We start from the raw sequence: 288,358 nt of genomic DNA on the forward strand, positions 1-288,358 counted from the left end.
AGAGCAGATAATGACCAAGGATTTGTTAAACTTATGAAAGACATCAACACACACATCCCAAAAGTCCTATACATGGGGAAAACAAATTAATCATAGTTTTTCCCTGACTCCTTGAAAAATGGAATGTTGCATATCTGCTCACATAGGCTCAGGAAACTACATGGTGAGCATGCCTCTGAATTCTGAACTTTTAAAATGTCAAGGTTTTTAGGCCACCTTTGCTGATGGAGATGTGTTAATATCACAGTCAAGGATATTGAGACTGAGGCTCTGACTTGCTAAAGAAAAAGACATCATCTATATTACAATGGAAGTTTTGCATATCACACCAAATTCTGGCCTGCCCACTAGTGGAGAATTTAAGCCACCTGAGGGAGTTGTGCAAAACACATACTGGAAGTTTTGCCAAATGAATGCTAATTGGTCTTGGTTCCTAGGTGGCAGTATGATAGCAAGGAAGACACTGAAAATGCCAAAGACATCATAGCAAGTGCCATTATCCAATGTAATGGATTTTCAGTCACAATGTCTGAAAGAGATGGGGCAATAGGAGTAAAAACTAAATTCATGCCCCCAGGGACCATTCATGTGTTTTATTTACTGTACTGAGCTATTTATTTGAAATATTGCCTCCCTTCCTACTCCTGCAAATTTTAACTAGTTTGTCAAGGCAGTAATTTCTTTTTCTCCTGCTAGAATGCTCTATTGTTGTTTTTGGACCACCTCTGAGGGATGGGGAATCAGATTAAAGGAATAACTCACATGTCTGATCATCATTTCTCTACATGTGTATTTTCCTGATCAGAATCCACTGTGGACTTTATGAACATTCACAATACAAGCATGTAAAACACCAACAGTAATTATAAATTCACAAGTGAAAATCACCACAGTTCATTATTGTGTGCCATCCAAAAAGATGGAAGATTGTATAAAGAGGTATATTTTACAAATGAAAAAAAAAACTATGTGTGAATTAAAACAATGTCTATTAAATGTTCTCCCACCTCACACACACACACAAAGATAACTATGTTAGGTGATAGATATGTTAATTAGTTTGACTCTGGCAATCATTTCATAATGTATACATACATCAAAATCATCTTGTATACTGTAAATATATATATAAATTTTATTTGTCTATTACACTTCAATAAACTGGGGGTGGCAAACAATGTCTATGGGCAAAACCTTAGAATTAAGAAGTGAATCCTACAAGGAGTTGGATACCATGTTAATAGAAAAAATTAACTTGTATATAAGAAACAAAGAAGCTGAAAATCTAATTTTAAAAGTGATGCCATTTGGAATAGCATCAAAAACTTTATATATAAAAGACTAAATCTAAAAATACCACAATTATATTTGAAAGAAATATTTAAAACTCTAAATAAAAGGAAAATGTTCCTTTGTTCATATATTGAAAGACTGAATATTAAGAAGTCAATTCTTCCTTAATTGATCTAAGGATTCAATCCATATAAATCAAAATTTCACAGTGTTTCTTTTTTTGTGTGAAAATTGACAAGCTGAATCTCAAAAAAAAATAAAAAGGAAAATACAAATTTTCAAAAACTTTCAAGAGATATTGAAGAATAACAAAACTAGGTGGCTTACACTATAACATATAAAGGCTGATTATAAATCTATAGTAATTAGAACAGTGTGGTTGTTGGACAAGGTAGACAAACAACCAATAAAGCAGAGTTGAGAGCCTAGAAACAAATCCACTCTTATACAGGCACATAATTTATAACATTAGTAAAAAGTGAACATTAATTCCACTTTACGTAAAAAGAAATAAATGCACATTGTGTTGATTTGTATGTTAAATGTAAATTGATAATAATAAATATTTTAGAAAAAAAATGGGTGGGTATCTTCATGTCCTTTATGTCCCATAGCAAAATTTTCTTATGTAGAACACAAAAAGTACTAACCATAATGGGAAAACTATAATTGGATTACATTAAAGTTAAGAACTCTGCTCATCAAAAGTTATCACTGAGTGGGAAAAGATATTTTAGACACATATTCTAAAATGACTTAAATGAAGAATATATAACTCTTAAAGTCAGTTAGCCCTTTCTGTGCCACCCAGAGAGAGGGCCATACAGTATTGTTCTGGATTCCCAATGGAATGGAAAGGGAAACTTTCACTATGTCCAGAGCCCTTAATGTCCTGCAAATGAGGGAGGAAGATGTCCTCAAATTCCTTGGGGGGGGGAACCCACTTAAGTGGCAACAACCTTGACTTCCAAATGAAACAATGCATCTACGAAAGGCAAAGTGATGGTGGCATTTATGCCATAAATCTGAAGAGGACCTAGGAGAATCCTCTGCTGGTGGCTTATGCCATTGTTGCCACTGAAAACCCGGCTGATGTCAGTGTCATATCCTCCAGGGTGTGCTGAAGTTTGCTGCTGCCACTGGAGCCTCTCCTGTTGCTGCCACTTCACTCCCAGAACTTCCACTAATCAGTTCCAGGCAGCCTTGGGGGAGCCACATTTGCTGGTCATTTCAGATTGCAGAAACCACTAGCCTCTCACAGAGGTGTCTTATGTTAACCTGCTTACCATTGCTCTGTGTAACACTGACTCTCCTCTGCATTATGTGGACATCAACATTCCATGCAACACGGAAGCTCATTTAGTGGGTCTGATCTGGTAGATGCTAGCCTTGCACATGGGTGGCACCATTTTCTGTGAATAGTCATGGGAGGTTGTGCCTGATCTTACTTCCACAGAGATCCTGAAGAAAGTGAAAAGGAAGAGAAGGCTGCTGCTGAAAGGGCAGTGACTAGGGAGAAATTTCAGGGTGAATGTTCTATCTCCTGAGTTTATTGCTACCCAACCAGAGGTCTGTGTGGCAGTGAAGTCATGCAGGTGCCCTCTGGGCCTAACCTACTGAAGGCCCCTACTGAAGACTGGAGTGTTCAGCCTGCCGGGGGAGATTGATCTGCAGCTCCCACTTCTCAGACTACTGAATGGGGAAGAGCAACCACTGAGTAATTTTAAGCTATACTTCCACTGGCTCACAAGGTGGAAATAAGGTTGGTGGAAAATAACATCAGTTTCTAAAGAAAAAAAGTCGTTAAAAAAAAAACAGACAATATAATTTAAAAATAATAAATAAAAAAATTTCCATAAGTTTTTCACAAAAGAAAATATCCCATAGCCAACTAATGCATTAAAAGATGTTCAACTTCATGGCCATTAGTATAATATGAATTTAAATTGAAAGCAATAGTACCACACATCCATCAGAAAAGCTAAAAAATAAAAGCAGAATATATCAACTATTTGCAAGCATATGAAAACAACCAGGTCTCTCATATATTGCCAGTAAAAATGTAAATTGGCCTATTCACTTTGGAAACAGGTGCCATATATTATATAAAGCTGAAAATATGCATTCCTTATGATCTAGCAATTCTCTTAGGATACAAGGATATCCAAAAAAACGCATACATATGTTCACCAAAAGGCATTTACAATTATATTTTTTGCATCACTATTCATAGTAGCCAAAAATGGGGGAGGGGGTGAAATCCATAAACTGATGCAAATCTCTAAAGGGTTATGTGTGTGCTGTAGTACATAAGCTGAGAATTGTCTAGATTTCTTGGGAAGCTGATTTTAAGTGGAGATGAGCATTCAGGATGTTCATGGGGGTGTGTCCTTGGGGTCAGTACCCTCAGGTGGCAGGGAGAGGATGAAACTAGGCTTGGGCAGAGGGAAAAGGCAAGATGCAAATACAATGAAAGACTCAGCTGACCTATGGGGAGCTCTGAGGCTGGACTGGTCTTGAGTTTTCCAGGTATTGGTGAGGGAGTCAGGTTTCCCTCCCTCTGTGGGGACAAATTATTGAATGTGGCCTGACCCTGAAAGAGATGTAATCTTGGTCAGAAAGTTTTCTTTAGCTGAGGCAACCCAAAGTAGGTGCCAGCAATGGTCATCTTCCCACAGCACTTCCAGCAGATGGGGGAAGCAATTCTCCACTCCTTCAGGGGCATCATGGTGGCATGCCACAGCACCCACCACACAGAGAATCCCATTTGAGGGCTGAAAGAAAAAAAAGTGTAACAACAAAAGGAAATGGAACATTCAACAATATTAAAATAAGGAGAAGGATAACTCCTATTCAACTATCTTAAATTCTTCCCTGTAACTAATCCTAATCTCTCATGGATCAGTTTTAAATTTATTTAAATCTAACATCAAAAATTGCTGCTGAACAAAAGAAAACTTTACTTCTACCCTTTCAAAGCTAGCACTATAACCTATACCTATAACCCAACACAAAGATTTTAAATTGCTGAGCTAAACATTTCAATTCACAAAGGCATTTGCATTTTCTCTTGTAAAAACCTTTGAAAGAATTCAGTAGAGTAGCAACCTTCTTTCATTTGTTATATCTTTCATAATAAGAAATGAGCCAGATTAGAAAATAGAAAAAAACACTCTCTCAAACTATTAGCAACATTTTGAGTTAATATTTAATCAAACTCTAAAGCTGTGGTCCCCAACTCATGGGCCAGGAACCAGTACCAGTCTGTGGCCTGTTAGGAATTGGCTGCACATCAGGAGGTGAACAACAAGCAAACCAGCCTGAAGCTTCACCTGTGTTTACAGCCACTCCCTATCATTCGCATCACTGCATAAGCTCCACCTCCCCTGTCAGATCACGGTAGACATTAGATTCTCATACTGCACTGTAAGTTGTGCATGGGAGAGATCTAGGTTGTGGCACCTTATAAGAATCTAATGCCTGATGATCAGAGGTGGAGCTGAGGTGATGATGCTGGGGAGCAGCTGCAAATACAGATTATCATTAGCAAAAATGTTGGACTGTACAATAAATGTAATACACTTGAATCATCCTGAAACCATCCCTTCCCTGCTCCCCATCTGTGTAAAAATTGTCTTCCATGAAACCAGAGGGGAGACTGGGGACCACTGCTCTAAAGTGAATAGTTGTATATTTTTGTTGCAATATAGCATTTGGCAATAATCAGAGGCATGGAAGAGACTGATTAAATGACTATTATAGTTTGTTTCCTTAAGCTTGATTGAAATGGTAAAAATACCTCAAATATTTACTTTATACTATGTATGCATATTAATCACCCTATTATCATCATAAATCATTCTTTCCACTAATGACATACTCTTCACACTAATAAGTGAAAATTAAAAAAGCAAACAAAGTAATCTATAGAAGGAAGACACTTGATGATTTAGTAAATTAAATGAAGCTAAGCCCCATACATCTCACTAATGACTGTCTGTGTTATATGGTCCCCTACCCTTCTGCAATAAATGCCATCTATTAGGTGCAAAAGTCTTAGGCCACAAGGAAATTCTATTACTCTTAGATAGCTTTATGATACCACAGAAAAGTAGGAAATTTGCTATCACCTGTAAAAGGCCAGACTATGGTGTCAGCAAATTAATCAAACTGAGCAAGACAGAACCTTGGTAAACTAAAGCATTGCTACCTCCCTAGAACACAGTCTGGCATAAGTCATATCAGGAAATACACTTTCTTCCTTTGAATTTATACAAATTCCCTGAAGTCAGGAATGGTTTTCCATGTTTATGTTTCCTATCCATGGTATGAATGCCATGGTCATCAATTGAAAGCTTACACTTTGTCAGGCACCAGTGTACGTTTTTATATTTGTTAACTAATTTAAAACACATAAAATCCTTTAGAGATATGTTTCTATTTTTAACTTCATTTTAAAGATGAAGAAATGAAGTCACAGAGAAATCTAATACTGTAATCCTAGTACTTTGGGAGGCCAGGGTGGAGGGTCACTTGAGGCCAGGAGTTTGAAACCAGCCTGGCAACATAGTAAGCCCTCATTTCTACAAAAATAAAATAAAATAAAATAAAATAAAATAAAATAAAATAAAATAAAATAAAATAAAATAAATAGCCAGGTGTGGCAGCACATGTCTGTAATCCTAGCTACTCAGGAGGCTAAGCCAGGAGGATCACTCTAGCCTAGGAGTTTGAGGTTGCAGTGAGCTCTGATTGAGGCACTGTACTCTAGCCCAGGCAACAGAAAGAGACCTAGTCTCAAATAATAATAATAATGATAATAAGTAAAAAATCTATTTTATAGCTTCTTCCTTTTCCAAATTTAATAAGGAAAAATAAATCCTGATATAAATGTTTTATAAAAGGTTCATTGATTCAAATTTTTTTCAAAATTTGTTACTTCCCTTTTTAGAAGTTTCACATTCCATTTTCATTTTTTATATAGTTGCTGTGAAACTACTGAGAATCATGTAAATTATATTCCTCAATACTATGTATTTTAGTGCCAGTTAATTAAGATATGCTTTCTTTTTCCTAGAATAGGTAGTACATAAATCATGTTTTTCTTATTTCCTAGAATTCAAGAACATTTAGAAACAGATTTTAAACTTGGACCTCAAAACAAAGAAAGAACACTCCTGGTAGTTTATTTGTTTTCTTCATTTATTTTTTGTTATTTTAAAAAAAATTTACCTTTTTGTAGTAAATGAGCTTAAATGTGCTTTAGAAAGAGGCATGAAATAGATAAATTAAAATACTTAAATTTAACAAGCTGATAGACAAAAAAATAAATATTAAATAATATATTGAACATAAAAGTTGTAGTTTGATGGTATAGAGATTACTATAATTGCACAATCTTTATGTTCACATTCTGGAAGTAAAATTTTTGTGCTACATTAGTTGTACATGCACGTATAAATATAAAAACATGCTTCCTTAATATGTACCATTATCCCTACAACTATAGGTTATTTGTTACCTACATGTGCCAATTTTATTCTAAGAATATGGTCACTGTAACTCCAAAACAAATTTGGTAGGTGCAGGTCACTTAAAAACATCCAATTAAACTATGTTCTTTTTATACTAGATTTGTCATTGTTTCTAGTCAACCAACCAAAATAATTGTTTTTGCCTATTTTTTTTAGAAGAGTAATTTTCTAGTATCTTCAGTGGAAAAAGGACTCAAAATGTCATAAGGATGATGAAAGGAAAGCCAGCAGATTCAGGTGTAGAGCAATGTTGGCACTGTGGTACTGCGTGTGTAAAAGTGGCAGAGGAAAGAGGGTGCTCCCTGAGGTTTCATGGAGAAGATGTGATATCTAAGATCAAGCCTTAGAAAATAACTAGAATTAGAATAGATGAAATCAGGAATTCTGTCAACTTAGTTACAGAAGTTGGAATATTCCAGGCTTCAGCAGAAGGATCACATGAGGAACAGTGAGGAAATTAACCTTAAAACGTTAAAATACGATCCCTCTCAAAGAAATCGCAATTGTATAAATGAAGATAAAAATTTCGCTTTGATTGATACCTTCCCCTGAACCCCATCTTCTTTTACAGTCTATTTCCACAGGGTCTCTTTTAGTTTCAAAATTTAGGCAGGTGACATTCTCTCTCTGCCTCAGTTTGCCCAGCTATACAGTAATGGTAGCAAGATCTAACTCATAGGGTTTTTGTGAGATTCAAATGTGTCAATACAGGAGAAACACTCCATGTGGTGTCTGGAGCATAGAACACCATCAATAAACATCAGCCATTATTATTATGTCAATGCTAAATAAAAAGTCCTTTGACCTCATGTATACTTTTAATGACTTCAACAGTTCTCTTTCCTCTTTGAAGTCTACCAACATCTCTTGATACCTAAACTTACTCAGTTTTAAAGAACAGAGAGTGTCCTAGTTAGAGTTCTCTGGAAAAACAGAACAAATAGGACAGAGATAGATACATGGATGGATAGATAGATAGATGTATTATAAGTAATTGGCTCCCATGATTACAGAGGAGGCTGGGAAATCTCAAGATTTTTAATGTGTTAGCTGAAGACTCAGCAGAACAGATGGTATAGCTCAAGTTCAATTCCAAAGGCCTCAGAAACAAGAGAGCTGATAGTGTAAGTTCCAATCTAAGTCCATGTCTGAAGCCCAGAGCAGACCAATGTCCCAGATGGAAGACAGTCAGGCAGAGACAGCAAATTCTCCCTTACCTTGCATCTTGTCCTATTCAGGCCTTCAGTGATTGGATGAGGCCCACCCACTTTGGGAAGGGCAATTTGCTTTAATCTGTTTCTCAATTCAAATGTTACTCTCATCCAGAAACACACTCACAGACATATTCAAAATAATGTTTAACCAAATGTCTGGGCTCCCCATGGCACAGTAGAATTGACACATAAATTGTCACAGAGAAGTAGAGTTCACATTGTTCATTCCCATTTGGTCTTTTATTCTGGCTAGTATTTCTCAATTTCCTAGTAATCTGCTGAAATTGCCCTTAGTAATGTTACCACTGTTCTGCATGTGGCCAAATCCTTGTGTCATTCTGTTGCCCTTATCTGGTTTGTCCTAGTCCTAGCACATTGGGAGGCTGGGGCAGGAAAATCACTTGAGGCCAGGAGTTTGAGACTAGCCAGAGAAAGAGCTAGACCCCATCTCTACAAAAAATAGAAAAATTATCTGGGCATGGTGGTGCGCCTGTAGTCCCAGCTACTCAGGAGGCTGAGGCAGGAGGATCACTTAAGCCCAGGAGTTGAGGTTGCACTGAGATATGATGACACCAGTGCACTCCAGCCTGGGCAACAGAGCGAGACTCTGTCCCTAAAAAAAAAAAAAAGGAGAATTTACTTTTCTAGTCCTGCCTTTTCTACCTGACCTTGAAATTTTTTGTATTTTGAGCATCTTGCCCTTTAAATACCATAAAAGCAGGTTATTCATCTTTTGCGTCTAAGGCTGCAAAATTGCTATTCTGTATTCTGTTCTGTAATGCAGGCCAGGAACTCTGCAAACTGCAGGTCTCAGATTCCTTTGTCAGATGGCTTCTTGGCCTGCTTATATGTTGGTCTGCTTAAGAGAAAAACTAGATGAGGAGAGGCAGTTTTGCTACCCCGGTGATGTCCTCCTAGCTGGTCAGTTTGCCCTACCCCTCAGATAATTGTGGTCATTCTCAGAATCCACCTCATTTTACATCAGTTCCACCAGGAGGAAACCATTTTTCCAAGCTATTCTGCTTTTCAAATAGTGTTTCTGTTTTCCCAACTGGATCCTGACTGATATATCATTACATGCTGACAATTTCACATTTAGATATTCAGCCCAGAGTTGGATTCCTACCCATATAATTAACTTGTTTTTCCTTTAACAGATTGACTGTAGTATAATTTGAATACCATGAAATTCACTAGATTTAAATGTACAATTCAATGACTTTTAGTATGTTTACATAGTTGTGAAACTATCACTGCAGTCTAATTTTAGAACATTTCCATCACTCCCATGAAAAAAAAAATCCATGTCCTTATATAGTCATTCCCCATTCCCACATGTAGCCCCAGGCAACAACTAATTTATTTTCTTTTTCAATCAATTTACTTTCTGTGGACATTTCATTTAAATAGAATCAGACAATATATGGTCTTTTTGACTGCCTTCTTTCACTTGGCATAATATTTTTGAGGTTAATCCAAGCTGTAGCACGTGCCTGTATTTCGTTTTTTTTGTTTTGTTTTGTTTTCAAATAGTATTCCATTGTACATATACACCATATTTTGCTTATTTATTCACCAGCTGATGGACATTTCCCCCCATTTTTTGGCCACTATGGATAGAGTTTCTACGAAAATTTGCAAACAAAGAAGAATATATGTTCTCATTTCTCTGGATATACACCTAGGAGAGGAAATACCAGATCATATGGTAATTCTATGTTTAACATTTTAAGAATTTGCCCAACTATTTTCCAAAGTGGTTGTATCAATTTACATTCCTACCACCTATATATGAGGATTTTCATTTCTTCAAATAGCTATCAACACATGTTATTGCCTGTCTTTTTCATTTTATCCATTCTGTGCATGTGAAATTGTACCTTGATGTGGCTTTGATTAATATTTTTTGAAAATAATTTTGAGTATTTTTTCATGTGCTTATTGGCAATTTGAATAACTTCTTTGATGAATATCTAAAAGTATTTTGCTAAATTTTAAAAGTTCATTTTCTTATCATTGGGTTATAAGAGTTTTTAAAAATCTCTTATCATATGTACAGTTTGCAAATATTTTTCTTATGGATTCACTTTTTTAGAAAATAAACTTAAAAATAGACAATGATTATGTTGTAGCACAACTTTCACAGTATTACTCAAGGAAAAATGAGACCAAGCCTCTCTGTCTTACTGTGGAATGGAATAACACAGAAATAGTTATGTATCAAATGCTTCAAGCAGGGGGAAGGACAATAAGACACTTCAGTTATACTATAACAGTACCTGAATTGTTTCAGGATCTTAGTGCCTTTGAAGTACAAAAGTTTTTAAGTTTGATGGTCTTATTTTTTTTCCTTTGCTTGTGATTCAGGTGTTTAAGAAAAACATGCAGTACTTATTTGTTTTTTCTAATTTTTTTATAGTTTTAGCTCTTAAATTTACATGTGTGTTCCATACTGCCTACACTTATGATTAACCTCTACTTGATATCTTCACTTACTTGACTGATAGCATCTCAGACTTCGTATTCCAGAGTGATGCTGCAATTGGAATTTTTCACTAATCATGGAATTTTCTCTCCCCAGACTTCCCTTTCTAAGCAAATAGTGAGAGTATTCATTTATTTAATAAACATCAAATCTTGAATCATCTCACATCCTATCTTTTCCTTACTTCTCTTTCACTTTTGGCACCTCCATTTTGTCCAAATCTTTATATTTTCACTACCATTATTCTAAAATCAGTCTGCTTACTAGTTTCCATACTGATCTCACCACTTCCACCCTGATATCTACAATCTACACTCCACATAAAAGCAAAATTGGTTTTTAAATGTTTAAATCTGATTATGTCAGTCCCTTGCTGAAAACAATGCAGAGGCTCTTAATGGGTTTTGATTGTTTATTTCATGCTATAGCCCTTTCTGGCAGTCTGGGGCAGCCTATGTGTCCTTTTTCAAAGTAGTAATTTTAAATGCATGAAATAAAATACATAGTATTACAAAGAAACATGTTATTATATATATCAAGTTATTTGAAAAAAAAAACTAATTTGTGAGATAACATTAGGACTTCTGGGCCTGTGTTAAGGGGAGCAGTTTCAGAAATCTCTAAAATGCCTTGAGTCTTTCTCCCATTGTCCTGATGAATAGGCTCTGGCTTTGTTTCATCCAGGCTAGTCTTTTTATCAAACAGTTGCTGGGCCACACCTTTTTTCTACTCCTCTGTATACATTTCTTCATTCTTTACAAGGCCAGGCCCAGTTTTCATGGGGCTGGATTAGTTACCACAAGAGGAAGTTGTGATCAAGTGAGGATGCCTCTTGTGTTTGGTATTTTTTCTGTGCCCACTTCCCTTTATATTTTTCCATTATGTTATGATGTAGCACAAGTCCTCGTCCTGTGAAATTTTCCAGATTTATCCAGTCTACTTCCCTTTTCATTATAAACAAACATTCTGATCCCATAGCTGCCTCCTTTTCAAACTTCTGAGAGCAAATTAAGTGTTTTTTCTTTAGAGGGGCCTTCCTAAGCAATCTCCAAAAGAAGGAGATTTCAATTAATCTTTATCAGTGCACTTTATTATTGCCTTAATAAAATGAATCATACCATTTTATTATTTTATGCAATTGTTTTACTTGCTTAATATATTTCCTACTAAAACATAAGCTTATGGGATTGGGGAATACATCTAAAATGCTCTTAATTCTATCCCAGCCCCTGATATAGTAGAAGTGCACAGTTATATGCACACGTTGAGAAGTGAGTGATAAATAAATAAATCATTCTATAAACCTCCACAACCTATCCACCAGATGTCATCATGTCCAATTGGACTATCGCAATAGCTGCTCATTTTCTTATCTATGTCATTCCTAATGAAACAAGCAGAGTTGTCTTTATAAAATGTATATCACATCATGTCACTCCTTTGCATAACACCACTTGATGGCTTAGACAAAATCCATGATCCTTACTTGGGCTATAAAGACATGCATGGCTTGTCCAATTGGACTATCACAATCGCTCATTTTCTTATCTATGTCATTCCTAATGAAACAACCAGAGTTGTCTTTATAAAATGTATATCACATCATGTCACTCCTTTGCATAACACCACTTGATGGCTTGGACAAAATCCATGATCCTTACTTGGGCTATAAAGACATGCATGGCTTCATTATTGCTTTACCACATCCCGTTATCTTTTTCTACTATTATTAAACTACTACAAGTTATCAAGTTCATTTCTGAGAGGTGCCTTTTGCTAGTGTTATTTCTTCTTATGGGTATAAGGTTTCCCTATCTTTACGGTTTATCCTTCAGTTTTCAACCTAATTGTCACCTTTTTGGAGGGACTCTCCCTAAACATGCTAACCAATTGTGTTCTTCCCCATTTATTATGATTCTAAATGTGTCAGGCACTGTGCTTTTCAATAGGTCTGTGATAGTACATGAAAAGTCTTCTCATTTGCATGGACCCTATACATGCAAATCTTAAAAAGTCATAAATGTGTTTGTTTTATATGTTTTTGCAAAAATTTAATGGCAAAGAGTTCAGATCACTCTTTCTATTCTTCTTTATTCTTTATAAGATAGTTACTAACACTTCTTTCTATGCCATTGTAAGAGCCATGGGCATTTGTGAACATTATAATTTATTTTTTTTTCTTAAAGAGAACCCATTAAACTTAGTGGTACCCTGGATGAGTAAAAACTGTCATTGTCTATGCTTTAAAGTATACAGCAGTATAGTTAGGCAAAGGATGACACAGTAGTGTAAAATTTGTGTGCCTGAGAGGTGTGGAGGATCAGGAAGGTCTATGATGAGATTAACTTAATCATTCTAATAAATCTTTTAGGTGAGCATAAGAGATATTATCATCAATTATTTTAAAGATAATGAATCAGATTGAAAACATATGGTTTTACTAGAAATCAAAGTGATGCAAATTAAGATAATGAAATACTAATTTTCACCTATCAAATTGGCAGAATTGAAGGATAATATTAATTGATGGAGAGGTAATTATGTAGTAATGTCTCCTAGAGTTTGGAAAGCAATTGGTCATATATATCAAGAACTTTCAAAAGGATCATAAACTTTGGCCTAATAATTTCACTTCAAGGGTTCTATCAAGAATAGGAGAAAAATTTGCATGTAAAAATTATATGTTTTAATGTTATTATTTATAATACCATATCTTTGATAGTGATGAATTGAGTAATAGAGAAATTGTTAAATAAATTGAGTTATATTCATATGATATTCATTACAAATTCAAATTTTTAAGACTCATTAAGAAAAAGGGAAAATATGCACGATATATTGTTAAGCAAGAGAAAATAGACTGAAAATCTTTGTATATAATTCAATCTTAATTATGTATAACTACTGGAGACAAATATAACACAATGATGACAGAAGTTATCTCTGGGTGAAGAGATAATACATGGCTTCTATGTTCCAAATTTAAATTTTTATATTTCAAATTTTCTATAATGAGCATGTATTATTTATAGAACATGATGAAAATACTACATCATATAAGTAACTTAAGTCCTTTTATTAAAGCAAGCATGTTCAGAGTATAGGCTTCTTAGACATAAATGGGGGCTACATCCATTCCTGAAATGTTGAAAGGAAGCAAGATTCACCTTGACGGATAAACTCTGCCTCTATTAGAAGTCCCCTTCTTTGATATTTGGGTGGTGTTGGTTCATTAGCATGATGCTGACAAGGGTGTTTGAAACAAAGTTTTCTGGCTTATTAAGGAAACTACAAGGGCAGAATCAAATGATTCAATGGAACTCGTGATCGTAGAAAAGACCAATAATGAATACTAAATTTTAATGAAGTCCACAGTAACACTGAAATGCACCATTTCATTTGCCGTTAACCTTTCTGATATGCTACTTGGAGGTCTTTAAATTCTTAGGACAGGATACCATTTCACGACAAGGACAGGTGACTATTTCATTTAAATGAGTACATTTTACTGAAACATAGCAGAGGAAAAAATCAGTGAGGGATATGTGATGAGATATGGAAGACCTAGAGGAAATTATTAAAGGCAAAAAAAAGCAAGCAAAGTGGTGTTTTTCACAGAATTTAGCAAACTAGTGATAATCCCATATGTGTTTCAGAAATAACACATTTTTTTCCAAAAAGAAGTAATAAATTTTCAAATAAATAACAGTCTTTGAAAGATATCTGACAAGAACATTATACCCTAATTGCATAAAGATTTGTTCAAGTATTTACTCAAATAAAAATCACATCATTTAAAATCTCAAGAGAAGTCCTGCTAAGGGAGCAATTCTATAGTGAGATCTGAGTTGGAACGCAAGTTGTTAGAAACTGGCAGCATTAAAAAAATAATAATTCTGTAACATCGCCTCTAACACATTTCATGGCAACAGCAAATTGTGAATATCAAAGTTACACTTCACAGCTCAGGTTCAGTACGAGACAGGTGGCATAGTAGTATGATGGATGAATCAAAAACACAGGGCACTTGTTCACAGCAAACTAGAAGTTTGAGTTGATTTTATTTTTAGCTTTGTAGTTGTTATAATGCCACCTAGAATTCAGAGGCAATGCATCCAGTTAAGAGAGGAAAAATAAGTGTACTAATAATCCTCTGTTCTCTCCTGCAACTCCTGGCTGTCCTCCCAGCCACAGCATCTGACCCATACTACTGGTCAGGTGCTTTACTGAACCCTGGTGAATGGTAGTGCCTGCTTCCTAATGCGAGGTTATTCATTTCCTTTCACTGCTTTAATAACTTCCTACAAGCTTTGTGATTTAAAACAACACTTAGGTACCACCTCACAGCTTCTGTAGTTAGAACTCTGCTGGTCTTGAGCGGGTCCCCTGCTCCAGGTCTCACAGTCTGAAATAAAGGTATCGGCAAGATTGGGCTCCTTATCGGAGGCTCTGGGGCAAATTGTGTTTCTAAGTTCATTCAGGTTGTTGGTTGGGTTTAGTTCGTGGGAGTTTTAGCACTGAGGTTCAAAATTCTTGCTGGCTTTCAGCTGGAAGCCCCTCCATGCTCCTGGAAACTGGTCCCCATACCTTCTCGTGGTTTCCATGTGGCCCCAGCCAGCAGTAAGAGGCAAAATCCTTTTATGCTTCAAATCTCTCTGATTTCTCCAGCCAGAGAAAGTTTTCTGTTCTTAAGAACTTTTGTGAAGATTCAGATGATCCAGGTAAATCTCTCCACTTAAGATCAGTAACCCAGATTACATATGCAAAGTTTCTTCTGTCATAGAAGGTGACATATTCAGAGTTTCCGGGGATTAAGACATAGATATCTTCAGGAGACCATTCTATCTACTACACAAAGATACTGGAAGCATGTCAGATAATTTATTATGATTTTTGTATTGACTTTAAAACAAAAATTAGAGTGGATTGATAAAATTTAATCAGTTTTGTAGTGTTTTGTTTCTTTTCCAACTAGCTTTAGTTACTTGGTCATTTAAGATTTATCACAGCTTTAAAATACAAATTCACCAAATCCATCATAGCAATAGGATTTCAGAGAAAACATTTGGCATTTGCTCTGTCTCATTTATCAGTGCTTTGACAAAACCAACAAGCAACCCAGCTGATAAGAATTCTTCAATCCTTAGTAGCTGCTCTCTGTCATTAAATTAAAAAATAAGCATATATTAATAACCAATATTTTATTAATTCCTTTCAATCCCAAAATACAAAATATTTCCCAAATTAAATGTATTGGGTCAAGAGTTAGCATACATATATCTGTTTTTAAAGGTTAAGTCTGTTTTTTTAACATAGAGACAATTTCTGTAATGGGAGACCTAATGCCTTGAGTTCATATACCATTGATGTTTGACTATTACTATATGCTAATATGGGAAAGTGTGCCTCTCACTCTGTATGAAGAGTCATAACACAGTCAACAAGAACCTGAAGATACATGTACCAAATGTCTTAGTGTCAATTCAACCTTGCACGTCTGTATTCTAGTTATATAACTGAGTCCTGTTTCTTTTTTCTCTTTGAAGAAGCTATATCTTCATATCAAATTATTAAACAAGTAGGACAAGTAGTATTTCAAGATGTTTCCTCAAGAAAGCATCTAACATATATTAGTGTTCTATGATTGCTATAAGAAATTGACCACAAACTTGATGGCTTAAAACAATCATTTATTTTATTATAATTTTAAAGATTAGAAGTCTGACATGGGTCTCACTGGGCAAAAATCAAGTTGTTAGCTGCATTCCTCTCTAAGAGATTGAAAGAAAAATCCATATTCTAGCCTTTTGCAGCCTCTAGAGGCTTCCCACATTCCTTGACTCATGGTCCCCATCCTCCATCCTCAAAGCCAACAATGGCCAATGACATGAGTCTTCACATCGTATCACTCTGACACTGCTTCTTCTGCCTCTCTGTTCTATATTGAAGGATCTCTGTGATTACATTGGACAAACCAGAATAATCTAGAAGAATCTCCCTATTTTAAGGTCATCTAGTCAGCAAGCTTCGTTTCATCTGCTACTTAAATTGCTCTTTGTCAGATAACCTAACATATTCATCAATGCTGGGGATTTGGCCATGAGCATCTTTGGGAGGACATTATTCTGCCTACCATATGACTGTTATTAACAGATTGCTTTATAGAAATTATGTTATCTTAAAATATTTCCATAAGTAAGACAATTACCTTTAATGAAAACAATGTGTTTAAAACAACCCAAAAATAAAATTTACATTAAGTATCTACTACAATTCAGTACAAATCATCACTTTACATTCTTTACATTATTTTTGCTTCACTTGGTGCTAAGTTAGAGTAGCAGCCTCTTTAAAATATACCTTAAAATTAAAATTACCTAACTCTGCTTTCTTTCTTACATTTGAGGAAACCTACATTTATCCATTAATAAACTTGTAGATATAACATTTTTTTTGTAAAAAATCAAAATTAGGAAGTTTTTTTTTCCACCCATTACACAAAATGATTAAAATTCAGCAACTCTCTTGAGGCTTTCTTTATCTTCCTAATTCCAGATATGGTCGTTTTTTTAAGTCATTATTATCTTTAAATACTTAGCCATCAGATATTACAATCACCCTTTTGAACACATGCCTGAAGACATTTTAGGTTTCATTCTCTCAAGTGAAGCAAGATAGACCATTCAGAGCATAGGCTACCTTTCTTCACTGTCAGAGTACAAAAATCTGTGATAATGATGTTTTACACTGTATGCTTGAGTGGGTTGATGATCCAGTTTGCAATGGACTTAGAAATAGGAACATATGATTCATATTTGAACTGCAATTAACATATGCATTCAAATATAATAATTGTCCATCTGGCATAAGTAAACTATAACTTTGACCAACATCTCCCCATTTAATCATTTTATAATGTATCTACATACCAACATCAGAATATCAGGTTGTACACTTTAAATATGTACCTTTTTATTTATCAATTATACCTCAGTAAATTAAAATAAAACTTAAAAAACTAATAATTACACATAACATAAAATTGTATATAAAAATATAGGTTCAAAGCACCGAATATGTATATGAGAGCTATTACGCATTAAATAATTAGCCAAAGACAATAAAGAAACTAAAATTTTAATGATTATATTTAACCAATGGTAACTTATAATTTAAAAAACAAAAATAGAAACATTTTAATGAGCATTTCAAGATTATGCTTACAGTGCACTAACATATATTTAAAATTTCAGAAGTTTCAAATACACTCACATACACACACACAAGAGCAACTGTATCATAAACTTGCTAATTATTGTATGGAAACTAGAAGTCACAGAAGAATACTGGGTTAGAATCCTCAGTAAATTTATCTAGTAAAGCATCACCTTAAAATTATGAACATAAAATTAAGTAATCTTTAAATATATATATATATATATATATATATTTAGATTTAGTAAATAGCCTACAGTTGTAGGTAAAAATAAAAGTTTGCAAATATATTCAAAATGATAAAAAGAAATAATTTTCTTTTTTGGCTACTTCATGACCTACTAACAGGGTATTCATTGCCAGGGATATACCAGTTAACTGGCTCTCTTGAAAAATAAAATCTCTAGTTTTCCCATTCCCATGATATGAATACTCTCACCAGGGCCAATTTCAAGCTCTCCACATGTTTCTGGACAGGTTTCTGGGGAGATTTGCCCATCATCAGATCTCCTGAGCAGGCTGGAGACAGCTCTAGCACACTACAGCCTGTGGCCAAATATTGTACTTCAAGAAATATTGTTCTATGGTTAATGTGCATCACTATAAAATTCCACTGCCAGACAGACTTGGGTCAATAGTCCAGCTCTTTTAGTTCTGAGACAAGGTCTTGCTCTGTTGCTAGGCTGGAAGTCAGTGGCATGACCACAGTAGCTCACTGCAGCCTCGAACTCTTGGGCTCAAGCCATCTTCCTGCTTCAGCCTTTCGAGTAGCTAAAACTCCAGATGTATACTATTACTCCCAGCTCATTTTTATTGATTGACTGTAGAAACATGGTCTCGCTCTGTTGCCCAGGCTGGTCTTGAACTACTGGCCTCAAGTGATCCTCCAACCTCAGCCAACCGAAGTACTGGGATAATAGGTGTGAGCTACCACATCCAACCTCTAACTCTTTTTGGTGATATCAGTTAAACACCCTTTTAAATCAGTTAACTCATCCATTAGATGAGGATAATAATACTATTTTCTTAACAGTTTTGTTGTAAAGGTTAAATTATTCAACATATGTGAAGCATAATAACCACTGAATGCATTAACAAAGACTAATATATTACTATTATCATTGTTGCAAATCTGTTCTAGAGAAACATAGACTCTGCTACCTCAGATATATCATGTCAAAGGCAAGCTCTGCAAAATATGGTGAGTGTCTCCTAACAATATAGCATGATATGCAAAAAGTTCATGCAGCTCCCATACTAGTGCATATGCACACACACACAGAGCCCAGCACCTTTAGAAAACCTGCAATGCAAATGCCTCTAGTTATCAACTGATTCTCACACTAAGACATAGAAAGAAATGACAAACGTAAGAACATGATTATTTATAAACCCATCATCTTAAACTATATATTTTGAATATAATTTTGTTCTAAAATATGTAAAAGTTTTACTTAGCAAAGATACTTGGATAAAACCATTCATTAATGGTTTTCTAAAAACCACAAAAAGAAAAAAAGTGAAGTATTCAAAGCTATCTTTTATATTAACACTCTGAAACATACACATTATTGTTTTTTTTTTAAATGCTCAGGATGTAGCCTATATTTCATGAAATTCAGAAACTTCTGTGTATGACAGTAAATGACACTTTCATGTATAAAAATAATAATTTGACATTTATGAAAATGTTGTTTAGATCTCAAAGACTCCCTATTTGTTAAATAGTCTGGATGCTACTCTATTCTTATAATTTCATACCAAAATGAAATAAAATAAGCTTAGAGAAACATTATAAGCAGATAGGTGTGTGTGTATGTATGTGTGTGTGTGTGTGTCTGTGTTTGTGTGTTGGCAAAGAGTAGTAAAATATGTTTCATTCTTCTCAAATCTCATGATGTCGGTCTAGATTAATTTCTTCTTCCAAATAATTTAATACATAATTTGCTAGATTTATTTCATTTCAGAAGACTTTGCCTATTAATGATTAGTTGAATAAAGCCTGATATCAATCCATTATTTATTTTTCTAATATTCTTGACTGCAACAACCATATTTTATTTGCATATACATTTTACCTTTATTTTCCTATCTATTAAAAAGTTCAAATAATGAGGTCAGATAGTTTCTGTAGATTATAAAGAATATTGCTTCATTATTTTATTTGATTCCTGAATCTTAAGTAGCATGTAGTAAGAGTTTAAGATATCAAACAGTTCATCTAAAAAATTATTTGCTTTCTGAATTTGAATAGGAAGTGATTCATAGAACTACAAGTCCTAATTATAATAGTAGCTTTTATTGAGCACTCAATTTGGAGTTTGTTGTATTTGGCAGAGCCCCTACTCTTCACATGCTTAGAATTAAGTATAAGGTAGAGGTAGGTTAAGAAACAACCAAAATTCAGTGTGGTAAGAGATAAAGTCAGGTTCAAATGGGAATATCTTCATCAAATTTATAAACGTATGATTCAGGAGGAGTCTTCCAAGAGAAAGTGACTTTTCAGCTAAGTTTTGAAAGATAACTAGAAAGCAAGCAAAGAAATGGGAAGGTAAGTTTAGGTATATAAAATAAGGCGTACAAATCAGAAATGTTTGAGAACACCTGTAGATGTTTCTATTGGGAGTCATAAAACCAGAAAACAGAGGTTTCAGGTAAACATCATTTAGTATAGGAAACAGGGTACTTATGAAATTTTGAAAAAACTGGATTAGCTTCAAAAGGGCAAGAGAAGCTTCCAATAACTTCAGGAAATCAGGAGGTGATAATATTTGCAAAAAACCTCCACCAGTGATTTCAGGTGAATGCAGCACTGAAGGAGAGATCTGGTAGTCATTGTTAAATCTCATATTTGTTGTCTGCTGAATTCCACATCCTTGCCAGCCCTGTCAGAGAAACATTGGTAATTTATGCTTTTATTCTATCATCCTAATCTTGCACCAATACCTTACACTGACAGTTTCTAAATTGGAATACTGTTGGCAATGGAATCAGAGAAATGTAGTTTCCATGCCATGAACTCAAGGGGAAGGCTTAAAAGTGTGGAAGTGATTCTGAGTGACGATAGACAGCATCTAGCATAGAGAACAAAGGGTGCATATGGGCAGTGCTTGGAAAAGAGGTGGAGGAGTAGTCAGGGCTGTTCGTCTAACAGACATTATATATTAAGCTGATGAGTTTCATTTTGTCATGGAAATTACAAAAATCCTTTGAAGGATTTTATGCAGGAAAGTGCCATTATCAGATCCATATTTTGGAAAATTTTTATGGAAGCATATTTCAGGACGAATTTTTGGGGAAAAGGGAACAGATGGAAGGTAGGAGTATTAGTAAAGACCATATTATAGCAATTAGTAGATAAGAAACTAAAATTAGATATCTGTCATGGTAATAGAGAAAAGGTAAAGTATGTTCTAGATCTTATGGAAGAAGAATGAATATGCTGACCTGAGGATAGCGGAATGAAAGGAAGAGTCTGTGACAGCTCCCAGTTTTTAGGCTATGAGTGGGCTTCACGTGTGTTCCATATTGTCTCTCATGCAAGTAATTAGGCTGAAAGTTCAGCGATTACCTGGGCACGTTCTTCTCGTGATTGATTACAATGAAAACAAGAGGTGAAGTCAAGCTATGCAAGCCTATTTAGCACCTCTGCTTGTATCAAGTTCACTCATATTACACTGGTTGAATTAAGGCAAATGATTTTAATCAATGGGTGAATCTTATATACTTACCCTATCACAGGGCAAAGGTATAGATGTATAATTCTACTACTGGAAGAAAATAATACATTGAGAAAAATAAATTTGACAGAGCGCTACCAGTTTATTCTATTAAATACCCACACCATTCCACACAGCGAACAGGAATGCTAGGGCTTCTATTTTCCCACAACTCTAGCAGTACTTGACTTGTTAATCTTTCTTTCTGATGGTCTGAAGAGTATTAATTGGAATATTTATTTATTTATTTATTAGAGATAGGGTCTTGCTCTATTGTCCAGGCTGGAGTGTAGTGGAGCCATCATAGCTCATTGCAGCCCTGAACTCCTGGGCTCAAGCAATCCCCCTTCCTCAGCCTTCCAAGTAGCTGGGACTACAGGCATGTGCCACCATATCAAGCTATTTAAAAATTTTTTTTTTTGTAGAGATGCTGTCTCACTTTGCTGCATAGGCTTTTCTCAAACTCCAAGCAATCCTCCACATTGGCTTCCCAAAGTGCTGGCATTATAGGCCTGAGCCATCAGCATTTGCTGATTGAAAACTATTTGGAATGACCTTCATATTATTTTTAGTCATTTTGAGTTTGCCCATTTATCAATTTAGGATTTTTCTCCTTGTTAATTCATAGAACTTTGTTTTATATTCTAGATATTAGGTATTCCTGTGCTTGAACATGTGCATATCACCTTCCAAATAGCCAGTGATCTGTTAGCCTTATCCATACTATCCTTTCAAACAGAAGACTTTAATTTTGTTATAATCAAATCCATTGATTTTTAACTTTGTGGAGTTTTTTTGTGTGTGTGTGTTTGTTTATTTTTGTTTTTGAGGAGAAGGAAAGAAGGTTTTATTGATTTGCTGGCAAATGCGGAGGTTGGCTGACTCCAGTCTCAAAGTACCAATGTCTTGCTTCTGTGCAGAGGTATAGAGCTTTTAAAGTTTCTCATCAATCCCACCTTCAGCTAAGACAATCTTATGACCTCCACCTGGACAATTCCCTTGGAACATTTCCTGTGGCACCAAGAACGAAGGACTCTCTTCTTCCTCTCATGACCACTGGCCTGAGGCAGGGATGTAGGTTTTAGTTCTCAAAAAAGGTGAGGGATTTTTGAAGAGAGAAAACATTCTTACCCTTCTCAGGCCATTTTCTCTGTTATATATTCCCCTCTGTCAATTTTTACGCTTCCATATCTATGGGAGCAGGGGCATCACAGTCATCAAGCTATTTCCAATTGTGATGATGTTTTAGATGGAATGTTCATACTTATTTATGCCATTATATCGTTTTGGCAGTTGATTGCCAATAAACAGCAGATTATCAGGCACAAAAGGGCTTAAGCAACCACTACAACCATGAGGATTGACAAGGAGAGATGAAGGATACCTGATAAGAGAGATTTTTATCCTGGTTGGTATCTAAGACATCAGTAGGACTGTGGGTCCTTCCTGACACTTTGCAATAATGTCTAATACAGGGTTGGGTAAGAAAGGAAACATGGAACCTCTGAGTGCAGAGCTATTAGCTGTATCCTATAGGTGATCTGAGAGACTGGCTTCTGTAAATTCAGAAATCATGTACAGAAATACTTGTACCAAATGAGGTTTAGGATAATACACCCAGCAACAGAAGAGGTGATAGACCAGGGAATCCTCAATAAGGAGTTGTCCTTCTATCTGATAGACAGAACCAGAAAGGATTAGTGAAAATATCAACATTTTTACTTTTTTTCCCTTCTTCTCAAACTTTAGATTGCCTAAGGCTGGCCCCTCCTCTGGGGGCTACACCTCTTTACTTCGGTATGATGGACCCAAGGATTCACTTCTGACAATTTTAATGAGGTGTGAGTTGTTAGAAGCACTGCATAGGGTCCTTTACATTTCTGCTTCCAACTGGAGCAGGGACCTGAAAGAGGCAAGCTCATGTATAGAGTTTACCTGACACACTCATTCGATATATTGTTTTATTCTATTTTCTTTTACTTATGATTATATTAATATTACCATACTTACCTTGGGGTGCTAGGGAGGGTCTTTTGTAAACTACTTCTTAGGGAGTTAACTTAAGCCTGCTTCTAAAGGGTTACCTTTATACAGAGGAGGTTAAGTGGCAATACCTTATCTCACTTTAGGTGGATTCCATGTAATTTCCATTCTAACTATAGGGCTGTGTTTACTTGCTGGGTTACCACCACTACAAAGGAGGGTCCATTATCATTCTGCATGGAGGAAAGGAGCCTATGAACATTTTGGTGATCTGTGGGATCATTGAGTCTACTGTTTCAGCTTTTTAGATAAATGGTTCAAGAAGTTCCCAGTGGGGGTCCAGTCAAAAAAGTTTATGGGTGACTATGGCACATTGTGTGATAGATTTAGGTGTAGACGGTGGGAAGCAAAGATTCCCCCAGTGGGCATTGCTATGGAGTAGCCAAACACACTGAGACCTTGAGCTGTTTCTGTAGTTGTCTGTTGATGGCCTCCATCATCAGTATGTTATTCTCTATTTTCTTCACCTCTTTCCCTGGACTGTTGATGCCCATTGTCTGAGAGTTTTGTTTTTGAATCTTGATTAGTAAGTCCTTTACAATACAGAGCACAATGATATTCTTCTATGAGTGGTATTGCCAGTATAGCAATACTTGTCACAATTCAGAGTTTGATCCATCTAGAGTAAAAAATAAAGATTAAGTTTTATTTTTCTCCTTTCAATAAATCAATTTGCCCTATATGTTCAATGATTCACTCTTCCCTTTTGATTTGGAGGCTACTTTATCATAAACTAAGTTCTTATAAAGTTATATTCCAAAATAATACCTGCCACTATCCTGATTTAGAACCTCCAAAGCTTTTATATAGTTTGAATGACAAATTCTTTAACATGAAATTTAGTCTTTTATTTATTCCCAAAATATCTATTGAGTTTCTACTATGTGTCAAAGCTATCTGTCATAATTAAATACTGTCTCTGCCTTCATGAATCTTCCTGTCAGGTATTCCTGCCACTGAACAAGTAATTACAAATGGATGGTGTTTTGAGAGGGGAAGAATAGATTGCTATCAGAGCATGCTGGGTGCCTGCTGAAGTCTGGGGGTGAGGATAGACCACACTGTGGGAAGGACATTTCACCTGAGAAGGCAATGTGGAAGTTGAATGTGGCCAAATTAGGAGCAGAAGACACATGAAGCAAGTTTCAAACAAATGAAGCACTAATTTAAAGCCCCTGGAGTGCATGGTGGTTATGGCTTCCTCTAGACACTTGGCCACTTCCCTAATATACTTAAGCAAAGAAAATGAAACGGAGTCTCTTGCAATGAGGTTTCAAAGGTCAGGTTTAGAAGGTCTTTGTAAGCATTCAAAGACCTTCACCATCCTTCCCAGCCTCAAGTTGGGCTTCATTTTCCTTAAAATTCCTGCTATTCTCAAAACATAGCATGTACTTTTGAATCTTCTCACCTCTTTGTAACTACTCTCTCATTTCATAGTTCCCTTTCACTTCTCCCCATCTCCACTAAAATCCCACTATGCCCATCTTCATTTAATTCTGCTGTTACTCTAGTCTTTAAGCTTGCAATATTCTTTGTAGTCTAAATGATGTCATAGTTAGCAGAACACATCACCCATTGCCTCCATTAATGTGAGCTTCCTGAATTTAGATCCATTTCTAATTCACACTCTACTCAAATGGAATGCTCTCTATAAATACATTTTCTCATCTTTCTGAGATAACTACCTAAGCCATGGAATAGTTTTAAGAAGTAAATTGTATTATTCATGTAAAGCACCTGGCATAGTGCCTGGCACATAACACATCTTCAATAAAGTTCATTATTCTTATGACTGTGGTCATGATCATCACCAATGCCATCATCATCCTACATTTCCAAGGGACTTCTCTCCAGTCTTTCAATTCTTAGAAGATACCTAACATCCTAGAGACTGTTTTTACCCATGTGCACTTTTCTTGTCTATTTATTTGTTTTGTTTTGTTTTTTATCTTTCATCTTCTCTAGGTTGGAGAACAAGAATATAGTAATGAGTCCAGGATTTGTGACAAGGTTGAAAGAACATTTGTTCTGGCTAGTTATAGTAGGAGAAAAAGCAAGATAATAATCAGGCCATTCTGAATCTCCATTTTATTCAACCTTCTTACGTACATAAAGACTCTCCAAAACTACTAAAATTGTGGGATAGAAAATTCATAGCATTTGTCTGTCTTATTTCTCTCTAGGTATTCATGTAGACATCTGTGTATCTAAAAAGTAATTCAGAACTGAAGGATCTGTTCTTCCCCTAAGGGCCCTGGTTTTAGTATAAATAATTCAGGTGTGCTTTAGAACTATGGCTACCATGACTCATGAGGTACAAAGCTTTCTAGTCCCAAACAAAAATTCACCATAATTGAGGTCAAACACTTGAATTATGCTGAGTGCTAATGTAATATTTCTTAAAATATATGTTTAGTTATATATTCCTTGTTTAGGTAAATTCATGTTTGTTTTGCATGTGATTTTTCAAAAAACAGCTTAAAAACATAATTTTAAGTACCAAATTATAAAAATGTATTAATATGAAATTGCAAAATTAAATTTATGAAAACCAAATTCTAATGTTAAATCATTTCTAAAATGAGCTTAACCATCATTAATATTTATCCCTTAATAAAGCGGTATGGTTACAATGAACACATTAAGTGAACCAATGATAATTCTGAGATCCTAGAATACATATAATGTTAACAGATATTTTAATCCCATATCATTAATGATTTTTGTTAACCAGACATTAATTATTATTAGTTATAAATAATTATTTAGTTCAATACATCATATATTTATAGTTTAGTTTCCAAAGAGACATACCTAGGTAACAGTCATCCATATACATCCATTTAACACACTCTTCACTTTCCTCTATTTCTCTTTTCTCTGCTTGGTGATAAATTGATTGCAGCTCAGTTCAGACACAGAATTGAGCACCAAGGGACTATGACTACAAAGTGATGTTAGGAGGTCAGCATGAATCATAGCAGCTAATTTGGATCTCCATACATGAAAAAAGATAAAAGAGACAACCTGTCCATAATTTTCATAATATAGCAGAGTGTGGAACTAACCAATATAGACAAGCATTTGATGTTATGCCAAGCATTTATTTTTCTAATTCATGAAAGTTCATATAAGCATAAGTTATCATTTTATGTTGCTATGGCAGTCTTTAGAGCACTGCACACAAAATGTACTGCCAAGCCACACACAAGAGAATTAAATTTGTATCTTTGGAGAGAGAGGAGGTACAAAGTCTGGCAGCTATCCAGAATCAAGTATATATAAGATTAAATATGAAAATATAAGTTTGGGATATTAGAGACTTAAACATTCCACAAAATTTAGACAATCTTAATTTTGAAAGCAAGAGACTAGGAAGACTCCATTCCACTGACATTATTTATATATCACACTTGAAGGAATAGATGTACTTTAGTAGTTAAAAGAATATTTGAGCTGAAGTCAAATATGAAAACCAGAGGGCATGTACTATCAACAGGATGAGTGCTCAGAGAATGTGAATATTTTTCTTTTAAAATGGGCGCAGTCACCCTGCAAAGTAAATGACTAAGAGAAGCAATTAGCATAAAGGGTTTTCAAATGTTGTTAAATGATCATATAATTTGAAAGAGTCATAAAGGTTCCATCATTATAAGGACTATATACAACACTTACATATTTTCCACACACTTTATGATCATTAACTAGTAATTAGCAGAAAAATTTTCTCACTCCAGGGAATAAATGAAAATACATAATTTTTTTTTTTGCTCTCTTTACCATATAAAATCTCCTATGTAACTTCATTTAGCTTCTAGTAGATTTAATTTCTTGTTTTTCTCAGAATCTAGCAGAAGTCTAAACCTTTATGATTTGTACCAGTGTATTTACAGAATGATTTAATACATCCTTAAGAAGTTAGTATTCAAACATCATTAAATATTTAATACTGTAGGGATGTTAAAAGTTAGCTCCTGTTCTATGAGAATAACATTAAAGAACACTGCAAAAACTTATTAAAACTGCAGAACCGGATCAGCAACAAAATAAAAGATTCAGAAATTAAAATCATTGTCTCAAGGAAAAGTATGACTAATGAAAATGTACTCCATCCTTGCCTTGCAGGTAAACTGCTTTTATTGACAACCAAATAAATCACCACAGGAGGTAGTGAACATTATAGGAAGAAAAGAAACCAACATAAACCTTAGATCTCACAGTAACCATTTGAAGTACAAATTATGTTAATTTACATATAAAGAAACTGAGACTAAGAGAGGTAAATTTAATAGTCCAAAGAATAGAGTAGGTGAATATCAGAACAAAGATTCCAAGTTTATCTGATTCGAGATGGCTTCATCTTCTTGTCCTTATATTTTCCCTTCATCATCTCTGCCACTTCATTACATGCACGAGAACAGTGTCAAAGCTGGGTCTTGTTCTAAGAATTCTGTCCCCTGAAGAATACTGAATGTACGTACCCAAGTTCCTGTAATGTCAGATTTGACACTAATGGTTTCCAATGTGGGTGGAATAGTGGGATCAGGAGGGGAAACTACAGCTATATGGCTTTTGAGAATGTTGTTTTGTGGCAAAGCATAGTGATTTTGCTAGCCTGCCTTGTGCCATGCAGATAGGTTATGGGGGCGTAATCAAATAGAAAACTGGAATATTATATGATGCTTAGGAAATGACTAGCCAGCTGCCATGAATGATTCAGATGTATTAATTCTTTAAGTTTCTCAAATCTAACTTCATTCGTATTGTCTTTGTAGATTCATGTTCTTGCCAAGTATCAAGGGTGATATTACAATGGATTGTTCAGAGTTTCAATTCATATAACTATCACCTCTCAGAGTGTTGAAAGCTGCTAAGTATTGGAATCAACTGTACTGACTTTATCATTTTATTACAATTTATGGAATTGGCTTCTTTAAGAATTTTGTTCTCCAAACAATGAAAGGAATAATATAAACTATGTCTCGCAGATAAAGAAAAGATGAAAGAGGTCAATAGCTTGTTAAAATTACTTTGATGTAAGCTATTACCATAAATTAAAAACTTTAAAACTTTATAGAAAAATTTAGATATGTCATTATTACTGGACAGTTATGTATTCTCATCATTTAGAGCATATATAGCATGTATTAATTAATTTAAATTCAACAGTTTCACAATTAGAACTGTTTCTAGGTCCACATTTAAATAAATTCAAAACAGTTTGATAAGAAGGTTAAGAAAATGAATTAATTTTAAGAAAAAAATAGTTACTAGCCTGATTTTTTGAATGTCTAATTGAAATTCTTAAAAATCTCAGAAAAATATTTACATTTATGATGTAAAGCATAGTATTTTTCCACATCCTTGGATGTCTATCCTAACTTTGATGTAATATAGTCTCATATCTATAAAGATATATTTCAAGCAAACCCTTTAATTGGTTTGATGCAAGAAGTTTTGTATATGGCATCAGTTGAACAGACTCAAGAGATTTGTATTTGAATAAAAGTAGTTAATAAATGATGAACATTTCCCTGAGTACTTAATTTTTATAGCAGTCTCAGACTTTTTTAAGTAACAAGATAAAATTATTCAAACAGTGAATTTAAACTTTGGCATGCTGAGAATCACCTGGAGGGCTTATTAAAAGATTGCTGGGCCCCATTCCCAGAATTTCTGATACAGTAGATATGGGGCCAGGTTCCAGGTAGGGGAAACAGATCAAGACTTGCATCTCTAACAAGTTTACAGGTAATGCTGATATTTCTGTTTACAGATCTTCCTTTAAGGGCTACTACTTTATAGAAAGCTATTGGAGGTGTTTAGCCACCAGAGTATGGACACTTTCAGAATAGTTCCTAAAATACTTTGTGATAAAATTGACCAAACCTATCATAATAATGTAATTTTGAACCCATACTAGAAAATGTAGTTTCATTTTAATGATGCATTCATAATGTAATTATTTCATAGCTTTTATAATTAGTTGAAGGTATTTTATAATATGAATATATCATTCAAATATTTCTTTGACCTGACCAATCATATTTGGGTTCACCATACATATCTTGTCAGGTCATGAGTTGGCTTTCTAATCTAAGCTAAACCTACGTTGTTTAAATTAAGCAATGAGATTAATACATGAAACTAAAAATGTAATGTAATTACATGTAATTTCATGTAATTAAAAATATATGAAACTCAAAAACCAGTCAGATATTATGGGAAAAAATAACAAAAAAGATAAAAACAAAATAAAACAACAGTTATTTATATATTTTAGTCCTCTCTGATATTTTTTAACTTTATAACCTGACAGATTTTGATCTTCTGTAACCTCTTATACGAATCACTCACATGAGACAGCTCCTTTGGGGAGTAAAAAATGGAGAAAATAGACAGAAAATAGACCAGATATAGACAATAAACAGGCCAATCCCTTATATATTTGACCATGACTACCATGAGGGGACCTTATAAAATAAGACTTTCTCAGCTTACCTTTGTTAAAACACAAGCTGTTTGTAGATTGGAATAAAATATACATGGTTCATAAAAGGAAATATTATTTGAGAAGTTTTATTGTTTTAAGGTAAATTTCTATAAGTTGTTTACAAACTCTAGAGTTGCAAGTTAACACACACACACACACACACACACACACACAAACTGATGAAACTATGATTCAACATAAAGACGAGTGGAAGAATGAAAATTACCTTTGACCAATAAAAAGCAAATTGTGGGGTAATTACCCAGGACCCAGATATAAAACAGAAAAATAATGCCTATAAAAATAATGCCTATAATTCCTACATATCTTATGAAATATTAACCAAAAAGTGGCAAAAAAGAGGGCCCACTCTGACCTTTGCTCCATTAGTCTTCTTGACATATCTTTTTGAAAGAGTGGACTTTAGAATAAAGTATCATTTTTACTGATACCAGATCTCCTTCTATAGAACTCTAAGCTATACAACATTTTCAGTAATTCTTTTAACTTTGAATTCACATCAGTGGCCTCATTGTTAATTTCTAAGATTTCTCAATATACTCAGATCAAAGATTGGATTCACCTTCTTTTTTATATGACAAGGTTCTTCCTTCTTAAATACTTTCTAGTTTATGTCATAGTTCACAAAGGACATAGTATGCATAGAATCAATATGATCAATGATTTCTCCTCTATATATTCACTATGCTTAAGTCAAGTGTGAATTCATGTTCTGCATATGAACAGTTTCATCCAAGTATTAAAAATATATATCCTAGTTTTTAAATGTGCTTGCTTTTTCTCTTCTACATTGTATGTCATCAACATGACGTGACATTTGATAGTGCCCTTTGACAAATAATCTTGACAGTAGCTCATTTCTGCTTGTTTATATGTTTCTCAGCAATAGTATTAATATTATATTTCTTGTTTCCATTCTGACTATGAGGCATGCCAATTTGAATTGTGCCTTTGTAATTTTGTTCACTTTTCTACCTTTTAATGTTCAATTAATTAGTTCCATATAGAAGGGTTTATTATGTTTCTGGAGAGAAAAAGTAATTGATTATCCCAGAGATTAACGAATTCTATAAACTATGTTAAAGCACAATGGCTCATGCTACTTTTTTATGAAGTTTCATATTGTACACCTCCATGGAAACTAGCGCTCTATGAATTTCAATATAACTTCCTACTTATACTTTTTAAAAAATCTGCTTGTATGAATTAATACTCCTACAGAGTCACCTGTCCAAGATTCTGTACTGGTACTAGGCCTTAATCTTTATTAATAATGTTATTTTAAGTTGTCATTATGTTAATAGAATTACTGCATTTATATTTCAATAAGCCACTTTTTCCTTTTGAGGATTTAATATAATACAATAGTAATGGCGAAAGATGCAAGTTTAATAAAGATAAAAATGATGATGGCACAAAAATTACGCAAAATTGCATTTACAAACTACATTTTGTTAATTGACTATCAGCCAAGGCAAACTCAACAAAACAGGCCATATAGCAAAAAGTAATTACTGTTGTAAATGTGATGGAGTTTTCATGAAAAGTCATAAAAAATGTTTAGTTTTAATTTATGAAATGAATGTGAATTTTTGTTTTATACTTTTTTCCCTTCTAAAATCACAAAAGTGCCCAAAGAACAAGAGGTTTTGAGAACCCTTGTCCTAGTGACTTGCTGATTCAATATTAGAAATTCATTCTCTAAAGATAAACCTTATAATTATTTTTTAAAATTTATTTTAGAAAAAAGATGGTTATATTCCACCTACCCTCCCAAGCTATATTGAATCTTTCAAAAGAGATTTTTTGCTTTTCATATTAATAATAGTTTTAGCTTTCATTCAGCATTTCAAAAATTATTTTGCTCAACTGTGAATCTAGAGTCTTTTGCCTCATTTACCTGAAGATTGTGACAAAAATACTTTGGAAATAAAATATTAAAATATGACAGGTACTTATACATCTATGAATATGTATGAAAACTTATAACTGAAAGTACAATTGAAAAAGATTGTTAGTTTCATCCCCATCCAATTTTCCTGGGGCACACTTTGCCTACTCTTTGTCTTTGGTTTTGTTTTAAAGGCCAGTGTCACAAAGATGGAGTTTAGAATATTTTGTGATACAAATAACTAATAACATAGCCAATCAGATTAGGTTTTAGAGACATTGGCTCACATTAATACCTTACCTAAGGGGAATAGAAAGTTTGACTTCGAGTGAACTCAAGGGAAAAAAAAGTAAAATAACACTTTCCTGGTGTGGAAGGAAGTCATAGGAAGGGTAGGGTAGATCTAGTGGGTCAGACTTAATTCATTAATGCAGCTGATAATGCTCAATTTATCAACTTATTTGTATTTTCTTTTATAACAAGTAAGCACATGAAAAGCTTATTTTCATGCAAACTACTCGTGTAAAAAGATGCTCAATATCAGTAGTCCTTAGGGAAATACAAATAAAAATAACAATAAGATACCACTGTACATCTATTAAAATTGTTAACATTAAATAGACTGACCATACAAAGTATTGGTGGAGAAACTTGAACTATCATATACTGATAGTGGGAATAAAAAATGGTACAATTAATTTGGAAAACAGTTTGACAGCTCCTTAATATATTTAACATACACCTAAGAATCTTTTAGGCTGTTTTGGTTTATATTGTTTATGTTATTTTATTACTGATTTTTAATTATTTAAATCTCCATCTATTAGTGTTGATTTGTCTTGTCATAACTGCAGATCTTTCAGTTTTATTTCATATATCCTTAAATCCTAATCGATATATATATATTTAATTGTTATGTTTTATTGATAAATTGATGCTTTTATCATTATGGAATATCTTCTTTTAATCTGTGGGAAGATTTATTGCTTTGAAGTCTCTGTTGACATTAATATAACTACAAAAAAATTTAAGCAGAAAGTTTGCATGATGTATTTTTTCCATGTTAAAAATTTCAACCTGTATTTGTTTTTATATTTTCTGTGCATCTTTTATACACAGCAACTATAGTTGTTTCTTTTTCAACATCTAGTCTGAAAAAAATCTTCCTTTTGTTGGATTGTTTTTACTATTTATATTTACTGTAAATTTGACATTGTTTGGCTTAAGTCAAGCATTTTGGCATTTGTTTTTCATTTACAACTTCTTTTTGTTTCTCTGTTGCTCCTTTCTCATCTTCTATTGGCTATTTTTTATATCCAATTTCTTTCCTCTTTGGACTTTTTAGTCACTTATTTTTAATTATTATTTTTATTGTCTGGACTAGTTTAATGATATTCAACTTTAGTTTTTCAGATTTATAATTTTCAACACTTAATCACTATGCAGTTTACTCATTGTGATCTTTTTTATTCAAGAACTGAATCTTCTCTGATTTCTCCTATTTGTGCTTTTAAATTATTACCTTTCATGTATTTTCTAGAATGCATAATTGCCTGCAGGAAGATTTTTCTGTTATAAGCTACTTCATCATAACCAGAAATGGAAGTCCTAATTTATTTTATGCACAGGATAACATGGAGTAGGCATTTCAGAATAAATAACACAATGAAATTATATAATATCCTTAGCATTTTATTAAGACTACTCCACAGATATTTTTTCCATATCATGATATCTATGCTAGATCTGGAATTACTGCTTTGATACTTAAGATTGAATAAATCTTTAATTGATCACTCAGAATGTTTATTCAACTTGTTACTAACCTCACTTCTTTTTTTTTTCTAGATTTCTTATTCAAAACAATATAGTCCAAGTGTATGATACATGTAACTTAGAAGCAAGTCTTCATATTTATTGAGTGGAAGCATACATAAGAAAAATCATTTTCTCTTCTCTCAAGAAGCTTATTATGTAGCTGAGTACAACAAACATGTTAAACTAACTTTAGATTTTTTAACCTGGCAATTAAATATATAATGGGAATATAGGTTTGTTGGTCTAAGGTTTGGGAAAGGAGATAATTTCTATTTTGAACACATTATTCTATCTTCTTACAATAAATTAAAGTTTTTAAGCACAAAATCTTAAAGACAACTGGCCAGTTAAAATTTTGATAAAGCAATTTAGAATCCCTGCAAAACATATATTTAAAAATCCCTTTTAAACTGAAATTATAGTTTCAGTTCTTTTACAGGGATTCATAGAGTCTCTCAAAACCACACAATCAGAAGTTCACAATTTTAAGCATTCAGCTTTTCTTTTGTTCTGGGGTTATATGTTCATTGATTTATATCTGTGTTTTTGTTTGGAAAGAGTGTCATGTAGTCTTTAACATCTCTAGATTTTTCTGTTAAATGAAAGTAATTATTTCTAATCTGCTAGAATTGTCTTGATAAAAAATAAGAAAAGTACTCAGGACATTTATTATGTGTTTATGTTTTATACCATATCTAAATCATAAAATGATATTACATAGTGATTATCAGAGAGTTAAAGCCTTTGTGTGGAGAAATAAATTTAAAATATTTCATCCAGAATTGAAATATACTTGACACATACATCCCTTATCTGAAAATCTCAGTTTTCTACGCTTGTGGAATGGATTGTATTATACTTCTGAACTATTCTTTTCATAGTATTTGTTATTATTTTTTAGGCTGATGTGGATTTCTTCTTTATGATTATCTGATTTGTTTATATTATCACATCATAATAATGCAAGCACAGTTTCAGAATGCAATTTTCATCATGCATCAAACTCAATTCCTCTTTAACACATTTTATAGCATGAATACCAAACTTATTTCAAATTAATTCTTCACTACGACCGGAGTGAAAAAATTACATATAAAGGTGAAAGAGCACAAGACAGAGTAAAAGAGATATGGGTCACGTGTTGAGTCATATATTTGAGTTGCTAAGGGAGCAGGCAGTCTTGTAAAACTGAGGGACTGCTAGAAATTGCCCTCTAAATTGTCTCCTTTCATCCCTCCAGTGTATTTTATGCTTATTTTAGGGGCTCAGAAAAGCTGGATTTATTTGCTTGAAGAATACAACTTATATTTCATTGTCCTGTGTTCAATTTTACATTTTCCAAAGTGCACTAAATTTAATAAATCTAAGTTAACAGTTCTCAAATGAATACAGGCAGTCGTCAATGCAACACGTTTCTGAGCTGTTTGGAGGTTGTGGCACACACTCTAAAATCATGACACTGTGGCTATACAAACACATTATTAAAATGTCTTTTTGCTGCTTGCAAATGATGTTCAATTTAAATATTAAGTCAATTGATTTTATTTTAGCTTATGAAGTTTAAAAAACAGAACATTTTGAAATTGAAGATTCAAGACTAAGGCTACTTGCAGAAATACTCAAATATATTAATAAATCTTTAGATAGCTTATTTTCCTGGTGCTGAACATGAAAATAAATAATAAGTGTGCTACTTGAAACAATATGCACTTTATACAGAACAGAAATCTTAATAAGTGAGCCATAATCACAGCTTAAAAACAAACTTGAAAAAATAAATCTAGAGGAATTCATTTTATATTAAAGTAGGGAAGTGCCCAGAATAGAAGGTATTCATGTAAGATCTTTTCAGTGTGATGCAAAAATTTACCTCTACATATGTCAAAAATCCTTAACAAAGTAAAGCAAATTTCATGGTTGGCCTTAGATTAAATCTCTTTTCTAGAAGTAAAAAATATAAGTTATCTTTAGGGATTTTTTAAACAGATATTGTTCATATAAAGCCCTTTACAATTATGTGGCTAGTTTTAGTAAAAAGAGATATGAGATTGCTTTATTTTGCCTGACTCATAAGTAATTTAATTACCTTAGCACACTGCAAAGGGACAATAATCTTTCACCTTGCAAAATATGTCATTGCTTGCGATCCTAGTTTCATAACATTATAGGGGAAAGTGGTCTGCAAGTATCAATACCCATATTTTATCACTGAGATATAGTAATGGGAAGTGAATTTTCTAAGAATGGTCTTTAAGTTTTCAGCAACTTATAAATAGAACCTCAAGCTACCTGAGTTAGAACCAAGTCTTGAAATCCAACTCGAGTTTAATGGCAAAATACATAGATACATTAAGAAGGTGAATATTTGACATCTTTTCTTTCTTTAGTAATCCTGGTGGTTTTTAAAAGATTAAAAACTTTCTAAATCCCAGTGATTTGCATATTCTTATTTTGCATAAGTAAAATAATACATTGTCTCAATATCTATAGGCTGGAAAAATAAGACTAATTTTTGATATTAAATATTTGAAATAATTTCTTAAGTTGTCTTTTATTTCTTTGTTCAGGTTATACTTCCTATTTTAATATATATTTTTTAGAAGGGAAATTTTATATAATTTAAAACAGCCATTTTTTTCATTGGAGACAATATTCCCAACTCACATAATCTCAAATGTTTTGCAGTTATTAAATATTTTTTCTCCTATTTCAAGCTAGTTATTTAATTAATCTATATTAATGTTATACATACAAAAAATGAATAAGTACTGAAAAGTTTTGAATAATGTCTTCTGAGTACTTTTGCCATCATCTCTAGCCTTGGCAGGGAAATCGGTATGAAAGAGTAGAAACTGACAGATATTGTTCAAGCTTTTAATTTGTTCTTTGGAAGGAAAGAAATGTTTTAATTTTTACACTGTTCACAAATCCCACAGTGTCCTTGAATGTAAAATGCAATGTAATATCACACACAGTAACTTTTATTTCTCTGTGGGTACTGCCTGTAAAGCAGGGCAAAATTCTGTAAGAAGCAAAAGAAAAGCTTTGAAAAGCATTTTTTAAAGTAAAACGAACTCCATCACCAATACGTCCAATTGAACGCATCTCCAAAGAGAATAGACAATCAGTGCACTTAAATGTCCTGTTGTATTTTAATAGAAACTTATTTCACCTGGGTGGATCTCAGCTCTTCCTGTGAAGATTCTAGGCAGTTCTGATGCAACATTCTTTGTCTTAATGTTTGCTTCTGAAATAGATGAACTTGATGAATTTAGGTTATTTCTCTCTCCAAAAACTTACTATCACATGTTTTATTTCTTTCAAGAAGATGTAGATATTTATAATGCCAGAGTCAATAAAATCCCTAAAATAATTTTTCTTAAATGTTTCACTCTTCAACAATTATGTGCACTTATGGAAGTATGGAAGTAAACTCAAGGGAAATCAAGTAGGCAGGAGGGCAGAGGATGGGATAGGTAAATTCACACCTAACGGGTACAATGCACACTAACTGGGTGAAGAGCACACTTATTACTTTGACTTAAACTATATGAAAGCAAATTATGTAACCAAAACGTTTGTACTCTCATAACATTTTGAAATAATAATAAAAAAAGAAGCAAGGGACAAAAAAATTTTGTCATTTCAATGTTTATAGATTTAAGAAAGAATTTTCCTTCAGTAGACTTAGTATATTCACATTTTCCTAGAATCTGTGAAGACTGATGTTTTACAAATCTCTAGCCATACCAAAAAAATAAGCATAAAAAATTAAACAAATATCTCACAAATTAAAAATATAATATTAAGACTGGAACAATAGAATAGTGGTGAATAGTAATTTAGAATTTCACATCCGGGCTGTCCTTTGATATCTCATAATTGTTAAAATTCATGTCAGTTAAGTGGATGTATTCAAAATAAGATATAAAGATACTTTGTTTTTGAAGGGGCTTTGTGAGGGATAGTAGTGGGTGTAGAGAGTAATTGGACAACATTGTCTTTGGATCTTCCTCTCTCCCCTTCTCTCTGATAGAAATAAAGAAATCAAGTAGGCAAGAATGCATAGTTTCCATCAATAACCTTCTAGACCTAATGTAAAAAGAAATGATGCAAGAATTCTTGGGAGGGTGGAAGGAGTGCTTCCATTCATGAATGGATTCACACCTAAAAAAATGATGTATACCAAACACAATCTAAGACTCTCCTAAATGACTACCAGAACTAATCATGTTGGCAAATAGGCCATGCAGATAGTATATTTCTATTGGCTCACTCATGTGATTTTAGTTTTTCAAAGCAATCCAGGGGAAAAAAAGATAAACATTTTCAGTCTGGCACGACTTTTGTTTATTTATCAAATGCTGTGCCTGCTACTCTTCTAAGTACTACTTTATAACTGTTAATACTTTTAGTGGTCTTAGCATCCATAAGAAGTAGATTTTATTGATATGCCTACTGCATAGACGAAAAATTTGGATATAGAGAGGCAAATTTCTTGCCTAGAGCCACTCAAAGAATAAGTAGCCTGGAAATCAGTTGGTCTACCTCTAGTAGCTGTACGTGGTGGTGCCAGAGAGTTTCTCCTGATGACATCTGAAAAAATCCACATTAAGAGGTGTCTTGGGGACCGTGTGTGTGAACAGCTTGATAACATAGTAAATCAGGAATTAGAAGGTCAATACCCATCTTTGCTTAAATACTTTATGCAGTGTGTTGGCATGCATAATGTGGGGACAATTTTAGTTGCTTTCCAGCCGTGATCAATAATTTCAGCAAGTGTCGAGCCTTTCCTGCTGCCAGAGGTCCTGCTACATTTCTCTAGTCCTTTCACTCTTCCCTACCCCAAGATATCTAATTAGCACTCTTTCCTTAGTCATTAAGATTTCTTCCCCTTCCTCCCTTTCTGCTGATGACTTTGCTCTTTTGTTCAACAAGAACAACAAAATTAATTAGAGGAATATTTTCACAGGTTCCCACTACCACATTTATCAAGCTACCTGTATTATTATCAATATGTCTTATTGTTGCTCATATTTCTATTTATGGACTATCCCTTTTTTCTACTTGAAGCCAATCCTTATGCACGATACCCTTTCCCTCTCACCTTCTCAGAGATATTACTTCAAAATGGTCTCCACTGGATCAGCTAGCAAATATATTGAACTATTGTTTTATCTTTGAAAAATCCTTCTTTGACTTATATTCTCTTCCCGCTACTTTCTCCTCCGCAGCACAACCACTAGCAACACCCTACAGCCAAAGACTACCAGTAATAGACCTACAGTTCAACAACTCCGGGTTTAACTTTCCTTTGAAACAAAGAATACACATTGTTGGGCATCTCAGTCAGAGGATATTAGAAAAGACATATTATTAGAGCTGTGTTAAATGACTTGGGGAGATGTCCAAGAAAGCAGGATTTTGCTCTGAATTAGATATTGTCAGGGAATGAGGATAATTTTCTAATTGAATATCTTAATAAATTTTATCTAAAAGGAATAAAGGGAAGATAAAGCCATTGAATTCATTATGCACATTGATAATTTAAATAGGGATTAAGAAATAATTTAAGCTCCTTTAGTGAATGATATTTAAAGATGGTAATAATATTAATTACATATAAATTATAATTATGTCTTATCTTTTGCAAGCCTTTAAAGCAGATAAAGTAAAACCTCTCATTTTATTTTGTTAGAGCATATTTTGTGATTTTTATCCTTTGTTTACATATAATTTAAACTTCTTAAAAATATTTAATTGCAAAATGCTTTTCTAATATACTCTTGAGTCTCTCAGTTATAAGTCTATCAAACATTACTTAGCAATGGCTTAAGCCATGGGGAAATTTATTATTTTATTAACAATAAATGATAATACATCACTTAAAAATACTTTACAATGTTTTCTATAGCAGCCATAATTTCATAATTAATATTATCTAAATAAAATTTGTAATTTTAAATTAATATACAGATTTCTGCCAAGCAAATTTACACCAAAACAGATAGTTTGTCATTCACATCATAGAAAAAAGTGAAAAAAAAGTTTTTATAGATCTTTATTTTAAAAAATTAGTTGGTTTATAGGAAAATTAGCTATTGCCAACTCATATTCAATTGTTGAATATATATACTTTATAACCCATATCTTAGAATCTTACAACAAAAATATACTGTCATCTGGAAAAAGGAAATGTGATTAGCAGCTCTTTGATAATCACCATAGAAACTACTGTTCTTCCAAGGCTGCATTGTATATATCAGCACTGCCATATGCAAGTAACTTACTATGTCTTACCTACTTGATCTATTTTGATTTACCTTACGGACTAGGATAATGCTGTCTGTAATATTTTATTTCTACTGTAATTAATGGTTCAATTTGTTATCCATTTGATCCAGCAATCCCATTACTGGGCATCTACCCAAAAGAACAAAAGTCACTCTATGAAAAAGACACCTGCACTTGAATGTTTATAGCAGCACAATACACAATTGCAAAGATCTGGAAACAACCAAAGTGCCCATCAATACATGAGTGGATTAATAAAATGTGGTCTATCTATACCATGGACTACTCTTCAGCTATACGAAACAATGGTGATATAGCAACTCTTGTATATTCCTGGATGGAGCTGGAACCCATTCTATTAAGTGAAGTATCCCAAGAATGGAAAAATAAGCACTGCATGTACTCACCAGCAAATTGGTATTAACTGATCAACACCTAAGTTTACATATAGGAATAACATCTATCGAGTGTCAGGCAGGTGAGGGGGGAAGGGAATGGATATATACATACATAATGGGTGTGATGTGCACCAACTGGGGGATGGACATGCTTGAAGCTCTGACTCGAGGGGGGAGAGGGGCAAGGGAAATTTCCATAACCTTAACATTTGTACCCCCATAATATGCTGGAAAAAATAAAAAAGGAAGAAAAAAAAGAAAATCACAACTCTAATAAGATAAACTCTTGTGAAAATAAAAATAAATAAATAAATAAAATTTTAAAAAGCTATTTCTTTATGCTGTCTGGCAGAGGCTAGATTAGCTTTCAGGTTGAAATTTCATAAAAGCATTTGGAGAAAAAAATGCCTTTTAACTGTGGAAATACTTACATTGCATTTATATGTCTCTTTATTTTCCTTGAATCTGGAACATTCCCTAGCTTTTCTTTTTATTTCTTGAACTTGACATTTTGAAAAATGCAGGCTCCTTATTTTGCATAACAGTGTTCAGTTTGGGTTTGTATTATGCGTCCTAATTAGAAACAAGTTTTACATATCTGTCAGAAATAACACAAAAGCGATATTTTGTCCAACTCTGTATATCATATTAGGAGGCATTTGTCAACAGTTTTTTCCCTAACCAATTAATTAGCTGACTAATTGATTAAGACAGTGTCTACCAAATTTTTGCACTAGAAATTATTTTCCCTCTGTAATTAATAAATATATTGTGAAAAAATACCTGGAGTGTTACGTAAATAACATTTTCATTGCCAAATATTACACACTAGTTTTAGTATTCCTTGATGACTTTCTAGCTTCATTATCCTTTCAATATTTATTACTTGGCATCCTAGTGCAGGGAAGCACTTTTAATGATCCCTAATTTAATTTCTTATTCACTTATGCCAGCATGGACTCATGGATTTTATTGTATTTAGTAGTTTATATTCCATACTATTAGTATTTATTTTGATAGTCAAATTGTAAAAGACAATTTGAAGTGATTCAAAATCACTGATGATTGTAAAAACTGTCTCTACTCAATGTAGAGGCCAATTGGATCTCTGGATAGTTTTAGTCTTAACATATAAAGAAAATTATTTTGCTAATATATGTGGTGTAGAATCTGACAGAGACATGTGTTGACACATTTCTATGGTAGCTGTTGGTGATTAGAAGAGGATGTCCTGAAATGGAAAGATTCCCAATCCTAGAAATTCTAATTCAGTTTAGGGTATAAAGTCTGTAAAAATATGCTTTCTTAACAAGAATGTCATTACTTCAAGAATTGCCATGACCAGGTAATCCAGGAACCACATTCAGAGAAACCTGTCTAATAGATGTGTAATAATAGCATCTGTCTAACTCACTGTTGTATGGACAATCCCATAATAGATGTTTAATAACTTCTAAAAGTAATGAATTAATGGTAGGATTTAGGGAATTGAAGAGGGAGAGAGATTTTAAGATGACTAATAGCTAATTTGAATAATAATTTTCTATAAATATTCTACTTTCAACCAACACTTTGTGACCCTCTCTCTAACAATTGGAATGGGTTTAAGACCTGTAGACATCTTTTTCTATTTGTTTGCGTATAATAGTCTTCAAGAGGATTTTAGTTGCAAACATGGATACTATGACAACTATCACAACAGAACAATCTCTTGCCTCTTTCTGGTAGGTGCACTTGTGTTTCAGTTGGCGTGTTCAATACTATATGCATTTTCTCACCAGGACACATTAAAGCTTAACAGATCATCTTTTTAAGGATTTTTCCCCTTTGACTACATATCAACCTAGAGGAACAATAAATTTTAATGACTTATACTCACCTCCCTATATGATGGCCAATACATACACATTTAATGGGTGAAATTATAGTATGATGTTATTAAGCTTCAAATTATGAGAGATCATAATAGTGTTAAGAAAGAAAGGACTTACCTTGGTTCAAGGTCCTGTCCCATCACTTGATGTTTTGGAACATTGGCCAATTCATGTAACCTCTTTGAGTGTCACTTTCCTCGTGGGTGAAATGCTGTTAATGATACATGTCTTCATGATACATGATACATGTCTTCAGATGATAGATATATGTCTTCAGAATGTGCAATAATGGTGAAATATTCATCATATGAATAATTTTCTTAAATTTCAGTTAAGGAGCATTATGTGATTTAAGCCTTTCCTAATGTAAGTATGCATAATAAAAGTAATACTGCATATTAAAAATAAAAATATTCTTATCTTTTAATAATTTTTAAACAGTATTTTACTAATTGTTTTCATTTTGGAGTCTAAATATTAAGACTAAGTTTTCAGACTACAGAAAATGAAATATGAACCTTTTGTAGGCTTATATAAATGAGATTTTTTTCAGATCCTTTACACATGCTCACAGGCATATACATACTCTACTTACCCACCATGAACTAGTAGACTAAGTTTTATTTATTTATTATTTTCTTTGATGAGGGAAACAAATGCCTATAAGTATAAAGGATCTGTGTCTGTCATACACCCCTGGCTTTGCTAATGTCTTATGAGAACAAATCCTAGGGATACCATGATTATCTCTGACCCTTTAATGCTCAAAAGGAAAAAAAAATAAACATTAGTAGCAATCTTTACTTTGAACCAGAACTGAAAAAATCGCCCTTTAATAGCAAACTGTGAAATGGCAAAGCACAGCTCAGCTATCTTTATGAAATTTATAAACCAAGATATTTAAGATCACCGAGAAGTGATATAGACTAAAATTAGTGACTGATATATCACCTGAGAGCTGAAGAATTGACACCATCCTCAACTGGCTGCATTTTCCAGCTATATAATATCTTGATGGAAGGAATTTGGGGGGCTAAGGGAGTAGAGAGAGAGTATTTGGATAGAAAAAAAAAACATAATCTTGATTTATGTACTTATTCACTGATTACATTATATCTTTCTGTCCAAAGAAAATAAACTCCCCTTCATTGATTATATCTTTTCTGTCCAAAGAAATAAACTAAATAAACTCCTCTACTATTAAAGTAAAAAATTAGGACTTATTTTTGATCTTCAATTACCATAGATGAAGTCATACAAAACACCCTAGAGAGAAAAGATAAATTAAAACACAGAACCCATATTTAATTATCTGACTTTAATTCAGGTTGCATGGACATCCTGATCACTTTTCATAGGTATGCCACAAGTTTTGATAAATGTACACAATTTATTTTTGCTAGAATTGAAGCTTCATATGTTTATAACAATATTTCTTAAGTGGATCATTAAGCTGAATAAATTAAACTGTGTAGTTCATAGTAAGTACAATTTGCCACAAAGTTAATGGCATAGGAAGCCTTAGGCACAAACCACCATTCAAAAATGGGAGTCATATAAAACAATGGAACATTCTATTGAAATTTTGATTAATGGGGATCACAATGGTTAATGGCACATTGGACCTCCGCATTTTATCCTTGTCCCTTACGTTCTTGTAAGATTATCTTTTTTTCTCTATTTGGCAGCCTAGGTAATTTTTTGCAGTCAATTTTTTTTTTTTTTTTTTTTTTTTTTTAGTTTAGCAAGTTCTCTCTTGCACATTGTCTAATGTAGTATATATACTCTCCTTTGTATTTTTAGCTTCAAACTTGGATATTTTACTTTAAAATATACTATTTGGTTCTTTTGCAAATGTACACCATCATGGATAATCTCTGTATTATTCCTCATGCTTTATTCTATCTTTTATTTCTTTGAATATTTGTACATAGCTTTAGCTTTTAATGTTTCCAATAATTACAGTACCTGAATGTCTTGGGGATTTCTGCAAATTGTCACCACTTCTTCACTTCACATTCTTCACCACGTTATGGTGACTTATCTTTTGTGTTTGGTGATTTTTGACTCTTCATTCATATTTGGTTTAAAATAATCTGTGGGATCCAAGGGTGAAACTGCCTGAATATGATTTAGCGCATTCATGGATCTTGACTTATGCTGCCTTCCACAGGCCCAGCTCTAGGTTGGCAGCTGTCCCCACGGCAACTTCAGTGACCTGTTTGTTGATAGCTCAGTTTCATAGAATTTACCTTTACCTTAGGAAAATTTTCATTATCCTCCTTTTTTTTTGGAAAATATGGAGGGCTTCTTGGGATTTTCCTTGTACTTTTGTGAACCAACTATTCAATTAAAAGTTTATCTGCAGAGAGGGTAACTCTGAGAAAATCTAGGCTGACATTTTTATTATTCATCCTTACAGCAGTGTTCCACCTCAAAGAGTTAGTAGGAAATGGATTGAGATGTAGCAAAGTGTCAACCTACTGACAATATAAATATTTCTATTATCTTATTTAGATTGAAACACAGAATTTAATGTCTTTTCCCAATTATAATTTAAAAAAAAACCAAAGAAATATCATAGTGTTTATAAGAAAACTAAAGTGTGATTAAGATTGGAGAGTTTGATTTTGAAAAGAGTTTCAGCTCTTTCTTATCCTCCCAAAACAGAACATCAGTTTTTGAAGGTCTATGATAGTAGAAATGATAATGGATAAAATGTCAAAAGGTTTATTTTTTCTTCTTCTTTCATCTCTACTATTTATTTTACATGCTTACTTGGATAAGTTACAATTATTCTGGGCTTCAATTTTTCACCTTTAAAAAAGGCATAATAATGCCTAACTTGGGCAATTCAGAGGCTTGTAAGAAAAGTGAAATCACATATTACATTAGAATATTTTGGAACTTAAAATTATATATCTACTGAAAATTTTTATTATGATAATTTTTATAAAAATTAGTCATTTAGAAGGAAACATCAAACTTTAATTACAATAATACTTATCTTCTTTACCAAGTTGTCAGAAGGCATGAATCAGAAGCCAGGTTGGCATGGCTACCACAGCTGAGAATGATGACAATGGAAGTAGTCATTGCAGTGTCTCAGGTCTGCTGAGTTATCGGGAATTTGGGAAACTGTTTTCTTCTATATATCTTCATCTGTGATAATTTTTGCCTTATTTTTTAAAAATACAGCAAAACATACAGCAAGAAAATATGGTAATAAACTGTGCTCTCACATCATCACCCCTTGTTTTCCAACACTTTATTCATGTTCATAGTACGCTTTGTATACAGCTCTTCACTTACATAGTTCTGAAACAGTACTTTATTTCCTGTGTCTGTTCTAAACATCTCAAATATTTCATACTTTAGGAAACTATTTGCCTGAAAGGTAGTGCTTGAGCCAAACTGAAATAATCTATTCAGGGTCTGGCATACATTCTGACTCCAAGTTTATGCTCAATGTCGCATTTCCAAAGCTAAGTGAACTGGATGTTTAGGATCAATTCTGTGGTAAATTGAATTAGTGTTTTGGGGAATTTTTTGTATCTATTTATTTGAGTAACTCTTATGTAAGCAAAACCATTACAAAAAATTGGACTTAATTCTTTTTAATGTAATTATAATGGAATCTCATGAGTATAAAATGTTATAAGTAGTTTCATTGAAAGTTATGCTCTGTGTTTTACATGAATTGTTCATTTCTAAATTTGAGAAAGAAGTTATAAGATATGCATTAAGGAGAAGTTTTATAAATGTTCAATATTTTTTCCAGTACAGCCATATAATTTAATTGTAGAGGTTTGATCTGATAGACATAATTACTTAAAAACTAAAAACAAAATGTTAAAAGTCATTTACTTCACTTTAACATTTGGCCTCAAATTGTATGTGAGTGCATGTTTGCACTCTCTCTGTAAGTGTGTATGTGTTTTATATATATGTATATATATATGCACATTTATATATACATATATACTATATATACACACATTTTGAAGGCAAATATGTAACACATATATTAATATATTTAACTTAAGAAAATGTATTATTTTTCCTTTTTCTTTTTTTGCCTTTAAAATTACTATATGTCAAATGCAATTTATGTAAAAGTATCTGATCTATTAATTTAAAATTTTGATTACTTTTGAAGTGCTGGTCCTATACAATATACAACATATTCCAGACCTAGATATACAAAAAAACATAGTGTTTACACTCACAAAAATAAAATATGAAGCACTAGAGTAGTAAATCATATAATTTTTCCTGCTTATAAAAATATCAACCATTAGCATAATTATATTCATTATTGGAATGAAGATGCAAAACTCAATGTTTTTGAATGAGAGTATATTGCACATCTCAATACTCTCATTATTTACACAGTTATTAATGTATTTGTTTATAATGTTTGTTTATATGAGCATCAAATAACCAGATAATAGCTAAAGTTGAGAAGAGGGCTTATTAACATTCATCTTATGAGTAGAGCATCACTGACAAAAATTGATATCCACAGTGTGTATTATTTTTTAGATTCTTAGAGCTTCTTCATTTATAAAAGGCTAAGAGCTATTATAAGATATTAGAAGTGATTCTGAATCATCAAAACAAGAATACTTCGCATTCAGGATGGTTTTCATGTTAAGTCAATAACCTTGCATTCTAATTTTTTGAAGTGTATAAAGTATTAATTATACAAATGTCACTATCACTGAAAAGATTACTGAATTGCCTAGAACCTTGCTTTTTCATCTACTCTGGATATCTGGAAGGCCACCTCACTTATTATATTCATTATTGTCTTTTAAGTCTTCCCTATTCCAGTGTATTTGTGTTCTGTAATGAGGCTGGGATAATCTAAAGGCCTTTATCTTCCAATCATCATGAATAAGAAAGACTTGTTTTTTATTTATAATCCCATACCCATGATGATATCCTTAATTCTTATGAATGATTGCATTAAGTTGAGTTAGACTCCAGCCTTTACAGACATTATGATTATTTCTGAGTGGTTTTAATTAATTATGCCAATTGTCTTTTTGATTATTCTTTCCCAATTTAGGATACTAATTGCATGTATTTTTCCTAAATACATATTTCCCAAAACAGAAATTATCTGTGTTTGTCATATAACAAAAAAATATAATCAACCTTTTTATATAATTTTCATAATTTTCCATAATAAAGCCTTACATTTTTATAGCATTTTTACAGTTTACATAGTAACTTTCACTTAACCATCTGACAAGCCTCTGTAACACAAGATAGTCATTAACTCAATTTTAATCATGAAGATATAAAAGTTCAGAGAATTAGAACAGCATTACTGTGCTGGAACTGAGCTTCTGACCTAGATTTCATAACCACCAATCAGGATAATTTCTAGTACATCACACTGATACTCAAAAGGCCAAAGCCCAGTAACATTCCACATTAAATAACTCAAACTCTATATTCTGTGTTTACAATGAGATTGCATTGACACAATAAAAATAAAATGTGGAAATTTTACAGATAATTCAGTTAAATATTCTTCCCTTAACCACCAAAATCCATTACCTAATATAAATTAAATAAGATTGTAACAGCAAACAAAATATTTCTCCTTTCAGTCAGTACCATATTTTCTGGTCTTATTTGCCTAACAGTCATTTGACAAATAACAATAATGTGCTGGCATTAGCTAGGTAATATTAGATGATTTTTTTTTTTTTTTTTTTTTTGAGACAGAGTCTCGCTTTGTTGCCCGGGCTAGAGTGAGTGCCGTGGCGTCAGCCTAGCTCACAGCAACCTCAAACTCCTGGGCTCAAGCGATTCTATTGTCTCAGCCTCCCGAGTAGCTGGGACTACAGGCATGCGCCACCATGCCCGGCTAATTTTTTCTATATATATTAGTTGGTCAATTAATTTCTTTCTATTTATAGTAGAGACAGGGTCTCGCTCTTGCTCAGGCTGGTTTTGAACTCCTGACCTTGAGCAATCCACCCGCCTCGGCCTCCCAAGAGCTAGGATTACAGGCGTGAGCCACAGCGCCTGGCCTAGATGATTTTTTTAAGGTTGTTTCAGACATACTCCTCAATGTCTCAGGAACACAAAGGCAGACACACGTCCTTTTCAGTTAAATTTACTCTAACTCCTAAAAAAAAAAAAAAAATTCTGAGCCAGTGGAAGTTAGCATAACAATAAAAAAGTGTTGGCACATACACTGCGTGTCTTGCTTTTGCTTGAAAAATTATTCCTAGAATGATACCTTACAGTGCCTGCAAAATCACAGCCTCAAATATCTCCCCTTTTTCTCAAGGGCTGTATCCTACTCCTCTGAAACAATTTACATTACATTTAAAATGCAAATGTTGTTACTCCTTTCTTGCTCTTCTTCATACCTAGTCAGCTAGCATGATTGGTTCAGTTTTCATTGCCAAACTTTCATACAGCATCATATATACCCACAATGTACATTATTAGTAATTAAAAATAACTGATTGCATATTCCAGATCAAATAAACATAGAAAATACATTGGCTTATCTATTATCATATACATGCCTCCCACCTCCAGCCATCCCTGACCAGAAAGAGTTAAAAGAGTAAGTTGAAGCTTTCATCCACCTTAACACATTGACTGCCATGCTAGAAAATTTTTTTTTCCTCGAGACAACTGTGTTTTATTACTAAAATAGAATTTAAAAACTTCAAAAACAAAATGATACTTTCTAATTTAAGAAAAAATTTATTATTTTTTATTGTTTTTGTGTGTGAATTATATGCAATTTGAAAAATAGTTCTCGAGGTTCCCAAGGGGAAGAGATGTGTGAGTTACATATGCAACAGGAAGCCCCACAATCAAAACTAGCCTGATTTAAAGACAACTCACATAGCAGTTAATGTATTAACTTAACTAAAACAACGAAATAAACTTTTAAATGATGACTTAAAAGATGATTAGCTTTATTGTTAAAACAGTTTGTAAGTCAGTAGATGTCAAATTGAAAATCTGAAGAATATTTATAGCTAGTCTAAACTTTCAGATATTTAAATAAATGGTTTTGCCTCTTGCAATATATTTAAATTAGTTTATTTTAAGCTCCTTTAGATTTTATATTTCAACATAAATACTAACACTATTTGCATTTGGATTTCTTTGGGCATGTGGGTCATATCACAAATGTCACTCATACCTTGTACAGCTATACTATTTACATGAAAATAATTGCCTAAGTCTGCTTATCATCCAATATAGTAAATGTAATTGCACATGAAGATAAAATAATTTAAAACATTCTCAGAGGGCAGAGTGACAAGGCAGCTATCATCACTTAAACACTATTGCTTCCTGCAAGTATCTTGTAATCATCTATGACTGCAGTCAGCCTCAGTAGAGCTTCATGGCAAAGGAAAAAGTTTACTTGATCCATCTAGTGATTGCTTCTAGAAAGATTTACTTACTGCCTCCAAATTATTACCTATTTTTTTTTTATGTCTCCTTTCTGATTTTGGTCAGTAGCTGATCTTGGAATATTACTATAAAAGAGAGACTAATCTGTAAATCGAGATTGATAATTTAGGTTTGATTTTTGAAAGTTCACTTTCTATTATTTTTCTTTTCTTTTTTTTGTTTTCAGAGACAGGGTCTTGCTCTGTCACTCGGGCTGGGGTGAAGTGGTGCTATCATAGCTTATTACAGCCTTCAATTCCTGGGCTCAAGTGATTCTTCCACCTCAGCCTTCTTTTGCCAGTAGCTGGCGAAAGCCCATTTTCTTGATAAGATGTGGTTCTCATAATTTTTATGCTGATATAAAATAATGCAATGGTAACAGTTCAGAATAAGGGCTTCAGAGTGTTTCTCTGACATAGTAACAAGTGATATTCAGCTAATTTTTCAAAAAATTAAATTGCTTAAAATGGGCATTATTTTGTACACTCTGAGTTACTATTGGTGCCTCTGTCTGGATAAATGGAATATATTTAAACTTATTGACTTCCTGAACTATTATCTGTACTCAAAATTATTAACTAATTGCTTCCCATAATGAAATACATCCTTTCCCTTTCTACACATAGTTGCAAGGATTTGATACCAGTAAATCACTACCACCTGCATCTATATTGAATAGTGGAATACAATATAAATTCCTTTCATGTCATTATTTGATATTCTATTCATTCATACTATATTTATAATCACGTTTCCTTTATGCTAGTAAGCATTTAATAACTCCTTCTCCAGAAAAAAGGGTAGTACTTGCAGTTTACCATGGTGGTCTACATATTCCCCCCATAACTGCCAACAGCCTACCAAAGTGATACCACTGTATGTGGAGGGGGGAAGAGACATGTAATAATTGGTCTCTGGGAGCTAGTTCTAACTGGTTCCAGCACAACACTGAATTTAAGTAATTAGATAATGGATATTTATTTAAATGATTTTTTTTGAAAAATCTCTTACCTAGCTTTAAGACTGATTTTATCAATCAACTGTTCCAGTGTCTGTTTTTAAGACAAAGCCCATCTCTGAAGTATTATAGTCAGATAATCACATATAACATTAGATTTCAGGGGAAAAAAAAGTAAAATAAATAACAAATTCACCATCATTGCAATTAATCTGAGAGTACTTCATATAAATTCTATGTACATTAAAAACATTCTAGCCATCTCAAGCAATTTTTTTAAAATACTAATTAATCAAGTTTAATACTGCATTGAAATAATCTGCCACACATAAATAGTAATTGGGTTTATGTAAGCATTTTAAATCATTATTTAAATTTGAGCCTTTTATTTCCTAATCTATTATTGGCAAATATGAAAAAAAATTAAAAAGAGAAAATAAATACACTTTAAAAGGAAAGAAAGCAAGGTGAATGATGTGGTATTTCTTTTTTAAAATATATCCAAACCTTCATTTAGTGATATGTGCAACAATCAGCAGTTTTGACAACATAATCCAAATGTACTAAACTATTTTATCTTCTTGCAGACAACAAGGGGATTATTACAAACTGTTTTCTCAGCACCTTTCTGACTTCACATCCATAAAATTCCTGCACCGCACTCTGATTTTATTGAATTGGGTAAGTGTACTATTTTTTTTTATTAGAAAAACTTGTATGTGTGACTAAAAGTCATGAATAGTACTCTGTTATAAAACTGGGTTTTTATATATCCACATTAATACAGCAAGAAGCATATCTATTTAGTCATAAAACAATGTCTTCAAACTTTATTCAAATTAGAGAACTGTTTGCAGATAATCAAATTTATTGAATTATTTATTTTTATGAAGCTGAAGGCCACTTTTACATACTTCATTTCTAAAGTTGGGCTGCAAATTTACAGAATCCTTTATAATTTCTCTTTGTGTAATCAACATATTATTTCAGCGTCTGCCTTTCAGAAAGAAGCACTTTTAGAACACAAATTTCTACACAGTGTTTACTATCTGTAAATTTATTAGGAACCCAACAATGAATCATTCTGAAAAGGAGTAAGGAAGGAAAAAATGAATCCATTCTTACTTGAATATATGCACATTAAACTACTATTGATCTAGGAAAAAAGAATAGGTAGAAATATTATTTTGGTCATGAAAGTCCTACTCTAAGAAGCTCATCTCAAACTTGAACACATATGATTACTTGCGATTGCCTTCCTCACTTTGGCACATCTAAACCACACAGAAATTATACATTGCTTGGTTAATTCTTGAGGGACATGTTTGCATCAGAACCTAAAGATGGGTTTTGAAATTTATCACATTATATTGTTTAAGATATAAAAAAATTCAATCTTATACTCAATATGTTTACAGCAAAAAAGGTCAGGGAACAGATTCTTAAGTCTTTGGAGCATGTAGAACTCATGACCTTGAAAAATAAATCTTGCATCAAAGAAGATCTCAATTCTTTTTGAAGTCTTTCTAAAATACAAATATTTTATTCCAATGTTTTGACATTCTAATGGCTCAGAAGAACAATTTATATGTCCTTGTAGCTGTGCTCCTCTTTGAGATGTGAACTGCAACAGGGTTCAATTGCTTTACTATTATTTCTCCATTTTCATGCTTCATTTCCTTCATGTAGCTCAGGCTGGAGAAAAATCAGCATGTTCTGATGAGTTTAATACTATGAGGCAGTAAGATGGACCTGAATTTAGTGGAGATTGGAGCTCCAAAATAAATATAACACCATGTGTCAAATAAAAAAGAAAAGATATTCTCCTGTACAAATCAGAAGAGATAATAAAGATCAACGAATAGACAGCAACTTTTTCTTTAAGTCATACCTACACAAGCATCTCAAAACTATTGCAAACTTTAAAATTTATTTACCATTTTCTTATTTGGGACACTTTATAATTTATTGGATAAACAAGTGTTTATGTTGCCTTTAACCAAATTTTACTGGCTTTTATTGAAGGATTTTCATATAGGGAAGATTTTCTGAGAATTTGTATATTGCTAAATAAAATATTTTTGCTAACCAACAGCAATAAACTTCTGCTGGATTCTATAATATAGCAAGCTAAAAAGCATTGCTGTAAATTAAATTTGTCCAAAGTTTTTATATGCAAGAAGTTCCAGGATTTTTCAATAGCACATCGTGTTCTAATCCTCTTACTGACAGTACCATAAAGGTATGTACAGGGCATCCTTGACTCACTGACAACACAGGGCACTACTTACTCATAGAGGTTGGGTGCCTTTGCAGGTATATGAGAGTTGCTATCTATTCACAAACCACTAAGCATTTCTTTTTATCAAAAAACCTTCAAATGCTCAGAGTCTGTGGTCAGTGAAATCCCTTGGATAAGTCTAATGAAGATATGCTTCACCAAGGCAGAAACCTAAACAGTTAAAAACGAAGAAATATGTACAACCATTTTTCTCCAGCAAGTGGAGTTCTTGTTTTCTGTAAGTAGTTGGTGTGTGTTTTTTTGTTTATTTTTTTGTTGTTTGTTTTTCTGTGTTTTTTTGTTGTTGTTGTTGTTGTTACTTTTTCTTCAGTACCTTTCAAACTAAGGTGTCAAGGCTATGAGTACAAACTCTCTTGGCCAGTCCCATACATGTCTGCAAGTCGTTTAAAACGAGGTCCCCAGTCACTCAGGTAGTCATAGTTCTGATCAGAGTTTGAGCTGATGGAATCTAAAGAGCTGAGAGATTCAGCCACGGAGCCGTTGCCCTCAAACGCGTACGTCTGCAAAGAATCGTAGGGGGGAGCGCCGGGGTCGACATCGGCTTCTTTCAGTCTTTCCCAAATAAATTCCCTAAAAATGACATTATCTGGGATGCTTTTAAAAGTCGGTCGACTCAGGAACTGAATTTCTGGAGTCACATCCCTCCGGGTCTTGGTGTCTCGGATGACATTGAGGTTTCTCAGCGCAGCCATGTCGAAAGCTTCTGTGTCTTCCTCTCCCCCACCCTCATCATCATATCTAACGATATTTTCTCTGATATCTCTCTCTTCGTCAAAAATAAGGGGTTCTTTTTTCCGTCTTCTCATAGTGACGATGAGGAGGATCAACACTGAAACAATGAGACAACAAAGGGAAAGTTTCAGTCAACTCACCAGCTGAGCCTCCTCATGGCAAAATTAGGCCTGTGATGTTGACTTACAGACTTTCTTCCCTTTAAAGAGAAATGAATTGGCCACCTACTTACATGGGAATTCACAGCAGTAGATGTGCTAAAATTGCTAAAATAGCTTTAAAATAGAACACTTTTATACATCAAGGAACCCTTTTCCACACTTGTTCAGAATTGATGTCTCCCTCTTTAACGTAACCTCCAAAGCATTTGATAGAACAAATTGAAGAGCCAGTTCAGAATAAATACAATAATTTCAAAGCCATGAAACACAAAGGGATTTTTTGAACTCCTTAATTGCTGGAAAGGCGAAGTGACATTCATAAATGTTTTGTGTCTAATTTAACAATTGCAATTTCAGAAGGAAATGGATTATAGCATTTGGTCAGGTTCTTTGAAGAAATGCCTAGACCTTGTCTATGAAACTCAACTGTTAAATAAAATCCAGCATGTCAGGCCATTGACAAAGATTAAAAGCTTCTCTATAATAAATTGAGTCCCACTTTCATGTTTAAAATACTGAACTTGGTCTTTATCCATTATACCTAGAGACAGAACACAGGTTGTGAGATTTCGGCATCAGCCAAAGATAGATTTAAGAAATAAATCTTTAATGTTAGGAATTTTTCTTCCTATATCAAAACTAATAATTAAATCTTAAAGCATGTGGTTGCATTAAAAAGCAAGAACAACTACACTGTCTATTCTTTGGGCTTAAACCAATAATATATCCTATGTATTTTCCCTTAGTACATGCTAATAAGGAGACTGCTCTAGCTTCCAAGTGACTGAATGTTCCCCAAATTCAGAACATGTTAAATTTTATGGACCCTTGAATTATGTTGAAAAGAGGAGAAAACAAAAGGTGTTCTTGAATTTTGAAATTCAAAAACATAAATTAATTTGTTATTAAATCTTTAATTATTTGTCTACAAATATAATACTATTTAACAATTTTCATTACATTAAGTTATTTTTTGAAAGATCTAACAGCCCAAAATATGTACCAAGTGGATAATTCTTTGAGGGTACATTATTCTTGCCACATTTTTTAAAAGGGGGCTTGAAATGCTTACATTTAAAGCATTTTGCAAAGTCTTTACTTTGGCATTAAGAGTATATTTGAAAATAAAAATAGAAAACCAAGAAAGATACCAATATAAGTCAATATAATTAAATATAATAACTAGGTAGGAGGCATATACTACATTCTCCACCTGTCTATTTTCAAAAACCTAAAAGCAAAGTACTTATTTAATTTTAGATAAAATGAATTAATCTTTTTATTAATTTCAATAAATAATTATGCTTCCTGAAGTATTTGTCTGCCTTACCATCATCAAAAGAAATGTGACTGATGAAAACAATTGTATATTATTGTAAAAACAATTGTTTTTGTGGCACTTCCTTTCCTTTTGTATTTGATCCTGACCTATTGGTCATCTCATAACCTTTCTACTTTATAGATGGATGGTTTACTGTTGAGCGACTGAGATACATTTCTGAGCTTTTCTGGCCACTTTCTATACTGCATTGGCAGATATACCTATTCTCTTTTTTGCTCCTATTTACTGCATTCAGATGCTTTCAACAAACTTTACCAAAATGGCAGATATAAAAGTTATTGCTTGCTTATCTTTCTATTCCTGTAAGTAGTCTGGTACTCACTTTCCTTTCCTGTTTCGTGGCTTTTCCCTTCTTTCTGCTGAGAATCAACACTGCCACCACTCCAAGGTCTTATAGTTTTCAAGGTACATGTCAGAATGCCACAGCAGAAGAAACTTCAGCTTTCGTGTCAAGAAAGCTTTGTTCAATCTTTCCATGTGTTAGCTGTGTGCTATTGGGACAAGTAACTAACTGATCCTAGCTATGTATGATAATATCAGCCAACTTCAATTTTTATAGGGTGCATTAAAGAGATAAAGAGTTTTGGAAATAATATAAGCAGAAATAGCAGAATTTCAGGGATTTGTAGGTGTTCACTGTTATCTTCTGGTCTACCAAGAACATTAATTCAAAATACCATAAACGTAACACATGAACATATTGTGTTTTCCTTTAAAGAAGGAAAAACAAAGAACACAATTAAATAACAGACAAAGCAGAAAGTGAGAAAGTGTACTGAAGATGAAATGAGCGACAGAAAAGGTGGTAAGGTGAGAAATGAAGGTCCACATATAGGACATATCATTTAAAATTCTCAGTTCTCCAGGGTAGCTATTTTCCCATCCGATGGTTATCTCAGATGAATGAAGCAACCTATTGATGGCCAATGTAATTACATGCAACAAGGGGTGAGGCACACTCCACTTCAGTCTCCCTTCAAAGCCTTGGCACTTTCTATAACAGTGTAAGCTGGTGCTTTCATAGAAGGTTACAGAGAAATAAAGCCCAAGGTTGACAAGAGCAAGAGCAAGAGCTCAAGCAGCAATTGCTTGCTCAAAGAAAGAAACGTCAGTTATTTCTAAGACACATGGAAGAATAAAATAATGATTTTAGATTTATATACCACTTTAGTTTCTGAAATCTTTCACATAGTTCCCCCCAAATAAAGGTAATTATATTAGAAACAAAGTGGGATACAATAAGGCTTCTTAGTGAAAATCAAATGGAGTAAAGCAGAGAATAGAGAGAGAGTATGAGAAGAATGATGGGGTGCACAGGTGGAGGCAGGCAACAAATGAGAAATCTGTTACACATGTTAAACAGCAAAATTGAGGGGAGAAATGTCCAGTTGAGAGCAAAAGGGGTGTAAGAAATAGATGAACATAAGAATAAGTGAGGATTTAAAGAGAGTAAGAGTTATATAATAATTTAAATCAATGTCTAAGTAGGCAGAACATTTCAAGATTCTCAGTTCTTTCATATAATAATAATGAATTTTGCCATATATATACACATATGTATCAATTAATTTCTTAATTTCTATTATAAATGTATTTTATACTACTAATACACTTGCTTTTGTTGCTCAAGTCTTCAGCAAAAGTGAAATCTGAAAGCACCCATGGGTATCTCAGCCCATGGGTAAAATACACACCAATGATAGTAATATCTTATGGATTTTGTCTTATTTCCCAATTTTGCTAAAAGCAATGAGAAATGTGAAGTGTTTTAGAAGGTGAGACAATTTAACATTTCAATTGCTTGAGAGAAGATTAATTTCTAACTACTTGAGTACATATGAAAAATAAATTTTAATCTCTTAGAATAAGTATTAACTGCTCTTCAGGGACTGCGGTGATAATCTCTGTATTAAGAAGAATATTTTCTGCCTAAGTAAGAACAAGATTATATATTTTAAGAGGTTTCATCCTTTATCTTTTTGGTCATATGGACTCTACTTCTGAATGGATACAGAAAAAAAGATTTAAGTAGAGTTGAAGTCTAGCCATGTGATACATTGTTTTGGTTGTTTATGAATTTATAGGAACTACCTCATGGTAATTTTATGAAGATTCAGGGAGTTTATATTCATAAAGTACTTAAAGAATATTACACATAGTAAGCACTATTTATTTATGTTCAATAATAAGTTATATACTATGAACTTTTATGATTATGTCTTATAAAATTCAGGTCCGATTCTTTTGGGTCCTGCTAAAATTTGAGTCATGGAACTGGTAAACAGAAAGAAATGAAATCTTTACCCTGACCTCACTTATTAAAATATGTGGGAAAGGTTGAAAATTTTATAGAAGATTGTGATAAATAATATTCATTAATTAATTTAAAATATTTTTGTCTATATGTATCCTATGCTCAGCCCTAAGAATATACTGGTTAAAAAGAGAGGGAGAGAGAATGTGCCAATGATCACTACTCTCAAGGTGCTTTCATACTTGAGCAAAGCAGATTAACATATGTATATTTCCAAATTGTGATAAGTACTACAAAAGACATAAACAAATATTATGATATAAAATAGTGAGTGTAAAGGGTGCCTTTTAATCATAGTGGTGAAGATGTTCTTCCTGAGTAGAATATACTAAACCTGAGACATAAAAGACAATATAAGCCTAATAGGCAAAAGAATATAGGGAGAATGTTTTCAGAAAAGGGTGGCACATTTGAAAATAATGGGAAGAAAGGCCCCGTGGCTCTTCCTGCTGGGTGAGTGAAGGATCAGACAGCCTGACACCTTAGAGAGGCAAGCAGGTGGCAGAACGTGCTTTGCTTTGTGGATGATGAGAAACATTTGGATTTTATGTAAGTACATTTGATGCTTCTGAAATGTTTCAAACCAAGAAGTAAAATAATTTATGTTTTAAAAAGTAAAATTATTGGAAAAATACAGAAGTACCAGCATGGTGTGGTTGTGATCAGAAAAAAAATATCATCAGAAGTGACATCTAAGCAAAGATCTAAAGGATGAGGAGAAATCAACTTGTCATTTTGTCTGGATTTATTTTCTATGGAATCAGAGATACATGCTGATTCCTAGTAACAAAAAGTCAAACTTTTAACTTGTACTTATGGACCCACTCTACTACCTACTTTCACAAAGGATAAATAAAGATTTGTAATTGATATAACCCAGGTGAGTGATTGAGATAAATTAGATATCAACTAAAACATTTTAACTGAATTTTAAACTAACTGATAATAATTAGTATCCTTGTCATCTTCTCCTACAATATTTTATCTATCTACTTTTAGTCATATATTTTGATTTTTTTTCTTGAGCCCTTATATAGTTCCATGGTTATGAAACTGAAAATATAATTTAAATACTTTTAACCACTGTCATATCCATTTTCCTGAGACATTAAAAAAGTAGACTGAATCTCAGAAAATTGTCCTAAAAATGTAGACTCTTGGGAATTGGAAAATCACAGTCCCATGGAGATACCCCTATGTGTGACAAAAATGAAAACCAATATTATTTTCCATAAATGAGTACATTCAAATCATTCCTGCTTCATTCACCATGCATGTATGGGATGTCCTGTATTTGTCAGATCACGATTTTAATATGTGCTACATATATAATAAAATAATGCTCAGTCCCTGCCTCCAAAAGCAGGAGTCTACCGGAGGAGATGGACAAGGAGACAAACTAATGCAGCAGACAAATCATCTCTAAGGGATGCCCTAAGGCACAACTAGGTGGGGCTCTTAGGAACAGCACCTAACCTTGGCTCAGAAGCCAAGGAAGTGAGTCTTGCATACAAAGGGAATAAACCACTTGTGGATCCCAGGAAGAGGTATTCCAGACAGAAGGAGCAAGTCAGGTTACAAAAAGTAAGACAAAGCAGAATGAGTCTGAGAAAAAGCAACTCATGCAATTTGGCTAAAGTACACCTGGTAAGAGAAATAAGGTTGAACTGGGAGGGAGCAGTCTGTTGATGAACTGTCTGTGATTTTAGTCCTTAGACAATGAGGAGTCATGAAAATATTATTTTAAGCTGGGGTTGTCACATCCGGTTTGATTTTAAAAAGCTTGCCTTGCAGTTCTGATGGATTGACTTTGATAGAGAATAGGACAGTTGCCATAATTGAGGAGGGAAAAGATGGACGCTGGACAAAATCAGGTTCAAAAACAGGGAGATAAATGAATTTATTCTAGAACCAAAAAGTAAAATTAAAATACTTGGGACTGAGGCAGGAGGATTGCTTGAGGTCAAGAGTTCAAGACCAGCCTGAGCAAGAGCAAGACCCTATCTCTACAAAAAATACAAAAATTAGCCAGGCATGGCGGTGCATACCTGTAGTCCCAGCTACTCTGGAGGCTGAGGCAAGAGGATCATTTGAGCCCAGGAGTTTGAGGTTGCAGTGAGGTATGATGACGCCGCTGCACTCTAATCAGTATGTCAGAGCAAGACCCTTTCTCAAAAAAAAAAAAAAGGTACTTAGGGACTACTTAACTATGGGGGGGTGGAACAGAGAAGAAGGAAGGCTGATTCCACTTAAAAACAACAACAACAACAACAACAACAACAACAACAACAAAAAACATGTAGGTAGAAATTAAATCAGGAAAAGAGGCAGGAATGTAGGACAATTGTTCAGGATTTGATATTTCTGTTGAGATTTCTATTTCTAGCTCTCCAGTAGAACAAGGAACCAAAGTTTTGGAAATCATTCATAAAGGAGACAATTCTTTACATTTTTCAAGGCAGGGAAAAGTTTTACTATAACTAAAATGGATCTTATCTTTCCCAAAACAAGTATCACAAAATTTTTTTCCTTTAAATGTAAGAGTTAGAAAGATTTCACTTTTGTCTCAATTAAGATAGAGAAAAACTTTCCTAAGTACTTAGAACTTTTCTAAATGTTTTATGTACAAAGACAATTTGTGTAATTTTATTTTGGTTATACTGAAATATAACCTCAAATTTAACATACACAATTCTACATGTATTCTCTTGAGGCTGAAAGTAATTGGAAGATACTATAAATTAAACATAGAATTAACCAAAGAAATCATAAAGCTGCTATGTGAAACAGATCAAAGATACTACTGCCTCTAATTTGGCAGTGCCAGACTGCAATACCCACAGACCTATAGACAATTCCTCCAAACACACAGGTTGTTCATATTGGAAAACACATATGGAAAAATACCCTATAAAGAACATTCAGAAGGCAGCCTTGCCTTTATTTGGGTTCTAAGTCTGACACTCATTCACCTCAGAACTTTGTGCCTATTTCCTTTAAGTTGTAGTTTTCTTATATAAAAAGTGGGTATAATAATAATTGCGTAGGGAACTTATGAGAATTAGGTAATGTTTGTGAAGCACTTAAGCTAATGTCTAGCACATAGTATGAGCTTATGAAATGTAATTTTTTTATTGTGTCATGCTTGTTTGAGAGAGGAATTCATGTGCTACCATAAATTAGCCAACTGTAGTCTACCCATTGTTATCTCAGCACTGCTATGTCAAATATGTTCTATCATTATAGATTATGATGGGGATCTATTTTTTTACACAGTGCTACCATTTTTTTCTCAGTAATTGTATATATATATATATATATATATATATATATATATATATATTTCAGTCATGTTCACTATTACTTACAAAACCAGGAAAGTATTTTTCTTGTGGAACAAACTCATGAGCCACAGTAACTGGAAGCCAAATATAGTTTAGCACTTGGTACTAAAAGGTACACTTGATCAGGGAAGAAAAGTGAAAAAACCCATCACAGCTAAACGTCAAACTCACCATCCCATACACACTCACTGGAAAAGCTTGAGTCTCATGTAGTGAACAGTGAGTTTCTACAAACACCTTATTTAACCTGAGTTTATGAAACTGGGCCAGTCTAATCCGAATTGTGTCAGAAGAGGAAAGAGCTGGAAAGAATGCTACAGAACCTCAAAGTCCAATTAGGAAAAAAACAAAACTTAATATAGTAAATTTAGTGGCAGCTTTAGTGTGCAGAAAATAGCTTCTTTGTGTAGAGGAACAGAAAGAATCTAGCTATAATATCCTCAGAATACATGCATAACATTTAATATTGAAATCATAGTTTAAAACAAAGTTGAAATTCTTTATTTTTGAAAAATACATTAGAGTAATAGTTTAATGTGTCAGTCATTCATAGTATTTTTCTCTTTAAAAAGTGCTTTTAGCCTGGTGGAAAAATAACTATATATCAACAGATATGAATTTAACTACGATAAAAATGCATAATTAAATTGGTATTGGTGTCAGTGATGGGTCATAATTTTTATTCAAGCTTTAGGAATGCTAGAGCATCTTGCCATATATTGATGAAAGTTTTCTGCATGAAAAATAATTAAGGCACCTAACTGATTACCATGAAATTTGAATATGGCAATAATGTCTCTTATTCAAGCTGTACTTGGTGTAAATAAAGGAAACTTCGTGTTCTAATATTTAAATCATCTGTTTCATTCAGAGAATTCAGATGTAGATAAAATAGAGAGAGTAGTAAAAACAAGAGTGAGAATTAGAGAGAAATCCGAAAATAGTCCATCATAAAGTTAGGAGAATACAGATAAAAAGGAAGACTGACAAATCCAACTTCAGATAACATGAATTTCAAACATGTAACATGATGACATGAATTTCAGGGCTATATGGAAGTAACAATTTTTATATTTTCAAGTTATGTTTCCTTTGTAGTTTAATCCAAAAATAGTGACTGTGAACAAAGACACCTAGAATCTTATCCCATCATAGCCACTAACTTGTCTAGTAATATAAACCCCTGCAAATCCTTGAGCCAACTGTACCTCAATCTCCCCCTCTGTAGGATGTAGTGGTTTGGGTTAGAACTGATTTCTGGGATGCCTTCCAGGATTAAACTTCTGGGAACATTCCGTGCATTACCTCCCGTCATGTTACGGGTAGCTTTAACTTGTCCACATCATTGGAACACAAATGTAGCATGTAGTGAAGTACACTTTTTTTTTTAAGTCTAAAGCCCAAGTGTTTCATCCTTAATTGAACTTGATTCTCAAGTTCTTCTTCTCCATTCCCACCTCCTCCCCTTCCTATTTTCTAGCAATATTCATTCAGAAGTCTGAAAGGGTTTGAGTTACCAATCCTGAGATCTAATGTCTGGGGGAAAGATTCACACTACTTTTTGAAGTGGTTGTAAAGAATGAGTCATTTGTGCACTAGAAATCAAGTTCCACGTCAGGCTGTGTACACCACCTGCACGCCCTGTGAATACTTCAATCTGGCTGTCCTCAGCACTTATTGTGTGAAAATCCAGAGCCGATAATGGTGGTGACAGAATCAGAAGAGTATAAAAATTCCTGATTATCTGCTTGTAAAAACTTAGGAAACAAGACACAGAGACCACACTTTTGAGCTAAAATGCTAGCATTTGAAGATATTGATTCTTATGTAGTCACTACAGAAATGAAGACTCCAAGCAGATGCCTGTGGCTCCAAACTGTATTCCAGTGCAATAGGCTCTGGATTGACTTCCGTTTTTGGAGATTTGCAGCAAGCAACTTTTAAAAAATAAATAAAATACAGGGCATGACAAGCTAATCTTTAGACACGGAAGAGGCATACCAAATCTGGTCTCTACTTAATAGTTCAAATTTAATAGAAAAAGTAGTCATACTTACTTAAATTTTGACAAAATCTCTCAAACCATTATAGACACAAACACACACACACACACACACACTCACCTGCACACACTCACCTCTACATAGTATATCCAAGAATGAAATCTAATAAAATTCTGTTTAATTTACTTTCAGAAAGAACTAGTTAATGATTCTTTAACTAATTAGAATGGTCAAGGAACCTAAGTTGCAAGATATCCCCAAGTCACAGGTGAAAGTATTTACTAAAAATAAAGTAAGCTTCATCAGACAGACACCCTTTAAAAAGGCAAAAGTCAATTCACTATTGAGGATAATGAAAATTTGGGTAATACAATTTTATCTTATCTCTTTAAAATACAACATCATCTAAGGTGTGTGTAATAAACTGGTCAGGTTAAGTTTAAATAGTCTTGCACACACCATCTACCTATGCTTTCATTATTTTTTCTAACTGTGATTTTAAGCTAATGAATAAGGATTTAAATATGAAGGGAATTTTTTTATCTTCTTGTGTAGGTTATTCTGCTACTATAAACCAAATATGCAGTTTACTAATGCTTCTTTATTATTATGTTTTGGAATCCAGTAGACCAATAAAATGTTAGCAATGGTTCTGCCCTTTTCAAACTTTATTCTAGTCCCTAATCAAGCATCAGCTGAGAATTATTTGCCGTTTCTAGTGAATTCCTGAAAGTTTCTGCACCTATATGAAGTTCTATTGAAAAAAGGAGTTTAATTATTTGCTTCTAGATTGATTTGCTTAGCTAAAGTTATTGAAGGTAATAATTTCCACTTTTATTAGACTATTTACAATGTATTGCTTACTAGGTCCTAGCTTAGAATTTTTGCTTCTTCAATAACACTTAAAATTTATTAAATATTCACTATATGGTAGGTACTCTTCTTTACATGAATTACATGAATTATTTCTTTACACAAAAGTAGGCACTGCTGTTTACATGAATTATCTCATTTAATTACCACAACAAACATATGAGGCTAGTTCTGTTATTTTCCCCTTTTAGGGTAAGAAGGTATCTATTGAGGAATTAACATTCCCCTCATGCAGAACTAATGTATGTTGGTGGCAGAAATAAAACCTGGATTTACCTAACTCCACCAATCTAGTTTTTAAACATTATAAAATGCTAATAGCCATTGTAAGTGCTGCTGTTATAAAAGAAAATATGCTATAAATGGGTTTAGCAATTCTATTAGATTCCAAGAAAACACAGTATAGTCTCAGGTGAAATATTAAGAACTTGTTGTCCTTGTTAGAGGAAGTTACACTGTGAAAAAAAAATGTTGCTTTAGGAATAAACCCATTACCCAATGTCCTCGTTGGATGTCTCCCACTTTTAAAAAGGATATGCTGTATAATCTCTTACAAAACTGCAATTCTAATATGAGATATAAATATAATTTAACCAAATAATAAATTAATCATTGAAAGTACAATTAAATATGTTTAGGGAATTATAACATTTGCATTGATGAAATTGCAATCTTTTAAAATGTGCAAATAATTTAAGCCACCATAAGTATTTTCTCAAAAAGGTAGAATATAAAGCCATAATTTTCTAAAGTAAGCACATTATCAAAAAAATATGGAAAATGTTTTCTCTAGTCTACTGCATCTCCTCTGTAGAGTATTCTAAAACTAAGAGCTGGGATAAGTTAAATTTTAAAAAATTGAAAAATATAAATTTTAAGCACAATCTATAATATTTATCTGCAGTGCTATTTTGAAAAGGAAATTGATATATATATTTTTTTTTTCTGATTTATACTTTAAATATACCACTGGAAAGTATGGCCAACAATTGTGTTACTTAGTGAGCAAAACACCACCCAGTGGAATATTTACACTTTCTCCAAAAGGTACTACAAAGAAATAGAGAAGGAAATAGGAAAATTGTAATACATTGTTATTGTTTTGACTGCTCTTAATGAGCAAGCCCTGGAAATATTACCTACCCAATAATGTCAAGACACAGGCGAGTATTGCTATCAGGGCTCCCGTACTGAGGCCAGCAGGTAAGACATAGGCCTCTGCATTGCAGGTCTGGGCTATGCCGTCGGCATCACAGTCACAGACACGGATAGTGAGGGTGTTGGTGCTGCTAAGTGAAGGGGATCCACTGTCCACAATGAAAACCGGCAGATAGTAAACTGATTGCTCTTGTCTCCTGAATCCATTTCTTCTGGTTAGTATTGAGGCGGTGTTGTCTAGGACAAAGAAAGCAAACATGTAACACAAGATTTCTGATGGAATCTGTCTCTCCAAACTTTAGTTAAGTCACTCTGTTTACTTTGATTCTTTAATTAGGGAAAGCTCTGGAGTTGCAGATCTTTTTTATTCAATAATTCCCTTTGAGTTCCTTTGGACAGAGAGATATATTCCCTGTGTAATATATTTTTAAGATATTTATGTTATTCTACACAGTTATAGCTAAAGTAGTAGTTATAAAGCAAAACCAAATATGGAAATGTTTATGAATCACTTATCGCATTAAGTGCAACTTTGTAAAAGCTACCCTAATAATTAAAAATTAAACAATAAACATAAATACTTCAAACTACATACTTATAGAAAGGATGGTAAAAATTAACAGGTTAAATATTTTTGAGGCATCATCATATAGCACAGATAAAATTTTCAATCATTTCTTTGACAAGTTTCAAGCTTAATATTGAAGCAAGTAAAATAAACCACTTTAGCCTTATTTAAATTGAGTACATATAAAAGGACATTCAAAAAAAATTACTATAATGTTTTAAAAAATTCTATATTAGTATTTATAGTTACTGCATGCATATAAACATTTTGTCAGTGATAAAACAGGTCATTTGTGCTTAATTTATATTCAGTATTCTATATCATCTAAACAATTATAGTAATTATAAATTTTTAAAAATGATGAATAAGTCTCTACCATATATTAATAACTGTGGTATTAGAAATAGATTTTTTAACTGTTAGCAATTTTTTCAACTAACTTGTCTTAATTAACCAATTAGAGAATTTATGGGATTCTTAAAATTTATAGCTATTAATGAAAATATAAAAGAAATGAAGGAAGATCAGGACCATAGTTTCATTCAGTGTGCTTATGTGTATATATTCCTAACCATCAAAAAAGATACTTATCCAATGATGACATGAAAGAATTAACAATACTGCAATGAAAGAGCAAGCTGAAATCTATTCCGTCTCAAATAGCATAAAATAGCAAGCTCACATCAGACTGCAGAAAATATATTACATGCAATTATAGATGAGAAAGTATAATAATAAAACTGACTTTTGGATTCCATCTGGTAGGCTTTTATAGAAACAAATATTTTATTTTAAAATTACGAATTTGAGAAGCTACTCACTGTAAAGGCAAGCATGGACTTTTTGAAAAGTATTGTCTTGAGTATGTCCCTACAATCTTAATAACGCCCAGATCTATGCCTTTGCCTCCTACCAACTCAGATGTTATATGTGTCTATGATTTGATACAAAAAGTTTTACAAAGTTGTTGATTTGTAATCTAACCTCACAATAACACACACACACACACACACACACACACACACACACACACACACACACACAGTGAATTGAGGAGCACAAGCTAAAATGCCCAGGATGTGATTAAAAAAAAAAAAGAAAAAAAACCTACACTCAGAAAATATATCATAAAATTCATCATGTTCTATATTTTCCCCCTAAGAAGGCAGGAAATACAAGAACTGACTTTCTCCCTATTTGTATGTTTTCCTGCAGGGTACAGGCAGGAGGGGACTCTGGGTTGGACATAGACAAATTTTCAGTTGTGTGGCAGTGTGGATGTCCTATCAATACAGACCTTTTCACATACATGCTGTACAGCAATCATGGTGGTGTTGGATGATGACACATAGGGGCTATATTTAGATTCTCCTTGTGAAGGTAATAAATTCCCCTCTCTGTGTCTGCTCGGCTTGAATCCAAGTTCTGAAAGCCATCCCTTCCAACTATGATTAAGTCAGAGTCTGGGGTTACCCACATAGAGAATTTGCTTCCTTTTATATTACTACAGGGACAAGATAGTGTTCCCATTAAGTGAGAATGAGATCAGGAAAAAAATATTATTTTATGATTGAATTTTTGAGGCCAAAGTGGGATTTTGTGCACTAAAGAAGGTGGTGGTCTCGGGCAAAAGTCCTCACAGCATTCATCTTTTGAAAGCAAGTCTTTTTGGACAAGCCAACATTTGACTAGCAAATCTATTTCTATATATTTTCTCTGAAACCAAATTCAGATAAAAAATCTGAGTCAGAAAAAGAATTACATTTTCCACATTGTTATAAATTTCAAATGTTCTTCTGCTAAAATAAGTAGCTTGAATGAAAACACTTTGAAATATATAAAATCAAAATTAGATGATAGATAACAAGTTCTCATGCTTTCTTTAAAAGTTCTTATAATTTTCAATGTATATTATTAAACAAAACCAGAATGTATTTATAGGTATTTGTAAAAATATTTCTATAATGACACTTAGGAAACTGCTAAGAGTATCTACTTTGGCAGCAAGAAAATGTGGTTAGGCATATGGGAGAGTTATTTTTTATTTTATATTTCTTAGCATCAAGAATAGATCATCATTTTATTATTCTTATTTGCATGGGTTACTTTTATGTTTATGTAAAAACAAACAATAATAGATATGATTGTTGAAAATATTGTCAAAGTTGATTTATGTTAAAATGTGTGAAGTCATTTTTTTTAATGTTTCAAGTTTTATCTATGTAGTGTATCATAGTACTTATTTAGGCATTTAGCAGGCCCTCAACATATTAGATTGTTTAGATAATGAGCTTGTTACACAAATAAGGAAGCAAGTATCTGGAACAAAAAAAGAGAGAGAGATTTAACTTTCCCTCCTATTTGGCTTTAGACCTAACATGATTTAAATAGCTGCTTCTTCTTCATGACAGCAAATCCATAGATAAAAATTACTTGAGGGGCTCATTGCCCTTTAATTAATGTCCTTGCTGTTAAGAAAAAATCCATAATCAGTATTCCTGAGGGAGGAAAAAGTACTTGCTTAGAGAGTCTGTACCTGCTGCTTCCACCAGAGACAATAATACCTTACCTTTGTTGTCTTTCAATGAAAAGTTGTGATTATTTGATGCATCCGTTGTTAAGCTGAAGTAAAACTGGTGTCCATTGGATGGCTCATCTTTATCAACTGCACTGATTTTCTGAATGACCTAGGGATGAACAACGAAAAACGTGAAAACCTGTTATTGGAGCGCTATGCTGTTTTCTGCGGCAAGACAGTGCAATCTTTCGTGTCTAATAAATACCATCTTCCTGAATGGGCTGAGGGAAAGGATCAGATGTATTAATATGAACCCAATCTAAAAAAGGGCTATGAAAAACAGATCCTGCCCTTTTCAAAGTTCATGTTTGCATTTATTTTTGTGAACCTGAGAAATAAGCTGGTCCAATTGATTAGACATCCCAGTAAACATCACAAGACAATGAACAATGGATGAACAAACCAAGATTGAACTATGCTTAATTCTTAGAACTTCAAGACATTTAAACCCTGTCTTGTAATGTGAGAAACAGTCCAATCAAGCTTAATATGCTGTATTTCTACTTAAAGGACTCTAAGCCCTTAGCCATTTAACAGGATTTTTACAATGTTTACCTTTTCTTCCCGAGGAATTTTCATCACCCCAATTAAACCAAAATTTGAAAGTTCCTTTAATATTAGTTCATGCTATACATCAAAGTGTTGGCTTTGCTGAAACAAGCTGATTATATTTTATATTAAAGCTGGAAGAATTTCAAAGGCAACTGCTGCTGGATATTTGTAAAGAAATCACAAACTAGAAGCAAGGTGTTTTGAAAACTCTTACCTGCCCTGGCTGGGCATTTTCACAGACAGTGGTCTCATAGTCCATGGCAAATTCAGGGGCATTGTCATTAATGTCAAGTATAGTGATGGCCACGTAGCCTCTTCCTACTTGAGATGGATTCTCTAATAAATAAGAAAATGTCTTATCATTTGCTCTGATAGATAAGCTGTTATTCCACTTCCATTTTAATCCATAAACATATATTAGAAACAATTAGAATCAACCAAAAATGTATGCCTCTCTAAAGCACAATTCTAATAATAAAATCACCAAGCCCCAAAATGTAATCTAGAATCTAATGCTATATTCTTTAAAGGAAGCTACAGATAATCTGATCCAAATATGTATACATATTTATGTATATATATATTTGTGTGTATATATACACATGCATGTATATGTGTATATATGAGTACATATATATGTAGTATTTATATGTGTAATTTTTAGTCCCTGATAAGAAAATTGTTGCAAGAAGAATAAATAGTAAACCATGAATTTCAATATTCTTTGATGCTTGAGCTCATATTTATATGGATGAACATACATTTATATTATAAATAGATATAAAATATTATATATGCATATACATTAAATATATAATATGAACATATGCACATAATTATGCATTTTTTTTCAACAGTTTTCTTATCAGGGATAAGAATATCAGAATATTCAAATATCAGAATATTCAAATCTGGGTATCTTGGTTAGAGATCAATTAACTAATTATTTTAAGCTATTTCACCAACTCCGTATCAGCATAACAAGATATCTGAATTATGACCAGAAGACAACAAGAAGCCCTCTGAAGATAATCCAGGCCCATTATTTTTTAGACATCTATTTTCATTAATTTTGTAAATATTAATATATAAAGCCAGTGACTATAAATATATGTCAAAGTTTAGAAATTTGGGATATTCAAGTTTTTTTTCAATCCAAATAAGCAAATAATGTAATTCAAGCTGAGTTTACAACCTCATAACAACCTGTTTTCCACTCTCACTATCCTCTATCTTAATTCAGTTTGAAACTTCATGACTTACGGCTCTCCATTGCAAGGACTGTGATATTATGTATAGCATTTGTCTCTCGGTCCAAAGATTTGGCAGTTGTAATAACTCCACTGTTGGCATCAATATTGAAGTATCTCTCCAAGTCTGTGTTTCTGTCAATTGAATACCTAATTGAACATTTTTTAAAAAAAGCAACATTTGTGTTGTATTAAAATTTGCTAAAATTATTTTATTAATTGCATAGCTAGTCACACAATCCTGATGACTTCATGATTTGTCATGTTAGTAACATAAATACATGGCTTAGCTGAAATTTTACCCAAATAATAGATGCTTTATAACCTGCATGCCACTAATCTGTTTGCTTTTCTCTCACACAGGACACAATGAACACCATGGTATAGTTATCTTCACAGTGTCTTTGAATATGTCATTATAGCTTATAGCTTCAAATTCATTAGGATTGTTATTGATTATCATTATTATTATTATTTTGACTACTGAAAACCATCTATAATAGATTTTGTAGCCCTGCTATTGTTATAGGCCCTACTAAAATGAAATACATGTTGACATCTTGTTCATTCACATATACTTAGTAACATCTTTTGTTTTGATCATACTAACTGGTTAATAACCCCCTTCCCATTTTTTTGGTATCTCTTACTTGAGGGCCTTGACCAGGGTTCTAAGGATGTGTTTCAAAGTAGAATCTCTAAACTTGCACAAATAGTTCGACATATAAAAGCCTTTTCAAAATATCTGTAATCCAAATATCAGTGAAAAATTACTGCTCCACTTGTATTCTTATTTCATACTATTATTTATCTCCTACAAAATTTATCTTCCTTTCATTAATAATCACCTTCAAATTCCCCACACAGTCTTTCTAGTTGAGTGAAAGAAAAGATATCATTTAAAAATAAATAATTAAGCAAACAAAATAACAAACAGAAATACTAACACACAAGCACTTAGGCATGATAATTAGTAACTGATTCAACTACACTTATGTTCCATCAAACATATTGGCTTCTTCATTATGTTCTCCAATGATCTGTTCCTCTGCCCCAATTCAGTCGTGGATTCTTATAAACATACCCTTGGCTTGTGAGTTCTCATATATGCACTACTGTTGAAAACTACTTTAAGCATTCTATTCTCTGTTCACCACCTCCCACCCCAGCAATGTTTCATCCTGATAAAGATCTACAATCTATTGATGTTAGCAACATCTTCTCAATATCAATTTGCCTTCGTATCCTCACATTTCTCATTATTATCACTTCTATGTTTATGCATATTGCATTGTAATACCTCCAACTTAGTGGCTTAAATAAAACAGTACTCATTTAATATATTTTATATTTTTTAAAACAGGAATTTGGGGGTGCATTTTTAGGGTAGCTTTCACTCATGACCTCTCAGGAGGTTGCAGTCAAATGTTGGCTGTGTCTGCAATCATTCAATGACTTGAATGAGGTTGGAGGATCCAGTTCCAAAGTACCATGTTCATATGGATGCCATGTGTATGGCATGAATGACTAGTTGGTGCTGACAAGTTGGCTGCTATGAGTAACTCTCTCTGAGTGTCCTCATGGTAGGACAGCTTGCTTCCCCCAAAGTGAGTAATTAAAAACTATGTAAGAAGATGAAAGTTGCAACACTTTTATGACCTAGCCTTGGAAACAATGCACCAATAATTCATTATATTCGATTGCTCATGTAGGGCACTATGAGCCTACTTGAAAACTGGACAGCCAAAGCTGGTAGGCTCTTAAAAAAATTACATTACACAGAGGTATGATATGTTATACAGTAGCTTCAATATATTTTATCAATAAAGAATAAACATTGAGTGTGAACTCATTAATGAGTTTTATGAAGCTGTTCATTGTACCATTTCTGAAACTAAGGTCTAAACATAAGAAGAATGCCCACTAAAGAATCTTTCCAATGTTCATTCCTGATTCCGAGTATAAAGCTAGGCTGTCTAAAGTAATGAATTTATACATCCCTTTGAACAATTCTCAAAAGAGATAATTCAGGCCGGGTGCAGTGGCTCACGCCTGTAATCCTAGCACTTTGGGAGGCCGAGACGGGCGGATTGCTCAAGGTCAGGAGTTCAAAACCAGCCTGAGCGAGACCCCGTCTCTACCAAAAATAGAAAGAAATTAATTGGCCAACTAAAAATATATATATACAAAAAATTAGCCGGGCATGGTGGCGCATGACTGTAGTCCCAGCTACTCGGGAGGCTGAGGCAGTAGGATTGCTTGAGCCCAGGAGTGTGAGGTTGCTGTGAGCCAGGCTGACGCCACGGCACTCACTCTAGCCTGGGCAACAAAGTGATACTCTGTCTCAAAAAAAAAAAAATAAAATAAAATAAAAATAAAAATAAAATGCTAAAAAAAAGAGATAATTCACAATTTTAAAATTTTATTTTATTATTAATATTAAAATAACAGGAATATTGATTTTTTGGTGTACTGTTCTATGAATTTTAATGCACATGTGTGAATTACATAACCACTACTGAAATCAGGATATAGAACTGTTCTATCATCACAAAACTTTCTTATGCTATCTCTGCACAGTTACAACCTTCTCCACCACTGAGCCCTGGCAAACACTGATCTGCTAGCCAACACTATAATGACATCTTTTTGTGAATGTCATCTGAAGGGAACCATACAGAGTGTAACCTTCTGAAAATGGACTGACTTTTTTTCACTCATTGTAATAACTGAGATTCATTCTACTTTTGTGCCCATATTTTTAATGCTCAAATGGATATATGACAGCATGTTTACTCATTCATTCATCTATTAAAAGATATTTGGGTTGATTTCAGTTTTGACAAACAGAGTTACTATAAGTATTCATGTGCAAATTTTATTTCAACACATTTTTCTCTTCTCCAGGGTGTGGGATCACTAAAACACATGGTAAATATGTAAGAAACTGCTGAACTATTTTTCAGCATTGCTGCATCACCACCAGAAATATATGAGAGTTCCAGTTACTCTAAAATCTCCTCAGACTTTGCTTTTAATTTGCATCTTCCTAATAGCAAAAGATGATAACCATACTTTCATGTGATTATCTGTCATATTCATATCCTTTTTGGTGAAATATGTGTTTAAGAACATTGTCTATTTTTTAATTTGGTTGTTTGTTTCCATCATGTGAAGTTTTGAGAGCTCACTCCACACAAATTTAATTCAAGGCCTTTGTTGAATGTGTAATTTGAAATACTTTCCTCAATATGTAGCTTATCTTTTCATTTTCTTAAGAGTACCTTTCAACAAGCACATGTTTTTAAACTTGATGAAGCCCAATATATCATTTTTTTTTCTTTTAAGGATTTTCCTATTGTTTAAGAATTTCCTATGTTTAAGAATTTTTTGCCCAACCTTAGATCATGAGTATTTTTCACTACGTTCTTCTTTAAAATATTTATAGTTTTGTGTATGATATTGAGATAAGTGTGCCATTTTAAGTTTTGCAAAAGATGGAAGGTGTAGGTCAGAGTTCATTTTTTTTCATATGATTGCTCAGTTGTTATATCACTTGTTAGAAAGCCCATCCCTTTCCATTAAATTGCCTCTGTACCTTTGTAAAAAGTAAATTTACCATATGTATGTGGTTTCATTTCTAGAGTATTTATTCTATTCTATTGATTTATATGTGTACTACCTCACTTTGTCAAAACCATAGTGTCTTGATTGATGTAGTTTTATAGTAAGTGTTGAAATCTGATAGACTAATTTCTTGAACTTTATGCTTCCTTTTCAGAATTGTTTGGCTATTTTCAATCCATTGTATTTCCATATAAATGTTAGCATCATCTTGTTCTATATCTCTAAAAATAACAGCTGGGATTCTGATTGAGATTTCATTAAATCTATAAACTTATTTGGGAAAAACTGATAGATAATTTTAGTACATTGATTCTTCTAAATCATGAACATAGTACATTTCTCTGCTTGGCATTCCCTGATTGCTTTCATTAGGGTTTTATAATTTTCAACATGCAGGTCCTATACAGGTTTTGTTAGATTTATACCTAAGTATTTTATTTTTTGAAGTTATTGTAAACTGTGTTTCTATATGTGGTTGGTTTCTAATTGTTCCATGTTAATATATAAACCAATAATTGGTTTTCGTTGTATTTGTATTCTGCTTTCTTGGTAAATCATTTATTGTTCGAGGAGTTTTTTATTATTATTATTATTATCATTTCCTTGGGATTTTCTATGTAGACAACAATCGTGTTTTATAAAAACAAGGAGTTTTATTTTTTCCTTTCCAATCTATATGACTTTTATTTCTTTTTCTCGCCTTACTGCACTTCCAATATGATGATGAATATAATTGATGAAATGCATATCTTTTTCTTATTTTTGAACTGGAGAAGAAGAAGCATTTTATCTTGCACCACTGATCATAATATTAGCTATCTTATTTTAAATCTACTTTATCTAAATGAAGAAACTCCATTCTATACCTAGCTTGCTAAGAGTTTTTATCAGAAATAAATGTTACATTAGCCAATACATTTTTCTATATTAATTGATCTGATCATATGATTTTACTTCTTTAGTATCTTAATATGGTAAATTATTAACTAATTTTTAATATTAAACCAACCTTGTGATCCTAGGATAAAGCACACTTTATCATGGTGCATTATTCTTTTATATATTGTTTGATTTAATATTCTAATATATTGTAGAAAATATTGGCATGAGGGTTCTTGATTTAAAGTTTTCTTTTCTTATACTGTATTTACCTGGTTGCAGTAGTAAGGTAAATGCTGAATTTGTAAAAAAGTTGCATTGTGTTCCCTCTCCTGTATTTTCTGGAGAACACTGTATACAATTGATAATTTTTTAATTATTTTATAAAATATGAAAGATAAACCATCTGGACTTGGATATTTCTTTTTCAGAAAGTTTTTAACTACAAATGTAATTCATTTAATAATTATAGAATTATTCATGTTCTCTATTTCATGTTAGGTTGTATTTGCTAATAGCTGTAATCCCCACTTAGATCTCTCTAAATAGCACAGCCTCGTGTACACACACACACACACACACACACACACACACATGGTTATATATGGTTATATATATATGATAATTTATGATTTATTATGATTTTCTTATATCTTCCTTTCATTCATTTATATATTCAGCAATTATTTTTGAGCACCTGCAAGTGACACTCTATTTCAGGAAACACATAAACAAATAATTTTTAAAAATAGCAACCTAAATAATAACTATTTGGAGGGAATTAACAAGTTTCTATGCTAGAGTATCATGAAGGAAGTCAGGGCAAGTGCAGAGAGAGAATGAAATATTAGCTTAAGAAGAGATAGGTGACTTTGGCAAGGCCAAGGAGGAGACAGACCATCTGGAACCATCCTTGTGGTTATTATAATTCTTAATGACAAGGCCTTGGGATCATCCAGTATTAAAGGGGTTACTTATTTTCTATCAGTTCCACTGGATATGCAACAAACTGGAGCTGATATCGGAAGCATTAGCTAGTGTATAAAGTCCCCTGAGAAGAACAGTTCCTTAGCCATGAAAATGATCTCTGAATAGTAACTATTAATACATTAGTCTAAAAACAACTAATTTTATGTTTTCACCATACCTACCCATATACTTTCTTTTTTTTTCATTTTTAGTGGTTGTTATGTTAATATGAGTAGAATTTTGAAATAGAGTACTTCTCACAAAATTGATTTCTGCTACTTTTCAAATTAATCAGTTTTATTGCTAATACTATTTTTCTGGCTGGCTAAGTTTCTTATAAAAACAAGATGTTCACAAATAATTTAGATTTAATATGTAGAAATATTAGGTAGACAGTGAGGGATTCCAGGCCTCCTAGGGACAAAAGTGTGTTTTGTTTCCTTGGTGCAATTGCCTCACCTGGGAAGAAGGATAAAGGTGGGCCTCAGGCCCCCATATTGGTCCTGCCCACCCTAATCCTATCCTCAGCAATTGCCATACCTAGGGGAAAAGGGAACACCCTACAAATCTGTCCATCAGAATTTAGCACACCAATTGCAAAAGAATACAGGGACTCTAGCCCTTGGGCCAAGCCACATAGGTACCCTAGAGACTAGAAATTGAACTAGAACATCCCATATGAGTAGTGAAGACTCAGGTCATGCAACTCTCAACTGTGCAATAAAAGTGGTTCCATGATGATGTCCAAGCCACAGGGAGGTCCTTATCTGGGCACTATGAAATAAGACTGAGACCATAACCAATGTCCCCCCCCCCTTTTTTTGTCCCTTCCTTTTGCTCTTCCTTTGCTGTGACAATGGGTCTGGTCATCATCTGTGGCATATGTATAATGCTTTGTAAACCTGTATCTTGCTCTTGCTCTATAATAATATCTTTCTCTCTTCAGTAAACTTCATTTTCACGCTTGCCTTACTTTGGCATGTCTGGTCATTTTTCAGACATGAGCACACTAAGAACCAACATTTCAGACTGAAACCTGACAGAAATACACATATGTATACAAGCAACTTAAAAAATACACACTGAATTATTCAAACACCACAAATGTGTCCATACTAGTCGCACTACATAATGTAATTTCTGATATTATTTTATCACTTTTTATCTGAGGATATACAATACCAGAATGGCAAAAGAGCCCATGGATAAATATTATCCAAGAATCCTTGAATATAAATGTTAAACATATTTCTATATTTGTTAGAAATGCTGAGAATGATGTGTATTATTTTATATTCACCCATCTTCATAGCTGATCTTATTTGTAATAGTAATATTATGTTTCAACTCATTGACTACTTTTAGCATAGGGACTTTGGCTACAGAAATGAATTTTCTGATTTCATAATTTAGCAGTAGACTCTTAGAGTATAACTAAATAAAATATAAGCAAACTTTGCATAATTTGTTTTTTTTGGCTTATCCAAACCCTGCCATCCCTCAAAGCTCTACTTATGCTGTCATTCCTTCAAATGGAGTCTCATGACTGGTGAACTCGGAGTGATTATTATTTATCTCAGAATTTACCATGTTACATACAGCTGACATTTTCCCCCCTTATATTTCTTAACTTCCATGGGATCTTTTTATTTCATCCAGATTGTAAGTTCCTTGAGGTCAGAGAAAATGTTTAATTTATCTTTGTTTTCCTATCAGCATCTCCCCCTGTGGCTTGCACAAAGCAGGTTCTTAATAAATATATGCTCCGTCATTGATTAGTCTGCCAATGCTTACATGAAAAATGAGTCTGGAATTCTCTAGACAGCTCTTGCAATTTTTACCATCTTGGATGAGAAAAAAGAAGTTTAATAGATAAAGCCTGATATTTAGTATTCAGGGCTAAAATGTACATAAAATAATCAACAATTACTTAAAATAATAGCAAAGCAGAAAGTGTTTGCCCTCTATTACCCACCTTTACTTTACAAACATTTTTTTTATTGTTGCTTCCAATTAAGTAATCTCAAATATCACCTAATTTTTACCTTTGGCTTTGACCTCGGTTTTAGTTTCCCAATGGTAAAAGAGGAAAGCAAAGTATACATCAAATAGTGGTCTAGGTAAGCTATCTGGTTGGTGGACAAAGTATAAAAGAGACATAATACTCAGAATGGTGCTATATTCTGGCCAATCATGGGGCTTGGAAATGAAATACATAAGAACATAATAATAGGGAATTTCAACACTCCACTGACAGATTACAGAGGTCATTAAGGCAGAAAAATCAACACAGAAACATTGAGTTTAAACAGGACTCTAGAACAAATGGATTTAAGAGACATTTACATAACATTCTACTCCAAAACTGCAAAATAGACATTCTTCTCATTAGCACATGAAACTTTTTTCCAAGGTAGATCATATGTTAGGCCACAAAACAGGTCACAGAAAATTTGAAAAAATTGAAATCATACCATGTATCTTCTCAGATCATAGTGGAACAAAACTAGAATCAATTCCAAGAGGAACTCTCAAAACTATAAAAATGCATGAAAATTAAACAGCCTGCTGCTGAATGATCTTTGCAGAAATCTTAAGCGAAAAGAGCAAATCTGGAAGCAAGAGTAAATAAAATAGCATGGTGCTGCTATACAAATAGACAAGTGGACCAATGGAACAAAATAGAAAGCCCATAAGTAAAGTAATTTCCTGCAACCAACTGATCTTGGACAAAGTAGACAAAAGCATACATGGGGGAAAGCACACCCTATTCCAAAAAGGATTCTGGGAAAATTGGATAGTCTCATACAGGAGAATAAACCTGGACCCCTATCTCTCACCATATACCACAATTAGCTAAAGATGGAGTAGAGACTTAAATGTAAGACTTGAAACCATAAAAATATTAGAAGAAAACCTAGGAAAAATTATTCTTGACATTGGCCTAAAAAAAGAATTCATGACTGAGACCCCAAAAATAAATTTAACAAAAACAAAAATGGATAAATAGGTCTTAATTAAACTAAAAACTTATGCACAGCAAAAGATATAATCAACAGAGTAAACAGATAACCTATGTAATGGAAGTAAATATGAAAATATTTACAAGCTATACATCTGATATCCAGAATTCATAAGGAACTCAGACAAATTAGCAATAAAAATAAATAAATAGCCCCACTAAAAAGTAGGCAAAAGCCATTAACAGACATTTTTCAAAAGAAGAGAAATAAATGGCCAGCAAACATGAAAAAATGCTAAACATCACTAATCAGTAGGGAAATGCAAATCAAAACCAGAATGAGACACACATGACCCCTGTCAGAATGACCACTACTAAAAAGTCAAAAAACAATAGATGCTGGCTCCTATATGGTGAAAAGGGAGTGCTTAAACACTGTTGGTGGAAACAGATTAATACAACCTCTATGAAAAATACTATGGAGATTTCTCAAAGAACTAAAAGTAGACCTACCATTCTATCTATTAATAGCAATACCACTACTGAGATCTATCCAATGGAAAAGAAGTCATTTTATATAAAAGACGCCTTCACCCATATGTCTATCATAGCCCAATTCACAATTGTAAAAATATGGAACCTAAGTTTCCACCGACTGATGAGTGGATAAAGAAAATGTAGAATACACACGCGCACACACACACACACACACACATACAAAGTGTAATATTACTCAGCCATCAAAAAGAATGAAATAATGTCTTTTGCAACAAATTGGAAATGGAGGACATTATTCTAAGTGAAGTACCCCAGGAACACAAAGAAAACAAATATTCCATGTTCTCTCTTATAATCAGGAGCTAAGCAATGGTTATGCATGGTCATACAAAGTGACTTAATGGACCTTGGAGATTCAGAAGGGGAAATCCCCTTCAGCCATGTAACAAAAAAAAAAAAAAAAAAAAAAAAGACAGAAAGAAAAGAAAAATGAGTACCTCTAAATCTATTTAAATAAATAAATAAATTTTTCTTGACAATCTTAAGTTTCTTTGGAAAAAAAGAAAAGAAAACGAAAACAAGGTAAAAATACGACACGATGCTGGCCAGCTACTCTTTCACTGATAAAGGCCACAGATATCTCCACCTTTAAAATCAATAGAGTTCAGTCTTTGACTCATTCTATCTCTGTGCTTCAGAGAATAGTCCTGGAGTTCACTTCATCTCTTTCTGACTCAAGACAGTACCCACCTGGGCCTACACTTCCTCCTTCTTCTACAGATTATTCTATAATACTGTTATTTTTCAAATAAAATATTTTAAAAAGTGAAATATTTTCTCTGAAGGCTTCAATAGTATGGCACACAAGGGAAGAAAGTAAAGGAAAAATAAGAACAAGACAAAAATATCCATGCAATCAATCAAAATGCTCTTAAATCTTTTTTTTATTTTATTTATTTTTAGAGATGAAGTCTTGCTATGTTGACCAAACTATAGTGCAGTGACTATACACAGGTGTGACCATTACACACTGCAATCTTGAACTACTGGTGTCAAGTGATCCTGCTGCCTCAGCCTCCTGAGGAATAGCTGGGAATACAGGTGCACTACCACACTGCACTTGGCTTCCTCACTCATTTTAGTACTAAATTACAATGTATATTAATGTGTCTCTTTCTTCATATCTCCAACTTCATGAAAGTATGTCTTTCTTCCTCCCTATTAAATTAAATGTTTTAAGCATAGTCAAAGTATCCTAAGTAGCTAATCTATGTCTACAATTGTGCCATGGTTGACTGTTCATGAGGGCAGGCGACTTAAGTGTTTCACTGAGAGATGGAATACTATAACAAAACCTAATTCAAGTGTTCCCAAGTCAATGCAACTGGATAGGTGGGGCTGAGCTCTAGTCAGGAAGCATTTTTGACAATGAAGGCAGAGTTATTAGAGGGATGGAGGGGAGGCTTATTCTGTCTGGCACATTTGTGGTGTGCAAATATTCTAGTGTACAGAAAGTATAATCTTAGAAATGATTTGTGATTACCACATTGAAAATAGTATAATCATCCATATATCCTGAAATTTTTGTAGAGATAGGGAAATAATGAATATGATTCATTATTAAATCATATCATTAAATCATGATTCATTATTAAATCAATATCATTTCTTAAATAACTATTATTCTGTACCACCTCTTTACTAGTTTCTTTTAATATCAGGCAAAAGAAAAGAAAAGGAAGACACTAGCTAAACTAACTATATGTATGATTATTTTAAAATATTGAGATTTTAAATATATATGTAAAATCAATGTATTACTTAAGGGAGAAAAGAGCATTATCCGTTTTTCTTAACCAAGAATTATTGTCTAAATTATAAATACTTTTCATGACATTCTATAGCCAATGTCAAGACTTAGCTCAAAAACATTTACCATTCTTTTTTTTTTTTTTTTTTTGAGACAGACTCTCATTTTGTTGCCCTGGCTAGAGTGAGTGCCGTGGCGTCAGCCTAGCTCACAGCAACCTCAAACTCCTAGGCTCAAGTGATCCTCCTGCCTCAGCCTCCCAAGTAGCTGGGACTACAGGCATGCACCACCATGCCCAGCTAATTTTTTGTATATATATTTTTAGTTGGTCAATTTATTTCTTTCTATTTTTAGTAGAGATGGGGTCTCACTCAGGCTGGTTTAGAACTCCCGACCTCAAGCAATCCACCCTCCTTGGCCTCCCAGAATGCTAGGATTACAGGCGTGAGCCACCACGCCCGGCCACATTTACCATTCTTAAAGATCATTTAAATCTAAAAGTCTGTGGTTAGCTTATAAGTTGACCATATCTGAATACAAAAAAAATATTGTTTTTTTACATTATAGTCTTTGTAATCAAAATCAAACCTTCACATTGAAAAGTGAAGCATCTTGAGAGCCCAAATTAAGACATATATTATAATGCACAATTTCTTTCAAGTACATTCTATTTATAATATTAACTCAAGAATAAAGATTACACTCACAAACAAACACATGCACACACACAAACAAACATGTAGATGTTAGATTATAAATTATAGATAAACAGTGCAAGATGGAATACTGGCATATTTTGAAATGCTTACATATCATCATTGTGTTAGTCGTAAAGAGATTATTTGGCTTTAACAATGTTTCTAGTCTACATACAAGACTATTGAAAGAATATTTTTAATGGTCTTTATACATAGACAAGGTACTATTTTATTTTTATAAGTGGAAATAATAAACTAAATGAATATATACTAAGTGGACTAATATAAAACATTTGTTTAAAATTAATCTTTAATTTAAATTGTTGATACAATTATTTTTCTAACAATATGCATTTACCCTGCAGCAAGGACATGCATCACTTCAGTTTTGAACACAGTTTGCTTAAAGAGGCTCAGGATAATTGGTTAAATAGAAATATCCTCCCTGGCTTGTGGATAACAGTGGAAGCCTAAAGATATGGCTACGTAATAATGGCCTTGGATGACCTTTTTTAATTAGTACAATGTCGTGTTGTTCTGATCCTGCTTCACCTCTGTTGCTATGACCTGATACATATATAAAATGGTTTTTTATGTGTTATCAACAAAAAAAGTATCTTAATGTAAAAACAAAATTGTGAATGAAGGCACATTGATGTGAACTTGTAGAAGAGGAGAGCAGTGGGCTTTTACCTCACAGGGCTGTTGGAAGAATCTGGGTCATGAGCCGCTACGGTGCCAATGATATTTCCAACTTGAGTGGCTTCCGACACCTCCATGGGGTACAAGGGCGATGAAAACACAGGGGGCTCATCCACATCTTCCACGATTATCTTCACTGTTGTCGTGTCGCTGAATGGCCCCAAGCTTAGAAAGCGAGGGTCAGCATCCTTATTTGCAGCTTCTATCCGTAGTGTATAACTTGTTTTGGCTTCAAAATCCAGTTCCTATAAAGCAAGTTATTAGGAAAATGAAATTAGCAATTAAATAGTCAGCAAAGCAGAGCCTTTTCATTTATGAATATCAATAAACATAGAGGGCACTCTGCCATGAAAATGAACCATCAGCGTTCAAAAATAATAAATAATAATGTCAATCAAAATCCCCGCTGCTCTTCTGGCTCATAAACAATGCTAAGTAGTTTTAAAAGAACTTAATCCACTCTGCTGCTATATGTCGCATGGACAGACATAGGTGGGTCTTTAGTATATTATTTGAAAGAAAACTGATCAAATTTTAAAACCTTTCCAACAGGGACATCAATGTAATATTCTTTCCACCATGTAATTTAACTGCACCACCCAGGGGTGCATATTAAAAAGGAAGAAAACTACAACTTTCCATTGAGTTTCTCGCTTAAAAGGTCAGTGATTTAGGGGACTACATTAAGATCCTGAGTTTTCAGCTACTCAAAATGTACCTTCAGTGGCAGAATTGCCATACTGAAGTTGTCCAGTTTGACAGCAAACTCAGTTCTTCCCGATAAAGCATCATTTATGCCTTCATTATTTCTCAATCAAAATACAGTATATTTATCTCTCTTTGTTTTAGACAGTTGACAGTTATATTGTAGAATCTTTATTTTGTATCTAATTTTCCAAGAGGATGAACATGCTAACATTTTCCTCAAAAATAGCTTCCAAATGAAACCACATGGGAGCTTAAAAAGTTTGAAAGGGCAATTAAATGGTGCATTAGTAAAGCACCATCTGTGAATAAGGAATCATATACACAACATGTAGAAGTTGTGACAATACCATGCTTCTTATTCCAATGTGTAGAGAGTAATAGCTTTTTATAACTTTCAATTTCAGTTTCATCACCATAAAACTCCCCCAAATTACTTTTCAAATTTAATAATGTGTGGGGCAAAGGCAATATATGTAATCTAAAAATGTGTACCCCCATAATATGCTAAAATAAAAAATAACATTTAAAATTATAAAGGACTTTAAAGAAATATCACATATAATGCATAATTTACTTAATTTTCAATATTTAACAAAAAAGCATTAAGAAAAATGAGCTAATATGTAATGCTGAGAGTTGTAATTCAAATACATTCACTATGTATATGTTTGTATATATATGGGCATATGTGTGTGTATATATGTAGGCATACATATATTCCAACTCATCCCACAAAGGATGTGATGGTGATCAGAATAAATAAAAGTCTAGTTATAAAATAGGATATATATACACACACATTACACTATATATAACACATACTGTACTGTATATGGTGTATATATATAACTTTTTTACATAAAGTATAACACACATATATTCATATATGCTTTACATATAAATATATATACACACACTATATGTGTGTGTTTGTACATAAATATTACATAAAGAAATTCCATGGTTCATCTCTAGATAATACAAGGAGAAAAATATATAAATTAATAACAAAGTAGGTTTACAATATCTAGACCAGAGAAGACTTACTGAGATGTTTATTTAACATTTGTCTCATCCACTAGATTATAAACCCAGATTGTTTTGTTCATCACTATTATTCCTAGTATCTGTTGTTCTTTTGGTAAATAGATGAATCTCAATAAATTCTTAAGGGATACTTTTCTTGAATTTGGGAGAAAAAAAATTTAGAACACAGATATCCAGGAAACAAGAGCCTTAAAATTGAACTATACCTTTGACATAGAGAATTGTGATGGCCAAAGTGGGAAGTGGGGAAAAAAAACAGTCAGGCATATTGTTTTTCTTGACCACAGAACATTTCATAGAATTTCTCCAGGAAAAAAGAGAAAGATTTAATTCTTATCTGAGATTTCATACAGAAATGTTGGGGCACATGGTGAATAGTGCCATAAATAGCATTATATCAACAAATTCAGTGACTTTTTTATGAGGCTCCCTTTTTTGGTTGTTTATATATTTAAAACAGGATCTAGCTTAAGGGCGGAATGCTTGTCAGTTTAAGGAGAGAATCAGAACCAAACAGGGAAACTTTGTAAAAAACACTTGGCCTTGGTCCCTTCCAAGAAAATTCTGATCCAGCAGGTCCAGGATGAGGCACAGTATATGTATTTTTAGAAGGCTAATCAGGTAATTCTGATACAATTCTTTTTTACAATTCTTTTAAAAAAACCTGGCCTAATCACTAAAACTACCTTGGGACTATACATAAAATTCAACATTTATTTCGGGGAACTTACAAGAATAAAGCAAAACATACTTATTTACCTAAAAACAATTACTGAGAAACCTAAGCATACTCATAAATAGTTTGGATAATAACATTTTCAGTTTGGTCTTATGTTCCTTATAAAAATGAATAATTATAAGGAATCTTTATATCCAAATATTATGTATCTATATATAATAGAACTTGTTAAAACCTGCTATTTGCCAACTCTTCTCAAATGAATGCAAAACCACAATCTTTAAGATATTTGTTCTAGTTTCAACTTACCAAAAAGGATATCAAATATTTCTGTTTTCAAGTAAAAGTTCGTCTCTTTTATGAAAGAATAACTTAAAATTTACTGTGCAAACAAATGCAATTATTTTATAGCAACTTGTTTTTTTAAAATGTTTCTAAAAGGCAGCAACATGAAGTATAGACATCTGGATGCTACAAAGTCATAAAGAAACACAGTATTATGCATGATGATTGGTTGCCTAAAAGCTATTATGAAAATAGAGCAATAAAAGAATTGATATGAAAGGCTATGAATCAAGATTACAGACAAAAGGAATTGCTATACAAAATTATTTTTGGAGCACATCAGAATAAGCCAGAGATACCAGTTTCCAAAGAGAGGAATTATGTCATGAATAGGATTGTTAAACATATGAAGACAATATTTTTGCAATAAAATTTTAATTTTTATTAGTCTTTCTCATTATTGATTTGTATATAATTAATATATTCCATAACTACTATATTTAATCATTAGGGCCACACTTGTACAATTTAAAAGAACAGTTGAAGAAAGAAGAGAAGGAAAAGGAAAAAATACAAGTAATATCTATATAGATTCATTTCAATATTTGAAACTACATATACATGGAAAATGTCTATAACTGGAAATTTAAACAAAACGCCATTCACCCTGTAGTCCATAACATTTAGTAATATGTGAGATTAATAAGATGCTGGAATCAATTAAGAGTCATACAGACCCAAACAAGCAAAGCCATAAAATGATTCTGTGACCTCCACACAATGCTTTTTTCATCTTTCAAGTAACAAATGACAACGATGTCAGAGACACTGAAAGAGAGAAGCAGTGTGTTTGGTATATTAGTTCCCAAATTATAAAATGGGTTCTCTAAGTTTATTGTCATCAAAGAAGATGAAATATAGAATAAAATAAGAAAAGAATTATATCTAAGGTGAGGGTCTGCATACTTTTTCTGTAATGCAGAAGACAGTAAATATTAGATTTTGTAGCACATGTTCTCTGCCATGTGCAAACAATGGTTGTTTTCAAATAATAATTTATTTATAGGCACTGAGATTTAAATTCTATATAAATTTTATGAATTTTTTATTTTTTATTTTTTTCCATCATTTAAAAATAGAAACCCATCCTTAGCTCATGGATTGGACTATAACAGGCAGATAGTTGTTTGCCAACCCCTGACTTAGGTACCCAAAATTCTAAGGCTAACATTCAAGGCCTTCTATGACGGGTGTCTAACACACTTTGTCTATTCTAGGACATATCACCTGCTGCATTTCTTTCTCATATAACTTTGTCTGTCATTTCTCTTATTGAAATATTTTAGATACTATTAACATCTTTATAAGTGTTTCCATAATTCTCTTATTTATGTAATAATACCTGTTATATTAAGAGCTAATTACAGAGGAGTTTTATACAATATTTAGCATTCATTTTTAAAAAGTACAAGCTTAGTATTTGTTTTGGTCTGCATATTTGTGTCCCTCCCAAAATTTATATGTTGAAATCCTAACTCACAGGGATATCATTAAAAGTAGAGGCACATGTGGGTGATTAGATTTTGAGTCTAAAGTCCTCATGAATGGTATTAGCACCCTTATAAATGATACCACAGAGAGCTCCCTCACCCAGTCTGTCATGTGAGGACATAGTGATAATATATCTATCTTATAAACCAGGGAGAGGGCACTCACCAGAAACCAAATCTGACTTGATTTTGGACTTCTCTGCCTCTAGAACTGTGAGACATAAATGTTTATTGTTTAAACACCCAGTGTATGATATTTTTGTTATAGCAACCCAAATGTACTAAGACAGTATTATCAATTGATGTGAAAACTAAATAGCCAATGGATCTAGTGAAAGTCCAAAAGATCTATGTTTAAGGGGCAGAGATACAATGCGCACTTATGGCCATGTATGTCCACCACCCATTCCATTTCTGCTCCAGCAAGAACACATTATTCAAGCTCTAAGGGCAACTAGGGCCTCATACTGTATTATATTACCACATCTAGGTACTTGCCTACATCATCAATCTCATAGGGTTGTTGTAAATTATTTAGAAATGTACAGCACCTAAAATAGTGGTGAATGTAATCACTGTATAATATTTGCTGAGTTACTATTACACTGTTATTATTAGTACCATTATTTGCTGCTAGATTATGAACAAATGGAAAGCAAATACTATGTCTTTCTCATTTATGGCTCCTCTCTGGCATATGTTTTTGGCAAAGTCGGTTGATAATATTCATTGCTGAATTAAAAGAAAAAAATGACTATTACAAATAGTGAAGTCTCAGTAGTGCCCCCTGCCATTTTTAGCTTTTTCAATACTAAAGCTTAAGTTAAAAAGATCTTGAATTCATTAATAAAGTCATTGCACTGCACTTTTCTTTTCAAATATAGCTTTCTGGCCTGTAGCCAAATATACTCTTATTAAGCTCAATGACAACCTTTTAGATTTCGCACCTTTGGCCAGTGTTGTGGTTAATGTCTCAGGAATGGATCCAAGTTAAATCATTCTGGAAATTTTCTATTCTATTCTTCTAACCATACCATGGTACCATTAGGGCTGGTTTGTGTGTGTTTGTGTGTGTGTGCATGTCTACATAGTTAATGTCTTATATTTAATGTTGACTTTGTTCAAAAGTTCTATGACTGTCATCTTTAAAAACATTTTTTCCTCTGGAGAATACAGCTGTTTTTATAGATCAAAGCATATTCTGCGGCTTTCAATACCCTCCCTATTTCTTAATCAACTAAATATATATCTTACTTTTTTGCTAAATTAATGTGTTTAAATGAGACCATACCTGTGGACAAATAACCTTCAATTATAAATTTCCCTTTATTATAATTTTACTCTAAGTAAATTTACTACCCAGAACCTTAAAAGTGACCTACCACCTTGGATATGGTATCACAGCAAGAATAGAAAAATAATTCTATACATTTTGATACAAGTGTAAGAGTTTTAAAGTTATTCCCCATATACTTTCCAAAAGCAAAACACATCATCTTTATTATTCACAACTCATTACTGTCCTTATTTTCTTATTTCTCACTATCATGACCAAGAAGGCCTTACTGTTTCCCCAGCTTGAGTAAATTTAGACAGGTTTCTTCCTGACTCTAGGCTTCTGACCTCTCTTTTCTTAGAGCATTTACTTTAGAAAACTTGTAATTGTAAATCTTTTCTCTGCCCCTTTGAGATGTAAATCTTTTTAAAAGCCTCTTGGCATTTTTACAACCCAGGACTGTCTTCCTCAAGGGCTCAGGAGCCATCCCTTTGAAATGTAATCATCAGGGAAGACAGAGCCTCTAGCTCCCAGTTTCTGTGGGAGGATAGGAGCCTAACTTCAGCAGGAGCCTTGATCCAAGTAGTAAAACTATTTCTTGTCATGAAGACACAACAAAATTTACTTCTTTTCCATTGGTTAAAACCAATTATCAAACACAGATGGCCTATAACACCCCTCGCCCTATCCCAGCTTTTAAAAACACTCTTTTCTTTAGCTGAGTTGAGTTTAGACTGAATCTGGTTTCTCTTTCCTTTTACAATAATAGCCTTGAATAGATTATTCCTTACCTGTTTAGCTTTCTCCAGTGTAATTTTTGCTTTGACAGCTGCAAGTGATTTTAGTAGCTATATTTCTGTATTTATATTTAGTAGTCTTTATTTGTCTTGAAAGTTTGTGAATCATAAAACTATATCCAGATTTTGGTAAGAAATTATTTTTTATAAAGAAGAATATAGCGAAAAATAATATATGAAAAATAAGTTCTATATTCTATTTAGATGCACCCTGTTAATGCATTAGAGATCTATGGGTTAAGGAGGAGAAATGCTCGGGAGGTCTTGTCAGCTCTCTGTGTCTTCTGCAGGAAGACTGCCTCTTTCATAACTGCCTAACTGGCCCAGACTTTGAGATTCTTCTAATAGGACGCCAAATTTATTGATTTTACATATCTACAATGGATAAGAACTATATTGAATATAATAGAAGTTCACTGATTTCTGAATGAAGAAAGAAAAAAAAATCTAAGGACACAGAAATCTTCTGAGAAAATAGCAATGTAAGTGTAAGCAAATTTAGAATTAGCAAAAGAGATTATTGGGTCTCTATGTTCACTTTCTACTTCTATGACAGCCATTATTTTAATTTTTCAAAATAATACTTTAGCATAGGTATCAGGACAGTACATGAGCAGACATTCATATTTTACAAAAAGACTATTGCCAGTACATAGAAAGTGCCTAGTGTTCTAAAGGTAAATCGAAACAAAGGTATTACAAATAATTTCGGGAACATTTTGTATCAAAAACATTAATTATGACAAGATATTAGGAATAAAATAAGAATATAAATATCAGGAGTTATTATTTACAAGATCTCTAGCTACACAAGTTTCCTCCAACTTCCATAAGTACTTAAATTAACATTTTAACCTAGATATAATGCGCCAAGCCCTAAATATTAAAAAAAAAAACAATTAAAGTGTCTATTCTAACATGCTATCTCCATTTTGCAACAATTCTTTTTCTATATCTATGACCACCAACTAAATGCATAACACATTTCAGATTATTAGTTGGATTTATCTACAAACAATTAGCATAAACTGTTCAATATATTTCTCATTAACAGTACATATTTTTATAGTCCTTACCATTTGCAGTTATTATTCTAGAAGTTTCATAATATTAGCTCACTAACTTCTCATAACTCATTAATTTTCACAACTTATTATATAATTCAGGTTTACAGATATATCTGTTAACAGAGTCAAGGAGAGTTTTGAGTTTCTTGCTCATAATCACAAAGGTAGTAACCCTGGTATTGTACAGCATCTGAGGTCCCACAGATTAAAAAATATCAGAATAAACTGGAAACATAAAGCAGATAATCTAAAACAAAAACAAGTAGAAAGAAATGACAGAATGATGACAAAGGAAGAAATTAGGACAATCCCTGTAAATTTGATGAGGAAACAAGCAGTCTATGTTAGAGTGATGAGCTTAAGAGAGAGACAAGTTGAGTGCTGTTCTCATCAAAATGTCCACTGCCATGTTGGCTCGGCCTATCCAGGTCCTTATCCATACTTAGTTAATGATTGTCTTTCTTTCTCTCTTTTGTTCTGTTGTCTGGATCAGCTTTTGCCCCCACAGACATGTTTCACTTTGACTTCTGCATTGACTTCCTACTGCTATGGTAACATATTGCCATAATCCTAATGGCTTTATAAAACACTGATTTATTGTTTTATAGTTTTGGATGTCAGAAGTCTAAATCGAGGTGTTGACAGGGCTGCATTGTTTCTGGGGGCTTTCGGAGAGAATCATTCCAATTTCTAGAGGCTGCATGTAATCTTGGCTCACAGCCCCTTCCTCCATCTTCCAAGTGTTATCAGTTCAGCCTCTGGTTGTGTTACTGCATCTCTGCTTTCTAACTCTGACTCATTCTGCACCCCTCTCCTAAGGACGCTTGTGATTATAATGAGCCCAATCAGACTATCCAGGGTAATGTCCCCATTAAGCTCCTTAACTTCATAACATTTGCAAAATTCCTTTTACCATGCAAAGCAAAATATTTATAGATTCTGTGGATGTCTTTGTGGGAAGGGCACTACTGTGTATACCACAACCTTCTGTGAATTTAGTCTTCTTTGATTTTACAAGCATAAAGTAGAAAAAAAAAAGCCTTGCAAATGACGTTTCTGCCCAACATCTAAAACCTGATTGACATTATAGCTCAGGCCAATTCCCTTAGTATGTCAAGGTCTATATTTTCCAGCATGTACTACAGACTGCACCCAATGATTCCCATAGAGGGTCTCACAGATTGTCTGGGAAGCTAAGTATGATCCAAAGACAACTTAGCATATGTTTACTTGGGAACCTTCATCAAACAGTGGCAAACATTGATGGATCTTGATCAATACAATTACTTTGTAAATTAGGTTAATATAGGAGAGAGGATGACGGTGGAACTTAGCAGATCTGAGATTCAGGATTGCCTTTGCTATTTCATGTTAAGTGTAACCTGAAGATTATTTAGTCTCCTGGGAGCAGAGCTGAGACTCAATTTTTTTTTTTTTTTACTTTCCTTTTGTCTACAAATATTATTGTTTCTCTCTTCTCATGGATTTTTCTCCTCATTCCTTGAATCTGTGCTGTCCTGTCTCTTGCTTTGAGAAATATAAAGTGGCAAAAATAATGTTGTGTCAATTCTAGATATCAGCTTCAAGAGACCATACAGTTTCTGTTCTTGCCATTCTTGGAACACACCCAGGTTAGCTACTGGATGATGAGAGAGGCACATGTCAGGCCCTTCTTGTCCCAACAGACAGACAACACCTCTGTAGAGGCAGAGCCACCAAGCTGACCAGCAGATGACCACTGATGCATGTGTGAGCCCACTTAAGACCAGCAGAAAAAAAATAATCCTGCTGAGTCCCAGCCAAATTGCTGATCTACAAAATTATGAGCTAAAGAAATGTGTTGTTTTAAAGAACCAGGCTTTGGGGTATTTTATTAAGCAGCTGTACTTAGTTGATACAACCATGGAGAGGAGGAGGATGAGAGTTGGTGACTTCAGTTTTTGATAGGTGATGACAGCAGATCAGGGAAAATGACCTTAAATGACCGAATGACAAAAAATGACTTAACATGACAAAATTAAATAGTGGGGAGACATCAGATTTAGACATGGAAATTTCTTTGCACTCAGCAAGAGCTCTAGTACCATGACTATTCTAACCTTTTCCTTGTCTGTTATGTCCTGTCTTTATTATCTGACATAGATTTCAGAATCTATGAATTATCTTTTCTATTGATAATATATGCAACTCATTTTATTTATCTAAATATGAATTTTTATTCACTTTGTTGACTAGTTATTTTTAACCCTCTTATAATAGCTTAATTCTGGAAGAATAAAATTATTTGCCTTCTCTGAGTCTTTCTCTGCCATGCTAACTTAAATTTTTCAGTTTCACCAAAAAATGTCCAAAGCCACCTTTCTATCACTTTATATAAATGCTCCATGCATGTCCTCAACAGTCCCTTTAATTTCCATTGTCATGCATGTACTTCTGACATGCATGACATTAGGTGTCATGCCTAAATTTGTACCCTAGACCTTTTATTTGAGCTACAAACCTTTATTTATGACCTCCTAGACATATTTACCTAGATTTAGAGCTGCTTCAAACAACATGTTTCAAGCTGCACTAATCATCTCAATGCCCCCATTCACCAAGGAACAACACAATTAATCAGCTAGTTACTCAAACTAGAAACATTGGTTTTTGTCCTTAAATTCTCCCTCTGACCTTCTTTATACAATTACTAAATTCTTTCACATCTATTTCTTAAATTTCTCTTTTTTGGAATCCTAGAGATTGACCCTGATCTACGCATCAACACACTACAGAAAAACTGTGACAGCAAAATAAATTTCATTATGAACTCACTGGAAAATGTCTTAGGCATGCACATATCTGAGAAAAGTTCTAAGATAACTAACAAAATCAATGACAGTTGAGATGCTACTAAGTGAATAGAGTTTTATTCTCTTTTGAGCAGGTCAAACATGTGTTGGCATTTGCATTAGTATTAACTTTCTGCAAAGAATGTTGATTTCTTTTTTTTATTTATAAAACCTAAATTTATCTCTAATTTTGACTACTCAAAAACATGTTAAGTGTTTAATAAGCAGATAATAAGCCTATATATATGAGCACACATGCTCATATATAAGATTGATATATGATAATGATTAAAATGATGTGAGAATACATTTATATACACACAGTAACAATGACTTGAATAAAGTGGAAAATACAATCTGAAATCCAGAAGTTCACCAAATTAGAGAAGTATATTAATCTAATCATATCTCAGTCTTAAAACTAAAATCATCCAAACTTTATACCTTTTACAATCAAATGAGTGCAGTATTTGGAGAAATATGCATTCTTAACAACAGAAGTAATTGAATAAGATCTTTGAAAAAAATTAATGAAAGGAAGAAAAACAAGTAAAAATGTTGTTGGTTTGATTTTCTTCCACCACATGTCAGCAACATTTACAAAATACTGTAATATACTTGACTGTGGGAATTAGACCCTCATTATTGCAAATAGTAGGCAAAGGACATTGCTATTGAAAGGATATTGCTATCAATACAAGATAGCAAACCTCAGATCTTACCAATTTGTGAGACTTGACAGTGGAAAGGACACTGTACTTTCTAAGTCTTCCTTACAGTGAATGGAGGCAGGTGGCACTATCATCACATCTACATTATGCTCTATTATTTTGACTTCATTCAGCCATTTTTAGGGTAGACACAGTGTGATGATGTGAGCCACAAAAGAAGCCTTCCACATGCCGGAGACTGTATTCATAGTTATCCTTGACAGGAAATGTATTTTGAAAATGCTCATTTTTAACTGTACAGTAACTCCACAGTAATGCATTTTATAGAAGGAAAATTCCATATTCAATCCCAACTGAGGACTTATATTGAAAATTATAGTACATTAGAGGAAGGACTGCCATATCTCAAAAGAAAAATAAAAAAACCTACAGGTCCTAAATTGTAAATTACAATACTGAAATGTAAAAAGAAAGAATCCAAGGTGAAAAGAAAAATAGTTTTTATTCACATGGGATAATCTTCATGTTTACACTTTGTGAATTTTGAAGCCCTCTGTAACTGGTTATAAAAGTTATCATAGAAGCATCCATAAATGGTTAAGAAATAGCACATACATTGCTTTAACTGTTTAACACTGCAGTTTCATAATCATTTTCAAAATATTTAAACTAGATAATCATATTTATTCTTGATGTATAGAAACAGTGATTAAATCATAGAAAAAATTATATGGCTATATTTATACAAATCTTTACCTTTGTAGATTCTGCACATTTGGTCATGTTAAACAAACATTTTTTGTATGCAACATTGGGATAATAATGCATAATCAAAGGTAATCTTTCAAAATTCTCTACATATTTTTATTTTTCCAACATATCTTTAAAAAAAGATTATTTTTCTGTTTGTCTCTCCCTATTCCTAAATTTCCCCTATGCCAAGTATAGCACATGTAAATGTTTTAAAACATGATAATACTTTTCTCAAAACGAAATAAGTCTCATTATACCTATAATGGCACATTGTTTATAAAAATGATGTGAACTAAAGTTTCATTGTATTATAGAGCAGAGAGAAAATAAGTTCAACTGATTATCAAGCATGGTCCATCCACAGGTACAAAATAATCTAATTCCAATAGAAATGACTCTATTTGACTCTAAATGGAAATACTGAGGCTTTATTATCCAAATGTGAAGCAATATTTAGACATTGAGAACCATCAGAACAAATAAATTTATTACTTTAACAAAAATGTTGTGAACATCCTGTCAATATGTGGTTGTAAATGTTTTCGTGTGTCTCAGAGGGACTGGAAGACTTTCTTCAAATTATTCATTTTGGTGGATTGCCCATAGAATTCTACTGTTTATCTCAGTGAAAATTTAAAACTGTTTTGGGAATAACGGAAGAAGGCCTCATTTGTCTTCTTTCAGAATTTCTGAGTTTTAGTCTTATGACTCAGATTCAAAATCCGTTCTTAATTTCACAGATGATTTCCCTATTTTCTGGTACAGGAAGAACACTGAAATTAGGGGACTCATATATTATTTTGCAGACTCCACTTGTTGTGAAGTATCTCTATAAAAGTTTTATTTAGGGCATGATGTGGGATCCAAGTTTACTGAAATCTTAATAAGTAGAATTGAAAATCAAAATTCTGCCCTTTTTGGCCAGAAACAGTTGTGAGAAAATCTTTTTTTTTCTTTTTTTTTTTCTTAATAGCTGGCCCCCAGCCAGAATGAGAAAAATCTTAAGAAAAGAATTCCTTCATTCTGAGAGAACCACTCTAAATAAGCTTTAGTTACAAAAATATAAGCAAAGACTCTCTTCTGAAATTGAGTATAGCGATACTGGCTTCATGATGGAAAGACACTTGGATTTGGGGCATAAAAACGGCCATTGTTAGGCCATCAGATCACATTGCTTCAGACGCAAAGTTTTAGGGATCTGAAAGAAAGGGATAGATATTCCTTATACAATTCCTGGTGGGTTGAAGCTTCTATGGTTAGATTAAGTCCAGAAGCTCATGAAAATATTCTCACGAAATGAATATAATGAAACTGTTGATTTTTAACTTATTTTTGTAGTGTTCATTAATGAAAGTTCTCATTAATATTGACAAAATAATTTTAATGAATTAATTTAGAATTTCTAATTATATAATCTCATTATTTTATAATAATTATTTCACTGCTTCCTTTCAATTCATGGCATCACTATGTCTTATTCCCTTAATATATGGTAAATTATTTTAAGACTAATCATAATAATAAAAGTAGTATTGAGTTTTACACAGCAATTAAAAAAGATACATTTAAGAATTGTGACGCTAAAAGAAGGTCAGGAGCTAGGGAACTATTAAAATAGCTCTGGAGTGAAACAATGATAACCAATTGTAGGATAATGCCAAAGGGAAAAGAAACATACAGCCAAGAACTATCATGGATCAGGAAGGAGCAAGAAAAGAAACTAAAAATGACTTTGAGCCTTTAAACAGAAAAAAAAGAGAAAGAAAGAGAGGAAGAGACAGAGAGAGAGATAGAAAGAAGGAAAGGAAAGGAGAGGAGAGGAGAGGAGAGGAGAGGAGAGGAGAGGAGAGGAGAGGAGAGGAGAGGAGAGGAGAGGAGAGGAGAGGAAGGAAAGGAAAGGAAAGGAAAGGAAAGGAAAGGAAAGGAAAGGAAAGGAAAGGAAAGGAAAGGAAAGGAAAGGAAAGGAAAGGAAAGGAAAGGAAAGGAAAGGAAAAGAAAGGAGAGGAGGGAGGGAGGAAGGAAGGAAGGAAGGAAAGAAGGAAGGAAGGAAGGAAGGAAGAAAGGAAGGAAGGAAGAAAGGAAGGAAGGAAGAAAGGAAGGAAGGAAGGAAGGAAGGAAGGAAGAAGGAACAAAGAAAGAAAGGAATGAATGAATTTATTCTATTGTAACCAGGAAAGTGATAATATTTCAAATAAAAATTGATACCAATTAAGATATCATGCTTTGTAACCCTAACAATATTGTACCCACAGAATTTGGGAAAAAATAAATAAATTAATTTTAAAAATATCATGCTTTGAAAAGAAGTAAAATGCTTGAAATAAATGAGAATTATCACAGATAGTTCCATGAATAAATGTTAAAGAGAAATTGACAAATATTTTAATTTCGACTCATAGTCTATTTTATTTAGCTGTACCTAAAATACCATATAATATTTGTTATTTGTAATCCATTCTTATTTGCAAAACACCATATAAATATGTTCCTATTTACTAACAGCAACCTTGTGATGGAGGCATTAATAGCCCCTTCACCTGCGTTGCCTCAGTTGATGGGTGCTCTCAGTCCCTTCCACATTATTCGCCATTGAAATTGCCCTGGTTCTACTTTCCTGAACCTAACACGTATCTCATACAGTGAAGTATTTGCACGGGTGTTTACTTCTGTGAGAAAATGCCCCTTTTCCTTGTCTCCCTGAGGAACAGTGTTACCATCCACTATTCAACTTTTCCCCCAGGCCATGTTCAAATCCTTTAGAGGCTTGAGTAAGAGTGACCAGTTAGTTGGAAGATGGGGTCTGATCTCTCCTGGACACTTCTACAGAGCCTTGGATATTTACCCAAATCCTTTTCACCACAGCTAAGTCTATGAAAAGAAAAATCACAGTATTCATGGAACAGAGACATCTACATTATATTATTTGGAGAGCTCCCATCATTGAATTTACACACACACACACACACACACACACACACACGTCCCTTTCCTTGAAAAACAAACTAAATATTGTTTGTGTAGACATCATGTCTCCTCTGTTTACTATTTAGTTTAAAAATAAAGGAGAACTATTTTCCAGACTTGGAAGATGAGTAAGAGCAAGGGGACAGGGAAGCAGAGCACAGGAGAGTCACATAGGTAGGAGGAAGGTTGAAGAGGTGGAAGAAAGTTTCTGTTGCTTCCAGGAATAAAAAGTAGTGTATTGACGTCTCTAGATCTTTGAATGCAACTAGTGATTAGTAGAATATGTATCTGGCAAATAATTCTATGGGTCCAATAGTTCTTTTAAGGTTATAGAAGCAGTTGGAATATGAAATTTATTTTGTTTTTTTAAATAAGACATAGCCAGGCTTACTCCAAAATTTAGTACAAAAAACAATAGTGTTCATCTAGTTTTCATACAAAGGTTTTTGGTTTTATATCTGAATTCTCTTTTCTGTTTCACTGGTCAATGTCCCTGTTCTTATTCCAGTAAAAAGCTGCTTTAATGACTATAGCCTTGTAGTATAGTTTGAAGTCTGGTAAATTGATACCTCCTATTTTGTTTTTATTACGTAGGATTGATTTTGGTATACAGGGTCTTCTCTGGTTCCATACAAAGCGTAAAATTATTTTTTCTATATCTGTGAAAAATGATGATGGTATTTTGATAGGGATTGTGTTGACTCTGTAGGTCACTTTGGGTAGTATAGACATTTTAACAATGTTTATTCTGCTGACACATGAGCATGGTATATTCTTCCATCTGTTTACGTCCTCTGCTATTTCCTTTTTCAGTGTTTCATAGTTCTCCCTGTAGAGGTCTTTTACCTCCTTAGTTAAATATATTCCAAGGTATTTTATTTTCTTTGTTGCTATTTTGAAGGGAATTGAGTCTTTAATTTGTTTCTCACTTTTACTGTTGTTGGCATATATGAATGCCTCTGATTTCTGTGTATTGATTTTGTATCCTGAGACTTTACCAAATTCATTTATCAGATCAAGGAGTCTCTTGGTTGAATCCTTGGGGTTTTCTAGGTATAATATCATGTCATCAGTGAAGAGTGAGAGTTTGATCTCTTCTCCCATTTGGACACCCTTAATTCCGCTCTCTTGTCTGATTGCTGTGGCGAGGACTTCCAGCACTATGTTGAACAGAAGTGGAGATAGTGGGCAACCTCATCTTGTTCCAGTTCTAAGTGGGAATGCTTTCAATTTTGCCCCATTCAGTATGATATTGGCTGTGGGTTTGTCATATATGGCTTGTATCATTTTTAGGTAAGCCCTGTCTATGCCTATTTTGTTGAGTGTCCTTTTCATAAAAGGGTGTTGAATTTTGTCAAATGTTTTCTCTGTGTCTATTGAGAGGATCATATGGTCTTTGTTTTTGCTTCTGTTTATATGGTGAATTACATTTATAGATTTGTGTATGTTGAACCATCCCTGCATGCCTGGGATGAAGCCCACTTGGTTGTGATGAATTATTTTCTTGACAAGCCCCTGGATTCGATTGGCTAGGATTTTGTTGAGAATTTTTGCATCTATATTCATAAGGGATACTGGTCTGTAGTTTTCTTTTTTTTGTTGCATCCTTTCCTGGTTTTGGTATCAGGGTTATGTTCACTTCATAAAATGTGTTGGGGAGAATTCCATCTGTCTCGATGTTGTGGAATAACTTCTGCAGGATAGGCACCAGTTCTTCTTTGTAGGTGTGGTAAAATTCGGGTGTGAAACCATCTGGTCCAGGACTTTTCTTTTTAGGAAGGTTTTTTATTGCTGTTTCGATTTCAGTACTTGATATTGGTCTGTTCAGGAATTCTATTTCTTCCTGGTTGAGCCTAGGGAGGCTGTGTGTTTCTAAGAAATTGTCCATTTCCTCCACATTTTCCAGTTTGTGTGCCTAGAGGTTTTTGTAGTATTCATAAATTATATCTTGTATCTCTGTGGCATCAGTTGTAATTTCTCCTATATTGTTCCTGATGGAGCTTATTAGAGATTTTTCTTTTCTGCTTTTCATTAGTCTAGCCAATGGTGTGTCAATTATGTTTATTTTTTCAAAGAACCAACTTTTTGTTTTATTCATCTTCTGTATAGTTTCCCTGTTGTCAATTTCATTTAGTTCTGATTTGATCTTAATGATTTCACTTCTTCCGCTGGGCATCCTCATATAGCCAACTAATCTTCGACAAAACAGACGAAAACATACACTGGGGAAAATAATATTTATTCAATAAATGGTGCTGGGAAACTGGATAGTAGAAGACTGAAACAAGACCCACAACTTTCACCTCTCACAAAAATCAACTCATGCTGGATAACAGACTTGAACCTTAGGTTTGAAATTATTAGAACTCTAGAGGAAAATGTTGGAAATACTCTTCTAGACATTGGCCTAGGCAAAGAATTTATGAAGAAGACCCCAAAGGCAATTACAACAGCAACAAAAATAAACAAATGGGACCTAAAGACATTAAAAAGCTTCTGCACAGCCAAAGAAACAGTCAAGAGAGCAAACAGACAACCCACAGAATGGGAGAAAAATTTTGCAAGCTACACATCTGATAAAGGGCTGATAACTAGAATCTATTTAGAACTCAGGAAAATCAGCAAGAAAAAAATCAAACAACCCTATCAAAAAATGGGCAAAGGACATGAACAGAAGCTTCTCAAAGAAGACAGAAGAATGGCCAACACAGATATGAAAAAATGTTCAACATCTCTAATCATCAGGGAAATGCCAATCAAAACCACAATGAGATATCGCTTAACTCCAGTGAGAATGGCCTTTATGAAAAAGTCCCCAAACAACAAATGCTGGCGTGGATGCGGAGAGAGAGGAACACTCCTACACTGCTGGTGGGACTGCAAACTAGTTCAACCTCTGTGGAAAGCAATATGGAGATACCTCAAAGCGATACAAGCAGATTTACCATTTGATCCAGCAATTCCACTACTGGGCATCTACCCAAAGGATCAAAAGTCACTTTATGAAAAAGACACCTGAACTTGAATGTTTATAGCAGCACAATTTACAATTGCAAAGCTATGGAAGCAACCCAAGTGCCCATCAATTCATGAGTGGATTAATAAAATTTGGTATATGTATACCATGGAATACTACTCAGCTTTAAGAAACAATGATGATACAGCATCTCTTGTATATTCCTGGATACAGCTGGAACCCATTCTACTAAGTGATGTATCTCAAGAATGGAAAAACAGGCACCACATGTTCTCACCAGCAAAGTGGTATTAACGGATCAACACCTAAGTGGACATATAGGAGTAACATTTATCGGGTGTCGGGAGTGTGGGAGGAGGGAGTAAGGAATGGGTATATACAAGCACAACGAGTAAGAAATGCAAAGTTTGGGGGATGGACATGCTTGAAGGTCTTACTCGAGGGGAGAGGGGAGCATGGGCAATATAAGTAACCTTAACATTTGTACCCCCATAATATGCTAAAATAATAAAAAAAAGAAACTTAAAAAAAAAAGGTTTTTGGTTTATTTTAGGTTTTGACTAGTGAAATAATCAAGGAAGAAACATATTCATCTCTCCATAGAGGTCTTTTTTTTTTTTTTTGAGACAGAGTCTCGCTTTGTTGTCCAGGCTAGAGTGAGTGCCGTGGCGTCAGCCTAACTCACAGCAACCTCAAACTCCTGGGCTCAAGCGATCCTGCTGCCTCAGCCTCCCGAGTAGCTGGGACTACAGGCATGTGCCACCATGCCCGGCTAATTTTTTATATATATATCAGTTGGCCAATTAATTTCTTTCTATTTATAGTAGAGACGGGGTCTCGCTCTTGCTCAGGCTGGTTTTGAACTCCTGACCTTGAGCAATCCGCCCGCCTCGGCCTCCCAAGAACTAGGATTACAGGCGTGAGCCACAGCGCCCGGCCCATAGAGGTCTTTAAAACAGCATAGTAGCTGCATATAAACTACACATTACATTTTCAATAAATTAATAAAATAATTTGTCCCTTCTAAATCTCATGTTGAAATTTGATTCCCAATGATGGAGGTGGTGCCTAATGGGAGGTGTTTGGATTATGGGGGTGGTTCCCTCATGAGTGGCTAGATGCCATCCTTCTGATAATGAGTTCTTACTCTATTAATTCCTGTAAGATCTAATTGTTTAAAAAAGTATGGCACCTCCTCCTCCCTCTCTCTTGCTCCCTCTTTCACCATGTGACACACCTGCTCCCCCTTCACCTTGCACCTTGATTAGAAGCTTCCTTAAGCCCTCACCAGAAGTGGATGCTGGTGCCATGCTCCTTATACAACCTACATAACTATCGGCCAAATAAACCAATTTTCTTTATAAATTACCCAGTCTCAGGTATTTCCTTTACAGATACACAAAATGGACTAAGACTCCGTATTATTCTAAGACAACATCAATACATTACTTCAGCGATGTACAAAGATTCCTTAATATGGCAATATTATAAATGACCATTTCCTTCATTGTTGGACATTTGTATAATGTTTCCATATTTTCACTATCCTAATAATACCTTCATAAGATTGTTGAAAATATAAAATAAGATAAAGTCTTTAAATTACCTCCCGAAAAAAAAAAGCCTGGAAGATATTAATCACAACATGCAACAGCATAAATGACTATTTGTGTTGTTTTTATACTGTTATAGATTAGAATTAAATTATTAAATTTCTCTGTGCAATTTTTTCTGGTTTTTATGCTTTCAAATTAAATAATTTTTAATCTAGAGTCTTTTTATGATTCCTTTTTTAACAATTAATTTTCTAAAACTTCTAGAAATCATATGAAGTTAAGGATAACATTTTTATTTTTCTATTACTGAATCAAATATCTCATATAAAATACATATTTTTCAATAATTTATGCCATCTTCATAATACATAAAATATGTGTTCAATAAAAATAGTTTCAATATGTATTAAAAATTCCTGAACACAAACAGATTGATTTCAGATGAATCTTTGAAATCTTTGAGCAGCAGTGTTACATTTTTTTTGCATTCTTTTTATTTTAGACAACAAAACAAAACATTTTACCAACAGTTGGTAAAATAGTTGGTATCCTAGTTATTAAAACTTTTGTACACAGATTGTCACCAGCTGAGCTAAAACAGCAGCTGTCCACTGGAAATAATTGCAGAAATGTTTTGCCCATTGGCCTGAAATCAAACATATGTTTTCTTACAACAACTAAAATATACCTTTCTTTATTGATATGTGATAATTATCGAAGAGTGTTAACTACAGAGTTATATACCTGGATTGTCAGACCGGCAAAAATTTCAATATCTTGAGAGGTAGGGATTTTGATATATTTTTAACATTTTAAATATTTTATATAATATTATATTCTGGAATAATGCTTTTGACTTATTTTTAATTGTATATTTGTCAAAAGTCATGTCTATACATTGAGAAGAGAGTAAAGAGCTCATTTTACCCCATAACTATTGGTGTTGAAAACTAATTTATATACAACACAGCAAGTAATCTTTAGTTTGGATTGTATTGACTTTTTGTCTCCTTACACTTTTACTTAAGGAATTATGATAGGTTCTACAACTTTTCATACTCTTCTTGTATGGAATCTTCAAGTCCTTCAATTATTATAATTTTTTGTTTGTTTGTTTTTTGAGACAGAGTCTCACTCTGTTGCCCGTGCTAGAGTGTCATGGTATCAGCCTAGCTCACAGCAACCTCCAACTCCTGGGCTCAAGCAATCCTTCTGCCTCAGCCTTCCTTGTAGCTGGGACTACAGGCATGTGCCACTTCTATATATTTTTAGTTTGCCAATTAATTTCTCTCTATTTAGAGTAGAAACGGAGTCTCTCTCTTGCTCAGGCTGGTTTCAAACTCCTGACCTTGAGGGATCTATCCGCCTCAGCCTCTCAGAGTGCTAGGATTACAGGCATGAGCCACCATGCCTGGCCCAATTACTATAAATTTTAAAAAGGAATAATTAGTAAGGCAGCAAAGCTTGAATATTTTGGCTTCTACTAATTTTATCTGTATTATTTTCATGTATGCAGAAAATAATAGTGTCCATTTAGCTTGCATACAAAGGCTTTTGATCGATTTTAGGGTTTCATTAGTGGAATAGTAAAGAAAGAAACATATTCGGCTCTCCAAACAGGTCTTTAAAACAGCACATTTGCCAGTGTGCCTTATTGTTACCGTGCTATAGATAATAGCTGTGAGTTTCTTAGAGAAAGAATAGAATTGATGGGATGTTATTACAAATGCCATTCAAGGTTTGCTAAAATTCTGACACCTAAAAATAAATGCATCATTTATCTTATTAAAATTAAAATAGCAATGGCTCCATATGGCCATTCAGTTTGGCTAGCACATTCTTCCATCAAGCAATCATGACTTCTCAGTAATCTGTGATATTGTCCTTATAGAAAATAAAAAAGGAAATAGAGAAAACATTACCTTCTGTATGGTAATGATTCCTTCTTGTGTATCTTTGTCAACAGAAATCTTGAAAACCCCTAATCCATCACCATCCACAATTTTGTATTCCATTTCAGCATTAGCTCCAATATCTGCATCTGCAGCTTTAATTCTGGCCACAACTGAGGCTACAGGCAATGATTCAGGGACGTTATATTGGTAAGACCCTGTGAAATTAAAAACAAGAAATGAACAAAACCTTATACCAAGCTAACCAATAAAAATTAACATTTGGTTATTTTGCATCATGTTCCTTTAATTTGTTTTTATTTTTTGACAAAAAAAATGCTAAGACAATATGAAACAAAAGACAATTTTCATATAGCCTTAAGAATTTCAATGAGAATGATTAGATATTGATCACTACGTTATAGCAGAAATAGGAGGTCTGAGTAAAGATAAGAATCTCTTATTCTTTTATTTCTAGTGGTGAGAAATATCCTACCTTTCAAAATAAAAATAAATGTATTAAAATAATTATAAACATAATCCATATATAATTTTTTAAATATAATACATATTACAATTTAAATATTAAGAAATAAAAATAGAATAGATTGGGCTTCAAATAGGCAAATACAAGCCTAAATGGTTTTGATAACTTAATGTTGGAATTTACTTACTATTTTTCACTAAGAAAATTACCGAAAAGTAGATAAGAAAGTTTGCAAAAGACAATATTAGTCTTCTTTTAGTTCATAAATTTAACAAGGATAAGAGTTATTTTTGTGGGTTGTATGTTGAACTGATTTGGGGCACAATCATGCAAAGCATAGGCAATAATATTTGAACAGGAAGAGAGCAGAAGAAACTAAAGAATAACTTTTAAAAACTTTTGTTTAACTTTTGTAATAACTTCTTTCTACTGTCCCTTAACTAAAAAAATATTAACTGGGAAATAGCTCAGCACACTGTCCTTTCACCATTTTTCTTTAATCATTTACTTTTTCCTTCCTCCTGCATCTTCTTCCATTTTCTTTTGGTTGTTAAACTGTGGCACTTTTGTACCTTCTTGTGAAGGAAAAGTAAGGATTCTCTTTGAGAGGAATATAGAAAGGAAAATATATCCATATAAAAGGACTATGTTTTAGGCTGAGATTTGTTTATAATTTTCTAAAGTTTGTGAATAGTTACTTTTAAAAATAAATGCTTACAATATATGCTTATTACTTTTGAGTGACTCCTTTCACACATCTAGAAAAGTCCTTAGAAAAGTACAAAAATTCCAAGGTTAGAATAGTAATTTAATGGTAGAGAAAATCCCAGCAAAAATGAAAAAGTCAGTGATATATCCTTGGTTTTCTTCACTTTAATAAGTAGGATAGCATCTAGTAGAAAACCTGTGTTCTATCTTATGAAAGCATGACAGCTGAAACTACTGAAATTCTATGTATCAATTCCTATCATTCCAAGCTTAAACAGAAAAGAAGCACTTAATTTTATTATGAGGCCAGGGTAATTACATTATTACTTTTTAAATTCTAAAATCCCTCTTTCTTCTCCATGACAGCATCAAAATCACAATTAAAGATAGGCTCAATTTTTTTTAAATGCTAAATCAATGTCACTTTAAAAAAAAAACATTTTCAGGATGTATTGAAATGTTCATTCTCTAATAACATGAATATTAAAAATACGTAAAATGAAACTGAAAATTCTAAAGTGCAGTATTGTAAGGAAAACATAGCAGTACTCATATTTGCTTAGAAAGCTTCCTTATTTAATATAATTTACTTCTAAGTTTTGTTGGTAGGAGGCTTCGTTCCCTATTTCTATTAGACAAGCATTTTAGAGACATTGTACAGATGTTGTAGACTGTACAATCTCTTGATTTTCTTGAGCATTGTAAAGAAAGACCACACACACTTAGAAATAAAAATTAAAGGAACTACAAAGAGAAGTAGATGAAATGCTTTTTACAAATAGGACACTTCTACCTAGAAAATGTTTTTTAACTTTTTCTTGGTTAAGTCAAAAGCCATTTTGGTCGAAGAAGCTGAATTGAGATTATGTGATTTTCTGGTTTCTAAGATTGATTTCTTTTAAAACACTGAATCTTTACACAAGAAAGATGTTGTATAATTGCTAAATGAATGTTCAGTGCTCATGAACGGGTTTAAAAAATTGTAGAATGAAAAACATGAAAAAATTTATTCTATTTTTAATCTACAAAAATAAAGCAATATTTGTACTGTGTAGAATTAACAAATTGAACATTTTATAGAATTAATTAATTAAGGACTTGAATATTACTAACTGGCCACAACCTTAGATTTACAGAATGTATAAAGAGAATAAATCTTAGAAAAGATTTACATAAACTACATAACATTATGTAGAAAAGACTACATAAACATAACAATTGTCTAGTATTCAAAATGTGAATAAAATAAAAATCATTATATTTAAGATACAAGTAATGCAAATATATGATGGCTTCTATTTCTTTTCAATACCCTTATAATTCATATTACCAAAGTAAAATTATGCCCTTGATTTTGCAATTATGCAACTTTGGGAAAATGCAGTAAGAGAATTATCTGCTTTAGAAATATTAGAAAAAATTCCTTTTAAACAGATTTTTTTTTATAGACTGTCAGGGAAATGAGTGCACTTGCAACACTTAATAAAATAGCTTACTTCGAGGAAAGCGAGGTGGGTTATCGTTGACATCAGTTAGGGTCACGGTGACTGATGTGGTTCCCGACAGTCCTCCATTTTGACCAACCATATCCTTTGCCTGAATAACAAGCAAATACTGGTCTTTAGCCTCTCTATCCATGTTTGGAAGGGCAGTCTTGATGACTCCTGTAAAATTTCAAATCCCAGTAAAACGCATCATGAATCACTGCATTTATACTAACAAAGAACACTGATATAAGTAGCAAGTTGCTGTTGAGTTGTTGTCTTTTTGTTGTTTTGTTTGTTTACTTTAAATAATTTTAATACATATTAAAGACCAAAGGCATATGATAATTTTATACACTGTTACAAAACAGAAAATATAATGTGGTCTTCTCAATATTGGATATAGAGGATTATCTTTAGATTTCATGGAAACATGGTTAAGGAAATAAGCATTATAAATAAATAAAATGGCCCTTTATCTAGAATAATGGGAAGTCACCTGTACAAGTACACAGAAATGAACTTATCTCTTTCAGCCTTTCCAACAACTTATCACTGATAACAATTTGTAATCAGTTTCTTAAGTTAAGAAATACTCATGCTATCTTTAGCAACTTTATTTTTGTTTAGGTCTGAGTACTCTAAGTGTCAAACTACACACACACACACACACACACACACATCAGCAACACATAATATTTTAAGCATTTAAATTATACTTATCAGAGTAGGCTAGATTTTTTTTCCCAACATTTCTCACTTACTCTAATACATTAACAATCGGATGCTCTTGCTCAGTGAGAGCAATCAAGGCTCATTCAATTAGCACCTTCATGGAATCCTTTAGCTATTTACATACTTTATAATTAATATGTGAAATATTACAGTGAAAATGAGAAAAAAATCATATATTCATTAGGTCCAGTTGGTGTCTGATATATAAATATTCTTCTTAGAGCCAAATGGAATTCAGGTTATGAATTTTTCTATTGGTTCTTCAGTACTTCTGTTAACTCTAATTTATAATTAAACATTGACTCCCTTAATACTCATTGTCATAAAACATAAACAATCTTTAACTAAGATTTCTGGGACATACATATTTCCATCTTTTTCTTTTCTTTCTTATTTTTTTCACGTTTATCATTTTCTTTTTGTAATTCTCTTTTTTTGGTAAATTGAGCATTGCTTATCTTGAACATTTTACCAATAAACATATTTTACCTATATGAAAAATATTAATAAGATGAATTATTTTAGGAAAAATGTCCTATTTATCAAGTTTTATGTTTTTATTTCTAGTTATCTCTCATTTTTCCTTCCAATAGCAATATATCTGTGAGCTATCTTTGCATATTTATTATGATAGATAGAAGTACATTACACCTAATCAGCAACAGAAATATTGCAGCCTCATCCTCTCATGATTTTGCTTAGTGGCATCATTTTTGAAAGGAAATATAGTGTCATTAGAAGTCTGGTAGTCAAAGTTTCTCACTTATTTTTCACACATCTAATTATTTCTTATAAGTGATCCTATAAATAACAATTTTCCAAAGCAGAAGTTATCACAAAGTTTGCAAATTCATGCAGGTGGGAAAGATAATTTCCAAATGTCTCAACTATTAAACATATTTTTGGCAAGAATCAAATAATTGGGAAAAGTTGAATTAAAAGAAGGAAATTCAATAATATATTTCTAGTCATATGACTTTTGCTAGCTTTTACTTTTAAGTAAAAACTGTCTACATTTGGCAAAGAATTCTGATATATTGGATTTTATTTGCGTTTTGTCACTTATTACATAAATATATAGATATACACACACAAACACACACAGAAAACTGTTAATATCATGTAACTGAGTAAAGTCCAGTCTTGTCTAATTGGATACCTATAATTCTGTGAGTTTTTCATGGAAGATAATTATTCATGAAAGATAATTATTTAATATCAATTTCAATAATTTAGGTCACTTATAATGAGAAAAATATCTACCAATTAGCTCTTTAGAAAAGATACTGGTCTAAATTTCAGGTTTTCTGAATAAGAGTTTTTCCATAGATATAAACATCTGACCCAGTAACTCAGAACTTTGCATTTATTTATAATCCATGTTCACAAAAAACATCGTGAATATAAAACATAAACTTGTTTTGCTATTGTTCAAAACTGTTTTTAAGTCTGGGGGAAAATATTCTGATGATTCTTTAAGCATATTCTGTTACCGTGGAATCTTCTTAAACATTTGATATGTGTACCACATGTAACAGATAAGAGCCATATCAAAATCTGCTACAGTTTAGGGAACCAAACAATCACTGGATCACAGATTCTGCAAACTGAAGTCTTGGCACCCACATGAACCCAAGTAATGGGAACTGTGGGTTTTCACGCCATGAGGCCTCAACCCATTGGAATTTCCTCACTAAAACTATTATCAGTGTTTTTGGATATCACTTTGAGTGGACTAATATTCCAAAGGGAATCTCAATATAGAAAAAACAACTTTCTCAGGGACCTAATAAACTGAGGAAACATCTTGATAACCAGGGCATGGATCATCTGCATTTACCCATTCCTGAAGCCATTTATGTTCCCTACTGTCTTCATCACACTTTTATCTTCTATAGCTACTCCAAGAGTTCGAAGACCATAGAATTAGAGATTAGAAATATCAGTTTCCTTGTGGCTTGTATGTACTTAATAATATAATATTATTATATATCAGATATATATCAGAGGTAAGGACCATGAATGAAGTAAGGCCATTTGGTTTGCCCATCACCAAAGGGAGCAGCCCATTGAAAGAGCAGCATTAAGACATGGACAGGAGAACCCATGTGTGAGAATAAGATAGTTTAAAATTTATGTAGGTTGTCTGAGTTGCTTTTAACAGAACTAATTAGATAACTACTCTTGGTAGCTACTTTAAAGATGACAAGTTTTGTGTGAATATGCACCTGTGAACAAAGAATAGATGTAGCTAGAGATGAGCTAAATATGTATTTATGTATTCAGTTTCTGTCAATATGCATTTAATTTTCCAAAATATATTAGTAATACATATTACCAATATTAGCTTATTCTGTTTTACTTTATATCAATAAATGTTATGTTACATGATATTTAGAAATATAGTACATACTCAGGAAAGAATTCCAATGTAATGTTTTGCCATTAAAGACACAATTGCATATTTTTAGTGCAATGTGATCAGCTGTTATTTTATGGGTGAGACATAAATATTTCTTTATGCATATTCAGATTGGATAACAGTGGTCACTTTTGTAAATTAATTCAGAGTCCTAAATACCACCTTCTTTCCTGGGAGAATTGTTGGTTGAGTAATTCACCATGCATAATAAACACAATAGCTTATTCTGTGATATAACATATTGATAACCACTGAAATTTAAGAAGAAAAAAATCAAAACCTTACAGTATAAAAAGTTAATTATAATAGGCCAGGGGTAGTTGCTCATGCCTGTAATTCCAGCACTATGGGAGGCCAAGGCAGGAGGATTGCTTAAGGCTAGGAGTCAAGACCAGCCTGAGCAAGAGTGAAACCCTATCTCTACAAAAAATAGAAAATTAGCTGGGCATGGTGGTGCAGTCCTGTAGTCCCAGCTACTTGAGAGGCTGAGGCAAGAAGATTGCTTGAGCTCAGGAGTTTGAGGTTGCAGTGAGCTATGATGATGCCAGTACATGCTAGCCGGGGAAACAGAGCAAGACCCTGTCTCAATCAATCAATCAATCAATCAATAACAGGGAAAAGGGAGAATGAAATGGACAAACATTCTTGGTATGTATATCCCTGAGACTTGAATTGTTTTGGGAAAATAAATATACTAGTTGATATTTAAAAATCTTATCATTAATAATGTCTAATAGAGTATAAAGTAATAATATATTTGTGGAATTACAAAGATGAATACAGATTAGGATCAAGCAACAAGTTCTTACAAATATAGACAATGAGACATGATGAAATAGATCCTGAACAAAGCAATTTCAACTTTTAAGAAAAAAAAATATTCATGATGCTTGAAAGTTAAATGTCAAATGGACTAAAAAATTGGAATAAGCACAGCAGTTTAAGACCTGCTTTCTCTTTTTAAAAATATTATTTGATGATAGGAGTTCAAACATTAAAATATGAATTTAAATGATTTAATAAAATAAGCAATAAAATCAAGTATATTATTTTTATTACTGACATTTATCTATAGTAAATCAAGTACGAAGGAAATGCATTGCACTGACTATGCAAGAACTATGTTGCTGATTAATTGAGAAAACTCTTGGGAGAAAAGAAAAAACTATTTATAAAACTAAAATCATAAAATTTTTGGATGTGCATTTTATTTTACACATAAGTTGTAAGTCTTATGTTAATAAGTTTGTATTTCTTTCTAAATTTTGTATTATTTGACTGTCTATTGGTAAGTACAGTAACAGAACCATAAAAAAGATGAAGAGCCAACAGTAGTAACAGTAAATTTGGAAGCCTCTGGAACACCAAAGGATTCCTGCACTGGCAGCAAATGAACAGTCACTGAGGAAGGGACTACTCTTGCAGTCTATGTGGGATTTTTTTTTTTTTTTTTTTGAGACAGTGTCTCACTTTGTTGCCCAGGCTAGAGTGAGTGCCGTGGTGTCAGCCTAGTTCACAGCAACCTCAAACTCTTGGGCTCAAGCGATCCTACTGCCTCAGCCTCCCAAGTAGCTGGGACTACAGTCATGCGACACTATGCCCGGCTAATTTTTTCTATATATGTTAGTTAGCCAATTAATTTCTTTCTATTAATAGTAGAGAGAGGGGTCTCGCTCTTGCTCAGGCTGGTTTTGAACTCCTGACCTCAAGCAATCCGCCCGCCTGGGCCTCCCAGAGTGCTAGGGTTATAGGCGTGAGCCACTGCGCCCAGACAATGTAGGATGTTTTTAGCAAGCTTGACAGGAACCAGGACCTTCCATAACATGTGCCACACCCCAGAATAGAACGTGCACAAATGGCATATTTGGGAGGGATGATTTACTATGACAATATTACTCACATAAAATTATGATGTAAGAAGCACACATGTAATATAAAATGCAGGTACCTCATACTCACACTTCTTGTGTCTAAGGAAAAGTCCTAAATGACAAATGATGTTTAACAATCAATCCATTTTCCAGGACTCGCTTCATGGTCATGTGACATGTGCAGTCTTTCTGACTCCGCACTTGGTTTAAAGTTCTGCTGATGACGTCTTGAAATCCTTAATCATTTTAGAACAAGGGGCCTGCATTTTCATTTTGAATTGCAAATTATGTAGCCAGTCCTGCCATATATCAAATAAATCCAAAAGTGGGATCTATTTGCTTGCAGGTTACATCTTAATATAATCCTACCTCTCAGTAAGTTTGTGGACATTATAAAGACAGGTGATGAGAAACTTCACAGACCTTTTAACACTGTGTTACCTTATTTCTAGTGTCATGCTCTTGGGTTATTGAAGTAAATTGTCAACATTGGGTTTTGCAAATACATTCTGGCTTTGTGGAAGAAGAAATAAAGGTAGAAAATACAGTTACCCTCTGGTCATTCAGCCTGTAAACAGTGCTACAGATGGAATTTGTGTCCTCAGAATACATGCTACTTTCTTAGAAGTTAAACAGTTGTATAGAAATGCACTTACCATTTATACCAGTACCATGCTCTTTTGATTACTATAACCTTGTAGTATAATTTGAGGTTGGGTAATGTGATACTCCCAGATTTGTTCTTTTTGTTTAAGATTGCTTTGGCTATTCAAGCTCTTTTTTTTTTTTTTTTGGTTCCATATGACTTTAGCAACTTGGATGGAACTGGAAGCCATTATCCTAAGTGAAGTAATTCAGGAGCAGAAAATCAAATACCACATGTTCTCACTTATAAGTGGGAGCTAAACTATGGGAACATAGCGTCATATAGAGTGGTATAATGAACATTGGAGACTCCAAAGGAGGGACGGAGGGGGTGAGGAGTGAAAAATTACCTAAATCTACTGGAATTTTAAAAAATTGCTCCCCCTAACAGTGATAGCCTGGGCCTATTTTACAAAATCTTTATTTAGTATATTTTCAGCATTTTCCTGTCAAAATTTTACTTTCTTCCCCCAAACCCTTAGATTTGAAGTGGAAAATAATGTTGTTTTTCACATCCATAAAAATCAGACTTCCACCAAGTAAGGAAGGCCAAACATAGCTTGATTTACAGCTCTCCATGCCCATCAGGACTGAAAACTTCCCATTTTTGTCAGAAAAATGTAATTTATTTTTCCTTGCAAAAAATGTATTCTACATAGTATGAATTAGCTAAAGGACAAAAAACCCTAGAACATCTTTGTACCAATGGCTATAGAAAGAGAAGTCCCAATGATTACCATAATTACATCATTTAAAAAATTAAGCTAAACCTTCTTCATCTCCTGTAGTACATGGTCCTTTCAATTCTGAAATTAATATAAAGTTTGAAGAACTAATAATGTAATCCTATGACATATACTATTGTCCAGTTGATCAACTGGTGAGGCTTTTCCTAACTGGGTTATATGAAAATCCTGTTATCTTGCAGGAAAGCAAAACCACAAGCCAATAATTAGTAGTGGCAAAATATTTAATTCTTGGGGTTAATGCATGTTATTTTGGGGCAGGTTATATAAGGTAGGAATGTATAATTCGTGAGCAAATTGTCAGAAACTTGTCAATGTCTTTTTACGTTGCAAAGGGTAGACATATAAGACAAGAGGTGGGTGTTTGAATTTAGAGTTCTCAGGTCTATTATTAAATCAAACATGAGCACACTTTCTACATTCACAAGATTCATATCATAAATCAAATACTTTCATTTATTTCTCCTTCAAAACTTGCTTCATCATAACTATTTCTTTTCTATTAGACTTTTCAGGTGCTTTCCAATCTCTACTGCACTGGTATAAAATATGCAGTAGAGTCTCTATGAAAGTTCTAATGAATGAGCTAGAATTGAATTTACTTCTCTGTTCATGTGCATTACAACTGTCATTCCCAAAAGACATTTAAAGTATTTATTTTCACAATTATTTGAGAATCACCTAACATTGCCCTTTTTTGGAAATATGGAACACAGTATCAATGACATTAAAATATGCATTTAGGATCACAGGTGCTATTAAATGTTCATAATCATAAATTTATATAGTTGAATAATTCTATTCCATTATAAAGGTAAAATTATTTTTAAAAAGAGAAATTTTGGATTTTCATCATGATGAAAAAAATCAATGGCACACATCTGCACTATTTACACCCACTTACTCCTCCCTACACAGAAAAGCCAAATAGATTAAAATGTTATTTTATAACCAAAATAACAATGTTCCATGTATAGTCTTAATGTAAACTATTTCAGCTTACAACAAAAACAGAACAAAACAACCACATAAATAATCTATCCACACAATCTTATAACTCATGGTAAAAAATTTTCCCATGAAATTAAAAAATCATTTTAATTTAGTTTTTGACTTAGCAGATTATCATTGTAATTGTTATGTTTAAACTAATATTCCTGAGAAAACCAGCATCTGGAAGAATAAACTGAACCTACTACCTATTCTGCTGTACTGCAGAGAGGTTTCTGCTTGAGATTTAAATTCCACCATGTATAATTCCCAATTCATAAAGAAAGGACAAATAAAATTTAAAGGTAATTAATCAACATTTTGTTAAACAGTTAATAGCAGCTGAAATTCTTTTGAATATATAGTATTCTTTTTAATTTTATTAGGATACTGATGATTGTAATAAAGTATTCTTTAAAAGGTAATAACTCTTATATAAATAATATGCTATTTACTACCAAATCATTATTGAGAGAAGCACAATAAAAATATAATGTTTGTTTTCATTCCCAACTATGTTTAATAATAATATATTAATTCTAAGCCAACATATAAATGATTATTAATACTTTACAAGAATGTCCCATTTCACGTTTTACCTGTCTTTGGTTCCACTGAGAAATATGGCTGTCCTTGAAGAATACTGTAGACCACTCTAGCACTGTTGCCATATGTAGGATCATCAGCATCTGTCGCTGTCACTTGGACTACTGAGGTGCCTAGATGCCAATCCAGAAACCACTGAATTAAAAACTTCTAAACATCACAAAACAATATACAAAATGTTGTAGATTCCACATTATACTTACTTGAAATTTTTCATTTATCTTCTTTCAAAACACATAACAATTGATACACTTTTTTAGATCAACCCCAAAGAAATGATAAATGCTAATAAAATTCTTGAGATATTTAAGGGATATGAAAATATTTTGGCATGATCATGCACATTATATTGGGACATACTCAGAGTTGGATGGGACTGAAATTTTAGGTGTTTCATCCATCAGCCTCAGGTAATAAGTATTTATCAAGAGTGGTCTCTAAGAAACTCAATGACTGTCCAAAAGGAAGCATGGCAATAGCATCTTGGACACTAAAATTGTTGCAGGTATCTCACTGTTGTAGTTAAGAAGAGCCAGACAGAAACTTAAATTTCATTAATAGAACAAAGAATATTTGATCCAGCTAACTGGGTATGGAGTGGCTACCCTCTCTCTTAGGGAATTGTTTTATGTTTTACTTATTTCTACTAATTAATTTTAAAAAAATAGAAAAAGAAAATTTAAACCAAACTCTTCCAAAGGAAGAAAATCATGGCAACTTTAAAAATTACATTATTAATTATTTTTCTATATTACATAAGATGTCATTCTTTTCTTCATTTTACTATGTAAACATGTAGAATTTTACTATACACATGTCTTCAATATAGAAAGCATTTATTCTGATCTTTTTAAATTTCCATTTTGAATGCAATTTTTAAAATATTAGAGACTCGTGTTTGCATAGTTTATATATTAAGTTATATACTATTGTATAATTCATGTCCTATCTGATAGATATCAGACAAGCCCCTTTTTTATATATTCTTTAGGGTTCTAATTTATTTCTAATAATTTTCCAAATATGGAATTTTAAATCTAACATCATTTTTAATGATATTACAAATGTAATATAAATTACATTTGTATTCCTATATAACTCTAAATGTCTTAGTCTTCAATGTCCATTTTGCTACAAATACATTCCATTTTCCATATTATGATTACCCTTATCAATTCCATTTTCTTTAACATTGTGTAGAAATTATGAACAAATGTATATGGCATCATATTTTAAATCCTAAAATTTTGTATTTTATGGACTTAGGTGATTATGCCATGTGGATGCCTGGTAGGACCAAGATAGTGAATAATATATATTTTTAAATCTTTTTGAGAATTAAATTTTGAATATTTTTAAAAGTTATAATAAATTACATTTATATTGTCTATTTTCTCTATAGTGTACCATCTTTACAGCAATGTTTATTCTGGTAATATGCTTAAGTATGATTTTCTACCTCATTTTAAAAGAAAACAAACAATTTTAAACAAAATAATAAAAACTAAATCAGTATAGAATATTTTTTCTGAAGTGTTCATTAACTAATTTAATATACATACATACACACATATTCACAAAGAAATTTAAAGTTTCCATTCTTATTTATGCTCTTTTGGCAATGAAACTATCATAAGGGCTTATTAGTGTGTTTAAAGTTTTATAGTTAATTAACATCCAATGGAAAAAAGACCCTTGAATATCAAACACTGAACACTTGCTTTGTATATACCATACTATTTAATAGCTATTATGTTTGGTTAGAATTCAACATTTTAATAAACTACAGTGTTTTAATAAACACTATAAATCCATATAACATTTTATGTATTACAGATATTCAGTGCTCTAACTTTTAATTTTTACACTCAGCAGTCTGAATTAGCATCAAGTAAATCCCAAAGATATTTGAAAAGTTTTAACCCTGTTTGAATTAGTCATGTAAATAACTTACATGTGTGTATAATAATCTTGCTTTTGATTCTGATATCAGAGTATTATCAAAATTAAAACTATAGTGAATTATATAGCTTCTAAAACAAAAAGTTCACATATACCCAACTTGCATAGCTACATTTTATGTAGGAAAGCATAACAATTTATGCTAATCTTAGTAAGCCAAGAATGCCCAAATTGCCCATGAGAACTAGAAGCATGAAGTTGAATTGAATTGCTCAAATGCACCTCAAAAATTCCTTTTTTAAATAAATATTACTAATTTGGGGAGGGAAGTGTGCTTTCTCTTTTATCTAAAACTTCAAAATCTTATTACCATTAGTGTTGTTGTTGTTAAGTAACAACAGCAGGGATGAGTTTGAATGTGTGGGCAGTATTCAGAAAGAGTGAATCAGGCTGCTTGGTCATCGAAATGCTTACTTATGTGCTAACTCCAGTAAGATCCTGCCACTGTGGTTCAGAATTCTTCCCAATCACAAGCATTGATTCTTCTGTCTCATTGTCAGTTTGTATTTCTCTAGCAGCTAGTCATAGAATCACTAAATAATTTTCCGTCTCTTATCTGACTAAAACAGAAATTTAGGGTCACTAAAATGTGATTCCCTTAAGGGCACACATAATATACATCTTTGCAATCCTACTCCCCAGAGTAGTAAGTGTGTTGATTGCATGATTGAATGAATGAACTAACCTTTATTTAAGATACAACAAATCACATTGGCTAAAATGCCCATGTGTTAAAATACGTTCTATTATTATTTTAAATAAACTTTCTACTTCAATATTAAAAACAGCAGGAAATAAATATACAAATCAACTGGTCTCTTTTCCAATCCCATATTTTTTTTAAAAAATCATCCACATTTAGATTACATACTGCCAATAAACTATTCCAGAAGTACTTGAAGAAATGAAATTTAAAATAGAATTTATATTATTTGATATAAATAAAGTACATATTAGAAATGTTTGCTATTTCTTTTTTCTAGTAAGGGGCAATGCTAATAGGCCTTTGAGTAAAACAGCCTTCATTATATTCTTATATATTTCCAAGTGGGTATTGTCTTACCATTGTTATAAATTCACTATAAAATTTCATACATTTAAGTTTTCAGAGAAATTACAAAAAAATTAATGGCAGCATGTGAATGGACATTTGTAGTCCAAGTACACTCACTACAATTAAATAGACCAGTCAATCCAGATGTTAGCCTGCCTAGCCAATGATGGCTATCTTGATACACTGGCCACAAAGTCATTCTTCGAACAGTGAATCATTATCCTAATATCATGGAAAGAAAAGTAAAAATCATCACAGGCCTGAATCTGGAAGTATGTTGTTTTTTAACTTCCTAGGCATAATTGTAATCATTTAAAATGTGTGTGTGTGTGTGTGTGTGTGTGTGTGTGAGAGAGAGAGAGAGAGAGAGAGAGAGAGAGAGAGTGTGTGTGTGTGTACAGTTGAAAAGGGAATATAAGATATAAGTAATTTCTTTAGGATATTGAGATAGCTATATAAAACAAAAATTTTCCTAATTTTTCATATAAATAAAGCAATGCATGGAATTAAAGGGTACTGACCACTAACATGTCTCAAAGTTTCCTTTCACCCTGACAGTTGCTATACACATACTAATATGTTTTTTTCCCCAGTTCTTAATGACAATTCAATTTTAAATACAAACCTCCTAAAATCAGAAACTCACTACGAAAGCAATATGTTCTTTACTTACCCACAGGAGACATTTCTGGAACTCCTGCAGTGTATGGACCATCCAAAAATTTAGGTTCATTGTCATTGATATCCTGAATTTTGATGACAAACTCAGACTCTGGCTCCACGGGTTTGTTGGTAAGCCTGTCCAGCGCTTGAGCTCGGAGCGTGTAGTAGGCCTGCTCCTCCCGATCCAGTCTCTTGGTAGCATGAATATCCCCCGTGTTCTCATCAATAATGAAAATGGAACTTGCCCCTTCGCCTGACAAGATGTATTTGATGGAACCATCTCCTTTATCAACATCAGAGTGAAGCTGGTGAAAAATTCATGTGAGATGAGATTAACTTACAAGAGAGTCAGTGATATGTAGATATGTAAAAATAATTCTTATGTCAGGCAGCAGTACACGAAATTTTATTGTTCTTGGAAAGATAAGCTGGACGCTTATTGTGCACAGCAGAAAGGCTATTAGAATGTGTCAGCTTGTACGCGTGAGCAAGACAATTTCATTTCTTCCTGTAAATAGTCTCATTTCCAAAGGTATTTTATTATCATTCCCAAAGTTAGGAACTTGTTGTAGTGTTATTTTTGATTTGGTTTGTCCTTGCCATTTCTAGCCATCTTCTTTGAACAGAGCAGGCATTCAGTAAACATGTATAATTGGTTGATTTGATCTTATTCCAAGCAAACAGACTTTCTATAGAACATTTGTAAATTTGGTTCTAATGTATAATTTAATATGCTAGAAATACTCATATTCTTTAAGGGTGACCTTTTCTCCCTCCTCTCTGGCCCCTACTCATACTACTTTCCGTGATTAACAAATACAGATGGATATCCAGTCACTAACTCTGTCTTCCAAATCCTGTTCTGTGTTTTAAAATATAAAGCTGAAAAAAATTACACAGCTCTCTAAAGTGGGAATTTTAAATCAATACGTGTATGGGACTTCAACTAAAACCTTTCTTGAAATACCAAGAACTGCATTAGATTTGCATGATTAACCCCAGCATCAGCAGCAGAGGTAGCACCTACTGATTTGCATTTCATATCTGGGACTGTCCCTGATGTATGTCAGAACATTATGTTGAACAGAGGAACCTTAGGAAACTCAGAAATAATTACACATTTTCTTGAACTTCAAAACCTCAGAAACAAACTACTCAGTCTATCATTTCAACAATCTTTCATTCCCTATAACTGCTATCATTCTGGACTTTGATCAAAATGAATATAAAAACCCAATTTACCAAATAAAAAAAGCTTTTCAAGGCCCTACAGAACTGAGCTTGCATTTTTTAAAAGAATTAGGTGCTCAGAAATAGCAAATATGGAAAAAAAAAAAACACTTAGGAAAGTATGGGAACAGTAGATTTTCATCCTTACCATGGTTTCCTGTGAGTGATTCTTCCCTTACACTATAACAACTATGTTTATGTCTGCTGCAGAGTATTTAAATACCTGGAGCAAATCTTTCTATATCTGAAGTGTTTAGTCAGGACTAAATAATAAAACAAAATAATTCTGCCTCAAGTTATAATTTAAATTTTTTCAACGTGGAATTATCTAGTGGATAACTGTGCCACATGTTTTATCCAGCATATGAGGGAAGTGTGTTCTTGAACTATTGTGAATTACTTAATTTTCTTGAGTCATTCTCAGTTTTATTGTTATATACTTCTCTCTCTCTAATTTAAGAAGGAAGAAATATGATAATTATTATAGTTTGAATTATTGAGTACTTCCTAAATGTCAGTCACTATTCTTAATATTCTCTACATAGCACTCATTCAATATTCACAACTACCCTTCTTAATCCTATCAATGGATGAGGAAACTGAGGAGGTAACAGAAAGGCTAAATACCAGGATTATGAAAGCTAGCAGGCTGGGGGAAAGCCCAAGTTTCCACTCCCTGCAATGAGATCCTGCCTCTGAGTCAGGATGTCATGTGTGGGAGCTGTCCTGTGTGGGAGGGGCACCAAGATTCCTGCAAAGGAGAACTTGGAGAAATAAGGATACATGCAACAAATCCCCACTCAATCACTCCCCGAATCTTAGAGAAGCTCAGTGCTTTGGGATGATTTCCATCAGTGCATTTTATGACTTACCAGAATCGTCTTTTCTTGCCATTATATAACAACAATAAACTCTACAGCACTTAACAATACATAACAAAAAACTTGACTCCTGAGACAAATGCAGATGATGAATGAAAATAAATTGTTTTTAACCTTCCAGGCCCTCAACCCACATTCACTGCTGCTCTCCTAATGCTCCCTGTCCCTCACCTGTGCTCATATGGGGCAGTACTTTGTGGTGTCTTGTCTACATGCTACTGTTAACATTCATGTGAAACATTAGAGGAACAGCCAGGTAACCATAAGAAATATCAATAATACATGGTTTGTGTCTTTAATAAAAAGTTTTCCCCACCCACCCCAAAATCACACTAGGGCTTCCATAATAGAACCAGCCCTCATTATTAACTAGTTTCCGTCAACTGATTGCTGTTTTAATGGCATGGTTATTTATTGTCACTGTGGTATTCCAGGTATGGGGAGAGGATAAATGTCTTTTCAATATAAAATACACATTAAGTCCTAGCTATGAATTTCACCCTGTGTATGCTATATTTTACACTATGGTGTTGTTGGTTGTTCTCTATTACTGACAGCATAAGAGCTTAAAAGTAAAAGGTTCATTTGGTTGTTTTTCCAATCATTCAACAGAAAGATTCCTTCTCTTCTACTATCCCCCCAACACTCACTCACACACAGACACACATACATGTCCTGTTTCAGAAGCCCTGAACTTTACTATCTTTCCCGTCACTGACAATTTTCTCCCTGCTGGTACTATCGCTAGGCTTGTAATCATGGCCAAAACTCACAAGCAGAAAATTGCTTGGAATCTAGACTCAGTGTCCTTGAAAGGTTAGTGTAAGCATCTGTGGTTAAAAGTGGTTGAGCAACTTTGATTTGTTAAGATGGGTACATAATTATCAGATACATTGAAACATTTAATCTGTGAGACTATGTACATTATAGTAATGTTGACAGGTAAAATGAAACTTGCGCTTTTAGTGAAAAACTACTATCTCTCCCTGCTGAAAAAAAAATGCTCAGCAAAGAAGAAAAGTGTTGCAAATGTAGAAATAACAAATGACATTTTAAGTTGATATGCACAGACACACACACACATCTTTGTAAATAACCGGCTATCACAAACAGAACTTGGGAAGTGTTAACTCTTCACAGTGAAAACCTATGGCTTTCAGGAAACAAAGTCAAAAACAAAAAAACCATGGTCTGACGATATGGCAAATGAATAAATAAACAAATGACAAACACAACCCAAACGAAAAACAAATATTTGCACTCTACTGGGGACAGAATAGAACTCATAATATTATGTCTATTTCACTTGCAAGTACCCTTATAAATGTGATCCTGAGATTAGTCTAGACAATAGCCAATAAATAAATAAATAATCTCAGTTCATTAATTAGACAAAAATCATGTTTACGGCCTCAGTTCATGAATTTTTTTCAAAGTATTTGTGTGACTCTAAAGTAAATATATAAAGTGTTTTTTTTTCAAATGAGCACAAAATGTAAGGACCACAGAGCCCTAATTTGAGTCTATCTCACGATCAGGCAAAAAAGCAGGGGAGAGATATAATGATTATGTGAATCCTTTATGTTATTATGTCAGCATCATGTATGGAAAAAGGTAAGAAATATCAAACTGGGTTGGACTTTCATAATCTACACAGGCCAGGAATGCAAAGGACACTGTACAAGTATCCCAAAATATCTCTCTTAATAATCCATTACAGTTCCATCATCCTGCTTGATAGAGCAACCCCATATGTCTATTATATCCTATTACTTTTTTCATTCTCTGTGAACTACACTCCTAGTTCAGAATCCTCCAACCTTTCACTTGGGCTGTTACAAAACTTGTCAGTTATACCCTACTTTTAATAACTTGCATTGTCCAGGCTGTTATAACACTTGTCAGAAGTTAAAATATACATTAAATTCCATCAAACCCTCCATCAAATATGGTTTTACATATTCATGAGTATCTTTACTGAGTACTAAAACATAATATTGAGATATGACATCATCTCACATTTGTACAGCAATATTGGCTCTGAAGGACTTTTCATGATGGACCAGCACATGAGTATAGCATGGGGCTCCCATGGCTGACAATTTCAGGGAGCATCTGTTGCTGTGGTTATGCTCATTTTAGAACATGTGGAAAGCACATCCTTGCTGAGAATTCAGTTCTTCAGAAGTCATTAGAAAGTGAGTGGAACATTTACACGACTGCCTCTTGATCATCATCCTTTGGCCTTTTCAGCATGCTCATGAAATATGTCTGATTGTTTCCCACAATTTAACCAAAAATTCTAGGACAGGGACTGACCTGGGTGTACATCATCTCCCTAGCCTCACTTTTCCACCACATCTTACATTCTATGCTCCAAGAATGTTGGACAGGTCCTCTGTCTAAGCATAGCCAGCATTTCCCTTCTTTTCAACACATCCTTCATTGTCTTATGCACTGACATGAAATTCAGCCTAATACAAGTTCCCTTTTACTGAAGCTTTACAATTGTCCTATTATTTTTCATAGCATTTTGTTCAAATTTCTATGACAAATATCATTTAATTCTGCTTCATATTGAAAATCTAGTTTAGCTGTTTTTATAGCCAACTTACTTAATTTGTAAACTCCTTAAGAAATTAGGTTCTTTTTATCATCATAGTCCATATTCTCAATAAACAGTCTGTTGTACTAAATCTGGTAAATGTGTAATGCACTTTGTAAAATAGTAGTATTTGTTTCATTTCAATTTCTATCCTTTTAAGTTCTAATAACATTAAGCAAAAAACAAAACAAACAAAAAACATCCTCTATCTCTGACTTGTTCTCCGTAATCCTCTGAACCACCTAGATGGAGTTCAGATACCTCACTTTGTTGCTCATGGTAATACTATGCATGTTATTTTCTACTTTCACATTTACATGTTTGCGTTTCCCAGGAGACAGAGCTCTCGTAGAGATAGACGTGCTTTCTTATTTCTCTCTGTTTCCCCAGCTCTTCTTATACAGTACTTCTATATCCCTTTCTCTTTCTCTGTCTCCAATACACCACACACACACACACACACACATACACACACACAAAAGTCCTCAAGGAAGGTAGAAAGATCCTTGCATGTTCTTGGATGCAAGAATCTTCATGGTATTCATTAATTATTTTTTGTCCACCATCTATTTTTTATTTTAACATTGTGGAAACCAAAACTAAAAACAGAACAGTGCACTGCCATTCTATTTATTACATCTATTTAACCAGATTGGGCCTAGTTAAGGCAAAGGCAATCTGCAGAGATTATATATTAACCAGATTGGGCCTGAACTACCTGGTCTAGTATTTTCAATCCATCTGATTAAAGAAAAGTCTGAAAATGGTAAATTTTCCTCAATTTAACACACTGAGGTAAAAAAAAAAATCAATTCAACATATTGATCAACTTTTCTTTCCTCTATGTGCTTCTTAAGCTCTGCTTGTTATTTGATGTTCCTGATGATCTTGTCTTTACTCTCTGACTCTTAACCCACTCCTCTGTAAAATGGAGATAAATATATCATAATTGGACTTGACTGAACAATTGTGACCACTACTTTAGATGATATGGTGGAATGTGATAAAGTACCATAATATTGGGGTTGCACTTTTTAATGTTTTTGGCTTTAAAAGCACACTAAATTTTTATGTCACAAAAAAGCAAATATAGACATGACATGAAACTATTGGGAAAGAGATATTTATTATGAAAGCTTTCACATTAATAAAATAAAAATAAGTTAAAGCCTATGTTATTCTCACTGATCTATTTACAATAATCATAGTTTTGTATTCAATTTTTCCTTATAATGGACATTGGGAGAAGAAAAAATGCCAACTATAACTTTATACTGCTATTGCAAGGGTATACAAAAATGAAGTGATGATGGTAGAATAAAAAAATCTACTCCTTTGGGCAGCGAGTTAATCAATCTGAGAGTCATTTACATAAAATATTAGCAAAGGTCTTTAAAGTGAATGTTCTAGCATGTATTTAGTTATTATAAATTCCTGACTTTTAAAATTTAAAATTCGATTCCAGATTGTTAGAACAAATGTGGGACACTTTTATTAACTTTTATGAGGTTAAAATTGTAAGTATAGCATGCAGCCACTGGCCAAATTCTTGGCCCAAACTGCTTTTCTAGTTGCAGTGGTTTGGTGAGGGATGGGAAAGGAAAAGTCTGAATGGAAGAAAGCCAGCTCTCTGGCCTCTCATGACACTCTCTTTGGAGGGGAGCATCACACAGAGTGTCCAAGCTCTGTGATAACACAAGTCCTCCCCACTATACCGTGTTTGTTATTGTGCTTGGGCCCATGGGGTTGGAAAAGCCTTCAAGAAACTTGGTAGCCACTGGCCACAGAATGTTTGGGGAAGGGTGAGAGGGACCACCCCTTACCCTTTCACTGGGCTTAGAGCCTCTCTGATATCTTTTTTCCTTAATTGTCTTCCTTCTCTGCTTTGCAATTTTCCTCCTTTAGATCCTCACAGGCTCTGGCACCTTTCTCTATGACCTACCCCCACACTGCATCTCTTCTCTCCTCCCACCTATCTGAAATTCTATCATTCCTCTGGGATGGTCCAGCCAATGATGTCTCTAGTAGGCCATCTTATCTCTCTCTCTCTCTCTCATGATAAGAAACATCAACAATCTTGGCATAGAAGGAATATATCTTAAAATTATAAAATCCATATATGACAAACCCATAGCCAACATCATACTAAATGGAGAAAAGTTGAAAGCATTCCCATTAAGAAATACAATGAGAGAGGAATGCCCATTTTTACTACTTCTATTCAACATAGTGCTGGAAGTTCTAGCCAGAGCAATCAGGCAAAAGAAAGAAATTAAAGATGTCCAAATTGGGAAAGAAGAGGTCAAACAATTGCTTTTTGTTGACGATATGATCTTGTATCTAGAAAGTCCCAAAGATTCCACCAAGAGACTCCTGGAATTGGTAAATAGACTCAGCAAAGTCTCAGGTTACAAAATCAATGTACACACATCAGTAGCATTTCTATACACAGTAACAGTCAAGCTGAGAATCAAATCAAAGACTCAATACCATTCACAATAGCTCAGAAGAAAATCAAATACCTAGGAATATACTTAACCAAGGAAGAGAAATATTTCTACAAAGAGAACTACAAAACACTAAGGAAAGAAATGGCAGATGATACAAACAAATGGAAAAACATATCATGCCCATGGATTAGTAGATTCAACATTGTTAAAATGTCCATACTGCCCAAAGTAATCAACAGATTCAATGCAATTCCCATGAAAATACCAATGTCATATTTCACAGATATAGAAAATATAATTCTATGTTTTGTTTGGAAAGAGAAAAGAGACTGAATTATTCGGAAACAGAGAAGAGACTGAATAGCCAAAACAATCTTAAGCAAAAAGAACATATCCTGGAGGCATCACATTTCCAGACTTCAAATTCTACTACAAGGTTTTAGTAACCAAAACAGCGTGGAATTGGCACAAAAATAGAGATATAGACCAATGGAACACAACAGAGAAGTCAGATATAAAACCATCTACATTCAGCCAACTCATCTTTAACAAAGCAGACAACAATATACACAGGACAAAAGATCATTATTCAATAAATGGTGGTAGGAAAATTTCATTGCCACATGCAGAAGAATGCAACAGGATCTACATTTCTTTACACTCACAAAAATTAATTCAAGATGGATAAAAGACTTAAATGTAAGGCATGAAACCATAAGAATTCTAAAAGAAAATGTTATTAAAACTCTTCTAGATAGTGGCCTACGCAAAGAATTTGTGAAGGAGGCCCTTATTGCAATTACAGCAACAACAAAAATAAATAAATAAATGTGAACTTGATTAAATTCAAAAGCTTCTGCACAGCCACGGAAATAATCAACAGAGCAAATAGACAATCCACAGAATGGGAGAAAATATTTGTAAGATATATATCAATAAAGAGCTAATAACCAGAAACTACAAAGAATTCAAGCAAATCAGCAAGAAAGAATCAAGTAACCCCATCAAAAAGTGGACAGAAGATATGAACAGAAGTTTCTCTAAAGAAGATAAACAAATGGCCAATAAACATATGCAAAAAGGTTCAACATCACTAATCATCAGGGAAATGCAAATCAAAACTACAGTGAGATATCACATTACCCCTTTTAGGATAGCTTTTATTAAAAAGTCCAAAAACAATAGATGCTGACATGGATGCAGATAGAAAGGAATGCTTATTCACTGTTGGTAGAACTGCAAATTAGTACAGCCTCTATAGAAAACAGCATGTAGATACCTTGAAGAGCTAAAAGTAGACCTACCATTTGATCCAGCAATCCCACTACTGGGTATTTACCCAAAGGAGACGAAGGCATTTTATGGGAAAGATACCAGCATGTGAATTCATAATTGCAAAGATGTGAAATCAACCCAAGTGACATCAATTCATAAATGTATTCCATGTAACACTATTGAGCCATGAAGAAGGATAACTTAATGCCTTTTGCAAAAATATGGATGGAACTGGAGACCATTATTGCAAGTGAAATATCTAAAGAATGGAAAAACAAACACCACATGTACTGTCTATAAATTCAACTAACTGATGAGCACATAAGTGCATAGAAAAAAGTAAAACTTACTGGAAATCAAGCAGGTGAGGAGGGGAGGAGGGGATGGGCGAAAACCTACCTAACAGGTATAATGAATGCTATCTTGGTGACAGGCACACTTATAACCATGACTCAAGCATTATAGAAGCAATTCATGTAAACAAAAATATGTGTACCCCATGATACTTTGAAATAAAAAAAACAACTGTAAGTATAGAAGGTATATTTAAACAATAATTGGCAGAAATAAATCTACCTGAATATTCACATTATAAAGAAGGTTTCTTTTCTCATTATACCTTTTAATAAACATTTTTTGCATGCCACTGCTTACCTTGTAATTATCAAACTGTTCAAGAAATATTATAGACGAAAACAAGTGCATGAGTCATTTCTTTCTGGCTGAAATATTCCTAATTTATAATTACCATCATGGTCCACAGTAATGGAACACAATTTACTTGTAAAATACTTTTGATGAAGATGTGTGGTTTAAGAAGTATAAGTATTAATTATTACACAGAAACTAATAAAGGAAAGGCATATAATTGAGAAGTGCACAGATAATGGTAAAATTGCCAAGAAAATCTCATTTTATTTTCTTTTATTTTAATGAATAAAAAGGAAGAGCTACTCACATTGTTTTTATTCTCAGAAAAAGTTTACAGTAATTAAGTTGTAATGAACTTTCATTCTGGGGTCTTAATTCATTTACTTAGTAGCAGAATGACACAGTTGTAAGGTCAATGCAATGGAGCCCCAGGTGTGGCGACTGAATCTCCATTCTGTTCCCTGTTGTGCTGCCTTGACCACTTTTAAATCCCAGTTTATTCATCTGTTGTAGATCATATCTGTAAACATGCACATGGCCTTCAATATTGAAGTGAAGACAAAATGAAGGAATGCATCTGAAAACCTTTTCATAAAGTGAAACCTTCTTTCCATATTTATAAATTTCCATATAGTGGTACAATAGAAATACCTGCATCCTTAGATAAAACCATCTTGTTTTTGTGTGACGGAGTCATAAACCTACTGCATGGTTACTCAGAGCTTCACATTCACAGCCACAGTTTTTTCATCAGGTACCAAGAAATAGCAACTCAGAAAAGCATTCTCTGTTCCACACAGCTGCATTCACTTTCCTGAAGAAAACTCCACAGCACTGATCTCATCCTATCTCTGATTGCTATCTCTAGGCCAAATCCAAAACTTCCACATAACTTAAAGAATCTGCCTACAGTTGAATTCTTAATGATCAAAATTGAATCCAATATCTCATCTCTGCTTAATGTAATTGTAGGTACTTCCTGTTCACTGGATAGGATAGTAACTTGTCCATTTAAATGCCAAAAAATGGTGAGAAACAGTTAAAAGCAAATCCCTGGGGAGGCTAAGCTTTTTTCTCAAGAGAATAACTTTTAATTTTTTTAAAAAATGGATTTGGTTGAACAGAAAATATATTAATATATAACTGAGGCTAAAGCAGCCACACCCAAAGTGTAGTCTGAGGCTTGTGTCCATTTTTCCAAGTCAAAATGAGTACAGAAACTGAGAGGAATGGCTTAGCAACTTTGATAGTAATTTCATAGAATAATTTAATGTCTGTTGAACTCCCAAACAATAATGAAAATAATGAGGATTGATTTTTTATCTAAGTAATTTATTTTTATTGTATTTTATAAAATTATTGGGAGGTCACAACAGAATATGTTCTCTGTTCTTAAAAAACAAATAGTCATGCACAAAAGCACTGCCAACAACAAAAAACTCAGCCTTTCATCACAGATCCATTGAAAAGCACTGGGCAAGTGAATAAAACCTACATGAAGCTCTTGAATGCTTCTAGGCAGTAATACATCTAAAACTCTTTTTCCTGGCCTAACATGAGAGAAGATTGGGAGATACTCACCACAATGGAGGCAGAGGCAATCTGCAGAGATTATCCTTAAGACTTGCACAGATGTTTTGTATCTGGCATTTTGGGGAAGGCATTCATGTGCACCTTGCAGACAGCAAGAGCATAAGGTGTTTGCAAAATATTTTCTAACCTTTCCTACATTGCATTGCCTTGAGCATTAGAAAATAGAAACAATAGTAGCTAAAGCAATGGAAATATAATTTTATAGTCTGCATTTGAGGGAGAGGAGAAAACTTCAATACTTGTGCAGTCTAAAGACATAATTTTCTAGAGTAGCTTATTGGTTCTAATATATGGATAATATGTGTCTAATGCAGAGAAATGGAGGCCAATATGTGAATAAAGATATGGACAAACAGAATATCAGAGATAACACGGAAATAGAAGGGTGAATAGAGAAAAGAAACTAGCTGAAGAGGAGGACAGGCAGTGATTTGGCGACTCAATGTTTAAACTTATTGATCAGATCTTGGTAAGGAGGCTTTGATGGTTAACTCTAAATCCATAGTAAGTATGCACATGCATTTGTAATTCTATGATCTATTAAGTAAAGTTGGTCTCAGTTATTCTCTATTCGCTATTTAGTGTTTGTCTAGTTTACTCTTTATTGCATGTGTATAAAAATTACACACTAAAAATATCCCTTTATTTGTTGTTTAAAGAATCATGTTAAAATTATTACCATCTAGTTCACATTAGCCATTACATGAACTAGATGGACACCATTGACATTATCCTGGTGCCCAAACTGGATTGTCCCGATAAATTAGATTGAGTTGAATTTGTTTCTGTCTTTATCTACATATTAACATTATTAATTATCTATTAAATATAAGTATGGACTATCTACTATATTCCTGGTTTGTGAGTGTGTATGGATAACCAAAAGGGGTAGTAAAAGGGAGCCTACAGTGTTGAACCAAGTAGCCGCTGTCTTCATGTGTCCAAAGAGCACATGTAGAAAAACCAAACTAAGCTCAGGGATTTAGGAAAGTGCATTATTAAGAAATTATATTTAAGTCAAGACAGGAAGTATAGTACCAAGAGTTAGTCTGGCAATGAAAAACAGAACTTGATTTTCAGGAATGAACTAGACTAACTGATAACATAAATTCCTTTCTAAGGATAATCAGACTGAGTAACACACAGAATTCACTAATTTATAACAGAGAATAATTTTGGCATTTGATATATAAAATGAGGCCTTATAGCCTAAATATATTATAATCTATAATCTAAAATGCAGGATCCACTGAAGACAGGCCTCCCATCCCATGTCACACAGCTTCCTGAGGCAGGTAAAACACACAGGACCAAGAACCAAAGGAGTAGAGTGGAACTGTCTGTCTTACTCTACTCCTATTTACCCACTTAGAGAATGTGTGCTTCCCATTTCTAGAGCAGGGTGATTCCATCAGGAACACAGGTATGTCTACTCCATTCTCTTTGGACTCCTAGCTCCAAAGGAGCAGCAGATAAGGACAGGTGCCACTGTCCTGGTAGGTGTAACTGACCTTGACCATCAGGAGGAGGTGGGCTTCGTTATACAATGGGGGCAAGAAAAATAGCTTTAGAATTTGGGCACTTGAGTGTCTCTTTTTCTTTTCTTTTATCATATTATGGGGGTACAAATACTGTTAGGTTTACATATATTGCCCCTGCCATTCCTCCCCTTGCCCCTGCCTTACCAAAACATCAAGCCTGTCCTACCCCCAGGTGGTGCACATTGCAGCTATTTTGTAAGTATATATCCTTCCCCTCCTTCCCCTTCCCATCTGTCCACCACAGGATAAAAGTTTTTGGGTTATTTTTTACCTTTGGGTTACATTGTATATCTTTGCCTTTCCCTACGAAGTGTTAGAGATATTCCCTCCCCCCCCAAATGCTCGCCACAACCTAAAATGGGTATCTCCCCCTTCCCCAAACCCTGGTGAGCGCTATCACCATTTGAGCACCATAGTTTTAGTCAGTCAGTACCAATTTGATGGCGAGTAGATGTGGAGCCTATTTTCTTGATCTTGTGTCACCTCACTTTGGGTAACGGGCTTAAGCTTAATTCAGGATAACATAAACAGTGCTAGCTCACTGAGTGTCTCTTGATGCTCCTTTGTCCATTTCAATGGCAAATGGGTAAGAACCAGAACCTTGGCCTGAGGACTTGGAGATGAGAGGGAAATGATGAGACCACTAACCTTCTTGTGAACTCCACCAGAAGAGGCCTAATATATTTCTGCAACAGTTTTTTTCTTGAAGGTATTATGTGAAGCTAGTGAATGTGAGTGGTGCAAGGGGTGGACTCCAAGGCATATCACAACAGCCCCCCAGATCCATTCCCCACCCTACATAATGAAACACTGAGGGTGCTGGTGGCTGACATTTCTCAGCTAAGCCCTTCCCCAAAATGGTCCTCAGTTGGAAAAAACCACCTTAACCAAGTTACTACATCTTTGTTTGAGGCATCTCACATCCAAAGACTTGTTGATTTGGGGCTCTAAAGCTGATCCATCTCCTCTTAATTCATGACAACTCTGAGAGCCTTCCCTACTCCTGAGCTCCCCAAAAGATCAGTTTAGTCCTAGATCAACCAGCTCAACTCCTTTTACTGCCCAATCTTACTCCCTTCTTTTCTCCCTCACAAATGGTTACTCCAAGAATCCACTCCAATAAGCTCTCTGTACAGGCAATTCCCTGTCTCAAAGCTTGTCCCTAGGGACCTGACCTGCAACATGCAAACAAGTTACTAACCTACTAACTGATGAATGGCAGAGTTTGGCTCCCTGTGTACATCTGTCCTCATGTATACCATGCTCTCTCCTTCAGATGCATAGGCGACTGAGAGGAACATTTATATAAGGTGGAGAGAGATGTGTATTTGCAGATCAGAAGCAGCAGCAGCTGAAGCAGAGGTTTCAGGGTGGCAAAATTCATGAAAGCTGTAACCCCAGGAAAATGCCACTTGTTTCAGTAGATATATGACAATAGTTGTTTTTCCATGCTTCCAAATACTTTGATTTATAGAAACTTCACACTGTGAATGAACCAATCCCAAGAGTGAGAAGGATTCACTGTGGTATTTTTTATTTGGGAAGAAAAAGAAGCAAAAGTGTCTTAGGTCAATGAACCCAGGAATCCAATTTGCATCCCTTTTCCCCAGTTTTCCATGCCCAGGTGAGCATCTTATGTTAGCTCAAGTGATACGATGCTCAGACTTCACCATAGACTAATTCAATCAGAGTATCTACCCGTTGGCCCAGGATTTTTTATTTGTAAAAGCTTCCTGGGTCAAACTATTATATACCCACAGTAAGAGCCCCTGGCCTAAAAGGAAGAAAGAAATATAGAAGGAGTCTGAGGAAAATGTTCTTCTGTTATACTGGTATATCATTTTTAAGGATGAAAAATAGATTTATTAGCTAGATATAAAAGAGGGAAAATAAGCATGTCTGCAGAACTTTGGCAATAATTTGCTACGAAGGTGCAACTTTTTAAAAGCATACCTCAATCTCTGGCATAATTTCAATAAGCACTAAAGCTTCCTAAATAAAAAATAAACCTAGTTTACATAACAGAACCCCCGATGGGATATGTAATTGTCTCTTCTAAAATATAGCAGACATAAAGAATAATAAGACCACACTCTGGCTCAGATGACCCAAGAAGACCTAAGAGATGTTTTCTCCTCTAAACAAAATATCATTTAGAAATGAATAAGGAAAACAAAGTCTCTCCTGAGTCCTCTCAGAGCCCCATCTCTACAACCACAGAAACTTCAATCCCCTGCCTTCCTACACACTAACAGTGTTGCTTGCAGTGTTTAATGCCCTAAGGATAAACATTTCCACGAAAAAATGTAATAAAATAGGTAAATCAAAAGGAAGAAAAAGATAGTGAGACGGAAGGGACCAGCAACAACCACCATAGAGCAAAGTAAATAATTAGGTTGCCACACAAGTAGGACATTCTCAAATAGCTATTATCCGGCAGACTCTGGAAAGGCATCACTGATCTTTGGTTTTCCTGCTGGTAGAGACTGGCCAGAGTACCAGAGTGGTTTTTTTTTGTTTTTGTTTTTTTGTCTTTGGATATAGGTTGTTTTGATATTAACGGGGGGGGGGGGGGACTCCAATAGTACTACCTAGAGAGAAGTGGCCACATCACAGGTCTGAGGAACAGGTGATAAGGGATAAATAAAACCATTGATTGCTTAAGACTGAGGTTTGCAAAATTCTGTTTAGCTTTTAAACTGTTGAATTTCCTTCAGATTTTTAAAATATAATTTTCTTAAACAGCCACATTAATTTTGTAATATTACTCTTCAATCTTTCTACTCAAATAAGTATCAAATATTAGGGCTATAGTCTCTTATCCATTATTCCACAAAACGGGATTCGAGATGAATCAAACAACTTGTTCAGCAACATGATCACAATTGCCAATGTGAGTCAAAATGATATTAGAACTGACTCGTGTCTGTATTATGCAACCTGACTTAGGATGAGAGCCAAGGGATTGGGGCACTAGTGCCCTCAACCTGCTCTGATGGTGAATACCCCAAGGAAATCAGTACTTTTTCTGGTCTTTAGTTTGTCTATCCACAAAAGATACTGAACTAAGAAATCTTTTTTATTTATTTATTTATTTGTTTTTTGAGACAGAGTCTCACTTTGTTGCCCAGGCTAGAGTGAGTGCTGTGGCGTCAGCCTAGCTCACAGCAACCTCAAACTCCTGGGCTCAAGCGATCCTACTGCTTCAGCCTCCCAAGTAACTGGGACTATAGGCATGTGCCACCATGCCTGGCTAATTTTTTCTATATATGTTAGTTGGCCAATTAATTTCTTTCCATTTATAGTAGAGATGGGGTCTCGCTCTTGCTCAGGTTGGTTTTGAACTCCTGAGCTCAAACTATCCGCCCACCTCGGCTTCCCAGAGAGCTAAGATTACATGCGTGAGCCACTACACTCAGCCTTGAACTCAACAATCTTAAAGGCTCCTTCTATACATCTTCTCTAAACAAACATAGGTGAACTACAATTATTTGTCCAGTAAATAAACATATATTATGCATATAATATATATTGTAGATTCTAGGAACTACACAAGGTATTGGAGCTGAGTCTTAGATGCCTGATTTTGCCTTAGTTTTAAAAAATTCATAAAATTATTATACATATAGGAATTGTGTAGTTATGCCACCTTAGGAAAGTCAGGAATGATTTATTTATTTATTTATTCACTTATATATTTATTTATTTGAATAGTTTACTCTGACAGAGTCAGGAGTATTTTAGAACATGTTCAGACTATCGTGTCCTCAGAAAATCCCAAAGATTCATTTTGTAAGATTCCTTTCTATAATTTCAAAATGCCTGTTTAGTATTGACTTGTGAAAGAAAGATATTAAGGCGTTTTTTCCTGGGCACTTGAGGGTGAGGATCTGTGTTTTGCTTATGTATACCAGCTTACAATTAGGTTAAGGTAACTCAGTAGAAGTACTTACTTATGATTTAAAAATCTGTGTCAAGGACATACACAAAATATCTTTAAAGGGTATGTCAATATAATATGTTACCTAAACATGTAATTGTCATAACAAGTACATTTATTTAAAAGGGCATATTATGAATGGTACTTACTCATAATTTATGAGATCTTATGCACAAATCCAATTAGTATTACGTACAAATATACACTAAGAAAACCCATTTTCTCTTTCTTTCTCTGAGATTTACAATGTTACATTTTCTCTGTACTTCATTCTGTCATATTATAGATATATGGTTTAGATGTATTATTCTATTTCAATTTGAACTACCCCAAGCCCCCTGCAGCAATATGGATGATAATGATTTCCTGGAAGAAGCCTGATTCTGAAGTATATTAATACAGAGAAAGATTCCTGGAGGGCATCATTATGGGTGGGCATTTCCTCCCCTGTTATCAATGTTGTTTTCCTTAATTAAAACATTCTTTGCTGTGGGGGGATACAAAATATCAATGAAATCACTTTTCATCACTTATGATTAAAAAAATACCATACCTGAATGAGTATGTGTTATAACATATCAAACATTAAAAAAAGAATTGGTAATCACCATAACGAGCTGACCTTGGACTACAATACTACGTGAAATGGGACCATTTCAATAATGATGAAGTTATGACAGAAATTTCCCCCCACACTTGAGCCATTCTAATCTCAAATCCCATCTCTACTGTTAAAAGAATGTAGTTCTTCTATCTCTTTATTTAACCTTATATTACTTTACTTAAAATTGGAAATCTTGACTTTTATCCACTCTGCTTCACATATTGTTTTATAATTCTTTCCTTCAAATAGCTAATAGGAACAGCTAATATTTACTGAGTAAATTTATTTGCCAGACACTATTGTAAAAGGGCCTTTAATTCTTTTAACAAACTTCTGTTGTTGACCATTATTGTTGTGATTCTATGCTTGAGAAAACTGATTTTACAGAATTTGCGGTTTTGCCCAAGTTCACACAATAATTTCACAGACATGAATCTAGGCCCCTCCAACAACATGACCTGTACTCTTACTGCCTACTCTACCCTGGGTGTGCCCATGGAGTAGGGGTGGGTCCTACTCCCACCCCATCTCCTCTAATAAAAGGTGGATTCCTAAATTACCCACTATGAAAAGTTTAGCCATTAGTAAGGCAAAATGTCAACTTAAAGCTACTGAATTTTCAGTGATTTTTCTTTATGACCCATCCTAATCCTTTGATCCTCACCCCCAATCAGTTGTCAATTCCCGATATCCCACCTCCATAGCCTGCCAACTCCCTTTCTCTTTGTCTCCACTTCCCCTATCCCTGCCCTGAATCAGGATTGTTTTATTTTTTCACATGGATTAACAGCTTATTAATTTATACTTTATAAAAAAACTTGCAGATTCTTAACTGGTCTCCTATCTTTTCACATCTCTGAAACATAGTATTACATGATTGTCATGTACATCTCATTAAAACACAATAACTTTATTTCTCTCTAGCTCAAGATCATGGATGGCTCCCTATGACTTTCCATGTTAAAAATCAGCTTAGTATTCAATGTGTTCAATGGTATGAGCTCATTGACTGTAATTTACACCATAATCTTATATACAACCATGAATAAAACCCTATATCTTATAATTTTAAAATGCCATTTACTGTAACAATCATCTTGATTTCTGAGAGTAAAATTTTTTAAAAAATTATGTATCTTCTAACTGATAACATGTGCTGTTTTGGTTCTTATCTCCTACTTCCTACTTCTAATTCTCCTCTATTTTTTTACATCCCCCCCTTTCTGCCCTGGAAATGCACCAGACTTTGCAAAGCAACAATGCATTCCCTGGAGCGTTCCTACAATCAAATCCATCAGGTTCCATAAAAAATTATCCATATTTTGCATATATCTAAAGTAAAAATCAAGAAAAGAGAAATAAAAGTGTTAAGGAACACATGAAGTAATGGATATTATGCATTGCTCTAAGAAACATGATGACAAGTGCTCCAATAAATGACAGCACTTTGTTTAGTACTGCTACTGCATGTGTTTACAACATCTTTTAAGATTATCTTATTCTTATTTTCTTTACAAAATCAAATCTCCATTGCAATCACACTGAATGATAGGATACTTTGGTGATAAGTACAGTATGATGAGATGTAAGAAATTTATAGTTACCACCATTAACAACAAAGCTTACCTAATTTCTGAGCTGCAATATACAGACTGGGCTGTAATAACCTTGTGAGAAATATTTCTGTTTTGTAATGAGGTGGTAACAAGTATATTTACTGGAATTTATGTTATGTATATGTTTTTAGAGGAAATGTTTTATAAACTTTGTGGAGTATAGAGAGAGAAAGTTGCTCCTTCACACAAATGCTCTGCTTATGAAGGATAATTACTATCTCCCTCAGAACAAATAGAGAAGGCTTTAGAAAAAGATACACCTATTCTTCTATCTGCATTGTCCTGTTTTTAATATATGCTGAAAAAATTATAATATAAAATGGGTAACACGTGGCCCTAGGGTTAAATACTGCCTGCTATCTCACCTACAAGCTTCTCTGAGGAGAATGACAAAGGAGCCTTTTCAAGGTTCAGAAGTTTGATTGTTTACATTTGTACTCAGCAGACATTGACCTCCTTTTGAGCCCCAGAGAGCTCTCCTGGAGAATAGAAATCAGAGAACCCTCCCCTTTCTTTTGCTTCTCTTTTCCAAATTCTCTAAGATGTCTTCCATATGTTGCCAGCCTTAAAAAGCAGATTGGCTGCAGCAGCCCTTCTGGGGCTCCTGGAGTATAGCTAGAACTTCTAAGAGCCATTTTAAATGCACAGAATGTCAGCCTCAGGGGCACTTAAGAAATATATCTAACATGCTACTATAAATAAACAGTTAATGCAGTTTTCAAAATTCAATATCCGAGTACAGTATAAACAAATTAGCATACTAAGCAGGCCAGGCTAATGTAGTCAAATGCCATTTAATTAAAAGCCAGAGATAGCCATTTAAAATGAAGGCCAAAGAGAAATGGATGAAAAATAAGGATGATAGGAGAATGTATACAACCATTAGGAAAGAAGAAATCTGAGCTAGCCTAGTTGTATTTGCTTCCCCAATAATTCTGTCATGTTTTTAAACAAATTATGAAACTAGTGACAGGATTTACTGAACAGAATCTCAGTAAATGCTCAGAGAGTGAACATATATATATATCTCAGAGAGTGAGTATATATATATATATATATATATAGAGAGAGAGAGAGAGAGAGAGAGACAGTAACATGACTCTTAATAATTATAAAAGGCATTTTCTATATTTGTAATGAACAGAAAATAAGTCCTGACATCATACGCTTCATATGCTTGCTACCGTGTAACATTATTGGACTAGTTCATTCAGTGAGAGTCCACAGAATGTCTGGCTTCAGACTAAATAGACAGTAACCCACAATGGAATGGGGACTGTGGTCTGTGATCAGAGGAGTTAGAGCCAAGGCATGGCTCTACTGTTTATTAGCTATGTATATACTTTCTTTCAGCTTTAACTTTCTTATATGTAGAAGTGAATTAGTGATAACAATATCTCTCTGAACTTCAAAGAATTTTTATAAGAATCAAGGAAAATAATGTAAAAGAACATGGCTTATAAACCACATAATATTAAATAAAGGACAGTTTTCATTATGTCATTAAGAACATCATTAAGAAAGGACAGGTTACAAACCAAAGTTTTTACTAATTGGTGTGGATAAATATATGCAAAGAGGTAATTGATTAGATGTGATTATATTTCAATGTTTTGAAATATAAATCTATAAATATGTACATATATACATATATAAGCACATATACATATATACTCAGATGTTTCATCTTCCTAATGAAGATGATAAGCACAGAGACTAAAAGGTAGAAGTACAATTCCTAATATTCAGATTAAATATTTCTTAAAATATTTTACAAATTTATAAGAAATTGCTTCATAATCAAAAACATTAATGAAATATTTAAATTAAACATTGTTCATGTTTTTGCAAGCTCTTTTGTAAATAAATAGATTTTCTTCTATTCAGGGTGTCTAAATAATGTACTCTTACCTATGCAGTGACTAACAGTACACATTTCATACTTTAGTGAGTCCATTTTAAGCTAATCAATTAGCTTTCATGAACAGCCCATAACAATGGTTTTCCTGCAATGAATACCAAGACTAAATCAACATTTTAAAAAAATTATTTCTGACTACTTGGGTGAAGAAAAAAAGAGAATGAAGAGGAGGAAGAGAATATAAAAGACAGTGTACTATAGAGTACTTGTTCTTCCTTTACTTGCAAGGGCCCCTGTTAATAACCAAGCTTAAAGTCAATTCTTCTTTATTGAGCGGCATTAAATACTATATGCTTCACCATCAACCAGGTTCAATTTGTTGTTTTCCCCACATACCTCTATGTTTAGGGATATGCATATTTCACATATGGACATCTCCATATACATATCCCTCAGGCAACTTCAAATTCAATATGGCCTAGTCACTACTTAATCTAATCTTTCCTACCCAGAGCCAGAAACATTCCTTTTGTCAGTCATTAGATAGAACTTACTATATACATGGAAAGTGTGAAGCCTCAGGCTAACTGCTTTCTTTGAGCTTCTGTATGTTGCTTGTTTTTAGGAAGTTGGTTTGAGTGGGCTGATCGCAGTAAATTTTGGGATGAAACAAAAAGGCAAGTGCATGGGCACAAGGGGCCAACCAATCAATGTAAAGGGCAAGCGCGTGGACAGGTTATGCACCTAGGGTATAAAGGGCTCCGTCCCACAGTGCACAGGGTCTTTGTCCGAATAGAGGCCGCCCTATTGGGACTTGGACCCTAGCTCAAGCTAGTCAGTAAAACTCCTTTTGATGATTTCAGCCTCAGTGACCCTGTCTCTTTGTTCTGTGGTACTACAGTTACCCGCTGTAACAGAAAGTATCTTTGTTGATACTGTCCATACAAGGATGACTAAGAGACAACCTGCCTTCCCTCCTCCCAGACCCCTCCCAACATATTCAACTCCATATTTAACTGTTAGACATCTCATAACTACTCTATTTTCTAAATAATTCTTATTTATCTTCTCTTTTTTTTCTTCATCCCATTACAATATTTCACCTCCCCCCCATCTCTTGCTTGGAATATTTAACTATCACCAAATGGGTTTTCTGCCTCCAGTCTGTCTTCTCCAATGATACTATGTTTAACTCTAAGAGAATTGACCTCTCTGAAATGTAAATTGGTGCAAAACCATTCCCCAACATCACTAAAAGATAAAAAAATAAATAAATAAAAGCAAACAAAAATACCTTAGCAGGTATATTAAACTTTCATGATATGGCTGGCTCTCGCCTCCTGGCTGCCCCTGTTTCTATTTTATCCTACTCTTTGTCCATCTGAGTCACTTACAGACCCCTAAAGAAATTGTGTTTTCTCATTTTTCCACACCTTTGTATGAACTATTTCTTTGGGATAGGAATATCTTTCCTTCTTGTCCCATTTATTTAGGAGGGTCACTTTACCATCCTTCAAGGTGAAATATCATCTCCTCTTTAAAGTCTTGCCTGATGTCACCAGGATGGTTTTGGTACTCTTTCCTTAACCTTCCTTTGCACATTTATAAAATTCACTATCAAACAACACTGAGATTATCTGTATGTTTCCTTATTGTATTGCCACCTACAGGAAGGACAAAAATGTTTCTTTGCATGTTTTAAATCCCCAATATAAATAGCCACATAGGTATACAGATTATATACTTCATGAATATTTGTTCAAAGAGTAAATGAATGAATGTCTTGAAAAATATTCATGATAACATAACTTTTTACAAGACTATTACAGACTATTAATTTCATCTTTTCTTGTACTTTCTTAGCCCATAAGTTTGGTTTTCAAACTGGCAAACTGTTTGAAAGCTACAGGTAAAACCTAAGCTTGGGTAGGACAAAACTGTCCAGAATAGATTCTTATTGAAAACGTTTACTCTTACAAACTGACTAGCAATCTGAGAACTTCCATCTAGGTGAAAGCTAGTATAACTCTACTTCCCTTTTTTTCTCATTAAGGTACATAAATAGCACTCACTATTTTATTCTCCAGGTGGCACAGATGTCTGGCAAGTGGCATCATCAAAAAGGTCTATCTGGTCAGGGAAGTTGTGACTTCAGAAGGCTGAGAGCCACTAGAGAATCAAGGGACTATATTAGGTGAGCAAACCAGCAGCTAGCCCCTGTGCCCTCCTCACCTGAAATGATTATCTATAAACATTGCTGCTCACACTGCATGGCACAGACTGCAGCTACTACCATGAACTTTACATGTGCGATGTGACAAATGAGGCTTTTCTTTCTTTTGTTTTGTTTTTTTTCTTTTTCAATTTCAGAGTTTTTGTGTGTTACTTAGGAAGAGCTGATTAGGCAAAGCACTTCAACCGTTTTAGTGATGAGGACCACAAATTGTTTCCTTAAGTGATATGGAATTTGCTTTGAAGTTTAGTGGAAATGGCTCTAAGTAAGAACAGCATCCATTAAGTTTGAAGGTTTTTGGGAACAGAAAACCACATATTGGCGTATCCAGTTAGGATGGCCATTCTTCCCCATGCTTTGCAACTTACCAAGCCTTGTGTCAGTGAACTTGAATCAATTTCTGATAATACAATCTTATTTTCAGAGTGTGTTCATATGAGGGAAAGAGTTCAGTAAAAATATTGAAAAAAACCCTTATAGTTAGTATGTTTTTCTTCTTGCTTAGTATTTTAAGACAAGATGTCAGAGCTTTTATTTTTCTAAGATTTAATCTGCTAAAATGTAAATGTGATTTACTTTTTTCTATTTTCACACTAATTAGTTACTTTTCTCTTAAATTTCAACATTTTCAGGAAATATATTTCCCACATATCCACTGAATGCATGGTCTTATTAGTCTCAATCTATTTAGAAACCATAGTTTCATAGCTATATTCACATGTGTGATGTATTTTAAAAATATCTACATCAGATCATCTGCTAGGTGCTGAGGATGCAAAAATGAAAGATTCTTTCTCCATCCAAGAGAAAAGACAGTCCAATTAGTAGGTAATTACAGCTCTGCCTTATCATATTGTTGTTCTTGTCTTTCTATATTTGAAAAGCCCATTCATTCCTTCATGATATAAAATTCAAAACTAAATCAATTCTAATTTCATCCTTCGTCTGTCTGCACCCTGGTTACTTAAACCAAATCTTCTGAAATTTAGATTAAAAATTCCTTAAAATATGCATTTGGTAACTATCCTCCTGCTACTAAGTATACTCCTGTTGTATCTTGTAGAATGTGTGGCAAATGCTCAATAAATCCTTGTGAAATTAAATTGAACTCATGCCAAAATTATCTCTGCCATCATCATCAGCGGCAATTGACTATGGCAGCAACAAAAAAGATAATTTAGAACAATTGTTATCCATCCCCCATCAAAGTTTTAATAATCCTTTTAGACCTATGAACACCTAAATGTATGTGGCATAATTCAGCAAATTTAAAACATTAATTAAATAAAATGTTTTGCCAGTAAAGTTCTTTCTTTCTACATATAAACAAAATGTACTGAGATATAAATTTACATAATTTTTGATAAAAAAATTTCTGTTTCATGCATGACTTTCAGCCTGTATGTGTCAATAAATGTTTCTAATGATAATGATTCTTAATTTTTTTGTTAAAACACAAAAAATATGAGTATTGTTTTAAAAATAATAATGTTTCATTGATGGGCATGAAACCAAAGAAATTATCTGACCCAGTGAATTATCAACTCTTAAAGCTATCCTTTTACAATATCACTTTAAATAAGAACCAAATCCAATCACAGGCATTATATACATATATTCAATTAAACATTATCAGTATAGATTTATGGTTTGATATGCAAAGGTAGATTTACTTGAAAGCTAATGCAGCCTAAGATTTAGAGCCTCACACTTGCACAGGACATTTCTAAGATCTCATTACTGGGGCAGGAGGTTGTAGGCTTAGCAATGTAATTATAATTTTGTAAAATGTCCAAATTAAATTTTTATATTTTTGAAGCATTAAAACACACATATTTTATGTCAGACTGAGAGGCCATGAAACTCATATCTGCACCTGGTTATCACTTTAAATGTTAGGTATGTTTCTGATGTTATTTGTCAAATTAACCAAACTGCTTGGCTTAAGAATTACTTCCTCATCTGTCTCCCTGATACAATCAGGTATATTTCACTGTGAAAACACAAGCTCGGATGTGTATTAAATACTACAGTAAAAATTTTGTCATTAGCAATTCATGTTATAACAATACTAATAGACAGCTTTAACTCAGATTAACCACTACCATTTATTTATTCCAGGCAGTATCTCAGGGCTTAGGGAACCAAAGACTGCATGTCAATGTAGGATAAACATGCAGTTGCAATGGATAATACAAGTATTTATAATATGTTTAAAAACAAATGTTCAGTATCCTAGTATATGTTGTTTTAAAATTCTATCACTCTACTTATGATTACAGATTTTCTTTTTCTTACTTTGAAATTTTAAATTTTGTTTAATTTTTTGTTATTCCCTTGTATAGAAAGATAGAAAGGAATTCTTCTAAATGAAAGTATTTTACAAACAGAATGTTCATGTTTTTTCTTAGACAATATCAAAATCAGAATAACACTAATGAATACTCCCTCCATGATGTGTGTAGTGGATGGAACTGGAGAACATGTTATGTGAAATAAGCCAAGCACAGAAAGACAAATATCATATGTTCTCATTCATATGTGGGAGCTAAATATTAAAACAATTGATCTCATGGAGGTAATAGAATGAAGGCTACCAGAGGCTGGGAAGGGTACATGAGAAGGAGGGATAAAGTGGGGATGGTTAATAGGTACAAAAATAGTTAGATGGAATGAACAATATTTGATAGCACAGCTAACTAATCATAGTCAAAATAAGTTATGGTATACTTTAAAATAACTAAAATAGTAGACTTGGAATGTTCCTAACACAAAGGAATGATAAATAGTTGAGATGATGGATACCCCAATTACCCTGATTTGAATTTGATTATTACACATTATATGTATGCCTGTATCAAAACATTACACTACCCTATAAATAAATACAACTATTATAAGCCTATAATAATTAAAAATAAAAAATTAAATTAAAAAAACTAATGCCACCAGGGAAATAATTATCTATTAAGTTCCCTAAACATCATTAGATATATTTTTAATTAAGTCTTGTCATTTAGGTTTTTTCTTTTTTGTCAAAGATTTTAGGTTTATATATATATACACACAATATCTCATAAAATATGATATATATCTCCTATAATATATCTCCTATAATATAATATTTCCTACATTCGGTGAAGCTATCTTGGAATCTTGGAATACTGGCTAAGAATATATTGTTAATGTACCATCTATAAATAAATGTTCTAAGTTAGAGAATGTGCTAATTAAATGAACAGCATTTGCCTCAATAATGACACAATTAATTTCATGTTACTACTTTAACCAGACATACTTTTACTAAATTGTACTTAACATAATATATAATCTTCTCTACCACCTTGTCAGCATATCCTAATAAAATGATCCAATTTTGATGCTGTCTTTGTATAAAACTATGTTATATTTGCCCCGATGATATGAGAATTACTTGATACAAATATGTATATTTTTATATGAGATATATTGTATGACATATATTGTATGACATACATGTTTGTTTTATTCACATCATGGTTCTCTAATAAGAAGTGTCATAAAAATTGTTAGATAGAACATATTGGATTCAGCCAAATTATAGTTTAAATGTATTGCTTTGCAAGTGAATTGTTGCAATAAATTAACTAAATTCTAGTTAGCTGAAAATCAATCCAAAAGTCATTAACTGAACTGCAGTTGCAGCAAATATCACAAAAGAATACAAGTTTAATTTCTTGATTATCTGTTTATTTCTTTAACTGCCTATTTACTAAATACCTTTTTCTAGAAGGAAATTATGATGGCTTATAAGGATACTAAATACAATGTGACAATAAATGAAAAGCAAGGGTAGGAAATGTGGAGACACAGAAAGGACTTAATAATAAAAGGGAATCAAAAGATGCTATGAACAACTTTTTGACATATGCCATTGTTCGGCAACAAATTAACTTCGGAACATTCTGGCCCAAAAAAATGTTTTGAGATTTAAAGACTTAACGTTGAGATTAAGTGCAACGATTACTGATATTAAGATCAGCTAACAACTTTTCTAAAGGAATTCATAAAAATAATACTGTGGAATGCAATTAATAAGATTATGGGCAATATCTCTATAGCAGACTTCCACATGTGTTTTCTAGAATGTTTTTTCTTACAGCATATTTTAACTATAGTTCAATGTCATTACTTCAAAGAGCACTTCAATAAGAGGAATTAGATAGTGGGTCAGATAAGTCACCAACTTAATGATAAGCTGATTTCCTTTTCTTCTCTACTGTTATCTTCTACTCACTTCAAACCAGCCACACTGGCCTTTTTTATTTCCTCAAACACACCAGTCCACTCCTGCCTAATTCACTTTCCCAGGTGTCCACTTTGTTCATTCCTGCACTTCCCTTTGGACTTTGTAAAAATATCACTTTCAGCTAGGCTGACCACCTTTTTAAAATTTAATTTCTCTACTGACACTCTTGATTTCCATTCTCATGTGTTTTTCTCTACAGGATCTATCCGCATTTATTACACTCTTTGTTTTTATGTATGTGATTTTGCCTCCATCCACAACTAGGATGTAAACTCTATTATATTCTCAGTGTCTTTCTCCATCTCCAGTTTCAGCCATTAGGACTTCCTCCTGACTGGCTGTAGTCAGAATTTCCATCAAAAAGGCTAGACTGATAAATATGGCATCAGGCACTTGGGAACACCCTTTGCAAAGTCTAAATCAGTAATCCTCGAGGTGCTTTTCTTTAGCTCACCAAAGTCTTCACCATTTTCATAAAAATTTTTGTACAAGTAGAGTTTTCATAGAAACTCTTTATACTACTAAGGGTTAGTACAAGTGCCTGACTAAATTTGATAGTCATAAGCTACAGCTAGGACATTAATCATTTATAGACTCTAGCTCAAAATTCTACAAGAAACATGGTTGCCAAGAAACCACATTTATTTGCCAGCCTCCTATATCATATATGTGCATGCAATTAATTCAAAATCCTGCTTTGTTTTCAGAAAGGATGTTGGATCATCAGTGATGTTTTGAGCTCTTCAGAATTTCCAACTATTGCTATTTTTGCATTGTAATTACCTTGCTTTTTATTTATCTTCATCATTATCAATTTTCCTTTATCTGGTGTATTTATTTATTTGAGTGGATTAGTTACCTAATAACAGAATGCTAAAATGTTCAGGCATTGTGGTCCAAATATGATTCTCTTTGCTAAATAGATATAGTTGATATTTATTATTCCAGGATTCTGTATTTGGGAATTCATCTACTCAATAAAATTAATTTGTCCTTGATCATTCATGGAGATACACACAGCAGCAAAAAATTTGAGTCTTTTGATTCACATGTTCCCAAATAAGGTCGAACAAGGCAACACTCCTATCTCTTGATTCTGCTCTCATATTATAAACAATTTCCTTTTTTCAGTCTGGTTAGTAACACATTTTCTTTTATTTTGTGCTTTCTGTTTATGATTTTACTGTTTAAAATGGTCCCAAGTTATAGAGCTAAAATGCTGTTTACTGTTAGTAGGCACAAAAAGGCTGTAATGTGCCTTCAGAGAAAACAGAAACACACATAAAATAAGGTTAAGGGTTCATCAGTTGATAAAAGTGTTGGGACCACAGACTCACAAGAATCTAACTTTGTATTTCATCTAAGAGCAATGGTTTAGTATTTCTTAATTTAGTATTTGCCTTAACTTTATAGAAATAACTACCATATGTGAGAGTCAGTTGTACATAAATGATCACCCATTCATGAGAAAATTTTGTTCTATCTTAACATTTATGTAAGCCATAAATTCCACTTCTATGTACAAGTAGTAATCTACCATAGGGTAGTTAGATAGCAAGGTTGTTTGCTCTAGTTAAGGTAGTAGCTCTTACTCTTAAATTCAATGTGATAAAAGAATAGTAAAAAAAGGGGGGGATAAAGGAAAAAGGGAAGGAAATTAGAAATATAAAGTAAAAGGAGTTTGAATTTCATATATTCTGTTTTGTATTCCCTTCTTTCCAATAGCATTGCCTTTTAAAATGTCTAAAATGTTGACTTGTAAATGCAAAATCATTTTATCCCAGGGGAAGTAACTCCAAATTTGTACCACAGAGTTACATTCAAATATATAAAATACTCAGGGTAAAAAATGGTTACCTTCTGTATGTTTGCATATATTTGTATGTAATTTATATGTATGGTCAGATTATTTCATGCTATTTAAAACATTAAATTTAAATGTTGTTTAAAACCTGATTTCTTAACTAAATTAATGCTTCTCTTCTCAATCATGTTTTATCATGTACCAAATGTGGTTGACATAAAGTTAAATACATCTGAAATTTATAACAAAATGAAAGGTAAAATAGAGCCAATCTAAGTAAAGGGAATTAAGCTTTCTGAGGATTCAGTGTCAATTCTTTGATAAACTGGAAATGATGTGGCCATGAGACAGAATTGAATTCAAGCTCTGCCAGATGTTCCTTCTAAAACACTGTAAGAGACTGGCAATTCTTTCCATTCCAATACCATCTTGGGCAGTTATTATTTGTATTTTATAGCTCCACTGACTTCCAAAGAGTATTGATGAGGACCATATGTGACTCAAGTGAAGATGGGGCTATTGCCAGTGCAATTGAATCAGTGTCAGAGATTTGTGGAGGAAAATCCTGTTTTTAACTTCTTTGCCAAAAGGCCAGGAATAGAGTGAAGCAAGCAAGGCAGCTCACTGTGCAAAATTTAAGGAGGAACACAATCTCAGTTGTGGGCAAGTGCTAACCCCACCCTTGTGTTTCCCCAAAAGTGTGAGCTTTCTTAACAGCAAGGCACTTAGGACACAAAATTTAAAGAGGTACTTACTCTCAGATTCATAAAAATTCTGATAGCAGAAGAAAATAAAGGATAGTAGATATCCTGGGAATAAAAATAAACCAGTTTCCTCCATGCAGTTTTTTTTCTTTTTTGGTTGTGTACCTTAGCCCATGATGTTCATATAATTCTGTATGAATTTAGGGTCATGTGTGTTTTATTTATTTATTTTTTTGGTCATGTGCATTTAAATCAGTATCAGTAGTTCTTGATGAAAATAATGATGATAGACACAGGTATACTTAGCATTTCATTGTAGATCACCATAAAATGAATAGAAAGGAAAGCTCATTGACTGAAAAATATGGATTAAAATCACTAAATGGCTGAAGGACACTTCCCAATGAGCTATGATCAAAACTGAGACAAGCGTGTGTCCAGAATTTAGCTTGTCTAAGCAGATATTTTAACAAAACCAACACAAGTGGCACTTGTAATTATCATATTCTTATATACACTTTAAAGTTAAATAAGTTATTATAATAGCTATACTTTGGTGAACAATAGTTATACTTTGTTGGTGTGAAGAATTAGAGCATGAATTCTTACCAGAATTTTTACTTCATAGATGTCAGGGAGTAAGAAAGAAAGTGCATTGCCCCAAGTTATGTCCGGATGAATTTGTGATGCCAAGATATGTGTTCTCTCCACTCAACCAGATGTTTCTATTTGGATGGATAAAATATAAATTTATTTAAACTCCAGGGTTGAAGAGTTTGCTTTTAACTTCTGGCTAGCCTCACTGCAGAGATCATATAGTCTTCTTAATTTTACTAAGCAGCTTTAAGTACTTTCATGCTCAAATGTATAAAGTTTTCCCTAAAATCCATGTAGTTTCCTCTGGATATAGTAAACTGACATGATTAGTTTTGTGCATGAAGAAATACTTATCTTAGCATTTTCTTCAGCTTTATACTGTAGAATTGCATTACAGGAAGCTCCTTTGGATGATTAATTTTAGCATCATGTCTTTCATTTTCTTTAATTTATGAAAAAAAGATTAAAAAACCCTCTGATCTTCATTTCTTCTCTGTTATTTTTTCTCTAATTATATCCTAGAACACCTGCCTATGCAAAGTGGTTTGTTTGCAATGGCAATTCCTAAAAGCCTGGCAATAGTTCTCCTTAGGAACACTCAATACCTCTCCCTTTATATGTTGGTAAGGCTATCAGAATTGCAAAATATTTGATTTCTACTTGTTGATCTTTCCTAAGGCATAAATATAAAATGCCTGTCTATACCAATATTTAAATTACATCAAGATGTTCAGTATCTTTTTCTTCTCAAAATGTCAGAATTTCACTACTCCAAAAATGTTGTGCAATCAGTATTAACTCTGAATACATAAGCTGGGGATGTTTAAATGCTACCATTTGGGGACTAAAATGGTCAAACTCAGATTCTGAATTCAGAAAATATTGATGTGTAGGATCGGTAAACGATAGCAATATGTTCCAGCCAGACTTCAGACTAAATGAGGTTCTGACCTAAGGCCTGGTCTTAAAAAAAAAGGAAAGAAAGAAAATTAACTGAGAGATTAACGACCAATCTCTTTTATCTAGTTCCATTAAGCATCGCTTTTCTTCAGTAGAATCCTAATGGTACTACAATCTCTTGCTGGGAAATTCTCAAAGATTTTATTATCTTTCAAGATTTGAAAAGTATTTGAGACTAGAGCAATCTTTTATGTGTGTGTTGAGTTCTGTCCTTTTTTCAAATTTGTGATTTGAAAAGCTGTCTTATGTAATTTTAATTCAGATTTTATTCTAAATGTATAAACTATTAAAACAGCAGCCAAATCACAACAGCATTTTGGGTATACATAAAAGTACTACTTGTCGAGTACAGTGGTGCACGCTTGTAGTCCCAGCTACTCAAAAGGCTGAGTGGCAGGAGGACTGCTTGAACACAGGATTCGAGGCCTGTCAAGGCAACATACTGAGACTCCTATTTCTAAAAAAATTAAATTAAATTAAATAAATTAAAAAAATTACTCATCGATAATTGCCAAAAATATTGTTCAAGTATTGCTCATTGTTATTGCCAAAAAAGAGTGACTGGGTTACAAATTCTGTTCTTACTCTAATGTTTTATAAATATAAATAGTATCTGTTCTTCCCATCAAAAATAACTTTTATTTGCCATTTAATAATTTACGCATTACGAAGCACTTTAGCAGATGTTATCTGATTCAAGTCTGACTTCATCTCTGTGGAGTTGGAAAATCTGGTGTTACTGTCCCTTTGTGATGGTAGAACAAGGGAAGGTAATTTAAAGGACTTTTCTGTGTTCACCAAGTGTGCCAATGTGATGATTTTTGCTTGGGTTCATCTTTGTTTTCTCCTTAGCCTTCTAGGTTGTTTTTCAAATATGCTTTAAAAAGCAAACACCTAAATAATGTCAGTCACAGAAAATAGCAATTGAATGCAGAGTAAAAATATGTACCATTTATTAGTAACTGGTTATTATTAACTTAGTTGTTATTAACAATAACAACTAAGTCTTGATGAATGCTTTCTATATATCAAATATTAATATAAAGTTGTTTATATACAATGTCTTATTTAGTCCTAACAACAACTATGTTATATAAGATCTATTATTAAACCCATTTTACAGAAATTAAACTTAGAAAAGCTGTTATTTCTTCTATAACTCATGTTATAGAAATTAAGCTGAGAAAAGTTGAGTTATTTCAAATTAAATGACAATACTGAGATTCACACTGAGATCTCTCTGATTTCTGAACAAGATTTAGGAGGTGGCTACTAGTCTAAACTTCCTCTCTATGCCCTGGCTTAATCAACCAATTCATTAGTATCTATGCCATCCGTAGTAGGTAACATATTCAGAGATGAATAAGCAACATGAAAATTGCCACATAATTTCTAATTCCCTATGAGAAACTAAATTAACAAAAAGCTTTTATCTTACTTTTCAAAAGCCTTTACTTTTTTGGGTCAGCCCCCATTTCCATTATCTTCAATACTTTGCTTCAGATAAACAACTAAATTTTTCCTATCATTTGCTTTGAGGAAGAAGGATGGTCATGCATTGAACATTCCAGTCAGCTACAAACAACCTATCTCTCAACCCCACTCTCTACCTGTTTTCCTGTTTTATTTCCTTCTCCTTAGTGTATCAAAAAATTTTAAGAGAGCCAGGGCCATCACAGGAATTATAGAAATGGTAAGGTTCGTAATGATGGGTCATCAGAGTAGTATAACTATGATTCAAATCCAGATCTCTCTGTCTTCTGGGCCACATATCTCCTGGAACTTGGAGGTTCCAGCATGGTCTGAGAGATGGGAGTAGGTGTAGGCACTTCCAATGACATCCTTGGGAAAATCAAGCTCACTTGGGTGCATTAGATTCAGTTACATGGCAAAAATACAGCATTAGGACCCCAAGGCTGTATGATGTATTACCTCTGCAATAGGCAGTCTCTCTGCTTGGAGGAAAAAGCATATGATAAAAATTGTTTTAATTTGTAAAACCAAAGGAGAATGTTGAAAGATCTGAAGGGAAGGGTAAACAAAAGCAAATATTGACAGCCTATGCAGGAAGTTTTAATAGTTTGCTATGAAAGAATAGATACTGGACTCCTTCTTCATATGACTGTTTCTCAAGGAAAATAATTTTTGGAGAGATCAACTTTGACTTTCATAGTTAATATTTAATTTTATTATAGCTTTCATTTAGGATATTCACTAGTTATATTTGATCACTATATATTTTGTAGCAAAACCCAATTTTTCTTATGGCATTTTCCTCAAGAGATGATATTGTTAATAATAACTAATGCAATCATGGCTTGGATTAATAGAGTGATAGAATGTATACCAAATATCAAGATTGATAAAAATCTTGATTTTTATTGTTTTAACTGATTTATAGATTTTTACAGATTATTGAGGTTTGCTCTTGATCTTCAAATTTTAGGACATTGAAAAGGAAGGACAGCTAAGCATAAGGACAGTTCTGGAAATCATGTCTCATATGAAATGCTTGAGATAAAGAATTATTTAATCTTTTAAAATATTCATTTAAAATTAGAGAGAATGCAAAAGAGCTGCCTTAAAAGATTTTAATAGTGAAAAGTAATTTAACTTCCTAAAAATAAGTTATACTAAAACTCAGTATTCTCTCACAATAACGTTTACAATATCTCATAATTTCCTGAGCGGTTTATATATTCAGTAATCATTCTTTCAGTATGTACAGGCATGATGCTTGGATTGGGCACAATTCCTTTCCTCATGAAGCTCATTAACTTTTAGAAATATACTTCCCTCTTTTATACTTTATCTCATGCTTTCCCATTCATTCCTTTCTTTTTATGTTTACAACAGACTTGTGAGATTAATATTGTTGCTTCTATTTTTTAAGTGCATGAAACAAGGAAATAAGTTATTTGCTTGAAGTCACATCTTTTTGTAAGTGGTGGAGCCAGTATGCAAACCCAAATCATGTGACTATGAAATGTGTATTTCCATGACAATTTATGCTCCCGCTAAGAGATGGACCTCAGGCTGCCTCATCATCCATCCGGGATATTGTACAGAGAATTCCTGAATTCAGAAGGAGACTAGTATAAATGAGTTTTAAAGTCCCCAGCAGCTCTAATATTAAAAATGCAACAATAAAAAGAATATATTATTTTTACTTTTGATGAAAATATTTGATATTCATTTAATACTTAGATTCAATATGGACACTTACATAATTTGATAAAATCAGTATATGTAATTTATGTGTATCTCATGACCAAAATTATAGGATATACTTTATCTTCTGTGCTAAATTCCAAGATATATATTTTTGTGGAAAAATAATAAAAAGAACTATTGCATGACTGTTGAAGCCTCTGAAGTAGTCTAAATACCTTCATCCTTAAAGTTTCTAGTTGAGCCACACATTAGATCTGGGTAGGCAGAAAGTTAAAAAGGAAGTCGTATGAAAAACTGGACTTTACCAGTGTGTCCAGAGTGTACTGAGAAATCAAACTTAAAGTATAAATTAGAAGCCATAGACAGTGTGAAGACAGCAACACTGAGAAAAATATAAGATGTTAATAATTTTAATATTGTTTTGGTCAGAAATATCCACTATGAAAACTTAATTGGATCTGAAACAGAATTTACTTCCTTCCCTGACCCTAATCTTAAATTCTCACTCACTTGTATATATTTTCTATCATCAGTTGCACTCAAGTAACCACAAATGACCGAATCAATGGGAAACCAGTCTTGTTTCAGATCATTACACTCCATAAGTACTCTCCCAAAATCACTGAACACAGGTGTTCTGCCATAGGTGAAAGTCTATTTGCAGGTGTTATAAATGATTAACCAAAAAGATAACTTATCCTTTATAATAAAGTTAGTATTTTTAATTTTAATATGTAAAGCTTTAAACTGTATTCTATTATTCCATATTATTCTTGTAAACATCACTTTTCCAAGGTTGTGAATATACCCTACAATGCAGTGTTACTTGTACTTTAGTCATGGTTCTGTATTTCCTGTAGACTCTATGTATGACTTTAGCTTTACAAATAAGTTCACACTGTCTGCTATAGCAATGTGATAATTCTTGTGTTTTTTTAGCAATATTTTTAACTGTTGATGCCTTCACTTTGCTTAGGTATAATTAAATCAAATCTCAATGACTACAGCTCACTAGAATATGTTTCTCCCAAATAAACAAAACATCAGTTAACCACATAAATTCAGCTTTGTTATGATTCAGTTGAGAATATTATGTAAACTGTGTGAGGAACAGAGTGGATGTGAGATACAGAACTGAGTTCTTAGACATGTTATGGGAAAGAAAATGACGATTTTTATCTTATTTCTTCTTCATTTCAAAAAATCAAGTGCAGAATGTGTAATCTTTTCCTCTCCACACATATTCCACTCCAATATGGACTCTTAAATGACTCACAAATCAGAAAAATCTAATTTAAGCATGGTTTGACTAATTTCACTAGTGATCATCACATATCTTTCAAATTCACATCTGTTGAACATTATGTATGTGTTGTCCAAATTTTGATTGTGTGTTTTTAGTTAAATACCTTAAAACATGTCAGCATTTTAACGAAGAAGATAAGTAAACATTCTAAGGGAAGCATTCTTATCAGATAATTGTGTGCTGTTTACACACACAACTTGCTGGAATGATGCTAATCATTTTGGTTCTGGAACTTTAATTACCATTCCTGTAACACAGTCCCATCTTGAGAAATTACACTCCTGCATTTATCTTACAGAAGATAAGGATTCCAGCCTAACTAGAAATGTAGATGGCCTCACCATACTGTCTTGTTTTTCTCTCACTATCTTCTAGCTCTTTCTTTTCTTGTTCCTATGGTGAAAGAATGGATAATAATTCTCAGGCTCTTGGTGTTGATCTATAGCTAGGTGAATAAAACATAGGTAAAGTTTTCAAACCCTTAGTGAAACTACTTTTTCCATACATTTTTGAAATTGCTATGTGAACTTCTATTTACTACAACTAAATGTAGAATTCTATTAAATATTGTCAAAAATTACTTGCTACTCACTCATTTCTTATGAATTAAAATAAATATAGATACTTGCTATGTACTCAATGGTGACCCCGCAAAATTCATATGGTGAATCCCTAACTTTCAGTGTGACTGAATTTGTATTATAGAACGAGATTTTAAGAGGTAAAGTTAAATGAGGTCAGAAGGTTGGGACCCTACTAATCCCACAGCATTGGTAGCCTCAGACAAAAAGGAAGAGATCTCTCTCTTCAGCCATGTGAGGACACAGAGTGGCTGTCTATAAACCAGGAAAAGAGCACTCACCAGAAACTGACCTTGCTTGCATTTTGATCTTGGACTTCCCAGCCTCTAGAAATGTGAGAAGGAAATTTTTTGTTGTCTAAGTCATCTAGTCTAATACTTTGTCATAGAATTGAACAGATTAATACAATACTGAAATGTTGTTTCTTCAGAATATAATTGATTTGGTTTTATGACAAATTGGTATTAATTTTAGCTCAAATTGTTCCAAAATTTTAGAATTTAAAAAAGGATAATTATTTGATATAAACATCTAGATATGCTTTCTAGCTCTTCTCAATTACAGCTCTACTGGATGTCCCCTGCTCTACTTATTTTACTCTCAAATGTATCTATTACCTCATCTCTAATATAAAAACACCTTTTTTTTTTTAACTCACAAGGCTTTCCAAAGATTTAATCAATATTGACCATGAAGCATAATATATTATAAAATTTACAAAAGAATTATTAGAAGAAATGTTCATTATTTTTTTTTCAAAATTAAATATAATTCTATGAATTGCTTAGAATTCAACTTTGTAAATACAATAAAATATAAGACATTAGAATGTAATATCTTGTACTACTTTTTTAATTTATAGGAAACTAAATGTCTATTATTTTCTAAAATAATGTTTTGTGTATAATTATAATGGCTAAGTATTTGAGGCCCAACCTTACAACGTAAAACAGTTTTTTTTTTTTTTATGTTTTATAAACAATGTGAGAGGAAAACTCTTATTTTTTTAACTCTAGTAGAAAACTTTCTTGGAATTCTGGACTATAAAGAACATTATTGCAGGGTTCAGAAAAAAGCAAAAAAAAAAACCAAAACAAAACAAAATTAATTTCCCCGAGACATCCTAAATTGATGTATTTTTGAGAAACATAATCAATTGCTACATAAAATTATGGATGTTACCTAATAGTATTATAGATTTAAATCTGGCCAGTGTTTCAGACTAACCCACTCCTCATTTTCAAAATGGACCATAAGCTGCACTGAATCATTCCTCACATCCTGCTCAAATCAGTGGTAGAATTTATTCCCATCTATAATGACAGCTTGGATAATTTTGTGCCTCTTTCAGGATATCAGAACTTTCAGATAATGTTTTTTTCAGAGAAGGAACCTGACAGACACCTCCTTAAACAAGTGATCAAATTCAATATCTTTATGAATGAGTTATATCAACATCCTGTATCTACTGATATGATGCAGTGAGAAGAAAAAAGCATCACTTCTCTCTTATCCTTGCCAAACCACATCTCCTGAAATGTATACATTAAGGAGAAACATGAAACAGACCCAGATTGTGAGATATTCTACCATAATGCTAGTCAAGAATGACAACAAATGACTAAAGAACTATCCCAGACTGGAAACTTCTAAGGAGATAGGACACATAAAAGGTGTGATATTGAATTGGTTCCTAGCATAAAAAAGCATTTTATTGGAACAATTGGCAAAATTTGAATATAATCTGTTGATTAGTAAACAGTATTATGCCAGTGTTAATTTTCTGGTTTATATAATTGCTGTAGTAATGCAAGATATTAATATTTGGGGAACTCAGTTTGGGAACAGTACTTTGCAACTTATTTGTAAGTTTGAAATTATATCAAATAAAAAGTTTTAAACTTTTGCCAATTTGATATCCATTTTATAGATATGGGAATCAAAACTTATTGTTTTAGAGACTTGTTCAAAATAATGATAAAATGAGAACTTTAATGTAGGGTTTCTGCTTATTGATCTTTTCTACTATATAAAAAGCTTCTCCCAAAATATAACTTTACAAGACTCTGTCCTACTTTATTAGAAGATAAATCTCTTTCTCTCTCTTTGTCCTTTTGTTTATTTGTTTTAAGATTGTATTTAAAAGATACTAAATCACAGAAGTATGCCAGGTATCCATATGCAAGCACTTGTTCATGAATCTATGAGTGAGTTCCTTTGCTTTAACCCCCTCTACAGCTGTTGGTTAGCTTTGGAATTTACTGCTTTCCATAGCCATCTGGTCACCTGCTTGGCTTACCAACCAGACTGTGAATTTTATGAAAGAATCTATTTTTTAGCTCTTCTGTCTAGCACAATATCTATCACAGAGTTAGTACTTGATAAGTATTTCAAGAAGGAAGGAGAGAGGGAAAAAGGAAGAGAGAAAACACAGAGGGCAGGTTGAACAATAGGCAAAAAAGAATTTTTGGATACAATGTGAAGCATATTTGTATAAACTAGTGTTTCTCTTTGGTAATCAACCTAAGACATATAATCAATAAAATCATGCCAAAGGATTAGGACAAAATTTCTCCCAATAAAGTCCTTGCCTATATATGCTCAAACCAGTAAAGCTCAGTGACTGTCCTGCCATTTAACTAATTTTGTCATGTATCCTGGTGAGTCACAGAGATTGCTGCCGATTCTGTGACTGTATCAGTGAGCAATGCACATAAAGCTTGTCCAAATAATTATAGTGTGCTTTATATAGAAAGACCTAAATCATCATTTTAGTTTACATTTTGTCCTTTGCACTTAAAAACTCAACATAAATACATTGTAAAAACACAGCTAGTATGCACTGTATTTTATTCTTTATTTTTTCTGCTTCCATCACCAAAGAGGCAGCAAGTAAAGTGTGTATGAACATAAACAGATGTTAAGAAAGACAGCTAAGAAAGGGGGAGCATAGGAAGGAAATGAGGGGTAGAAATCTACCTATTGAGTACAATATATACTATTCTGGTAACAGGTACACTGAAAGCCCTGACTTCAGCATGATACAATTTGTCCACATAGCAAAAAAACACTTGTACCCCCTTATTTTGAAAATAAAAAAAGGGTAGCATATTTAAATGATTTTGATCAACATACATGAACACTCAGGAAATACACAGCCCAATCTATAGTATCTATCTTGGCTATACCAAGGTATATAACTGAAATTCTCCCACTTCCTCTAACTTTTAGCTGTATACTTTTACCTGATAAAGGCTTTGGTAATTATAACTATTTTTAAACTAACATAGCCTTGAAGAAAATTAGCAATATTAGACTGAATTAACTGCGGGTTTCTGCATTTTAGTGACACAACTTTATATATTTTATTTTCAATATGCCAAAAGAAAACAAATAACAATTTTGAATTTCTGATTTTATGTGAAGAAAAAGAATTTCATATCTTACAGTTATGCAGGAGTATTAGAATCGCTAAAAATAACTGCCAAAAAGTACTTCTTAAAACCTGAACTTATTTGCGTCCCACAGAGATGATCTATGTCCAAATTCTTTTTGAAATCACCAGGAGTTCCACACTTCTATCAGCAAACTAACAAAGATTAGAACAAGGGCTTTCACAAATTAACTCTGGTCATAAAGATATTATGAAAATGAGTTTTCTATACATTCTCAGTAAAAACAGTTTTCTCCTAAGATTTGGTCTGATTTTAGGCAAACTAAATATTCAGAGGATGTTTTTCCTGTTTCTTTTTTTTCACCAAAATCTATAAAATGGAAATTTTGCTATGATGAATACACTCTTCCCTAAGTCATTGGTAGTTGGGATTTATTATTTTCTTTTTCTATAGGTAATGTAAAATTTCCCAGTTAAGGAAGCCAATTTATAACTCATTTTTTAACACAACCTGTTTTCTAGATGAAAATGTCTTTTCTGAAGCTCTGAATGTATCTTTAGATATCAGGAGATAAAGAATCTCTTGGTGAGAGATACTGCTGACATGTAATTAAATGCATTGAAAATGCTCACCAATACTTCTCAGTAAGCTTAAATTTAAAGCAAAGTGAATCCTGCAAACTGCACTTCTATGTATTTGATTTCTAGTGGGGTAATAGGAATAAATTCTCCCTGAATGGGCAGGGAAGAAAGGAAAGTAGCAAAAAAGGCAAGAGTGATGTTAACAGCTAGGGAAGCAACTGCGGAAGAGGCACGAAGCACACGTTTCAGTGAAAGTAATGGCCTAGAGCACAGCGATCGGCTGGCAGCCCATTACGGTTAGGAAAGATGAAAAACATTTAATCCCTGGAACAGAGACTGGGTGGTTGTGTAGACAGATTTTTTTGTCAGATGGTCAAGGGACATTAAGTGAGAAATGCTAAGGTGACAAAAAGACTGGGCTGGAAAAGTGCAGTGTGAGGCAACGAAATGGGTGGACATTGTCACCTCCTGTGTGCAGCAAATAGCCAGGTGAGCGATGCTATTAAGTCAGAGGAAGAAAAGAAAAGACTCTCCCTTTCATTCTCCCCATATAATGACAAGAAAATAGGCATGATGATAATTAAGAAATATACTTAGGGAAAGATGCACTATTATTCTTTAAAACAGAAATCAATCAGAATAATATCTAAGGACTCCTTCCTTAAGTCTATACATGTAGGGTCAGTATCCGTAAGCAGTCCAGAAGCACTCCCGGCTCCATTCAACAGACCGTTCTATCTACTTTAGTCTTGGTTATCATAGGTAAAACAAACCCAGTAAATTAGGTGAAATAATAAGGTTGAAGGCCATACTGTGGCCTCATTATCTTCAGTGTCTTAATGACCAAATTTTACTTTCTGTTCAGTCATTTAACTGATCTTGTTGGCCACAATCCATTAATATGAAGGCCTCCAAATTTGAAGATCTCAAAATATTCACAGAAATGATTTCTCCAACATTTGAAATTCCTGTTTTTAGGATTTTTAACCTACTAATTATATTACTGCCATAGTTTAATCATATAAAAATGTAAAAATAAATGCTGCATTTCTAAGCACATCCAAAATGGACCATTCATCTAATTACCTGGAATAAATATATACACTAGTGGACCATAAAATAATGCCTGCTTTCATCTAAGGAATCACACATACAACATTTGACACATAATACAATAGATTATCCATAACTCAGTTAATTTATAATTAATATGTAGTGAAGTAGAAAATATAATGATGTCCAGACTAATTGAATGTATGTTCCAAATTTTTTAATCTCCTTTATTCAGTAACAGACTTGACTTGTAGATATCATTGTTCTTATTTTAGAAAGGAGAAAACGAAAATATAATACTAGGCAACTTGCCCCCAAGTTATACAACTAGTAGGAAGTGGTAGAGCCAGCGATAAAGCTGATGTTAATCTGAAACACACTGTATTTATCCATTATGTGATTAAATTAAGCTATAAAATTTATTGAAGTCATCATTTATATTTTCCAAATTATCTAAATAGCTAGATTTTGTCAGGACAATTAAGAGTGTGGTTATCTAATTAGCATAGGTTAAATATAAATCTGTGAAAAGTACTGATAAGGTTTTTTCTTTTCTTTTCATAATTATCTGCCTAGCCACTCCAACATATCTTCATCTATAATTTTTAGTTTTCTCTATCCTATAAACATTTCTGGTCATAGTCATCGATTTCTATACACACACATATTTTATATACCCAAGTGATCAAGTGATCAAGTGATCAAAATGTACTGAGGTCAAGGTTATTCTTATATTGCTGTTTATTCAGAGCATCAACCTAAAAAGAATCATTTCATCATCTCATATCTAAAATCTATAGTACTAGTTCTCGGCCGCTTTTTTTTAAGGAAATACAAGAATTATTTCTGTAAGGTCTTGTATTTGTCTCTCTTATCTATAAATCCTCTCTCCATCTCAAATTATTTTACTGTCCTTTTTCTTATATTTTAGTCAATTAAGAGGTTTTTTTCTTTCTTTTTTAACCCATTTCTATCCTGAGTTTCACTGTCAATGGCTGTATTGAAGTCCCAATATACAGCATGCAAAAGATAAACAAAAACTAACTTTTTTGTTACATAAAATTTGTTAAGCAACCTTCTCTGATGAACTGAAAGGGAATTACAGAATAAGTCTTATTACCTAATCAATAAACCATACAATTTCTCTTAGAAACAGAATAACACCATTGCCCAATAACTTTGTACATGTTTGGAAATTAAGCAAACTAGGGACATATATTTTAATAATTTTAAATTGACTTACAGGGGTTATTTTTGTATAAGCATTCTGAATTATTATGTGAAGTTTATAAAACTTTTTAAAAGTGAATTTACATTTTAAAATTGTATTGATTTTTAAAATATTACCTTTTCCCAGCCAACTCCATTTTAAACACAATTAATGGGAATATTTTTTGCTGTTTTTAGAAAATTTTACATTGCCACAAAAACTTGAATTCACGTAATAGCTATTGACTCTGTAAATTAGTTGAATCTGTCAATCTGTCCATCGAAGAAACCTTGATGAATTTGTTAAATGTTAACTAAAAATGAATTAAACTAAGAGCTAGATTCTTAGTCAATAACATTACATAATGATTATTCTTCTCATTTTTTACATGAAAATAAGTACAAAGAGAGTGAGAGAAAAATTTAGCACATATATATTAATAGTATTTAGTATGCTGATATTGATAATGTAGAATAGCTATAAAAATACATACAAGTACATAAAAACTCTTGTGTATTTACATATACTTTCCTAGGGTAGGAAAATGCTGTGACTTAGCCAAAAAAAATAAAAAAAAAAAAACTAATCCACATTCCTAGAAATCTTTAACTTATTCAAATTATTTTGTTTACAATACAGTGCCAGTCAGTATTCCTAAAATATAGAGATATTAAAAGGAAATAATAATAAAAATAATAAATATTACCTTGATTTATGTAGATGCTCATCAACAAAAATAATTTCTATTCTTACTTAAGATATGCTCAAATGAAATAATGACCCATGGAATAAATAACCTCTATCTTTCAAAGTTGAAAAATTGAATTATAGATAAACTCATTAGTTAGCCGTGCTTCATTTTATCAGGAATAGAAGCATAAAATGGACAGAGGGAAGAGTTGAAATATACAGACATAGATTTCTTACTAACATATCCTACTTAGAAAACCTTTACTAGTACTCAGAATCAAATTGAAAAATTCAGGAAATCTTTACAAATATTGAAATAATTTAACCTTCAGTAGATTAGGGACTGGGAAAATGACAGGGAAAAGGCCATGCTTTTTATTTGTTTCTTGAGACACAGTCTTGCTCTGTTGCCCAGGCTAGAGTGCCATGGAATCAGCCTAGGCCCACAGAAGCCTCAAACTTCTGGACTCAAGCAATCCTCCTGCCTCAGCCTCCTGAGTAGCTGGGACTACAGGTGCACACCACCAAGCCTGGCTAATTTGTTCTATTTTTAGTAGAGACAGGTTTCACTCTTGTACAGCCTGGTCTCGAAATCATGAGCTCAAGCAATCCTCCCACCTCAGCCTCCCAGAGTGCTAGATTTACAGGTGTGAGGTGTACAGGTGTACTTTCCTGAAGCACCATTCAGTTCACAAGGCCCTCCAATGAAAACCTCCTGCCCAAATATTCAGACAGAAGGAAGCTGTGAAGAAACAAATCTCCATCTGGCTAACTGTTGGCCACCAACAAATGCAGCATTAACTGCCCACCATTTGTCTAATATCACTTCTAACTGACTTCTGTTCATGTTCATTTTTGATCAAAAGGAAATTTACTAAGCACAGAAAGAAAGAAAGAAAGAAAGAAAGAAAGAAAGAAAGAAAGAAAGAAAGAAAGAAGGAGAAATCCACAAAGATATATCAAAATGAGACCAGTAAGAAAAGTGGGTTTGAATTGTTCATAACCTAGAGCCATTAGGATCAATAATTTCACTTTGCAGTTTTGGTACTATAAGTATCAGGGAAGGATACACAATCATAAATGTTAGTATGGACATTATTTACCTAGTACCCTGAAAGAAGAGGCTAAAAAATTAACTGGCTATAAAAGCCCACTATTCTTCATTTATTAGTGGATATTCTTGTTCTAATTTCGGTGATAACAGTTTTGCCAGTATGCTGCAATCACAGTAAACTAGGCCTCTGTAGGATCCTCATGTGTTTTTAGGAATGAAGCATCACTCCCTAATTTACAGCTACACTGTGCTGAGTATAACACTCTGATTGCAACTTGGAAGTGGCTAAGACCAAAAACTTCATAAATTCTTTCCTAGGAATGATGTTTTGTTTTTCCTACCCCCATAGCAAAAGTTAGCAGTTTTACATCCAACCACAGTCATTGACAATAATCATTTGCAACTTTGAAAGGCCAAATGCCCTACCTTTCCTACATAGAGGGGGTCTGAACCCATGTATTCCTCCAGCACAAAGAACTGATTCCACACCCAGCTGCGCTTCGTCCGGGACCTCCCTGATTGGAAATAGGGCTTTGATCTGGACCTTGAGAGTTCTGCTTGACTCATCCCAGAAAAACACAGGAAAAGAGCTATTAGCTGCAGAAAATGGCAGAATTCCACTTTGCCCAACTTCATCTTTTTTTTTTTCTTTCTTTTTCCTGTGTAAGAAAAAAACCTTGACAAAGGAAAAGGCACAGTTCCAGTTGGCTTAGTAGCTTTTGCCTCCGGCAGGGTGTCAGCTGGGAGTCCAGAGATAATAATTTGTAGAGTGTTGGAGTGGAAGAGGTCACCACTGCTGAATAGCCTTCGCCAAGGAATGGTGTAATAGGTACCTATCAGAACAAAGAGAAGAGCTAGTGTCAAAAACAAAAACACATAATCACATTTAGCTTTTATTTACTAGCCTAATACTGATTTTCCAAAGATATTACTTGTATAATCATTAAAATATTAATTATATACTTGGAAAATTACAATAATCATTGCCATATTTGTAAATTACATAAATACTGCTACTGCAGAATTATCCTCATTCCATAACACAACCTTAAAATATCACATTTCTTCTAGGGTCTTTTATTTGAGCATATGGTTTATTTTACACAAATGTAGCCGCATCATTTAAAATAAAAACATTTTAATGTTAGCCTTTATTTTTTTTTCTTTTATATTACAGTCATTTTCATTTATTGGTATTAGAATATGAAAGTAAAGCAACTCAAAGCAGGGATTTAGGCAAATGGGAAGGACATATGCTGGTTTAAATCTCTTCTGTGAAACTGTAAAGAGAAATAAAGAAGTATGAGGTGATTCAAAACTGGTTGATTGATTCTGAGTCACAGAACACCAGCTGTTTTGATGTGTTCTGATTTGATTGTGATCAGCTGAAAAGCTCAGTAGTTTCTATTTTCCTCCTTTCAAATTTATTGTCATGTATGCTGTGTAGCACGCAAGGTTATGCTATCACCCTGCAGTTATTTGCTATCCTACAAATATTTATTGAACACCTTGCACATGACTTGTGCATAGTAGGGCCATTTTCCATAAACAGTTATAGAAATGAATTATATTGATCAACAAAGGGGTGAGAAAACACAACTATATTTGTGAGCCCCAGAGATTGTTGGCATGCATCCAGGAGGTGATTTAGCAGCAGCATGGAAAAAAACCTTTTATTTTAATATCTATTTATTTCAGTTACAGAATTCTGATTATGCAAGAGATATAAAATAAGTTACAAAACAAACTTTCAAACACATCCCCAAAACACGAATGAATGAGAATTTATGACAAAGTGCTCACTTAAATAATTATGTTGCACTTTGGTTTATGAATTCATTTTACTTCTGATAAATAAATCAACAACATAACGATTAAGGCAAAAGATTATCATTTGTTCATTTCTGTTATTTTTGAAGAATAAGAGGTGCAAATTATAATTTTGAGAACATGAAGCCAAAAGTTATCTCCCTGTTAAAACAGAAAATACACAATCTTTATAAGCTTTTCCATCTTTCTACAGGTCTCTCCTGTAACATAAGTGTCTATCATTCAATAGAAAAATATTTCTGAGAGCCAAATTTCTTAAGAAAAACTCTATACAGAAGAAATGTAAAATAACATATATTCATGTATATAAATTTATTAAATATGTTAAATATTCCACACACTGGAAGAAACATGTTGCATTGACTTTGAGCTCTATTAAAATAAACACATACATTTAAAAAATATCTCTACAAAGTTCTGATATTGCAGAGTGCATTTAAGAATGGTACAGTGTTCAGCTAATTGACATGTGCTGAGACCCATGAGAATGGTAACTGTTATTAGAGCATGCTAACTGCAAGGTTATGTAGCTTTCTTCATCTCGTGAGAAACCACATTCTTGGGGCTGGGGAGGGATGGTTTAGAGTTGTGGTCATAGGACTGACACCAGAATGTGAAAACTGTGGCCAAAGAACAGTTCTAGTTTCACTCTCTCCTTTGAGAATGAATTATCTCTTGAAAATAATGACATAAACACTTTGGTCCCTAACATGTATTTTTTAAAGTGATAAAGCAAAATTATATTATTTAGACTACTTTATGAATTAAGTGGACTCGGTAATAATGTTTGAGTATGAACACATACCTAACTTCTAAAAGATAAAATAGTAAATGAGCTTTTGGAATTCAAAAGTTGGAGAGTTTAGTACAAATTATACACTGGTGAAGACTGTGAGTGTCTGCATCCCATAAAGATCCAAATTCTTGGTCTGTCATGTCCTAACCATGTAGTATTGGGTAAGTTAAATTTTAAAAACTTAAGTTTCATAGATGAAGCCTCAAGCTTCTCACCTATAAAACAAAAATGATAAAATGGCATCTTCATAGGATTAAATGAGCAAATCATGAAATGCTAATCCTTACGCATCGAAAGGCAATAAAATCATGGGCAAGTGGGAAGTGGGAAAAGGGAATAGGTATGTTCACACATAATGAGTGTGGTGTACACTGTTTGAGGGATGGACATGTTTGTAGTTCTGGGATTTTACTTTCCACATTTCCAAAATGAAGGAGCTGAATCAAATTATATTATAAAGTCTGTTTTATTTTTCAGATGTTACTTTTCTGCTCTTGACAATTATATAAAATTGATTTTGTTAGCTTTTAAAAGCTGTGATAAGGTGTGTATTATTAATAATTAAAAATAAAAGGTAGAGAAGTTTAAGAAAGCTATAGGAATGTAAAAGAAGCATTTGGTCTGCCTATGAAATGCAGTATGCTCTTTAACAAGAGCTATTGAATTTTCTCATCTTACCTCTTAAAGATAATTTCTCTTTCATACAATAAGATTGTGCATTCATCAAATTAGCTAAGAGAACATATAAAAGAATGGAGTTACAAAATATGCCATGATTAATATTACAGTCATTGAGATAGTATTTTTAAAGAAAAGATACTTGATGATTGCATACTATCCTATTTAAATCAAGAGTTTTAAAAGCATCTATTAATAATATTAACATAAACTGTGGTGAATAGAAATAGCCAACCTATCTTTGTATCTGTAGTATCTAGAAAAGAAGTAGGCATATAACTGACATTTGGAAAATATTTATAGATTTGTTTTCATTATGATGAAACTCCTATTTTAATATGGAAAATTAACCATATAAACATATAAATTCCTGGGTAACTCTATTATGTTTATGAATCACAGTCATGTCGATTCCATTATATGTCTCTGCAGTATTTGATGTATTTGCCAGGCTCTTGAACCAAATTTTTTTTATCTTGCGCCAAAGGTCTACAAGAGTGGAAAAGAATACTTTAGCTGGCTTTGTGTACATAATTGGAGGGTACAATTCTCTTTTATGAGGAAGATAAATCCACTGTCATACCCTTCCTGGAGTGCACTTGGTTACCCAGAAAATGATGTCTGAAATTATGAACTGAAGTAAGGATATTTCATAATTTGTTCTCCAATACTTTTGGTAGTTACCCATGCTGCCAGGAATATACACCTGATGTGACAGGGGAGAAGCTGTCTGGTCACAAGTCAGGTGCCCCTTTCCTTATCAGTCTTCCCAAATCTTTGCCTTCCTTTTCAATCACATCTGATTTTCAAGGTAAAGGCCAGTATAACAGTTCAACCCAATGCATCCAGTCCTGAGTCAGCTTATCATGAAAGAAATAAAAGCCCTGAAGAATTATGAAAACCTTTAGTTCTGTGTCTATGGTTGTCAAACAGAAGTAACCAAAACTTGAACTTGAGATTCTCTCACCTATCGCATAACTTCTCCAAACAACATTTTATGTTCTCACAAACGTCAACATTATTGTGGTATAAAGGTACTACAATAACTTTTTTTTTTACATTTACATGAACTTAAGCACAGGACCAATTACAATTGTTGACTTTTCACAATGGATTAAATATCGCCTCACAAACCTGTGCCCCAAAGCAAAAACAAAAACACTGCATCCCTCTTTAGACTTTCAAATTGTTTATATTCTCCCTTTCTTCTGCCTCCTCTCCTCTCTGAGTTTCACACACAGGAGTTAACAGGAGCCACACCAGAAAAAAAGCAGAGACCTCTGCACCCAGGCTTTATGGTGTGGTCCTGTCTGTGTGGGAAAGCTTATGAGAGTGACCCTCTGGAGGTCTGGACAGCTGACCGCTTGACTATTACTAGTGCAGGAAAAAAGTACATTAAAAAAAGATGTATTGGTATATAGTTGAGGGAGCTTGTACAGATCTGTGTCACCTTCTGGACAGTTACAAATGTGGAACATTATAACTCTGAGGAGAAAACAAGAGGTTTTATCTGTGGAGAGAATTGAATAGAGGTCAACCACTGATGTTTGAAAGAGTAGTGGTGATGGCTAGTGGACTAATAAAGATTCTTAAATAAAAAAATTATCTGAGTAAGATTTAAAATATTTCTGTTTGTTCTGATATCTTATTCAATTTTTTCTAAACTTAAAATACATGAAAATCACAAGTAGTACTGTGATCAGCACAATATACCTAAATCAATCAGAATATAAAATAATGTAAAATAAAACCTTGAGATGGAGATTTGAAATGAATCTCTTTCTCAAGGAAAGGAAAAAAAGGGAGGGGGGATGAGAATCCCTCAAGCACTATTTACTATATCAACATTGTTTATTTGACCTGAAATAACTTTATCATACTACTATTTTGTCCCAATTTTTTTTTCAATGAAGTAGCAAAGTATTAGTCCCAAGTAGGATTATTATTCCTTTAACCTTAACATCTAATATTATTTGACTGAAACAAATTCATTATTATAAAATTTTCTCAGAATTTCTACTCCACTTGGCATCTCTGAGAAACCACTTTTTTTTTTGAGAAACCACTTTTAACAGATCAACTGACTATCATGCTCTTAATCAAATGCTTTGTTCATACTTAAAAACAATGACTAAAAGTCCCTTAACCAAAAAGATGCACTTTATGCATTAGCATATCAATTGTTAATTGGCAAAAGTACAAATCTTTGAGAATCTGTTCCATCTAAATTAAAATCAGCATCCTAAAAACATGACAAGTGTGTGTATCATGTTCAGCCACTAGACATTAACATATAACCACAGTAGTTTTTAAAATATGTCTAATTGCCAATTAATTTACATATGCTAGACTACTTTTTTGAAAACTACATAGTGCTATATGATTTCTAGAAATAATATGTGCTATAATATATGACTATCAACTATATTAACAGGAAATATATTACTATTTTTTGGTTTTGTGGCCCTTGTTAAACTGGAATGTGTTTTTTGTAGTCCAATATAAATAACCACTGGTTTATCACAATTAAGGACCTTATGCTACCAAACCTTCTCTAAATTCTAGGCAAGAGCAGCTGTTCATTCTCTCTGCTGCCTGGAGTCTATATCAGATCTTCTAAAATCTGAAATAAGTCTTCTGAAACTGTTTTGAAATATGTTTAATATATACCACACTAATATACAGTTAATTATCAATGGTCATAGTGATTGAAAGAAGTTAAGACTTTATTTTAAAAATGGGTACAGTTCACAATTCGATGGAGCATGATAGTCTATTAATAAGTTAAATAATTTGTGTTTTCTAGGAAAACAATTGTAGGAATGACATTTGAGGACTATCAGTGTGCTTAATAAAATAATCCACAAGAACCAGAAAAATCCAGAATGGTTGACTGCCAAGCACCTCCAGAATCTGATATTCCCTGAGATGTTTGTTGGCTGATCTATAAAACAGAACAGCATAGGAAATCATAGTTGTAACAACAACAAAAGGAAAAAAAACAATCATATTGGCCTATTGGGGGAAGCTGTCATTTCTAAGACTGCTTTAAAGTTGAAGTGCATTTTGACAAGCAGCATATGTTAATGAATCTTTATGAAGGGTGAACAAGATAAATGTTTAAAAGTGGAAATGACACCACTCCATAGCAATGGGTAGAGGGTAAATCCAAAATATTAGCATTGCCTTAAGAGCAACCTCCCATTTATTACTTCTTTTGTATAGTCTCGGAAAAGAAGTCTGTTCATTTTGGATCTTTTTTGGGTATTGAATGGCTTTATTTTAATTCAATGAAGAGACTTCCTCCTGATTCATTCAATGTCTTTAAAAACCTTCATTTGACCTTGTTTCCCCGGGACAGCTGCCACCTGTTACCACTAACATCCTCTCTGTGATTTATATCTGCCCACAAAGTTATAGTAGTCTGCTTTGTATAAGGGATAGTACATATTCATTATTGATTTTACTCATTTTTAATGTAGAATTACTCGATACATTTTTGGTAATACCAAAGGGGAAAATAATATGTCTAATCCCCTCCCATTCATGACTGAGCAAATGTCAGAACACAACACTAGAGAGAAAGTACTCCAGGACAAGGAGTGTTTTAAGAACTGTAGCCACACTTTATTTCCAACTGCAACACAGCATTATAGCTATTAAGGACAATGTCTATGAAATAGACAAGAGAATGTCACTTCAATACTGAAGAATGTAATAGTTTTGTTCTCATGAGGGTTCATGTTAGAGGATATTAAAGAAATCCTCAAACTCTATAACTCCTTATGTTTGAGGATTGCTGAAGTGGGAGAACCACAGATTAGTAACATATTTGAACTGGAACAGACAGACATTACAAAAAACAACACAACCCTTCTTTCTTTACTAAGAAAACAATTCAAATCTACATAATTCTAGTGAAATGTCCAAGGTCACACACTAATTTTTGATGAAACTGAGCATAATTGGATGCAATAATCATTTCAAAGTGTTTGTCGAAAATTTCTCATTTGGGTAATGAATCTCTTTTTAATGTGTGAATTTTGGAATTTATGAGCTTTTCCAAAAGCCAAGAAAAGAAGATTTGATTGTACTCAAATTCCTTAACTGTAAGTTTTAATTTTCAAAGTAGCAGGTCATCATAATTGCCATTCAGTAGGGCAGGGAATGCAGAGTAAGAAGAAAAAGTGGAGGAATTTATTGTCTAGGCTTGTATGTTTCTATGTTACCAAAAATGAAGAGTAAGCAATATCTAAATATAAAATTGCTTTCTCCCCTCTATACATCTCTAGAATAAAAAAAAAATTCCTAATACATTATGACACTAAGTAGTTAACTATTTCCACTTAAATTTGTACAACAGCCCATTGAATATTTTATAACTCAAGAAAATATCTTAGGTGATATATATATATATATATATATATATATATATATATATAGTCATTTTGTTTGGTAAAACAACTGCCATACCAATTGTCCCCTTTTGGGGGGTGTTCTAAATCCTATATTTTGAGATAACTGCTCCTAATATTCTCATTATAATCATTCTAGATTTAATTTTGCCATGTTAATTTTGCTTCTAGTATAGCAATATACTATCATTTAATTTGTTGCATCTTTAAACCATTTAAAGTTTAACATAACATTCAATAATTTTAATACTAATGAAAGAGCCCTCTATTTTGTACTTAAAAGGTATAATTTTTTACATTTTAATTAGTGAGGCTAGAGACTCTCTATGATATGTAACTTCTCACATAAAGAAACTGTGATCAAATCCATTAGCTCCCTGTGCCAGATAACATTACAGCCACAGACCACAACCTCCTACTGTTAACTGGCCTAAATATGCAGGCAGGGGCCCTGGAAATGAATCACATAGCCTGTAGTGTGCATCTGGTTATCAAACATGGAAAGAAAACTTCTCAAAGTGGATTATAGAGTCAATTTCAACTAAGCACAACCTTTGCCATGGGTGAAAGGAATAAAAAAAGGGATAAAGAATAGTTTACAATTTTATAGAAGAAGCTTCTGTAAAATAAAAAGTAAACCAAGTATCAAAGCACAATCCTTCTGAATTACTTATGTAATAACAAGATTCTAAAATTATATTTAAAGGGCTTTTTTGTATATACTTTATTCTTACCAGAAATCTTAGCTGTATCAATTTAAATTTTTAATGTACCCTAGTATTTACCTTGTGCCAGATGTGATTTATGTGACTTCAGTAAAAGTCATTATGTTTCAATAAACACTATCAGAATTAAAATCTATACTATAATCTGAAATGAATATATGGACAGATGCCTGCATATTCATTTGCACCAGTAATTTTTTCTGTGAGACTTGCAGAATGACAAGGGGGAAGTGTTTGCAGGGGTATCTTTCTGCAGAACCAGCAAATCCCCAGAGGAGGCACTCGTGTATTGCTGGTTACAGCTAGAGCCGCTCTTGTCAGAGGCTGGGGAGATGGTCACACACAGGACTCTGATCACATGTCTTTCTTCCTTGTCCTCAATTCCCCTTTATCACCCCAGCAAGTAGCATCTGATTCCCTCATCCAAGAAAGAAAAAGCTCCCGTCTCATCCCTTTGCAATCAACTAATGTATGTTAGTTATTTTAGAAGTTCCTGAAACTCCCAATTTAAGCTAAAGCTATGAAGCCTTCCAATCAAGTAAGACATTTTTTGTCTGTGAGAGAACCGTGATGTGATACAAACTATTAAAGTGATAAATGTAAAACCTTATAATAATCAGGAAGATTGGAATCACTCAGGAGTAAATAGTCACAGCACAGACAATTTATGAGTTTAGTTCTTTATAATTTCTGAAAGATTTGACAAAGTATTTGACTCTAGACAAAATTACATTCACTTCCTCATATAAGTATACATTCTGAGAAGTTCATATCAGCTTTGCCATCAAAAAGACCAAAGTGCTCAATAACAGACCAGCAAAGAAATCTTGCCTGAAGAGAGACAGTCATTTGATTTTTAGACCAAGGAAGGCTGAAGAGTGGCCAACTTACTGTGCTCTTGACCCTCTCTTCTCTTCTTCATTGGACACTAAAACCTATAGTCAATTCAAGGGTAAATTGCTGTAATATAGATGCTTTACAATTACCCTTTTATAAGATAGGGAAAAGCTCTGTGCTATTAAATCCATAAAAGTAGACTTAAGAAGAGTTGTGAGTCTGTCAACTTATTGTTAACACAATTCTAATGACCTATTGCAGCCCTTAATTACAATAATATCTCACGTCGTAAGTGCACAATGCCCTTTTATTAAAGCTGCAAACCTTAATAGCTTTTAGCAGGGTGATGGTCTGCACTACTGATTATTGTTTTCTTTATTTTTCTTTGCTTAAACAGACTTTCAGCTAGCGTTCCCAGATAAGACTATTAACATCGGGTGTTACCTAATTGCTTCTGCCACACCACTACATATTAAACGGTAACATATAACCAAGACTTTCACAAAGTTGCCAGTTTGACTATCTGCCTCAATTCTTTAGCATTGTAATTCATACTGTTCTAAATATCCCTAAAAATAAACAAAAGCATTCGTAGTGTATTTTGCCTTTATATATAGAAGCACGAAAAGAGCTTAGGTAAACCAAAGTCTAACTAGTTGTTTAGGAAAGAAGTAATTTTTGGTCAGTTACTGAAAGCTTTGAATTTAATTACTTTTTTCTTTAACTCTTTTCTCCCCTAACAATTTGTCTTTATAAAGATACTCTTAAAACTATTTGGATGTTCCTGTCAGTGTGTCTACACAAACTTTTCTTTTAAACAAAGGCTGCCACTCCTCCTAAACTCTTAAGGTATACATTTTATGTGTGTGCGAGCGTGTGTATGTGTGTCCTGTTAATATGAATTTTAAAATAAATACTTGCACGTAGCAAGGGCTATATATTGACAGGGTACATTTTTCTATTTCTTTTTGTATAAAGTTCTGTTTATCTACTTCTATATGAAAAATTATCTGAACACCTGTCTAGTTACAGAAATTATGGAGGGCAAGTCTCTTTTAAAGGTCCTTCACTTAATAAAAGATCTAATAAAGACAAAATATTTCTTTGCAAGGCAAAAAATGTTTTCAGTGTATTCATAGTTCAATTTTGCAGATTTCCAAAGCCTAGAGATAGATACCCAGTCCTTGATGATTTCTCAACTGTTTGCCATCCCCAGTGCTGGGTGAACTCATTGCCAATCTTTACTCACCTGAACTCTGACATCTAAGAGATCCGTAGGGTTAACCATCTAAAACGTGAAGTGGAACAGAGTAATAGGTCTTTTCTCATTAATCCACATTGGAAGGTTGTATACCAGCAACTAGCGATGTACCATGTGCACCCACGAAGAAGTCCACCATGCATTCAGAGAAGCAGGACGCCCTTTTCCCAGCGCGCACCTAAGGTACAGCCAGTCGGAGGGGAAGCAGGACGCAGAAGCACCATATCAGCAGAATACTAATTACAGGAAAAAGCAAAGCACCCTTAGGTGAGTTCCACCTTCACGAAAGGCAAAAGGTGTCTACCGCGGATGGTTCAAAGAACTGGGCTGGGAAGGCGCTGCACACTGCGGCACATACCCCCTTCCAGCCTCAGCCCTCTGCAGAACCCGGTGGCAGAGCCAGCGCCGAGTTGTGCCCCCATCAGTCCCAGGTCAAAGGAGGGGCCCGATTGTGTTCCTCTTTGAGGTGAGCGGTTCAGACTGCCTGTGTTTACCGCTGCATCTGGTGAGTGCTCTCACACCGAACTACTTCTCCTGTCGCACCTGGTGTCTGTCAGCACCGGTTTCCCCGGCCGCGCGCTCTCAGCTCGGTCCACACGCCTGTCCTGCCTCGCAGAGCAACGTCTCACGGCAACACGCAGTAACTTGGGAACGCCAAGGGAAACTCCATAAGGATACCCCCGCCCGCTTTCCGCTCACTGATTAGTTCTGCTTCCAAATGCTCACAACAAGGGCGCACATCTGCCCAACAGCGCCTTCCCCAGCCCCAAGCAGGCAGGCAGGCACACTCACCTGGGGCCTCGTTGCCCTCCCAGCGGCGTCTGACGCCCCGGATCCGGACGTTTGCATCCAAAAGGACGTGCGCTCCCCTGCCGGGCGCCCGTGGGCGCTTCAGGACTCAGCGCGCGCAGCTTGGCGCGCTGGGCGGACTGGAGGCACCTGCTCTGTACCCGCTGGGGCCCGCCCGGCACGGGCTCTTCCTCCAATCACAGCCCACTCCGCGGTGCGCGGGGGACCCTGCCCTGGCCTTCGGCGCCCCGGACCAGCTGCCTCTGCAGGCTGCGAGGGGTCCCTCCGACTCTCCGGAGAGGCGGACACCAGGTCCGGCGCCAGCGGGAGCGCGCGTCCGGCGAGAGGGCAAGAGGGCGAGCACCGGCGACAAGGAGAGAGCTCGCCGGGGACCCAGAGCCAAGACGGAGTGGAAGAGGGTGATGATGGTCCGCCGGGGGCGCCCGCTGTCAGCACCGTTCGAGGCCGGCCCAGGGAGCCACTGAGACTTCTGTACCCCTCGGAGATCCAATGAGGGCTATTGGAAAAGAACGCGAAGAGGGAACCGCTCAGCCGACACGCGCGCACACACACGCGCGCGCACAAACGCGCACCCTCCTCCACCTCCCTCCTGACAGATCTGTGCAGATGGATTCCTTCGCAGGAAAATAAAGAAGAGGGTTGAAAGAAGGAGGGGCTGCAGCCCATCCATCTCTTCGCGAGGTATTTGCATTTGAAAGCACGGAGCTGGAGGAGAGTTTTGAGAGTTTTTTCAAGCTTCTCCCCATCTCCCAAACCCCTACTCTTAGCCTGTCTTGGAAGCCATGATCAATTGAGCTCCTGAGGCATGAAGGCAAAGTCATAAAACTAATCAGAACTTACAGTTTTCTTGCTTGATAGTTTTGCCCTTTCAATCTCCTCGGACTGCCCTAGTTCTACTTTCTTGCGGAAAATTTCCTCCCCTGCTGGGCTCTCTAATACAAAACTTCCGAGGTGTGTGATTTAAGCCCAGGACGGGACTGAGGACCCTTGCAAGGTGGGGAGGGAAGAAAGGGCAGCTGGTCTTTTATTTGGAAGGCGCTGCAGCCAGTTGAGTTGAGCACGCTTTGTTTTCTTCTCCTCTGGTGCCTGACTTAACCTGATGACTAGGTGTTCTGTCATAGGGTTAGGAGGGGGAGTAGATTTCCAAGTACGTTCGTTTAAATTTTTCTCATTCTGCCAATGAAATCTGTTCTTTTTCTCTAACTCACTCATCCTAAGCAGTGATTCTTCAATACCGGTTAGTTATATGGGGATGTGGTTGCACGCGTCAACATTTCTGATTTCTTGTTCACTAGAGCACACTCGCTCTGCCCCCAATCCAGCCCCTTCTGACCATTTAGCTTGCATCCCCTCCCCCATCTAGTCATTATTTAAAACTGAATTCTATGCTAATAATCTAGCATCAGACATATTTTGAATTCCTATTAAGTTCCAGATACCATGCTACGCTTACTTCACATCGCTTCATTTTAAAAGCTGTATCTCCAACACAAAACCTCCCCAGATCCAGGGCTGCTTGGATGGCCATTTCATGGTCCATTTTCACTCACTGGTCAGTGATAAGTCAAACTATATAATAGTTTTGATAACTCAAAATATGTAATACTTGAAACAGACCTCCTTATCTCCTCTTAGATGTCACTTTGAATTTCTCCAGGTGCCTTCTCTGGCAGGGGCACTATCATTCTGCAGATAGCCAGAATTCAAATCTTGGTTTCTTCTTTGAGTTCTTTGAAATGCTTTTCTGTGTTAAAATCCTCAATTATTCTGGCTCATATCATACCAATATAGATCTTTATATTTTTTCTGTTAACATTACATACATTCTTCTTGTTTCGCCTAATGAACTGGCTTCTGGGATGGGACCTTCTCTCTCAATCAGTCTAGTCTAAAAGGTTCAAGAGTGCTGAGATTGGGATTTAGTGTCCACAGGTTTGGACCACAATAAATGTCTTTTTAATAAATAAGTGAATGTTTGTGTCCCATCCAGCATTTAACACAACTCTGACCATACCAAGCTATTTATAAACTGCTCATGGATTGCCTTGGTCATTCATCTACAGGTGATATGATGATCGGGGATCAGGCACTGCACCATATTCAATTAATTACTAGCTTGTTTTAACCAAAAGAGATTACATAGGAAAAATATTTTGAGACAGTTTAAAAAAGATATGTAAGTGATACTTTTCCTCAAGTTCTCCTCAAGTTCTCATATATCAATTTTTTTCTTTTCTATTCTTGTGCCTCCATGTCAATGTTGATTGCAAATTCAGACTTTCATCCTGAACCAGATGTTTCCATTCTACCGACTTTTCTTTTTGAAATTCTCCTTAAACTGTAATCTTTACACAGATTCCAAAAGGGGTGAAGCATACCCAGTTAACCAGAATACTAGTCCTGGTTCTCACAATAACAGCTGTTCATCCTAGAGGAAGGTCTAGGTTCTTCTTGACCAAAAGGCACAACCTAGATCACAAAGGTGAGAACTGGATATAATACAGATGGTAACTGAGGGATATTCCTTTAACAAGGGAGGTTGGGGATGATCTCTCTCTCTGAGAAGGTGGCACTTAAGTTGAGATATGATGATGAGAACGAGTCAACTTTATGAAGATCTGAGGGAAGAATGATCTAGGCAAAATAAACTAGGAAAATGTCTGCAGAAGGAAAGGGTAGGGTATATGTGAGAAAGTATTGCACAAGGTGAGGATAGCAATAAATTATATTATAATAATGGACATGGGCTAGTTTGTACAGGGAGCTTCTAGCTCCTTAAAGATGCTTATATTTTTTTCTTATTAGAAAGCCCAACTTTAGGAATAAGATGAGTTCCACAGGTTTAAGCTGTGGTCAAGGTTAGAGTCAAGACATATTTTATTAGGTCCTTTCTCCTCTCCTTTTCTTTCCCCACAACTTCTGGGTTAAATAGAAAATATATTTTTCTGAGAAACAAAAACAAAAAATTAGTATAGTAGATGAGTCCTATGGTGCTGTCAATTGTTTAACATTCCGTGTGCTGTAACATCACATAATTACTTATGAAATTTCATGTTTTCTTATAAATTTCAGATTTATGTTGTAATACTTCTCATATATCAATTTTTTCCAAATCTGCTCAATTGAAGACTTTATTGTTTTAGTGATGTGTATAACATGGTTTGATAAATTTGATAAATTTCCTCTTTTTTGGCTCTACTTAAAAAAGTCCTCTTGTTCTCTATTCAATTTATTTTTACTCTCTTGATTAATAAAAATCATCTGTTACAGAACTATATTTTGGAGAAAGAGGAATCATAAAGGTAAGAATATTCTGTCATGGTTTCTGTCTGTGTGAAAAGTAACTCCCTAGATGTTTTATCTCCTAAAGTAGATTTGATACAACTTCTGACGAGATTACTGATTATATTATATTTATATTTTTCCTTCTCAATCTTACTCTAAAACCAAAGACACAGCTCTGGTATCTAGTAGCAAAGGGCAGAACAGATGTAATCATTGAAAACTAAACATCTCTAAACACCTCTAAAAATTCTGGGTGGAAACATGGGTAGAAAAGCAGATGTGGCAGAGAGTGAAAAGCTCATTCATAACACAGACTCTCAAAAAGTTGGACCATTTATGCTTTCTTGTGAATATCTCTCCCAATATATACTATGAATAATTATAAAAAAGGTTATATATAAGCAAGGATTAAATACATATAACTATATAATGCTTAGCATTTTTCTGAGGGTGTCTATATCTTTAATTCACTTTATATAATTAAATATGTTTCTGTCTTCTACAAACGAAAGAACTTCCAGCTCAAAAATGATTTGCTAATTTGGTAAATATTTACTGAATCCCTGCTATATTATCTCTACTCTAGGGTATGAGAATACAAAGATGATTATGATGTAGTTCTAGAATATTTTCAGGGTCCTCTCAATCTATTGTAAAAATAAAGAGATATATACATCTCTATGCACCATGTGATGAGGTAGGCATAAAATGTCAAGTGTAGGAGCACAAAAATGGGGCCACATGATGAAAAGTCTTGAAGGGCAAAGAAAATGCTTGGAATGTACCATGAAGACAATGGGATTCTTTTGAGGAATTTGTTACAGGGATATAATGATTGTATTTTCACTAGGAAAAGGAACCTTATAGCAGTCCTGTTATGTCAGCCTTGGACCAGAGGCGAGAGAAATGTTTAGGAAGTTGTTGAAGAAATCCAGGTGTGAAAAATCTTGGCCTTGACTGTAGTTGTGGCACTAGTAATATATTAAAATCCCTTGGATATAGTCAGAAAATATAAATAGACTTAAAGAATTCTTGACTAGAGTTACCAATAATGGAGCATAAATGATCACTAACAGAAGAAAGACATGGGTACCTAAGATCAGAATCACAGGTGACCATGACCTTTCAAAGAACACTAAACTAGAAGAAACCAAAATCTGAGCTAATACAACAATTTTCCTTCTTAGGATGTACTCAAGAGCTCCTCTTTCACTATTCAAAAATTCAGTCTTTGCACAAAAATGAACATTTATCTGGAGAGTTTACCATTCAGTTAAAGGATCCTGAAAATATTCACAGAATAAAGGAGCTGCTTAGACATCACAGAAGTATTTAGAAAATGCAAGGAATTTTATGCACGAAGATGCAAGAAAATCTAAGGAATTTTTTTCTGAAAAGTTTTTTCTGAGTGAGGAGGAGGACAACAGGGCGTCAGGGAGCCTCCGTCTTTAAGAGCACAGGACACTGTGTGGTCTAGGATGAGGGCAGTTGAAAATCCTTAGGGAAGATCTCTCTGAGGCTTCAGCCTGTGCTGCCAAAGATGCTGCTTCAGCTCTGAGTTTGCAAGTAACTTACTCCTCTCCCGAACAACTTAGAAAAATCCTACAGAAAGAAAAGGGGAATAAAATGACATATAGCAGAGTTGGAAGGCAAAGGTAAAGACTACATTGTAGCCCCATATCCAGCAAAGAAAGTTGTTCCTTCTGGATTCCAATGTCCTACAGGTCCTTAATGCTTCTCTTCAGGTCTTGAGAATATCTGAGATATTGTGAGTCATTGGTTAACATTTTAAAGTAGGAGTTTAATTTTCTGCTGCTACATGCCAAATTTCTCAACACTTTCTTTTTGAAGAACAAACTCAAACAGATAAACATTTGATTTGTATTTAGTATTAAATGACAAAACAAGGGAGCACTTACTCATTTAAATAGTGTGTGATACCATATTCTGTGCCTCTGGATTCAGAATATTTGAAACATGAATTACTTTTTAAAAAGCAACTCAAATCAAAATTTTTAGAAATAATACAGCTAAGGCCTGTGCTGCCTCTTGAATTATAGTTGTTCTCTAAAAGCCTTATAAAATCTTCTCAGAAAAAAGCAACAATGCAAATTTCTGCTAAACATTGTTCTATCTTTTGCTTTGTGATAAGCCTCGAATCTTTTGAAAAATTGGACTTTTACAGTATCTCAACTCATTTCACTAATTATTTATCGAGTGTGTGTTGTGTATCAGGTTTAATGCTACAAATTGCAGGAGTTATAAAGGAAAGTAACGCCAACTATATAAAAAGGAGAGATCAGGCTAAATTCTGTAAGAGAATAGCAAGCTTTGAGGCTATGGGATGTGAAGGAGGAAAATAACACACGGTTTTGGAGAGTCCTGAAAGCATAATCCAGTATGACATTTCACTTGGGCCTTTGGAGATACAAATAGGATATAGACAAAATGAGACAGCAAAAATTAGGAGAATGTTCAGAGAACTTTAATCTCCTAGAAGCATAAGAAACTAATAGAATAGTTTTTTAGATAAAATGAGATATTTATGTATAATTCTCTACTGGCCTAAACAGAAAGAGGGCTCCCTAAGCACACACTCACTTGTTCTACTTGTATTTATATATTTGGGCTGCATTTCTCTCAGCAGAACTAACCCGACTGCTCCCCGCATGTAGATCCAGAGGGCTGGTTTGCCCTGAGTTCGGCAGGTTTTATAGCCGGTGCCACTCAATTATATTTAGTGCTCTCCTAACACACATAAAATGTGCATGTAGGAATGACCCCACTTCCAGTCACTGCACTGAGCCAAGAGTACAGCTCCCTGGTGTATGTGATTTTAGGACTACACTCATATTCAAAAGGAAAATCCAGAAGGGAAAAATATGAGAGGAAATTATATAACTTAGAAAGATTAGATAAAATGAGCTAGTTTATTCAAAGGTGGATTTTTAGAAAGATAAACATGCTTAATAAAATATTGAAATGATGCCACCCTAGAAGATACTTATGGTGAAGAAGAGCAGTAGTCTTTCTGAACTTGAACTACTTGTGCACAAAGGTGAATTCTGAAGCAGTCATTATCTTTTTGAACTTTGAGTGTCTCCACTTTCTACTTTGAGGTCTGAATGATTAAAAAGGGATGTAACAAGCATCTCTCCTTCACTCTATTTTTATCTGCCAAAACAGTCATTTTAAACTCAAAATTAAGAGAAGGATCCCCTCTAAAAAAGATTAAATAAGAAACTAACCCAATTCAGACCGTTACTATTTATATATTAGAACCAACATAAACAAATAGATCTAATGAACAAAATAAACCACAATATTCTCTAGCCCATAAGTTTTGATGGAAATGAATAGTCATTATGCCATATTTGTTTACTTAGGGCTTTTATTTGTATTTTTTTAGGAAAATATGTTATAGTAGTTACTATAAGTACATATTTATAGTACGTAAGGTAACATTTTCTTCCAAATATAATTGTGGATAAAAATAATGGTTTGAAAGTGTTAATGAGCCTCATTAGCCACTAAATTACCAGACAGGCACAGTCACTGAAGATAACTGGGCTCAATACCTTATGCATGAAATAACCTCTATAAGACATCTTTGAAGACACTTAAGTGTCTTCCCTTATTTTATTAGTTACAAAACTGAAATTCAAAAAGATGAAGGAATTGGTTCATAATCTCATGACAAACTTCATGTGTGGAAATAAGAACCAAAACCCAGTAACAATAGCCTTATTGATCCATACTACAATATCCAATGCAGGATTCCTAAAGATCTTAGATATTCAGACATAACGTTTCGATATTTTACATTCCAAATACCAAGAAGGAATTTGTTTATATTTTCTAGCTTTTCTAAGCATTGCTATATGAATTTGGTTGTAGTCTTTCTTGTTTTCCATTTGATATTTTTATAGCTTGAACTACAGTGAATTTATAATTATAACAATTGAATATATTTTCATAATGCTGTATTCAAGGCTCTCCATCATTCCTTGAAATTTTATTTAAACCTTAAAAGAATTGAATGAGTCACTTGCTTTAGAGTAAAATGCATATATTTTGAAGAACTATAAAGACAAATGAAGAAGAGTTCATGACAACAAAGTCCACTCATGTTAGAACCCATACTGATTATAATTCAGTTCCTTTATTATATAACATATCGAATAGTTTCCACCTCAAAATTAAATAATTAAAAAACCTAAGTAGGTTTATTCAAAACATAATCATAAATAAAAATAGATTTATTAGTTGTTAGAAATTGTTAGCTACTCTTAAACATTTAAATTCTTCCACAGATTTAGACAATTAAGATATAGCTTTCTATCAGAGTAATATTCACTTCATAAAAGGTGTCGGGAAGGTTTCCGTTCTTCTCGATGTTGTGGAATAGTTTCTGCAAGATAGGTACTAGTTCTTCTTTGTAAGTATGGTAAAATTCAGGTGTGAAGCCATCTGGACAGGGACTTTTCTTTTTAGGAAGATTTTTAATTGCTGTTTCTATTTCAGCTGTTGAGATTGGTCTGTTCAGGGAATCTATTTCTTCCTGGTTGAGCCTAGGGAGGCTGTGTGTTTCTAGAAATTTGTCCATTTCCTCCACATTTTCCAGTTTGTGTGCATAAAGATTTTTGTAGTATTCATAAATTGTATCTTGTATCTCTTTGGGATCAGTTGTGATAGCCCAAGTGCCCATCAATCCAAGAATGGATTAATAAAATGTGGTATATGTATACCATGGAGTACTATTCAGCTCTAAGAAACAATGGTGATATAGCACATCTTATATTTTCCTGGTTAGAGCTGGAACCCATACTACTAAGTGAAGTATCCCAAGAATGGAAAAACAAGCACCAGATATATTCTCCAGCAAACTGGTATTAACTGAGTAGCACCTAAGTGGACACATAGGTGCTACAATAATAGGGTATTGGGGAGGTGGGAGGGGGGAGGGGGGCGGGTATATACATACATAATGAGTGAGATGTGCACCATCTGGGGGATGGTCATGATGGAGACTCAGACTTTTGGGGGGAGGGGGGAAATGGGCATTTATTGAAACCTTAAAATCTGTACCCCCATAATATGCCAAAATAAAAAAAAATTAAAAAAAAAGATATAGCTTTCTTAATTTTCAAAAGACAACTCATTAGCTGACCTTGAAATTTGCCTAGTTTGAGTCTCTTGTTTGAGTGAGCACCAAAAGGAGCAAGGTAAATAATGTTTAGATGTTTTAGTTTGATTTAATCAGAGTGTGCTCACTAATAGCTCCTGTGATTATATCCAACCTGTAGATAAGTTTGGCTTACACAGTGCTTTTTATTAACAAAAAGTTTAGCTCACATGGTGGTTTTTTTTTTACAAAAAAAAAGTGTCTTTTAGCATTTGCTGTTGGAAGATTATACAGACAAGTCTCTGATTTCTGACTTCTGTTAAACACAATGAAAATCTGACCATACTTAGTTTTCATTTTGATATTATTCCTGTGGTCCCGACCCCTAGGCCACTGACGAGTAGTAGTCTACAGTGGCCTGTTACAGAGAGGGTCACAGCCCCCTCCCCACCCCTCTGCCCTGGGTCATTCATTGAAAAATTGTCTTCCATGAAACTGGTCCCTGGTGCCAAAAGGGTTTGGCACCCTTTTGCCAAACCAAAAGGGTTTGGCACCAGGGGACTTGAGATGGGCCATGTACACTGCAGGTAACCATAGTCAACTTATTCCTTAATTTAGCTGTTGGGTCTCTATAGGAGTCTGAGTTTAAAATCCCTAATATGGAAGGAAGGTAAGATATACAAGTAGGCAAACTTCAAAGTCTAAAGGTTTTTTTGTTTCTTTAATTTATTTAACCATTAGATATAACTAGATCTTATCATTCTTGTGTCTGACTTTATCTGTACTGTATATTGCACTATTACATACTTGGAAACTTTTAGAACCCCTCACTAGGACACACATCTACCCTATTGTTTGTGAGCTGGAAATTATACTTGCTCTATTTTTTTTTTCCGTTATATTTATGCTATCAAATTTTCCAGGCTTGGCACTTCTCTTGATTTAAAAGAAATCTTAGCATTTAGATAAACTTAATGGAAGCAAGAAAATCAAAATATAAACCACCCATTTCATGAAGACTTGTTATAAAACTCTCTTAAGTAATTCTAGCCTTCCATTTCTTAACAGGATGATATAGTTAACGACCACCCATTTTATAAAAATTTCTTTCTTTAAAGAAAGAAAACAGCTATTTCAATTATTCCCAGAATATTTTTCAGTATTTATAGTACATGATCCTACATTCTTTTATTCTACTTCTTATATTGAACCTGTTTTGCTATTTTTACTTTTGGTTTAAAAATAGGAAAATGTGCTAATTATTAACGAGAGTCATAGGAAGCACAAATACAATATTGTACTTTAACATTTTTAATTGCACATATTTAAATAGCATTGGAAGGAAGGAACAGACTTTAAGTTTTTGAGGCATTAACATTATACTTATGGAATAAAATACATTATACCCACTTTAATAAGTTTAAAGGGCATGTTAATTCTTAAACACATCATGCATTAATATGCTATACTGGTAGAAGAATTTGAGAATCAAAGACCAATTATGTTTTAAAGAAGCATGTATAAATTCAGATATTTTCAGAAACATTTCTGTTTCTTTTTTATAATAAGACAAGGGTCATAAGTATTAAAAGTCTATACAAATCTATCATTCACTTGATAAACATAAGTGTGTATCTTTAGATTTTCTCTCTAAATGTATTTTCAAAATTATGTCAAGGATTCCAAAACATACATAAGCTCAATAAATTATAGTTATTGCAATTTATTTTTGTTTGTTTTATGTGTTTCCCTTTAAAACCAGAAGACAGAAGAAGATATGTATATATATTATTAATAATTGCATCCTCTCTCATTTTTATGAAAGGATGTGATGGTTAAAGCAAAGTAAATTGCTCAGGAAACACATCTTGCAAAAAAATCAGGTAACTTTTCCTATATAAATTATCTAAAGTTGGTGTGTATTGCAGTCCATTATTAGATAAGTAGGATAATATAAATGGATCAAATTTATCCATTTATCCAGGCAAAAAAATGATCAGTTGGAAATATTCATTTTGACAAAATTAAAAGAAAGAAACATTTTTTTACAAAGAACTTAACAATTATTTCTAAACTGTCTGAACATAGAATAACATTTAACTTAACAAGAAATCTCAAAAGTAACTGATATGAAAAAATGTAAAGCATAAGTTCCTTCATACTTCTGATCAACTGAGCTTAAGATTTGGGTATTGAGAATAAAAGCAAAGAGGGGTGAAATGTAACTTTTCTATAGTTCTTTACGTCTTCTAAGCACTAATTGGGAAAATATTTTTTTCTGGTAGTTTCATCAGAAAAAAAGAGAAGAAAATTTCTTTATACCCAATCTGACAGAAGGCACAAAAGGATTCAAGTGTGTGTGAGGCAACATGGCCATACATCCTTCAGTTGAGATGTTTTATTTTGTCCCTTTCAACAGAATGTCAGTCTCCTTTTGAAAAGTTATTGTCCTATTGTCCTCAGCCAAGACCCTTTTGAAAGGCAACAGATGTTGCTAAGATTATGCCAGACTGTCCACTATCTTGTTTCATTTTTAAAGGAAGAAAAGAGAGAAAGAGAAGGAGAGAGAAGAGACACAGAGAGAGAGAGAGACAGACAGACAGACAGAAAGAGAGAGAGAGAGAGACTGTGCCTTGCTTTAAATCATTGGACCATTTTGCACTTCAGCAAATCTGTTTGTACATGCTCTGCTGGCCTGGCAGAAAGGGCTGAGCCTTTTACATTCAGCTTTAGGTCAATCCTAATGTGATGTTCAGTGGTCCTCACGCCTTTCACATGAAGCAGCTGCCTCTGATTGCCAGAACAAAATGAGGTGATTTAAGCCACCAGCAGGGCATAAGTATAACTTCCATTCACTGCGAAGGGAGAAAAAAGCTCAGAACAGACCAACTGGGGTTGGCCACAATAAACCATAGGATTAAATTTGATACACTTGATATTAAGACATGGTCATATTGAAAAGTAGGCCATAATTACATAAAAAACTACAAGATAGTTATATGAATGACGGAAAGGAAAATACTTGGACATTTATTAAGTTACACCTAATTATCAAGTGCCCCATAAGCTCTGCCTCTTCCTGATACCTGAGGAATTCTCTTTGACACTTAAGTAAATAAACTCTTTGGGCTTACATGGCACATACAGAAGGAGTGGCTAAAGACATTTTTAAAGGGAAAATCATCCATTAAGCAGGGAGTGATTTTAAGCAAAGTGATGGCTAGGCAAAGCTAGATAGATTGTCTTCCACTTTAAGCACAGAATTAGATCAGCAGATTAAAACTAATAAACTAGATTTATACCCAAAACAAAGCAGTAAAAGAAAATATGTCCAAATGGTAACAAAAATTAATTAACTAAAAAAGAGCATAAATTGATTTTAGTTACATATCATTTTTAATAAGAACTTTGAACTAGTTAGACAAAGAAATTTTAAATGTACATGCCTCAAAAGTCTCATATTTACTTTAAAATAAAATGTTCCTAATTCAGTAATTGAGCTAAGAATATTAGGTAAACATTGAGAATACATAGGCTCTTTTTCTTCTTTGATGGAATTATAGTCTTTAAACTAACAGCATCAATCCTACATTTTTCAGTCCCCAACATTTATTATTGCTTTAAAGTTCAGGATAATTATTCCATGAGATGCAGTCCCAGATATCTCATGCATAGGCAGTGATGAGATTTTTATATGTAGGACTTTCACTATGAAATATTTTTCTTTTTATCCCCACTGGAACTGCCATTTATTAGGGACAGGTACCATTTCTTGTCTGAGTTAGCAGAGCTTAGTAGAGAATTTTACGTATCAATAAATTAATTATGCTGTGCTATAAAAAGTCAATAAATTAATTATGTTGAAATATTAATGTAAATGTTATTTGTATATAATAATGCAAAAATAAATACAAATATATGAAAAGACCACATGCTTTTCAACTGTCATTAAGCATATAGCATATTTTTCAATCAAGCTAGTCACCTCCTAAATTACAAGACGGAAATTATTTTGGCAATAAAAACTCATTGGCCTTTGCTTGACTGAGTGAAAGCTGACCTTTAAGTGAATTCTATGGTCATTTAAATAGGTATTGGCTCCACTATTTCTGAAAGGATGATCTAAAATCTGCATGGTATTTAAAATTGAGATCTTTCTTCCATGTAACTTCTATAATTTGTTCCTTAGTGTAGCACTTTTCATGACTGACAATTTAAATATTTTTCAACATACTCCTTTCCTAATATACCTTAAAACTATTCTATGCTAAGAAATCATGTCCCTGAAGTCTAGAATTAACATGGACTTTAGAATTTAGCCACAGATTATTTTGAAGTGTGTTGGATACAAATAGAAGTATTTCTTCAAGATACACACACTATTAATAATGAAGATAGAGAATGATGTCTCTGTTTTGGAAGTTAATTACCCTGCTGATATGGGTGCTAATAGCTCTGTACCAAATATAAATTCAGTGTATTGATCTGTTAGTGTAGAGTCCAGAGGGTGGATGGTAACACAATGAAATTTACAGTGAAATTAGCAGCAAAGAAGTTAGTTCATGACTATTAATTGTCAGGGAAAATAAACAAAGACATTTGGCATAGGGAAAATGAAGCCGATGATAGATTTTGAAAGAAAAATAGTTTATCATGCACCTCTCAACTTACTGGGGGAAATATAAACTATAAATAGAACAGTTTTTCAAAAAACAGTTGACCCATAGCTAGTAAAACAAGACAGAACAATATATTAAGCACTCATAAGTGTTTTTTTGTTTTTTTTTTTTGTTTTGTTTTTTTTGTTTTTTTTTTACGATAACATTCAAAGATTAACAATATTTTTAACCTGTGTAACTCCAGGCAGCAGGATGTGAATAAGAGAAAATAAGATAATTAGACATTCATGTGAGGAAGAGTAGCATCTGCAGTTACAGTACACTAGCTAGGATAGAATTACACCAGCTATCAATCTTCATGCTTCAGGGCAGAAGCTGCTTACCAGATGGGTCAGGAAGATATTCCCCCCTATGGTATAGTATTGTGAAATTAAGTGTATTATGGGAGGTTTATTTCTCTTAGTGAAACATCTGGCATTGGCCACCAGATGAGATCTACTCTCTATCTGTTCCAGAATGGTAACTGTAATTTTTTCTAACAAAAGGATTGCTTATACCAATTGAGGTCAGACGATCCTTACTTTTATGTCATAACCAACTCTTTGATTCTTAAATAATTTTGAGTTTTAATTGAATTTCTAAAGGAACAAATAGGAGATTGTTTGGAAATAATTTTCAATTATTACTGAAATTTTATTTGTCTTTATTGAACAAATAATAGTAAATTTAAAGAAGATAAAATATCCACAATGCATATTTAGACAAGACTGGCAGCTGTCCATTCATATTGGTCTTTCTCTTTGTGTGCATTTGAACAGAGTATATTTTTCAACCTCTCTTGAGCTGAAAGCCCAAGTGGTTAAGAGCCCAGTTTTCCTTGATGGAATGTGAGTGGAGTAATGTGTGCAACTTCCACTTCGCTTGCTTAAAAGGAATTGTCTTCCTCTACTCTTCTGTTTTTTTCCCCTTCCCAGTGTCTGAAATGATTCTATCCAGAGCAGTCTTGGAAGCTCCATGGTAGATATGGGAGAGGCATTATCAGCTTAGGTCACCTGGATCATTTTGTTACTGGGATCTGTATATTTTCCTTGGAACATCATCTGAGAGACAAATAACCTTTTGTCTTTTTGGTCCATTTCCTTTTGGGTTCTCCCCATTATCACAGTTAGCCTACCTTAATACATCAACAATTTTCATTTTCACATGTACTATTTCTCCTTCATAGAAATTCAGAATCTCTAAATAACTGTAAGCATAATATAAGGGCAATTATTCATTTTTAAAATATAACATTTAAAAATGTATTGAATGCATACAATAAATTAAATTTAAATACCTAAAACTTTTTATGTATAATTCCAGTACTCATGAATATTATTTAATGATGCACATTAAGGCATACTGTAATTAGGTAGCCATTCTCCTAGTGTTATATATTTAGTCTTCTCTGAAAGGTGAAGACTCTGGTGATAGATTTCTCCATCTATAAAGGAGAAATAATCATATCTGTCTTGTTGGTTTATTGAAAATATTAGATAGGGAAATACATACATAGTATTTAGAAGAGCCCCCACTGTAATGTAAGCAATCAATAAATGTTAGCAATTTAAGATTAGTATTCTAATATTTTTATATTACAGTATAGAATTAATATCATCATACTAAAAATATTTTCTCTCTTGTAATAATTTCCTTAAAAAATGCCTGAAGCCTTTTAAATGAAAGTATTCAGAAGGATATGTTGCTAGATTTTCTTACTATGAGAACTCTAATACATTTTTCATCTGGCTTCTCTGAAAATAAATTTCACATATATGAATTTTGCACTCCTTCAATCATCCATTTGAAAGTTAACCATTTGTTAACTTTCCTCTTTCTGAATGTGTTATGTTCTTGTCTAATTTTGCTGTGCATATTAAATGCAAAAGTATCATATGGCAAATAGTAATTACACTATGGTAACAAGTTTTTGTTTCCTCCCCAATTTGTTTTTAGCATTCTTTTAAAGTTCTTCCCCTTCTTAATTGTCACTACTAGACTGAGGTACCCTGAATCTCTTGAATAAGCTAGCAAGGATTGGTCATATGTTGAAAGTCAATAAGATTGTAAGACTTTTTAATTTAGAGAAATTGTGGTAGGTATATTACAAGTCAAGATGATGTATATACAACTTCTTATTTCTTGGTTGTGATCTCTATGCTTTACATTGTTGGAGTCACTTACACTGGAGCTTCTTCCTTTGGATTAGGTGGTAATAATGTGTTTTATACAACCACTGATATTGTAACTGAAAGCAACCCCAAACATGAAAGCTGATTTTAAGCCACAGAAATTAACTGTTGAGTTTAGAATTGCTTTTCTATGTGTATGCACTCACTTGTGTACACTAATTTTTTAAAAATTGAAATATACTATTTAATTTCAGATGATTTATAGAAGCTGTCTCTTTCTGTAAAGTATACTCAGAGGAATCTTTTCCACACATAAGTCTGCACCCAGACATTTCATTTTGAATACCATGGAGATTTTAGCATGACTATTGTCAGTGATAAACAAAATATCATCAGGAGAGGAAGAGAAATACAGTAAAGAAATAACACTGTAGGAAGCAACAACCCAGATGACATACAACCACACACACATATATATCTTATATATATGACATATATACACATCTCATATTATAGAAAATAAGCAGTTTCCCCTCTAGTAGAGCATTTTGTGTAAGCCCTGGTGAGACTCAAAAATCTAATATTTCTGCTCTCCTGAGAAGCTTACAGATCATCAATAGAAGTCATCTTTGCATAATTACACAAGTATGTAAGTATTTTGGAAAGCACAAAATGACTTTTTTAAAAAAAGACTATCCTTAAAAACAAATGCATGCAAGAAAATACAAATAGTACAGAAGATGATAAACAAAAGGAGTTCCTAAAACAAGGGACAACAAATACAGACTAACCCAAGCACAGCTGGGGCCACCAAACATGGATATCATCTGGAAGAGCAGCATGTTTGTGTGCTATAGCATCCCAAGTGTGAGGACCCCCCCCCCCAGGGAGCTGCCCCATGCAGATCTGAGAGCAGTCTGTACCTAGGTGTCAGAGAAGAAGTAATGTCTTGGGGCACTACTAGTTCATATGAGATTCACAAAAGAATGATCATGAATATCTGCAGTTCAATCTTAAGATTGCCCCAGCAATCTCAGTTCTAAGTAGCATGGCTATATGCCCTGGTTTTCACATTTGATGAGTGCTCCATTTCACTCTCATGCGTGATCTGGTGTTGAACTCTGAATTAGCCACTCATCCTGACTGTATGACAGCAGTAAGTTAAACATGCTACTTTGGATTTTATCTCATCCTGACCTTCGCTCTGCCAATAGTGGCAATTACTGCAATGTAATTTATAAAAGCTGCAATCAATGAGATGTTGGAAGTCTTAAGAGGAGACATTCTATCCATCTTCCATGGAGCTTCATAGGGTGGCATCCTCAAATTCATCATGGTTCAAGGATTGGCTCTAAGTCTAAGAGACTTAGAAAGCTGATTTATCAACATACCAGGAGTAGGAGTGGTCTCATAGCTAACTCAGCTCAAAAAGAATGATGCATACCAGTATATCAATTTATAATGAGCAATCTAATTGGAGAGGCAAGCAGACACTCCACCTGCAGGCATGCCACATGGGAAGCTGCACTATAATCAGGCTGTTACTTGGTGAGTGTGAAATCACAATGAGGATTGTTAGTTACATGATTTAAAAGTGTAAAGGTGTCAGGCTAAAATAAACTCATGATGTCTACCCAAAGAACTTATTTACTAGTGTATTTACATTTTTTCTTTTTTACTAAACTCTCTTTCTTTGTTATTAACACGTCACCTCTCTAGATATATTAATAAGGTTTTTTTGTTTCTTTATTGCGTTTTATTCTCTGTAAGCCCTGTCTTATCTGGGAGCTATTGTCTTTACTGATGACTTCACTTGATCTCTAATTAAATCCATCAACTGACATAGGGGGTCTGTCTAATTCTGAAGTCTTCTTTTTTCACTAGCCCTCACCCAGAGCAGTGCCAAAATCCAGAGTAGAAACATGTCTCAATGGTTGTGAGATGGAGAGATGGTGGATCATATCCTACATAAAAGCCCAATAATTATAGTAAATTATTTTTATAGCATATTAGAATGAGCTTGTCATATAGATACAGCCTTGCTGTCTCAATGAAGAGCACATGAAAAGCACATGAAGTGCTCTTATAAAACAATAGCAAAATATCAGTGAAAGACTTCATGAAAGATTTTTGTCCTCAAAGTGTGTAAAAGCAAGTTGTTTCTTAAAATTGATTTGGGGAATGTGCATGCATATAAATGTCTGCTCTAACTTTACCTTTTCTCCTCTGCATTGTGTCATATGCTAACACAAATTAAGTAAACAGCTGTGTTTTATTGGCAGGTGATGCATATAATACATTTTTTAAATTATAGCATTTGTTTGAGAGCTTTTATTTTTTGTGTCTGGTAATGAAGTTTACCTACAACATCGATGCTTCTGTGATTCAATTACCTTTATTAAAAAACATAATAAGACCTCTTTTATGTTCAAATGGCCTTTTAAACCAGACAGTATTGTGTCATGAAGATAGCTGATATTCACAAGTTAGTATTGGTTTTTGAAGATTTATTTTCTTTTATTGTTGATATTACCTTTATTGAGAGCAAAGTTATAGGGATATTCAGCTTGTTCCAAACCACATTCATTGCCCTCTTTCTAAATATTTAATCTGCCAGAGTGAGTTCTCTCTGTCAGTTACTGGTGATCACCATTATGAGGAGCCTCTAGAGTCATGTTCCCTTCCTTTGAATTTCTCACTCCCTATATCCAGCTAGAAAATACCGTTTTCTCTCCTATCTGTCCTCCTTCCCATTCTTACAATCAGTGCCCAGTCTCAGTCTTGTGTTGTCATCAGATACCTGCACTGTGTAAGAAACTACTAATTACTGTTCCTGTCTATGTTTTTTATTTTTTCTTTTCTTTGCTCATCTTTTTGTCCTTCATACTGTTACCAGTCATTACCTTAACTTGTTTGGATCATGCTCGTACCTTCTCTCCTACACTTGCAGAATCTCTTTTTTTTCTAAGAGGACATGTCAAAATGTCTTAAGACTGTCCAAAGTCTGGCCACATTATGCCTTTCAGCTTCATTTGGAAACATACCTCTGTGCTCTTACTATTTATTATTCCCTGAACACAGATGAATTTTAATGCTAATTAACTTTGTTCATACTCTGTGCTCTCCTATTGTATCAAAGCCTCATTCAACATTTAAGTTTCTGTTCAAATGTTATTTCTTTTATAAAGTCTTCTCTGGTCACTCTTGTAATAATTATTTCTCTTTCTGCAATTCTAAGGCATGTTGTTTGTTTCTTAAAATAACACTGATATCTTTATGCTTTATGTTCACGTGTCTCCTCATACCCTGCCAATGATAAGTATAACCTTATTGAGATAGTTACAGTGTCTTTCATAGCCGTACCCTCTGAACACTTAGTTTTTCATAATGTGTGTACACAATAAATGTTAAGCTAACTGGTTTATCTTTGGGGTTGGAGAGGTAGTAACACTGATTTCAGATTTTTGTTTTTTGGACCATGTGCCTCCTAACCATATAAAAATAAATAAATTATCAGATGACCTTCTAATTCTGGACAGTTATGAAGCTGGTTAATCACAGATGTTAAAGGAACACTGGAGCTAAGGAAAGCATTGTTGTTTATTCAACCTGGACAGGAGCTTTCTAGTCAATAGTGTGGTTTATTTTACACCAGTGATGGTTTATTTTATACCACTGAGCAAGAGTCCTGTAAGAACCAAGGATTCCTTTCATAATAAGTGTGTTACCATGGTGATTTAATTTCCTGAAGTGGAATTCACAGATAACAAACCTGTTACTAGCCTCCAAGTAGAGGTTTTTCCAAGTTCTTAGTGTTCATTATGGAAAAGAATTTCAGGATGCACCATGTAAGCCAAGCAAGTAAAAACTTCATTGAAAGTGAAAGTACACTTTTAGGAAGGAAAGCTAATAGGCTTGAAAAAAAAGCAGCTGAAGTAGGAAGAAGGGGTTTTAGATCTTTTGTTGTTTTACTAATTGAGGGGAGGAATATTCAAGGCCAAAGTGTTAACTTTTATGAAGAGTTTGGGTAGTAATTCCTAGAATTGTGTTCTCTCCCATTTTCATACTTTATATGGTTGTAAAAACTGTTCATGGTGTTTCAAGAGTAGAGAGATTTTAAAACCACAATGTAAATGATATTATAATGAGCCAAAGTTCATGTAAGGTGGCAGAGATGGCTGACAAGCTCGTCCAAGCTGATTTTGGCCTGCACTTATAAGTCTTTTTTGTTAAAGAGTTGTTTAACACCTGCACCTGATCTTCAAGCATCTGCATCAAGTCTGATCCCTGTTTCCTAGTCTCTTACTCTAACAAATCCACCTATACACTCACAATAACCCAAATTATCAATATAATGTCTCAGCAAAAAAAGTGAGAAATTTTTAAAAAGTAATTTATAGTAAAATAATGTATATGTAAATGGAGTAGGGGAGTAGGGGAAAAACTATCCCTATCAAGGTCCAAAATGCTTATACTTAAAATCACTGATTTAGATGCATTTAATTTTTATTTTTACTTTATTTTATTATATTATTATTTTAATAGAACTTTCAGCTAGTGTAAAGGTGGGCTTAGATGCATTTTGGAAAGGCAGATGCATTGTCTTTTGGGACATCTAGACAACCTCTCCCTGACTTTCTGTGATGCATTCAGAAGAAACAAAGTGACAAATAATTGAGTCAGTGTCAAAAGCAGAGTGCCCTTCCTATATTGTTATATGTAAGACCAGAGAGACAGCTGATCATCATTTGAATGGAGAGATTGAAAGTCTCCTGCTGTTAGGGTGATCAGAACATGGGGGGAGAAGCACATCATGTCCGGAAACATGGCTCAGTTGCCTCAAACAACATTCTGTTACTGGTTTATCTTCAAATCTCTAGTGTCGTATTAAAGCAGTCCTACAGATAAACTTCTTACTGGGGATTCGCATATCCAGAGGAATTTTTTGCTTCTGATTTTCCCCCTAGATTTCTCTATTTCTTCAGAATATTCCATTTTTTCACCTGATTTAATTGTAAGGACAAGTAGAAACAAATTAGCAAGCTAATACCATTGCTGCCAATTTTGATATAGAGGGTTAGGTGTAGGTGCAAGGATAGCAGGCCAGAGACCTCCTTCTGAGACTTTTTCCTTCTTGGAGACCCCATTGGGGTTTTCCTTTATCAGTTATAGCTTACTAATAAGGCTTGATATATAATTAGACTTGACAATCATAACTTTTTATAGTTGGTAAATCCATTACATATTATGTATTTCAATCCTTTCATTTTACAAATGTGGCAAAGAAGTCCCCAAGAGCTTAGGTGACTCCAATATTTTTAAACTTTTTAGTGTCAAAGCTGGCCTTGAACTCACATCAGCTGCTTTCAGGCACTAAGCTCTTTTCCACATAACTCATTGCCTCCCTTAAATGCTAGCAGATTTAGCTCTTCCAGATGTCTGCCAGCACACAAAGCATTTGTGAACCACCTGTATTTCCTCAAATTTTCCCCCCATGGTTCTCCTCCAGACACATTTGTTCTAGTAACCTGTAGAACAAGGATAAATATAACAGGCTGTAAATTCTCATCTGAATTGGCCTCCAGGATGTATATCTTTCTTCTCCCTATATATCTATATTCTTTACTTTCAGCCAGTTCTCCAAACTAGCTGGCATGATTTGATAGAAAGAGTATTGAACTAGTTTTCTACCTTAGCCTCTGTGCTTTATTCAGTGTGTGATTATTATTGTTATTTTAAGTATCCATTAATTCCTCTGTACTGCAGGGTTAGTAATAATATCTGTATCTCCTAGGGTTTCTAAAAGAATCGAATGGTGATATGAGAGCACTTTGTAAACTGTAGGACACTGAACAAGTATAAAATATCTATGTTTTCTTACTTTCAATTTTATAGTCATAATAAATACATTCTGGAACCATCCCTCAGTCACTCATTTTTGTGCTAATCTTGAACAAACTGCATTTCATCACTTTGTTGCTTTCTCTTCTGCTAAAAGAAATAACCTGCATTATAGGAATTGGACTTAATAAATATTTATCTCTTAGTACAGGATCAGGTATATAGTTCAATATATGGCATTTATATTATTATTATCATCATCATCATTATTATTGGTGTTGTTACTATTGTTATTTCCACAACAAAACTTCTTTTGTTTTCTTGTTTTCCTTACACACATCTGGATAGCCATAGCATTTCCATGACATATTTGGATGGGCTATTTTGTTCCTATTTGAGAATCGCATCATCTTGATTCATAAAGTTGTTACTGAACCATTCTCTAACATTGCTCTGTAGCCACATATGAGGCAGAGAAAGAATCATGCTAAGATGTTGCTTTATCCATTCAGTCACAAAAGAATAGTGGAAATGTTGAATACAGCATGTTTTATTGCTTGATGCAATTTTCAGCTATTTTCCAACAATTTTATAACACGCAAACAAAATGAGATTGTATATGGAAAAGCATAATATCTTGTGTGTTCACTGTATATATGTTATGGTTAAATCCTTGTGCCATAAGAAAAAGAATGAAAAAAGAAAGTAAGGGACTTTTTTCTCAAATACTTTATCTTAAAGCTGACAATAAAAAATGAGAAAAAATTTCTTGGCAATAAACAAATTTCTTAGCAATAATTTTTGGCAATAGACATAAGAGAAGGAAAATTGAAAAGGAAAAGAAACGTATCATTCAAAATTAATTTATTTTTATTTTTTCAAATTGGATATTTCAATATTCCTGCACCTCTCTCTTCATATTTAAAAGATAGGAGAGTCTTGCCTCTCTGACAAAAGAAAATACAAAATAAAAAATCTACTACACATAACTAAATATTTAAATTTCAATTTAATGCTGACATTGTAATATTATTATTTTAAGTTAATATTTCTATATATATATATATATTTTTTTTTTGAGACAGAGTCTCGCTTTGTTGCCCAGGCTAGAGTGAGTGCCATGGCATCAGCCTAGCTCACAGCAACCTCAAACTAACTCCTAGGCTCAAGCAATCCTCTTGCCTCAGCCTCCCGAGTAGCTGGGACTACAGGCATGCGCCACCATGCCCGGCTAATTTTTTCTATATATATTAGTTGGCCAATTAATTTGTTTCTATTTATAGTAGAGAAGGGGTCTTGCTCTTGCTCAGGGTGGTTTCGAACTCCTGACCTTGAGCAATCCGCCCGCCTCAGCCTCCCGAAGTGCTAGGATTACAGGCGTGAGCCACCGCGCCCGGCTAATATTTCTATATTTGTTAAAAACATACATGGAAAAAGGAATCTCTCATATATACAACTATTTTTTTAAGTAATTTTTTTCATGTTATTTGTAGATCAAAAATCTGAGGGGATGAGACTTATTGCACTGGATTTTGAGGCATTGAGTTCAAAATTTGATACTTTTTACTATATTCCATCTGACTTACCATTTGTATAATGTACTTATTTAAATTCTTCATAGATATAAGCATTTCTCTCAATCTAAAGAAAATCAAACTAGGCACAAACTCTGCAAGAAATCAGAAGGTAGAAAATGGCTCATCTGTTTTTAAACACTAACGATCACTCTTTCCCTCTTTAAACACTCCAACTAAGGGCTAATTCCCACTCATTCTCTGTAAGTAATTATAGATACTAAATGGCCACAATTATGTTGCTGCATATGAATGCAGTGTCTGATGAATGTAACTACAACAATCACAAAGCAATAGAACTAAGGAGAAAAATGCAATAAACTATCATTTTTTAAATTGTCACACTGAAGCAAAATTATAACATACATACTCAGAAAGACAAATAAATGCTCAGCAGATAAGATCTATTTGAGAGAAAATTTTATTATAAATGAAAATAACTTGGTATTTCACTTTTGATTATACAAATTAATGATTGTGTTAGTCCTTAGATTGTGTGTGTGTGTTTGTATGAGTGAGAGAGCAAGAGTGAGAGATAGATTGTCTTTAGCATGTATAAAGATATGTGCAATTAATGAAAACATTATGAAAGAGATAAACCTGATAATGAAAGTCAGACTTTTACTTAGAATCTGAATTTGAGCCTTCCAACTTGTTTTCTTCCTCTTTTTTTTTTTTTTTTTTTTTTTTTTTTTTTTGAGACAGAGTCTCACTTTGTTGCCCAGGCTAGAGTGGGTGCCGTGGTGTCAGCCTAGCTCACAGCAACCTCAAACTCCTGGGCTCCAGTGATCTTACTGCCTCAGCCTCCCAAGCAGCTGGGACTACAGGCATGCACCACCATGCCCGGCTAATTTTATATATATATATATATATATATATATATATATATATATATATATTAGTTGACCAATTAATTTCTTTCTATTTATAGTAGAGATGGGGTCTTGCTCTTGCTCAGGCTGGTTTCAAACTCCTGACCTCAAGCAATCCCCCCGCTTTGGCCTCTCAGAGTGCTAGGATTATAGGCGTGAGCCAGCATGCCCAGCCCCAACTTGTTTTCAAATATACACTTGGGAAGCACTTTTATAATCCTATATTATAATCCTATATTATAATCGTCAATTGGGGCGGTGTTCTCTTACAAAATATTCACTTTTGCCCCACTTGTGGCTGCCTCATGGATAGCCACTATTCCCCTGATTAAGAAAATTCCTTCCCAGGATAGATTTTGTATTAGAAACACAAGAGGAAAAACTGTCCCTGTAGCTCACACTCATACATGAGGCTATTAGTTCCATCAATTATTCTGCCATCTTCCCTGAGCTATCTTCTCTCAGGCTCCCTTTGCCTGAGCCATGGGGCAAATTCACAAGAGTGCCAACAGTTTCAGGACTACCACCAAATGCTTCATCATGCAAGAACATCTATCAAGTCAACTATGCATTCATCCAAAACATCACAAGGAAGAAGAGACACACATCTATGTGGATAAGATTGAAATGGTAAGAGGAACAGAAACGAGTCAAAGTAATGTCATGAAAAATGATACAGATCCAGTAGTTTTCACTTTATGCTAACTATATGAATTTGTGCAATTCATTTAACCCCTGTTTCCATATCTTTAAAACATGAATGGCTCTATTTTCCCTGATTATATATTACTATAATGGGGGCAATGATGTAGAAATCTAAGTAAAATAAAGTAACCTGGAAGAGGTAAAATCTCTACAATAATTGCAAGAAAATACTGAATGTCTGTATTCTATAAGTCATATACTTACTATTTTTCTCTCTGTCTCTCACATGCATGCATGCACATATGCACAAACTCAAAGATGTAATTTTACAATCTATACAAAACCATAGAAAAATAAAAAATAAATAAAATGCATTGATAGAGTCACCCTGTCAGGGACTGGAGGAATATGTAAAAAATCTTATTATGAGATACCTAGATGTGGGACTAGAAAGAGTGATTTATTTCTTAATGTGAGAAATTGTTTTTCTTATTGGTCCCATGATAATGTCTCAATGTAGTAATTTATTTCTAAATAACTGGTTTTTAGAAGAATGTTCTTCAGATTCTAAAAAGTAATATTAGTATAAGAGTGATGACACCATAGAAACCACATCAGCAAACTGAAAAAAAAATAAAAAGAAAGAAAGAAAAAGAGAAGAGAGAGAGAAGGAAGGAAGGAAGGAAGGAAGGAAGGAAGGAAGGAAGGAAGGAAGGAAGGAAGGAAGGAAGGATGGAAGGAAGGAAGGAAGGAAGGAAGGAAGGAAGGAAGGAAGGAAGGAAGGAAGGAAGGAAGGATGGATGCTTAATGTCTAGGATGTCATCAGGAAGTCTATAAGATGTCAACTTCTCCTCCAGAGGTTCAATAACCAGTGTGAATGAATATGTTTCTCACTTGCATTCCTGCCAAATATGCTAACAACATGAACACTTCTATTATCTCTAAGTCTTACAAAAAGATTTGATATTTTCTTTTAAATAGAATTTCACATATTTTGCTTCACTCATTCATTCAACTAATTACTCATGCATTCCTTTTTAAGCAGCTTTGCAAGGAGGTTTTTCCAAGTTATCGATGTTCATGGGGAAAAGAATTTCAGAATGTACCATGTAAGCCATGCAAGCAAAAGCTTTTGTTGAAACCAAAAGTACACTCTCAGGGAGGAGAGTGAGCAGGCTCAGAAGAGAACAGCTGCACTGGAAGAAAAGGGTTTTATATCTTTTCTCATTTTACTAGTTGAAGGGAGGAGTAATCAAGGCCAGGGGGCTAGCTTTTACTAAGAATTCATGTAGTAATTCCTAGAATTATATTTCCTCCCATTTTCATACTTTATATGCTTGTCACAGAACTGTCATGGTGAATTCAAGGGCAGAGAAATTTTGAAATCACAATGTTAATGATATTATAATTAGCCAAAGCTCATGTAAGGTGGCAGAGATAGCTAAAAAGCCAGTCAAGCCTGGTGTTTGCCTGTGGTTATCAGCACCACTAGCTAGCTTTTGCTTAAGAGTTGTTTATTTTAAAACCTGCACCTGATCTTTAAGCCCTTGCATTCCATCTCAGCCCTGTTTCTTAGTCTCCTACTCTAACACTTTCAAAAGTAATTCATTTTACTCTTAACTTGTGACATGGTCCTAACTAGTGGAAAGATCTTTTCATGCCATGTAAAGGGTGGCAGCATAATGAGTACATAAAACTGAAGATATGAGGTAGAGACAGAGATAAGCCAAGGTTCTGTGGGAAAACAGAAAAGAACCTATCCTGAAATAGCTATATCTTGATAGTTTCCTTAAAAATGTACCATTTGTATTAGTCCTGGATAATGAGAAAAACTCTAGCTAGAATCTATGTCTATTTTAAATGATGTCTTCTTGGTAAATTGGCTTCCAGATAGATTTTTGGCTCTGCAATTATAGTTTAAATTCTCCTGGGGTCTCTGAGACATTTTTAGGGTTTTCTCCCTTTATGATTACTTATCTATGTGAGATTGTATTATCTTCACATTCTTAAAATCAAACAACATACCTTAACAAACTGAATGCAGAGGCAAATGTGAGAATCCTGCTCTATTATGAAGCTAGGCCTTTTGCAAAAATGTTAAACAGTGACACTTATATCACTAAATTTTGTTCTCAAAAATATTGGTACATACAAAATGTTTATATCTTCTGTAATTTTTCAAAATATAAAATGAGCCAGGCTCACGGCTTTAATCCCAGCATTTTGGGAGGCTGAGGTGGGAGGATCATTTGAGGCCATGAGTTCAAGACTAGTTTGGGCAATATAGCAAGACCTAGTCTCCACACACACACACACACACACACAAAGTTGTTTAATAGATAAAAGAATAACACAAGCATAGAACTTTTAGGATACTATTGAAAATTATATCACTAACTTTCTGAATGAAGGAGTATTTATGCCTTAGTCTCTCCAGATTAGTAATTATAATGGCTGTCTATTTTAAAGATAAATTAGCATCATCTCTAGACTAAGATAATCTTTTCATTCTAAATCTTCTGATATATTTGTTACATTTTAATGAGATTCAAATACTATTATTTTATTATGATAAATATAAAAATATCATATTTATAAACCAAAAAGTTAAGTCCTTGTTTTATATTATTTTTGATATGTAAATCTTTTTTCTAAATCTTAGATAATAAAAGCACTGTCTAAAAGATTTTAAAGACTAAGGCAGAGTTTAAACCAGATCGGTTTTCATGAGTTTTATAGACATAAAAAGCATTTCTTTATTAAGTAGTTCCTTTATCTATCAGCATCTCTTTCACAAGTCTACAATTTTTAATCTTATAATTATTTTTTATTCCTTTATGTTTGTGAATAAATGTAGGCCCAGTTACCAGAAAGTTTCTAAAAATACAACTTAATTAATTTGGTGTGGTTTTTGTGAAGGGAGGGTTTTCTTCTGATATTCTTTTAAAATTGATTCATTAGTATCATGATGGCTATTTGCAATTTGTACAGGTACATAAAAGGATCCTGATTGAAAAATAAAGATGTGCTAATAGCTGTTACTATCTTACCTTAGTTTCTGGCAACATAATGGGTGACTAATTACATTAGATTTCTACTTTTTTATTGTTTTTGAAATAAACACACACACATAATCCCCTAAAATTAAAATTAATAGTGTGAAACCTTGGCATATTTCTCCAAAAAAGGGTTTTTTATACAGACAAATGTATCCTTTAAAAATACTTAGCATTTAAAACATAATAATACTATTACTAAGAGTTGTGTAAACAATCTTGTCTATTCAAATAAACCAATGAGCTTGATACAATAGAGAATATGTGTGTGCAACTGTGGGCATCAGTGCTCAGCCCACTAGAGAAGCAGAGCAGACATAAGTTTTCTCTCTGTGAATCCTGGCAGAAGCAGCTAAGCTCAACTTCCAATCCCTGCCTGATTCTGACACTCTCTTCAAGTATTGCAGCTTGCTTGACCCTAGACATGTACAAAGTGAAATTCATGGTTTACCTAGTCCTTCTCCATTGAAAGTACATATCAGCATAAATTTTGAATTTAATTTATACTTCTAATTGATAATTTATTTCAACTTTCACTTTTCAATGGTGACTACATGAACTAACCCAAATGTCCTAGAACAAAATCTGAAGCATTTGTATGGAAAACAACTTTGCATTCCCTATGAAATATATGATTAATGTTGATAATAATTATAAGGAAATAATAAATACCAGAACAAACCTAATGATCTATAAGTTACAGTAGATATGTGGATTGATTCTATTAAGCTTCCTGTCTTTTTTTTTCAGTTATGGTTAAAAGCAGTCAATCTTTGCAGATTTCAAATCCTAATTCTCAACTAATACATATTTAAATGTGGTTTAATGTATTATTCCGTTAAAACTGCCTATGACTCCATTTCAATTACACAACTTCACTGAAATTCATTTTCCTCATGTAAATTATAGGACTACTAATTTGATGGTGAGTACATGTAATGCTTGTTTTTCCATTCTTGTCATATTTCACTTAGAAGCATGGTCTCCAGCTCCATCCAGGGTAATACAAGAGATATTAGTCCACCATCTTTTATGGCTGAGTAGTACTCCATGGTATGCATATACCACATTTTATTAATCTACTCATGTATTGATGGGCACTTGTGTTGTTTCCACATCTTTACAATTGTGAATGGTGCTGCTATTATGAACACTCAAGTGCACATTTCTTTTTTATAAAATGTCTTTTTTTCCTTTGGGCAAATACCCAGTAGTGGGGTTGCTGATCAAATGGTAGGTCTACTTTTATCTCTTTTAGGTATCACCAGACTACTTTCCATAGAGGTTATACTAGTTTGCATTTCCATCAACAGTGCATAAGTGTTCCTTTCTCTCCATATCTGAACCAGTATCTGTTGTTTTGGGCTTTTTAATAAAAGCCATTCTCACTGGAGATAGGTGGTATCTCATTGTGGTTTTGATTTGTATTTCCTTGATGCTTAGAGATGAGGATTTTTTCATATGATATGCTTATTGGCTATTAGTTTATCTTGTTTTGAAAAGCTTCTGTTCATGTCTTTTTCCTACTTTTTGATGGGGTTGCTTGATGTTTTCCTGCTGATTCACTTGAGTTCTCTGTAGATTATGGTTATTAGCCCTTTATCAGATGTACAGCATAAAAATATTTTCTCCCATTCAGTAGTTGTCTCTTTACTCTACTGATGGTTTCCTTGGCAGTGAAATAAACTTCTTTGAAAATAATATAAACATATAGTCATCAATATCTATATCTACACATTAAAAAGCTCTACTTTTTAATGGATTTAGTCAACTTGGACAACTAATTCTACAATCACTCTTAAAATAGCTAGTTAATTTCATGAAAATAAATGATTGCATAGCAAGACAAACAAAGAGTTTAATTGAAGCAACCATTGTTTAAATGAGTTTCAGGCAAAACAGATGAACCATTGTGGAAATACACAATGTCTCAGATTATTTATTGTTGACATGGACACTATGGACTCATTAAAGATAGCCAACAGTCCTGTCACGCCTGAACTATACTCAGGCACTGCCTCCAGCATTCTTTCAAAGATTCTCTTCATTTGGGAGCTACTTGACTTTTTGAGATGTCATAATCATATGCCATCAATTATTCCTATAGTCTGAAAATACTTTGCCAAAGGATTGCACTTGCTAAGTGAACTAAATGATTAAGTAAATTAAATAGCTAAATGCATCTTAACCAAAAAAGCCCTAAAAATGAGTGATTAAAAATAAAGTGTTAGAAAAAAATTATCCACAAAGAACATATATATTTTAATAGTAAGTATAGTATACTATTGAAAAAACTTAATTTTGTAAGAGTATTGTATGTATACATTCTGTGTACATTGTATTGTATCTACAAATATACATTTTGTGTACATATACACTATAATGTGATATTAAAATATTTTCAAAAAATATAAATATTTTGGAAACAAAAATATCAAGCTCAAGTTTGAAGAGAATATGTACAGTGGAATATAGCATAAGTGACATTAAGTTAGAGTGGTTTTTAGGTAATGGTAAAAATATTTAAGCAAAAATTAAATAATTTCATCAATTATGTTCATATTTGGTCCATCAAATACCAAACCACTGGATTTTCAGTAATTTATTCAGAGGCTTTATGCTTTACATATAATTTTTATAGAATTATCACTTATAAATTAAATATATTATCTGAAAGAACATAATTTTGAATGAATTATCGGCTTCAGTTTACTCACAAATTTACTACATTATTCCATATTTAAAAAAAAATCTTTGCTTAAGATTGATAGGCAAACTATAAAACATCCCTCTAAATCTCTAAGATTCACAGAAAATTTTAACTTGATTTTTTTAACTGAAAATGTTATCATTCAGCAGTGTGGAGTGAAAAATATAAAAATAAATGAAAAATATGTCTATCATCATAATAAAAAAGAATATTCAAATTGATGACCTCTCTTTAGTGCTGTTATATAATAGACAATTGACTTTCTTCACTTTGGAGTTTGCTACTATTTCAACAATGCTCCACTTTAATTGAGGTCTTGTTCAAAAACAAAAATTCGATATTGTGTAAACCCACACATTCCATTTATGAACATTTATATTTGATTTCATAAATGACATTTACTTAAAGAATCATCTACATTTTTCAAGAAATTTCTACAATGCTTACAAACATTTAACTAATGGGCAAAGAGTAATTTTCTCCAAAGCAGATGGTCCTCCTACTTCTTACTTCTAAGTCTTCATGGTGAAGTGCATTTTTCCCATTCTTTGTTACCACTCAATACACCCACAGTCAACTGAAAAAAAAATTGTAATATAAAATATAATTTTTATAAATGTGGGATTTTTTATGTTACATCAGTTTTTTCTGATTTGCAAATTTGTTGATATTTAAATTGATGACTAGTTATTCATTTGCTTTTTAATAAAAATAATCTCATTAGAAATTGGAAATATTATCAGTTTGTAATTGTTTGATCTCACATATTTCTAGTTTTTATGTATTTTGCTTATGAATGAAATAAAACAATAATATATTAATATAAATATATCATGCATATAAATTATGCTTATGAAATAAAATGAAATATATGAAATTAAACTAAGAGTATAAATAAAATATAAATATTCAATTAAATAAAATCATTTAAATGAAAGAGGTAAACTTTATAGCTACTTTATTTCTTAAATTTAATGTCTGTTCAGGGATATTTATTATTAGTCTTTATTTTGCCTGTTTTTTTTATTTTTAATTGACACATAATAATTGTGCATATTTATGGGGTATAGTGTGAAGTTTCAATACATGTATACATTATGTAATGATCAAATCAGGTTATTTAGCATATCCATCACCTCAAACATTTACCATGTCTTTGTGGTGAGAATATTCGAAATCCTCTCTTCTAGTTACCTTGAAATATACAAGACAATATTGTAACTATAGTCACCCTACTGTGCAATAGAACACCAGAACTTATTTCTCTACAATTTCTCTGCAGAGCCCCTCCTGGTTCTGTGTTGATCTTGATGAGGGAGAAAGTATAGTAAAGTCAGGGTGTTTATTCCCTTTTTAAGCAGCCATCCTGAGTCTGTGTGCTGCACAGGGCCTCTGCCATTCCCCTAATGTACTCCAGCACTCTTCTTCAGCTACTCTTGTCAAAATGTTGTTTATTTGTTGTTTTGGTCCTTTTTTTGTGTGTAGGGGTTAAGCATTTGGCCCCTCTTCAGCCTTCTTCCTAATGTCACTCCTGATTATTGCTCTTTGTAGTCAACAACTTCTAACTCTTAACTACAGAAAAAAGTTACTAAAATTTATATTTTATTTATTTAAAGTTTATTAAACAATCTCAAATAAAACAAATGTAATTGCATGTTTTTGAAGGGACATTTAGTCTGACCTCAACTTTTTATTATTATGATATATTTTATTGCAAAACTTAGAGTAAGCATTTTTGTGTTTGCATAGAAGTTATATATTCTTTCTGATGAGTGATCTAAATGTAAAGATTCTTTTAGGGTATGCACTATTTTTACAGGATGACTAAACCCTTAAGTATACCAGATGAGTTATTACAGCTATGTAATCATTACAGTAATGTCATCACCGAGACATTAGATGTTGTGCTTGTGTGAACTTCCTATTAGCGACTCTTATTTCTTCTGCATCTCTTAATTAATAAATGGTTAAGTTAATTGCCTCCTTCAAAGATTGACTCAATAGTCACTTTCTTAATTAGACCTAATCTACTAACCCTTTTAAATTACAAGACATCCTCTAAGATTCCTCATTCTCCTTAATTTGCTTTATCTTTTCTTTATCTTGTGTTGCTTTCTAATATACTACAGATCTATAATAAAAATAAAACATCAATCTGAAAGTGCAAGTTGAAGAACAACTTTTGGTAAAATTCTGAACAAAATAAATTTAAATGTTTCTTTATTTTTGTAGTGATTACATTTATGGAGAGATCAGTATATTAAACACATACAAAAAGCAGAGAGTTATTTCTAAATCAGAATTATGTTCTACAGTCATATAATTATAGACAGACTTTTTTACCTATTTGAATTCCAGAGAAACATTGGAAATCACTGGTCTGTCCCCAGCAGGTGCAAGTAACCTTTGTCCATCAGCCATCACAACCAATAGCCATCGTTTAGAATGTTCAACCACTCTAAAATGTGGTGTCACTCCTATTTTGTTTTACTACAGGGACAGAAAAGCTGCTTTTCCTGTACAACACAAGGACATCAAGACAAGTAATAACATAGGAAATTTTAAAATTTGGTGATAGAATGTGGAGTGTATTCTCATCTAATGATCACTATTTAACTTGTAAAACAAGCTTCTATGCTGAAAGGATAGGTGAAACTGGGATAAGTTTAAAGAGAGTGGAGAAGATATGACTGAGCATCCTACTATGTAATAGAAGACAATAAATAATATCTATATTAGATCATAATCTTTGCAGTTACACAAACTTCTCAGAATACCTTGCACAGGCTTAGAGAATAGACATCCTGAATTTATCCAACTTCGAACTTCTTCCAGGTGGCTGCAACTAATGTGGAACAGAATGAGGAAAAAAACTAAAGATATTCACAAGATCATGGAGAGATTCTGGAGTTTGGCTAGATTGAAAGTAACAAATAATAATTTAAAAAAAAAAGGTTGAGGGGAAGAAAGAAGTGGATTCAGAGTTTGAAAGGGTCAGTGATGTTGAAAATCATTAATAAAGATAAAAATGGTGTAGAATAGTTGGAAGATGTGGACCATTTGGTTGTAGAGAATATTTGAGTTTATGATTCTAGAGAATTAAATAGTCTTTGGAAGCAAAGTCTTTGAATCTTACAGTTACTTTTCCCCTTAGCCATTGTTTTGCATTGTCTTATTTTTTTCCATGTCTTAGGTATATTTTGATTCTGTTTATTTATTTTACTTCTCTTCACTAGAAGGGGCGTCCAGCCCATTCATTATTTCTAGAAGAAAACATTTTCTGGTGTACTCTAGGTTTTCTCACTACCCATCACGTACACTTCTTAGATAGCATTAAAAAAGACTTGCTGAACAGAATCCTTTTCCTTTAATATTCAAGAAGCAAATTGGCTGACTTTTGCATGGCTTAAGCTAAGGGAATAAGGAAGACAATTTTAACATATGCTAGTCTATAGCATATGTTTGTTTTCTAAACAGAAAGTTCAAATACCAGCCTGTTTAGTGGAGAGGGAAAAAATCAAGCAAACTTCAGCTTATTGATTTGTATACATGGGTTTATGATAGAGTTTCTAGACCCATTTCCTGGACTGGAAGATATTTATGTAATGTAATTCCACTTGACTGAAGTATAATGATCTTTAAAAATCATGACAACTTTCTCAGACACTCTGTTGAAAGAATACAAAAAAATATGTAATCCTGGGCACATGTGAATAGTGGCACTCTTATGAATGGATGTCCTTGCCCACAAAATTTGACATGTTGAGGCAACACCTTTCAGGATACAACACATCAATCCCAATATCTCTGTTCTCATGCCATCTTTTAAAATCTTTTATTATAATATGTATTATGAGAGGTACTTAAAAGCAGTGTAGCAATGGAATATCATGTATACTATGATCCCCTAAAACATTACGTCTGTGCAGTAGGAGGGAAGTTTCCAAGTTTTCTGTTGGCATAGATGCTGGTCTCTTACCAGGGGGAGGTTGTGGCACAGGACCAAAGCATATCTACACCATCTGTTCCAATTGACAAGTTCATGTCAGTTGCCAATTGTAATTCTCAGTTCAGCCCCATAGGTCTTGTACTTCTGTTCATGTTATTATAATATTTTATAGTTTTCAGTGTTGTGAGATTTTGTGTTTCTGAATTGTCTTAGGTGTTTTAAAAAAATGATAGAAGCTTAGCATATTTGAAACAAAAATTTACAGGTATCAAGATTTCATATAAAATGTTATATTTCTTCTTGGCTTCCTTTTATTTTGTATATGTGAATTTAAATAACTTTTATGAAAAATGTATTTTTTTCTCTGATTTGGTTTTCTTCTATTTTTTCAAATTTATAAAATTATTTCTACCACAAGAACTGGTATTTATCACTCATTTACCTTGGTTTTTTGTTCTTTTAATTTTTAAAACTATAATATTTAAGACAGAAACATAAAATATTCTTGGCTATAGTTATATTTCCCAACTTATTGGCTGTTTAACCTTGGGCATGTTAACTTGAACTTACTAAGTCCATCTACTTAGAATTATAAAGTCTAATAGCCTCTGAGCCTTACTACCAATTCTGATACATACATTGCAATTTTCAAATTATTTGTCCTCACTTATGATAGAATTGAAAAATCTCATCTATTGGTATTTGTTTTCCTGAATTTTGCCTCCCCTAGAATAGGCCAACCTGAGAGTTTGATCTGTGTTTGCTTTATCACATTCTGTTCGTTCTACCCATAGCTTAAATATTAATGTTCCCCAAGGTCCTCTCCTTGTTTCTCTTCTTCCTTTGCTTGTTCCCCCTGGGTAATCTTAATTGCTTTTATAAATTAAATTTACAATCATTTCCAAATCCACATCTCACCTAGAGTTCTCATAAGCATCACAGCCTGAATATATCCCAAATTGGGCTAGTCTAATTCAAAAAAAGCCTGTTATTCTGAACTTCTTTTGGAGAAGGCATCATCATTGAAATAGGCATTAACCCGAGACTCATCTTTGATTCCTCTCCTCCCCACTTATCCAATTTGTAATGAAATCATCCTACTTTGATCTCTAAAATATTTTTGATCCATCCTCCTTCCCTCTATTTCTAATGCCTTCTCACTTTCACCTGGATTACTAAAATAACATACTCACAGGTCTCCAAGCCTCAAGATGCAACCATGCCATTCCTTCCCGCATGGCAAACATTCTTAAAACAAAGTTGAGACATATTGCTACACTAATTGCACCCTGTCAAAATGGCTCCAACTTGAGTTAGAGTAGCTTTTGCATGGTGCTCTAGAAACTACACAAAAGAGATAAAAAGTTATATGAATAAGAGAATGATGTTACTGATAGAAAGTATTACCTTTAATTCTCTTAGGCTGGGTTCATATATTGTTAAACCATCACTAATGAAAAGCAAAAACAATAGTAAAATGAAAAAAACACAACATCTAAAATTATGAAAGAATAGAAAGTTACATATGCATCCATGGACATCATAAGTATTAATTAATTTCAAAAAAAGTGTAAAAATTGAAAGTCATATGTCTATATTGAAGAGTAGTAAGCATTATATTTATACTAGATAACTCAGTAGATATTACCTTGGGGCAACTACAAACAAACAGAAGGAAATTTGGAAAGCAGTTATAAAATACTAACAGAAGTTCTTGAGAAAAAATAAAATAATTAATGAAACTGTCACTTCATATTTTTAAGAAGAATAATCTACAATGAAGTTACAACAGGATATTTTGAAACAAAAATGTTTGTCAACCACTAGAAGAATGTGTGAGTTTTGTATCAGAGCATTAAGAGACAACTACATCTTCCTTGAAAGATACATGGTAAAAATGCACAGGAATATTTTAATAGAATCATGGCTACACAAATATGTTTATCCTAATTCCCAGAATCTGTGCATATGTTATATTACATGGAAAAAAAAAGAATTGGGGTTTCAGACAGAATTTTTTAAATGAGCATTACTAGCCCTTAGGTTGTGGTCTTAAAGTACCATTTTCAACCAAAGAACTAGAGCTTCTCGGATTAATGGCTAAATATGGGCCAAGAAGAAAATAAGATAAATACTATGGTTAGAATGTTTTTGTCCCCTCCAAAATCCACGCTGAACCTTAATTCCCTCCCAAATTCGGGGGTGCCAATGTGATCGTATTAAGATGTGGATCCTTTAAGAGGTGATCAGGCCACTAGAACTCCTCCCTCATTAATGGGACTAAGCTCATTATAAATCAGGGTTCATGCATTAGGCAAGCTTGTAAGTTTACCCTCCTGCCACATGTAGATGCAATAAGAAAATCCTTACCAGTTCAGATGCTGACACTTTGCTTTTGGATTTCTTGCTTTCCAGAACTGTAAGAGATAAATTTCTGTTCTTTATAAATTATCCAGTCTGTGATATTCTGCTGCAGCAGCACAAATAAACTAAGACAATGTACCCTGAATATCTTGTCATACTAGATGTGTAGACTTCTATGGTCACATTGAAAATATTCAGAAACTAATTTGAAGATACTCCTTTCAGATAAAATGTTTTGGGGTTCAATAATGATAAAATGTTATTGATGACAGCATTTCAAAGTTATTTAAATTCATTCACTCATTATAACAGACACACAAACATATTAATTGATCAACTTCGTAGGAAACCGGACACATTGTTAAATTAAAAGAATGAATAAATTAAAAGAAGAATAAAAGAATGAAATTATTGGATTCATATTATAGAAAATATACCACTGAGTAACTAAAGCATAACTCATACAAGTATCATTTCTAATGAATTAAAAGGAAAGATTGAATTAAATATCAAATATAACCATTTTACAACCATAATAAACTGAGAAATCTAGATACTGAACATCAAAAGCTACTAACTTCACAAAATATGATGACCAAATGTGTCATGTGATGTAAGAGCAAAACTTATTTGTTAAATTGTTCTGGCAAAATATCATACCTGGAATACAGCAAATCAGTGCCTCAACTGATTTATAGAAAAATTTTAAAAAGAATAGAGGAACGTGTCAAAGCATACCAGAAGGATGTAATAAAAAATTTTAGACCGGCAATCTTTACAGAAGTGGATGGAGGCTGGTCCTTTAATGTTTTTTTACTGATGTGTGACCAGTTACATACAGAACTTAAGAGTAAGCATTTATAATATGTTTACAGGTTGAGTATTGATAATCTGAAAAGCTTCAAAATGCTTCAAAACTTTTTGAGTGTTGACAAAATGCTTAAAGGAAATTCTTATTTAAGCATTGTAAGTTTTGAATTTTTGGATTAGGAATGCTCAGCCATTAGATATGACGCAAATGTAATAACAACAACAAAAAAAAGAAATCTGAAAAACTTCTAGGACTAAGCATTTTGGATAAAGAAATAATTTGATAGAATAAATTTGTCTCTGTGAATCAAATATTTAAAAATAAATTGTATCTTCTTTCATTTTATTTTTTTAGAGTGATATTATAAAAATGGTCTAATATTCTTCCCATTTGATGTACAATGTGACTCTGCAGGTCCTTGTATGAAGAACTCAAAACCCCTTTATCCTAACTTTGGCCAAGTGACTTGATGTGGTAAATGCAGCATTAGCAAGTGTGACAAATGATGTAAAAATTCTTACACATTAGGCTTTGCTTTCTCCTGTTCTTTGGAACCCTGAGACTGTTGTCTGAAGAAGTTTATATGACAGGTTATGTGAAGCAGAGATGAGCCATGCCAGTTGAGGTCTCCCTAGACATCAATGAGCCTGCCACTTTCGATACAGGCAAGAAAGCCTGTCCTAGTCCATCTAGCCCCATCTGAACTAGCCTAGAAGAGGAGAAAGACCCAGAGAAACAATAAATTATTCTTATTTAAAACCACTAAGTATTTCTTATATAACTATAGTTAATCAAAACAAAAATTGGCATCAGAAGAGGTTAGACTGTTAGATAGCAAAAGTGGTCACAAATTAAGTTAATCGTCAAACCACAGAGACAAAAATTTTTTCAAATATGTTTGAAACCCCTTAATTTGACTGTATTGTGCTAGTAGAATATATCCTAAAGAAGATACAGCCCTAGAGAGGTAGTCAGGCAAGTTGATAGATAGATAGCTAGTTAGAGAAGTAGATAGACATCGAGATAAAGTAAATAAGCAATTACTTTAATTTCACTATAAACACCTTCCCCCCCTTTTTTCAGGGTAAGAGATTTATACAAATAAATATTTTTTTTAAAAAAAAGCTGTTATTTTTTATTTGATGGCCAGAAATCCTCTTCAAGATCCATGTACTCACCCCAACTGCTGGCAATCTTACCTGGTTGCACCTCACAGCTTTATTTCTTCAATGGGAATTTGGCTTCAGTGGAAGGGAACAGTCTGGGCAAAGGTTTCACTTCTTTCCTAGGAAATGAGGGGGTGGCCTGCAATTATATTCAATGACTACCTGATACATGGATGCAAAGCCCACTTGGGGACAAATCAGAAGGGGCATCCAGGCTTCAGATCTCTGAGCAAACGTGACTGAATGTTCAATTGTATACTATCTATGGGTAGGCTTCTTAGTTTGTCCAATCCTGTATTCTTCACATTCTTACAAGTGCAGCTCCTGAGAGCACTTCACAGTAAATGTTATGTATATAATATTGTGACTTAGGTTGTGTCTTCAGGGACACCTCAATATAGGACAGTTGGTTCCAGAAATGGTCTTAGAAAACAAATTCTAAAATGGAATTTAAAGAATGAATCACTAGCTGGACAGCTGGCGATGAGGACACTATCATGACTAATAGTTGTAATATGGTTAGTTTATTCCATTTCATATTGGAGTAATTGTTAAACTGTTAACCAGTGGCATGCTGGAATAGAATTCTAATGAAAGATGTTCTGGCAGATCCAGTATCTCTGAAACATGAGAAGTAAGAAAGGAAAGCTTACTATAAGAATGTGGAATTGAGTGTCTGGTGCCTATTCATTGGAAAGAGTAAGTGTTAGGGTCAGGGTGATTAATCATCAATTCAAGACAAAATGTAAAACCTAGAGACCTCGTTGGTAGCTTGTAAAGAAACCATAATCTCCTGCAGCACAAAAAGAAGAATTTGACTTGTCCAAGAGAGTGTATTACTGATCCCTATCAAAGAAAAAATATTTATATATACAGCCACTGAATGTGAAGAGAGTTGAATGATAAATGGGATCACAGATGGCCATAATTTCTCAAGGTTTCATTTCAACAAAGCATCACCTGTGTTTTGTGTGACATAATGAATATGCTTCTGTAGTATTTCCTCAATATAATAATCATAAAATTTAAAAAATCAATATTTATGTGAAATGCCAATTGATTTCAAATATGAGTAGTTTTATAATGCAAATGCCAATCTCAAATTTTACAAGAAAAAGAAAATCAAGGGTAATTTGCACAAGTCAGCTAGTTCATTCTCATCTATGTCCTCATTTGGCATCAATTTTTTCCCTACCAATGGAGGCAGTGAATCCTACATGAAATCTCCATGATTTCACTCACTGTTAAAATGCTGTGTAATTCAGCTTTAAAAACAGAAGAGCTAGCTTACTCTGTTTGAATAAGCCCTACTTTATTACAGGCGATCAAATAAAAGCCCAGCTGAATCTCAGTTACAGAAGAGATCTGTCCATTTACTCTGTGAACTTCAATAAAAACCATGCCAATATATGATACAGTTTAATAATACAAATCCCAATAACCTCTTATATTTTTATAAATTCTGTTGGGTTTTTTTTTTTTTGCCTGACATGCAAGTAAATTTGTTAATCCATGGCAAATTTGAAAAACAAAACAAAAATGCTTTTCTTTCCAAGAACATTAATAAATTTATCCTTGCTAGTTTTGTAATCAAAAAGGAAAATAGCATGTATCACAAATCAGATAAAAACAAACACTAATCTAATTCAAGTCTTTATAAGCAAAATTCATCCTTCTATTTCATCTAAGGATGCTGACCAACAATTTTATTTCTATTTGTTGACTGAGACAAAGATATTGTGCCAAAAGGATTAGACTTTCTAGCCCCATTGAACTTTATTTCTATGAAGAAAACAAACCCAATAATGCTCTATTACTATATATATTTGTGTATATATACATATATAAATATAAATAAATAAATATATATATATACATGAGTGCTCTTTCCTTTATAATTCCATTATGTACCTCCTGATCAAATGATAGTTCAAGTATTTCTCATTTATCTGAATCTAATCAGTTCCTGAAAATTGACTGGATAATGAATTTTCAGATGGTAGGCATATTATGTATTAATATATGTCTCATTACTTGAAATGGGAAAGCAATAATACATTTTAAGTGTATACAAAACACAAAATTTCTTCATGTATCTTTAAAACATTATAAAATATCTATATAGATAAAAGCCTATTGGAGAGTTGCAAAACACAAACACTGATTAATGACCATTGAATGAACTTTGGCAGTTTTATATTTTATTTCTTCTTTCTTCTCTCTCTCTCTTTTCTTGTTTTTTGGCATACCATGGTACTGTATGTAGTATCAAGTACAAATTCATTATTTTCTAAACAAATACATGCCATAACTACAATGACTGTATTATTTAACATAAAAACTGGGTCATTTTTTATTGTGAATCCTGTACTATTAATAATTACACTGTATTTTTCCTTTTTTGTTAGTTTGACACAGATGCATTTTCCCCCCTTATAACTTCTATTACTCTCTTGGAAGGAACAGGTTTTTAAATCAGAGGATGACATCACAGTCTGAAGATCCTGCCAAGTATAAAAGTTTCTGATGGAGAGTTTTTGTAAATTTGGTCACTGATTTAATTAAAATGGTCCCAGAAATTGTAAGAGTAAAAAAAAAAAATAATACTTACACCTGGACAACAGGCATAAACTGTGATAAAAAATTCAACTCAAATATAATTAAAAATTAAAATAACATGGTGAGGATACATAAGAAATTCAAATAACACCAATTTCGATAATAGTTAGCAATGGAGGAGTTGCTGGAATTGGTTTGGTGACAGGAGGAAGAAGATGAAGGAGTGTCACCACACTGATGTGTTGTAGGTTAAGGTGAACTCCAGGGAAGGTCCCAGGGCAATGACACATGCTAGAGGTCCATGAGATTCTGAGTGCATTATTCTGATAATGCATGTATTCACTAATAAGATCTCTTTTATTTTTTGCAAAATCTAAACTTTCAACTAAACTTTTGGCATTACGTATTCAAGACTGCCCATTTTCTTCTCCCTCTAATCAATAATAAACATCAAAATGAATACATTAGGATTAAATTCTTCATATCACAAAATCCTGTCTTGTCTGAAATATCTCAGATGTCTTTAATTATATGAGAATGGGATATAGCGTCTTAATATTTTGGAAATCAACAAGAAAATGACAAAACCAGTTTCTTCCATTCTCTGTTCTTTGTTGGGATACTTTCCTTTCAATCCTGAGCACCTCCTTGATCCAAATATTTTTTGTGAATTTTTCACTGAATCAGTGACATCTTCATCTTCACCCTGAATCAGATACTGCTTAAAATATACTGTGATAAATACCTAGGAGTATACTTAATGAGAGATACAAAAGATTTATACAAGGAGAACTATGAAACACTCAAAAAAGAAATCGCAGATGATTTAAACAGATGGAAAAATCTACCATGTTCATGGCTTGGTAGAATCAATATTGTTAAAATGTCAATATTACCTAAGGTGATCTACAGAATCAATACAATCCCCATCAAAATACCACCAGCATTCATTACAGATCTAGAAAAAATAATTCTTCACTTTGTATGAAACCAGAGAAAACCATGTATAGACAAAGCAATCTCAAGTAAAAAGAACAAGCTAAGAGGCATAAGTCTTCCCGACTTCAACCTGTACAACAAAGCAATAATAGTTAAATCTGTATGGTAATGGCACAAGAACAGAAGCATCCAATATCTGGAATAGATCTGAGATTCTAGAGATCAAACCGTCTGTATGCGGTAACCTAATCTTTGATAAAGCAGACAAAAATATACTATGGGGAAAAGATTCTCTCTTCAATAAATGGTTCTGGGAAAACTGGTTAGCAACATGCAGAAGAGCAAATCAGGATCCCAACCTCTCACCTCTCACTCAAGATGGATAACAGACCTAAACCTAAGACGTGAAACTTTAAGAATCCTAGAAGAAGATGTTGGGAAAACCCTATCAGATATTGGTCTAGGCAAAGAATTTATGAGGAAGACCCCCAAGACAATCACTGCCACATCAAAAATAAACAAATGGGATCTGATCAAATTAAAAAGTTTCTGCACTGCCAAGGAAACGATCATTAGAGCAAATAGACAAACCACAGAGTGGGAGAAAATATTCGCTCTCTACATTTCCGATAAAGGTCTAATAACAAGAATCTATCTCGAACTTAAAAGAATAAACAAGAAAAAATCAAACAACCCCATCAATAAATGAACAATGGAAATGAACAGAAACTTCTCCAAAGAACATAGAATAATGGCCTGCAAGCATATAAAAAATGTTCAATATCTCTAATCATTAGAGAAATGCAAATCAAAACCACAATGAGATACCACCTAACCCCAGTGAGAATGGCCTGTATCAAGAAATTCCAAAACAACAAATGCTGGCGAGGATGTAGAGAGACAGGAACACTTTACACTGCTGGTGGGACTGCAAATTAGTGCAAACTTTGTGGAAAAGAATTTGGAGATACCTCAAACAGCTAGAAATAGAAATACCATTCGATCCAGCAATAGCATTGTTTTGCATCTACCCCAAAGAACATAAGTCTCTCTATTATAAAGACATCTGCACCCGGATGTTTATGACAGCACAATTCACTATTGCAAGAGCATGGAAACTACCCAAGTGCCCATCAGTTCATGAGTGGATAACTAAAATGTGGTATATGCTCAGTGGAATATTACTCAATGGAATATTACTCGATCCTAAGAAACGACAGTGAGCTAGCACCATTTATGTTATCCTGGATTAAGCTTAAGCCCGTAATATAAAGCGAGATGACACAAGATCTGGAAAATGGGCTACACATCTACTTGCCATCAAATTGGTACTGACAGACTAAAACTATGGTGCTCAAAAAACTGTAGTGTTCAACAGGGATCTGGTGGGGGAGACCCACATCTTAAGAATGTGGTGAGCATTGTGGGGGGAAAGGGATTACCTCTATCCGTTTTTAGGGAGAAGCAAAGATATACACTGTAACCAAAATGTCTAAAAAAATCTGTTATTCGGAGGTGGACAGGTGGAAGGGGGCGGAGGGGAAGGGTATGCACTTACATGGTGGGTACAGTGTGCACCACTTGGAGGCTGGGCACGCCTGAATCCCTGGCATAGTGGGGTGGGGGAGAGGGGCAAGGGCAAGATATGTAACCCTAACAATATTTGTACCCCCATAATATGAGGTAATAAAAAAATTAAAAATATATGCTGTCAAGATTGTAGAGAAAATTTGGTCCAAAATTGCAATAATCAGGCAGAAAGATGACTTTAGTATCATCTCTATAAATAAATAACATCTATAAATAAATAAATTCTTAATGTTTTGCCTATCATCAAAGAACATGGTAAGATTTTCCTTCTTATTTTATAAATTTCCTCAAAGCTAAACAACCTCCTTTCTCACTTAAGCTTTATGATGTAAGCACTATTTAACAGGCAGTACACTTTCCAACATTATCTTAAGGTCCCTGGAGTTTCAGAGTAGTGTACCAACAAAGATTTTACCTTCACTTTCATAATTTCCACTCCAGAGCAGGGTGAGTCTATCTTTGGCCACTTAAGGTGTCGATATTTTTTTTTTTTGTCTTTGATATGATCAGAAAAGATGCTATAATATTTTTTCCAAAGAGCACTGTTTTGTCAAATTAGAATATATACTTTGCCTTGTAGCAAACTTCTGTTTCTAGGAATGCCTAAGAGTAGTCTCACTTTCTGTGCACTTATCCTGGGATCTTCAAATTACATAGTCATGAACTTAAATCTCCCAAACGTTCTCAAACTTGCTTTCCAACTCAACCCTCCAAACTATCTCTCTATTCTAGCACTTTTTATTTCAGCCTTGCAAACACTGTATCAATAAGATTCTTAATAATACCCACATGAACTATAGATTTTAGATCTTCTGTAACAATGTTTAACTAGTATTTCAAATATATTACCCAGTGTCCAGATATCCTGGTGAGACCACCTAGAGCCAATAAAACTCTCCTAATACTGTACAAAGCTAAATTTATGTTCCTTAGGTATGTACCACTCTATGTTTTCCTACCAAATTTTCTTCTAATGAATGAATTCTTCTGGGCTTCTTAGGCTTACCTACATTCTTCTCAGAATTTTACAATTTATATGACCTTTCTTTTTTACTTAAAAATGAGTTTATGAAAACAGTAATGTACAACTACAAATATGAGAAACAATATTATTATGAGGAGAGCTGAGATATGACTATGGTACACACTATAGCTTCTCACTTCAACTCACACAATTGAAATGTTAATTTTTTTATAGCAAACATTGTATAAATCTTACAAGTTATGGCAACTGGACAGGAAGGGTAAAAATAGTGAGGAGTTTCTATGTATTTTATTTTAGGAGTTTCTAAGTGAATTCTGAAATAAAAGTAAAATGCATTTTGGATGAAGTAAATTGGATCCTATCAAAATTCAAACAATTGTTTGTAACCCATACCATGTCAAAAAAAAAAAAAAAAAGAAAAAAGAAAAAGAAAAAGCACTTGTTAGAGGCCAGATGTTCCATATTGTCCATTCTCAGGTCAACCACAAGGAAGTTTATCAGCAACTGGATGAGGTTGAAACTAGATGATCTATATGTTTTTTTCCCCATTCTGAGAGTTTTTAACGCACTAATATTTTACCTTTGATAAGCCATATAATCTAATATCTTTAAAATGCGAGGAAACCTCAGATTAGAAAATCTCTTTCTTCAGTTCTTACTTCTTTAGTATCCAGGACAGCATATAAAAGCATGTTTTCACATATAAACTGCTCTGCCTTAACCTACCCAAAATAGGAAATCAATTTAGATATAAGATTAAGGTTTGTTGAGCAAAAATTTTGCCTGTATCTTCCATTCATATTCATACAGATTAAATATATATCATTTAAAATGCTTTCTTTATGATATCCACTCATTTTGCTGTGATTATATTTGCCTTATGTAATTTTCACATACTTATATCCTCCCTTTTGCATAGATTATAAACACTTAGAACTGATAAATTATATAAAATTCTCTCATCTTTCATAGCACCTAGCCCATTGCTGAACAGGAGATCAAATCTCTGCAATACTTGATTTCTTCATTTGAAAAAAAAATATGTTGTTTAGAATACATAGTCTCTAAATTATCCATACATCTAAAATTCTATGATACTATCAATTTTTAATCAATTAATATTTTTATGATTTTAAAATGTTTTACAGGATGGATATTTTATATCATGTGATACAGAAAATAATAAATTTATGCTAAGATTGAACAGTTGTCTCATTTCTCAATGACAAAGGCAAATTGCTGTTTTCTGTTCATTTTATATTTGTTAGAGATGTTCTACATAAACCAGTTAAAGTTATTCACTCTTAGTAGCTAAGAGATGTCATGTCATTTTCTCTTCTATCCGGAGAAAGAATAATTACTTAAAGGCACTTGGTATTTTTTAAATGATACTGGTACTTTATAAGAAATAGAGGATATTGCTGATCATCTGATAACTGATGATAAGAAATATCATTGAAAAATCTTCACTATTCAGTTCACATTATTTTTATCCAAAGCAATTCTCTGAAGAAAATAATGGTGAACAATAACACCATTAAATATGATGGGATTCTTTTCAAGCAAGTCTGTTCAGGAATGATATTTTAGTTTTTTGCAAGTGAATATAGCAGAAATTGATTGATTTTTTTCTCAATGCCTGCGGTGCAACAGCTCAGCAATAATTTGCTAAAGGTCTACTGTGGCTCTCATGAAGGCATTTTATTTAACAACAAATGTATAAACTTGATGTTATTCTATACATTTCCTGTTACTTTAAACCATGCCATTAGAGAAAATGGGAAAAGAGGGAAATTATTTAAAATATAAAACTATACCATGTTTTCAACTGGATTAGACCAATGAGGCTTTTTTGCCCTTAAGTTATCCAAGCAATTAGTCTTACTTTCCATGTCATACTCCTTATATATGTTATTATGATTATGCCATTCTGCATGATTTGAGGGAAAGTATATGAGCTGAATGATATCCCTGCTAAACTTCAAATATTGAAGTCTTAACCCCTAGTACTTCAGAATGTGAGCTTATTAAGAGAAAGGTCTTTAAAGAAGTAATTACGTTTAAGGGAAATCTTTAGCATGGGGCCTAATCCAATGAGACCAATTTCCTAATAAGGAGAGAAAATTTGGACACAGACATGTACAGTGGGATAACCATGTAAAGAAAAGGGAGAAAATGGCCACCTACAAATCAAAAAGAAAGTCTTGGAACAGATCCTCCTCTCACATTCCTCAGAAAGAACCAACTCCTTTGATACCCTGGCCTTGGACTTTTAGTCTCCAGAACTATTAGAAAATAAATTTGTTGTTTAAGCCACCCAGTTTGCCGTACTCTGCTATGGCAGCCCTAGCAAATTAATACAGAAAGTAAAGCTATATTTGCATAACTTAAAAAGGTTTAAAAATTATCAAATAATGGACAAATAACAGAAATTTAGGCAGAAAAACTTACAAATAAAATAGGGTTGAAAATGTGTTGCAAGAATAATCTCTGTAGTTGAGTTTAATTTCATTCATGGAGAGAAGCTATGAGTGAGCAAATGATCAAATAGACCATAGAAAGAAAGAAATGGTTAAGATAGAGGATCAAAAATAAAAATGGGGACATAAGTGATTTTCTTTTATTAGGAAAGAAGAGATCATAAAATTGAACTTAAAATAGAATTTTTGCAGGTTCAAATGGCAATATAATTGTGCATGACTGTAGACACAGCAAGAATGAGGTTATAGATATGACAGTGCAAAGTCCTGTGAAAAGCAATGAGCTGGAAAGTGCAGAGCAGAGATAAGGTTGGAAAAGTTGGTAAGGGATAGAAAAGTTGAGAGTTTGGAATATGCCAAATTACTTATACTTAATTTTGAAGGCAGGGAGACCTTAACAATTTGGACCAAATGTTGCCCTTCCTAAACCTGGTTTTTAAGGAAGATAATTCCCCTGGCACTTTATACATAGCTGTATTGAAGGGGCACAAACTGGAAATATGCCCCAGAACTTCTGTCTTTGGAAATACTGGACATTTGAAAACATGCAAGATAGGATGTTTTTCATTCCATTCATTTTCACCTGCTTTTAAAAAATGCATTAAATTTCAAATATATGAGTACAACCTATTTTGTTATGGGTTCATTAATGTTTGTCCTATTTTTGCTAAGAAAGGGAGGGAAGGAACAACAAGTTACATTTCACAATGTTCCATTTAGCCTTGCATAGAGTTTGGGCTCTTTGGATAGAAACTGATGAACATATAGACTGAGGAAGACAAGGCGATGGCCTGCATTAGGGCAGTGGTTTTTAATGTACTTGAGGATATCCTGGAAGGTTTGCTAAGGAAAAATAAATAAATAAATAAAAAGGAAAGAAAGAAAAGGCAGACTGCTGGACCCTGCCCCTAGAGCTTCTGATTCAGGTGGTCCAGGAGGATCTTAAGAATTTGCATTTCTAAAAGATTTCCAAGTAATGCATATACTGCAGTTTCCAGACAATATTTAGAAAAATACTGAGTTAGAGAAATGGAACTAAGAATGTAAGGCGAAGTAGGGGAGGGGAGTAGCACTTTCTAAAGGATCAGGCTTTTTCAATTTTGTTTCTTTGTTTGTGTAATGGTGTATAAAAGAACAGGTTATGATGAAGTGTCCACTCAATACTGCTTTAGGAATTATATCGTTTCCTTCTTTCTTTTCTTGTTAGTCACTCTTTATCTTTTAACTTTTCCTATGTCCCATTCTTCTGTATTTCTCCTTTCTCTTCCTTATGGAAGTTCTTACTTCCATGACTTTTTTTTCTTCATTTTTCCAAATTTGTAATAGTCAAAACGTAGAGCTTCAGAAACAACTCTGTAAAATAAAAAAATTGTGTATAAACTCACATTTCTCATCTACTTTGAACTTGTTAACAATTGTATTAGTTAAACATGGATAAACTTCTTTTTGTATGATTACTTTCATTAGCTTAAAAGATGCATATATCTAGATATGTTTTGAAAAAATTGGTATGTAATTAGAAACACTTTATTTCAATCAAGGAAAATTATGCCATCATGTATTAGAATAACAATGTAGATTCAAGAATATATTTAAACAGTAATTATTATGTACTACTGTACTTTGTGAGTACCTGAAAGCTTACTATTTTTATGAACATGTCAAAACATTAGAGGTAGTCAGAGTGGTCTAGTAATGTTCATGATTTTTTTTCTTGATTAATTTATATTGTGAATAGAATTTACATCATAGTGACTTATTCATAACCGCTATTATCAAACACCATAAGACAAGGAATTCAGCTGAACATTGAGCAGTCATAGTTTCTGAGTACTTATACTGTGTTTTATTTATGTATGTCTTTCAGGAAGAGCGTAGAATGGTACCTTATTGGAACTTTTTAGGTGCTTCCTGACATAAATGATTTTAACTTTAACTTTTGTGAGAGTCATGAGCATTGTACTCTCACTATAGATGAACAATGCATAGGTGTTCATGATTTTTGATTCATGTGACTTTTGAGAATAGTATTGCAATATTCATTGGTGGTTTAAAGTACTTGAAAAAACACCATATTTCTGGTAAATTTCTGTCCCAAATCATAGAAAAAATAAACTTATCATGGAAATTATCTATGTTAGTCATTTTAAAAGTACTCTAGCATTCTACAATTTTGGCCTCTCAACTCAAGATGAACTGTCATTAAAAAATATATTCTTTGAAGTATAGGAAGCATACAGTATTGTCAGAATATTTCTGGCCCTCTCTTGCTTATTATATATTACTGTTTGATGAAAAGATCATACCATTTCTGAGAAACAGTGAGCCCCTTGTAATTCAATTAAGTTCAATTAGTCATAATGTTCCATATGTTCTTGTAACAGGTAACTAGAAATGAAATCTATAAAAAATTAGTCATTCATGTCTCTACTGAAAAGAAATTTAAGACAGCAAGAAATTATAGTCATATGCATTAAATACTTAAATCTCAGGCTGAGTCTGTGATATTCATTTTATTTATTTATTTATTTATTTTTTATTTATTTCATCATATTATGGAGGTACAAATATTGTTAGGGTTACAAATATTGCCCCGCCCTCCCTCCCCTCGATGTGTCCAATCCCCCGGTGGTGTGCATCACACACGTTATGGAAGCATACACCCCTTTCCTCCTCCCCCCTACCACCTGCCCACCACCCGATAAAATGTTTTGCTTTGATTTTTTTTTTTGACATTTTGGTTACACTGTATATCTTTGCCTCTCCCTAAGAAGGGTTAGAGTTATGCCCTTCCCTTCCAAAATACTCACCACCTCTCTAAGATTGGGTCCCTCCCTCCCAAATCCCTGGTGAGCATTGCCACCATTTGAAAACCATAGTTTTAATCAGTCAGTACCAATTTGATGGCGAATAGATGTAGGGCCCATTTTCCATGTCTTGTGTTGCCTCACTTTGGATAACGGGCTTAAGCTTAATCCAGGATAACATAAACGGTGCTAGCTCGTCATTAATTAGGATTGAGTAATATTCCATTGTGAGGCTATACCACATTTTAATTATCCACTCATGAATTGATGGGCTCTTGGGTTGCTTCCATGACCATGCAATAGTGAATTGTGCTGCTATAAACATTCGGGTGCAGATGTCTTTATAATAGAATGTCTTATGCTCTTTTGGGTAGATGCCCAACAATGCTATTGCAGGGCCCAATGGTATTTCTATTTCTAGCTGTTTGGGGTATCTCCAAATTCTTTTCCACAAAGTTTGCACTAATTTGCAGTCCCACCAGCAGTGTAGGTGTGTTCCTGTCTCTCCGCATCCTTGCCAGCATTTGTTGTTTTGGGATTTCTTGATATAGGCCATTCTTACTGGGGTTAGGTGGTATCTAATTGTGGTTTTGATTTGTATTTCTCTAATAATTAGAGAAGTTGAGCATTTTTTTATATGTTTGCATGCCATTATTCTGTCTTCTTTGGAGAAGTTTCTTTTCATTTCTGTCGCCCATTTCTTGATAGGATTGTTTGATTTTTTCTTGTTAATTCTTTTAAGTTCTAGATAGATTCTTGTTATTAGACCTTTATCAGAGGTGTAGAGAGCAAATATTTTCTCCCACTCTGTGGTTTGTCTATTTGCTCTACTGATGGTGTCCTTGGCTGTGCAGAAACTTTTTAATTTGATCACATCCCATTTGTTTATTTTTGATGTGGTGGTGATTGCCTTGGAGGTCTTCCTCAAAAATTCTCTGCCTACGCCAATGTCTGATAGGGTTTTCCCAACATCTTCTTCTAGGATTCTTAAGGTTTCATGACTTAAGTTTAAGTCTGTTATCCATCTCAATTGAATTTTTGTGAGAGGTGAGAGGTAGGGATCCTGATTTGCTCTTATGCATGTAGCTAGCCAGTTTTCCCAGCACCATTTATTGAAGAGAGATTCTTTTCCCCAATGTATATTTTTGTCAGCTTTATCAAAGATTAGATTACTGTATACTGATGGTTTCCTCTCTGGTATCTCAGATCTATTCCAGATATCTATGCTTCTGTTCTTGTGCCAGTACCAGGCTGATTTAACTATTATTGCTTTTAGTACATCTTGAGGTCAGGAAGACTGATGCCTCCCAGTTTGTTCTTTTATTTAAGATTGCTTTGGCTATATGAGGTGTTTTTTTTTTTTTTATTTTGGCATACATACATAATGAGGTTTTTTTTTTTATTTTGTAGATCACTTTAGGTAATATTGACATTTTAACTATATTGATTCTACCAATCCATGAAAAAGGTAGATTTTTCCATCTTTTAAATCTGCAATTTCTTTTTTTAGTGTTTCATAGTTCTCCTTTTATAAATCTTTTGTATCTTTCGTTAGGTATACTCCTAAATATTTAATTTTCTTTGGGGCTATAGTAAAGGGTATTGTGTTTTTGATTTGAGTTTCTGCTTGATGGTTCTTAGCATATATTAATGCTTCTGACTTGTGTATATTGATTTTATAACCTGAAACTTTACCAAATTCAGTTATCAAGTCTAGGAGTCTCTTGGAAGAGTCCATGGGATTTTCTAGGTATAATATCATATCATCGGCGAAGAGCAAGAGTTTGATTTCATCTGCCCCCACTTGGATGCCCTATATTTAAACCTATGTGCTAAATATTATTCTGTTTGAATTACCTCCATTGTCTGATATAAAACAGTGAGAAAGCATACTGCATTGTGTTTTCCTTGTATGCAAGTTGTTACTGCTTGAAGAAGAGAATCTGGTGACACAGATAGTTATAGGAGTTGCCAGCTTTTAGTTATTATTTCTAAAACCCAACAAAGAGACATAAGTGGTGATTGTGAAAAAGGTATTTGTTTAAATTGGAAACATCTGTGGTGAACTAGTGGCAACTAGATAAATCAAAGTTTGAACATTTTTCACAAGAATATAGCTTTTTAATTGTTGATTTGGGGTTATCCAAATTCAACACATAAAAAACAACCAGTTTTGCTATTGATAATAGATCTAATCAATTCTATTTTATTTACTAATAAATTATTATTATTGCTTAGAATAGAAAAGATCAATGCAGAGATTTATAGGAATTTATGATTATTTTAACACCATTGGCAAGGTATAAATATGAAGAATGAAATCTAACACTGTAGGGTTATTTGGAAGATTTAACTCACTGACAAATTAAAGTTGGACACCTTTAGATGCAAATATTTGTTGCTGGAAAACAAAAGGGAAAAATAGTTAACTGGCTAAATATTTGGGACTTTGCTCAGGCCAATGAGATAGGAACAGGAACAGGTGCCACTTTTCAAGTACAGCAGAGAGTAGCCCACCACACTCTCTCCTCTTTGCTCTGGCTGCTGCCTCAGCCTGAGCCTCCATCCTTCCTCTAACACAAACAATCTCACAGTCGTAACTTGTATGTGATCTTAGCCATGCAGAAACAATACTGAATAAGGACAGATGTCATTTGTTTCCCAAGAACATCTTTGAGTTCTCAATGAAATCATACAGAAGGGAAGAAATTCCATGAAAAGGGTTTGTAGCCACCATCATTATGCCTATTGTTTCATATGGTTATCATTTCTTAATGATATAATACTGGCCTACCTCAAAGTCCTATTAAAGGCACATCCATAAGGAAAATAGCTTTAATTATACTTCTGATTTTACATGCCATAGTATCTCTGGTCCTTACCTCCTCTCCATCGGCCAGAAGTTTTTGTAGCATTGAAAATATGAGGAGAAAAATAATTTCACTAGACAGGAAGAGACTGGAATCAACTGTTCTTTAAGAGAATTAAAGAATTATGTCCCATAAGAATACCAATAAAGGTATAGTTAAATATAAAAACAGCTTGGTACTGGCACAAGAACCAGGACATTGACCAGTGGAACAGAACAGAGAACCCAGATATAAAACCATCCTCATATAGCCAACTAATCTTCTACAAAGCAGACAAAAACATACACTGTGGAAAAGAATCCTTATTCAAAAAATGGTGCTGGGAAGATTGGATAGCCACATGTAGAAGACTGAAACAGGACACACACCTTTCACCTCTCACAAAACTCAGCTCACGCTGGATAACAGACTTGAACATTAGGTGTGAAACTATTAGAATTCTAGAGGAAAATGTTGGAAATACTCTTCTAGACATTGGCCTAGGCAAAGATTTTATGAAGAAGACCCCAAAGGCAATCACAGAAGCAATAAAAATAAATAAATGGGACCTGATCAAATTAAAAAGCTTCTGCATAGCCAAAGAAATTGTGAAGAGAGCAACCAGACAACCCACAGAATGGGAGAAAATTTTTGCAAGCTACATATACGATAAAGGGCTGATAACTAGAACTTATTTAGAACTCAGGAAAATCAGCAAGGAAAAATCAAACAACCCTATCAAAAAATGGGCAAAGGACATGAACAGAAATTTTTCAAAAGAAGACAGAATAAAGGCCAACAAACATATGAAAAAATGCTCAACATCTCTAATCATCAGGGAAATGCAAATCAAAACTGCAATGAGATATCACTTACCTCCAGTAAGAATGGCCTTTACCAAAAAGTCCCCAAACAATAAATATTGGAGTGGATGCAAAGAGATAGGAACACTCCTGCACTGCTGGTGGAACTGCAAACTAGTTCAACCTCTGTGGAAAGCAATATGGAGATACTTTAAAGAAATACAAGTAGATCTACCATTTGATTCAGCAATCCCACTACTGGGCATCTACTCAAAAGAACAAAGGACACTCTACAATAAAGACACCTGCACTTGAATGTTTATAGCAGCACAATTCACAATTGTAAAGCTGTGGAAACAACCCAAGTGCCCATCAATACATGAGTGGATTAATAAAATGTGGTATATGTATACCATGGAGTACTATTCAGCTATAAGTACAATGGTGATATAGCACATTTTGTATTTTCCTGGATAGAGCTGGAACCCATACTACTAAGTGAAGTATCCCAATAATGGAAAAACAAGCAACACATATGCTCACCAGCAAATTGGTATTAACTGATCAGCACCTAAGTGGACACATAGGAATTACATTTATTGGGTATTGGGCAGGTGGGAGGGGGGAGGAGGGGATGGGTATATACTACATACATGATGAGTGAGATGTGCACTGTCTGGGGAATGGTCACGCTTGAGGCTCAGACTTGTGGGGGGAGGGGGATAAGGACATTATATGCAACCTTAAAATGTGTACCCCCATAATATGCTGAAATAAAAAAAACAAGGTAAAAAAACATCAATCTTGGTTCTAACAGATAAAGACAGATATTGGTCTGTACCCACCTACATGTCTGAATAAAGATGGAAAGATGAGCATCCTCAAAAAAAAAAAAAAAAAACAATGTGTATGTAGGTTTAACAATATTAAACATTTATGTCTCTGAGACTTGTAATTGATAAGCTAAGTAATTCCACTGTGATAGTTATATATCCATCTCAGCTTAAGTCAATCCAAATTCACAGGAAAAATACAGAGATGGTACTGGGGTTTGATTAGTTCAGAGAATTATGGTTAATAAACAACTTTATGTGAGTTTTATTGTACTTGAAGTTAAGGATCAATACAAAGAGAGCAGCAAATATTTCTAAATTATAGGGCCAGCATGTTAAGTTTTCAGAATATGTGACTTTTTAAGTAATTTCACCAAAACTCTGTTTTTCTCTTAAGCTCTTTATCAAGCTCTCCAAGGGGGAAATAACATTTTTAATTGTGCTTATATTTCATGTCATCATCACCCATAGAGACAAGTTAAGACGTTGTTTCAACCATCTTGCTTATGAAACAGAAAAATGTAATATGCCAAATATAAGGTTAGTTTCTCAACTTTAGTAGCATATTTGTATTTGTAGTAATAGAATAATTCCCTCCAAAGGTATGAACATTCTAGAATCCCAAGATCTTGTCAATGTGTTACTTTAAATGGTATATTAGTTTCCTAGAACTACTATAACCTAACACCACAAACTGGCTGTCTTTAAACAACAAAAATTTATTATCTCATACTTATAGGGGCCCGAAGTATGAAATCCAAATGTTGGCACTGTTGATTCCCTCTAGAGGCTCTGAGAGAGAATCCATTTCCATCTCCTACTGCGCATATATCAAAACCTTTTCTGTCTCTTATAAGGACACTCTTTATTAGATTGAGGGCCCACACTAATCCTTAGTGATCTCAGCCTGTGACTTTTAACTACATCTTTAAAGGGCTTTATTCCAGATAAGGTTACATTCTGAGATTCCAAGTAGGCACATCTCTAAATATGGCAAAGAGACATGCACAAGTGATTAAATCAAGGCTCCTGTGGTGGGGGTGATCTTGGGTTGTCTGAATGAGCCCAGTGTAACCTACAAAGAGTTTTATAAGAGAATGAGTAAAGCAAGGCAGAGTCAGAAAAGGAGATGTGAAAATGGAAGCAAAGACAACAGAGAAAGAGAGAGAGAGAGAGAGAGAGAGAGAGAGAGAGAGAGAGAGAGAGAGAGAGAGAGAGAGATTGATATGCTACATCACTGGCTTTGAAGATGGTAAAATAAGCCAAAAGACAAGGAAAGAAGACAGCCTTTAGAAGCTGGAAAAGACAAGGAAAAACATTTTCCCCTAAAGCCTCCAGATCAAATGAAGCCCTACCTAACACCTTGATTTTAGGAATTTTGATGTGCTGAACAATAAAATAATAAATTTTTTATAGTATTGAGCCTCTAAATTTGTGGTAATTTGTTACTGCCACAATAGAAAATGAGTACACATTTTCACAAATCCACATAATAAAAAATATCTTTCTGCTCTCCTATAGTAGGAACACTTATAAATTATTAAGATTCAGATTTCTGAGTTACATTGATAATATATTCCCAAATAATTACAGATTAGTTAGCTACTAAATTTCAAAATCATCTCTACAGACATTTATTAGTAGCCTTTTTCTTTTTTAAAGCTTTTTAATTTTTAATTACAATAGTATACATTTATAGGGTACATGTGATGTTTTGATACAAGCATACAATGCATATTAGTCAAATCAGGGTAATTGGGGTATCTATCACCTCAAGCATTTATCATTTCTTTGTGTTAGGAACATTCCAATTCCAGTCTTTCAGTTAATTTAAAGTGTACCATAACTTATTATTGACTATTATCACTTCATTGTGCTATCAAATATTGTTCATTCTATCTTACTATATTTTTCTTAATTTATTTTTGTTTGTAATACAAAATAAGTATAGAAATATGAAAGTTTTTAAATATTTACTAAGTACAAATTTCACATGGAGAAATTAACCTGTTTTTATTTTATAGTTATTGAAAACACACCTTATAAATTTTTGTTATCCAAGGGTAGCAATAGTATGTTTCATCAAATTATGGAGCTAACTTAATGCTAATTGCTCTGTTTAACTCCATGTTGTTTGTTAATATATTGAAAAGTTTTACAATTAAAAAAAAATCCATTATACTTTCACATCTGATAGGTTTTTGCCGCACAAAAATTTCCATTTATTTAAGCACTAACATTGCAGCTAGCGACAATTTTAGAAAGTTTAGTGCTAATGCAAAAAAGAAAATACCCTTGCAAAATTTACCACAATTGTTTACTTTCTGAAAATGAGCACTAAACCATTTGCATAACATCTGTACTGCTTGAAGGGCTGAAACACTAACGCAATTAGCTCTGTGTTCTATAATGCATGTTGCAACACAAGCAACATTGAAGTTTAGCTAACTTAATATTTAGTTAGAAGAAAAAAGGCACTTTATTTGCCCTTTACTGTTAGTGCTTCTTTAAACCACCTGATCATGTTAAATGTGTGTTAAGAATCTTGTTTTGAAGACAGCTCCAGGAAACATCATTTGAAGAAAAAAATCTCTAAGGGACATTCATTTAGTCTTTCTAATATGTGTTTGTTTACATCTATTTTATGCACTTGAGTATTACAGATTTTATACAGCAGTTATTGTATAGTTTATAAAGCTGCAAGTCTATTATAAGAAATTACAAGAAATAATTTGTAATAATCAGATGCCTGAATATGTTATTTTCAATTAAATGTACTTACTGATATTTCTCAAATTCTAAACAAGTATCTCTATCTCACTTTTACTTTTAAGAAAATATGCTATAGCTAGATCAATCATGTTTTGTTTTTGTTTTGAAGAGTCATACGATTTGATAGTGGACTGTTTTCTGATTTGCAAAGTGTTTAAATTTATGATTTTATATTATTAAATCACATTAAATTCTATATAAAAATCACCCTGACGATACGTATTATAACTTAAATCTAGATACAGTGCATCCTCACTATGTAGCTATATATATATTCCACAGGAAAATCTCAGTATCTCAAATAAAATATAAATGAGTATTAAAATGTTTTGCTATGTTGGAAAAAGACTCATCTCATGGCTGAACAGGATAAAACTGAAACTATTCAGTAAAAACAACTAAGAATTCTAACTAAATATTACATAAATGTAATAAAACATAGTTTTTATGCATAGCTATGCTTGCGGGAACAAAAAAGGAAGATCACCAGTTTCCAAAAATAAAGGGGTCAAGGAGAGAGCAAGAATGGTAGACTGTCAAGTTGATGAGAGGGTAGGCATTTCTGGTTTGGGTGAAGGGGCAGGTGATGTAGAAGTGATCACTGGGTCTCAAAACCCAAGCAAGGATGAGAAAAGAGAGAATAAGGTCAAGTTGCTAGTTAGGGAGTTGGAATTAAAACCTCTGTCACAATCTGGAGCTATATTTATACCCAAGACAAGCCAAGACTGACACATCTATCTACCAGGGGAAAAGTAATAAAGCTTTACAAAGTCATGGGTCAATGTTCAAAATAAGTAAACTGAAGTAACATTCCTTTGAGAAACTGATGACCACAATCCCATTTCTGTTAGGGTTGAAGTTTGAATTTATACTTCTTACATGGTGAGAAGAAACTGTAGCTCTGAGATAGTTGAGGAAAAGGCTGGTCACCCCAGGTCAGGTAACATTAGTTGGCTGATTAGCAAGTACTTCCTCTTGAAATAAAGGTTACATGGGACACATATAATACCTATTTTCTGGATACATGGACATTTATCTATCCTAAGATTCCTTATTACCAGTAACCTAACCTCAGTCCAAGTCTCTGGCATTCCAGATGAGATCTTTAGCCAGTGTCCATTTGTTACTCAGACCATATGTCTTTCTAGGCAAAGTGAATACTAGATATATCACTTCGAGGCTGATCATGAATGGGGCAGGCATTCTGTTACTGTCATCTTGAAGCTGATGCTTTCTATGATACAAAGGAATCTCTAAACTAGATTCACAGGTTTTTTACTTTAGAAAATTGGTCACGGAAGTTTCCCACAGGGGAAGGAGTAGCATCCTGTGCTGTGGACAATGGGGGTAAGCTTGAAGTTCTATTACAACTTTGCTTAGTTTTAGGATTTACTTGTAATTTATTCTGTATGAACCATTTCCAAAGAACCATGAATTATTTCTCAGCATGCCCAAATTTGTAGCTAAGTGGATCCAATGACAACCGAACGATGCTGAGCAGGTTTGGTGCAAAGACACCCGGAGTTCTGTGATTTGGTGTTTCATCATTTTGGGGACAAAGTAGTAAAGCAAGTGATGTTTTTCAAAAGTGAAATAATTCTTGGAGAAGAAATCATGAATTTTCTCCAAAACTCTATGTTCATACCCTATGATTAAGACATAAGTATCTAACAAAATTCCATATAGTATCCTGTTCATTGACAGAACAATCAATTCTGTGGGCTGTATTCTAAGGGAAGAATGTTAGAATTTTCACATTCTAGTCTCAATCAGCTGGGAGCTTTGTCCCTGCCTTGTTCTGTGTTCTAATTAAAAGATAGCATTTTGCACCACTTCCAAATAAAATATGCAGCACCCTTTATTTTATGGTATGTTTCTTCCACAGTCCAAAAAGGCCCAGCAAGATATGGGTATGTTTTTAAAGTTCCTTTCCCTATGAGGTGAAAATAATATCTCAACATGTTCCAGGCAATCATGGCCCTCTCTTCTCCACTAAAAGACTATATCAAGACCCAATATTTTCACAGGATTCATTTCTATCCTCTATGAGCCTGATGTTTTTCTGTTTTCTACATCCTATCAATATGATATCATAAATAGAATGATTCAGCTTTATGCCATTTTAATGAGGACAAAAATTAACTTCTCTTTAGAATACATTATGGACAGAACCCTAGATTGTTCAAGCCTGAGATAGCACAGTGAATGATAGTGTACTGCTGTAGTTGCCATGTATAAACCTCAAAGAACTTGTAGTGATTTTTTTTTGATTAATTTGAGTGTGAAAATAAACATTCACCATGTCACTGGCTGCACATCAGATGCCAAGGGATGTTTATTTCCTCTAGTAAAAGCAGCAGCATCTGGAGCAATAGCTTCAACTGGAGTCACGAGTTAATTAAACTTAGAAAATCCACTGCTGTTCTCCTAAATCCCTCCATCTTCTGCACTTAGAAAAATTGACAGTTAAATGGAAAAGTTATAGAAAATGTGACTACCTCTGAATCATTGTAAATCTTGATAGTGATAAGAAGGTCTTTGATGCTTCCTGATATATTCTATTTCTTTACTGGCAAGGGGATTTGGGAAACTCAGGAACTAGGGAAATAATGGGATAGAATTGGGATCCCACTGGAAACATGGGTAAGTTGTATTGGGTAAAAACCCATTTCATTACTGACATCAATTATTCTCTGTTATAATACATGAGTCAAGAGGTTATTCTTTCAGACTAAACACCAATGTCTAATAATCCCAAAATAATATATACATATTTATATTTTCCTAGTTTATTGTTCTTCCAATAAATGGCTGATAGTCCATTGAGAAATGGCAGGAGGAAGATTCAGGCACTTGTCATTTTTGAGGTCTGTGAGCTTTACTTATTCTCCCTGCAAATAGGAGAAACCCTATGATCACTGTAGACACACACACATGGGCAGTCCCAGAACAATTTATAGCATAGAGTAGTAAGGAAGATCTATCTCTCGTAAGAAGCTTAATTTCAAGGAGTGAGAGAGAAGTTGAATAATATACAAGGATAGAAACCCATGAAATATTAAATAACATGTAGTGGAAAGTTTTGACAAAAGTGCAAGTAAATGAAGACATATTCAGCAATTTTTTAATGCATGAGAATATTCAGTACATATACATGCTATAGATATAAAAGGTATGGAGCAATGCACAATTGGCAACAGAAAGTTTTTGAAAAACAATATCATAGCTCATGTAAACAGATTCCAAAATGAATAAAAAAAATAATAGAATTAAAATCATTGAAAAAATTGAATAAGTCAAATAAATAACTTAAATTCTATCAACAAACCAAACAGGTGTTTTGAGCTTTCAAAGAACATATAATCACCGTCTTGCAAATATTGATTCAGTTATTATGAACACACATACACACAAATGTACACATATATAACTGCAATTTACCTTATGAACCTTGTATTAAATTTATACCAAAGACAATAATAGAGAGAAAAATTGTTTTCCAATCTCAATAAGGCACATAAGTATAAAAATTGTAGATAGAATATTAAACCAATTTAAGTCAGCAAAATATTTTTTTTAAAACCTGTTTGTATAGTATTCATCGGTAAAAATATGCAAGAATAATTTGACATTAGGAAATATATATTTTGTTACATTAATAGAATAAATTTTCTCAATTAATGAAAAAAATCACTTAATAAAACAATATCTATTTATGGTAAACACTCACAGAAATATGGAATAGAAGGAAACTTCTTAAGCCTGATAAAAATCTATAGCAAAAACTCCATGGTAAAACAAACAAACAAAAACTGTAGTAAACATCCTATTTCATGTAAAATATTAAAGCATAGTAGAAATTGAACTAAGTTTCTGTCTCATTTCAAAAGCCTTGCTTGCTCCAATACCTGAACACTTGTATAGCTTTCATCTTCATGTTACATAATTCTATTTTAGGGCTTGAAGGAGCTTAAAATGTGTGTATTTCAAGCCCTTTAACTTACCATAAGAAAACAGGTCTGAGTGGGCTTAAGTGATCCGTCTAAAATCACTCAACTAGTGACTAAAGGAACCTTGACTTGAAGCCAGTGCTCTGTGAAAGGAAAAAATGTCAGCTGAAAATATGTTGGCTAATGTCCTGTCTCATTACAACAAAACAAAACTCACAAACATATACACACACAAATTATAATTGATCTGTCTATTACTTGTTCATTTTTAATTTAACATGAGTATTAATCTCAGAATTAACTTTACTTTTATTTTAAAACAATATATTTTAAATACTATGTTTTAAAACAATAAAAGGAATAGAAATATACAAAATACAATGTTCTTTATATTAATAAAGTCATATATCATAATACCAAACTATGCCAGTAAGAGTAATTTGTTATATATAGAAAACTTAAAAGATGGAAAAACAATTTTTTTAAAGTCCTATATTAAATTTTGGTGATTCAAAAGATTAACAATTCTGTTGACAAATTATAAAGCCAGGAAATGTCAAGTGCAAGTTTTCTAGAAACAAGAAACTTAAAATGTTTTGTTAGAAACCATTTACAACATCAACTATTTGTTAGAAATGAATATATTACATGTTCTAATACGCTTGCAGAATGACTGAGAATAAATTTGACATATATCTTTTAAAGTACCTCAAGTTGCCTCTAAAAGAAGGTAGTTGTTATTCTACTTCCTTAGTTGATTTCTATCATGCCTGAATAAATACCTAAGTTAGAATTTTATACAATTTGTTTGAGATGTTAGAAATCCAGAAACTTATGTGGAACACCCTAATTTTCAGTACACTGAACAGGTAAAATTGAATTCACCTTCCGGCCTACTAACAAATATTTTTTATCTCAGGCTATGGAAATATTAAATTAATATTCATAAGTTAATGAGTTTTTTTATTTATATACTATATCCCTTGAAATATCATAATGGGAGCTTATCTTATTTTTTTATTTTGGCATATTATGGGGGCACAGATTTTAAGGTTTCAATAAATGCCCATTCCCCCCTTCCCCCACAAGTCTGAGTCTCCAGCATGACCATCCTACAGATGGTGCACATCTCACTCATTATATATGTATATACCCGCCCCCCTCCCCACTCCCACCTGCCCAATACCCTATTACTGTAGTACCTATGTGTCCACTTAGGTGCTGTTCAGTTAATACCAGTTTGCTGGTGAGTATATGTGGTGCTTGTTTTTCCATTCTTGGGATACTTCACTTAGTAGTATGTGTTCCAGCTCTAACCAGGAAAATATAAGATGTTCTATATCATCCTTGTTTCTTAGAGCTGAATAGTACTCCATGGTATACATACACCACATTTTATTAATCCATTCTTGGATTGATGGGCACTTGGGCTGTTTCCACAGCCTTGCAATTATGAATTGTGCTGCTATAAACATTCGAGTGCAGGTGTCTTTTTTGAGTGTCATTGGATCATTTGGGTAGATGCCCAGCAATGGGATTGCTGGATCAAATGGTAGATCGACTTGTATTGCTTTAAGGTATCTCCATATTGCTTTCCACAGAGGTTGAACTAGTTTGCAGTCCCACCAGCAGTATAGGAGTGTTCCTCTCTCTCCGCAACCACGCCAGCATTTATTGTTTGGAGTCTTTTTAATAAAAGCCATTCTCACTGGAGTTAAGTGATATCTCATTGTGCTTTTGATTTGCATTTCCCTGATGATTAGAGATGATGAGCATTTTTTCATATGTTTGTTGGCCATTCTTCTGTCTTCTTTAGAAAAGTTTCTGTTCAAGTGCTTTGCCCACTTTTTAATAGGGTTATTTGATTTTTTCTTCCTGATTTTCGTGAGTTCTAAGTATATTCTAGTTATCAGCCCCTTATCGGATGCGTAGGATGCAAAAATTTTCTCCCATTCTGTAGGTTGTCTGTTTACTTTCATGACTGTTTCTTTGGCTGTGCAGAAGCTTTTTAGTTTGATCATGTCCCATTTATTTATTTTTGTTGCTGCTGTGATTGCCTTTGGGGACTTCTTCATAAACTCTTTGCCTAGGCCAATGTCTAGGAGAGTGTTTCCAACTTTTTCCTCTAGAATTCTAATAGTTTCATACCTTAGGTTTAAGTCTGTAATCCAGCGTGAGTTGATTTTTTTGAGAGGTGAAAGGCATGGGTCCTGTTTTAGCCTTCTACAAGTGGCCATCCAGTTTTCCCAGCACCATTTATTGAAAAGGGATTCTTTTCCTCAGCATATGTTTTTGTCTGCTTTGTCAAAGATTAGATGGCTATATGAGGATGGTTTTATATCAGGATTCTAAGATCTGTTCCACTGGTCAATATTCCTATTTGACCAGTAGAATTTTTGTGCCATTACCATATTGATTTAATTATTACAGCTTTGTAGTATAGTTTGATATCTGGCATATTAATGCCTCCCATTTTGTTTTTGTTGCCTAGAATTGATTTTGATACTCGGGGTCTTCTTTGGTTCCATATGAAGCATAAAATTATTTTTTCTATATCTGTGAAGAATGCTGATGGGATTTTAATAGGTATTGTATTGAATCTGTAGATCAGTTTGGGTAGTATAGACATTTTAATGATGTTGAGTCTGCCAATCGACGAGCATGGTATGGATTTCCATCAGTTTACATCTTCTGCTATTTGCTTCCTCAGTGTTTCATAGTTCTCCCTGCAGAGGTCTTTTAGCTCCTTGGTTAAGTATATTCCTAGGTACTTTAATTTATTTGCTGCTATTGTGAAGGGAATTGAGTCTTTGATTTGCTTCTCAATTAGATTGTTGTTGGCGTATATGAATGCCTCTGATTTCTGTGTATTGATTTTGTATCCTGAGACTTTACTAAATTCATTGATCAGTTCCAGGAGTTTCTTGGTTGAATCCTTGGGGTTTTCTAGATACAATATCATATCATCAGCAAACAGTGAAAGTTTGATCTCTTTTGCCCCTATTTGGATACCTTTGATTCCATTTTCCTGTCTGATTGTTGTAGCCAGGACTTCCAGCACGATGTTGAATAGAAGTGGAGATAGTGGGCAGCCTTGTCTGGTTCCAGTTCTAAGTGGGAATGATTTCAATTTTTCCCCATTCAGTATGATGTTGGCTATGGGTCTGTCATATATGGCATGGCTTGTATCATTTTTAGGTATGTCCCTTCTGTGCCTATTTTATTAAGTGTTTGTATCATGAAAGGGTGTTGAATTTTGTCAAAAGCTTTTTTCTGCATCTTTTGAAAGAATCGTGTGGTCTTTGTTTTTGCTTCTGTTTATGTGGTGAATTGCATTTATAGATTTATGTATGTTAAACCATCCCTGCATCCCTGGGATGAAGCCCACTTGGTCATGATGGATTATTTTTTTCATAAGCGTCTGGATTCGGTTATCTAAGATTTTGTTGAAAATGTTTGCATCTATATTCATTAGGGATATTGGTCTATAGTTTTCTTTTTTTGTTGCATCCTTTCTTGGTTTAGGTATCAGAGTAATATTCACTTCATAAAAGGTGTCGGGGAGGTTTCCGTTCTTCTCGATGTTGTGGAATAGTTTCTGCAAGATAGGTACTAATTCTTTTTTGTAAGTGTGGTAAAATTCGGGTGTGAAACCATCTTGACTGGGACTTTTCTTTGTAGGGAGATTTTTAATTGCTGTTTCTATTTCAGCTCTTGAGATTGGTCTGTTCAGGAAATCTATTTCTTCCTGATTGAGCCTAGGGAGGCTGTGTGTTTCTAGAAATTTGTCCATTTCCTCCACATTTTCCAGTTTGTGTGCATAAGGATTTTTGTAGTATTCATAAATTATATCTTGTACCTCTTTGGGATCAGTTGTGATGATATCTCCTTTTTTGTTCCTGATGGAGCTTATTAGAGATTTCTCTTTTCTGCTTTTCGTTAGCTTAGCCAATGGCGTGTCAATTTTGTTTATTTTTTCAAAGAACCAACTTTTTGTTTTATTAATCTCCTGAATAGCTTCCCTGTTTTCAATTTCATTTAGTTCTGATTTGATCTTGTTGATATCACTTCTTCTGCTGGGTTTGGGGTTGGTCTGTTCTTCTTTTTCCAGCTCTTTATGTTGTTTCGTTAGATTGTCTATTTGTGATCTTTTTGACTTTTGGTTATAGGCATTTATGGAGATAATCTTTCCTCTCAGACTGCTTTAGCTATTGTCCCAGAGGATCTGATAACTTGCATATCCATTGTCATTTTTTTCATAGAATTTTTTTATTTCCATCTTGATTTCTTCATTTATGAAGTAATCATTCAGTAGGAGGTTGTTTAATTTCCATGTTTTTGTGTAGAAATGTGAGTTTCTGTTAGGGTTGATTTCTACTTTTATTCCACTGTGATCCGTGAAGGTACATGGTATGATTTCTATTTTTTTAAATTTCTTGAGATTTACTTTGTGTCCTAGGATATGGTCAATCTTAGAGAATGTCCCATGAGCTGATGAGAAGAATGTATATTCAGTGGATTTTGGGTAGAATGTCCTGTAAATGTCAGTCAGACCCAATTTTTCCAGAGTTTTGTTTAAGTCCATTATTTCTTTATTAATTTTCTGTTTGGAAGATCTGTCTTGTGCCATCAGTGGGATATTGAAATCTCCGGTGATTATGGAGTTGCTATTAATCCATTTGCTTAGTTCAGTAAGGTTTGCTTTATGAATCTGGGTGCACCTAAGTTGGGTGCATATATATTTAAAATTGTTATCTCTTCTTGTTGAAGTATGCCCTTCACCATTATATAATGACCCTCTTTGTCTTTCACTACTTTTGTTGGTTTAAAAACTAAATCGTCTGAAATTAGAACTGCCATGCCAGCCTTCTTTTGGCTTCCACTTGCCTGGAATACTGATCTCCACCCTTTTACTTTTAGTCTATACGCATCCTTGCAGGTTAGATGTGTTTCCTGAAGACAGCATAGACTTGCCTTGCTTTTTCTTATCCATTCAGCCTGCCTATGTCTCTTGAGTGGAGAGTTTAAGCCATTCACATTTATTGAGAGAACTGATAGGTAAGGTAGATTATTGTTCATCCTGTTGGGTTGGATGTTGTTGCTTTGATTTCTCTTTTGAGCCATTGCATTATCTGGCCTTTAATCTTTGGGTTTTGGTTGTTTTTATATTCATGAGCTTTTATTATGGTGTTCCATGCGTAACACTGTTTTGAGTACTTCTTGTAGGGCTGGTCTTGTCTTGGTGAATTCTCTGATACTTTGCTTGTCTGAGAATGTCTTAATTTGTCCTTTATATACGAAGCTTAGTTTTGCAGGTAATAAGATTCTAAGGCCGGGCGTGGTGGCTCACGCCTGTAATCCTAGCACTTTGGGAGGCCGAGGCGGGCGGATTGCTCAAGGTCAGGAGTTCGAAACCAGCCTGAGCGAGACCCCGTCTCTACCAAAAATAGAAATAAATTAATTGACCAACTAAAAATATATATACAAAAAATTAGCCGGGCATGGTGGTGCATGCCTGTAGTCCCAGCTACTCGGGAGGCTGAGGCAGTAGGATCGCTGAGCCCCGGAGATTGAGGTTGCTGTGAGCCAGGCTGACGCCACAGCACTCACTCTAGCCTGGGCAACAAAGTGAGACTCTGCCTCAAAAAAAAAAAAAAAAAAAAAAAAAAAGATTCTAGGCTGGGCATTGTTTTGTTTCAGAAGAGTGAGAATTGGGCCCCAGTCTCTCCTTGCTTGTAAAGTCTCATTAGAGAAGTCTGGGGTTATTCGAATTGGTTTTCCCTTGTATGTCACTTGCTTCTTTCGTCTTATAGCTCTTAGAAGGGCCTCTTTAGTTGATATTTTGGTCAGTCTGATGACTGCATGTCATGACGTCTTCCTGTTTGCATTGAATCTCCCAGGGGTCCTCTGAGCTTCTTGAACTTGTATATCAAGATTTTGAGCAAGGCCTGGGAAATTTTCCTCTATTATATCTTCAAATAGCTTGTCCAACCCTTGAATGTTGTCTTCTTCCCCTTCTGGTAACCCTATGACCCTCACATTAGGTTTCTTCACATAATCCCACATCTCTTGTAGGCTTTGCTATTTTCTCTTGTTTCTCTGCTCTATTTCTGTGATGGTTTTATTTAGTTGGAGGATGTTATCTTCAATCTCTGAGATTCTTTCTTCTGTTTGATCTACCCTGTTCTTGAGACTTTCCACTGTATATTGTAGTTCCCTGAATTGATTCTTCATTTCTAGGAGTTCTTTTAACTTTTCTTCATTGTGTCTATTTCTTTAGTGAACTTTTATTCTAGGTCCTGGAGGCTTTTTGTGGTTTCTTTGTGTTGGTTATTGAGTTGTTGTTGCAGGTCGGTGAGTGTTTTTATGATCCACATACAAAATTCCTCTTCTGTCATTTTGGTTGCCTGATTTGGATTGGTGTCCATTTCTAGGAGGCTGGTGCTCCTCTTCAGGGGTGTGTTTTCCGTTTGGTTCTTCATATTTCCTGAGTTCCTTTGCTGATTTTTTCCCATATCGATCAGTTGTTGTTTCTTTCCTTTAGGTTTTTGTTTGGGTATTCATACGCCTTGTTTAGTTTCTGAGCCGTTAGGTGGTGTCTGTGGGTGAGATTCGACCACTCCCTGTATAATGAGTCAGTGGGTGCCTTGAAAAGGCTGTGTAGGATGCCATCCCTGTCAGTAGGTGGCAGTTGCTTGGAGGAACAGGCTATGCTGTTGATTTTGTGTCCTGTTATCAGCTCTTGTTCTGGGCGGAGCTGGGTTGGGTAAGCCTGCCCTCAGGCACCACTAATGCCATTAGCAGGGGTTAAAGTTCTGTTCTCTGCCTCCAGGAAAAGCTGTCAGGGCAGGGCTGGAATGGTCCTGCTCAGCCAGAAAGTCTGCGGGTGGGGGTGGGGCTGTCTGAGACCCGCAGTCTGTAGCGGGCCTCCCTTTTTTCCACCCTCCCCAACTCTGCAGCTACTACTTGGCCTCTGCCAGCAGGCCAGACCACAGGCCACCAGGGGTCCCTGGATTGTGATGCCAGTGGGGAGCTTCCCTGCGCAGGAACGCCACCTGGGCTGGGCGTACGGCTTCCTTTTGGGAGGATGGTTGCCCTCTAGGAGGTTGATCTACCCCTGAAGGCACACACAGCTCAGTAGGCTGTTCATGTATATTCCTTCTGTGTCCTGGGCAATTGGAGACCTTGGTGCACGGGATCTGGTCTGCAGGTCTGACCTCTGGGCCCCTGAGTTCAAACTATATCCCGACCAGGGAGAGGAGTGCCAGTCCCAATTCACTCACAGGGAGCCCAAGCTGGGTCTGTGTCTCTCAGCCTCAAGGTCTGCACCATTCTCCTGGGATCACCATGCCAGCAGCACCTGGGAGGGCTGGTGGGTAGGGAGCTCACAGTCTGAGTTCCCTTAGTCAGCTGTAGAGTCCCCAAAGGGAAGGTCCGGTTACCTGGAGGTGCCTCCGGCTGGTGGCTATATTGTCTCTTTGGGCCGCCGAGGGTAGGGTTGGCGGAGAGGAGAAGGAGGCAATATAGCACCTGTTGTGTGGCTCGGGTCTGTGCACAAGGAGGTGCCCCAAGGGATTTGGGAGCCTGGTGCCACATCCGCTACAGGCTTACTGCTCGCTGGCGGTGGCCGTCTCTGGGCTGGTGTCCGCAGGTCTCTCCACCAGCTGGGGAGCCCACCAGCATTCCCAGATGCAGGGAATGGGAAAGGTGACTGATCCACCTACCTTTCCCTCTGGTCTCTGGGCTGCTCCGGCAGTTTCAGCTTCCAGTTCTCCTCCGCAACCTCCTCCTGTGGAGTCTCCCGTGGTCTCCGGTACCCCTCCTTCCGGCCCTTGTCCGCTGTATGCTCGTCTTCCTGCTTCTTTTTTTCTAATTTCTGCTAGAATCTGTCTTTTCTGCAGAGACACTCTGTCTGGCGGTGTTTCTCATCTGCCATTTTGATCCAAATGCTCGGGAGCTTATCTTGTTTCTCATTTCATTTTACTTTTTTTTCCCATTTTATTTATTTATTCATTTACTTTGGCTCCAAGAAATACAACATACAACTCATGATTCATATAAGGTCAGTTTTTTCAAATATATTGAAATAGACTAAGAGACAAAGGAAATGTTATACATGGTGATAGGAAAAAGTGACAGAGGGAGAATCATCTCCTTACCAACTAATGTAAAATAAAATTGTGCTGAACACTGTTAGAAATGTGGAAAGATGCCTTTATTTAGAGTATTACAATAAAGGATAGTGATTGAACTCAACCTTTTGTTTTGCTGAAACAAAAGGTGGGAGAGGACTTTTACATGCAGGTGTGAGTTAATGGAAAAGTACTAGAGAACAATGAGGGAGGTTGGTGAAAGTGAGTACACCATGTAGTTTGCTAATTATTGCTTGCTTTTTGATGTTGGGTTCCTTCCCTTCACAGAGATTAGGAGGTGGGGGCACAATCTTCTTAGATGATGATTACATTTCAAAAAGGTGACACCTAGATTTTTGAGAAAGACATTTCTGTGTTGTAGAAGATTTACATCTCAAAGTCACAGAGAAAGTTTAAAATTTCAAGTTTTCTAAAGAAATAAATACTGTAAGGGAGGTCAGGGACCTATAGTCAGGAAGAAACCTGTCTCATGTTTATCATCTTGGTCACTGATAACAATGGATATTACAAGGATAAAATTATCACTGCTTCTAGTCCAGAGGGGTAGAGGAAATGGAAAGATGATGGCCAAATGGGATAAAGGTTCAATCATGCAGGATGAATAAGTTCTGGAGATCTCATGTATGGCATGGTGACGATAGTTAAAAATACTGTACAGTTTACTTGAAATTTGCTTAGAGAGTTGATTTTAATTGGTTTCACCACCAAAAAAAAAGAAAAAAAAGAAAAAAAAGAAAAAAATCATCACTACATGAGGTGATGGATATGTTAATTAACTTGATAATCATTTCATGGTGATATGCATATCAAAACATTGCACTGTATACCTTTTTATTTATCAAGTATACCCCAATAACATTGGAAAAAAATGAAGTTATCTTTGCCAAGTATATTAAGTACTTTAAAAATCCAGTAGGAGTAATTTGAATAATAAAGTTGATATGAATGTGATGATGGACTACACATTCTGGTTTACTGAAAATATCTAATTTTATAAGTTAATACAACAGATTAATTCTTGCTTGTGGGATGTTTGGGAATAAGACTTTAAAATGCAAACTAGGGGAAAAGATAGAGACTAGAGACCCAATAGAGGAAAAGAAAGAAAAAGATTTTCTGAGTTTAATTTTTACTTACACAATTACTGGGACTCATATAACTTCTAATTAGAGAATCTTTCAGAAATGCATTTTTTTAACTTGAGGGCAAATTTTTCAGTCTTTCATTTTACTAGGTTGAAGATTTTCCATGGGATTTTTCAATTGATTATACACTGAAACTAAGTTGGACTCCATCCTCCCTCAGGGTGCAGCATGAATTCCAACATAGATACAATAGCCCTAAACTTGGTTTTTAACATTAGATGAGATACCATGAAATACTGACCCCTATTTCCTACTTTTTGCAGTTATTAAACCTAAAAAGCCATAGCTCAATAAAATCATATAACTAAAATCTTATTCAACTCGATTTTCAAGCACATAAATTCCCCCGCATGAGTGTTGGGCATTTTTAAAGAGCATTAACTGTTTCATGCCACTGGGGACTTATGCACTACACTGCACAAAGGATGTGTTCAGCCTGGTGGGCTAGAAGTGTTGGTGCACATTTTTAAAATGTCATATTTGTTCCATTGAAGTAAATTGGGCATTGGGAGAATGGAGATGTAAAATTCAGTATTGATTATCTGATTTCAGTGCTGAGCTTCTTTGGATAACTGGGCAACCAGAAGCATATAGATGCTTTTAAAATACAAATATACCTAATGGCTGGGCGTGGTGGCTCACACCTATAATCCTAGCAGTCTCGGAGGCCGAGGCAGGAGGATTGCTTGAGCTCAGGAGTTTGTGGTTACTTTGAGCCAGGCTGATGCTAGGTGCTCTACTCAGGGCAATGGAATGAGACTATGCTCTAAATAAATAAATAAAATACAAATGTACCTAATGTCGCATGCTAAATCATTTTGGTAATTGTATTCACTTTTTATTAATGTGCTACCACATCTTTTGAATAGCGTACTTTAAAAAATTTACAAGATCTTTTGGTAAAATATTGTTTTTCGGTCATTTTTGAATGTTTTATTTTTCAACTACTGCCAAGTAGGCAATAGAAATTTCATATCAGCATCATTTGATATAGAATTGTGGTGTCCTACAACTACAAAAAGGGAGTTAGTGACTGAAGCTTTTAAAAGAACCTCTGCAGAATATCTTCTTTACTATAAAGGTATTTCTCAGTGTGTATTTCATAAAACCATTACAACTAGACTCAAAAGGTTAGCCTTTATTGTTTCTATCTAATCCCAAAAGAAAATTTACAAATTTATCCTTGAACAAGATCAATACATATGAGAAATTTATATTTTAACATTTTTAAATCTGAAGAATTCTTCATAGGTCTTAGTATTAGTCTTCTTAAAACAAGGGCAATCTAATCTCAAAGCCAAGTATTAATGAAGTTATTTTAAAAACCTAATTGTCAAAATTATGCTTTTTTCACAGTCAAACTAAAATTTATTGTTAAAGAAGCAAATGTTCACCCATGTTTTTATTAGCTTACAGTTGCCTATTTGATATTATAACCATTCATATTTTTTCAAATCATATAAACCAAAATAGTAAATGGAAAGGATAAACAGAAAGAGTAATATATAGTGGTGAAAATAATAGTAAAGAATATTAAGACAAACAGATTTTTTTAAAAAAATATGTCTGTTACACTGACTTCAAATTCATATTACACAAATATAATATTTATAGTCACATTTGATTAAATTGCTTTAAAAATTACAAAAACCCTTAAACTTAAAATTCTTTTACATGATGTGATTATTAAATTTTTGAAAACCTTTATATACAACTTAATTCCAATGGGTTTTTAAATACTGAATTCTGTCATGTAAGTACTATTTTACCAAAATAGATATTTATCATCATTTCGACGAGGCTCAGCTCCATAATTAAGTTTGTTTTCAGAATAAAAGAATGAAATGAACTTTCTTAAGAGACTCATCTTCAGAAAACACACTTTAACTAGTCTTGCTGGCTTCATAGCTGGTGGTAGCGAGCATCTGATATAAAAAATAGTGCTGAGGGTCATATTTTCATATCTTTTTAAGTTTACTTTCTGACCAACAGCCTCACTTCTATTTGGTCTGATCTATTTTTTTTTTCAGATTATTATCAGTATAGGTACCTGATGGATGCAAGAATCTAGAATAAAAACACCCTGAAGTTATCAAATCATTTATACATTTAAATTTACTTACAAATGTGCTGCTATAATTCAAAGCAGAAGGAATTTACAGAATAATACAGAGGAACACACTTTGTCAATGGGTAAAGTAATAGTGTAAAAATTTATTTCATTAGTATTTTTATTTATGAATAAAAGTAATTTTTAATTGTTAATTTTAGGTTAACTTTAGATCATTCCATTATTTAAGTATACAAAATCAATCACTGTCATCTATTGATGACATCTATTGATGTCATCTATTGATAACCATCTATTGATGATTAAATATTATATTATGTAGATAGTAGAAACAAACATAATTAGTTACTCTCTCATTATCTTCTTCTATTCTTTATGTTACCTGTTTACCCAGCTTGTTAGGACATAATTATGTGAAAGCATTTCACCTAATCCCAAAGAATAAGGACAAGTGGTAGGAAGAAATTATGTGCACAAGTATACTTGGAGCTCTTGCTGGCAGCAGCATGTATTCCTAAGCCTTTCAAGGGAAGTAGGCGAAATATCATCACTAGTTCATGAACATCAAGACATACAAAAATTGGGTGTTTCGTGGAGCAATGGAGCAACTTAAGGGATAGGCTACAATAAGGCTGTAGAAATTGAGCAGCATGTCACCCATTTTCCATAAGACATTTAAAAATTTTTTTATGACTTTTTACCTCAACCACCTTTAACTTCACAGTAAAATACCCTTAGAAAAAACATATCATTTATCTTTACATGTATTTATAGCTCAAATATATATTTAGGATTTTCTATTAAGAATAATATACTATTCTTACTTTGCCTGAATTCACACAGGAGTAATTCTCTACAGGACTACACTTCATTTACTTTTTAAGTGTGTAACTCTGGAAATGATTTGAATATAATGAAAATGCTATTAAATGCACTTTTGTTGAACAGCATAATAAACCTCACTTTAATAACGAAAATGTAATCCAGTCATTCATCTTCTGGTAGAACATTGCATGCTTGGTTTCAAAGGTAAAAGGGCTCTGAATGTGCCATTTCTCCTATGTTAATGTCTAACCAAAGCCATGAAAGAATTGTAAGTTATGACACATACGTTATTTGTTAAAACCAAACTCATAAAACTATATTTACACCCTGGGTATGAACACACTAAATGGATAGAAGCTTAAGAATGCCTTTTTTTTTTTTTTTGACAACTTTACTGGTAAGAATAGCATAAAATACATGTAAAAAATGGTAGAAATTATAAGACATCTTGTAGAATTATATAGAAAAGTACATAAAATTATAGTGTGAGGAAATTTAAGGAAAATGTTTTGTGTTGTTGAACACTAGCATGACCCTGATTGAAAGGTTGTACTCATTCAGACCTTTTCAATTACAACATAATAATTACTTTTATTTAGTTTTTGTTTAAAGCTCCCACACGGATATACTTGGAACATTATTACTTACAGAATACCATTGAGGTTTGGTGATTCATTGGTTGTAAGAATGTAGGGTTCAACACAAGACAAAGCTATCTTTTAAAAAAGGACTCGACTATTTTATAATGTTGACTTAATCCCTCCCAAAATAGAGCATGTAACTATGTAATATTCTCTTAATTTGAATATAATCATTTAGAAACACTTGCCCTCATTAGATATGATTCTTCCTGAGGATTGACAAAGACACTCTCCTTTAAACACATCTTCTGTTAAGCTCTTCAGAGTCCTCTGCTTGACTTGGCCTGACCTTGGAGTTCCTTCTCTGTCTACAAACTGGATTGTAGAATCCAGTTCGAGTAAGAATTCTGCTAATTCAGTTTATTAAAAATCCCCCACCTTTGGTACAGTATTAGACAACCCTGGATAGCTTATCACCCTGGCCTGCCTTCAGGAATAATCCCATTAAGCGAGTTTAGCCAGAAACCCCTTATCCTTGATGTTTTCTTTTAATAAGTTCCATCCACTGACACCCACCCTGCTCCTTGGTTACAAATCCCTAGTCGTCTTTGTTGAAATCAGAGTTGAGGCCAGTCTCCCTTCCCCAAAGCAAACCACATTTACAGTGGCCCCTGTACTTACTGCCATGGTCCCCCTTGAATACAGTCTGCCTTACCATCCTTAACAGATGCCACAGTAATTTTTTTCTTTAACAGCATCACAGTGACTCATTGCTTTCATTTAAAAAATAATTGATTTCATTCTCTTATTAAAAAAGAAACTACCTGGTTTCTAAAACTACCTGGTTTCATTTGTGTTAAGTATTCTAGTGACCCTTATTACAAACATATTACAGGTTATATGTAATTAGGCAACTGAAACCTGTCAGATATAGGCAACTGAAACCTGCCAAACTTTCCCAAACTTTCTCCATTTCTCCTAAATTTACTTCCCTCCCTGGATTCCTTATGTCATGAATAAATACAGCTTCACAGCTTCTACCACTGTCCTGGTCAGAAACTGCAAGGCTATCTTTACCCAGTCTAAAATCAGTAAGATTCTCTTTCTCACATAGGTGCATTCAGAACACCACAAAATTGGCCTGAATTGCTGGGGAAGAGCCATAAATTTAAGCTCTTTAAAGAGGTCGTGCTTGAGGCACAAGAAGTTATGTTTTGAGTTATGACCAGGTTTGGGTTTGCTGAACGCTCTGAGGCAATGGTGCGCAAACTTGCCTGCATGTGAAACCACCTGGAGAGTTGTAAAAAATACTGAAGCCTGAATCCCACACCCAGGTATCCAGGTACTCTAATTTAATTGGCCTGGGTTATAAGCCAGGCAAAGAGCTTTTGTAAAAGTTACCCAGGTCATTCTTATGTGCAGCCAAGTTTGAGAACTACTTCAACTAGGTTATAATTGTCTTGCAGAGAGAAATGTAAACACTTGGAAATTTGAGAGGGTGTGGGATGAGAGAAGAGGTTAATCTAGGGAACATTAGGCAGTTATGCTGTGATGATGGGTCATGGGTTTTCTCTTCTATTTTCTCATACTCAGAAAACTCTATGGAATGTCTTGGGGATGGCTGCATGTTGGATGAGATGATGCTCTACTTCTACCAATCTTCCACCCACAAGTCAAGAAGGCTCATAAAAGCCTCTCCATACCCTATTATAATTCCTTAGGTAATTGTCAGTCTCCTGCTTTAATTTGAAGCTCCTTGAGAGAAATTTTTTTATCTTTTTCAGCAATGTATCTTCAGAACCCTGTAGTGTTCCTGGCAAATAGCCAAAATTCACTAAATGTTTGTTGAATGAACATTAAATAATGTTCAAGTTTAGTGAATTGTTTAAGATTATTTGTGCAACTAGTTCAGTGCTTATTAGGCAAAATAAACAAAATATTCCCACATGAGTACTGAATTTTCTCCTTCTTTACCTTAAAGTTTTAAAAATCAAGATTTTTCTTGTAAAGTCTCGGATATACTCTTTTGAGACCCAGAACTCAGTTGGGACCACCTTTCTTTCCTCCTTTAACCTTTTAACGAATCTTCTGGAGTCAGTACTATGAAAGGCACCATCAAGAATAATAGCTGTACTGTGAATTTTAGGAAAGAGTCGCCTTGATAGCACTTCTTAGATTAAGCAGTTCATCTTGACTAACTAAGTGCTGTTATCTAGGTTCCTTGGGAAGAACTGGATGATGATAAAAGGTTAGGGGAGTGAGTTTGTGCCAGCTTACTTAAGGAAAATTTCTCCTTTATAATCAGCCAGAATATTTACCTGTTGATATATAATTAAAGGGTTACATCTTGATTTAACTAGATACTCAAGAAGTATGTTTTGCTCTTCTAATTTGGAAAACATAGGCTTATCCTGACTGTTTTAGCGGCAGATAATTTTAAATCCTCTCTTTATTTGGCATCTTTGTGGCATTTAATATTTTTGATTATCCCTTTCTGGAATTCAGACTTTCCTCTGTTTACATTTATGTCTCCTCTGGTCTATAAACCACTCGGAAGGATGCACTATGTTCTGTTTAACTATAGTCCCTGATATGATTGTAATTCATTTTTGTGTACTGGAAAATTTTATAATTTAAATATATATTATTTATATATTTATGCGGTTTATATAAATATATATTTATATAATTTATATATAAACATACATAAATAAACTGGAATTATTTTCCCTTGCTCATAAATAGTTTTTGAAGATAGAGCTCTCTTTGCCTTCAAGAAAAGAAGATTCAGAGTTTTTTATTTTTTATTTAGTTATTTTTTTGAGACAGAGTCTTGCTTTGTTGTCCAGGCTAGAGTGAGTGCCATGGCATCGGCCTAGCTCACAGCAACCTCAAACTCCTTGGCTCAAGCAATCCTACTGCCTCAGCCTCCAGAGTAGCTGGGACTACAGGCATGCGCCACCATGCTCAGCTAATTTTTTCTATATGTATATTAGTTGGCCAATTAATTTCTTTCTATTTATAGTAGAGACAGGGTCTGGCTCTTGCTCAGGCTGGTTTTGACCTCCTGACCTCGATCTATCAGCCCGCCTCAGCCTCCCAGAGTGCTAGGATTATAGGCGTAAGCCACCGGGCAGGGTCTGAGTTTTAATTGCAATAATTTTGGTCTCTAGGACTTCAAGGGCTATTGTAAAATAAAAGGAGATAAGCTTTCCCTCCCTCCCTGCTTCTGTGTACTGGTTTAAAATGTTTTATATTGAGAGCCAAAAGGCAGATTGGGACGGGGATGGGGAGAGAGAGGTTGCCTGAGAAATGTTGGGTTAGTGAATCAGGAGACTGGACATTTTAAAGTATATCCTAACTTATTGTTAATAGTATCCTATAAAGATAGGCAACTATTATGTACCCATAATAATTAAAAATAAAATAATCTTAAAAATTTAAAAAAAAAAAAGGAGATTGAGTTTTGAGGCAAGGTTCTCAGAATATTGAATCCAAGCCCCCTGATCAGCCTGGCCAACTTTGGCTGTCATGTGACTAAGATCCTCCCATCCTGGCACTCAGGACCCTGATGGGTTTATCCTCACAATTTCCTCCCCAGTTGTCCCTCCAGTGGGGTTTGCCTCCAGTCTGCATGCCCTGCCCATGCAGGCCATGCTGCAATATTCAGGAAACCTGTAAGCCCTTATTTGGGGAGGTATGGAAAAGGGGGGCTGAGCATCTAACACAGTGGTCCACATGAATGTAAGTGGGGAGAAGACTCCCACTGCAATCGGAGGCCTGAACTGGGGAAGCTCTAACAGGAGCACTGGTTACTGGTAATGGCTCTATCTGGACAGACCTCTTCTTCTCATCATTGTCCACAGCATTCATAGCTCAATTTGTGCTTGGTTAGCCACAAATTCGAATAGGTTTTCGTTAGCATATGGATAGCAGAAACAGTTTAAAGAGAGCTTTTGCACAGAATAATAGATTAAAACGGATATTGAAAATCACTTTATATAAGAAAAGGGGTACCATGTTTGTCATCCTTAGAATTAACTTAATTGATTTTATTAAATTAATCTAAAGAAAACAAAAAACAATGTGTCAAACATCAAGAGAGACTTTATTTAGGGAAGATAGAATAGAAAATTAAAAAAAAGTACCAAATAATGCCTGTGGTTTTCACATATTCTGGTTGGGAAGACTTAACATAAAGATTTTTAAGTATTTTTGTGCCACAGAGAATAGTTTTCCATTTAATAGAGATATAAGTATAAGATTTTTTCCAGATCCATCTAATTTAACTTTTTCTGTGACATTTCCCTCACGACCTCTAATCAGTTTGTACCCGTGTAGCTCTGCCTACAGGGAAGAAGATGATAATGCCAATGTGAATGTTTTGATCCCTGAAAAATCCCCAGAAATTTTACTCATTAAAATTTACTTTTTAAATAATTATGAACTTGCTTAATGTTACTTAACACTTGATAAAAAGGGATGGCTCTAGCATGCTAACAAAATAGGATTTTTTTGAGTCTGAAAGCTTGAGGGCTTAACACTATCATTATTTCCAAAATGCAAACCTGAACTTTGTATCCAATCTGTTGTGTTTGAACTTCCCAGTAAGCTTATTTTTTAATTTTTAATTTTAAACCAAATTTTAAAATCTAGATATTTCTTATGAAATCAATATTTCTTGCTTCTTTTGAAAAATAGATTTGACAACATGACAACTTATATTCCCACATGATAACTGGCTGGAGCTGAGTAGAGGGTGATAATTTATTACATTCAAAATCCATACAGATAACTCATGTATATGACCTTTCTATTCCTTGATGTCCTTTTTGTAACTACCCACTATCAAGGGTCAAATTCTACCTATAAAAAAATATCAATGCCTGGGCCTCACCTCAAGAGTTTTTCATTTGGTTTGCCATGGAATCAGGAATGTTTTAAAAGCTTCCCAGATGATTTTAATATGCAAAATGCATTGAGAGCCTTTTTCTCAGACTTAATGTACATTTGAATCACCTGGAGAAGTTGCTAAAATGCAGGTTCTGACTGAGCTGTGTGTCTACATTTATAATAAAGGAGCTTCAAAATCTCATGTTTAGTGTTCAAATTTCTGCAATTTCTCAGCATCAATAGAGCCTTCCTCTATTGATTCTAACAGCTTTGCAGAAGTTTACATCTCTCCTTTCTTACCCAAACTTAAATTCCATAGTTAGTTATTCTAATAAACTCTTAGCATCTACTCTGTACTATTTCTTCTTCCTATATTCTCCTGGTAAAACTCCATCTCTTGTTAGAGACAGTGCTCTCCCTGTAACTGAATAGATGAATTCTATGGAGGTAAACATTCAATCATACAAATTGACTTGAAAGTTAAGAATGCAAATCTCCAGTGGACAATCGGCATTGCACATCAATCCTGCTAGTAATAGAATCACTCTCCCACTTTGAGAAGGATATTTCAGCAAGGAAATACATATATTGTAACTGCACTCCCATTCCCATTGTTATATTGACCTGAGAAGCAGTGAGAACCAACAGAATTAAGCTGTGTTCATATCTTACAAATAAGATTTTTGTCCTTTTGTCCTTTTACTTCCTGCCTTTCCTTTCAATGAAAGAGGACCTGGAGCTCTGAAGAGGTAGGGAGGGATGGGATCTGAGATCCAGAACCTTCTCCATCACAGGCAGGCCTACACACACTTTAAAGTAATGGTTTTAACCTGCACTTTGGATAGGAGAGAAGCTCTGTGGCCTAGCTATGAAATTGTCAGCTCAAAATCAACATGAGGCCAGGCATGGTGGTTCAAATCTGTAATCTCAGCACTTTGGGAGGCTAACATGGGAGGACTGCTTGAGGCCAGGAGTTTAAGACCAGCGTAGCATGGGCAACATAGCCAGACTCCATCTCTGAAAGAAAAAAAAGTAGCTGGTTATGGTGGCTCATGCTTGTAGTCTTAGCTATTTGGGAAGCTTAGGCAGGAGGATCAGTTAAACCCTGAAGTTTGAGACTACAGAGAGCTATGATTGTGCTGTTGCACTGTAGCGTGGGCAACAGAGCAAGACCCTGTCTCAAAAAACAAACAAACAAAAAACAAAACAAAACAAAAACAAAGACAAAAAAGGCATGATCATGTCTTAAACACAAGAATAGAACAGCACTAATTGCATATATGGCTGAAAATTTAAGTAATTTGGAAAAATACCATTAAGGAGAGTGGGTTCATATAACTCAGGAGAAGAGAAACGTAGAAATTGGAAAATTATAAAGCCATTTCTTGATGAATTTCTTTATTTTATCAGTGACACTGGTAACTTTTCATCTCTCCTTTGGCCACTGATTAGTCTTTTGATAGCCTACTAGTTGTACTCATCACTGTAGTTATCCTGCCTCAGCAGTGGTTTTATTTACTTGAAACAGCCCAACTTTGGGTATAATTATCCTTCTGTTATTTGGAAGAAATGTTTAAAATATTTAAACAGAAATTAGTCATTTATATGTAGATATTATATTTCTCATTACAGTTTTTCCTAATCAGGAGATTATTTTATTTTATTTTATTCATGTCAACTGCTCGTCCATTTCCAGTAAATATTATATTTCTAGAATATTATTTCATATTTTGCACTTTATTCATATACTTAGTCAAGAATATTTGCTGAATCCCATCTGCATGCTAGGCACTAAGAATCAGAAATAAATGTAATAAAATTCTTCAAGGGGCTTACAGTTTACTTTAAAATCTGCCCAGCTTTTCTCAAACTTGGTTTAATTGCTCTTAAAGTTGTGTCCATTTTTAAATATATCATTTTAATGCATATTTTAAGAAAATAGAATTACTTTCAAAGACCTACATAGATGTTTCTCTTTTTGTTTATAGAAATTATAGGATTTTAAAAATAAATTGTGTTTCATGTCTTCCTTGGAGATTAGCACTGAAACACTGAAAACCTACACCTGTCCATCAAACACATGTACTGAAGGAGAAGACAGTCCCAGTTTTACCTTTGATCAGAAACCAACATACCATGGAACAAATGAAGCTTAAACTTCACGGCTACTCACTTCCAATGCCCTCAGAGAGATCTTATCACTGTATTCACATGATCATATTCATTTTTTTAATTTTCAAAAATTAAATACTTTGACCCAAATTAGTTAAGATTGCTGGCTTTTTCTATTATAATTTTTCTTTGCCATATTTCTCCTCATTTAGGACTTAATGTAGTAAATCCAGATATTATGGGAAGGAAGACAGACTGAAAAAATTATACTTTGGAAAAAAATAGACATTTAAAAAAGTTTCAGTAAAATAAGTGAGAAACTTCAAACTCCTGGATGAAAAATACGTGTGAATATTACATGTATATAGTAAAGGTCTGAGAGAAAATGTAGATAAAATTAATAGAATGCAAAACACAAGTAATAACAAATTGAAATAATTCAGACACTAAGACAATAATTGTAATGAAAAATGACTTCATATTACACCAAAGCAGCAATTCATGTAAAGGAAGAGATAAATTTTGAACACAAGTAATTAATAGGCTTTTGTATTTGATAATCCAGTTAATGAAGTGGAGTGAATCATATAAACATGCTGGAAAAATATTTAAATTTCTTGCGGATGTAACATGAAATTCTGGGAAGGACAAAGATAACATAAAACTCATAGTACTAAAACCAGAATATCCAAGACAAATTGACTAATGACTGTTGTCAATTTAAAGAGTATATAAGATTAGGCACTGTAGAAGAAAACTTGAAGCACTCTGAAATCCTACATCTCATATGTGAAAGATACTCATAGAAGTTTTCTCAAATCTGACACAAATTCCAAAATGTACCTGAATAAAAAAATAATAAGGAACTGTTAGAGATTATAAATAATAATAAAATTGCTAAACACTTCTAGAGAAAGGACTGAATTAACCTTTTATTTTCTCTATAGAAAATATTACAAAGTTGTAACATAAGAAGGTACTCAAGAAATACTGAGCCAAAAATTAGGGGAGAAATATAAGATGTGTCAAGGAGTTAATTAATAAAAATATTTTTTCTTGAACATTTTATGTTTATAATATTTGTCAGCACTCAGTTTTAATCTGTTGCTATATATCTTCACAATATAAATATTTATTTGTAACTGATTATGCATTATAGTTTTCTATTCTTATTTTTTAAAAGAGTCCCCTTACCCTTGAATTGATAAAAGCTTCAGTGCTCACAAAACTGGATCTGCATTTGCTTTTGCCTAATTTTCAGGCTTAGCTGAGCATGTTAAAAACAAGAAGAATGCAGTGAGAATATATAAATGTACAAAAACAAATCCCACTTTTGCTCTAAAATATGTGAGATGTTTTCAAACAAGAGATTTCATAAGCAATACTGACTAAATTTATTTAATCAATATTAATTACTAATTATATTAATTAATTTACTAATTGCCATTTTAAAAAATTTATGAGGGATTTTTCTAAAAGAATAAATAAATATAATTACTAATTGTCATAATGAAGAAAATAGACAGGATCCAGGATCTTGTGATAGAGAATAATAAAAAAATGGAGTACTATTTTGGGTAAGATAGTAAGAGAACATGTGTAAGAATGTGAATTAAGGTTTTATGTGAAGGGTGAGAAGAAGGAAGCCATAAAAAAGTCCCAGGAAGAAATGTATGCACAGGAAAGAGCAAGTACAAAGTCCATAATAATATCTGGGTGCTTAAAAGTTGTATGTCTTCTTAATATTTTTATCACCTCCTTTTTTATTTGGTTTTCATTAGGCAGACTTCTATAGTTTATTTCCACTATCCGATATATATCTTCATGAGAGATATTTAAATTACTTGAGAAATACCTGGAACACAGTTTTGCCCACCATTGACATGTCCATTAATGTCTCAAAGACCATTAGAATTGTTTAAAATGAGCTTCCATGCAATTCAATATTTGTCTTGAAATAATTACAAAGAAACAACATATGAGGAGACCTGACAACTAATTGCATCACTAGCAAAGGAAGAGTTCTTGTTAGGTCTGTGACAATACTGTTCACGACCTTAGTGCTCTTTGAAGAAATTTTACACTTGACAGCTTGCTGAAACAGCTCTTTCAAAAGTAATGCAGCCATTCATCACCTTCATAATTGATAATATATCGTATGAAATGATTTCATTTAAGGACAGACAAAGAATACCATTTGGAAGGATGTAAGGAATTTGGAAAACCAAGGAAACTTGAAATACAAAAGTACACTTTGAGGATAATAATCTGTACAAAGTCCATTAATATGTACTTTATATTGGTCATGGGATACAGGGCAAGGTCTCAGAAGTCAGCCTGTCTGAATTAAATACCTGTTCTTCCACTTTCTAGCTCTTTAACCGTAACCATTGAAATTTTCTGTGCCTCAATTTCTCAACAATAAATGAGGATGACAATAATATTTACTTCACAGGTTTATTGGAAACATGCAACACAGAACTTGGCAAATAATGACTATTGTGGTCATTACTTTGATTTTTTTTTAAAAAATCAATACTACTTTATATGATAAAAGAGATTTATTATAACATATTGGCTCATGCGATGATGGAAGTTTAGAGGTCCCATGATCTGCTATCTCCAATCTGGAGACCCAGCAAAGCTGGTGGTATAGTTTGAAGGCCCAAAAGCTGGAGGATCGATGCAGGTGAATATTGGGGCCCAGGCCTGAAGGCCTGAGAACCAGGAAAGCCAAGGGCAGACAGATGTCCAGCTTAAGCAGTCACAGGCAGAGAGTGAATTCAGCCTTTCTTTGTCTCAAGGGACTGGGCCATGGCCACTCACATTGAAGAAGGTGTTCTACTTTACTCAGCCCACTAATTTCAATGCTAATCTCTTCTGGAATCACCTTCACAGACACATACAGAAGTATTGTTTAACCAATTATCTGGGCACCTCACAACTCAGTCAAGTTGACACATAAAATTAATCATCAAAGTTATTAATTATGATTTCCTTCCTTTCCTCTCATTTCCTTTGGTGATATTTAAATGCTTAAACTATATATAGGAAAGTGAATCTTAAATATAAAATAACAATAAAGCCTACATCTTTCATTAGAAATAACTTTTGGTGAACTGATTTAACTGAAATTTACCACCTTATTTCTACATACTCCTAAAGTAATTCTTGACAATGTAAATATGCACTTGTGGGATCCCTACAATACCCTGGGCCCTCTCAAGGGTCTAACCCCCTCTTCTTCAAGGATATTTCCCTCCATAACACCACATCTCTCAATCCCAAGTCACAACTTACACTTTGTCATTATCAATAACTGCAACCTCTCCAGAATCTGTTCTCTAATCACTATCACATTACATTTCTGAGCTTTTCTTTTAGTTCCAGTGCTAATACATCCTTAGATCCTACCAGAATTTAGGATTTATAGACTTGCTTTTTCACATTCTCTCACCCCCTTCATTTTCTCATTTCTTTCCTTACAGAGTTGAAATTCCAATTTTTATAAACATTTCCTTGCATTCCACCTCACCTCTTTTGCCTACCCTTTCATCTTTATCCTTGTTTGGCTAAAACTCAGGCTTTGATTATATCTAACCCTTCATCAACTCCGCACCTGTGCCTGAAACTGTGCAGTTGAACATGCTAAAAGTAAACTCACACTTAGCTGAGTGGTCTTATTAAATTCAGGATCGTCTTGACCATCAATTCAGTCTCCAGCATTCATCAGACTCATGCCTTGAAGACTACTCCCCACTGATGTAGTCTGTTTCTTTAAATCTCCAATACTTCTCTTTCCATCCTTTTTCCTTGCTAATGACTTAGCATTCTCTGTCATTGAGAAAATGGAGCAATCATAGTACAAACTCCACAAGCTCCATAAGGGCAACGTTAGCTACCCACTTGTCTGCAATTGTGGTAATGTAATTGACATTTTTTCTTGATAATATGGAGGCAGTCTGTGCTTCTAGCAAAGGCAAACACTCCTATCTGTGTGCTTGATGCCATTTTCTTCTAATTATTCAAGGACTTAACTCCAGCAATTTTTCCTCTTTCTAGCAATTAAGGCCATCCTCATCTCCTTACTGGATCTCTCCCATTAGAATACACACTCCATTGTATTTCTATCATCTTAAATATCTGCCACTCAATTCTCTACTGTCATTTACAGCAAAATACCACAAAAACATATTTTCAGTAGTTGTGTGTTTTTTTCTCATTCTCTCTTGAAAATTTCTGGTTGAGCTTTTACACCCATCAAACAACTCTTGCTGTGGTCACCAATCACCTCCACTTTGCCAAATCCAATGTTCAGTTCTAAAATTCTTTTCTCCCATGACTCATCAGCCTTTGACATTCTTTTCTCCTTTAAACCTTTCTTACATGGTGTTAGGACATGAAAATTTCTTGCATTTCCCCTTACATCTTTGGACCTTATTTCTGTGTTTCTTTTTTCTGATCTCTTTCCTTTCTTTATTTCATTTCCTGAGTCCTTCATTGGACCTATACAGGGTTCCTTATCTTTGCACACCTTGTTTCAATATGCATATGACTGTGGCCAATCTCTTCTTGGCTAATGGCTTCATATACTATGCATAGATATGTGATCCCCTATTGTATATCATCAGATTCATTTATCCAAAATGCTCCTTCAATATCTCCATTGGGTTGTGTAATAAACATTTTAAGCATAAATTGATTTTCCCCAATGTATTCTTCTCTTGAAATCCCTATATTCAGTGGCCATTTTATCCTTTCAGCAGTTCAAATAGTCAAATCAACTTTAATTTCTTACATAACATCTATTCTACCATCAAATCTTATTTATTCTATCATCAAAATATATTTAAATTACAATAAGCTCAAATTGCATCCACTGCTACCATTTTGGTGATGCCACTTCATCCTCTCATCTATTCTCATCTCATCAGCCTGTGTGATCCTATTATAAGCCTGATCATTATTCTCCAAAGCCTTGAAAATCCTCCTTCTCTGTTCAAGAAAAGGCCAAAAATTATTCTAATGGCTTCATGTTATATGACAGAATGAAGCCTCCATCCATTATTTACCTGATCTCATCTCCTACTATTTTATCAATAGCTAATTCTGCTCTAACCACAATGACCTTATGGCTTTTTCTTGAAAAAAGGAGCAATTTTAGCTTAGAGGATTTTTGTTTGCTCTCTTTTCTGTTTCAAATACTCTTCCCAAACATATTTGTGTAGCTGATCCCCTCATTTCTTTCAGATCTTCTCTTAAAATGTCACCATCTTCTCACCTCTCTTCTATCTTATCTCCATCCTTTCATCTATCTGGGATTCAATCTAGATGTTTTTCCGTTTGTATTTTCCAGTTTATTGATTCTATCTTTAGCTGTGTTTAATTTTTTGTTTAAGTCACACACTATGACTTTTTTAGTTATAGAATTTTTATGTGCTTCTTTTTATGGTTTTCTGTTATCTGCCACATTTCTCAATCTTGACTTTACTTTTTTTACTAATTTACTTTACTAATTTACTTGAGTATATTAAGGATAGTCAATTTAAAGTCTGGGCTTCAGACAGACACCAACATATGGAGTCCTTATAGGTCTATTTCTATCATATTCTCTCTGTTTTTCTCTTTTTTTTCATGCAGTTTTGTTTCCTTGTATGCCTCAATAATTTTGATTAAATGCTAGATAGTACATACTCAAAACTTTTGAAATAATTTAAGGCCTATGTGTCATCTCTATATTGAATTTTTATTTTCACTTGGAAAGTGGATAAGAGCAATATAACTCTGAAATCTTCTTAATCCAATTTCAGAGATTAAGGTGATGTGGCGCTGAGATTTAACTTCTGCAAGAACCAGCTCCCTTTGAGATCCCTTATACTTTTAAAGTGCGTACGTTGGGGGTCTCAACCCAAAGCATAAATGATGGTTATAATAAACATTCCCCCTTGAAGGGCCTAGCCTCTTATTTCTATATCCATATTCTATAATATTTTAAAATATTACATGAAACTTCTCAAATTCATTGCTGCCTTTTCTAGAACAAGCAAATACTCTTAGAAGACAATCATCTCCACATGATGGATTTATTTATTTTATTTATTTATGTATTCTAGTTCCTGGACCCTTAATTTTTCAGTCTTATTAGTTCACTAATGACATTAAGCAGGTTTTTAAATAATTTAATCAACTTTTCCATATGGGTTTAGCAGAAATATTGGTTCTAATTGTTCTTTATATATTTTTCTATTTTCTATTATTTCTTTATCTCTTATTTCTTTCTTTCTCAGTCTCAGCATAACCTCCACAAATTTCTGACAAAAATATTCCTTTGGCGCAATGGAAATATAAATTAGGTCAAATAAAAATTTTAGAAATCATATCACCTTGAAGAAAGTAATAATCAATATCTCTTTTAATTGGTATATTATAATATTTAACATTAAATAACTGAAGAAATTAAAATACAATAGTAAAATTTAACTGTGATCTTCTTTTAGGCCTAGAATTAAAGTAGAGGATTTCTAATTTTTTTCTTGGGTTTCTCCAACATTCTTTATTATTAGGAAATTATTGCAATCTTTTTATGTCCAAAAGGCAATAATTGAAAGCATGATAGATTGCTATAAATAGGTTTCTGGAATGTGTGGAATGAATTAGGTCAGGGAAAGCTAAACCAGAAGTTTAATAGGTATACAAAAAGGAGTCTTTTCCCAAATTTATTTCCAAAGACAAGTAAACACAAGGACTTTTTTTCTACTGGTCTTCTAGTCACTATTATTCTATTTTCTTCTTCACTAGTGAAAAGCCTGACTTAATGGTCTCTCCAATCTGAGTAGAGACCAAACATCATCATTTATGGCTTATTTGATAATAACATCTCAGTTAAAGTCTCCTTAGTTGACAATGTGTGGGGAAACAGATTTTGGGAATTCAGTCAAGAAATTTAGGACCAAATCTAACAAGATTAGGTTTACTAAAGAAAGTAGTGTTGTTGACTATTGTCCTCATTATTATGAAACATAATTAAGTTCATATAAGGTAGATAATCTATTTTTAAAAATATATTCATTTTTTTAAGTAGAAGGTACAGTGATCTGTGTTGCACTCCTGCACTCCAGTCTGGGTGACAGAGCAAAATCTTGAAACTAAAAAATTTTATAAAAATGAAATAAAGAAATGTATATTGATATCATTTTTGACTAATAGTAATGATGAACATTGCTTTCAAAAGCAAAAAGAGAATTTTAAAGAGAGAAGAAGAGCAGTCTAAAAATCTTTGATAAGAATTAGCATATCTATTCCCTGGAATTTCTTTTTTGCAATGCACTGTTTGTCAGACCAAGGCAATGTTTAAGGGTGACTCTTCATTTCTCTCAGTAATGGAAAAAGTAGAAACCAGGCTATAACATAATAACAATGAACACTGTCAACTAAGGCTCATACACCTGAAAAATTAGCATCATAGACTGAAATTTTATGCATTTTGGTCCTTCTTGGAGGAAGAAAAAATCATAATTTGCTTCTGATTGCTCTTGCATACTTCTTGTAAATATGGGAAATAAAGGAGTAGTGCTTCAAAATTCTCCAGACCTTGTTGGGCTGCATTTAACAGGGGAATTGGAAGAATAAGGGAAGGGTGTGACAGAAGACTAATGGATATTTCAACATGTTTTGTACTCAAATTGTGTGTGTGTACATTTGTATGTATTTTATATGCATTATTCCATAAAAGGTATCACCTATGGAACACTAATTATTACAACTTTTCTTTTGAAAATCCTCCACCACATGCACTTGGCAAAATGAATTTCTTAATAAATATGAAACAAAATTATCTGCCTTGAATAGAAAATTAGATTTTCTGACACAAGTATGGAGCACAGCAACATATTAAGAAAGAGAAACTTTAAAACAGAACTATAATAATTTCTTCATGGCTCCTAAATCCTGTGACAAAATACTCAAATTTAAAATATTATTGAGCCTCACAGATCTCCTTACTTTCTGTGCCTATTTTCTCAGTTATGAATCTCCATTAGTTTTTTTTTAATTTTGTCTAAGAATTTTTTTCAACTTAGTCATTAATGCTGGCACTTACATTACTAGTTCAGATAGTTGATTAAATTTATGAATTTCAACTTGGAAAATGCATAGAAGCACATTACTATTATGGGTTGTGCTAGGCTGACCTGCCCTCCCCAATGTTATAAGCAAACATAAATCTAGGTGCTGCTAGGAAGGGATTTTGTAGATGTGAAGTCTCAATACAATTAGCTTTAAATTAGTGAGATTATGCTGGATGAGCCTCACTGTTTCAGTTGTGTGGCATTCATAGACAGCTTGAGAGAATGAGAGAGAGAGAGAGAGAGACTCACCTCCAGATGACATTTCCTGCCCATGCCTGGGGGATTATAGGGACTGTGTGATCTTTACTTCCTGTCTACTTTAAAGACCACAAAAATAGAGATTTTAGGCTTACCTAAATAGCATACACAATTGTGTCAAACAACTCTTTATTCTGTCTCTGTCTCTGTTTCTCCTCTCCACTGGTTTTGCTTTGCTGGTTGAACCCTGACTGATAATTTGTACAATGCTTTTAATAAAAATAATTTGCATTGAAAGAAAACATATCACTGAACTAAAAGCCTAAGCTTCTATTATAAAGAGTTTTAATGCATGCTTCTGTTGAATTTCATCAAGAGAGGGACAAAAATCATGTTCCTTATTTCTTAGACTGGTCCTGGTCAAGATCCATCACAGTGATTTTTTTCAAAGGATCTAGGGGAAGAAAATTATTTTCATATTGCATTCAGGCCTGCCTCCTCGCCATTTCTCCTCTAGAGCTAAATGGGATGAAACTTCCGAAACAAAGTAAAAATTCCCCAAGAAATAATTTTCCCTCTGCTACAGAGAATATGATTGAAATATTTTGTCCCATTCCATAGTCATTATCAATATATATCTGCATCTTATATTTTATAGATTAAAATATTCTAGCAAATTTACCATGAATTGTAGATAGATAGATAACTTTAATATTCTATGTAATATCAGTGTAACTTTTTGATGGAATAAGATTAAGTTTAAAAGTTTTGGGAAGGGGGCTATGTCATTGTGGTTTTCTGGCATGCATCAGGCTATTACACAGAAGCAAATTTTAGCTGCTGAGATTTTTCTCACCTACCATTTCTTGTTCTCAATGCAGCAAATTTTTGTCCTCAAAAATCCTTTCTATCACTCAGGCTGGTACTCTTGAGGACCACAAGAATATCTCATATGCATAATGAATATTTTAATGAGCCTCTGATTCCAATCTTAGAAAATTGATTTTCGCTTCCTGTTTCATAATAGTATATATTGCCTAAAGGAATTTAACCCTGATTATTCTTGTCTGAAAATTCTCTAAGATTGAGTGTTATGTTTTCATAAAGTAAATTAGGTTACTACTTCAAACTATATTAAGTTAAAATAGTTACATATTAGGTTTTGAAATAATGTGTATCTATACCCTGAAACACACAGGGTACTTTGTCAATGTATGATTTTTTTTAATGCAGTATTTTGCCGATTGTCAAATAGTAGCTTTATTTTGGGTTGCTCCATATATTAAGAAAATACACACAGCATCTCTATTTGAAGAAAAACAAATTGTCTCAATATTTGAAATACATTGCCAATTACTCATTTTAATGATCCTCTAAAACTAATGAAGATTTTTACAATCATTACCCGTGGGAGAAGGTATACATGTTTTGATATTTTATGAATTAGTTGTATGAAAATGGCAATGCCATAATATTTCACAGCAGTTTTAGTTCCATTTAGGACAATATATCTATGTTATATCTCTATTATTTAAGAATAAATTCATATTATAAACAGAAAACCTAAGCAAAGAGTGTCTTAAAGAAATAACAACTTATTTATTCCATATAATAAGTTGAAAGATATGAGTCCAGTGTTGGTGGGTTCACTCACCTATGGCTTCAGTGTTTCAGGATCTTTCTATTAATAACTCTTCTATGTGCAATCCATAATGGGTACACTTCTATTTCTATACTCATCAATTCACGAAACAAGAATTCTGCTGGTCACATGCATGTTCCAGGAGGAAACAAAAAAGTTTAGGGGGTAAAACTGTTTCCACATATCAAGAGTTTGCTTTTATTTCTTTTTATTATTATCATTGTTTTCTTCTTTCCTCCCTCCCTCCCTCCCTCCCTCCCTCCCTCCCTCCCTCCCTCCCTCCCTCCCTCCCTCCCTCCCTCCCTTCCTTCCTTCCTTCCTTCCTTCCTTCCTTCCTTCCTTCCTTCCTTCCTTCTCTTTTGTCTTACTCTGTCATCCCAGGTAGAGGGCAGAGGCACAATCATATCTTTCTGCAACCTCAAACTCCAGGATTCAAGTGATCCTCCTGCCTCAGCCCCCTGTGTAGCTGGGACTATAAGCACACACCACAAGATTCAACTTTTTTTTTTTTTTTTTTTTTTGTAGAGATGGGGGTCTCCCTATGTTGCTCGGGCTGGTCTTGAATTCCTGGCCTCAATCTATCCTCCCACCTTGGCCTCCCATAGTGTTGGGATTACAGGTGTAAGCCACCTGACTAGGGCTGTATTATCCCATTATTTTTATTTGGGAAGATGCTTCGTATTCAGTAGCTTCTGCCTGTATCTTGTGGGTCATTTTTATGTTTTGTGAACTTCCTAGTTGGAAGGAATATTATTAGATGTAATACTTAGTTTACTAAAAGCAAGTGAGACAAAGTTGGTAATAGATATTGAGTGAATTAACACTGCCAAATCCTTTTTTTCTGGGTTTTTTTGTTGTATAGCAAACTACTTCAGAACCTAGTGGTTTAAAACAGCAATTTTATTTGATTTTCAAATATAAGGGTACAGAACTTGTTAAGAGCCCAACTATTTTTTTTTTTTTTTTTTTTTTTGAGACAGAGTCTCACTTTGTTGTCCAGGCTAGAGTGAGTGCCGTGGCATCAGCCTCGCTCACAGCAACCTCAAACTCCTGGGCTCAAGCGATCCTCCTGCCTCAGCCTCCCGAGTAGCTGGGACTACAGGCATGCGCCACCATGCCCGGCTAATTTTTTATATATATATCAGTTGGCCAATTAATTTCTTTCTATTTATAGTAGAGACGGGGTCTCGCTCTTGCTCAGGCTGGTTTTGAACTCCTGACCTTGAGCAATCCGCCCGCCTCGGCCTCCCAAGAGCTAGGATTACAGGCGTGAGCCACAGCGCCCGGCCTGAGCCCAACTATTTGATTTGTCACTGATCTACATGGTATCAGCTAGGGTGGCTAGAAATGGAGGAGATAAACTATCAGAATTCTGCCAGTCTCACAATATTGAAGAAAAAAACATTGAGTTTGGAGATGCCAAGGAATCCCAGATTGGTACATCCATAATCCCAGAGAGAACAGAGGTGCAGAGAAGTGAATCTGACATTCCAGTTTCCCCCTGGATGCACATGATAATTTCTTAAGCTACATAGCAAAAAGAGATAAAAAAGTAAGCACAAAGCCACTAAATGACAGAGAAGAGTTTTGCCAGTCATATAATAGTAGGGAAGGAAAAAAAAAAGGTAATAGAATCTGACAAAAAAGAAAGAAGCCTAGAATATCCTAGCTCTATGAGTAGTCCTGATACAGTAAACAGCAGATGTTGAGATTAATCATACAGAAAACTATGCTCAACCTTAAGTCAGCCCAGTTCCTGCTCTATATGCCCAGCAAACAGTATACTTCCTCTAGAGGAAAATAACATTATCAAAAACATAAAAAATGTTTTATACACAATATCTAGTGGTAGTGGGTTGAATTGTATCCCCCTCAAAAGATATGTTCAAGTCCTAAGCCTGGTAAGTGTGAATATGACTTTGTTTAGAAATAAGGTCTTTGCAGATGTAATCAAGCTAAAATGAGATCATTCTATAATCTATTAGAGTAGGCCCTAAGTTCCATGATTAGTGTCTTTATAAGGGGAGGAGGAGAGGACACATAGAGAAACATACACATAAGAAAAAAGGCCATGTGATAATAGAATCAGAGAAGAGTCACACAGCTATAAATCCTTGTAATGCCAAGCATTGCAGTAATCACCAATGGAGCACAAGAGGAAAGTACGTAGAATTCTTCCATAAAGCCTTGAGAGGAAACAGCCCTGCAGACACCTTGATATTAGACTTCTAGCTTTCAGAACTGTGAGAGAATAATTTCGTATTTTTTAAGCCACTCAGTTTATGTTCCTTTGTCACAGCAGCCTTAGAAAATAAATAGAACAGGATCTAATTCTATATCACTGGAGCTATTAAGAACTAGACTTAGAGAAATATCAACAGTAGATTCAGAACAACAAATTGTACAGTATAATTACCCTAATATCTATTAAAAATGTTCAAGAAAATGTATGACACTTTGGAAACTTTTATTGGAGAATTAAAATTGATACTAAATTAGGACAAGTAGAAAGTATATAAAAATTATATATATGTATATAAAAATTATTACCCAAATAAATAATTTTAAGAGCATATTGGAATTAACTGAGGAGAAAATTAGTGAACCATGGAAAGATCAGTAGAAAACATTCAATCTGAATGATGGAATATTAAAGGGATTGGAATATAGAAACAAAAAGTTTAGGAGCTACATGAGATGTAGTGAAAAGATCTACAAGTTGTATAATTACATTCCCAGAAAAGTAGGAGAAAGATAATGAAGCAAAAAATATATATAAAAAGATAATTTTAATAATTTTCTAAAACCAATGATAGAAATTTATCTATATTTTAGGAGAGACTTTTAATATCAATAGGATCAAGAAGGGTAAAACCATCCTAGGTTTTCAGAACATATAAAAAGAGTTAAACACTAACAACACAATAATATCTTAAAAGAATTCAGAGAATAAAAATACATTTTCTTAGAAGGAGCAAAAATAAGAAAGAAAGCTGCCTTTTTCATGGGAATAATGGAGGGATACACATATTGAAATACATAACCCAAGTATATATATAAGACAAAAAATTCTGCTAAATAAAACAGATGTGTGTACCATCTTATAAACTTATAAAGAACATAAAAAAACTGAATGTTAAAGTAAAAATAAGGCAATAATAATGATAAAAACATAAATCAGTAAAAGAGATAAATATACAGTAGAGAGAATCAACCAAATTTAAGTGTTCTTTTTAGGCAGTAGGAGGGAAATTATCAATGAAATTGATAAATTATGGCAGGGTCAGTCAAGAAAAAAAGGAAAGATAATAACAGGAATTTAAAAAAAGACAACAGCACAAATTCTACATATTTCAAGAAGTCCATAAAATGATATTATGAGCAATATTGGGAATAAACAGAAATATTAAAGTTGAAAAAATAAATAATTATAAAATGGTTCTGGAAGATAAAATAGCAAACATAATTATCCTTAAAGTAGGCCAAAAATATATTCTTAAGAGACAAGATCCAGCTCTGTCATTCAGCCTGAAGTACAGTGAGAATATTATAACTGAAAATCCTGGGCTCAAGCAATCCTCCCACCTTAGCCTCCTGAGTAGCTAGGACTACAGATGTCCACCACCACATCTGGATAATTTTCAATGATTTTTTTGTTGTTGTTTTTTGTTTGTTTGTTTGTTTTTTAACAGATGAGGTCTTGCTATGATGCCCAGGCTGGTCATGAACTCCTGGCCTCAAGAAATCCTCCCACCCTGGCCTAGCAAAGTGCTGGGATTACAGGCGTGAGCCACTGCACCAAGCCAGAATATTGTTCATACTGGTCTGATGTAAAGGATAACAGATTAATTGGCCTATATTAAAGCTGGAAATTTCTATACATTAAAACATACCATTAAAATTCTAAAAACGAGACACAGAGTGGAGGAGGATACTTGCAATATTTATATTTGATTAAGAAGCTTCACCTAGAATAGAGAATTTCTACAAATTGATAAAAATAAGACAGAAAGTCCAAGTTTTAAAAATAGGCAAAAGTCTTGAATGCTTACTTAAAAAAAGAAGATATACACGTATTCAATGAATATGTATAAATATGCTCAACTTTATCAGTAATTAAGAAAATAAAAATCAAAGTCACAATGTGATACTACCAATGGGATGACCACTATAATAGTAAAAGCAAGAAGATTAACAATTGAGACTGTATAAGTGTTAATGACTTTGGGAAGCTAGAATGCTCAAACAGTGCTTGTTACTATTGTTCATATCACTTTGGAAAACTTTGTCATATATTCTAATACAACAATTTCCATTGTTAGGTAAATACCCGTCAGAATTGTTTACCAAAAGATATGCACAAGTACATTCACAGCAGTGCTATTCATATAAAAACTGCAACCAAATGTTCATCAACATTAGAACAGAGAAATACAGTATATTACAACAAAATTCCATGTAGCCATAAGAATGAATGAACAATTGCTATACTCACAATAGATTTCAATCTCACAAACACAATGTTGAGTGGATAAAGACAGACTCATACATATCCTGAATAACTGCCTGTATTAAAAAACAAAACATAACAAAACTGAAAGACAAGCAACACATCAATAGTGCTAGGATTAAAGATAATAGTTAATTTTTTGTGTGGCTTAATTATTGGTAGAGGTAAGAGTTGGGATTTCTGAGGCACTGTTCATATTCTATTTCTTTTTCTGGGTGCCCATTACATATTTGCTTTCATTTTGTTAAGATTTATTCTGTGTACATTTCTCTGTGTATATATGTATGTGTGTGTATATTTCCATAAAAAAGTTTATTTTAAAAAATAACATAAAAGAGGTATTGATTAGTAATCACAATGGCCAAGGCATCAGGAAGCAGGTGATGGAGGGAAAATCACCTGGGCTTTGGAGTCAGGTAATGACGTTTTATTTGGAGTCAGCTCGTGTTTGAATCATAGCAGTGTAATTTCTGTGGTCCTGGAAAAAAATGTTTAACATTTCTGAGTGCTTGATGTAATCATATTAAAAGTGAAATAATAAGGATCATCTGTGGCATAAATTTTAATCCATTTTCCCCTTCTTCCATAGTAACAAAATTCACATTGTGTTGGGGATGACAACATTCCTATCTTTTAGAACAAGCAAACAAACAAAATACATTGTTTTACATTATGTATAACTAAAATTATTATTTTTTTATTTATTGTTTATGGCCAGTGCCAGTAACTATGCTAAATTCTGAGATAATATATTGAATAATTCATGTCTCTTTCTTGTAAGGAAAAAAAAAAAACCTTGAAACTTCTTAGGGGAAATGAAAGAAAAACTCTAAGTCTCATTTTAAAATATAAGCTCCATGACAACAGAAATCAAGCTTTCCTTGTTCATTTTTAGTCTAATGGCCTAGCATGAAAATGTTTATTGTACTAACCAATAAATATTTTTGGATTGAATGAATGAACAGATGCATGAATGAAAAATGCTATGACAGAAGAACTCACAGGTTATATAGTGAGAAAATGAAGGATGTGCACCTTTATCTAGGAGACTTAAGAGATTCTCTACACAGGAGGGAAACTGTGGTCTAAAACTTAAAAGATAAGCAGGTGCTTGTCAGCTTGGCTTGTTGGAAGAGAAAGTTGAGGGGAATGTAGCAAAGAGGAAAGCATTCTAAGCAAAGGAAACATTATAAGAGAAGTAGTGAGTTCTTTTTAACCTGCCAAACAGGACAGAAAATCAGAACAAGTTGAATATAAAAATAATGAAAGAAGCAGTGTTCCTTTGATACTCTAAATTCTCTTTAAGTCTTCCCTACAATCATGATGCATTGGTTTGCCAGTTTGGGTGACTGCCTTGATCTGCTATGCTGGGTAACCTCCGAAGACCAGATGCCTTACAGATTTCAAAGCTAACTTACTTTGTTCCTCATCCTCCTCTGGGTGCTATAATGTGGCTGAATAACTAATATGATCAATGCATTTAAATCACAGTATTAACAACGTAACATTTTAAATTTATGAGACACTCTTTCAAATGTCCTCACTCGTAAGAATGGATAACGAGAGGATCCTCACGTCTATGGGGAATAATTTGGGACATTCAGGACTCTTTCCCGCTTCAAAACTTAGCTTTACTGATATCTCCTTTGTTATATCTTCCCTGATCTTCAAGCAGAGACACTCCTCCTTGATAGTAGGAATACTCCACAGTGCAACAGTTCTGCACTTAACTGCTTATCTATATTTTCCTTAGTCTATGATCTCATTGAGACACATAATCTTATTTCCCTTTTTGTAGTCTTTGTGTACAACACTCTTCTTAGCAATCAGAATTCAAGCTATAAATATTTGTAGAATGAATGAATGTATACAAGATGGGGAAGGCAGAGCTCAGGCGGTGATGGGAGCTGTGGGGTGACTATAAATACACATGAAGCGTCTCTAGCTCCCCTGCTGCTCCCCTAGGGTTATGCCCCACCCCCAGCTGTTCCTAAGTTTCATGGAAGACAATTTTTCAACAGACTGGGGTGGGAGGGTTGTTGGAGACTACAGTCTTAGAAGACTTGATCTGATAGCATTTTATGGTTTTCACAAATATACAATTTACTTTAAATGTACATGAGTTTGTTCAAAAGGTTTTTTTAGTAGTTTTGTGGCAGACTGAAGGATTCATGTTTGCAGCATGAAATCATCTTCTAGGTAGAAGGTTTTAATTTTTCATTGTTGATTTCTGGTTGTGATTCCCAACTCACCATTCAACTTGGCTGTGGCACCAGCTGATCCAGGGTTTTGACTTAGACCTCAGGCAGCAAGGTGTGTCTTTATTAAGATGGGATCCTGGTGTGAAGACCCCTGATATCATGTGTCTGCTGAATCCATTTATTAACAAACTGAAAGACTCCTCGGAAGATGGACAGCACATCCCAAAGGAGATTCTCTCATTGGCCAGCAGCATCTAGATGGCATTGGTGAGAAGAAACATGTAAATATGCCATTTCAGTACACGTTAATATTAGCAATGAATACATTTCTAAATATTAATAGCAAATACATGACTGTATCAGGAAAATTTCCTTGTTTTCTACAGCTTATTTTTTTCCCTACTCTTTATAGAATCTTATGGTTTGGAATTGACCCTTTCCTCCACTGTAAGTGTGGGTCTGATTGACATAATTAATAAAATATAATCTCACTCTGCTTAACCAACAAACAACTTCAAGGCAGAGAAACATAAGCTACTCATCATATCATAGTAATTCCCTAGTCACAGTCATGGATTCACATCATAGAAGCAAAGTCAGACAATTTAAAGCACTTTAGGAGATATGTAACTTTAATTCTGTCATCACCAAAATGATTTGTTAAATGCATGTATAATACAATGATTTTTTTCTGTAATCAGGAGTGTAAAATTTACTGAAATCTACCTTTTTCTATTAAGTGTGAATTACCATTCTATATGCATTCTCAATGGAGATGATGTCCCTATTGGGATAAAATTTGTTCTTATGAAAATGAAAAATAAAAATACTGTGTGTCCCCCTACCAAGGACATTATGCATACAGTATATCTGTGGTACTAAATGTCATGGGGAAAAGGAAATTAGGAAAAAAAATAAAAGCTACTTAGAGGAGTGATAGTGAAAAAGAATGTGAGAAAGAAACACTTCTATAGATCGTATGTGAAAAAATACAAATTTTCTACTAGATTGTATTAGTATCTTCTCTTCATGCCTCCAACCTACTTCTCATTTTTAGGTGATATATGCAAGCTAATTTTATCAATAGTTCAAACAATTCTCTGAGAAGTCATATCTACAGAAATAAGTTGTAAGGCTGAAATATATCTTCAAGCTAATTATATGTATCCCTGGGGTCATTCTGAATTCTGTGGCAGCCAGGTGCAGAGCTTGCTGAAAAGAGAGCTCGTGTAGGTAATACAGTGCTAACTGAACTTATGTGTAGGGTTGGCTGGCTCCTCAGGGGAAAAGAGGAAAGAATATCTGTATCACAGCTTCATTTGAGTGGTATAAGTCAGTGCCAGAAATGTCAGAACAAGAAATAAGCAGGGAAGATAAATCTGTTCCTTTCCTGGAGTTCTTTATCTCAGTGAAGGACACTGTACCAGCTGGACAGAAGGACGCTAGTCCTTAATCCCGTGACAACTCTTCCATCATCTGCTCATGATGATTTTAGCTTTTAAATATTTCTTGATTTTTTTTTTTTTAGATTTTCCATCTTTAATACCACCACTTCTCTAGTTCAAGTTCATTTTTAATCTTGGCTACTATGATTGCTTTCTAATGTGTATCTGTATCCATTCTTGCAATTCCTCCTTCCCCATCTATTTTTATACTGCATATAAAATTTTAACATAAATCATGAATTGGTTATTGATCTGCTTAAAATTCCCTTCAGTAGCTTCTCACTCTTTAGTATAAAGTTCAAGCCCTCTATATTACTTATCTATTTTAGTGTAATGAATTGCCCCAACATTCAGAAGCTTAAAACAATACACATTTATTACCTACAGTTTCTGTGAGTCTGAAATGCAGCTTGGGATCTCTAATTGTTACCAGTATTTTAGGCAGCATCTCAGTCTTCTCAAAGCTTGATGGGGGAGAATTTGCTTCCAAGTTCACTCACGTGGCTGTTGTCAGGCTTCAAGTATTCACCACATTTTGAACTAGGTATCAGTTCCCTGTTACACGGTAGCTGGCTTGAAAGTGACAGTGACAGGGACAGAGTGAGATGGAAGTCACAGTTTTTATAACCTAATCTTGAAATGACCTGCTACCACTCTTATAATTGAATCATTAGCCCAAACTCAATGGCAGGATTACCAGGACGCAGAAATCATTGAAGGCTCTCTTAGAGGCTGCCTCCTACACTCCCTGGCATAACCTACCAGTCAGGCCCCAACCCTCCTCTGGGCACCCATTTTAAAACACACCCCCACACTCTTACTATACCTGCCTCTACCCCTCCTTCAGACCATTCCATTGTCCATGTGTTTCGTTACAGTGACATTATTCATATTTTCACTTTTTCCTGGAAAGCCGTACTATTCCATCTTTGCTTTTTTTTTTTTTATTTCGGCATATTATGGGGGTACAGATTTTAAGGTTTCAATAAATGCCCATCCCCCCCACCTCCCACAAGTCTGAGTCTCCAGCATGACCATCCCTCAGATGGTGCACATCTCACTCGTTATGTATGTATACACCCGCCCCCCCCAATACCCTATTACTGTAGTACCTATGTGTCCACTTAGGTGCTACTCAGTCAATACCAGTTTGCTGGAGAATATATCTGGTGCTTGTTTTTCCATTCTTGGGATACTCCATCTTTGCATGCTTAACTTTTACTCACCTTTTAGATTTCACACTTACTTTCTTATTTCCTATTTTTTTCTCTACTCCACCTTAGATTCTATGAATGTTGTTGCCAGATAAATTACAGGATGTCCCGTTAAATGTGAACTTCAGATAAAGAACAAATATTTTTTTATAGTATAAGAATATCCCAAATATTACAGTAGACTTACACTAAAAATTACTTATCCTTTGGAATTCAAATTTATTCATGCATCCTGTGTTTTCTTTGCTAAATGTGGCAATGCTACCTCTGAGAAATTTACCAAATCTCCCAATTTCTAGGTCAGTGTCTGGCCTATAGGAGACATTTCATAAATATTTATTAGAGCAATGAGTGACAGTAATTTTTATTCTTACAGGTTTTCAGAAGAAATGAATTATATTAATATAATCAGGAATACAATATTTCTTAGTTTCTTAATGTGATCATTTAGGAAGATTTACTTCCCATACTTGTAGGCAGCTTTTGCTTTTCAGTGAGCTGTTATCAACTATTCATAGGGAGATTGTAATTTGTGTCCAATTTCTCTTAATCCACCAAGCCCTGGCATTATCTCCCATCTACACGCTATCTACTAGAGAAAGTAAACTTCTTTTAAAGTAATTTGAGAGACAGAATTGTAAAAGAGAAAGCTTTGTAATTTTGAGCTAGTAACATAAACACTTTAAACTCATTTATTTTTTTCAGCAAAATGATAGTAAGAATAGGGTTGATGGGAGGATTAAATGAGTCCATGAGAAAACAGTAAGAAGAGCACTTGTTTTAATGAATCTCCCCTTATGCCCTGGCCTCATTATCATTTTTATATTTTAAATTAGTGGAGATAAAATATATTGATAAAGGTAAAAATCCAAAGCCTCTAAAAATTACAAAAGGTCTCAAAAGCAAAGAATAGTCCTCCTTTTGCATTTCCAACCCATTCAGGGAATTAGTCAAACTACTGTAAATAAAGGTAGATGAGACTTGAATTGAATCTGAAGAATACAAAAAAAAAATTGCTTGAAAATAAAATGGGTGTATAAAGAATGTCCTATGTAATGACTTAAATCTTTAGCTCTGACAAAAGGAAAATAATGACCTTAAATAATGTCAGATTAGGGCACAAGGAATCAGAAGGATCAGTGAGCAAGAGTAGGCACGCTTGCAGTGCACTCCCTCCCTACACAAGCTGCATCATTTAATTACTGGTTCAATGCAAGGTTAATAATTACTATCAACTGTCACATCCACTTAAGGCTTTTCTGAGAAGATATTAACAATACACTGACAATGTGGAGCTTGGGATTTCTAGCAAGTAAGTGTGCCAAGGCAGGAAGCCCATGTGGGGGACTCGATCATTCAGTATGCAGGAAGATGCAGATTTACTGCAGCAGTTTAGCCAGTTAAGCTAGTATAAATAATGTTTAAAACCTCATAAAAATCCGCGATTTCTCATACTTTATGCTTCCTAATGGAATTTTGGTGGGGAATAATACAGGTTAGGAAGAATGCCAGTCAAGATAGCCAATAAGTACCATCTCTGATGATTAGATTTAGGTAAAGACATTTTAGAAAACAAATTAAAGATTATTTTTATGAATATTCTGAATAATTATACTTAAACACATTAGCTAGTGTTTGTTAATATTCCCAAAGGAAAACTTTTTCTGGAACATGTCTATGATATGATCAATTCAAAATGATGTGCCTTGTTTTATAGGAGAAGGTAATCTTGATTGTACAAATTTCAAGCTGGTTAAATAATTAGAGATATTTCTTTTAAAAATCTGAAGGGGGTCAAGGCAACCTGCATAGCCTAAACAGTTATACCCCCACAATATGCTGAAATACATTTTTTAAAAAGGAAAAAATTAAAAAAATAAAAAACCTTCCCTTTGTATTTTGACTGATAAAGACTCATTCTTTTTCTTCACATACTCAGGACAATTTAAACATATTGATGCAAGATATCACGGATACACAAATATGTCTGTATTTTGTTTATGAAGTTATAAAACAAATAAAGACTCAAATTTTGTAAGAAAATAGATACTGGCTCAGAGAAGGTGTAAATCATATCATAAAATTTTTATCAGTGCTTTAAAAATATATAACATTTCATTGCGAAACTAATACTATAAAATGTTACTCAATCATAGTCCATTTATTTTTGTTTCTAGTTAAAATTTGTTTCTTTTTAAAATACACGTTTTATATCTGCTTTCTTTTAAAAATATTTGTATTTTAGAAAAGAGTTTAGAGTTGGTGGTTTCTTACCCATATATAAGAAAGTGACTATATTAACATTTAACTCCTAATAATCTTTCTTGATAACCTCCTTGTATGATTTGTTTCCCTATCACCTATAATTGTTTTGGACCACACCTCACTGCCCCCTCCTCTGCCCTAATTCTCTTGGGGATGTTGGGAAGCCTTAGATCCAATGGCAGGTCCGTACGCCAGCCATAATCTCTTGTTGATCACAGATGCACATATAGGTTCTTCTACTGGACCTCCCACTTGAATATCAAACAGGCATCTCAGATCAATTATGTCCAAAACAATAATCATGATCCCCATTCATGGCCACAAAAATGTTGCTGTGTCCCAAAACTTCAGTCTCACCATTTATCTACCTCCTGAGTTCTAAGACTAAGCATTATTTAGTTTCTTTCCATTTCACATCCTGATTTTACCAAATCTTGTCACATTTACCTCTAAACTACAGCTCAATGTGGCCACATCTCTCCATGCCCGATGCTAATATTCTGGTATAAGTCTCCATGATCTGATACTTGTCTGGACTACTTCCTAAATGGTTTTTGTGGCTACATTTTTGTCTTTCCTGCATCGATCTGTTCTCTGTTGAGCATTCAGAATGATCTTTTATAAACAGAACAGAGCATGCCACTGCCCAGTGAAAATGGCTTCTCATCTCATATAAAGTTAAAGCCAAGTGTTTAAATGGCCAAAAAGTTGCTTCAAGTCTGTCCTCTATAACCTGTATGTCTTGTACCACATCTACTGTTCTTCTCTCAGCCAAATTTTGCTATGCTGAATTTATGCTGTGCCTAAAACACACCAAGTCCATTCCTGCCTCAGGGAAGGAACACTTCCTTTCCTCTCTGCCTTGAATATACCTCCTGATATTTCATAATGGCTCTGCCCTTAGCATTATTCATGTCTCTATGTGCATGCCACCTTTTCAGGAAAGGTTTTCCTGACTATGTTATCTAAAAAATATGATCTTTGTTAAAGCAAAAGATTACACCACACAAAGTTAAGCCAGCAAAGAAGATGATATTTAAGCATGTTGAAATAAGAGCGAGAGGCCACACTGGAGTCCAAACCTAACTCTTTGGAAACAAAAGGAATGGGGTTTTTAAGAGCTGGGGTAAGGAAGAGATCTGAGGCTATTTGCATTTACTAATTGGCTTCACCCAAAGGAAAAGTAAACTCCTATTGTCATGACTGGAGGTCATTTTACAGCCAGGACCAGGGTGCCTACCCAAGTTAGGCTCCTGCCCTTTCACAAAGACTGGGAGACAGGGCCTCTATCATTCTTGATAATTACATTTCAAAAGGGTGACTCCCAGGTCATTGAGAAAGACTGTTTAGGGTTATAAAACCAGCAAGAGGATTTTTTAAAAAATGATTTACATCTAAAAGGAACAGAGAAAGAGTTTACAACTACAAGTTTTCTAAAGTAAATGCTCTAAAGAATGTGATGCCTGGAGGTTTGAGTCAGAAACAAGCCTATTTGAAGTTTAGTCAAGTAGAGGGGAACATTAGGGCTTTCTTGGTTACCTCCCTTCTCTATCACTTTATTCTTTTATTTAGCTTTATTTTACTTTATTTTTTCCTTTAGCTTGGTTATAACTTTATTTTTTCTCCACAGACCATAAGCTTTCTGATGGTAGCAATTTTTTCTGTGGGGCTCAGAATCATATTACAAGAATCTTGATCTATTCTGGGCACACAGTAGGTAAATATTTAATAATTTCTAAAAATTAATTAAAAGGATATCAAACAATCAGCATATTATAAAAACATAACGAGTTGGGAAAATGTGAAACATTAAGGTTATATTAAATGTATATCAGAATGTACTTAAATTTAATTGATGATTTTGAGGATACGAATATTAACAAAGATGTTTTACTATTATATTCCCACCATCTGTATTTATAATGTCACATATGAGCTAACATAAACATTTCAAAATAAACTGCCCCTCTGCATCAATATCTCTAAATCTCAAATATAGGATTTCAAAAAAGGGGATGAAAATACAAGTCTCTAATCACATATGTAGGGAAAAGTGAGAATGAAGAAAATCACTGGCGTGACCCAGGGTTCTTCAAGAGGGCTGAAGTATACTCTTGGTTGTGGAGTGCACTCCCCAGGAAGATGAAGAGTGACCTGTGGTGAGCTGATTGCTCCATCTCATTAGTTGTCTTCACTGAGCCTCTAGAAAACTATTGCACCTCTGAACCACATCTTCAGGGGGAGAAATGGAAAAAAAAGTTTATCTAGAAAGCTTATGTGGCATAGTACACTTGAGGCCCTGTTGGGACATGCCTATGAGCCACCTTAGGGACCAGCCACAGCTTCCCTAGTAAGCCCTGGCTTTCTATAGAAGCAACAGTAGCAGCAAAAGCAGGAATAATGCAAGCTTTCTAGGGCATCCCCAACCTGAAATCAAGGGAATTTCACAGATCTGTGAATTTGATATAGTCCACCCTTTGGGCCACTCATATCAGTTTGCACTATCTTATAATACTGAGATCTTTTATGAAATAAAATGACTGTTTTGGGTTTTTTGTTTTGTTTTTGGATTGAGCTATGGAGGTGGGCAATAGAATCCCTCAAAGTGGAAGCAAATTGCCCTCTTCTAAAAAGAAGTAGGAGGTGCCTCACTTGTGGTCCTGAGGCTATTGCTGATAACTAGCATGTCTTTCCTGTACCACCAAAACTCATTTTTTTTTGCCTTAGGCAGCACTTCAGCTGCTCTATTTGCCAGTTTGACTGTACAGTCAAGATCTTGATCCTTGAGATGTTTGAGTCCTTAGCTGTCTTGCCCTGTTGGGATGTGGTGGCTGCAATGAACTATTTATAGCTATCACTGGGCACAAAACCACCAATGTATATCCCAGTGAATCCACATCATTCCAGACATACTCATCTCTATTCCTCTGTGACAGCAACCATAGAAGCTTATGGTGATCATAGTCAATTGTCTTTGCTCAATTTTTAATTCTTTTAGTTGCCTTATGATATATTGGCAAGAGGATACTTAAAGGGATCGGATGGCACTCATAGCTTTCAGTTCAGTGGAACCTGACAGAAACTTTACCTCTCTGGAAATCAGATCCTGTTATTTATAGAATTTAGGAATGTGGACTGGGAAGCAAAATCCTGTAATTAGCCCCCCCCCCCGCCCCCCGCCCCCCGCCCAGACATGGTGGAATGATAGGACCCAGATCTACTTTCACCCTTTGGTTACTGATCTATATATCCAGACATTGGGAATATAGTGCTTTATGTCAGTCATTGGATCATTGCATATAACCTCATGATAGAGAATAGTATATTTGTCTATGGTATAATTAAATACCTTAGACTGGGTGGCTAAGATAACAGCAATTTGTTTCTCATAGTTCTAGAGACTAGGAAGTCTTAAGTTAAGATAAACATGACAGTCAGTTCTCTTCCTGGTGGGGGCTCTCTTCCTGGCTTGCAGATAGCCCTCTTCTTGCTGTGCTCTCACCTGGTAGTAAGAGAGTGAACAAGCTCTATAGGGTCTTTTCTTATATGGACACAAATCCTATCAGATTAGGACCTCAACAGTATGACCTCATTTAACCCTAAATGCTTTTTTAAAGACTCTTTCTCCAAATATAGTCACATTAGGGGATTAGGACTTCAAAATATGAATTTGGAGGGCACACAATTTAGTCCATAGCATATAGTCTCCTAAATCCATAAGTTGTTTCCATGAGGTCACCTCTTAGCTAAGACTTTGGGCTGACTGCTAATAGAGTACATGATAAGACCAGTGAATCTTATGGTCATTTGCCATAAAAAGAGTTTTTTGGTCTAAGGCAATGTGTGGAATAACAAATCCATAGATCTGGCATTTTGTATGCCCTTGTGAACAGAGAAGTAAACTTCTATCTTGAGCCTATATTCATTCTAGTAATGAAAAATCACTGCCTTTTCTGAGGGAAAAATGATCCTATGTAATTGAACTGCCACCAGATAGCTGATAATCTCATAAAGTGCCTTAATGATGAATCAGCATTGTTACCTGCTTCTGTCAAGGAAGGCATCCAAAATGACCAATAGTTGTATCACCCCTGATGAAGTGAAGCTCTGCTACTGGACCCAGGTAGAGCTGGCAACAGGGCTACCCTTTGTGGACCCAGGGGTCAAACAGTGGGATGGCCAGGCACTGACGCCAAGTGACATCCAGGGTCAAGTCATTCTGTCATCTGCTACTTAAGAGCCTCCTCTTGGGTGAATGGCCTCTGGCTGCCAGTAATGTAAGTTCTATCTATATACTTTGTGCCCATTCCTACAAGGACATCCAGAGGGATTTTCCCCAGAGTACTTTCTTCTCAATCTTCCAGCTATTTCTTTCAGCCCCATGATCAACCAGCCAAGCAATTCAGTACTGCTCAGCAGTTAATGTGCATCCATAAGTTGACTAATTCTCACTTGGTATGAAATGAACAACCTTATGTACAACTTGCAGCTCTTCGCACTGGAAAGATTTCCATCCACAAGGGTCAGCCACTTCTGTGAAGGCTGTAATTGATAGGAGTTCAGTTTTAACCACCACCAACACATCATACCAACCATTGTGTGAAGTAACCCTGAGCAATTTCCTCCTCTGTCAGTTGGCTGGAGGTGTGAGTTGAGTAAGAAGCATCAGTGCAACAGAAGTGATGGAAGTGATAGATACGTGAACTTCTTGGTCATACAATTCACTTATTATTTCTCATTTTTCCCAGGCCCATTTCAAATAAACCACTTGCATTTGACAGAGGACTGCTAGTGTGCTTGTCTGACTTTGTTCTTGGTGGATCTGACAACCCACAGCTGGTAATAAATAATCACTTGCAGTAACTATTACTCAGTCTCTCTTTAAGTGGAATAGCACACTAAAAGTTGTGTGTATGATGTGTCTGTGTGTGTGTGCATAAAGGAAACTAGTGCTCTGTCTAACATGGAATGCCATGGCCTTGCTGCTCAACTTACATGTCTGTGCTGTAACTTCCTTATAGGGGTAACATTGTTCATTTCTAGATCACCAATCACCTGTACCTTATCACAATCACAGGTGAAGCTTTAGTGATTATGATGCCAGAAGTAATGTTCATACTGACTTAAGATTTGTTGGCAAACTCCAAAAGTTCATCCAGATCATATGCTTTCTGGGGTAATTCTTGCTACTAAACTTCTTAGCCCAGGGCCGGATGTGAACATTTATGGGCCAACAATTTATTGGGGAGCAAAATCACAGGGAAAGGGATGAGGAAGAGGTTTTAAGGCAATCAAAGAGAGAGAAAAAATATAGGAAGATATTAATATATTGCCAAGTTTCATGAAAAATTGAAAATTTCATCCTTAACAGATGTTGTCAGAGAGCCCAAATAAAGCTACTGCATCTCTAAACCATGGCTTGTGGAAAGGGTTGGAGAGTAGGAGAGTTCATCCAACATCTCTTATCACCCCCTGGTATAAGTTTTCTGAGCGAGGACAGTGGCAGTCTAGAGTGTCAGCAGAAAAATGGGACCCTGGGTGGAAGGTGAGCTGTGGGTGTGCAGCCAGGAAGGAGGCACCAGAGTCCTGTCCCGAGGGCACTAATAACACAGCAAGCCTTTTCCAGGGCTGCTCCAGCTAGGAAACATAGCAAATGCACTGAGCTATGATGTGGATAAGCTGAAACCTATACAGGCACATTTATGAATTTCCTTAAGTTTTTATATAAATTAAGGTCTTATTGGTAATTGCATAAATTATGTAGCTCATTATCTGTCACTCATTCAGTACCTAATGACCATCAAAATTTGGGAGGCAACTTCAGTATGATATATGAACGTGAACAGAAGGACAATCACATGCAAGCAAATAAAGATTATCTTGGGTAAAGAAAAATTATAGCAGTAAGTAAAGTGAGTGGAAGGTATGTGGGTAAAGAACTGAGGTAGCAAAAGTTTAGTAATTTAATCTGTCTACATTCATACTAATGTCTAGCAGGAACCATCATTTGTATACTGTACTCTGCCAAGAGTGGTAGTTCATCCACTATTTGGAATGAAAACATAATAGTTTTTATATTTGTTGTTTCATGCAATACAATATGCAAAATAACAACACAAAACATGTGTAATAATGATTAAAATCAATTATTGCAAAATATCATATTTGTTCTCAGTCCTAGAGACTTTAAATAATAGAAAATAGCATTTATAGTCCCTGTTGGGTGTCATTTTTCTACTTCTTATAATAGTGGTATCTACTAAAGCAGAATATATAAATAAGACTATTTTTATTCTATGTTAACAATTAACATGTTAGGTAATCTTGTTTACTGAACACACACTATATGTGATTTTGTGCAGCAGAGAAGGCCTTAAAAGAGATTAAGGTGAAGATTTGTAAGTAATACACACATAGAAACTACTTGAAATCTTGCATAATATGCAGATGAGTACAAACGATAGAGTATTTCTAATCTTAGCATCTGCAATCAGAATCCAATTAAGCAAAATGAAAATGCTCATGGATAAAATACAAATGGCTTTTAAAATTTGAAATACAAAACCAGGACTTCAGCTTTAATATATATATATTTATATATAAATATATTTATATAAATATATTTATATATTTATATAAATATATTTATATATATATATTTCTATCCATGCCTTATGTCAACTTACAGATCCAAAAGCAATCTAGGTCTTTAGCCCATCAAATACTGAATATGTTTAAATTAGACCTGAAGCATATGCACCTTATAGGATACTAAATTCTGTCCTTTAGTATGCCAAGCCAATATAACCTTGAGACTTAATTTGCTTCTCTTTGTGTGTATGTTTGGGTATGAAAAAGAAGATGAGAATTTACATCTAACTTTTTAACTGGAACTTTTCCCCCTAGATTTAAGACAATATCTATCAATCACATGCCAAAAGCATTTTATAAGCAGACTAAAGAAAAGAAGCTAGTTTCTGAATTATTTAATCCCTGTCACTCTGCATCTGACAGTGTCTTTATATTCCCCCACATTGTATAATTTGTGCATATAGAAGTTACTTTGTCCTCATATATTAGAAGGCAATAGACAAGAAAAAAATTTGTAAGCTTCCCACACAAGTATTGGGAACTTGAGCAAAAGAACAGTAGAATGATTTCTTTTCTCATCCTAGAGTTCTACCTGAATGTTTCACTCTGTCTTTGTCAAGTGATTGAATCCCACCTTAAAACATCAATGCTTGTTCATCATTTGATAAAAAGAGAGGCCAGGCTGTGCTGGAGCCAGCCGGCGACGTGCGGCACCTGGAGTTAGGGGGCGAGGCTGAGAAATGAAGAGACGACAAAAAGATGGGGACGGGAGGACGGAGTCCTTGCTGACTGCCGCACCTCGTATATTTCAGTTGCTGTATTTATACAGATAAGAACAAAGGAGAAGCAAAATGCAAAGAAACAGGTGGTGCATGTCTTCATTAAACCAGAAAACAAAACAGTTCTTGTTTCTTTTAACCTTACGTCACTTTGATAGTCCTTTCCCTCGCTTAAGCAGTTTTCTAATCTACAACTTAACTTTTTTCTGATATCAAAAAAGCTACAAATACTCAACTATGATCACTCAGACAGTTCAAGGAAAAGAGCACTCAAGCGTAATTAACAATTCTGAGAAAGGAGTGTGCAGGGCCTAGGGGGGGCTATAAGCTACGAGGGCTGTGTGCACAGGATTACTTCAGTGATCTTCTATAATTGCTACTGTTATCTCCAGCACCCTCTGTGAGCTAGAAGAAAGGCCAAGAATGTCAGAGCTATGAGTTAAGGCGCCAGGTGCTGTGTCTCAAGGACCCTAGTGTTCCGGGCAGCAACCACACTTTAACTCTCCCGTGTTCGGGACAGCTCCCAACAAGGCTGCCATTCCCTGTGATAAATTTTGTTAAGTTTTACAAAACTACAAGCAACATGTGCAGCGTCCTTTTGAAACAACCTGAGTGGCAGCCTGTAGTGGGACAGTCTGACTTCCGGGCACATTTGCTGAGTCCAGGCATACAGCCAGTTGCCTTGCTGCACAGGGAGCTTGACTGATGGTGGCTTCACTTGTCTAAACACTCTTCTTAGATAGAAAACCTCCAGCCTAGAAACCCACACCCTACTGGTCTACGTAGGATCATTCAGACAAGTGTAAATCAGTATTTCACAATGTTTTGCTGTACATTTTTACTAATTATTAATTCCAGTCCCACTATAGCAGAAAATAAGTAATTTGGAAGAAATATCTGTTTCTTTTATATCAATAAATACTTCAGGCCCCACATACAATTGAACAATCCAAATTATATTGCCATTTGATCTTAGAATATTAATCTGTAACACAAATACCTCTTAACATCCCTTTCCTAGCAAGAAAACATACATGTATAATTAAATCAACACATTAATCTTTTTAACACCAATGATAGAACAAAGCATCTCTCTGCAGTAAAAATGTACGTGGAACCATTTTTATTTTCTTTAATCTTCCTAGTTAAGCTCAGCCATTAGAGATCTATTTGTTCCTAAATTTCCCTTTTATATTTCTAAAGGTATCTTTCTCTTTTACAAGCTGTCTGAGATGGTGTTACTGCCAATGTCAGACACCTTTTCCACTTTGTTATGTTTTATAGCCAATAATGAGCTACAAAATTTCATAAATCATTGAAATGATAAAAATTGAAGTATATAGAGAAATGCCAACTTCTCTGTTAGGGAAGTTGGGAGTCCAAACATACCAGCATTCACAGATTCCCTGTCCCTTTTAGTCTATCCTGGTTTTCCTGCAGAAGAAAATTCCAGAAAGACTTCTGGAACCATTACTAGAAATTTGGGAAGACAGTGAAATATATTTTAGCATTGCTTTTTTTTTCTCTTAAGCATTAATAAAGCCCCTTTTTATGAGAGTAAGGAGATGGAGTTATATAATTTTTGGGGGGGATCTATAAAATATATTCTACCTATTACAGAGTAGTAAATAAGTAAGTGCTGTTTGTGTCTAACAGATACTTGGCAGAGAGAAACCTGGCAAGATTTCTTTCACCTCTAAAAATGGTTATGAAATAAGATAAACTATCATTTGCAGAAATGAAAAACATAAACTCCCTTGAGAATGCAAGAAAACACCACCACCACATTTTTTTCAGTTTTTGGTCATTTTCAGTTTGAAATTTTGCTCTAAATAGCAAACACAGTACATGTTTCGCAGTGTAACATTTTAAACTGCACACTTTCTAATCACATTAGAGTTACAAATGGTAAAATGGTTTTAGCACTTAGAAAACTCTTTGGTTTGAAATTTTGTCTATTACTGAACATGTTGGTGAACAAAATGAACATTAAAGCTTCATTTCCTTCAGCAAAGGAACAGAAAAATCAACTTACAACTTGGATATTTTTAATTAAGCAAAATCTGATGATCTTAATTAGATAAAAACTACCACTTCAGCAAAACTTCATTCCTAACATTTTGTAAAGGTTTGTCAATACAACTTTGGAAAGAATACCACATAAATTTCTTATTCTATTTTTACTATCCAATTTTTGCAATGTACCATTTTACAAAATAAATATCCTAGTAAGGATTTTACTTTACAGTATATGAAACAGTGCAGAAGAATACACAAACACGTATTATAAAGTGAAAACATGTCTAGCTATGCCTATGTGAGTGTGTTTCTTAAGAGAATAGGCAGAGAGAAATTTAATTAAATCAGTAATGCAATAGCAGATCTTTATTTGCCAATCTAGAAATGTTTTTAATATTTCATAGTACATGCCTAAATTATTAAATAATAGACAAACTATTCAGTGTAAAACTATTGGTTTCCAATAAATGTTTGTTGAATTACCATTCAAAATGTGAATTCACAGTGTTTAAAAGTCCAGAGCTTGAACTAAGAATAATCTACTCTCAGTGATTTGGTGCTTTTTCTACACTGCATGGCAGAAAAAGGTTCATGACAATCCACCCCCATAAATGCATATAGCTTGGATTTTCTTGGCAAACTCAAATGGTTATTTAGCTAAATTTAGATATTGAAATGAGATTTCTAAATATCATGGAGGTGAAAAAATTGGTTTCCTATTTGCAAATATAGTAGATACAAATTCAACTATATCAATAATCACTTAAATGTGAAGAGGCTAAATACACTAGTTAAAAATGATTATCAGGCTGGTTTAAAATTATGCCCAATTATGTGTTCTCTATAAGAAATCCATTTTAAATATAAAGATTCAGATACATTAAAGAATGGAGAGATATATAATATGCTGTCTTAGTCCACTGGGGATGCTATAACAAAATACCATAAATTGGGTGGCTTAAACAAAATATGTTTATTTTTTCACAGGCTTGAAGGCTAGAAAATCTAAGGTCAAGGTGCCAACATATTTGGTTCTTGGTGAAGGTCCTCTTCCTGGCTTACACACCACCACCTTCTCACTGTGTGCTTGGGTGGCCTTTCCTTGGTGGTTTTTTGTGGACAGAGAGATCTCTCTCTTCCTTTTCTTGCAAAGGCACTAATCTCAATATGAGGGGCTCATCCTTATGATCAAATCAAAACCTAATTACCTTCCAAAGGACCTTACTTCAAATATTATTACACTGGGTTAGGATTTCAACATATGAATTTTGGGGAACACAAACATTGACCAAAAACATGTTTACACTAATCAAAAGAAAGCTTGGTTAGCTATAGTAATATTAATTTCAGAAAAAGCATATTTCAGAACAAGTCAGATTATTGCGGATAAAAAGATCATACATAATAACAAAGGAATTCATTCTCCAAGAAAACTTAATGACACTTAAAATACATACATCTAGCAACAGTGCATCAAAACAGGTGAGGTGAAAATGGATAGAACTTGCAAGAAGGAATAGCCAAATGTTATTAAAATTGGAGATTTCAAACTCCTCTTTCAGTACCTGCCAGATGAAGCAAGCAGGGGCATATAGTCATTATTTTCTAAGCAGGGACATATAAAAATCACTGTCCTCATGGACCTTATATTCTAATGAAGAGAGACAAAACATAAGTATATAAATACATAAAATAATTAGTATATTAAACAGTGATGAATGAATTAGTGGAAAAGGCAAAGAGGATAGAGTATGAGGATGTTAATGACATGGTCTATATTTAAGTTAAAATTTCAGAAAAAGCCTTATAGGAAAGTGGCAGTTTAGCAAACACCTGACAAATTGACGGCTGAAACAAGCTACATGGATATCTGGAGAAAAGAATATTGCAGGCAGAAGAAATAGCTGGTTTAAAGGGTATTCATGAGTTCACTTGATTTCCCTTCCCTCATTATCTGTATCTTCTTAATAATGGCTGCTATTTCTTGAATGCTTATTATTAATATATACTGGATAAAAAATGCCAGCCACTTCTCACCTATTATAATATTTAATCACAGCAATAACCTTGAAAAGGTGAGGTACTACCCTTGCTGAAAAGAAAAATGAGTAACATACGGATCTCATTTTAGTCTAGTGTACTAGATTATTGCTGGTGATGGAAGAGCCTAGATCCTAATTTGGGCTCAAGTGCATTCTTTTCCACCACTGACTTTCCTTTCTTAAATGTGAATCACAAAACAATCACTACATATATTCATTCCTTCATTCTCAGTCCTCCTAAAATTTATAATAACATATGTCATGATTTGATATAAAGCAGATCAGTTAATAAAGAAAAAATAAGGTATCTTTATAAAATGGGCCTGAAACACAGATTTCGGTTCTGCAAACTTATGAAATACCTGAGTGCATTAGGAAATGGGAAGCAAATAGTCATTACTCTCCATCCTTTTTGTCTACCTAAACCCAAACTTTGAGACTATAATTATATGCTACTTCATGATATCATAAAGACTGGACTAGAGGTTTGTTGCCTTTGACCAAGTGTCACTTATTACACTACTTATTTAATGTAAAATTGTTTCAATTTGAACTTTAATATAAATTATAGAGATTGTAACAGAATGAAGTTTGAGTCTACACTATATTACCATTTTAAAAGGTCCTTGTAAAGTTGTCAGTGGAAATCTATAATTCAAAAACTTCTTTGGAATACCTTTTTAGAAGAGGAGTGAGAGTAAAAAAATTGAAAGACAATTATACTTACAAAATAGGTGCGATGCGCACTACCTGGGGGTAGGACACACTTGATGTTTTGGTCAGGCAGGGGGGGCGGGGGGAGGAATGGCAGGGGCAATATATGTAACCCTAACAATATTTGTACCCCCATAATATGATAAAATAAAAGGGAAAAAATGATAAATAATTATATTTCAAATAAGTAAAGGTAAAGTCTACTGAATCCATGGTTTTTTACCTATACTGGAGGAACATTCAATCAACATCAGGACACTTATTTTTTTTTAACCAAATTAACAACCTTTAATTTTAAAAAGTAATCAACATTGTAGAATGACCACTGATGAAGTAATTTAGTGGAAAAATCTTTGTAAACTGCCAACTTCTAATGATAGCTTCAAATAAAAATTGACTAAGAACCATTGTTTGGGGACATTTTTTCAGGGTTGTAGTTTGTGTCTTAGATGGATAAATATTTGAAATTATTCATAGTATTGTGTCTACTATTTAAGTGAAATTAAATGATTTAAGATGTATGGATGAACTGAAATTTTACTGGTTGTTAAACCACATGTATAATAGTTTTATAGAATGTAATTTTTCATGGGGTACAGGCATGCATTTTGGATTTAATTTTTTGTTCTGTTTTAAGCAGATGCTCTCTATATGTTCCTCAATTTGGCAAAATTAAACTTGACTGGTGCCTAAAATTATAGATCCACTGATCCTAGATAATTTAATATTCAAAATGTTCAATACTCCTCTAAAATAATATATGTTTAATTACCCTAAGGAATAAGATTTAATCTTTCTTCAATATATGGCTGATATTATTTTTATTAGCTGAAACATATTAACCTTATATTTTGGAAAAAATAACAAATCAGCATAATTAAGTATTCATTTTCTTGAATATGAATCTATAGAATAAACAATTTCCTCTTATGGACAGATTTAAAACTGAAATAAGGATAAGCTGATGTTGGATGTGTTGCTTAGCTTGCTAGTTACCTGAAACGACGTTATATATGTACAAATATATTTTTATATATATATCTCATACACTGTAGGTAATATATAACATAATATGTATATACTCCTCACAAATATGTAATATTGTTGTAGCAGTTTTTAAATGTCTCATGAGAAACCAGTGTAATGTATGCATGTTTCTGATTGTGATTAGAATCTAGAACTTTTCAAAGGTTTATTGTTAATTTGTATAAGTGACAGTGACATGATACAGAGTCAAATGATCTGCCATCGGAGCCTGCTACAATCCACAAAAGGAAGAGGGAAAAAGTTTGATCAAGGTCATAGCAGGATTAACTCTATCTCTGTAAAAGAGTGCCAGGGGATGTTTAACATCCACGCACAGCAGACAAGACCTTGGTTTTACGGTTTCACCTGAAAGACCCT

At 33.9% G+C, this 288,358-nt stretch overlaps 1 protein-coding gene across 1 annotated transcript; it reads right to left on the bottom strand.

Moving 5' to 3' along the window:
- Positions 1-44,001: 44,001 nt before the first annotated feature.
- On the bottom strand, positions 44,002-173,306 carry CDH7 (cadherin 7). Its single transcript, XM_012748391.3, has 12 exons — positions 172,656-173,306; positions 161,748-162,154; positions 117,455-117,749; positions 113,759-113,878; positions 105,763-105,930; positions 103,102-103,289; positions 82,010-82,263; positions 69,887-70,023; positions 68,838-68,959; positions 68,063-68,180; positions 64,911-65,162; positions 44,002-53,827 (listed from the first exon to the last, which is right to left on the bottom strand). The coding sequence occupies exons 2-12, from the start codon at positions 161,955-161,957 to the stop codon at positions 53,334-53,336; spliced, it is 2,358 nt and encodes a 785-aa protein (XP_012603845.1). The 5' UTR covers positions 161,958-162,154; positions 172,656-173,306; the 3' UTR covers positions 44,002-53,333.
- Between the last annotated feature and the right edge of the window lie 115,052 nt (positions 173,307-288,358).

This window comes from Microcebus murinus, chromosome 17, assembly GCF_040939455.1.
Source record: "Microcebus murinus isolate Inina chromosome 17, M.murinus_Inina_mat1.0, whole genome shotgun sequence".
Taxonomy (NCBI): domain Eukaryota; kingdom Metazoa; phylum Chordata; class Mammalia; order Primates; family Cheirogaleidae; genus Microcebus; species Microcebus murinus.

Excerpts from the sequence above, each read along its gene's own strand:
- CDH7 (XM_012748391.3), bottom strand. The coding sequence starts at position 161,957 with ATGAAGTTGGGCAAAGTGGAATTCTGCCATTTTCTGCAGCTAATAGCT. Across the intron at positions 117,750-161,747 it reads ACCCCCTCTATGTAGGAAAG|CTTCACTCTGATGTTGATAA; the intron begins GTAGGGCATTTG and ends ATTTTTCACCAG. Across the intron at positions 68,960-69,886 it reads AGTCCTTGCAATGGAGAGCC|AGAATCCATCTCAAGTAGGA; the intron begins GTAAGTCATGAA and ends CTTATTTATTAG.